Below are 211,834 nucleotides of genomic sequence, written 5' to 3'. Positions count from 1 at the left end.
AAAATGAGACGCACAAGGCTGGAGCGCGGTGGGCGTGGCCAGGGGCGTGGCCTCGGGTGCCTAGTCAGACGCTAAGACTGAATTTAAAGCCAACCGCAAACCTTAGCTCAGACCATCACGCCTTAAATGTTTTTTAAGGTATGCCGTGTTTATTTTATTTTTGGTTCGTCTAAAAATACTATTTTCGTTCTTCTAAAAATAACATAAACTTAGTCTTGTTAATCACTTAGTTCAGGCATTTATATTCTAGCCCAGTTATTCATAGTTTCATTTTTTAGCTATTTTTTCTTGCCCTTTTTTCCCCCAAGCTGCTTCAAAAACAGACCTGTGTAGTTTTGTTTCTTTGTTTAATCTTTGATTCACGCAGCTATTTCTCTAGCTCTGATTTTATTTCTGAGCTCTAAATTCTTGTACCCATCTTCCTGCTGGTCATCTTCATCTGAATGTCCTGGGGTAGACACGTCAAATTCAGCAAACTCTCACCTGAATTATCTTTCCCTTCTAATCCCCTCCATCACCTGTGAGTGCTTCCAGATTGCCAAATAACAAGATCTGAAACCTATGCCTCATTCTTAACTCCTTCTTTTCCTCTGCAAACCCCCTCCCTCCTAATAGGAACCAAGTTCTGTTTGTTATACTTCCTATTCATTTCTATCCATGTCTCCTAGTCCATCTTTTTCCGTGTTGATTTCAATGCCTCCTAGGCCTGTAATCACCTCCCCGGGTACCAACTGCTTAGTATTGCTATAGTAAGCCTTTAAGGAAGTTGTAGTTACTACAGTTGACTCCAAAAGAATCTCACTACTTCCAGTTTACCTTCCCAAAAATCTACCTTTAAAACATTAGGTAGTAAGTGATCTACAGGAGTTAGGCACTAATTGCCTTAATGTGTTTTAGTGTATGGTGTTCTAATTGGCATGCTGTGTGAAGCATTACCCAGATTGTACAAAGAGGAGGCCTTATACAGACAACATTTAGCAACTGTGTCGGTTGGCTGGTCAATTAATTTGACATCTGGCAACCTCTGCTGCTGCTGCTGCTAAGTCACTTCAGTCGCGTCCGACTCTGTGCGACCCCATAGAAGGCAGCCCCCCAGGCTCCCCCGTCCCTGGGATTCTCCAGGCAAGAGTACTGAAGTGGGTTGCCATTTCCTTTTCCAATGCATGAAAGTGAAAAGTGAAAGTGAAGTTGCTCAGTCCTGTCCAACCCTCAGCGACCGCATGGACTGTAGCCTTCCAGGCTCCTCCCTCCAGGGGTTTTCTAGGCAAGAGTACTGGAATGGGGTGCCGTTGCTTTCTCTGCTGGCAACCTCTAGTGAGAACCAAAAGCTGTTAGCCAACATAAATTTCCTTGACCAATCGCAGTCCCATAGAAACTACAGAAAAAGAAAAGGACCTCAGCAAGAATAGAATATTTTTTCTCTTTTTCAGATTACAGCATAAATTCAAGCTTGAGAGGATGAAAATATTAAATATATATCTTTAGAAAAATGACCTCAAATTTTTTAGAAGTTTCATTGCAGTCAATTACTACTCTAAAGAAAATTAAAATGTATACAAATAAAAGGAAAAGTGTGAAAAGCTTAATGACAACATAAAGTTAACTATCAAAGAAAAAAAGAAAAGAAAATGATTTTTCTATATATTACAAATAAAACTGGACAGTTATTTGACATTTGTTTTCAATAATTATTTTTAAAAAATATATGCTCAAAGTTTAGAATTATACAATTTTACTATATTTTTCAGTTCAGTTGCTCAGTCATGTCCAACTCATTGCGACCCCATGAGGTGCAGCACGCCAGGCCTCCCTGTCCATTACCAACTCCCGGAATTCACTCAAACTCTTGTCCATCGAATCAGTGATGCCATCCAGTCATCTCATCCTCTGTAGTCCCTCTTTCCTCCTGCCCCCAATCCCTCCCAGCATCAGAGTCTTTTCCAATGAGTCAACTCTTCGCATGAGGTGGCCAAAGTACTGGAGTTTCAGCTTCAGCATCACTCCTTCCAAGGAACACCCAGGACTGATCGCCTTTAGAATGGACTGGTTGGATCTCCTTGCAGTCCAAGGGACTCTCAAGAGTCTTCTCCAACACCACAGTTTAAAAGCATCAATTCTTTGGTGCTCAGCTTGCTTCACAGTCCAACTTTCACATCCATACATGACCACTGGGAAAACCATAGCCTTGACTAGACGGACCTTTGTTGGCAAAGTAATGTCTCTGCTTTTGAATATGCTGTCTAGGTTGGTCATAACTTTCCTTCCAAGGAGCAAGCATCTTTTAATTTCATGGCTGCAATCACCATCTGCAGTGATTTCGGAGCCCCCCAAAATAAAGTCTGTCACTGTTTCCATTGTTTCCCCATCTATCTGCCATGAAGTGATAGGACCAGATGCCATGATCTTCGTTTTCTAAATGTTGAGCTCTAAGCCAACTATTTCACTCTCCTTTTTCACTTTCATCAAGAGGCTTTTTAGTCCCTCTTCACTTTCTGCCATAAGGGTGGTGTCATCTGCATATCTGAGGTTATTGATATTTCTCCCAGCAATCTTGATTCCAGCTTGTGCTTCTTCCAGTCCAGCGTTTCTCGTGATGTACTCTGCATACAGGTTAAATAAGCAGGGTGACAATACACAGCCTTGATGTACTCCTTTTCCTATTTGGAACCAGTCTGTTGTTCCATATCCAGTTCTAACTGTTGCTTCCTGGCCTGCATACAGATTTCTCAAGAGGCAGATCAGGTGGTCTGGTATTCCCATCTCTTTCAGAATTTTCCAGTTTATTGTGATCCACACAGTCAAAGGCATTGGCATAGTCAATAGAGCAGAAATAGATGTTTTTTCTGGAACTCTCTTGCTTTTTCCATGATCCAGCAGATGTTGGCAATTTGATCTCTGGTTCCTCTGCCTTTTCTAAAACCAGCTTGAACATCTGGAAGTTCATGGTTCATATATTGCTGAAGCCTGGCTTGGAGAATTTTGAGCATTGCTTTACTAGCGTGTGAGATGAGTGCAATTGTTTGGTAGTTTGAGCATTCTTTGGCATTGCCTTTCTTTGGGATTGGAATGAAAACTGACCTTTTCCAGTCCTGTGGCCACTGCTGAGTTTTCCAAATTTGCTGGCATATTGAGTGCAGCACTTTCATAGCATCATCTTTCAGGATTTGAAATAGCTCAACTGGAATGCCATCACCTCCACTAGCTTTGTTCATAGTGATGCTTTCCAAGGCCCACTTGACTTCACATTTTAGGATGTCTGGCTCTAGATGAGTGATCATACCATTGTGATTATCTTGGTCATGAAGATCTTTTTTGTATAGTTCTTCTGTGTATTCTTGCCACCTCTTCTTAATATCTTCTGCTTCTGTTAGGTCCTTAGCATTTCTGTCCTTTTTATCAAGCCCATCTTTGCATGAAATGTTCCCTTGGTATCTCTAATTTTCTTGAAGAGATCTCTAGTCTTTCCCATTCTGTTGTTTTCCTCTATTTCTTTGCATTGATCGCTGAAGAAGGCTTTCTTATCTCTTCTTGCTATTCTTTGGAACTCTGCATTCAGATGCTTATATCTTTCCTTTTCTCCTTTGCTTTTCGCCTCTCTTCTTTTCACAGCTATTTGTAAGGCCTCCCCCGTCAGCCATTTTGCTTTTCTGCATTTCTTTTCCATGGGGATGGTCTTGATCCCTGTCTCCTGTACAATGTCACAAACCTCTGTCCATATTTTTAATTAACCCTATAAAGCATAGTATTAGTCCCTGAAATTAAGATATTAAATAATTAAGTATATTTCAAAACCAAATTTAAATGTATAAATAAATACATACAGTATGAATGAGAATATCATGGCCTTAACTCTTGAAGCATGTAGCACAGAACTTGATATTCTGATAAATTTAGTTGTAACATCTATAACTTTTATAATGAGGCCTAGTTGATTAAGATCAATATATATTAACAAGACAACATAGGCATAGAAGGATGAATGACATATGGTCACACTCTGAATGAGTGGACGTCCATCTAGTAGAGTGGATGTCAGAAATAATGATCAAATGTGATAAATACCTTGTATGATGAACAAATGAAAGCTTATAGATGTTCCATTAAAAGTCATCACTTTGCTTTTGCACAGTAAAGGAAACTATAAATAAGGTGAAAGACAAGCTTCAGAATGGGAGAAAATAATAGCAAGTGAAATAATTGAGAAAGGATTAATTTCCAAAACATACAAGCAGGTCATACAACTCAATACCAGAAAAATGAACAATCCAATCTAAAAGTGGGCTAAAGAACTGAATAGGCATTTCTCCAAAGAAGACATACAGATGGCTAACAAACACATGAAGAAATGCTCAACATCACTTATTATTACAGAAATGCAAATCAAAACTACAATGAGATATCACCTCACACCAGTCAGAATGATCAGCATCTAAAAATCCACAGATAAGAATTGCTGGAGAGGATGTGGAGAAAAGGCAAGCCTCTTGCACTGCTGGTGGGGATGTAAATTGATACAGTCACTATGGAAGACAGTATGGAGATTCCTTACAAAGTTAGGAATAAAACCACCATAAGACCCAGCAATACCACTTCTAGGCATTTAGCCCAAGGAAACCAAAACTGAAAAAGACACATGTACCCCGATGTTCATTGCAGCACTGTTTATAGTATCTTGGATGTGGAAGCAACCTAGATATCCATCAACAGATGAATGGATAAAGAAGCTGTGGTACATATATGCAATAGAATACTACTCAACCATAAAAAAGGACACATTTGAGTCAGTCCTAATGAGGTGGATGACCTAAAGCCTAATATAAAAAGTGAAGTAAGTCAGAAAGAGAAAAACAAATATCATGTACTAAAGCATAAATATGGGATCTAGAAAGATGATACTGATGAACCTACTCACAGAGCAGCAATGAAGATGCAGACATAGAGAACAGACTTATGGACAAGGGCAGGGAAAAGGAAGGAGAGGATGAGAAGAACGGAGAGAGTGGCATGGAAGCATATACATGAACATATGTAAAATAGATAGCCAATGGAAATTTTCTGTATGATTCAGTGACCACAAACTGGGGCTCTGTAATAACCTAGAGGAATGAGAAAGGGTGGGAGGTGGAAGGGAGTTTCAAGAGGGAGTGGACATATGTACACCTATGATTAATTCTTGTTGATGTATAATAGAAATCAAACCGATATTGTAAATCAATCATCAATCAATTAAAGATAAAAAATATAATTATTAAAGGAAAAGTAAATAAAATACAAACCTGAACATGGTTAAAATTCATTCCTAAGCTCTTTAAATTGGATCCTACCTTTCTCTCCAGCTTCATCTTCCCCCTTACTCTCCTTCATTCCCACTCATATTGAAACCCCAGCAAAAGCAAATCCCTTGTACTGCTCCCCTAGATCACTATGTATGTTTATTCATGATGTCCCTACTTCCAGGCTGACCCACTTCCCATCCTCAACTTTCACCTGGCTAACACCTCTTGTTAGTGTAAGACTCAGTTTAAGAAGTCTTCTTTGATCATCACCACCTATTCCTCACCAGCAAACTTGGTTAAATACTTGCTCCTCTTGTCCTGTATGTCCCTTGAAATGGTTGCACCCACTGAGATTAGGTAGCAAGCAGGGGATTAAGCAATCTTTTGTGATATGAAGATTGTCTGGAACTTCATTCTGATTTCTTCTTTAGACATCTTTTCCTCTTTTCTTATCAACAGAGAATGAGGCATAAGTCCCATTAGGGCAAATACAGACCTGATCCTGTCACCCTTGGTTTTAAAGCAGAGGCAAGTAAAACAAAATGAAAGCATGCAAAACAGAATGTAGAAAAGGCCACCAAAGAGCTTATCAAATAAGTCTAATTATCACATTCTTATTTCTAAGAACCTTAGTATTCAGTTAATCTCTGTGGGAGGCTTTAACTTTTAACTTCCCTGTTAAAAATCAGGAATGAAAGTTGACTTCAGGACATGATGTGTTTTACATAAGAAACCACAGATTCCCACTGATACCTAGGAAGGGTTTTTTCCCCAGCTTTATTGTCCCAACAGAACTAACTCAATTTTGTAAATTCATTATAAATCTAATTAAATTGTTCTTTTGTAATTATTTGTATTATTTTAAGTTTGATGGACCCTTTCCAATCCAGATAAAAGTATGATGAATGCAAAAAGATTGTGTTGGAAGAGTTAGTACATTTTAAGACTCCTTCATAACTACAAACTGAAAGTTTGCTAGTCATTTCTTCAAAACTCTCTTTTTCTTCTGCAGAACATAAGCTTTTAGTCCAAAAGTTTCCATAAGGAGCAAGCTGACCTGTGATTTTTTCTTTTTCCCTAGTGATCATTGTTACACTACCATCTGAGGGGAAAATCTACTAAAAACAACATAAGAGAATTTGTAGTTTGCTATAGACTGTAAAGCCTAATTCAAATACTTTAAAAATGTATATTTTCTTCTTCTCTCTCTCTCTCTCTCTCTCACACACACACATACACATACTCACAAAGTCGTTTGCTATTTAAACACCCAGACTGATGCATGGTCACCTAGGTTGTGTGTACAGAAATTTCACAGCAAAATATAAGAGGCTTATATGTTATACAACATATTCTTTTATATAAGAATATATAATATTAGTATATTTTATATATATATACTTATAAGAAGTATTATAAAAGTGTAACAAATTCCCAACTTTGCCTGCTTTTGAAAGTCTAGGCAATAGCTATCTCAACTTTTTTTTTTCTAATTACTATAAGAGCAATTTTATTGCTCACTACTTGGACTGAAGGATGAGTCAGGAGTTACAAGTCAGGAGTTGTTTTAAATAAAGGTTATCTAAATCTTAAAAATGATAAAATTGACACAAAGAAAGGGATAAACTTGAGACCTATGGATACATGTCACCTCACCAGCTGATGCTAGCCTCTGATTTCTCTTTCTTGGCAGCATCCTGAGGCTTGATATACATTCTAGCCATATGTGCAGCAGTATATCAAGCCCAAAGTTTGGGCATTATCACTACTAAATAAATACGATATTCATGTTTTAAGAAATATCCTTATTTTAAAAAAGGAGTCTCCTTTTAAATGAAAGATCACTGAAATTAATGCTTTGCTTTTAATATACCATGATAAAGAAATATTGAACTGCAAGTCTGAAAGAGATACTAAATATTAATATTTGGGCTTACTCTCAGCAATTTGGCAAGAAAGGAAAAGAGGCCCAGCCAGGATTTTGAACAGAGTAGCCTCAAGCAGCCTCAAGTAGATACAGGTTTTTACAAGTGTTGATTGACCATTGATTCTGTGGCCAGGAACCAGTTATTGGCTAAGATGTGCCTAGTTGTTGGTTCTTCTATAAAACCTTCAGTTTAGTACCAATAAGAGAGTATGAGGTATAAAGCCTCCTGAAAAACCAGGTTGTTGTTATTCAGTTGCTTATTCATGTCTGACTCTTTCTGACCCCACGGACTACAGCACACCAGGCTTCCCTGTCCTCCACCATCTCCCGGTGTTTGTTCAAATTCATGTCCATTGAGTTGGTGATGCCATTCAACTATCTCATCCTCTGTCACCCTCTTCTCTTCTTGCCCTCAATATTTCCCAGCATTGGGGTTTTTTTCCAATGAGTTGGCTCTTTGCATCAGGTGGCCAAAGTATTGAAGGTTCAGCTTCAGCATCAGTCCTTCCAATGAATATACAGGTCTGATTTTCTTTGGGATTGACTCTTGTTTTTCTTTTTTAATTAATTTATTTTCATTGGAGGCTAACTATTTTACAATATTGTGGTGGGTTTTGCCATACATTGGCACAAATCAGCCACGGGTATATGTGTGCCCCCCATCCCAAAACCCCCTCCCACCTCACTCCCCATCCCATCGCTCTGGGTTGTCCCAGTGTGCTGGCTTTAAGTGCCCTGTTTCATGCTTCGAACTTGGACTCATCTATTTCACATATGGTAATATACATGTTTCAGTGCTATTTTCTCATATCATCCCACCCTCTCCTTCTCCCAGAGTCCAAAACTCTGTTCTTTGTATCTGTGTCTTTTTTGCTGTCTTGCATATAGGGTCGTTGTTACCATCTTTCTATATTCTATATATACGCATTAATATACTGTATTGGTGTTTTTCTTTCTGACTTACTTCACTCTGTATAATAGGCTCCAGTTTGATCCACTTCATTAGAACTGACTCAAATGTGTTCTTTTTAATAGCTGGATAATATTGCATTGTGTATACATAAACCACATCTTTCTTATCCATTCATCTGCCAATGGACAACTAGCTTGCTTCCACATCCTAGTACACAGAGCTGCAATGAACACTGAAATACACATGTCTCTTTCAGTTCTGATTTCCTCAGTGTTCATGCCCAGAAGTGGGATTGCTGGGTCGTATGGCAGTTCTATTTCCAGTTTTTAAAGGAATCTCCACACTGTTCTCCATAGTGGCTGTACTAGTTTGCATTCCCACCAACAGTGTAAGAGGGTTCCCTTTTCTCCACACCCTCTCCAGCATTTACTGCTTGTAGACTTTTGGATAGCAGCCATTTTGACTAGCATGAGATAGTACCTCATTGTGGTTTTGATTTGCATTTTTCTGATAATGAGTGATGTTGAGCATCTTTTCATGAGTGATGTTGAGCCATCTATATGTCTTCTTTGGAGAAATGTTTAGTTCTTTGGCCCATTTTTTGATTGGGTCATTTTTTTTTCTGGTATTGAGCTGCATGAGCTGCTTGTACATTTTTAGATTCTTTGAAAGTTGCTTCATTTGCTATTATTTTCTCCCATTCTGAAGGCTGTTTTTTCACCTTGCTTATAGTTTCCTTCATTATGCAAAAGCTTTTAATTAAGTCCCATTTGTTTATTTTAGCTTTTATTTCTGTTACACTGGGAGGTGGGTCATAGAGGATCTTGCTGTGATTTATGTCAGAGAGTGTTCTGCCTATGTTTTCCTCTAGGAGTTTTATAGTTTCTGGTCCAACAGACTGGTTCCAAATAGGAAAAGGAATACATCAAGGCTGTATATTGTCACCCTGCTTATTTAACTTATATGCAGAGTACATCATGAGAAATACTGGACTGGAAGAAATACAAGCTGGAATCAAGATTGCCGGGAGAAATATCAATAACCTCAGATACGCAGATGACACCACCCTTATGGCAGAAGGTGAAGAGGAGCTAAAAAGCCTCTTGATGAAAGTAAAAGAGGAGAGCGAAAAAGTTGGCTTAAAGCTCAACATTCAGAAAACAAAGATCATGGCATCCGGTCCCATCATTTCACGGGAAATAGATGGAGAAACAGTAGAAACAGTGTAGAACTTTATTTTGGGGGGCTCCAAAATCACTGCAGATGGTGACTGCAGCCATGAAATTAAAAGATGCTTACTCGTTGGAAGAAAAGTGATGACCAACCTAGATAGCATATTCAAAAGCAGAGACATTACTTTGCTGACTAAGGTCCGTCTAGTCAAGGCAATGGTTTTTCCTGTGGTCATGTATGGATATGAGAGTTGGACTGTGAAGAAGGCTGAGCCCCGAAGAATTGATGCTTTTGAACTGTGGTGTTGGAGAAGACTCTTGAGAGTCCCTTGGACTGCAGGGAGATCCAACCAGTCCATTCTGAAGGAGATCAACCCTGGGATTTCTTTGGAAGGAATGATGCTAAAGCTAAAGCTCCAGTACTTTGGCCACCTCATGAGAAGAGTTGACTCATTGAAAAAGACTCTGATACTGGGAGGGATTGGGGGCAGGAGGAGAAGGGGATGACCCAGGATGAGATGGCTGGATGGCATCACGGACTCGATGGATGTGAGTCTGAGTGAACTCCGGGAGATGGTGATGGACAGGGAGGCCTGGCGTGCTGCGATTCATGGGGTTGCAAAGAGTCGGACACGACTGAGCGACTGAACTGGAACTGGAACTGGTCTTACATTTAGATCTTTAATCCATTTTGAGTTTATTTTTGTGTATGGTATTAGAAAGTGTTCTAGTTTCATTTTTACAGGTGGTTGACCAGTTTTCCCAGCACCACTTGTTAAAGAGATTGTCTTTTCTCCATTGTATATTCTTGCCTCCTTTGTCAAAGATAAGGTGCCCATAGGTGCATGGATTTATCTCTGGGCTTTCTATTTTGCTCCATTGATCTGTATTTCTGTCCTTGTGCCAGTACCATACTGTCTTGATGACTGTAGCTTTGTAGAGAAGTCTGAAGTCAGGCAGTTTGATTCCTCCAGTTCCATTCTTCTTTCTCAAGATTGCTTTGGCTATTCAAGGTTTTTTCTGTTTCCATACAAATTGTGAAATTATTTGTTCTAGTTCTGTGGAAAATACCATTGCTAGCTTGATAGGGATTGCTTTGAATCTATACATTGCTTTGGGTAGTATACTCATTTTCACTATATTGAGTCTTCTGATCCATGAACATGGTATATTTCTCCATCTATTTGTGTCATCTTTGATTTCTTTCACCAGTGCTTTATAGTTTTCTATATATAGATCTTTTGCTTCTTTAGGTAAATTTATTCCTAAATATTTTATTCTTTTTGTTGCAATCATGAATGGGATTGTTTCCTTAATTTCTCTTTCTGTTTTCTCATTCATAGTGTATACGAATGGAAGGGATTACTGTGTATTAATTTTATATCCTGCAACTTTACTATATTCATTGATTAGCTCTAGTAATTTTCCAGTGGTATCATTAGGGTTTTCTATGTAAAGGATAATGTCATCTGCAAACAGTGAGTTTTACTTCTTCTTTTCCAATCTGGATTCCTTTTAGTTCTTTTTCTTCTCATTGCTTTCGCTAAAACTTCCAATATTATGTTGAATAGTAGTGGTGAGAGTGGGAACTCTTGTCTTGTTCCTCAATTTAGAGGAAATGCTTTCCATTTTTCACCATTGAGGATAATGTTTGCTGTGGGTTTATCATTTATGGCTTTTATTATGTTGAGGCATGTGCCTCCTATGCCTGATTTTTGGAGAGTTTTTATAATAAATGAGTGTTGAATTTTGTCAAAGGCTTTCTCTGAATTTACTAAGATAATCATATGGTTTTTATCTTTCAATTTGTTAATGTGGTATATCACATTGGGAGAAGGAAATGGCAACCCACTCCAGTATTCTTGCCTAGAGAATCCCAGGGATGGAGGAGCCTGTCGGGCTGCAATCTGTGGGGTCACACAGAGTCAGACACAACTGAAGCAACTTAGCAGCAGCAGTAGCACATTGATTGATTTGCAAATATTGAAGAATCCTTACATCCCTGGGATAAAACCCACTTGGTCATGATGTACGATCTTTTTAATATGTTGTTGGATTCTGTTTGCTAAAATTTTGTTGAGAATTTTTGCATCTATGTTCATCAGTGACATTGGCCCTATAGTTTTCTTTTTTGTGACATCTTTCTCTGCTTTTGGTATTAGGGTAATTTTGGCCTCACAGAATCAGTTTGGCAGTTTACCTTCATCTGCAATTTTCTGGAACAGTTTGAGTAGGATAGGTGTTAGCCTTTCTCTAAATCTTTGATAGAATTCACTTGTGAAGCCATCTGGTCCTGGGCTTTTGTTTGTTGGAAGATTTTTTATTACAGTTTCCATTTCTGTGCTTGTGATGGGTCTGTTACGATTTTCTATTTCTTCCTGGTTCCGTTTTGAAAAGGTATACTTTTATAATTCATCCATTTCTTCCAAGTTGTCCATTTTACTGGCATATAGTTGCTGATAGTAGTCTCTTATGATCCTTTATATTCCTGTGTTGTCTGTTGTGATTTCTCCATTTTCATTTCTAATTTTGTTTGATTCTTCTCCCTTTTTTTTCTGAGTCTGGCTAATGGTTTGTCTATTTTTTTATCTTCTCAAAGAACCAGCTTTTCGTTTTGTTGATTTTTCTACAGTCTTCTTTTTTCTTTTTCATTTATTTCTGTTCTAATTGTTATGATTTCTTTCCTTTTACTAACCCTGGGTTTCTTCATTTCTTCTTTTTCTAGTTGTTTTAGGTGTAAACTTAGGTTATTTATTTGATTTATCTCTTGTTTCTTGAGGTAAGCTTGTATTGCTATGATCCTTCCTCTGAGCACTTCTTTTACTGAATCCCATAGGTTTTGGGTTGTCGTGTTTTCATTTTCATTTGTTTCTATGCATATCTTCATTGTCTTTTTTATTTCTTCAGTGATCTGTTGTTTATTCAGAAGCATGTTGTTCAGCCTCCATATGTTTGTATTTTTAATAGTTTTTTTTCTTACAGTTGACATCTGATCTTACTGCATTGTGATCAGAAAAGATGCTTGAAATTATTTCAATTTTTTTGAATTTTACCAGGGCTAGATGTATATGGTGGAGAAGGCGATGGCACCCCACTCCAGTACCCTTGCCTGGAAAATCCCATGGACAGAGGAGCCTGGTAGGCAGCAGTCCATGGGGTCGCAAAGAGTTGGACGCGACTGAGCGACTTCCCTTTCACTTTTTACTTTCACACATTGGAGAAGGAAATGGCAACCCACTCCAGTGTTCTTGCCTGGAGAATCCCAGGGATGAGGGAGCCTGGTGGGCTGCCATCTATGGGGTCACACAGAGTCAGACACGACTGAAGTGACTTAGCAGCAGCAGCAGCAGATGTATATGGACCAGAATGTGATCTATCCTGAAGAATGTTCCATGCGCACTTGAGAAAAAGGTGAAATTCATTGTTTGGGGTGAAATGTCCTATAGATATGTCAATTAGGTCTAACTAGTCCATTGTATCATTTAAAGTTTGTGTTTCCTTGCTAATTTTCTGTTTATTGATCTATCCATCTGTGTGAGTGGGGTATTAAAGTCTCCCACTATTATTGTGTTACTGTTAATTTCCCCTTTCATACTTGTTAGCATTTGCCTTACATATTGAGGTGCGCCTATGTGGGTGCATATACATTTATAACTGTTATATCTTCTTCATAGATTGATCCATTGATCATTATGTAGTACTCTTCCTTGTCTCTTTTCATGGTCTTTATTTCAAAGTCTATTTTATCTGATATGAGTATTGCTACTCCTACTTTCTTTTGGTCTATATTTGCATGAAATATCTTTTCCCAACCCTTCACTTTTAGTCTGTATGTGTCCCTTGGTTTGAGGTGGGTCTCTTGTAGACAGCATATGTATGGGTCTTGTTTTTGTATCCATTCAGCCAGTCTTTGTCTTTTGGTTGGAACATTCAACCCACTTACATTTAAGGTAACTATTGATAAGTATGATCCCATTGACATTTACTTCGTTATTTTGGGTTCAAATTTATAAATTTTTTCTGTGTTACCTGTCTAGAGAAGATCCTTCAACATCTATTGAAGAACTGGTTTGGTAGTGCTTAATTCTCTCAGCTTTTGCTTGTCTGTAAAGCTTTTGATTTCTTCTTCATATCCAAATGAGATCCTTACTGGGTATAGTAATCTTGGTTGGCTTTTCTCTTCCATCACTTTAGGCAAGGCAATGGCACCCCACTCCAGTACTCTTGCCTGGAAAATCCCATGGACGGAGGAGCCTGGTGGGCTGCAGTCCATGGGGTCGCTGAGAGTCGAACACAACTGAGCGACTTCACTTTCACTTTTCACTCTCATGCATTGGAGAAGGAAATGGCAACCCACTCCAGTGTTCTTGCCTGGAGAATCCCAGGGACGGGGGAGCCTGGTGGGCTGCCTTCTATGGGGTCGCACAGAGTTGGACATGACCGAAGTGACTTAGCAGCAGCAGCAGCCAACCCTTTCTGGCCTGAACAGTTTCTATTGAAAGATCAGCTATTATCCTTATGGGGATTCCCTTGTGTGTTATATGTTGCCTTTCCCTTGCTGCTTTTAATATTTGCTCTTTGTGTTTGATCTTCATTAGTTTTATTAACCTGTGTCTTGGGATGTTTCTTTGTATTGATCACTGAGGAAGGCTTTCTAATCCCTCCTTGCTATTCTTTGGAACCCTGCATTCAAATGGGTGTATCTTTCCTCTTCTCCTTTGCCTTTCACTTCTTTTCTTTTCACAGCTATTTGTAAGGCCTCCTCAGACAATCATTTTGCCTTTTTACATTACTTTTGCTTGGGGATGGTCTTGATCACTGCCTCCTGTACAATATCACAAACCTCCTTCCATAGTTCTTCAGGCACTCTGTCTATCAGATTTAATCCTTTAAGTCTATTTGAAACTTCCACTGAATAATCGTAAGGGATTTTATTTAGGTCATACCTGAATGACCTAATGGCTTTCCCTATTTTCTTCAATATAAGTCTGAATTTGACAATAAGGAATTCATGTTTTAGCCACAGTCAGCTCCTGGTCTTGTTTTTGCTGACTGTATAGAGCTTCTCCATCTTTGGCTGCAAAGAATATAATCAATCTGATTTCGGTACTGGCTATCTGGTGATGTCCATGTGTAGACTCATCCCTTGTGTTGTTGGAAGAGGGTGTTTGCTACGACCAGTGCGTTCTCTTGGCAAAACTCTATTAGCCTTTGCCCTGCTTCATTCCATATTCCAAGGCCAAATTTGCCTGTTACTTGAGGTATCTCTTGACTTCCTACTTTGCATTCCAATCCCCTATGATGAAAAGGACATTTTGGGGGGTGTTAATTCTAAAAGGTCTTATAGGTCTTCATAAAACCATTCAACTTCAGCTTTTCAGCATAACTGGTCAGGGTATAGTCTTGGATTACTGTGATACTGAATGGTTTACCTTGGAATGAACAGAGATCATTCTGTCATTTTTGAGATTGCATCCAAGTACTGCGTTTTGGACTCTTCTGTTGACTATGATGGCTAATCTGATTCTTCTTAGGGATTCTTGCCCACAGTAGAGGATATAATGTCATCTGAGTTATATTCACCCATTCCTGTCCATTTTAATTCGCTGATTGCTAAAATGTTGATTTTCACTCTTGCCATCTCTTGTTTGACCACTTCCAACTTGCCTTGATCCACGGACCTAACATTCCAGGTTCCTATGCAATATTGCTCTTTACAGCATCACACTTTATTTCCATCACCAATCACATCCACAACTGGGCATTGTTTTGCCTTCACTCCACCTCTTCATTCTTTCTGGAGTTATTTCTCCTGTCTTCTCCAGTAGCATATTGGGCACCTACTGACCTGGGGAGTTCATCTTTCAATGTCATTTCTTTTTGCCTTTTCAGACTGTTCTTGGGGTTCTAAAGGCAAGAATACTGAAGTGGTTTGCTATTCCTTTCTACAGTGGACCACGTTTGGTCAGAACTCGCCACCATGTCCAGTCCATCTTGGGTGGCCCTACACGGCATGGCTCATAGTTTCACTGAGTTAGACAAGATGTGGTCTGTGTGATCAGATTGGTTAGTATTCTGTGATTGTGGTTTTCAGTCTGTCTGCTGTCTGATGGAGAAGGATAAGAGGCTTATGGAAGCTTCCTCATGGGAGAGACTGACAGGGGGAAACTGGGTCTTGTTCTGATGGGCGGGGCCATGTTCAGTAAATCTTTAATCCAATTTTCTGTTGATGGGCAAGGCTGTGTTAGCTCCCTGTTATTTGACCTGAGGTCAAATTACAGCGGAAGTAATGAAGATAATGGCCACTTCCTTCAAAAGGTCCCATGCACACTGCTACACTCAGTGCCCCCAACCCTGCAGCAGGCCACTGCTAACCCATGCCTCTGCCAGAGACTCCTGGACATTCACATACAAGTCTCAGTAATCAATGCAAAGAAACAGAGGAAAACAATAGAATGGGAAAGACTAGAGATCTCTTCAAGAAAATTAGAGATATCAAGGGAACATTTCATGAAAAGATGGGCACAATTAAGGACAGAAATGGTACGGACCTAACAGAAGCAGAAGATATTAAGAAGAGGTTGCAACCATATACAGAAGAACTATACAAAAAAGATCTTCACAACCCAGGCAATCACGATGGTGGGATTACTTACCTAGAGCCAGACATCCTGGAATGTGAAGTCAAGTGGGCCTTAGGAAGCATCACTATGAACAAAGCTAGTGGAGGTGATGGAATTCCACTTGAGCTATTTCAAATCCTAAAAGATTGGGCCTTAGGAAGCATCACTATAAACAAAGCTACTGGAAGTAATGGAATTCCAATTGAGCCATTTTAAATCCTGAAAGATGATGCTGTGAAAGTACTGTATTCAATATGCCAGCAAATTTGGAAAACTCAGCAGTGGCCACAGGACTGGAAAAGGTCACTTTTCATTCCAATCCCAAAGAAAAGCAATGCTAAAGAATGCTCAAACTACCGCACAACTGCACTCATCTCACACACTAGCAAAGTAATGCTCAAAATTCTCCAAGCCAGGTGTCAACAGTATGTGAACCATGAATTTCCAGATGTTGAAGCTGGATTTAGAAAAGGCAGAGGAACCAGACAAATTACCAACATCCACCGGATCATCGAAAAAGTGAGGGAGTTCCAGAAAAACATCTACTTCTGCTTTATTGACTATGCCAAAATTGTTGTGTATCACAACAAACTGTGGAACATTCTTCAAGAGATGGGAATACCAGACCACCTTACCTGCCTCCTGGGAAATGTGTATGCAGGTCAGGAAGCAACAGTTAGAACTGGACATGGAACAACAGACTGATTCCATATCGGGAAAGGAGTACGTCAAGGATATATATTGTCATCCTGCTTATGTAACTTATATGCAGAGTTCATCATGAGAAATGCTGGGCTGGAAGAAGCACAAGCTGGAATCAAGATTGCCAGGAGAAATATCAATAACCTCAGATATGCAGATGACACCACCCTTATGGCAGAAAGCAAAGAACTAAAGAGCCTCTTGATGAAAGTAAAAGAGGAGCATGAAAAAGTTGACTTAAAACTCAGCATTCAGAAAGCTAAGATCATAGCATCTTGTCCCATCACTTCATGGCAAATAGATGGGGAAACAGTGGAAACAGTGACAGACTTTACTTTGGGGGGCTCCAAAATCACTGCAGATAGTGACTGCAGCTATGCAATTAAAAGATGCTTGCTCCTAGGAAGAAAAGCTATGACAAACCTAGACAGCATATTAAAAAGCAAAGATATTACTTTGCCAACAAAGGTCCATCTAGTCAAAGCTATGGTTTTTCCAACAGTCATATATGGATATGAGAGCTGGACTATAAAGAAAACTGAGCATTGAAGAATTGATGCTTTTGAACTTTGGTGTTGGAGAAGACTCTTGAGAGTCCCTTGGACTGCAAGGAGATCCAACCAGTCTGTCCTATAGGAAATGAGTCCTGAATACTCATTGGAAGAACTGATGCTGAGGCTGAAACTCCAATATTTTGGCCACCTGATGTGAAGAACTGACTCATTTGAAAAGACGCTGAGGCTGGGAAAGATTGAAGGCATGAGGAGAAGGGGACAACAGAGGATGAGATGGTTTGAGGGCATCACTGACTCGATGGACATGAGTTTAAGTAAGTTCCAGGAGTTGGTGATGGGAAGGGCAGCCTGGTGTGCTGCAGTCCATGGGGTCGCAAAGAGTCGGACATGACTTAGCAACTGAACTGAACTGAACTGTGTTTTGCTTTGGGTTTATCCTACTTAGGACTCTCTGGGTTTCTTGGGCTTGGGTGGCTATTTCCTTCCCCATTTTATGGAAGTTTTCAACTATTATCTCCTCAAGTATTTTCTCATGCCCTTTCTTTTTGTCTTTTTCTTCTGGGACACCTATGATTTGAATGTTGGGATGTTTAACATTGTCCTAGAGGTCTCTGAGGTTGTCATTTCCTTTTTTTCTTTTTTCCTCTCTGGTTCATTTATTTCCACCATTCTATTTTCCACCTCACTTATCCTCTCTTCTGCCTCAGTTCTTCTACTGTTGGTTCCCTCCAGAGTGCTTTTGACCTCAGTTATTGCATTTTTCACTATTGATTGACTCTTTATTTCTTATAGGTCCTTGTTAAACATTTCTTGCATCTTCTCAATCCATGTCTCTAGTCTATTTATCTGTAACTCCATTTTGTTTTCAAGATTATGGATCATCTTTACTACAATTATTCTGAATTCTTTTTCAGGTAGACTCACTATCTCCTCCTCTTTTGTTCAGTTTGGTGGGTATTTATCATGTTCCTTTACCTGCTGAATGTTTCTCTGCCTTTTCATTTTCTTTAGATTCCTGTGTTTGGAGTGCCCTTTTTGTAGGCTGGAAGTTCATGGTTCCTCTTTATTGTGGAGTCTGCTCCCTGTGAGTGGGGTTGGACTAGTGGCTTATCAAGGTTTCCTGGTTAGGGCAGCTTGCATCTGTGTTCTGGTGGTGGAGCTGGATCTTTTCTCTCTGGATTGCAATGAAGTGTCCAGTAGTGAGTTGTGGGGTGTCTATGGGTCTGGCGTGGCTTTGGGCAGCCTGTCTTTTAATGCTCAGGTTTGTGTTCCTGCTTTGCTGGAGAATTAGCATGGTTTGTTTTGCACTAGAATTTGTTGGCTCTTGGGTGGAGATTGGTTTCAGTGTAGGTATGGAGACTTTTGGGCGATGTCTTGTCCATTAATGTTCCCTGGAATCAGGAGTTCTCTGATGTTCTCAAGTTTTGGAGTTAAGCCTCCTGCTTCTGGTTTTCAGTCCTTCTCTTACAGTAACCTCAAAACTTCTCCATCCATATAGCACTGACAATAAAACATCTAGATTAATGGTGAAACAATTCTCCACAGTGAGGGACACCCAGAGAGAGTCACAGTTACACAGAGAAGAGAAGAGGGAAGAGGGAGATAGAGGTGACCAGGAAGAAAAGAGGTGGAGTCAAAAGGGGAGAGAGCAGTCTAGCCAGTAATCAGCTCCCTAGGTGTTCTCCACAGCCTGGAATACCCAGAGAGATTCACAGAGTTAATCAGAGAAGAGAAGAGGGAGGGAGGAAATAGAGGTGACCCAGAGCAGAAAAGGGGCAGTCAAAAGGGGAGACAGCAATCAAGCCAGCAATCACATCCTTAAGTGAAAATGGATACTGAAGATTAGATTCTTAAAGGTACAAAATTGATAACAAATACCAAAAAGCAAAGATTAAAAATCTAGAACGGAGGTTAGGCTCTCAAAAATACAATATAAAAAATACAAAAATTAAATATATATATGAAATTTGCTTTAAAAATAGGGTCTTTTTTTCAAGGGAATAGTAGGTTATAAAGATGAAAATTAAAGGAGTAGTAAAGAATTTAATTTAAAAGTGATACTAGTAAAAATATATCTAGGAATTTCTCTGGAGCTGTTGTGGGCAGTGTGGGGTCAATTCAATCTCAGACAGTTCCTTGTTCCAGCTTGCACTTGTCCTCAAGGTCCACAGGCCCCTCCAATGTGTCACCTCCAGAACGGTTCCCCCTTCCTTGTTTATTTTGGCTTCCTCTGTTTGCCAAGTCTCTTCAGTGTCTCACTTCCTTCCTGACACAAGGGGGCGAAGGTGGTCACTTTTATTTAGGCTCACTTGTTCAGTTGTGTTGTGGGGAAGGAGGGACACTGCCAACAAGTATCACTGGCATGTGTGGAGAGCGCTCACGGTGTATGGACCACACTGGGTTTGCCACAGCCCAAGGCAGCATGTGCTCCCAGGTTTACACTGCTCAAGCTCCAGGGTACCCTGCAAGGGCACTGACCCAAGTGGGCCCTGTGTTTCATGCATTTTCCAGGTCTAAGCCTCTCAGGTTCTCGGGTACTCCGCAAGGACACAGACCCGGTTAGGCGTGCATTTTGTGCCCTTCCCAGGTCCAAGCAGCTCAGGCAACCAGGTGTCCGGCAAGTGCACTGTCCCAGGTGGGCTGTGCGTCTTAATCACCTCCCCATTTCCAGCCGCTCGCTCAGTTTCCCAGGAGCACCGCAAGAGCACCATCTCAGGTGTGCCACCGTGTGTCTCCTCTGGGGAGCTGATCTCAGGCTGCGACCCTCCTGGCTGATGTCAACCATCCAGGATTCCAGGAAGATGTGGTTAGCAACTGGGAGCTTGCTCACAGTTTGGTGGAAGATGCTGTCTCTGGGCCCAAGATTGAGGCAGCCCCTTGCCTTCTGGCTCTGGCTGTGGCACGCCTGCCTCTCTGCCTCTGGCGGGGGAGGGGCCTGTAAGTAGCCAGCTAGCTCTCCTTCAATATTTGCTCAATTCTTTGTTCAGTAGCAGGCTGGGCTGCGCGTTAGACCCTTGTACAGAAAAGTTCTTTTCTTTCTCTCTGGCAATCCCACAGTTTGGATTTCTATCTCACATTGGCTCCCTCAGATTGTCCTCAGGGCATTCAGGCCCCGTCTTTACCCTAAGGACCTATGACGCAGCCCATGCCTCCCTGCCCAGCCAGCCCCTGCTTGCTAGTGGCCTTCGCAAGCATCTGGGTTATTTCTCCACTGGCAGTTGCAGTTAGGCGCTTATTCTGTGGTATTTTGTTTTTTTTTTCTCTCCTGGTTATGTTGCCCTCTGAGATTCCAAAACTCCCCACAGACCTGCCTGTGAGAGGGTTTCCTACTGTGTGGAAACTTCTCTTGCTTCACAACTCCCTCCCCAGGACAGGTCTCCATCCCTAGATCTTTTGCTTCTCTGTCTTTTATATTTTGTCCTACCTCATTTTGAAGAGAATGAGCTGCCTTTCTAGATGGCTGGTGTCCTCTGCCAGTGTTCAGAAGTTGTTTTGTGGTATTTGCTCAAAATTCAAATGATCTTTTGATGAATTTGTGGGGGAGAAAGTGGTCTCCCCATCCTATTCCTCCACCATCTTGGGACCGCCCTCTAGGATTGACTGGTTTAATCTCCTTGCAGTCCAAGGGACTCTCAAGAGTCTTCTCCAGCACCACAGTTTGAAAGTATCAATTCTTCGGCACTCAGCCTTCTTTATAGTCCAACTCACATATCTGTATGTGACTACTGGAAAAACCACAGCTTTGACTATACAGACCTTTGTTGGTAAAGTGATGTCTCCGCTTTTTAATACTTTGTCTAGGTTTGTCATAGCTTTTCTTCCAAGCCTCCTGACAACCCACATAATTCCAAGCATTATAAAATAGGACTGCATTTGCTATGTGTCAGGGATTGTGTTAAAAGCTTTGCATACATCATTTTATTTCCTTGGAGAATTAATACCATTGTACTCATTTCATAGACCTGATTTTTGTATGATGTCCCTTGTATAAGGTGAAGAATAGGATTTATGAGCCAACTATATGCTGTCTTCAAGATACTCACTTCATAATAACAATACAGGCTGGATTAAAGTAAATGAATGGAAAAAGTTTTATCATGTAACTTTTATCATGTATCAAAGGAAATCAGAAGAAGCTACATTCATATCAGATAAATTATATTTCAGAACAAAGATTATTACTAGAAATAGAAGGACATTATATAGTGATAAAAGGGTCAATAATCCACAAAGAAGATATAGCAATTCTAAATGTGTATTTGCAGCAGACAACAGAATTGAAAAACATGTTAATGAAAAATTGGTAGAACTGAAAGGAGAAATGGACAGATCCACAATAACAGTTCAAGTCTTTAATACCCAAATCATAATGGATAGGACAATTAGACTGAGAATCAGCAAATATTTAGAATTCAACAACAACGTAAACAAACAAGATCTAATTGATGTTTATAGAATATTCCACTCAACAGTATCAGCATATGCATTCTTTTCAAGTGTGTATAGCACATATAAAACATTGGCCATATTCTGTGCTTTAAAACAAACCTCAACAAATTTAAAAGGTCTTAAGTCATACACAGCATATTGTCTCATACACTGGAATCAAACTGGAAATCATAACAGAAAGATAACATAAAAATCTACAAATATTTGGAAACTAAACCACACACTTCTAAATAATCGATGGGTCATAGAGTAAGCCTCAAGATAAATTTTTAAAACACACTGAACTGAGTGAAAGTGAAGGTACAACACAAAAAAATTGTGGGACATACCTAAGGCTGTGCTGAGAGGAATATTTATTGCACTAAATGCATAAATTAGAAAACAGGAAGTTGCGGATCAATAACCTAAGCTCTCATCACAAGAAATCAGAAAAAGAAGAGCAAAATAAATCCAAAGCTAGCAGAAAGAAGGAAATTATAATAAAGATGTATGAGATAGGAGTGAAGTAGGCGTGGCTATAAATAATATGTGGTAGTAGAAATGTTTGCATTTTTATTATATCAATGTCAAGATTCTGATTGTTACACTGTCCGATAGTTCTGCAAGGTATTACCAGGGAGGACACTGGATAAAAAGTATGTGGAATACCTCTGCATTGTTTCTTACATTTCATGTGACTCTATAATTATCTCAAAATGAAGTTAAATTTTAAAGACAAGAAACAAAGTATTTTATAACACAAATATAAAAACAATAATTACCCAGAATATGCAAAGAATTTCAACACATAAAATATTTTTAAATGACAAAGTGGAGAAAAATGAGGAAAGGATTTGAAAAGGCACGCCACAAAAGAGTAAAAGCATTATGAAATACTACAACAGACGCACCAGATTGGTTACAATGAAATGGTCTGACAGTATCAGATGTGAGTACAAGGTTGAGCAATTTGTATGGAGTCCCACACTGGTGGGAGACTAAATTGGTACAACTTCCTTGGAAAACTCTTAGGCATTATCTTAAAATGTTGAAGAGGTATGTGCCCTGTGATCTAATAATTCCACACCTAGGGTATCTTCTAGATAAATGTGTGCTTATGGGCAGGATAAACATACAAGAATGTTCACAGCAACATTCACAGTAAAGTTCACAGCAACATTACGTGTCATAGCCCCAATTACCAAATAACTCAAATGCTCAACAGAAGAATGAATAAATAATGTCCACAAATTCATACAACTGAATAACATAGAGCAAACAAACCCAGATGATCAGATAGTATATACACCAGGCCTCTAGAATAGGATTTATAGAAAGAAACCAACAACAGGTTTAGAAGCCCCTGTTGCTCACTGCATTTGGAGTCAGTACACAGGAATAAAAGTGACCCTGGTACTGGCATGAATGTGGCTATACAGTGTCTCTTAATCAACTCCTTTCTTACATACTGCCAGTAAGGAAGGTTGTTTCTTCACAAAGAAAGAGATTTAAAAACCACGGAGTGGCTGCCTGACAAGGCTGTGATTCAATAGATGGTGTGACATGGCAGAACCATGGCTCCTAGCCCTGTTCACCACTTTATCATACATTAGGCAGGAGCTCACAGGCTCTTTCCTGACAAAGTAAGGAGTAAAGGCCATGTCTTGATATGGTAGACAGCATTCTAGTACAATTGATTTCCTTAAGCATTCAAATGTAGCTAGTTTCCATGGCTCAAAAGCTAACTCCTAAAAAAAAAAAAAAAAGCTAATTCCTTTTCTGGGAGGCCAGCCTGCAAAGTGAAAGTCACTCAGTCGTGTCTGACTCTTTGCAACCACAGTCCATGGAATTCTCCAGGCCAGAATACTGGAGTGGGTAGCCTTTCCCTTCTCCAGGGGATCTTCCCAACCCAGTGATCAAACCCAGATCTCCCACATTGCAGGCAGATTCTTTACCAGCTGAGCCACCAGGGAAGGCTGCAAAGAATCTTAGGCAGGTTAGCCCTTACTTCTCAACCACTGTTGTTCTCCACCTCCAATCTTGGTGTGGCCTGTATGCATCATACCCCATTCCATTAGTAATATATACCATTTCAAGCTATAGGCAACACTGGAGAATGGTTAGTATAGGTTCTAGGGCAGCGTTATCAAAGTTGAACTGTTGGAGCCACCTTGAGGGCTCATCTGCAGACTGCAGATCCACAGAAGTCAATGAGAATTTGCATTTCAGAAGAGTTCTCTGGTGATGTTAATATTGCTGGTACAGGAACCACATTTTGAAAACCTTTGGAATAAGGAAAGCCATGAATAGTCCTTTCCTGAACCAGGGCCTTAGGGAGCTTAGACTCAGACAAGAAATGAGGTCCCAGAGTTCTGAATGGGGTACAACAGATAACTATACTGCCTTCCCCCACATGCACAATATGGATTATCCTACTTGCCACTAATCATGATTCATAAAAATACGTTGTGTTGATTAGGACACAGACGGTCCTTTGGCTATAAGATTGTGAAGATCAGTTCTGTGACTTAACTGTACTCTGGTTAAAATAACAATAACAATAATAAATAAAAATAAAATCATCCTGGCTAAGGAATCAGGCTAATCCACTCAGTAGCTAGAGCAGTCTCATAAGCTATTGGTGTGTTCAGTCTCTCAGTCATGTCCAACTCTTTGTGACCGCATGGACTTCAGCCTGTCAGGCTCCTCTGTCCATGGAATTTTCCAGGCAAGAATACTGGAATTGGTTGCCATTTCCTTCTCAAGGGTATCTTCCTGACCCAGGGACCGAACCCATGTCTCTTATGCCTCCTGCATTGGCAGGCAGGTTCTTTACCAATAGCACTACCTGGGAAGCTAGTCATAAGCTATTTAGCCATGAAAAACTGGCAGATTTCCTATCGTCTTCAGCCTCAATTACCCCCACCCAGAGGTAAGCCTATGTAGTGTCCTCCCCCACCCCAAAGCCAACTGGGAAATTTTCCCTTTACATCTGAGTCAGGTGGTAGCTATGGGCCAAAAATCACAGAAAACATGAAACAGCTCAGTTATCACCTCAAGTTCCAGGTTATGTTCCATGAAGGGAAACAGGCGACAGCCATTTGATCACACTGGAAAACAGTCTGGGGTAGGGTGTGGTGGGGTGTGGGTGTGTGATTCATACTTACAGGACCTGAATAAAGACTAACCAAGACTTGTAGAATTACTCCCAAGTCTCCAGTCACCAACAATCCTGTTATCCCAGGAGGTGGTTCACTTCAGTTCAGTTCAGTCTCTCAGTCATGTCCAGCTCTCTGCCACCCCATGGACTGCAGCACACCAGGTGTCCCTGTCCATCACCAACTCCCGGAGCTTGCTCAAACTCATGTCTATCGAGTCAGTGATGCCATCCAACCATCTCATCCTCTGTCGTCTCTCATCTCTGTCCTCCTGCCTTCAGTCTTTCCCAGCAGCAGGGTCTTTTCCAATGAGTCGGCTCTTCCCATCAGGTGGACAAAGTATTGGAGTTTCAGCTTCAGTATCAGTCCTTCCAATGAATACTCAGGACTGATTTCCTTTAGGAATAACTGGTTTGATCTCCTTTCAGTCTAAGGGATTCTCAAGAGTCTTCTCCAACACCACAGTTCAAAAGCATCAATTCTTTGGCGCTCAGCCTTCTTTATGGTTCAACTCTCACATCGATACATGACTACTAGAAAAACCATAGCCCTGACTAGATGGACCATTATCAGCAATGTAATGTCTCTGCTTTTTAATATGCTGTCTAAGCTGGTCATAGCTTTTCTTCCAAGGAGCAAGCGTCTTTTAATTTCATGGCTGCAGTCACCATCTACAGTGATTTTGGAGCCCAAAGAAAGAAAGTCTGTCACTATTTCCATTGTTCCCCCCTCTATTTGCCATAGAGTGATGGGACCAGATGCCACGATGTTAGTTTTTTGAATGTTGAGTTTTAAGCCAGCTTTTTCACTCTCCACTTTCGCTTTCATCAAGAGGCTCTTTAGCTCCTCTTAGACACTCCATAAGGCTAGTATCTGTCATCTGCATATCTGAGGTTATTGATATTTCTCCTGGCAATACTGATTGATTCCAGCTTGTTCTTCATCAAGTCCTGCACTTCACATCATGTACTCTGCATCAGTTAAATAAGCAGGGTGACAATACACAGCCTTGACGTACTCCTTTCTCAATTTGGAACCATTCCATAGTTCCATATCCAGTTCTAACTGTTGCTTCTTGAACCACATACAGATTTCTCAGGAGGATGGTAAGATGATCTGATAGTCCCATCTCTTTAAGAATTTTCTGCAGTTGTTGTGATCCACACAGTCAAAGACCTTGGCATAGTCAATAAAGCAGAAGTAAATCTGGAACTCTTGCTTGTTCGATGATCCAGTGGATGATGGCAATTTGATCTCTGGTTCCTCTGCCTTTTCTAAATCTGGCTGGAACATCTGGAAGTTCTCAGTTCACATACTGTTGAAGCCTCGCTTGGAGCATGTTGAACATTACTTTGCTAGCATGTGAGATGAGTGCAATTGTGCAGTAGTTTGAGCATTCTTTGGCATTGCCTTTCTTTGGGATTGGAATGAAAACTGGCCTTTTCCAGTCCTGTGGCCACTGCTGAGTTTTCCAAATTTGCTGGCATATTGAGTGCAGCATTTTCACAGCATCATCTTTTAGGATTGGAAATAGCTCAACTGGAATTCCATCACCTCCACTAGCTTTATTCATAGTGATGCTTCCTAAGGCCCACTTGACTTCACATGCCAGGATGTCTGGCTCTAGGTGAGTGATCACACCACTGTGGTTATCTGGGTCATGAAGATCTTTTTTGTATAGTTCTTCTGTGTATTCTTGTCACCTCTTCTTAACATATTCTGCTTCTGTTAGGTCTATACCATTTCTGTCCTTTATTGTGCCCATCTTTGCATGAAATATTCCCTTAGTATCTCCAATTTTCTTGAAGAGATCTCTAGTCTTACCCATTGTATTATTTTTCCCATTCCATTGTTCTAGTCTTTCCCTCTCTATTGTTCAAGAATCTTGTCAGCCCAGGAAGTGGGGAAACAAGTAAACATGGGACATAGCAGTCCATTGTTCACAGTGAATTTCCTAGGCAGGTAGTGGGTAGTAATCCAATGGAATAGGATAGGAAACTGGGTGTACATAAGTGTTAGGAAACACTGGAATGCTTCAGGCTCTCCTTACTGCATCTAGTAACTGATCCAGCATTGTGACAGATTAACAAAGAGGCCACTATAAATAAGAGATGCATGGAAGGAAACAATGGAAAGATTATGCAAGCATCTTTTAATTTCATGGCTTCGGTCACCGTCCACAGTGATTTTGGAGCCCAAGAAAATAAAGGACCTGATCATACTGACACCATGATCTTTGAGGTCCCACCTCCAGGACAGTGAGAAATAAATTTCTGTTGTTTATAAGCTGCCCAATCCATGGTATTTTGTTAAGCAGCCTGAACAAACTGACAGCCTCCCAAGATTCCCTGCCTTTGGCATACATGTACCTTTTCTCAGTTGTTCAGTCATGCAGAAATCTAAGTACTGTGTTGTTGTTGTTCTGTTACTAAGTTGAGTCCAACACTTTCCAACCCCATGGACTGCAGCAGGCCAGGCTTCCCTGTCCTTCTCTTATATCCTGGAGTTCAGTGAAATTCATGTCCAATGAGTCAGTGATACTATCTAACCATCTCATCCTCTACCACCCTCTTCTCTTTTGCCTGCAACCTTTCCCAGAATCAGTGTCTTGTTCAATGAGTTGGCTCTTCGCATCAGGTGGCCAATATTTGGAGCTTCAGCTTCAGAATCAGTCCTTCCAGTGAATATTCAGGATTGATTTCCTTTAGGATTGAATGGTTTGATCTCCTTTCTGTCCAAGGGATTCTCAAGAGTCTTCTCCAACGCCACAAGTCAAAAGCATCAATTCTTCATCACTCAGCCTTCTTCATGGTCCAGATCTCACATCCATACATGACTACTGGAAAAACCATAGCTTTGACTATACACACCTATGTCAGCAAAGTGATGCCTCTGCTTTTTAATATGCTGTCTAGGTTTGTCATAGCATCTCTTCCAAGGAGCAAGCAGTTTTTAATTTCATTGCTTTCATTAATTTCAATCCACAGTGATTTTGGAGCCCAAGAAAATAAACTCTGTCATTGCTTCCACTTTTTCCCCTTCTATTTGCCATGAAGAGATGGGACCAGATGCCATGATCTCACTTTTTTGAATGCTGAGTTTTAAGCCAGTTTTTCACTCTCCTCTTTCACCTTCATCAAGAGGCTCTTTAATTCCTCTTTACTTTCTGCCATTAGGGTGGTATCCCCTGCATATCTGAGGTGGTATCATCTGCATATCTGAGGATAGTTCTCTCAGCAATCTTGATAATCAGATTGTAATTCATCCACCCCAACATTTCGCATGTTGATAGCTTATGGTGAATGATGCTGGATTGGTGATCTCCAAAGATTTAGCTTTGGGATCAGAGACCAGGCTTGATCACTAAGGGCTTTTGTGTGGCAGAAGTTTTATTGTGGTGAAAAAGGACAGAAAAAGCTTCTGACATAGACATCAGAAGGGGAAAGGAGAGTGGCCCCCTTGCTAGTCTTACCAAGGCCTTACATACTTTTACCAGACTCAGTCATATGTCTTAAGATAACAAGATTAGTCAGAAGGTTCCTGTTAAGAAGAAACATGTCCTTGAGCAAGATACATTGTTGTCATATAATCATTAGTACAGAGCTTAAGGAAAAACATACCCTTGAGCAAGATGAGTTGTTTTGTTGTGTAATCATTAGCTCTGGGTTTGAAAAAAGTTAGTGTTAAAGATTGTTGTCATAACAACTCAGAGCTTAAGACAAATCTTATGTGACTAAGACAAAGCAATATAGAAAAAAAGTTTGTCCCTTTCTCCTCCTCAAGAGGCCCATACTCCTTTCTCCTCTTCAGGGACCCCAGACTTCTTATCAACCTATCCAAGAATTAGAAATAGTGACAGACTTAATTTTCTTGGGCTCCAAAATCACTGTAGCTACCATGAAATTAAAAGATGCTTGCTCCTTGGAAGAAAAGCTATGACAAACCTAGACAGTATATTAAAAAGCAGAGGCATTACTTTGCCAACAAAGGTCCATCTAGTCAAAGCTATTGCTTTTCCAGTAGTCATGTATAGATGTGAGAGTTGGACTATAAAGAAAGTTGAGTGCCTAAGAATTGATGCTTTTGAACTGCGGTACTGGAGAAGACTCTTGAGAGTCCTTTGGACGGCAAGGAGATCCAACCAGTCAATCCTAAAGAAAATCAGTCCTGCATATTCATTGGAAGGACTGATGCTGAAGCTGAAACTCCAATACTTTGGCCACCTCATGCAAAGAACTGACTCATCTGAAAAGACCCTGATGCTGGGAAAGATTGAAGGCAGGAGGAGAAGGGGACAACAGAGGGTAAGATGGTTGGATGGCATCACCGTCTCGATGGACATGAGTTTGAGCTCCAGGAGTTGGTGATGGACAGAGAAGCCTGGCGTGCTGCACTCCATTGGGCCACAAAGAGTCAGACATGACTGAGCAACTGAACTGAACTGAAGAATTACTTCTCTCAATGTACTCTGCAAGGGAGTTAAATAAATAGGGTAACGATATACAGCCTTGTCGTATTCCTTTCCCAATTTTGAACCAGTCATTGTTTCATGTTCAGCTTTAACTACTGCTTGACTCGCATCAGGTTTCTCAGGAAATAGGTAAGGTGGTCTGGTATTCCCATCTCTCTAAGAATTGTCCACAATTTGTTGTGATCCACACAGTCAAAGGCTTTGGCATAGTCAATAAAGCATAAGTAGATTTTTTTTTGGAATTCCCTTGCTTTCTCTGTGATCCAACAAATGTTGACAATTTGAGCTCTGATTTCTATGCCTTTTCTAAATCCAGCTTGTACATCTGGAAGTTTTTGGTTCACATACTGCTGTAGCCTAGCTTGAAGGAATTTGAGCATGACCTTACTAGCATGTGAAATGAGCACAACTGTCTGGTAGTTTGAACATCTTTCTTTGGCACTGCCCTTCTTTGGGATTGGAATGAAAATTGACCTTTCTTGTGGCCATTGCTGAGTTTTCCAAATTTGCTGACATATTGAGTGCAGCACTTTAACAGCATCATCTTTTAGGATTTTAAATAGCTCAGCTGGTATCCCATCACCTCCACTAGCTTTGTTCATAGTGATGCTTCCTGAGGCCCTCTTGACTTCACACTCCATGATGTCTGGCTCTACGTGAGTGGTTATTCCAATCCTTAAGACCTTTTTTGTATAGGTCTTCAGTGTATTCTTGCCACCTCTTAGTCTCTTCTGCCTGTTAGGTCCTTACCATTTCTGCCCTTTATCATGTCCATCCTAGGATGAAATATTATATTGGTATCTCCAGTTTTCTTGATAAAATACCTGGTCTCTTCAGTTCTATTGTTTTCCTCTACTTCTTTGTTCTGTTCTTTAAAAAAGGCCTTCTTAGTTGGATATATCTAAGGTCCTATAGTGAAGGGGTCTTACAGATGTAATTAAGTTCCCAAATCACTTGACTTTAAGACAGTGTGATTGTCTAAGTGAGATTGGCCTATTCATATAAGCCCTTTAAAAGCCATCTTCTCTAGCATTGCAAGAGAAAAGTGGAAATCAAAGAGCTATGTTCTGGCTGGTCTAGCAGAAACCAAACATTCCTTTTGTGAATTGCCTGTGGGATCCATGTGGCAAGAAGCTTCAGGCAGTCTTTAGGAGCTCGGTCCTCTGCTGACAGCTAATAAGAGAAAGAGGACCCCAGTCCTACAAGTAAATTAATTCAACCAACAACCAGAGAGACTAGAAGATGACTCCAATCCCCACATGAACTACAACCCTGACTAACACCTGGATTTTCAGCCTGATGGGAGCTTCAGCAAAAATCCAGCCGGAACCAAGCAGAACCCTGTGCCACCTGCCTCACCCCAGTACAAAGGCCCCTTCCAAATCTCCTGCCTTTTCTTTATAGAAAAGCTGAAGTCTTCCAGGCCTTCCTGAGTCACAAATGAGAAGGCTCAAGCAGCTAATGATTAGGACAACAGAATCACAGATTCATGTCTGATGCTTGTTCTTGAGTTGTTCTATAGATACTGTAATTGACATCAGAGGGGAAAACAACTGTAGGATGACTGGATCGCAACCATGCTATGAACTGCTCCATACTGAGTAATACTGAATCTATGGCTAGCACAATTCCAAGAACTGGCCTTAAGAGAATGGGATTAACACTATAGTTCATAATAATCTATATATTTGTGGACATCAAAATAATTATAGTTTGTTCTGCCTTTATATGTAAATGGGCAACTATAATCATCAGCAGAGATGGTACAGACCCATGTCAATATTTTCCACTCAAGAACATGGTGCCCTATGTCAACATGATAGAGTTATAGAAGACCAACCTTTGCCCATAATCCCATAGAAATGGAATGATGTTCTAACAAGTGGGGATTTATAAGTGGCTTTCGGCAGGAAAGAGCTCACTGCAGGGTGCACCCTTTTGTCACTAACCTTAACCAGGCACCCTCATGCTCTATTTATCTCTGGCCCTGGCATACCTTTCAAATCTTTTGATCACACAATATCTTGCCTAATCTGCTGGCTCTTTCTGTAGATCAAAGAAGTAGAAATGAATTAACCAATGATCAGATCTCTTCCCCTTCGGTAATTTTGTGAATAAACTGTGTGAACAAAATAGCATCTAAAAAAAAAAAAAATCACAAGAAGTTGGCAAGCCTGCACATGAGCCTGTATAGTGGGGGATGGTGACAACTCTAACTCCCATCATTTCAATGATTAACTGAGATTACTTCCCTTTTTCCCTTTAAAAACTTCCAGGGAGGAGCAGAATCACTGGAGATGGTCTTCAGGAGACAACAAATCCACCATCTTCCCAGATTGTTGACATTCTGTTTAAAAGCAACTCCTTTCTAACATTTGTCTCTCTCTCTCTCAATTATTGATTTTTGAGCAGAGAGCAGTCTGACTTGATTTGGTAACATAACCACATCATGCTCCACCATGCTCCTTTATCATGACCTATAGAAACTGTGAGACAGTTTCTGTTGTTTTAAGCCATGATGTTTGTGATAATTTGTCACGCAGCAATAGAAAACTAACATATAGGGGACAGATGTGTTCAGTACCCATAAAGAATTAGACAAGTAGTGATTATCTGAGTAGACAGTTTCAGAGTTCTGGTTCTACACTCTGAAGGCAATGAAATGTAAGGAAACTTGCTGTTAAGTTGCATGGACATGAAGAATATTCACTATGTGGGTGGATGTCTAGATATCCCTATAGTAAATGATACTGAACAAAAGTTTGTGTGGCTTAGGGGTAAAGAATCCACCTGCCAATGCAGGAGATGCGAATTGGACCCCTGGGTGAGGGGATCTCCTGGAGGAGGAAATAGCAACCCACTCCAGTACTCTTGGCAGGAAAATCCCATGGACAGAGGAGCCGACCAGGCTACAGTCCACAGGATCTCAAAGAGTCAGGCATGACTGAGCGACTGACCACGCAGGCACAGATGCACAGTAAGTCCAAACAAACCCAAACATCAGAGTTTGGAGCAGAGAAAGGCTTACTGCAGGGCAAAGCAAGAAGAATAGGTGGCTCATGTTCAGAAACCCCAACTCTCCAATGCTTCTTAGGGAAAAGTTTTTACAGGCCAAAATTTGGGATGACGGTTGCAGGGTGTATGACACCTTCTGATTGGTCGGTGGTGACGTAACAGGTCAGTATTCCAGGAATCTTGTGTTCAGTCTAAAGTTGCCATCCTCCACCTGTGTGGGGGCTTTAGTTCCTACAGAAGTAGTCAAAGACACTTAATGTATATCCTTTGAGAAGGAAGCAGGATCCTGTTTTTAACGGCTGCACTACAGCTTCTTGATTGTTCTTCCTTTGTTTCTGCATTTCCTTACTTTGCTGGCTAGAAACTGCTTGAATCTACTCTTTGGAACTCAGGAATGTCTAGAAGGCTGAAGCCTAGATCCTGCAAATAAGAAACTAGGAATACAGAATCACTCTTGTGTCCAGCAGGGCCCAATGGGGTCCTGCTTGATTACATAGACAGTCATCACTCTAATGCTTAAATTGTTGGAAAGTTCACAGCAGAGCTAATGCTTGTGAAACACTGCCCCTGAGATGGTAGTTGAACTGACATGATGGGACTCAAACCCAGCCAAAAGCCACATTGGGACTTGAACCCATGGTCTTTTAACTGAGATCACACAACTCATCTCAGGACTCAATGAAGCTCAGGTTCTTTATGACTCATCACAGAAAGAAATTAGTGAGAGACAAAGCCATAGATATGAAATGGATTTACTTAGAGAGATACACATTCCATAGACAGAATGTGGTTCATCTCAAAAATCAAGAACAGCCTTGGGGTAAATACACTCCACAGACAAGAGTGTGGGCCATCTCAGAATATGAGAGGCCCTGAAATATGCTGTAGTTAGTTACGGGCTGGGTAATTTCATAGGTTAATGAGTGGGAAGATTATTCCAACTATTTCAGGGAGAGGGTGGAGAGTTGCAGGATTGGGCCATCACCCACTTGTGGCCTTTTATAGTTGGTCTCAGAACCATCATGGCACTGGTGGATGTGTCACTTAGAATATGCTAATGCATTATAATGAACATATAATGAGGCTCAAGGTCTACTGGAAGTCGAATCTTCTGCCATCTTGGTTCTAACCAGTTTTTGTCATATTCTATGAATCTGAGTGAACTCTGGGAGTTGGTGATGGACAGGGAGGCCTGGAGTGCTGCGATTCATGGGGTCGCAAACAGTCGAACACGACTGAGCAACTGAACTGAACTGAACTGAACTGATGGCTATGTCAAATTCCCTGAGGTTCTCAATTCCTTTGCCAGATCCCCAGGTTGGGAAATCTACTGTGGGCCCTAGAACTTTTGCAACAGTGCAGGAACTTCTTTAGTATAAGGGTTCTCCAGTTTGGGGTTGTCTGCTCAGAGGCTCTATGGTGGGGCTAATGGCAACCTCCTCCAAGAGGACTTCTGCCACACACTGTGGAAAATTCTTAAATAGATGCGAATACCAGACCACCTTACCTGCCTCCTGATTATGCAGGTTAAGAAGCAAGAGTTAGAACCAGATATGGAACAATGGACTGATTCCAAATTGGGAAAGGAGTACATCAAGGCTATATATTGTCACCCTGCTTATTTAACTTAAATACAGAATATATCATGAAAAATAGCAGGCTGGATGAAGCATAAGCTGGAATCAAGATTGCTGGAAGAAATATCGATAACCACAGATATGCAGATGATACCACCCTTATGGCAAAAAGCAAAGAGAAACTTAAGAGTTTCTTGATGAAGGTGAAAGAGGAGAGTGAAAAGCTGGCTTAAAATTCAATATTCAAAAAAGTAGGATCATGGCATCTGGTCCCATCACTTCATGACAAACAGAGGAGGAAACAACAGAAACAGTGACAGACTTGATTTTCTTGGGCTCCAAAAACACTGCAGATGGACACTTCAGCCACGCAATTAAAAGACACTTGCCCTTTGGAAGAAAAGCTATGACAAACCTAGACAGCATATTAAAAAGCAGAGACATTACTTTGCCAACAAAGGTCTGTCTGGTCAAAGCTATGGTTTTTCCAACAGTCATGTACAGATGTGAAAGCTGGACCATAAGGAAGGCTGAGCGCCAAAGAATTGATGTTTTTGAACTGTGGTGTTGGAGAAGACTCTTGAGAGTCCCTTGGACTCCAAGGAGATCAAACCAGTCCATCCTAAAGGAAATCAATCCTGAATATTCACTGGAAGGACTGATGCTGAAGCTGAAGCTCCAATACTTTGGCTACCTGACACGAAGACTGAGGGCAGGAGAAGGGGACGACAGAGGGTGAGATGGTTGGATGGCATCACTGACTCAATGGACATGAGTTTGAGCAAGCTCCAGGTGATGGTGAAGGACTGGGAAGTCTGGCATGCTGCAGTCGATTGTGTTGCAAAGAGTCAGACATGACCCAACTAATCAACTCTAAAATTCCAGAGAGGCAATTAACAATTTTCAGCCCTCATTAGACTAACCAGTTTACCACTGCAGTCTAAGAGTGAGGAAGTACAATCTTTGGATCTTCATCATTTCTTGTGGAACATTATCTAATATTCCTTCTGTCTTACACAGAAGCAATCCAATCATACTTGTCCTTTCAGTAACTACAGGAGGATCTCCTGTTGCTCTGCATTTTTCTTCATAAGACAGTATCAGGTCTCACTAATCATCACTTTTGACCCCCTGATCTAAAAGCCATAATCACATAGCGTTATAAGAGTTGTCAGCTGACCAGTCCTCCCTGGAGTTATCACCTTCATCTGGAGGTGGGAATGGAGAGTGTGATGGTTAATTCTGTCAACCTGACTGGGTCATCAGGAGCCCCATATCTCATTAAATGTTATTTCTGGGTGTGCCTTTGAGGGTGTATCCAGAAGAGTTTAGCATTTGAATTGATGGACTGAACAAAGGAGATGTGCCTCCTCAAGGCGGGTGGACATCATTCAATTAGCTGACAGTCTGAACGAACAAAAATGTGGAGAAAGGCTATTCTCTGACTGTGCCAGTAGGACATCGATCTTCTCCAGCAAAGGGACTCAGTCAAAAATATAAACATATATCCGTTCTCTTCCAAACTCCCCTCCCATTCAAACTGCCACATAACACTGAGCAGAGTTCCCTGTGGTGTACAATAGGGCCTTATTGCTTATCCATTTTAAATATAGCAGTGCACACCTGCTTTTTTGGCCATGCCACCCACTCCAAATCCCAGGGACGGGGGAGCTTGGTGGGCTGCAGTCTATGAGAGTCACACAGAGTCGGACACAACTGAAGCGACTTAGCAGCAACAGCAGCAGCACAGCATGCAGGATCTTAGTTCCCTGACCAGGGATCAAACCCATGCCCCCTGCAGTGGAAGGGCATAATCCTAACCATTAAATCACCAGGGAATCCCCTAGACTTCCACTAGAATCTATACCACTGCTCTTTGACTGTCTGGTCTTCAAACTACACCACTGGCTTTCATGGGTCTTCACCTCTGCAAAAGTGTTAAGAATAAAGAATACACAATAAAGTAAATATATAGTGGTAAAGCAGCATCTTATCTGCAACTTAATCTCAAATGATTCTAGAAGAAAGAATATTTTTATAATATATATATTTTTTCTTAACTTAGAAAAAATCAAATAAAAAATTAGAAAAGAAGGGAAGGGAAAAGCGAAAAAAAGGCATACACCAAATAGAATATTTTCATCTCCTTTTATTGAAGGAAATAAAACTGCAGAGGCAGTGGTACCTCAGAGCATGACAAGGTAGCCATTGGGGCTAACATGACAAGCCACAATGCTGGCCAGGGGTCCTACCATAATGGGAGGACCAAAACCACAAAGATAGCAGGAGGTAGCAAACATCCCCAACACCCAGTGCAAGCATTTCCATTTGCAGAGAGCTTGGCCATGCAATGTAAAAACAGGGTTCCCTCATAGCTGGCAGACTATCATCTCAGGCCAACAAATCCATCCAAAACTAACATGTAGTCTCAGATTTGGAGTTCTTTCTCTTTGACCCAGAGATCAGGGCAATCAGAAGATGAGTTACTCTTTTAGCTCCTTGTTGCAGATGGAAAAACATGCTGAGTTCTTCAAACATCACATAGGTATAGCTGGACAGGTGCTGATGCCCAGCTTTATTCTAAAAGCAGCTTTTTTTTTTTTTCCTTGACTTCTCACACTACTCTCACCCAGCATGTGCTCTAAGAAACTTCTCAATGTTCTAAACAAGGGCAGAATGGGGGCAGCAGCCTAGGGGAATTTAGGGAGTCAAAAGCTACTACATAGCCAAGATCATTTCACAAGAAATAGCATGGGAACACGACTGGATCTAGATCCTCCCAAAAAGATGCTTGAAGCATATACAAAGAAAAACATGGTAGCTCTCCCACCCATATCAGGATCAGCTGTGCCAAAGTCATGGTCCAGAAAGAAGAGCCATTCATGTCCTGGCTGAATATTACCCCCATGGCATTCCTTGGGCTGTTCTAATTTTCAAGTACAATAATGTGTTTGGGCAGTCTGATAACAGAAAAGCAAGCACTGAAAAATATCTCAACTGATCACAAGTTGATTATGTTATAAAGTCAAAATTCTATATAGTCAAGAACTGATTGGCTGGTGCGGGGTGGGGCAGAAATAGGAGTCCAAGGATTTATTCATGTAAGTCCTTGATCATAAATCACCCTCACATCCACAGGTTGGGAGCAAATTCCTTATTTTAAAATGGCCGTCATCCAATTAGTCAATTGCAGTTCTCTTCAATGCTGGACACATGGTTTTCAAGGATCAGTCTTGAGAGCACTAGACCAGGAAATGGGAGGAGAAGGCAAGGAAGAGCAACAGGGGTTGGAATTTCCGAAATGAGCATTTATTTCACAGAAGGCTTGGCACAATGAGGCTGGGGTGCTGTGGTTTTAGTGATTGTTCTTGGTTGCCTCCTTTGCAGCAGCAATCAGTGGAGTGAGGCTGGAGAGAGGCTTGGCAATCTTCAGAAATTGATGCTAGAAAGCAGAAAAATAACAAAAGACTCATGACAATTTACCATTCTTCTTTAGCAACCGTTACAAAATTTTCAGGGCATCCATGTTTGTATACTGTGTATATCATCAACTTCAAATTGAAGGACATCTTTCAAAGATAACATATCATTTTGAAGAACTGTTTGGCAATATCTACCTACAGCTAAACACATGTCTATCTTATATCCCACCAATTCCACTTCTAGATATATTTCAAGAGAAGTTAAGTTTTTTAATTCACCAGAAGACACACACATAAATGCTCACTGCAGTTTTACTTATGACAGTCATAAATGAAAGAACATAAATGTCCAAGAGACTGAAAGAGTGAGTACCATTATACTCATAGAATACTATACAAAAATTACAGAGCAATGAAAAGGAATAAGTAATTGATACACTGATAATAGGATGAATCCCACAGAAGACATGCTGCAAGAAAGAACACATACATAAGAAGAGTTTGTACTGTATGATTTCCTTAACTGATCATGACCCAATGGTACACTCCAATTCTGCATTTCAGAAGAACTGATTTGGGAATTTGTTGTTCTATCCTTGAGTTTAGTAAGGTTAATTAACCCAGGAAGGACTTGGTCCTTTTCCAAAAAACTTTCACTGGGCTATACTGTGGGCCATACCCACAACCATTAAAGACCATTGTGGAAAAAACACCATTTGCAAATTACTTTATGTTTTCAGTGAAAAAACATTATGGAAAACGATCATCACAGAACTCTGAACTCACAACTAAAAATGACTTTTCTTCATTTACTAGTGAAAAGGCTTTGTGTCTTGAGGGTATAGGCTGTTTCTCCCCTTGGATAAGAAACATAGGAACTAACTAACGTATTTTATTTCTGTTTTCACTACCAGGACACTAAGAACCAAATTTGATGTTTAAACAAAACTATTTAACACAAATGATTAGTATGTTTGGTTCTTCTGGCCATCCTAAGTCTCTTTTATTAATCATATTGTATATGTGTATACATACATTAAATTTTAAAATTTCTATATTTCTAAATATAGAAATATCTACAAATATTCTTTGCTAGAAGTGCTTCAAATTTTTTTTGAACAGAGATGGGATTCAAAGAGGTACTGAGAATAAGAAACTATTACTACAAAAGGAATAAAAGATCTTGGCTAAATTACAAAGATATGAATTCCAACTAAAGCCCCTATGTATTTCTATCCATATATATCATTCTCACAGGAGAAACAGATGGGAAGCTTTCATGATCTGAGATTCTGAAAGTCATTGTTTAGAATATTTACAATGTACAGTAACAAGTTAAAGAGTCAGTGTTCTCAGACTGCATGTTTATACAACTCCCCTGAGTTGAGAATGCAGCATGATCCAACACCCAATTAGGAGGCCTCAGTTTTCTTCTCTGTGAAATGAACAAATCAGACAAGATAAGCCCTAAGGTCTTTCCAGCTTAACACTCGGAACCAGGCAGTGGCCAAGAATAGACACACTTGAGAGCCAAATACACACAGATTTAAATCCTGGGTCCACTACTTCTCAGTTACTTTTTAATCATGCAAAGTTATTGAACACTTGAAATCTCAGTTTCCTCACCTGTAAAAATGGGAATACAAAAATCTATAAATCACAGGTTTATTAAAAAAGAATAGGTTAAAAAATATGTAAAATCCTTAGTGCCTAGAATGTGGTAAAGATTCAACACAATGCATTTATTATTTGTCATGTATTATTATATCAGGAAAAAAACTCGAGAGGACATTAATCTTTCAGTAACTATGTTTTAATACCTAGTTAACAATATCATCTTGAGGCTTAGACTATTTGCACATTTCCCAAAGCTTGGTATTTCCAGAAAAAACTTCATATGAAAGGAAAAGGCTCCTAACCTGCCTGTTATAAGGAGGTTTTGTCCCAAAGGATGCTAGAAACTAATGGGTTTGGTAGAACCCAGATCTCATATCTAATATATCAATGCTCTGTAGTCAGTAACTCTGATTACAAAGAGATGCTAAATATCTACAGAAGGTAACATTTCAATGAAGGTTTAAGCAATTCCATTCAATTCAACAAACATCTTCTGAATACCTATTTTTTAATTGAAGTATAGTTGATATACAATGTTAGTTTAAAGATTAAACAACAAATTGTTGTTGCTTAATCACTAAGCCATGTCCGATTCTTTTGCAACTCTGTAGACTGTAGCCCGCCAGGCTCCTTTGTCCATGGGATCTCCCAGGCAAGAATACTGGAGTGGCTTCCTATTTCCTTCTCCAGGAAATCTTCCCAACCCAGGGATCGAACCTGCGTCTACTGCATTGGCAGGCAGATTCTTTACCATTGAGCCACTAGGGAAGCCCATTGCATAAATCACAGGTATAAAATATAGTGATTCACAATTTTTATAGGTTATATTCCATTTATAATTATTATAAAATATTGGCTATATCTCCTGGGTTATACAATATATCCTTGCAGCTTGTTTTACATGTAATAATTTGTGTCTCTTAATACCCTACCCATATAATGTCCCTCCCCCACTTTCCCTCTCTCCATTGGTAACCACTAATTTATTCTCTATATCTATGAATCTGTTTCTTTTTTGTTATATTCACTAGTTTATTTTACTTTTTAGATTCCACATATAAGTGATGTCATACAACATTTATTTTTCTGTCTGACTTATTTCACTTAGCATAATATCCTCCAAGTCCATCCATGTTGTTCCAAATGGCAAGATTTCATTCTTTTTTATGGTTGAGTAGTATTCATCCACCCCTGGAGAAGGAAATGGCAACCCACTCCAGTATTCTTGCCTGGAAAATCCCATGGACTGAGGATCCTGGTGGGCTACAGTCCAAGGGGTCGCAAAGAGTCGGACATGACTGAGCGACTTCACTTTCAGTATTCATCCACATCTTCTTTATCCATTCATCTCCTGATGGACACTGAGGTCACTTACATATCTTGGCAATTATAAATAATGTTGCTATGAACACTGAGTTGCATGTATCTTTTCATATTAGTTTTTGTTTCTTTCATATATATACCCAGGACTGAACCACAGGGTCATATCATAGTTCTATTTTTAGTTTCTTGAGAAACCTCCATATTGTTTTCCATATTGGCTGTACCAATTTATATCCCCATCAAGTGTGTAGGAGGGTTCCCTTTTCTCCACATCCTTGTCAACATTTGTTATTTGGATTCTTTTTGATGACAGCTATTCTGACAGCTATGAGGTGATTTCTCGCTGTGGTTTTGATTTGCATTTCCCTGATACTTAGTGATACTGAGCATCTTTTCATGTGCCTGCTGACCATCTGCATTTTCTCTTTGGAAAAATGTCTATTCAGGTCTTCTGCCCACTTTTTAACTGGGTTTTTTGTAGGGTTTTTTTTTCCTGAATTGTATGAGCTGGTTATATATTTTGGATATTAATGCTTTATCAGTGATATCATTTGCAAATGTTTTCTCCCACTGAATACCTATTTTGATTCAGGTCCCAGGTAAGAGGAAACCAAGGATTAATAACATAGAAGTTATGATCTACTAACAGTAAGGAAGACAGAATTGTTCATAGTTAGCTTTAATTTGATGCAGTATGGTACATCCTGCCCTGCCCTGCCCTGTGTTAGTCCTCAAAATACAAAAGTTTTATGACTTTTGTATACTGACTGACTGTGCAAATCTACACATTTCTCATCGTCAGTAAGTTGCATGTCACACTTATTAAATCACCAGTTGGCAATGTAGTAAAATAACACTAGTAATGAGAAACTGTAACTGAAACATAAATGCTAAATATAGATAACGTGGTCAACTAAAAGCAAATTTTGAAACCATATGAAATAATCATGCTATAACTTCAGGATTAAGCTGGTGGAATATACAAGGCTTGGTAAACCCCCAACTTCAGGTTCCCCACAGCCTGTCAGGATCTCACTCCAAACAAGCAGACTATAGGGACCTTCCTGGTGATCCAATGGTTAAGACTCCAAGCTTCCACTGCAGGAGGGCACAGGTTTGATCCCTGGTCAGGGAACTAAGGTCCCTCATGCCATGTGGCATGGCCAAAAAACTGAAATAAATGAACAAACAAGCAGACTGTCATTCCCACCATCTGCAAGGGTTTCCATGAAGAAACTGGGAAGACTTGAAATGTTGCACTAACTATCCTCTAAATGAATGTCTTCTGATATCCTTTCCTAAAAATCTATCTTTTGAGTTTATCCCAGTAAAATATACCTTGTATAAGATTTGCATGTCAAAAAATTTCTTCTCATCTAGACTCAAACTCTGCTAGACTAATTCAGGCAGAACATAACAAGCACCAAAGGAAGATATAGGCAAAGTTCAATAAGAGCTCAGAAAATAACTCTGTAAGATACAGCCTAGAAAAGTACAGAGTTTTAATAGGCTGAGGAAGAGCCCAAGGGAGTAACATCAGCAAAGGTCCAGGGATGAACAAGATGAGGGAAATAGGAGTGTGGGACGTGCTAGGAGAAAAGCCTAGTTCTATAACAGCCATACAAAAATGCAGCAAAAAAGCCTTGATTATGTGATTCTCTGAATTAGGTGCCTCCCTACATAGGGATAGTTACCTGCAGCAGTTCTTTAGCCGAACCTCTCTTCTCCACATCCATCTCAAGACAGCGGTTCAGAAAGTCTCGGAAGATAGCTGACAGCTTCTCTGGGTTCTGAAGCTCTGGGGTCCCATTGGTGGCAATGAGGTACAAGGCCTGGAAATACAAACAGAATTGCCCTGGGCTCTACCTGGGATTCTTTCCTGGTTCCCAGACAGGCCCCGAAGAAATATGGTCGGCTACTTTCTGCCTTCAGAAGACAAAGAGGCAGCTTTGGTATAATGGAGAGAATATGACTTAAGAGCCAAATTTCCAGTGAATTTCTAACTTCCTCGTCTGTAAAACAGGGATGATAACAGTGCCTATCTCACATGTCTGTAAAATAAAACAAGATAACATATTGAAAGCATTTCATAAGCTTATGAAGTGTGTTACAGATCCAAGGATTTATTATTATTGATTTAAATCTAAATGGTTTACTATACATTTAGCCTAATGAGTTAAACACCTGCCCATTTACTGAAGGAAACTTATTATTCCTGGTGCCATCATCTCAGTCATCTAAACACTGATCTCTTCTAGCAGGAAAAGAATATATAAAGGAACTATTCTGTAAAGGAGCAATCTGTTTCACTGTTGCCATCTTGGTTCTCTAATATGAAGCCATATCCTGGGAAAGATAAAGAAAAACATCATACTAAACCTTTTAAAGCAATCTGAACTTTATTTCATAAGTGTTTACACAAACACTATCTCATTTAATGACCACAATAACTCTGGGTAATAGGCAGAGCAAGAATTATCATCCCCATTTCACAGATAAAGTCCTAAAACATAAAGAGATATGCTTGGGATCATGCTGTTTACACAAGCTTATGTCCTCTGACTTTGATCCCAGTCTTATTTCTGTTACTACTATTCATCATCATTTTCAAGGCCACTCTAAGGTGGAGGAAGATGAGTGGCATGTGGATCCACAGGGCAATACTGGGAGGCAAGGAAAGAAACTATGGAAGGTAGTTTCAGTTTGGTACACTAAAACACTTTTCAATAATCAGGGCTATCCAAGAGGTAACTGGCTAAAACTACATGACTGTTGAGTAGCGACAAAACTCTGGGAATTCTGGCATTGAGTGAGAGGTTGGAATAAATAACAAAAACAATCAGAATAACTCTCACATTTGCCCATGATCAAAATTATCAACCTACTTGTATCTGTATTCACTTACACTGCTTTCCCTCTCCTATTATAATAACAAACTGTCCAAGTTCTAATTTGATGATCTTTACTTCAGTACTTGATCCAACCCCCCGATCTACTTAACGATATAACTATCTCTCCTACAGACGTCACATCCCTCTTGTACATGACCATTTTCCTCTCTACTAGATAATTCTCATCAGCACAAAAACATGCTATGATAATATCATCTTCAAAACAAAAAACAAAAAAAGAAAACCCCCCTAGTCTCTACTTCAAGATATGGCTCCACTCACTTCTCTGTTAGCATAACTGCAAAATTCCTCTGAAAGAAAACGATGAAAAGTAACTGCTTATATATGTCATTTCTTCACTCTGGTGGATTTACTCTAATCAGGCTTTCGTTCCCATCACTCCAGTGAAACTGACTGTCAAAGTCATCAACAACCTTCACACGGGCAAATCTAATGATCATTACTTCGCTTTGGCTTAAATGCAACTTAGTCACATTTGACACACTGGTCCATCCTCCTTCTCGAAACACTTGTCCTCTTGGCCTCCAGGACACGTCTCTCAGTTCTCCTTCTACCAGGAAGGCTGCCCATTGATCAACTTTGCTGGTTCCTCTAATTTGTAAATATGAGAGTATCCCAGGTCTCAGTACTACCTCTCTCCCTAGGTGAGTGATCTCATTATCATCTACCTCTGATTTTTAAATAAACCAACCATATAATACCTACTAATAAATTTGTATTTCGAGTCCTAAATGCTCACTCTTGAACTCTGAACTCTTATGCCCAATTCTACTGAATACCTCCATTTAAGATGTCTAATAAACATTTTAACTTAACATGGTCAGAACCTTGTCCACTCTGCTCACTCACTTCAGGGACATTAGTCTCCTTGGTTTTCCCAAGGATCTATCAAGTATGTTCTCTAAACAAGTTCTTTATACACTTGATAACTTGAAAATTCTTACTTCAGATTAATCTCAAAGCTCATTCCTTTTTTCATTTTTCTTTTTACTTTTTCATTCCTTTTTTTCTTCAGATTTCTCCTCAGATAACTTATAAGAGAGGAATTCATTCTCCACCTAGAATAAAACAGTATACTTCTCTGTCCTTCCCCCTCTTACTCTCTTAAGCCCCTTACTATTTCTTTCATAGCTCTTATCTTCTGTTACTATATATTAATTTGTTTTATTATTATCAGAACAGTTTCTTGCCCATAAGAACTCAAATAATCACTGAATATATGAATGAATGACTGCTAATTTACATTTTCTTTAAGCATGTATACTTTATCACTGCCTAGTTTGATCCAGAAAAGAGAAATCCAACAGCCCAAACATCTTGATATGGGACTAGTAACACTCACTCTCAGAGGGTTTTCGTTGAGGTATGGGGGCTCTCCTTCAATCATTTCAATGGCCATGATGCCCAAGGACCAAATGTCAACCTTAGGCCCATAGGCTTTCCGGGTCACAACCTCTGGTGCCATCCAGTACGGTGTTCCCACCATGGTGCTGCGTTTGCTCTGCTCTGGGGTGATCTGAGCACAAAATCCAAAATCAGCTGAAAAAGAAAAGACAGAAACGGTTCATATGCAGAGTGTTTCTTCCGTAAATACTATGTGCCAACCCCAAGGTATCAAGCTCTGCCAGTGTCCTAACCACTACATCCCTTGTCTCTCCGAAGCTGGAGTCACATAACTGCCACCTTCACATCCAGCTCCTAGGCTGTGCCCTGGTCAGACTTTAAGGAGGAACATGAAACATCATTTCTGCCTTCCTACTCCTCCTCAAACCATAAACACTAGCATTAAAGGCTAAGCTGCCCATTTTGACATTTATTACCTACCCAAATTCTGCTTTCTTCCTGAAAACCATCCCCATATACCAGTATCTGGTTACTAGGTCCTTATTTAATTTCTCAGGCATGAAACCCTAATCATCTACAACTAGGCATGAAAAAATGTGGTCCACTAGAGAAGGGAATGGCAAACCACTTGAGTATTCTTGCTTTGAGAACCCCATGAACAGTATGAAAGCCAAAAAGATAGGATACTGAAAGACGAACTCCCCAGGTCGGTAGGTGTCCCATATGCTACTGAAGATCAGTGGAGAAACAATTCCAGAAAGAATGAAAAGACGGAGCCAAAGCAAAAACAACACCCACTGTGGATGTGACTAGTGATAGAAGCAAAGTCCGATGCAGTAAACAGCAATATTACATAGGAACCTGGAATGTTATGTCCATGAATTAAGGCAAATTGGAAGTGGGCAAACAGGAGATGGCAAGAGTGAACATAGGCATTTTAGTAGTCATCAAACTAAAATGGACAGGAATGGATGAATTTTAACTCAGATGACCATTTTATCTATTGTCGTGGGCAAGAATCCCATAGGAAAAATGGGGTCACCATCACAGTCAACAAGACTCCGAAATACAGTATTTAGGTGCAATCGCAAAAACGACAGATTGATCTCTGTTTGTTTCCAAGGCAAACCATTCAATATCACGGTAATCCAAGCCTATGCCCCAAACAGTAAGGCTGAAGAAGCTGAAGTTGAATGGTTCTATGAAGACCTACAAGACCTTCTAGAACTAACACCCAAAAAAGATGTCCTTTTCATTATAGGGGACTGGAATGCAAAAGTAGGAAGTCAAGAAACACCTGGAGTAACAGGCAAATTTGGCCTTGGAGTACAGAATGAAGCAGGGCAAAGGCTAATAGAATTTTGCCAAGAGAATTCACTGGTCATAGCAACACCCTCTTCCAACAGCACAAGAGAAGACTCTACACACGGACATTACCAGATGGTCAATACCAAAATCAGATTGATTATATTCTTTGCAGCCAAAGAGGGAGAAGCTCTATACAGTCAGCAAAAACAAGACCAGGAGCTGACTGTGCTCAGATCATGAACTCCTTATTGCCAAACTCAGACTTAAATTGAAGAAAGTAGGGAAAACCACAAGACCATTCAGGTATGACCTAAATCAAATCCCTTATGATTATACAGTGGAAGTGACAAATAGACCCAAGGGATTAGATCTGATAGAGTGCCTGAAGAACTATGGAAGGATGTTTGTGACATTGTACAGAAGACAGGAATCAAGACCATCCCCAAGAAAAAGAAATGCAAAAAAGCAAAATGGCTGTCTGAGAAGGCCTTACAAATAGTTGTGAAAAGAAGAGAAGTAAAAAGCAAAGGAGAAAATGAAAGATATACCCATTTGAATGAAGAGTTCCAAAGAATAACAAGGAGAAGAAAGCCTTCCTCAGATATCAGTGCAAAGAAATAGAGGAAAACAACAGAATGGGAAAGACTAGCGATCTCTTCAAGAAAATTAGATATACTAAGGTAACGTTTCATGCAAAGATGGGCACAGTAAATGAGAGAAGCAGAAGATATTAAGAAGAGGTAGCAAGAATACACACAAGAACTATACAAAAAAGATCTCCATGACCCAGATAATCATGATGGTATGACCACTGACCTAGAGCCAGACATCCTGGAATGTGAAGTCAAGTGGGCCTTACGAAGCATCATTACGAACAAAGCTAGTGGAGATGATGGAATTCCAGTTGAGCTGTTTCAAATCCTGAAAGATGATGCTGTGAAAGTGCTGCACTCAATATGCCCACATACTAGGAAAACTCAGCAGTGGCCACGGGACTGGAAAAGGTCAGTTTTCATTCCAATCCCAAAGAAAGGCAATGCCAAAGAATGTTCAAACTAATGCACAATTGCACTCATCTCATATGCTAGTAAAGTAATGCTCAAAATTCTCCAAGCCAGGCTTCAACATGCATGAACTGTGAACCTCCAGATGTTCAAGCTGGTTTTAGAAAAGGCAGAGGAATCAGAGATCAAACTGGCAACATCCATTAGATCATCGAAAAAGCAAGAGAGTTCCAGAAAAACATCTAATTCTGCTTTACTGACTACACCAAAGACTCTGAGTGTGTGGATCACAACAAACTGTGGAAAATTCTGAAAGAGATGGGAATACTAGACCACCGAACCTACCTCTTGGACATCTGTATGCAGGTCAGGAAGCAACAGTTAGAACTGCACATGGAAGAACAGACTGGTTCCAAATAGGAAAAGGAATATGTCAAGGCTATATATTGTCACTCTATTTATTTAATTTATATGCAGAGTACATCATGCAAAATGCCGGGCTAGATGAAGCACAAGCTGGAATCAAGATTGCCGGGACAAATATCAATCACCTCTGATATGCAGATGACACTACCCTTATAGCAGAAAGCGAAGAAAACCTAAAGAGCCTCCTGATGAAAGTGAAAGAGGAGAGTGAAAAAGTTGGCTTAAAACTCAACATTCAGAAAACTAACATCATGGCATCTGGTTCCATCACTTCATGGCAAATAGATGGGGAAACAGTAACACACTTTATTTTGGGGGGCTCCAAAATCACTGCAGATGGTAACTTCAGCCATGAAATTAAAAGACACTTGCTCCTTGAAAGAAAAGTTATTACCAACCTAGACAGCATATTATAATAAAAGCTGAGACATTACTTTGCCGACAAAAGTTCCATCTAGTCAAAGCTATGGTTTTTCCACTAGTCAAGTACGGATGTGAGAGTTGGACTATAAAGAAAGCTGAGTGCTGAAGAATTGATGTTTCTGAACTATGGTGTTGGAGAAGACTCTTGAAAGTCCCTTGGACTACAAGGAGATCCAACAAGTCCATCCTAAAGGAAATCAGTCCTGAATATTCATTGAAAGGACTGATGCTGAAGCTGAAACTCCCAATACTTTGTCCACCTGATGTGAAGAACTGACTCCTTGGAAAAGACCCTGATGCTGGGAAAGATTGAAGGCAGGAGAAGGAAACGACAGAGGATGAGATGGTTGGATGGCATCACCGACTTGATGGACATGAGTTTGAGCAAGTTCCAGAGTTGGTGATAGACAGGGAGGCCTGGTGTGCTGCAGTCCATGGGGTCGCAATAAGTTGGACACGACTGAGCGACTGAACTGAACTGAGGCATGACCCTGCTTTAATAAGTTCCTCCTCTTGTGCCCCAGGGTAGAGACTGCTAACAGTCCTCCCATAAGCTGCCCATCCACCTGTGACACAATCTCTTTCTCTGGATTCTTGGTCCTTACACTTCTGAACAGAATGTTCTGCCTGCAGTTATATTATATTGCTATTATATGTTCACTTAATTACGAGGCCTTCAATAAGAACTGTGTGTTCTTACTCACATTTTTCATTCTCAGATGGCCAACCACATAAACAGACATTTTATAAAAGTTTGCTAAATGAATGACTGAATGAAAGTTATTACACTAAACTCTCTTTTCTAATTATGTATTTTATGTTTCCCATAGTAGGTTGAGAACTACTTAAATATAGGCAAAAGTATCCTTGTTGCCCATCACAGTAAATGTTTTTCATTTAATGTGTAAATGAGTGGGGGGAAAATGTCATCCTATATAGTGCTGAGTAACATAAAGTGCTGGCATATCCAAGGAAATAGATTCTTTGGTGAGTCTTGTAGCTACTCTCATAGGATTACCATCCCAGAGGAGACAGGGTCTCAGAGAGAAGAGAAGTGATTATCACTCCTACTCACTTAGCTTGACAGAGCCATCCATTCCCAACAGGATGTTGTCACTCTTGATGTCTCTATGAATAACTTGGTTTGAATGCAGAAACTCCAAAGCTTGCAGGCACTGTTGAAGTGATGTGGGCAAAAGGAGAGAGAAAGGACAAATAATTATGAAGACTTACAGAAAAATCACTAATCCAACCTCCTCATTTTATGATAACAAAAGTGAGACCCCAGTGAGTAAAAGAACTTACTCCAAATAAATGGAAGAGGCAGGTCTAAAACCCAGTCTCTTGTCTCATTACTAAACATACTTTTTTTTTTTTAATACTTGGTGTTGCCTCATACTTTTCTTATAAGATACTTGACCACAGTGTATTATAACATAGCTTATAACAGTTTTAGGTACAGGAATCCCTCCAAAGTATTTTAGAATTGTTTATAGAACGTTAGCACCTTGACAAAGAACCCAAGGCAAAAAAAAAAAAAATACTGAGGAAGAATGGAAAGGAATTTGTAAAGAAAAAACTACAGGAAAATGACAAATAAGAGTCACATTTGGGAAACTAAACAAATGGAAAGATGCTAGAAGCCGTGAATTTAGGAAGATAATCTTATTTTGGTGAGGTAGTTTGTACTGTTTGCTGTATTCTGCTTTTTACATCCCCATAAACATCTGCAGACAAATGTCCAGCAGGCAACTGCAGGTGGGAATCTTGAGTGCTGTAGAGAAGCTGGACTTAAAATAATCGTTTACAAGTCTTTCAAGTTATGGTAACAGTTGAAATTGGCAAATGCTATAGTAAAGAAAGAAGAAAGAAAAGAACCTTGGAAAACACACAGACTCTCCATAGGCAGAATGAATAATATAGAGACTGAAAAGAATAATAAAAATGCCTGGTTCTGACCAATAAAATTATTTTAGACAAATCTCTTATTCCCTCTGGGCTACTGTCTTCCCATCTGTAAAAGGTGAGCGTCAGAAAAGATGCTATAAAGGTTACTACTAAATCTATTAGGAAGTTCATAACCCAAAGCTAAAATTTAGAGGCTTCCACCAATTAAAAAACATGAAAAAGATGCAAACCAATTAGAGGACAGTACTGAAATATTCTCAACTCAATACTTTACTTTCTAAGAATACATCAATGGCTAAATTAAAAACAAACCAATATCCAGAAGCGGCTTTTCCCTGGAAAAGTAAGACCTGTTTCCCTAAGGAGGCTGGAGACTTTGGCCTCTGGATGTCAAAAATTATAAACAGAAAGGATAATTTCTAGAAATTGGAACCATCATGCATTGCTGGTAGGAATATAAAATGGTACAGCCACTGTGGTAAACATTTTGGCCAGTCCTCAAAATATTAAACATAAAGTCTCTACATGACCAGAAGATCCACTCCTAGGCACATACCCAAGAGAAGTAAAAACATATTCAACCAACAACTTATCCATGAATGTTCACAGCACTATCCATAATAGTCAAAAAGTAGAAATTACCCAAATGTCCATCAGCTGATGGACAGGCAAATAAACAGAATCTTACTTGTTAATAAAAGGACATATGCTATAGAACAGATGAGCCTTCAAAATATTACACTAAGCAAAATGAGCCAATCAGAACACATATCACCTTTATATGAAATACCCGGAATAAGCAAATCAACAGAGACACAAAATAGACTTGTGGCTGCATAGGGCTGGAAGGGATGGGAAACAGGCTGGGCGGGGTCAGCAGGGTGGGGTGACTGCTAATAGGTATGGAGTTTCTTTTTCAGTTCAGTTCAATTGCTCACTTGTGTCTGGGTCTTTGCGACCCCATGGACTGCAGCACGCCAGGCTTCCCTGTCCATCACCAACTCTTGGAGCTTACTCAAACTCATGTCCATCAAGTCGGTGATGCCATCCAACCATCTCATCCTCTGTCGTTTCCTTCTCCTGCCTTCAATCTTTCCCAGCATCAGGGTCTTTTCCAAGGAGTCAGTTCTTCACATCAGGAGGACAAAGTATTGGAGTTTCAGCTTCAGCATCAGTCCTTTCAATGAGTATTCAGGACTGATTTCCTTTAGGATGGACTTGTTGGATCTCCTTGTAGTCCAAGGGACTTTCAAGAGTCTTTTCCAATGCCACAGTTCAAAAGCATCAATTCTTCAGCACTCAGCTTTCTTTATAGTCCAACTCTCACATCCGTACTTGACTAGTGGAAAAACCATAGCTTTGATTAGACGGAACTTTTGTCGGCAAAGTGATGTCTCAGCTTTTATTTTAATATGCTGTCTACGTTGGTAATAACCTTTCTTTCAAGGAGCAAGTGTCTTTTAATTTCATGACTGAAGTCACCATTTGCAGTGATTTCGGAGACCAAAAAAATAGTCTGTTATTTCCCCATCTATTTGCCATGAAGTGATGGAACCAGATGCCATGATGTTAGTTTTCTAAATGTAGAGTTTTAAACCAACTTTTTCACCCTCCTCTTTCACTTTCATCAAGAGGCTCTTTAGTTCTTCACTTTCTGCCATAAGGGTGGTATCATCTCCATTTCTGAGGTGATTGATATTTCTCCCAGCAATCTTGATTCCAGCTTGTGCTTCATCTAGCCCGGCATTTTGCATGATGTACTCCGCATATAAGTTAAATAAGAGGGTGACAATATACAGCCTTGACGTACTCCTTTCCCAATTTGGAACCAGTCTGTTGTTCCATGTCCGGTTATAACTGTTGCTTCTTGACCTGTACACAGATTCTCAGGAGGCAGGTCAGGTGGTCTGGTATTCCCATCTCTTAAAGAATTTTCCACAGTTTGCTGTGATCCACACAGTCAAAGGCTTTGGCATAGTTATTAAAGCAGAAGTAGATGTTTTTCTAGAACTCTCTTGCTTTTTCAATGATCCAACAAATGTTAGCAATTTGATCTCTGGTTCCTCTGCCTTTTCTTTTCTTTTTTTTTTTTTTGTTAATTTTTATTTTTACTTTATTTTACTTTACAATACTGTGTTGGTTTCGCCATACATTGACATGAATCCACCACGGGTGTACATGCGATCCCACACATGAACCCCCCTCCCACCTCCCTCTGCCTTTTCTAAATCCAGCTTGAATACTGTTGAAGCCTCACTTAGAGAATGTTGAGCATTACTTTGCTAGCATGTGAGATGAGTACAATTGTGTGGTAGTTTAAACATTCTTTGCTTCTTTTTAGGGTGATGCAAATGTTCTAAAACTGATTATGGTGATAGCTGTATAAACTAAATATACTAATATCTTTTAAATTATGTACTTTAAATGGGTGAATAATATGGTATGTGAATTATATCTCAATAATGGTATTTTTAGAAAGGTGAATTATCTCTATGAGAACTTATGGATAATAGTAATGCCATGTATTTGCATAACATTTTAATGTTTTTCCAAATGCTTTTTGATCCACATGGTACCCCTAAGGTATACACAGTATGAATGCTGCAATTCCTAAGATAAATCACTTGAGACATACTGATTTCCCCAAACACACATTTGCATGTATCTCAATCAGTAAAAGTCAGTTCTTCGGATGACTGAAATGAATAACATCTTAGTTATTACAGTAACTCTGCATTTCCAAAGGTCCCGAGAATACAGATACATAGTTTATCTATGATATTAAATTTCATGGGGGAAGTGTGATTAGGAAAAACCGTCTTGAAAGTTTCCTGGTGGGGGAGGGAGAATAATGAAACAAATTTGAACACCACCTCAGTGGTACTGTAAAGAAAATAACTCAGATCTCCTCAGATCCCAGGCCTGTGTTAATTCCATTAACCTACCTGTGTATGTGTTCTAGATCCCAGGGTTTTTAATGAAAAGATGATAATATTTTCTAGGACAGTAGTGATTTCACATGACTTTATTTTTCCTAATATTATTACAAAACTATGTAATTTCATCTGCATGATTCTAATTCCTCTATCATCAAACCCTAGGCATACTCATCCCCATAAAACTCTGAGTCTAATCTTCTAACCACTTAATCATGCTCTCTTTCCCTAATTCCCAAACTTTTATATTATAAGGCTATGAGAAAGTTTCAGGCTTTTATCAGCAAAGCATCCAATACACTCAACTTCTCCAAATACTCCCTTCATCCTCTTGCTCTAATGAAGATGTGGCCATCCCCTAAGGACACTGCTTCTCATGTAGGCCTTGCCAAGGTTTTTATTCTCCCTCCTTATACAAGCATTTTACAGACTTTAGATGTTTGACAGCAACGAGGAGAGAGAAGAATACTGATTTAAACTTTGTTTCCTATTCCTTTTGCCTGGAAGTATTTTACCCTAGATTTCTGCTTGGCTTACTCTCTCATATCATTCAGATCTTTACTCAAATATATGGCAAAACCTTCCCTGACTATCTGAAATAGTATCTCTTCCGTCACTATCTCTTTACTCTGCTTTATTTCCTTTATAACACATGAATAAAGCAGGAAAGCAGAATAAAAAAATATGACTAAAATTATACCCATATTAAAGAGATAAAAGAAAATAAATGCTCACAGAAGCTATTTCTAAGAGGCTGAAATAATACATGATTATATATATGTGTGTGTGTGTGTGTGTGTGTGTGTGTGTGTGTATGAACTTTCTTTTAGAATATAGTTACCTTTAAAGAAAAAAGAATGATGATAAAAATCTCAAAACAGGTATTATAAAAGGATGATGGGAGAATACAACTAATTTCTCCCACTTCTACAGTGCCCAGGCTGAGATCCCATCAGATGCAGAACCCTGAGATACATAGATATTGAAGCCATTTCCTGCTCAAGTCTAATTGGCTGTTGACCTTACCTCACGGCACACAGCTGCAATCTGACCTTCGTCCATGCAAGTTTCCGTTACCACATCTGTCAAAGAACCTCCAGCCAAATATTCCATGACAACCCACAGCTCATCTCCCACAAGGTAACTGCAGGGGTAAAGGTAAAAGGTGAGTAGGAATAGGGTACACTGAGCCATAGCAGTGGCTTTCAAAGGACAAGCATATACACAGAGTGACTCTGCATTTCCCTCAATTCTGAAAGGGTCTAGGGTCCTTTTTTCTGAAGAAAAGCAGAATCTATGGGACCGTTTCACTAGCTTGATATCTCTTAAGGATTCGACTGGAGAAAACAAGGCAGACTGTCCTGTGAAGCCCCAAAAGGTAGAACTAAAATCACTAGGTTGAAGATGCAATAAAATTTCATTTCATCACAACACAAAGCAGTATTTCTTAAAATCAGGCATGGTTCCCACACCTCTAGAAGCCTGAAGCAGAGAGTACCCAAACACCTGATGAAGATGGGATTTGGAGTCCATGTTATCAATATTAGGGAAGTCACTAAACATCCTTGAGAGTTCTACTAGATTTGAGATCCATGAGATCAGTACCAGGTCATGTTCAAGATTTCATCCCCAGAGAGAGTGTCACAGTAGATATCATTATTTACTGAATAAATCAATGAGTAAAATAAAAGATAACTGCAAATGTTAAATAAAGTAATAGTTATAAAAACCATTAAAAAGCTGTAGAGTTTTATACACACAGCCATTCTTCTGACAATGATCTCCGTTTTGAACATCTCTGATTATAAGAAAGGAATAAATTCAGTAAGGATTACAGAACCAAAGCCTCTTCTGGAAGCCAAGGGTTTCCAATTTAGTACTGTATCACTAGACAGACTGTGGGGCTGAGAAGGGCTAAAACAGAAAGTTTCACTCAGGGACTGGATCACTCAGCTCTGTTATGTGATAAGTAAAAAAATCACTTAGCCTGTCAGTTTTCTCTGCTACAAAATAAGACAAATAAACAACAAAGATAGTCTAGAGCTCTATAAACTCTTGCGCTAGCTTTAGACAAAGGAGGCAGACTGAATTGGCTTGAGCTGTGTGGTATGTCATATCATCTTCATCCCCATATTGGGACTACTGCTGGGCAGATGGGAGGCTATTGGAAAAAATAAACAGTCTCAAGTAAAGGATAAGATTTAAATCATATTCTCTTGCCTATTAATCAATTCAGTCCTTTTTCTATAATATTATGCATTCTCTGTACATCAAAGTCTTGAAGTTTCTTAATGTCCATGAAGAATAAATGTAACAGATTAATTTCTCCTTCAACAATCTCTTAGGAGAAGACTGTGGGGACTTGGACCAAAAGAGAATTCAGGCCTGGGTTAAAAAGCCCTCCACTGCCATAAGCCTATTTCATCCCTGACAAAGAATGTGCATTTATAGACCATCCCCCAGCACATCAAAAAAAATCTGTCAACTTGGACTGACTGGGGGGAAAACACAAGTGTACAAAAGATTATGTGGACACTGACAAAGCAGAGTCCCTTTAGCTGGGCCTCACATAATGTTCTCAAGACCAGATTCATGTTGTCTCAATTACTATGCAGCTATACACTGTGCCAAGGTACCATTAAAAAAGCTTCAGAGCATCCCATATTTAGAGAAGAAAAAATATGAATGGAGTTCTCCTCTGGGAACTCACAAAAACCACAGATTCTCAAATGTAGCACCTTCACTGAATGTTCAGCTTAAGAGTACCCACTCTTCTCCTCCAGCAAGAATTCCTAGGTATGTTTTCGTATACCAGACTACAACTGATGAGAGGGACTGAGCCTAACTTATTTCTGATTACAGAATATAACAAGCCTCTGGAAACACTGGCAAAGGCATGATAAACAAACAATTTATAAACCTTCTAATCCCATTCCCAGAATACAGATTCATTCAAGCACATGCATTTTGTTGTTTACTTACCTCCACTAATGAGGAACTCACTATTTTATGAGATAGGCCATACCCTTAAGACAGCTTTCATTTTTCCTTATCCTGAGCCAAAATGTAGTATTCTTATAACCTTCAGAAGCTTATCCATGCTTTATTCTCCATATAATAAGTTCTTAAAAGAGATGGGAGGATGAATAACTTCAGAGGATTCTTCAGAGCCAGTCATGACCTACATCATGGAGAGACTATCATCTCCAAAACAGAGAAGGCCAAAGTCCACCTCCTTGCCTCTTTAAAGAAATGAACGCTTACCACTTTTAGATTCAGAACAAGAAATCTGGCATAATTTGGCAGCAATGAAAACAAGTTGGCAATGCATGATAAATAGTAAGAAAAATTACTCAGAGTCTAAGACTTGGTCCAATGTCACCTTCACCTCTGATACGTCTGAAACCCAGGCAAGAAGCAATTTCTTTTGTTCAGATATGGTAGAAAAGAACATAATATGATGGAAAGGGCATGGACGTTGATGCTAGGAATATTCAAATCCAAAACCCTCATTTGCTACTTACTGGCTTACTGGTCTTGGACAAGTTATTAACTTCTATGAATCTCAGTTTCTTCATCTGTAAAATACAGACAATAAACCCTACCTCATAATGAGATACTGCTATTCACAAAAGTGCTTAGTACAATGAAAAGCATAACACAAATATTAACTACAACTCTTATTATTACCTTAAAGAGCAGAATTCTTACAGGCTGGAAAGATAGGTTAAAAGAATCAAAATGGAATTTAATGAAGATAACCAAAAATCTATGTTACCAGTTTAAGGCAAGCTCTACAGGCTGGAAAGATAGGTTAAAAGAATCAAAATGGAATTTAATGAAGATAACCAAAAATCTATGTTACCAGTTTAAGGCAAGCTCTACAGGCTGGAAAGATAGGTTAAAAGAATCAAAATGGAATTTAATGAAGTTAACCAAAAATCTATGTTACCAGTTTAAGGCAAGCTCTTGTTAAGAAAAAAAAAAAAAAAGGATCAGAGATTTGAACTGACTACATACTTACTAGGGGTCAACAATGAAAACAGAACACTTAAAAAAAAAATTTTTTTTTAATGAACAACAACAACAAAAAGAATAAAATCAAGTTCCATAGAGTTTAGAACAAAGGAGGGGTTGCACTGTCTCCATACAGCTCAAATCTCAAGGCTCAAATCTCAAACAAAACTACTGAATGTCACATTTTAAGATAATGCAAACTACAAGTTATTCAGCAGGGTAAGCAGGATCAGGAAAAGATTTGAGATGCAGAATGATTTAAAGACCTTTGCATCTGACTCAAGCAGACGGGCTGAAGGCATTCCCAGGGGCAGGACCAGCTGGGAGAAGCCATAGGGTGGTAGGGTTCAGCCTAACCCAGAAGACTGTGCGCCAGTTAGAGATGTCCAGCAACATGCAGGCTCAGAGGCACAGAGCTGAGCACCTTAAAAGATTCTTGAATGGAAACGGTTCTGAGTATTGGTGTTGCCTTCTCTAATAGCACTACCATCCATCAGTCCCAAAGGCCTTATTTCTCTGACAGGACTACCACTCCATACCTGTCCAAGTAATTCACAATATTTGGGTTCTTGTTTTCCCTCATGACCAGGATCTCATTAATAATCAGCTCTTTCTTCGGCTGCTGCTGAAGGTTCATCTGCTTAATGGCCACCTGAAATCAAAGTACACCAGTGTATAACCAGAGTCACTCCAAATTTACTGAGCACCTACTAAGTACCAGACATAAACACTTAGGAGACAGAGATGAATAAAATATGGTCTGAGCCCTTGAGGAACTCACAGTTTATCACTGGAGACCAATGGTACGCAATGCAAAGTCTAGCAACATCATCTGGGAATGTGCTGGAAATGAAAATTTTCAGGCCCCAACCAAACCTACTGAATCTGTAACTCTGTGGTTTTTTTTTTGGGGGGGGGGTTGCATAGTTTGCACAAATTTTCTATTTAATGGAAAAGTTCACTTGCTAAGTATAAAGATCATTTATTACTTGGCATTGGTATTGGTGTCACTGGAGGTGAGGATAAGACATGGTTATGAGGAATTTAAATGAGGAAGTAAAAGAATTTAAAAATTGATCTTTCCATTCATCTCTCTACCTTCTTAGATCTCTACTTAATCCAAGCTCAAGTACTGATAAATAGGGACTTCCTTTTCCTCAAAAACCCTGTATTTTAACAAGCCCTCCAAGTAATTTGGGGGTTCCCTGGTAACTCAGACAGTAAAGCGTCTGCCTGCAATGCAGGAGACCCAGGTTCGATTCCTGGGTCGGGAAGATCCCCTGGAGAAGGAAATGGCAATCCACTCCAGCACTCTTGCCTGGAAAATCCCATGGATAGAGGAGCCTCGTAGGCTACAGTCCATGGGGTAGCAAAGAGTTGGACACGACTAAACGACTTCACTTTCACTTTCCAAGTAATTCTAATGTGAACCAAAGTCTGAAGATCAAACTTGCTACAAAATACTTATATTAGAAAAAACACTTTTAAAACTCACAATATAAAAGAGGTGTGCTTTAACAAAGCCCACACAAAATGTTACAGAAACATAAAACTGGCAAGGACTCTTTCACACGATCAATGTAGAGGCTTCATAAAGGGGAGATGCCTTTTCAAACTGTGGAAAAGTAAATCAGAGTTGACCAGGTTAAGAGAGAATAGAAAAGGGGGATCCTTAACGTTTATGTATGAAAAAGATCTTGATAGGCTTTTTGTCTATAGAAATAAACAAATTTTCACATAATACCAACTTAAGGAATATGTTAGTTTCCAAGACACTTTTGCATCCATTTTTGCAGTGTGTCAGCTACTACATAGAATATTCTCAAATGTATTTCATTTAATTCTCTGAGACATGTTATAACTTAAATATTACTACCGACCATGTTTGACAGATGAGGAAATTGTAATTCAGAGAGGATATGTGACTTGCAAGCACAACAATTCAGTAGCAGAGTCAGGATTAGAATCTCAAAAGCAATTCCCATTTATTCTGCACACAGAGCCAGATTAATCTTCCCCACTGTACACATTTGATAACACTCTACCAGATTCAAAATTAAAAAGGTTCCTGTTCCTAGAGATGTTCCTTGGCCCAACATTCAAAGTCCTTCTGATCTGACCTCTATCTTACTTCTCACTATATTCTTTCATATGCTACAATGAAAGATGTATGCTCATATCTGAGTCTCTCTCCATTTGGAACATCTTACACTGTTTTCACATGTTCAAAACCTTCTTATACTTTGTATCAGACCAAAAGAAATTTCCTTCTCCAAACCAGAGAGGTTTTTTGCCTTCTTTAAAGCCCTATAAGACCATATTTACACACGTCTTGTGGAACTCACCACATACTGAATTGTATGATGATTAGTTAAGGTGTGTATCTCGAGACATTTGAGAGCTTGTTTGAAAGCTCAGAATCCCTGGTGCCAAGCATAGGGGCTAATACAGTGTGTGTTCAGCAAATCTTTTTGGCAATGAAGAGGAAAAGACAGAATTCAGTGGGTTGATAAATACTTTGTTTTTAAACCACAAAGAGCATCAGCAATAGGCTACTTCATCCCACAGGACTAGACTTTAAATTATTTAAGTGTTTATTTCCTAGAAACATCATCGAAGAACATGAACATTTAACAGAACAACTACAACTAGTCGTTCTAGAATCATCCAGAAAAGTAGAGGATGAATAATTCAACTTTTATGGGAAAACTCCACACTCTATTATTTCTTCAAATCAAGTAGGGACAGTCTTCTGCCAAGAGTCATTTATCAGTAAGAAAAGAAACTATTTTTTTTGAAACATTTTGACCACCTCCACTCCCTACTCTAAGTGAGAAAAAATTGCTGGAAAATCCCATGGACGGAGGAGCCTGGAAGGCTGCAGTCCATGGGGTCACTGAGGGTCGGACACAACTGAGCGACTTCACTTTCACTTTTCATTTTCATGCACTGGAGAAGGAAATGGCAACCCACTCCAGCGTTCTTGCCTGGAGAATCCCAGGGACAGGGGAGCCTGGTGGGCTGCCGTCTACGGCATCACAGAGTCGGACACGACTGAAGTGACTTAGCAGCAGCAGCAGCAGCAGCAGGGTCTCCTATCAGGGAAGGCGTCTGGTCTGGCTACAGTTTTCCGTAACACCTGATGATTAGCTTTCTAACATCTGAAGAGGAAAACATTGATCTAAAGGCCCATCACATTAAGACTGTAAGCCCTTATAACACATATTAAGATCTGGACCCTGTGCCACCCTGGAGGATGAGACAGAGCTTGTGAACTTCACAGAGGTCATTGCTGGCAGCAGCAAAGGAGATGAGAAGCAGGCCATGGATGACAGAGGAGGGGACAGTCCTTTCCAACAGCTACTGACTAAACATAAGCTAGGCTAAACACCCTTCACCTGATCAGATCCCTCTTAACTCAAGCCAGCAGACAGCACTCCCATAACAGAAAAAGAGCTGGACTTGAACTCTGAGGGCCTAAGCTCTGGGGCTGATTCTGTCACTTCCCAGCCTTGACCAATCACAAGCTCCCTGAACCTCCATCTCTTTATCAATACTAAGGATAATAATCCCCACCCTGATTTCCCTCCTCATAGGATGCTTTTGGGGACTAAAAGAAACAGTGGCCAATGTGTTACTCATACATAAGAAATTTAAATAATACAGTAATACAACAGTGAAAATGCTAATCACTGTCATAACTGCATTTGATGAGTACTTGGCACAGAGCAGCAAGAACGACAACATAATCAGCAGGAATGACAGCAAAAACCAACCACTCTCCCACCACAGTGTTAGGTGCTCAACTGACAACGTCTCTATAAAACAACCCTGTCAAGTGAAAATCATCCTCTGCATTTTCAGATAAGAAAATAAAGACTAAGACTTACAAGGAAGTTGCCCAAGGTCATAATCAATGCCTTCAGGCTTATATAACATCAAAGCATCTTCCAGTCTATTTTCTCTATTACACACATTCCCTCTAAAAATAGGCTTGAAAATTAATTGTCGGATGTGTAACTAGAAGACTTCCACCACTAACACGCTAATCTTCCTCTACGTGACAGGCAATAGCTCTCTTTTCCCATCGGATAACTCTCAATATGCAGTCACTCACAAAGACAGAGCATCCCGCCAGCTCCACTAAAGATTTATACTCCCTGGGGGAGAAAATGAGGCCTTCCTGGCTACACTGCACTAGCTGCCCTAATGGACTTGCTTCCATTCATAGTTTTGTAACCACAAAGCAAGCACATGACATCAAGTTTGTTTCCCGTGACCAGCTTCTCACACATGCAACTCCAGACCTTCAATGAACCAGCCAGCACCAGGCTGTCTCCCATCAAGGGTTGTGAGGCTCCAGAGGTCAAAATATGACAAAAGGCCATGGTGCCAAACCTTGCTGCAGCCTAGCAGTCAAGAAAACACAAGTTAAGATTTTTGAATCAAAGGATTCTAACCCAGTCCTTGCTAACTGCTGGCAGTACAACCCCGCAAAAATTACTTTAACTCCAAGCCTCAAATTCCTCATCAGTAAAAAGGAAATAATACTGCCTACTGTGTAGGGTTCTTTTTAGTATTCGTATAACCTCCTCTTTTCTATCTCTGCCTCCAATGTAGCATATTTTAAATCAGCAAAATGATACCATCCTTCCTTCCCTCCTTACCATTATTTCAACACAGGTTTCTGTCAGCACTGTAAGAGTTTTATATGTACACAACAGAAAGTATGGTTTCTTACACTTACATATATATATATATATATATGCGTGTGTTTTTAACGTCTGAATCTTTCATAGTTCTTAGCGTAAGTGTAGTATAAAGTAAACGATCAGTAAACACTCTGTGAAATAAATATGTGCAGATAAAAGTTAATATATATGAATTCTTAGTTTATGATGTATTTTTCACACGCATTGCTTCACTCAACTGTCTTGTGAGGTGTACGTTATCATGCATATTTTATAAAGAAATAAAATTCAAGCTCCAGAGGTCAAATGACTTTTCCAAGCTTTTGTAAGTAAGTAAAGGTAAACATCTGGGCTTCCCTTGTGGCTCAGCTGGTAAAGAAGCTGCCTGCACTGCAGGAGACCTGGGTTCTTTCCCTGGGTTGGGAAGATCCCCTGGAGACAGGAAAGGCTACCCACTCCAGTATCCTGGCCTGGAGAATTCCATGGACTGTATAGTCCATGGAGTAGCAAAGTGTCAGACACAACTGAGAGACTGTCACTATCCACTAAAGGTAAACATCTAGTTATCTGGTTCTCACATCAAAGAACAATTAATAAATCTTCAACATAATTTTTTTTGAAGTTGACTTACCCTCAGTGGAGCCTCAATATTTGCCTCAGACACTTGTAAAAGCCTGACAAGAGCATAGTGAGTTATGTGACTTCTCCAGTACATCTTGGGGTTTCAACCAAGAAACATACACAAGCAGGTCCTAGTAGCCTCCCTCAGAGGAGGCCAACTTTATTTTCATTGGAACAAGAGGTGCCTCTCAAGTTCTGAGCCCCATTAGTCTTTGAACTAAGACCTTTCCCAGGTAACTCCCATCCACAACCCACCTGCCAACATTCCTGCTCTGAAACCAAAGAGTAAAATGCAAAGAAAACTTTAAGCATTCTAGATTCCCTTCCTGGCTTCCTTCTGCTGAAGATAAGATCTTGGGTCATCAGGCCTTAGCAATAAGATTAGAGATTTCCCAGCTTATGAAACATGAGACAAAGAGGTGCCTCCAAATGAGAACTTCAATGTCTACCGGAATCATAGGCACAGAGTAATGGAAGACCCACTAGATTAGAGACAAGAGACAAAGTTTTAAATCTCTTCTGTATCAGATTTCTCTCCTAAACACCAAATTTGTAAAAATAACTGCCCACCAGGCAGTTTCACAAGGTCTCTTAGGCAGTATCTAACTTCTTCAAATCTGTATTTCCTCTGATCACTCACTTGGGCTTCCCAGGTGGTGCTAGTGGTAAAGAATCCACCTGCCAACACAAGAAACACAAGAGATGCAGGTTTGGTCCTCGGGTGGGGAAGACACCATGGAGAAAGGAATGCCACCCACTCCAGTATTCTTGCCTGAAAAATTCTATGGACAGAGTAACCTGGTGGGCTATATTCCATAGGGCCACAAAGAGCAGACACAACTAAGAATCCACACACACACATACACACATCACTCACTTGTGAGTCATCCTCACCTTCACCAAATTCCGTCAAATCTACTTAAAGTGAAACTTTAGTCACTCAGTCCTGTCCGACTCTTTGAGACATGGATTGTAGACTACCAGGCTCCTCCATCCACGGGATTTTCCAGGCAAGAGTATTGTAGTGGGCTGCCATTTCCTTCCCCAGAGTATCTTCCCAACCCAGGGATCGAACCCAGGTCTCTCACATTGTAGGCAGACATTTCACTGTCAGAGCCACCAGGGAAGTCCCTGAAATCTATTTAAGTGAAGTCACTCAGTTGTGTCCGACTCCTTACGACCCCATGGACTGTAGCCTATCAGGCTCCTCCGCCCATGGGATTTTCCAGGCAGGAGTGCTGGAGTGGATTGCCATTTCCTTCTCCAGGGGATCTTCCCGACCCAGGAATCAAACCCGGGTCTCCCACATTGCAGGCAGACGCTTTACCATCTGAGCCACCAGGGAAGCCCTCAAATCTACTTAAGTACCTCTCAAATACATCACTTTTCCCCATTTATAATGTGCTGCCACCTTAGTCCAGACATCATCTCTCACATGGAATTACCCAATAACCTGCTGAGTCACCTGCTCCACTCTTATGTCTTCCAATCTCTTCACATTGCAGTAACTTTCCAAAACCTGTAAGTTTCACCATGTTGAAAGAATTCTAGTCTACAATGGTAAGAAACTAGAAGAGTCCTTGTTGAGCTAAGAAGGGCTAAAACTTAACAAAAAAGAGTAAGAAACAGTAAAACTGAAGGAGTAGTAGTTGATGGTGGATACTTACCTCCTGTCCTGTGGCTACATCCATTGCAGTGTACACAGTGCCCGAAGCACTGAACAGGTGTGGGAAAGAAAAAAAAAACCAGGTGTTAGATGAGGTGACATTTGTCAAATGAAGCTCTCCACACACAATCTAGCAATGCAAGTGTTAATAAAAATAGTAGCAAAAAATGACCCTCCCCGTTGTCTCTTCCACTCTCATGAAAGGCAGTATGTAGCAGCAAAGAGAATATAGGCGCAAGTGGCCATCAGGAAGTGAAGAAATAAAGTAGGGACAGAGGAAGAAAGCAGAGAAATACTGGAATAATGCTACGAAAGTGAACATGTCCATTCTAAAGGACTAAAAATCTCACTTTATGCTTATAACCATGAACTCGGTATATCTGTGAGTGGTATGCAACAATATTTGTAACCTTACATGACAATGTGTCAGATTTACACGATGCGATTGGAAGAAAATTAAAATCCTACACAGTGCAAAAATGTATTCTTGGCAAGCCCTGTGATTATGCTTCCCAGAGAAGTCATGTCAATTCAGGGAGAAAAGTCACTTTTAAGTTTGCCTGGAAGCCAGAAATTATGGTCATCATCTTCCAAACTACAACTCTTTGGTTAGGATTTTATTGTAGCTACATGTCAAGAAGTTGAGATCAAAGATATGGACAATCAAATAAGGACTGGATTCTCTACATTAGCAGTTACTTCCTCATTACTAATCATCCTACCTCTAGCCATCTTCTGTCGTAAAATTGATGTCTATATTCCTGTCCCCATTCCCCCTTATCCCACCAGATGTGCCATTCTTAAAGGGCAAAATGCCCAGGCCTCACAGGACTGGACATTTTCAGACTTCTTCTCCATAAGTATAGAGGAACGCTACTCAGGCCCACTGGGTAGTACTTAATTGTTTCTACCTCCAACAGACATATAATGAGACACATGAATTCCAAGTAAAACAAACAAAATTCTTCACTCTTAAAGGGAAGAAAAAAAAACATGAAAAAATTATAATAGTGCCAATTTATCATATATATGTAATATGTATAGTTTTTTTAAGATTTTTTTTTATTGAAGGTTAATTGCTTTACAGAATTTTGTTTTCTGTCAAACCTCAACATGAATCAGCCATAGGTATACATTTATTCCCTCCCTTTTGAACCTCCCTCCCACCTCCCTCCCCATCCCACCCCTCTAGCTTGATAGAGCCCCAGTTTGAGTTTCCCGAGCCATATAGCAAATTCCCACTGGCTATCTATTTTACATATGGTAACGTTAAGTTTCCATGTTACTTTTTCCATACATCTCACCCTCTCCTCCCCTCTCCCCATGTCCATAAGTCTATTCCCTATGTCTGTTTCTCCACTGCTGCCCTTTAAATAAGTGATTCAGTACCATTCTCCTATGTGTGTTAGAATACGATATTTGTCTGTCTTTCTGACTCACTTCACTCTGTATAATAGTTTCTAGGTTCATCCACCTCATCAGAACTGATTCAAATGTGTTCCTTTTTATGGCTCAGTAATATTCCATTGTATATATGTACCACAGCTTCTTTATCCATACATCTATCGATGGACATCTAGGTTGCTATCATGTTCTAGCTATTGTAAATAGTGCTGTAATGAACAATGGGATACATGTGTCTTTTTCAACTTTACTTTCCTCAGGGTACATGCCTAAGAGTGGGATTGCTGGATCATATGGTGGTTTTATTCCTAGTTTTTTAAGGAATATCCATACCATCTTCCATAGTAGCTGTATCAATTTACAATCCCACCAACAGAGTGAGAGCATTACCTTTTCTCCATGCTCTCTCCAGCATTTATTGTTTGTAGACTTTTTGATGATGGCCATTCTGACCAGTATGAGGTGATATCTCATTGTGGTTTTGATTTCCATTTCTCTAATAATGAGCAATGTTGAACACCTTTTTATGTGTTGTTAGCCATCTGTGTGTCTTCTTTGGAGAAATGTCTGTTTAGGTCTTTTTCCCACTTTTTGATTGGGTTGTTTGCTTTTCTGGCATTGAGTTGTATGAGCTGCTTGTATATTTTGGAAATTAATCCTTTGTCACTTGTTTCATTTGCTATTATTTTCTCCCATTCTGAAGGTTGTCTTTTCACTTTGCTTATAGTTTCCTTTTCTATGCAGAAGCTTTTAAGTTTAATCAAGTCCCACTTGTTAACTTTTGTTTTTATTTCCATTACTCTAGGAGGTAGGTCATAGAGGATCTTGCTTAGATTTATGTACTGAGTGTTCTGCCCATGTTTTCCTCTAAGAGTTTTATAGTTTCTGGTCTTACATTTAGGTCTTTAATCCATTTTGAGTTTATCTTTTTATACAGTGTTAAGAAGTGCTCTAATTTCATTCTTTTAAATGTAGCTGTCCAGTTTTCCCAGCACCATTTACTGAAGAGGCTGTCTTTGCCCCATTGCATATTCTTACCTTCTTTGTCAAAAATAAGGTACCCATTGGTGCATGGGTTTATTTCTAGGCTTTCTACCTTGTTCCATTGGTCTATATTTCTGTTTTTGTGCCAGTACCATACTGTCTTCATGACTGTAGCTTTGTAGTATAATCTGAAGCTTTTAATATTCTTTCTTTGTGTTTAGTCTTTGTTAGTTTGATTAGTATGTGTCTTGGGGTGTTTCTCCTTGGGTTTATCCTGTATGGGACTCTGTTCTTCTTGGACTGATTGACTATGATTGACTACGACTTCCTCTTCCATGTTGGGGAAATTTTCAACTATAATCAGTTCAAAAATTTTCTCATACCCTTTCTTTTTCTCTTCTTCTTTTGGGACCCCTGTAATTTGAATGTTGGTGCATCTGATATGGTCCCAGACGTCCCTGAGACTATCATCAGTTCTTTTCATTCTTCTTACTTTATTCTGCTCTTCTGAAGTCAGGAAGGTCAATTCCTCCAGCTCCAGTTTTCTTTCTCCAGACTGCTTTGGCTATTTAGGGTCTTTCATGTTTCCATATGAATTGTGAAATTTTTTGTTCTAGTTCTGTGAAAAATGCCATTGGTAATTTGATAGGGATCGCATTGAATTTGTAGATTGTGTTTGGTAGTATAGTCATTTTCACAATATTGACTCTTCCTACCCAGGAATGGAATATCTCTCCATCTGTTTATGTCATCTTTGATTTCTTTCATTAGTGTCTTATAATTTTCTGTGTACAGTTCTATCCTGGAGAATGTTCCGTGTGCACTTGAGACGAAGGTGTATTCTTCTGCATTTGGATAGACTGTCCTAAAAACATCAATGAGATTCATCTCATCTAATGTATCACTTAAGATTTGTGTTTCCTTATTAATTTTCTGTTTTGATGATATGTCCATTGGTGTGAGTGGGATGTTAAAGTCTCCTACTATTATTGTGTTACTCTCAATTTTTCCTTTTATGTCTTTTAGTGTTTGTCTTATGTATTGAGGTGCTGCTATGTTGGGTGCATAGATATTTACAATTGTTGTGTTGGACTGATCCCTTGATCATTATGTAGTGTCCTTCCCTATCTCTTGTAATATTCTTTTAAGGTCTATTTTGTCTGAGATGAGGATTGCTACTCTAGCTTTCTTTTGTTTCCCATTTGCATGGAATATATTTTCTCATCCTTTCACTCTCAGTATATATGTGTCTTTAGTTCTGATGTGGGTTTCTTGTAGATAGCACAAATATGGGTCTTGTTTTTGTATCCATTCAGCCAGTCTGTGTCTTTTGGTTGGAGCATTTAATACATTTACATTTAAAGTAATTATTGATATATATGTTCCTATTGCCATTTTCTTAATAGTTTGGGGTTAATTTTATAGCTCTTTTTTCTTCACTTGTATTTCTTGACTATATAAGTCCCTTTAACATTTGTTGTAAAGCTAGTTTGGTGTACTGAATTCTCTTAACTTCTGCTTGTCTGGAAAGCTTTTTATTTCTCCATCAATTTTGAATGAGATCCTTGCCGGGTATAGCAATCTTGGTTATAGATTTTTCCATTTCAATACTTTAAATATATCCTGCCATTCCCTTCTGGAAAGGAAATGGAAAGCCACTCCAACACTCTTGCCTGGAGAATCCCATGGACAGAAGAGCCTGGTAGGCTACCGTCCATGTGGTCGCTAAGAGTCCAACACAACTGAGCGACTTCACTTTTACTTTTCACTTTCATCCACTGGAGAAGGAAATGGCAACCCATTCCAGTATTCTTGCCTGGAGAATCCCAGGGACAGAGGAGCCTGGTGGACTGCCATCTATGGGATCACACAGAGTTGGACACAACTGAAGTGACTTAGCAGCAGCAGCAGCAGCATTCCCTTCTGGTCTGCAGAGTTTCTGCTGAAAGATCAGCTGTTAAGCATATGGGGTTTCCCTTGTATGTTACTTGTTGCTTCTCCCTTGCTGCTTTTAATATTCTTTTTTTGTGTTTAGTCTTTGTTAGTTTGATTAGTATGTGTCTCGGGGTGTTTCTCCTTGGGTTTATCCTGTATGGGACTCTGTTCTTCTTGGACTGATGGACTATGATTGACTACGACTTCCTCTTCCATGTTGGGGAAATTTTCAACTATAATCGATTCAAAAATTTTCTCATACCCTTTCTTTTTCTCTTCTTCTTTTGGGACCCCTGTAATTTGAACGTTGGTGCATCTGATATGGTCCCAGACATCCCTGAGACTATCGTCAGTTCTTTTCATTCTTTTTACTTTATTCTGCTCTTCAGAAGTTATTTCCACCATTTTATCTTCCAGTTTACTGATTCGTTCTGCTTCAGATATTCTGCTAGTGATTCATTCTAGAGTATTTTTAATTTCAGTAATTGTTATGTTTGTCTCTGTATGTTTATTCTTTAATTCTTCTAGATCTTTGTCAATTGATTCTTGCATTTTCCCCATTTTGTTTTCAAGGTTTCTGATCATCTTTACTACCATTATTCTGAATTCTTTTTCAGGTAGTTTGCCTATTTCCTCTTCATTTACTTGGACTTCTGTGTTTCTAGTTTGTTCCTTCATTTGTGTAGTATTTATCTGCCTTTTCATTATTTTTTTTTTAACTTATTGTGTTTGAGGTCTCCTTTTCCCAGGCTTCAAGGCTGAATTCTTTCTTCCTTTTGGTTTCTGCCCTCCTAAGGTTAGTCCAGTGATTTGTGTAAGCTTTGTATAGGTGAGATTTGTGCTGAGTTTTTTGTTTGTTTTTCCTCTGATCAGCAAGGCTGAGTGAGGTGGTAAATCCTGTCTACTAATGACTGGGTTTGTATTTTTGTTTTGTTTGTGTTTAGATGAGGCGTCCTGCACAGGGTGCCACTGGTGGTTGGGTGATGCCAGGTCTTGTATTCAAGTGGTTTCCTTTGTGTGAGCTCTCACTATTTGATGCTCCCTACGGTTAGTTCTCTGGTAGTCTAGGGTCTTGGAGTCAGTGCTCCCACTCCAAAGGCTCAGGGCTTGATCTCTGGTCAGGAACAAAGATTCTACAAGTGGTCTGTTATGGCATTAAGTAAGATGAAAACGAATATCCAAAAATGAGAAATCAAAGATGAACCCCAGACAAATGGCAGTTACAAAATCAGGCAAATAATAATTAAAATAAATGGTATATACACATATACATATATACCCAGGGGCAAAGTCAAAACAGTCCAACAAAAATAAAAGTCCAGTAGATTGACCCAGAAAACAAAGGAAATCAAAAATTATATTTACCAGTTAAGAACAAAATTAACTAAAGTGCAAACTGGAAAACAAAACTAAAGCAAAGTGCCAAGTGGGGAATAAAGCAATGAAAACAAAAATAACAAATATGTTGTGAGGAAAGGAAAGAAAAAAAGAAATAATAGATATGCAAAGTTACATAGAGATAGATGAAGAAGATTTATATACATTAAAGATTAACTGCAAGGGGAAAAGAACAGTAGGAAAGGCAAACAAAGGAATAAATATAGAAAAAATATAATAGATTTTTTAAAAATTATAAAAAAGAGAAAAGAAGAAAAAAAATCAGAAGAAGAAGAGAAAAAAAGGAAACTTCCACAGAACTGCAAAAGTCCAGTGTAGAAGCAGAGGTTTATAACAGTAATAAAAAATGTGACTGTCAGAATGACCATCATCAAAAAGTCTACAAAAAATAAATGCTGGAGAGGGTATGGAGAAAAGGGAACACTCTTGCATTGCTGGTGGGAATGTAAACTGATATAGCTACTATGGAAGATGGTATGGAGACTCCTTAAAAAGCCAGGAATAAAACCACCATATGATCCAGCAATCCCACTCCTAGGCATATACCCTGAGGAAATCAAAACTGAAAAAGACACATGTACCCCACTGTTCACTGCAGCTCTATTTACAATAGCTAGAACATGGAAGCAACTTAGATGTCCATTGACAGGTGAATGGACAAAGAAGTTGTGGTATATACATATATATATTATATATATATATATATATAATATATATATATATATATATATATATATACAATGGAATATTACTCAGCCATAAAAAGGGACATATTTGAATCTGTTCTGAGGTGGATGAAACTAGAGCCCAGTACATAGTGAAGTAAGTCAGAAAGATAAATATAAATATCGTATGCTGCTGCTGCTGCTAAGTTGCTTCAGTCGTGTCCGACTCTGTGCGACCCCATAGACGGCAGCATACTGACATATATATATAGAATCTGAAGCGACAACACTGATGAATGATTTTCAGGGTGGCAATGGAGAAACAGATGGAGAACAGACCTATGGACAAGGTGGGAGGAGAGGAGGGAGAAGGGGAGATGTATGGAGAGAGTAACATAGAAATTTACAATACCATGTGTAAAACAGATAGCCAATGGGAATTTGCTGTATGACTTAGAGAACTCAAACAGGAGTTCTGCAACAGGCTGAAGGGTGGGGTGGGGAGGGACATGGGGACATCTGGGAAGGAAGGGACATGGATATACCTATGGCTGATTCTTGGTGATGTATGACAGAAAACCACAAAATTCTATAAAGCAATTATCCTTCAATTTAAAAAAAGAAACATAAAAATAAAGTGAATATATGTATAACTGATTCACTGTGCTGTACAGCAGAACACTGTAATTACAACATTGTAAACCACCTATATTCCAATAAAAATTTAAGAATTAAAAAAAAGTGACAGAATATACATATACATATACACCCATAAGCAAAATCAAAACAGTCCAACAAAAATAAAGTACAATAAATTAACCCGGCAAACAAAGGAAACCCAAAATTACATTTACCAGAACAAAACTAACTAAAGCACAAACTGGAAAACAAAACCAAAGCAAGGTGCCAATTGGGGAATAAAGCAATGAAAATAAAATTAACAAATATATTGAGAGGAAAGGAAAGAAAGGAAAGAATTGATATGTAAAGTTAAATAGAGGTTAATAAAGAAGATTTATATACATTAAAGATTAACTGCAAGGGGAAAATAACAGTAGGAAAAGCAAACAAAGGAATAAATGTAGAAAAAATAATATTTTTAAAAAATTAAAATTAAAGAAAGAGAAAAGAAAAAAGAAAAAAAGGGAAAACTCCACAGAACTGCAAAAGCCCAATGTAGAGACAGAGGTTTATAACAACAATAAAAAATGTCACTGAGGAAAAAAAAAGAAGCTCAAAAGCTTAATTAGATTTCATAGTGCCAATAAAATCAACAACAACAGAGGGGGGAAAAAAAGAAAAAAAAAATCCAAAAGAATCTACAGAACAAGTCAAAAGATAATAATAATAAATGTTTTTCTTGAATCATTGCTGTCAGAGTCCTTTCTCTCACTGGGAGTCACAGTCCACCTCACCTCCCTAGGATTCCCTCCAACACTGTACTCGTCTCTGTACCTGCTGTGGGGGCAGCTCAGATTCTAATCTGGTCCTACTCCTGTGTGTCCTTGCCTCCAATGTCCACAGCTATCAGAACTAGTGCATTTTCTTTTGTGGGAGCTCTCAATGTCCTTTTATACATTCCATAGACACAGAGTCTGCCTAGTTGACCATGTGGATTTAATCTGCAGCTTGAACAGCTGGTGGGAAGGTTTGGGGTCTTCTTCCTTAGCCACATTGCCCCTGGGTTTCAATTGTGGTTTTATTTCCACCTCTACATGTGGGTCATCCACTGGGGTTTGCTCCTGAGGCTGCTCTGGAGGACTTGGGTTTGCCCCTGTGAGGGCCAGGTGTGGAGGTGGTGCAGCTGCTTGGATCACAGGGGTTCTGGCAGCACCAAGTACTTAGGGGAGTTGGAGGCCAGGGCAGCAGGAAATATAGTGCTCTCGAAGGGTATGACAACCAGTATTGGCCAATATGCTCCAATATTCTTGCCTGTAAGAACCCCCCTCCCTAACAGAGAAGCCTGGCAGGCCACAGATTACAGAGTCACAAAGAGTCAAACACTACCGAAGTGATCCTGCCAGCATAGATGCAAGACATTTTTTGCCTGTGGCAGCTCTGCCCCATTGAGAGTTGAGCATGAAGGTGACGCAGTCGCTTGGCTTACGGGGACCCTGGCGGTGCCAAGTGTGTGGGGACACGGACTGCCTTTGCAGCAGGAGTTATGACCCTATCAGAGTCTTTTTTAGAGCCTCTTATAGCTGGCTATCAGAAGACCTCTTTGGCCAGTTTTTCTCCGTAACTCCACCCGTTCAGGCACTTAGAAGGCTCCCTTGCCTGGGATCCTACCCTGTTGTTCAGTGCATCAGGCACATAGAGGGGCCCCCTGTAGACCAGCACATCAGGCACTTAAAAGGGCACCCTGGGTGGGGTCCTACTCTGTAGTTCAGTGTGTCAGGCATTTGATGGGCCAGCCTTTCTACTGTTCAGCAGCTGATGTTGGCATGTGTAGAGAGAGAAGCTATGGTGATGGCTCCACCACTCTATGCGTGACTCAGCAGTATCATCTTGCTTCCATGGCTCCCTGGCTTTCCTCCACCAGCATTTCCCACCACAATCTCTTCCCTCACATCCCCTCCATTTGTCTCTCTGCAGTCAACAGCAGCCCTCGCCCTGGGATTGCTCCACAATCTCTAAACTCCAACTCCCAGCCACTACGCCTTCCAGGGGACCTGCATTCCTGTCCAGGGTATGTATGGCTGTAGCAAGGACTGTCTGATTCTCATTTCATTTAGGCTGCCACAGATCAGCTGTTTCACTCTCAGCCTTAAATGTTTCTCCTCTGGCTCAGATAACTGCCCCGATGTGGGGATTGGACCCTTGCTTCAGTTCCCCCACTGGCTGAGGGTCCAGTCCTACTAATACTCCTGTTTCTCCCCCTAGTTGCTTCATCCTTCTGAGTTTTGCATGGTTCTATATATTCCTTCCACTGGTCAGGCACTCCTGTCCACTCTCAGCTGGAATTCTGCATGCACATCTGTGTCTGAAGGTGTATTCCCGACATATCCATGGAGAGAGATGTAATCTACATTCACCTACTCTGCCATCTTGTTTCTTCTAAGATTTTTTTAGGTGGACCATCTTTAAAGTCTTTATTGAATTTGTTACAATATTGTTTCTGTTTTGTTTTTTGGCCCTGAGGAATGTGAGATCTTAGCTCCCCGACTGCAACCAGGGGTGCAATATCAAACCTGCACCCCTCCATTGGAAGGCAAAGTGTTAACAACTGGACCACAGGGAAGTACTCCATGTATAGTTTTAAAATAATGGAATGTGGAAACATCAGCATAGATGCTTAATAAGTATTGCACTCCTCTCTTATCACTAACATATCTGGCAAATAAGCAAGGACAAAATTTTTGCAGATAGTGCCTATTTATGGGCCACATACATCTGCATATGCATATATATAAAATATATAATCAACAGTTTGGGAGGTGAAAGACCCTGAATCCACAATCCCTCTCCCTTAAATGAAGAAACTGATGTCCAGAGATAGGACCTGACTTATCCACACTTGTCTGTGTACCTTTCTTCTACATTCTTAGTATCTCAATGTAATTAGCTAAAGAAAATACCATCCCAGATTACTCAGAGGCAAGGAAAATAATGTCTTCTCATTGTGTTAACTATCTTACACTAGGTCAGACTCAGAAAAGCATCTCTAATAGCAGAAGCACTGGACCAGGGAAAAAGGAGATCCACTCAAGTCCAGGGCTACTTTGAGGATTAAATTGAACAACAGATGCAAATAACAGTTGCAAGCTATAGAATACTATACAGATACAACATCAGTATACTATGCATTACTTTATCTTATTTCAGAAATTCTTAGATATATAAGAAAGAAACCTGAGGAATTCGCTCGCATTCCAGTGGTTAAGAATCCACCCTCCAATGCAGGGGATTCAGGTTCGAGCCCTGGCTGGGGAATTGAGATCCCACATGTCTCAGGGTAACTAAGCCCACATGCCTCAACTAGAGAGTCCATGTACTGAAAACTACGAAGCCCATGCACCACAACTATAGAGCTCACACACTCTGGAGACTGCACAACACAACACAAGAGAAGCCACCATTCCGCACCTAAAAATCCCACATGCTGCAAGGAAGATCCCATGTGCCACAACTACGGTGCCACAATTTTTGATGCCCTGATGCATCAAAAATTTAAAAAGAAAGAAAAAACAGAAAACTTCAATGACTTCATTAACAACAATGCTTTCATTCATGTAACACTGAGAGCTTTCTACAAGCCAGATAGTTTTTTCAGTTTCTTTTTAATTTTAGCTAATTGGGTATCTCTATAGAAATCTCATTCATTTTCTTTTTTATATAAAGGCATAACTTACCTAAACTAATCTGCACAAATCTTAAGTATAGAACTTGATGATTTTTCAGTATGTACACACCTACATGTTCACCATCAACCCCTCAAGGTTCCCTTATGCTACTTCCTAATCCTTCCAAACACAACCATTATTCTGACTTACATTAGCATGTATTATTTCCGCCTGTTCTTTAATTCCATATAAAAAAAATCACACAGTATTTGCTCTTTTATATCTGGCTTCTCTTGCTCAAAAACACTTTTAAGACTTATCACAGTATAATTTTTTGTTTGTCTGTCTATCTCCTTCTGTAGATATGAGGGTCTCTCTGAAAGCAGATACAGTCCGATTCATAGCTGTACTCATGGCACCTAGTATCTAACAGAGATTCAGCTAAGATTTGCTGAATCAGTACACTGAGGTCAGAATACAAGATCCATAAAAGGAACCAGTGTAAGAGATATGATTTCTGTCATCCACTAGAAAAACAGGTCCCATATACTAGCAGAAGAGTCTGAAAGTTCTGTCTTTCATTTCGTATTTAGTGCTGATAAGTCTCAGCACCAGGTAAACAAGGTTAATATGGAAAAGCAGAGCTATAATTTGGGAAGAAGGTTTTTGTGCTAAGAAAATAAATGGTTTTCGCACTCTCAATGCAGGGATATTTTTAGCAACAATGTCAGCTAATGGCACATCTCACATATTAAAACATAATCTGGAAGCCTGAGATCAGCCTAACAAAACACCTTCAGATGGGCGAGGGGTGAGGTGGAGAATGAAGAAAAAGGTTTATAAGAGGCAAAACAAAAGCAAAAGCATATATATCAGCACATTTTAAGTCATTTTTCTAGGAAATATAAGGCGCCTACTAACCCTTGTCCAATCTTCTCAAACCGTGTGTATTTCTTCTTAGGATCGCCCACACTCACTATGCTCCCTTTGAAAGAAACAGAGAACATAAATCAGTTTTTCCCAGATTGACAATACAAAACAAGCTCCATGTTCCCCCAACTCTGAGCCAGCAAAGTTTAAAGAACTATCTCCAATACCTAAGGCGCTTAGCTTTCCCTCTTAAGTTTCAACCAAAAGTTTCACCTCCTTACCACTTTTATTAATAGTACCCTAATCTACTTCTAATCTCCTAAAAGTTATTTCATTCATTTTTAAATTCATCAATTCAATAAACATTTACTAATTTAATATGCTCATTTATTATGCACTAAGCCCTAGGTTGAGTACAACAAATGAAGACCCAGTCAATGGACCCAACAGATGAGACCCAGTTAAGACAGTCTCTGCTCTCAAGAAGCTGTAATCTCATACAGGAAACAGATACCATGTATAAAGTTCCATGAATATATAATAATTGCTGTGATACAGAAAAAAGCAAAAATATGGACCAGAAAGGCCTCAGAAGGGAAATGAACCTGTACTAATTTTTACCGGGTTAGAAGGATTTTGCCAGGGAGAAAAAGTCAAGAAGGGGTTACAAAAAAAAGTATTTCAAGTGCAAAAACACAGAGGTATGAGAAAGTTCACAGTTTCAAAAAAAGGTCTTCTGAAGATGGTAAAACTGAGCCCCACCAAAGGGAAGATGCTTCCCCTCAAGGTCACACAACACAGCAAACTGGTGTCAGAGTTAAGATTAGGAGTTCAGGTTTGGTCTCCCAGTCCAAAGCGCTTTCCAATAATGTCAATTACTAGGATTTGATACTTTCCAAATACATTATCCCATTTGATCTACAAATGAGACAGGGATTAACATTCCTATTTAAAAGATGAGAAAAAGGATGGCCAGGAAACAGTAGAAAATTGCCCAAGACCCAAGTTAATGATCTCATCTGTGCTAGGGCTTCAACCCAAGGATCCTTAACTCTCAGGCCAATCTGTTTTTGCATAATCCTATGTTCTAAGTATTACTGTTTCTGAAAAAAAATCTGATTCAGAGAAAAAGAATATATTCAAGAGCAAACAGATGCCAAGGTAAGTGGCTTTTCTTATTTCATCATTTCATAAGGGCTCTGGGTAAGGGCGAGGCTTCCCTGGTGGCTCAGACAGTAAAGAAATCTACCTGCAATGCAGAAGACTCGGGTTGCATCCTGGGGACAGGAAGATCCCATGGAGAAGGGAATTGCTATTCACTCCATACTCTTCCCTGGAGAACTTCATGGACAGAAGAGCCTGCTGGGCTACAGTCCATGGGATTGCAAAAAGTTGGACATGACTGAACAGCTAACACTGGGCAAGGGCAACTTTGGAGAGAATGAAATTATTTAAAAAAGTCAAATAAGAATTATCAGGATGACATTAAAAGCCACTAAGCTGAGGAACCAGAAACCTCAGCTTTAGAAAGCAATGCCAGGGGGCAGACTTCACCAGATCAGTCACATCAAATCCTCTTTAGAAGTAGATAAGTTCAAAGAATAAATCAAAAGCCTTGTCAGATGTTTTTTTCAAGCCTACAGGCCAACCCATTCCTTTCTTCTCATATGAATTCTCCTGCAGATTACTGAAAAAGAGAAACAACCTGCCCTAATATTTCTCATCACTAAAGAAAGCAAAACGGGAGTTCCCACCTGACTGCAAGAAATAGCATGCTCTGATTACAGGAGCACAAGCTGCATGCTAATCCCAGATCTGTCACTTTTTGGCTTTTTGCAGAGTATTTAGCATTCCTAGCCTCAAATAACTTAACTGCAAAAAATAAGGATTATAATGTCTGTCTTCACAGGGCTAAAATGAGGAATAAATGTTCATTTGGTACATATTACAGGCTCACAAAATGTTAGTTTCCCTTCCTTCTTTTTCTACAACCAAATGGCAGATCCGTCTTCTGCCAACAGAAACATCAATAATCAACACAGCACTCTTCCTCACCAGGTTTACACAAGGCCTCAGTCTTTCTCAACACAACCTTTCAGATTATATTGTAAGTAAAAGCTATTTTATATCTCCATAAGCCATGCCTGTGGAAAGTGATTCCCAGCCTTTGAAGTGGGCTATTCACATACTCTCATCATATTCCCATCCTAACATAGCATCTAATCAGGGCTGGTGAGACAGAGGAGGTGGGTATAGGGACGGGTGAGAAGAAGCACAGTCTGGCAAGATATAAAGCACAGCCGTCACTGACATGTACCTAGCATAGAACCTAGATCTTTATAGCAACAGAATTCTCTTTGTGCTCAACCAGTCACATACCAGAGGGAAATTAAAAAACCTACAAAGTGCTTACGTAATTTCTCCAAGATCTCCTCATCAGACATCTTAGGCTTCTTCTTCTGCTTCTCAGTATTCCGGGTCAGAGCATCAGGTGGAGTGGTATTATTCTCAGTAGGTGAAATGGGAGATGTAGCCACATCCCGAGTTGGAGTAATAGGAAGTGGTTCAATCACAGACCGTGTGTATACCTGCATTATTGGTGCAAACATTTGGTGAGGCCAGCCTCTCTTAGATTTATGTGTTAGAACATCCAAAGAACAAATCTCAGTAAACTCATCTCTTCTCCTACTCCTTTGGGGTGCCATTGCCTTCTCCACAGAGTTGCTAATGAAGAGTATCCTAGATACTCTTCCTCTATGCCCAGGCTGTGAGACTGGAATGATCTTCCTTGCTCTCACTTTTTACAACAAGGGTTAGTGAGAGTCTGAGCACTTAAGATAATCAATATAAGCTACACAACTCTCACTATAAAGAGTTCAAAGGACATTCTATCATTAGATGGGAATCCCCTTCATCTGCAAAATTCTGTTCTTTCCCAAGCTGAAATGAATATCCTGTATTCCTACAGTACTTTTCACTGCTAATACAACACTGAGCATTACCTTCATTTGAGTTACTCCCTCTTTAAATCCTGAACACTCACAGAGAAAAAACTGCAGTTGTTCTTCTTTAAGAGGCCATAAGATAGAGTTATTTAGATTATAGACTCTGGAACCTGCCTGCCCGGACTTAAATTCCAAATCTTATTCTTACCATTTATTTGTATGACTTTGGGCAGACTACTTAACTTTTCTATGCTTTAGTTTCCTTGTCTGTAAAATAGTGATGCTAGTGATACTTATCTTATAGAGTAGTTGCTGCTGCTGCTGCTACTGCTAAGTCACTTCAGTCGTGTCCGACTCTGTGCGACCCCATTGATGGCAGCCCACCAGGCTCCCCCATCCCTGGGATTTTCCAGGACCGGAGTGGGTTGCCATTTCCTTCTCCAATGCATGAAAGTGAAAAGTGAAAGTGAAGTCGCTCAGTCGTGTCCGACTCTTAGCAACCCCATGGACTGCAGCCCACCAGGCTCCTCTGTCCGTGGGATTTTCCAGGCAAGAGTACTAGAGTGGGGTGCCATTGCCTTCTCCATAGAGTTGCTAATAAACCATAAATTAATTAACATGTGAAATAAGCAGCATCACATTCAGGAGATATTAAGCTTTCAAATTTCAGCTAATATTATCATACTACCTATTCATTCATTTCCTTAATAAGCATTTACTGAGAATCTGTTCTTTGCCTTGCTGTAAAAAATGCTGCCCCATCCACTACTTCTGTGAAGGAAGTCTTGGAGAAAGTCCTAACTACAAGGCAGAAAAAGACAAATATCAGAAAAAAAGAACAATCTATACACTACTAAGGTTCAGAAGAAGTGATCACATGTTCTACCGTCCGCCCCAAGAGATGCTTCAAGGCATTTATCACTTTTTTCATAAAAACATCACAACAATTTTTGGGTTAGTCTAAAAGCTCTATGAAGACAGAGAATCCGAGTCGTTCATCACTGCACTTCTATATCTAACCAGTCATCTAACAAAAAGTAAGCATTCAGGTAAAAGTTTCATGAATCACTAAACAAATAAATGGCGTTCTTCAGCCGGATTTTGAAGGATGGACATGGTTATAATAGGCAGAAATGGAAGAGAACTTTCCACTAACTTATTGCTAGTAGAAATAGCAATAAGTTGAAACATTGAGAGCAGACACTATTGTTTCTTTACTGACTACTCCTGCATAGTGATTTCTTAATTTTCTATTCTTGCACATGTAGACAAACTATATCCCTGGCACCTAAACATGAATTTCATGCCTTGTCCTTCACCTTTAGTTCTGACATGGCTCCTTGAGGGTAAGAACCTTGCCTTTTCCTTCTCTAACATTCTCTTTTTCTGGCTCCCAACACAGGTCTGCTCATATAAAAAAGGCCACTGTACTATGCTGGAATATAACCTGGACCTGGGGTAAATTACCTGCTTTCAGTTCTGGCTATTTTGCTTAGAGACTTTGGATAGATCAATTTACCTCTCCAAATCTTCTTCTTCTTCTATAAATTAGGAATTAATAGTATCTTTTTGGGGGGAATGCTATGAAGATCAAATTTATCAGTTCATTCAATACTGCCTTTCTAAAACCTTTTAAGAACTATGTTAAGCACTGCAAACACACACACACATATATATAGATATATTTCCTCTACTTGTAAGGAATTCATGGTTTAATGGAAAAATTTTTTTAAATGAACAAGCTTGCAAATCGAAAAAACCTTTCCAGTGTGACATCTCTGGACAACTCTGATTCTGAAGCTCATTTTCCTTAAAGTGAGTTTATAACCTATAGAAGTGGTGATTCCACAGATTCTGCTTATAAATTATAATTCTAAAAGGTCATCTAATCCCCTTGAATTGTCTCCACAGCATCTCCCATACTCAGTCAACCAACATCTGCTTGAATACTTCCATGAATTCTCTAGTTCAGAGAATCTTTTTTGTATTACCACAGAGTTTAAGCCCTAAATCATTTTTTCATTCTGAAGTTTTTGTCATAATAAAAAATCCAAACAAAGAAACACTAGTAGTATCATCTAATGATAGATCAGTGCTCAGTGATGCTAAAACATGTAAAACGCAGATTATGCAAAGTAAGGGCAAAGGGACCATGGCTATTATGAAATGCAAGAACCTCAAAGGAAGTTAAATAAAAATTACTGCCAATATCCAGCATCAAAATGCACTCCTGATGTCCAAGATATTAATAGCACTAATGTTTTTACAAATTCTCTTGAGTCTTTCAGTATCATCAATAATGTCTTAAGAGCCTGAACACTGGACTTTAGCAGAGAAGAAAGATCTATAGCAGGCTAATTTGCTGCTACCAAGGAGACGGGAACAATTTATGTTACTTCTACACTAAGTAACACTAATTCTGTATATCTTCCTGTCTGTAAAGAAAGTATTTGGGCTAAGTTGGTACAAAGACCAACTATTCAGGACACCTTGGGACTATCTGCAAACCAATGATAAATATAAATACACCACTTCCTGTCTTTAATCATACAGAAAGTACCTTTCAATCAAGGTAATTTGGTTATTTCACCACCTCCAAAATCTCAGGACCCCTACCAGAGTATTAAACTTCTAGACCTTGGCACCCATCCCTTACTCTCCACCTCCAAACTCTAATCAATCACAAAGACTCACAGATTTTGTGTGCTCTGGGCGTGGAGCAATCACTGGAGGTGGGGTAGCATCATCATCATCATCTTCATCTTCTGAAACTGGTGGCACTGCAGGGGTCTCAGACACCGCCTTCACATTCTGCACAGTGACAAAAGCCAGGTTCGTTAGGTTAAGCCAACACGGAACTTAAACTACCAGGGCCACCTATCTCCCAGAAGAAACCTTCTCCTGACACTCTTTCTGAAACACACATCAGCCTCCAACCTCTCCACCTTTGTAGCTGGCCTCAGGAACTCAGCCATCTCCCCTTCTTTTAGCTACCACTCCCCCTTCAGTCCCTGGAGGGCTTCCTTCTCCTACCCAAAGCCTAATTGTGGATGGGGAAACCAACTGACAGCTTCTCTACCTGCCTACCCCAAACCAAACCCTGAAGACAAGCTCATATTTCTTTCTTCTCTATGAATTTTACTCTGTGCTGAATAGAGGATAAAGTACAATATATAGGAAAGGGATCAAGAGTTCAGAATTTTACAAAGTTTATCATTATAATTCTGTAGTCCTTTCTGATATGGTAAATAGAAGTTCTGAAAGGTCTTTGCCTCTCCTTTTCCTTCTTTACCAAAATATACTGCATCCCTTATGCTATCAGGTATCCTCACCTCAACCTGCAGATACCGAACATCACAAGAAGCAATGAGATTTTCCCCAGATCAGATGCTACCTATTTCCTTAAGCTTCTGCCCTGTCTTGGAATGACCCTTACCAGCACCACTAATTGAATCTGCTATAATCTGACAAACTTGATTTTCCCACGCAAACTATAACAAAGCTGGGCCAAGACTGGCAGGTTTCAGGGCAAGACCAGGCAAAAAGATCATACCATTACTGTTTATAACACATGTTCAAGAGATAAAATAGCTCCAAAATATGAGATTTTTGATAGAGATTAAATGATTATAGTATAGGACCAGAGAAGCAATAGAGATCTTTTAGTAGATATTGATATAATTCAACAGTTTCAGATATTTTCAGACCATCTACTTTGTGCTCAGTAAGATACTGTGATGGATGTTTTTGATATAAATGTACAAAGATGAAAAAGATGGTCCAAGTCCTAAAAGTAGCTCACCATCTGATGCAGGAGACAGACGGACAGACAATTCCCCTTCTGCTGCCATTTGAGGCCGCTGGAGAGAGGAATGTCAGAACAACGTGGGATAAGTGAAGGAACTTATTTAGCTGAATATTATACTAGAGTTATGTGTGGGAGAGTGGCCTTTACCACATTTGACATACTAAGTAAGGAAAGCTGGCATCCTCATAGATTCTAACAGGAGCTCCAGTGCAGGACGTAACTTAAAAACTGACAGTGACAGGCGTTTGTAAGCAACTAGTTTTAGTGACTATAGGCAGTGAATCCATCCTCTCAGCTTCAAGTTTCATCACTTGAGGAATGTGGAGGTGAGGACTGGTATAATTTGAGGGGTGCCCTTAAGTCACTTTCAGTTCTAAAATCCAATAGTAGCTCCTTCCCTGTGAAAGCACATATTTTGATACTTTTCCACTCTAATTTGTTTTCCCCCTAATATTCCACTCAACAAAATTTAACTAGGAACCCAAAATGAGAATGAAGTTAACTCAGCAGCCTCTCCATCTTCTTGGGGCCCTAGGGCTACCCACTGTAAACTATAAACACCAAGTGTGTTGCTTCCTAAAACTGTGGAGGAGGGGATTTCATCACCTTCCATAGCAACACATTCTGGTTTCCACATGTGATGGCTTTGGGTGGTTGTATTAACAACTATCAGAATCAAGAGATAAAGGTTTCTTTCCCAGAATTTTATTTCTTATCCCTGTGTCCTTTGCCAAGGGTATCCCACTTTAAGCCAAAGTTCTCATCCATAAAATGGAAATGATGACAAGAAGCTCTCTGCCTACCTTAAGGGACCACATGGAGAAAGAAATGAAGTGATGTGCGTATAAAAACACTCAGTTAAAAAGATGTAAGGAATCAATTAAATTATCATTATGGCTAATAACCACAAACCTCTTTTTAAAAAGTGACTCCAACTCATCCACTGATTCACTGTAGATAAAGTGCCTGGTCCTATGTCTTACATTTTAGAAGAAGATATATTTAAAATTCATCACTAAATTGCCAGGTAGTAGTAAGAAACATGTGAGAGTAGAGATTGACTGAAAGTAAGGAATTATTACCTTAGATATAAGCAGTCATGGAAAGGCCTCTTTAATGGCCAGAACAAAATGAGAAAACAAGCCATCAGACCCTCTGGGAGAAGAATATTCCTGGCAGATGGAAGAGATACAAAGACTCTGAGAAGGGAACATGCTTGGAATGTTCCCGAAACCTCCAGGTGCCTACATATACTACCGAGAAGTGCTTATCATTTTAAAACTGCTGAACTTTGTGTAAAAACATAGGGATCTCTGATGTTCTGGCCCAGGATTTCTCCCATCCATCCCACCCTAGCTTCATTAGAGCAGGGTTTCTTCCAGGGAAGGCAGGCTGCAACTATGTGGTCCAAGAGGTCTCACTTTCATTTGGAGGAGTGAGCAGTGCCCAGGCCCAGTGGGGCCATCGGTGGAAGTAACCTCCCAGAGATGGCAGCAGGAGAGGGTCAACCGCTGCTAGCCTGAGACTGCAATCCTGGATAGGGCAAATGAATTCTAGCCAAGACTGCTCAAAGATACAGCAGACATTAGAGAGAGGTCCCACACTAGTTATACATGCCTGACTCTGTGCACATACATAAGAGCTTCAAAAGGGACAAGCAGCAAGTTAAAGTTTCTGGACAGCTCTCAAAGAGATCTCAATAATGAGCAATGATATAGATTTTAACAACACTGTCAATCAATGCACCCTAACTGACATATACAAAACATTCCACCCAAGTTCTGAAGAACACACATTACTTTTAACCACTTATGGATAATTCTTCAGGATAGAATATATGCTGGGCCATAAAACATATCTCAATAAATTTTCAATGACTGAAAACACACAAAATGTCTTATTTAACCACAGTAGAATTAAATTAGAGATAAACAATGACAAAAAATTTCTCCAAAGAAGATAAACAAATGGCCAATAAGCACATGGCCAATACTCAACATCATTAGTAGGAAATACAAATCAAAACCACAGTGAGAGACCACTTCATATCCACTAAGATGGCTATAATCAAAGGACAGACAATAACAAATGTGGGAGAAGATATGTAGAAATTAGAAGCATCCTAATGTTGGTGGGAATGCAAAAAGGTGCAGCCACTGTAGAAAACAGTCTAGCAGTTCCTCAAATGGTTAAACATAGAGTCACCATGTGGCTTAGAAATTCTACTCCTAGGTATATACCAAAGAGAAATGAAAACACAGATCCACACCAAAGTTTGTACACGAATGTTAGTATGAGCATTATTTATAATAATCAAAAAGAAGAAAAGAGCCAAATGCCCATCAACTGATGAACAATCAATACAATAAAACATTATTCAGACTTTTATAAAAAGGAATGATGTCCTGATACATGCTAGAACATGGATGAAACTCACAGGTATTATACTAAGTGAAAGAAGCTAGACACAAAAGACTACATGGTCTATGAGTCCATTTATATAAAATGTCTGGAAAATGTAAGTTTATATAGACAGAAAGAATATCAGTGGTTTACTAGGTAGGGTTGGGCATGGGAGTTTGAATGAACTGTAAAAGAATACTAGGGGACTCTTTGTGGTGATGGGAATATTCCAAAAATAGATTGTAGAGACAGCTGCACAAATCTATAAATTTAATACAATCATTGAATTGTACAATTCAACTAGTATGGATGAATTTTACAATATATAAATAACAGTCAATAATGCTACCTTTTAAAAGTAAAAATTTTAAGTTATATGTAAAACCAGTAGGTTCTTATCTTACATTTTATATAATACAGATATTTAAGGAGTTAAAATAAAAATTCCTCAGGAATGCCTGATGATTGAACATAGGCATCTATTTCTTAAAATTTCATTCAGTTCAGTCGCTCAGTCGTGTCTAACTCTTTGCGACCCCATAAATCGCACCACGCCAGGCCTCCCTGTCCGTCACCATCTCCCGGAGTTCACTCAGACTCACGTCCATCCAGTCAGTGATGCCATCCAGCCATCTCATCCTCTGTCGTCCCCTTCTCCTCCTGCCCCCAATCCCTCCCAGCATCAAAGTCTTTTCCAATGAGTCAACTCTTTGCATGAGGTGGCCAAAGTACTGGAGTTTCAGCTTTAGCATCATTCCTTCCAAAGAAATCCCATGGCTGATCTCCTTCAGAATGGACTGGTTGGATCTCCTTGCAGTCCAAGGGACTTTCAAGAGTCTTCTCCAACACCACAGTTCAAACGCATCAGTTTTTCAGTGCTCAGCTTTCTTCACAGTCCAACTCTCACATCCATACACAACCACAGGAAAAACCATAGCCTTGACTAGACGGACCTTAGTTGGCAAAGTAATATCTCTGCTTTTGAATATGCTCTCTAGGTTGGTCATAACTTTTCTTCCAAGGAGTAAACGTCTTTTAGTTTCATGGCTGCAGTCACCATCTGCAGTGATTTTGGAGCCCCAAAAAATAAAGTCTGACACTGTGTCCACTGTTTCCCCATCTATTTCCCATGAAGTGATGGGACTGGATACCATGATCTTCGTTTTCTGAATGTTGAGCTTTAAGCCAACTTTTTCACTCTCCTTTTTCACTTTCATCAAGAGGCTCTTTAGTTCTTCGCTTTCTGCCATAAGGGTGGTGTCATCTGCATATATGAAGTTATTGATATTTCTCCCGGCAATCTTGATTCCAGCTTGTGCATCATCCAGCCCGGCATTTTGCAGGATGCACTCTGCATGTAAGTTAAATAAGCAGGGTGACAATATATAGCCTTGATGTACTCCTTTCCCAATTTGGAACCAGTCTGTAGTTCCATGTCCAGTTATAACTGTTGCTTCTTGACCTGCATATAGATTTCTCAGGAGGCAGGTAAGGTGGTTTGGTATTCCCATCTCTTGAAGAATTTTCCACAGTTTGCTGTGATCTACACATTCAAAAGTTCTGGTCTAGTCCATAAAGCAGAAGTAGATGTTTTTTCTGGAATTCTCTTGCTTTTTCAATGATCCAATGGATGTTGGCAATTTGATCTCTGGTTCCTCTGCCTTTTCTAAATCCAGCTTGAACATCTGGAAGTTCACAGTTCACATACTGTTGAAGCCTGGCTTGGAGAATTTTGAGTATTACTTCACTAATGGCACCCCACTCCAGTACTCTTGCCTGGAAAATCCCACGGATGGAGGAGCCTGGTAGGCTGCAGCCCATGGGGTCACAAAGAGTCGGACACGACCAAGTGACTTCACTTTCACGCATTGGAGAAGGAAATGGCAACCCGCTCCAGTGTTCTTGCCTGGAGAATCCCAGGGACGGGGGAGCCTGGCAGGCTGCCGTCTATGGGGTCGCACAGAGTCGGACACGACTGAAGCGACTTAGCAGCAGCAGTAGCAGCAGTAGCAGCGTGTGAGATGAGTGCAATTGTGCGGTAGTTTGAGCATTCTTTGGCATTGCCTTTCTTGGGACTGGAATAAAAACTGACCTTTCCCAGTCCTATGGCCACTGCTGAGTTTTCCAAATTTGCTGGCATATTGAGTGCAGCACTTTCACAACATCATCTTTTAGGATTTGAAATAGCTCAACTGGAATTGTATCACCTCCACTAACTTTGATCGTAGTGATGCTTCCCAAGGCCCATTTGACTTCGCATTCCAGCATGTCTGGCTCTAAGTGAGTGTGAGTGATCATACCATCGTGATTATCTGGGTCATGAAGATCTTTTTTGTATAGTTCTGTGTATTCTTGCCACCTCTTCTTAATATCTTCTGCTTCTGTTAGGTCCATATCATTTCTGTCCTTTATTGTGCCCATCTTTGCGTGATATGTTCCCTTGGTATCTCCAATTTTCTTGAAGAGATCTCTAGTCTTTTACATTCTATTGTTTTCCTCTATTTCTTTGCATTGATCACTGAAGAAGGCTTTCTTATCTCTCCTTGCTATTCTTTGGAATTCTGCATTCAAATGGGTATAGCTTTCCCTTTCTCCTTTGCCTTTAGCTTCTCTTCTTTTCTCAGCTATTTGTAAGGCCTCTTCAGACAACCATTTTGCCTTTTTGCATTTCTTTTTCTTAGAGATGGTCTTGATCACTGCCTCCTGTACAATGTCATGAACCTCCATCCATAGTTCCTCAGGCACTCTATTAGACCTAATCCCTTGAATATATTTGTCACTTTCACTATATAATCATAAAGGATTTAATTTACCCAACAGGTAAATACTGTTAATATTTAGTGATTAGCCTTTCCAAGGGTGGTAAACTAGATCATCACATGTTCAAACATACCTTTATGTTGACCTCATGCTTGAAAGCTAGTTTGATTAGGTACAGGATTCTTGGTTCTAAATAATTTTCCTCTTACCTCTGAAAATACTGCTCCTTTGAACACTACTGCTAATGAGCCACATTAGCTGTGTTTTTATTTTGAAAGCTTTGAAAATATTTCTCTTTATTCTTGGGTCTCTTTACAGTTATCTGATGTGGTAACTGGTAGGCTCTTCCATCTGAAGACTCATACCTTTCTTTAGCTGAGAGATTTTTCTTCCATTATTCCTTTATTTTTTCTATTCTAATGTCTTAATCCTCTAGTTCTTCCTGAATTTCACTGAATAATGTCCTATATCACTTATGCTTTAATTTTCCATATGTCTTTATGTTTTATATCATTAATCTACCTTTATGTGCATTTTTTAATCCTTAGAAATTTATTTCTTTAATCATATTTTTAATTTCTAAGAATTATTTTTTTATCCTCTGATTGCTCTAATCCATGGGTCCCCAACACCAGAGCCACAGCCCAGTACCAGTCAATGGTTTGTTAGGAACCAGGCCACACCACAAGAAGTGAGCAGCAGACAAGCAAGCAAGCCAGCCAGTGAGCAAAGCTTCATCTGTATTCACAGCCACTCTCCATGTTTGCATTACTGCCTGAGCTCCACCTCTTGTCAGATCAGCAGCGGCACTAGATTCTCACAGAAGCACAAACACTCTTGTGAACTGCACACATGAGGGATCTAGGATGTGTGCTCCTTATGAGAATCTAATAGCTGATCGGAGGTAGAGTCAAGGCAGTGATGCCAGTGCTGGGGAGTAACTGCTAATATAGATTATCATTTGCACAGTAAATGTAATACACTTGAATCATCCCCAAACCATCCTCACTCCCTTGCCCCTAATCCATGGAAAATAGTCTTCCACAAAACTGGTCCCTGGAGCCAAAAGGTTGGGAACCACCGCTCGGATTGTAGCGTGTTTTGGGAGATGCAATATCTATAAAACCTTTGAATATACTGGGTTGGCCAAGATGTTCATTCCAGTTTTTAAAACGTCTTATAGAAAAGACCAAATGAACTTTTTGGCCAACACAATATTAGAATTCTTTTTAATTTTCTTTCCTGAGTTATCAATTTCCTCTGGCATCAGTTTTATTTCTTTATCATGGTCCTTCTCTTTAATGCTCTGTTCCTCTCAAGCGTCTAGAGATCAAGTGTCTAGGCTCTCCGCTCATATTTATCAGTGAAAAATCAGACTAATCAGTGTATACACCTAGCATGTGCTTCCTCTGTAGTCATGTGAGTGTGCTTCTCTGCTGTCTCTTCCTCTGAATGGGCAATCTGATGCAGTCTATATATGAGTTATACAGATGAGGTAACTGACAAGTATCATTTCAGAGTGTATCAGCAAGAAAGAGTATGTATGGTAGAGATTCCTCTGCTCCCAGTTATCAAAAGCATAAGAAATTTATCCTTGGGATGCAGAAATTTAATGTATTTTTTTCCACTGCAGAACTACTTTTCCTTTTCCTCTACTTTATACCTGCTGTAGAGATTTGTAGTTAACTCCAGTTCTGCTGTTTCTCTCTCAGGCCCCTGTACCCATATCAGGCATTCTCCTGATATGGGTAATTTACAAAGAGGCAGTGTACTTTCTTTAGAAAAGTGTCTTTTAAGCTTAGGATCAACCTTCTGATACCTTTTGCTCACTTAACACGGAGGCTGATCCAGCTTTTTCAATTACAGAATTTAAATTAATTTACTCTTGAAGATGACCCAAGACTCTTTCCTGTTTTTTATATATATTCTCTCACACCATTTTCTCTGGAGCTACTTTTACTTTCCTAGGATTTTTCTCTTCCACATACACAGAGCAGCTGTACTTTCTGCTGCTTCAGTCAATCTGATCTTATCTGCTTTCTATCTTCCATAAATTTCCAATGGTGGTTTATTAATAAGCATTGTATTGAATTTAGTTTTTATGTATCTTTTCTGAATTTAAGAAATTAAGCATAGCAAGAGAGACAGAGATATGAATTTATCCCACTACACAGATCTAAATTCCAGAGGTATCTTTCTAAAATGGTTGTTGTTATTCAGTAGTTCAATCATATCCAACTCTTTCTGACCCCATGGAGTGTAGCCTGCCAGGCTCCTCTATCCATGGGATTTTCCCAGCAAGAATACTGGAGTGGGTTGCCATTTCCTTCTCCAGTGGCTCTTGCTGACCCAAGGACTGAACCCACATCTCCTGCACTGGCAAGCAGATTCTTTACCACTGGGCCACCAGGGAAGCCCTTTCTAAGATGGTAGTTTAGACTAAAATAAATAACTAACTACATTATTTAAAATACTTCCTATTTAAAATACTTCCTTAGCTCAAGTGGAGAGTCCCAGTTCTTTCACCTGACATGACACATCCTTAACAATGTGGCTTTTGTTCATGCTACTTCACACAAGAAAGCATTGATTGCCCTTTTCTCTGGCTGGTATCATTGCCTACATTTACCTGACACTGTGTTACTTACCTGACACTGTGTTATCAATCCTTGTTTATGTGTTCTGATTCCTCACTAAGCTGGGAGATCAAGAGCAAAGACCTTACCCATCCTTGACTCTTGGGCACTCACGGAGCCTATAACATAGTAGGTGATCATTTTATAAATGAGAGCTCAGGCACTAAAATGCTAAATAATCTGAGAGATGGATCTCAGACCAATGAGCCACAAATAAAAAGAATTTTAGAACGAGAAGAAACATTAAAGGTTATGTTTATTACATGAATAAACTGTGAGGGCCCAAGAACCTTGTGCCAACTATCCTGTACTACCAAGCAGAATAAATCACTCCATCAAATATGACCCTCATTGTATGTTATTCATGTACATCTCTTGCAGCCCTCATACTTATGTTTTTTCTCAAGGACTAAGATAATGCAAAAATTTTATCTCTGTATCACCAATACCTGGGCACAAAGAAAGTGCTAAATAAATATCAATGGTTAAATGTATAAATGAATGTTGCGGAGAACTTAATATTGTACTGGTTTCTACTACTAATTCATTCAAGGATAGGAAGCATGTCATGTAACCTCTGAGTCCCAATTTCTTGTGTCATGGAGATTACAGTATCATTCAAATATTTCCAACATCAAATGGAATGATCTGTGTGAAACCAATATGGAAAACGATGCCATGCTATCACAGGACAAACCATATCCCCACATATAACTAGTAAGGAAATAAAAAGGACTGAGCCACAGGGATAATGTTCTGAACTGGGGAGAAAATGTCCTTGACAATCTGGTGGTTTTAATTGTAGATACTAAAATCAGTACAGGTTTTTACAAATCAGGTGTTATCCTCTCTGCCATATGGCATGAGCCCCAGGGCTCCTCCTCCTCACTAAGGAACAACAGACTGAAGGCTTTACTGCAATCTCCTTTATAAGACCTCTCTGACATCTTCTTTCTCAGTTCCCTGCCACAGTGGGGAAAAAAACCCAGGACAGAGACTGAGAAGACCCTAGTTCTAATCTGGTTGTATCACAATAGCAATTATGAGTCTCTAGGAAAGTCTGTTTCCTACCTGTTAAGTGGGGATGATAATTTCTTCACAAGGTTAATTTGTGAGGACTAATTATGTTAACATAGATAAGTTACTGGGCTTCCCTCATAGCCCAGTCGATAAAGAATTTGCCTGCAATGCAGGAGACCCAGGTTTGATTCCTGGGTTGGGAAGATCCCCTGGAGAAGGAAATGGCAACCCATTCCAGTGTTCTTGCCTGGAGAATCTCATGGACAGAGGAGCCTGGCAGGCTACAGTCCATGGGGTCATGAGAGTCGTAAATGACTTAGTCACTAAACCACCACCATATAAGTTACTAACACAGTGCCTGGCACATCTTAGCTACTCAATAAATAATAGCTGCTATTTCGCCTTGAAAAACATACAGACATTTGAGCCACAAAGTACAGTTCAGCTTTGGTTAACATCCCTTCTTCAACAATTTACAACTCAATAATGGGGAGAAATTTTCAAGGATCTTAACATCAGCAAGTTCTTCACCACCTTTTAACTGTATCTCTTCCATTTGATGAAAAATGAATCAGTGGAAAGCAAAACAAACTGGGAATCAGTTACATATTGCCAATAACCCTTCTCAATTTCAGTTTTATCATCTATTATACAAGGATAATAACCTGTCTCATTAAACTCCTGTAAAGATTAAAAGAGAACCATGAATATGAAAGGAGCCAGAATGCTACTGGCAATGGACATGTGAACTTTTTTTTTTAATCACTGCTTACAGTATAAAATAACGAATAAACGAATCTCCAATGCTGGAAGCATGATTCAACGTTTTTGGATTGTGACTCAGTATTGTGTTAGAATGTATGACTCCTCCACTTAAGATCCTTCAATAGCTTGTTATTACCTTTAAAAGTTAAAATTCCTTACATGATCTGACCTGCCTACACTTCACATTCCAATCATAACAAACCACTCGCAGTTCTCTGTACAAGCCAACCTCACGAACCTCCTTGCCTTACCACATGCTATTTATCCTCTGCCTGGAATACATCTGTCTCTTTATTATTCTTCCCCAAGAAAACTAACTCATTCAGTTCAGACTTCACCATCAGGAAGCTTTCCTTAAACATCCAATCTTTTATTCGGTATGTGCCATAGTATAATTTTATTCAGTATTATATCGTTATGTGCCACATGCCAAGGAACCTGCAACTGACAGGTGAGACATAGTTCCTGGCCTCATGAAGTTTTAGCATCCTGTACTGTAACTGTGCCTTCGTGACACTCACAAGACTGGGAGATCAGGGGTTTGATAATGTCTGATTCATCCCTATACTGTCACTTCTCCACAGAAGACCTGGCATAGAATAGCAGCTTTGCAAATGTTTAGTAAATCAACATAAAATAACCAACTCTGCACAGAGATAGCACTAGATAAAAAGAATAGCAGTAATCTAGTATAATAAGCCACAGCTTACTCATTATAAGACCCTTTCAAATACATCAATACTTCATCACATAATCTGCTTTAGAAAAAGGAATTGGTAAATTGTGAAGGTCAGAGGGACCCATGAGGTCATCAATGACTTCTACATATTCCTTCAAGTAATAGGACATTCACTACAACTTCAGAGGACAGAATGAATGACCTTAAATTAATAGAATCTGCTCCCTTCAGCAATTAATCCTAATCCTGGTTTTGTAAACTCAATTAACCCAAAAGAAGGAATTCTCTTTTAAATGCAGCTATTTGAGGACATTTCCAGGTAAGGCAAAGTGTATAGTCCTCAGTCTACTGAGGAAAAACCTGAAGCTCAGAAAGGCAAATTGGCTTTTCTAAGGTTAAAAGCTAAAACTGAAAACTGGGTCTAGCAGCCAGTTCTGGTTCCAGGGTTAGGATTTCTAGAGCATTAATAAATGAAAGCTGGAAGGGATATCTACTGGTTATTAAGTTCAAGTCCTTTACTCTGAGGCCCAGAGTGGGAGAGTGACCAAGATGAGTGCCCACCAGCCCAGACTCTGCATCTACCATACTGATCTGATCCCTAAAAATCATACCTGCCCATATTAGAATAGAGGAAATAAAGGCTTACCAAAGTGTTAGAAGAATTATAATCCTCAGCTGATTTATCTGCAAAAGAAAAAAGACAAGTGATTCAGTCAGTAAACAATTACAGTGAATCCTTTCTTGAGACTTAGGAAGCCTATTCAGTAAAATACTTGCCAAGCTTAGAATAACAGTGTTACTGATACTATAGTCCCAATACCATGCTAAATACTTTATACACATTACCACCTCTAATCCTTGCTACAGCTGGGTACTATTATTATGTCTACTTTTACAAATTTGGAAACTGACATTCAGTGAAGTGATTTGTCTACAAATCATTTAACACACAGGTTATTTGGAGTCAAGATTTGAATTCTGGTCTAATTCTAAATACTATGCTAGAACTATATCTACATTATCAAGCCTCAGTGATTAAGGAAATTACCTCCATTCTAAGAGAAAAGGAAAGAGTTCATAACTGGTATCACCCCGAGATGTCTATAACAAATCATGACCAGCATGCAGCTTCAGCTTTTAGAAAGGATCCTTCTATATCCATGTCTATTCCCCACAAGGAAAGAAACACTAAGCCTTAGGAAAAGAGCTTTCTGGGTATCTCAGCTGGTAAAGAATCTGTCTGCAATGCAGGAGACCCTGGTTTGATTCCTGGGTAGAGAAGTTCCCCTGGAGAAGAGATAGGCTACCCACTCCAATATTCTCACCTGGAGAATCCCCATAGATAGAGGATCCTGGTGGGCTACAGTCCATGGGGTCGTAAAGAGCCAGACATGACTAAGCATCTTAGCACAACATAGTCATGTCAAGTATAATTAAAAGTATGGTCTTATTTCTGACACTAGATCTAAACTCCCTCAATATCACCAAATTTTATTAATTCTGAGATATATATTTTTTCACATTAACATCTCCGAAACAAAGATGTGTCCTACAGTCAAAGGTATTTCATGATTTAATTGGCAGCTTCTTTTTTCTTCATGTATGTAAAATAACAATGCATCTCACAATCAATGATATCTTAAACTTGATAAAGTATGAAACACAAACCCAATGGAGATCCAGCAAGAAAATAAGTTTAAACACCAAGTATTATGTTTGGATTTATTCTTTAATTCCTAGAAGTCCAAGAAGAAACTGATTTCATCAGTTCACCACCAATGGAATTAAGGAGAAGAAATATTATATCAAATCCTACATCCACCTCACCAAGAAACAAGCCCAGAGAATGTCCAAGATCTCACATACATGAAAGCGTCAGGTATAGCTCCTGTGATCCTATGACAAATTATGAACCCACAAACTGTGATAATATGTTCTTAAAGCAACCCCTGAATGGCAAGCTGTACCCCAGAGAAATTAAATCAGGATATAGCTTAAACCTAATTCACTTGTTTTTCTTCTCCAAAAGCATATTCCATACCAAGTAGAATACTATGCCCTCACTGCACTACCTCCAACATTCCGTACTACTACTGTTTGTGAGGACTGGGTATTCTGGTAATAAACATATCTCAATCATACAGAAGAAGAGTAAGTTTGCACCTTCTAAATGAGATGTACAATTTCTATATATAAAAATTAAATTGTATAGCACAGGATGACACAGCAGAAAGCACTTCTAATCCCTTCACTGTACAAATAAATAAACTAAGGTTCAGAGGAAAAGAAACCGGTTTAAGATTACATAAATCAAATGCTACAAATCCATGGCAAAGAGGGCTAAAACCCAGAACCTGAGATTGTCAGTTCAGTTCAGTTCAGTCACTCAGTTGTGTTCGACTTTTTGCGACCCCATGGACTGCAGCACGCCAGGCCTCCCTGTCCATCAGTCCTTCCAATGAATATTCAGTCCTTCCAACTTCAACATCAGTCCTTCCAATGAATATTCAGGACTTATTTCCTTTAGGATGGACAGGGTGGATCCCGTTCCAGTCCAAGGGACTCTCAAGAGTCCTCTCCAACACCACAGTTCAAAAGCACCAATTCTTCGGTGCTCAGCTTTCTTTTTAGTCCAACTCCCACATACATACATGACCACTGAAAAAACCATAGCCTTGACTAGACAGACCTTTGTTGGCAAAGTAATGTCTCTGTTTTTTAATATGCTGTCTATGTTGCTCATAACTTTTCTTCCAAGGAGTAAGTGTCTTTTAATTCCATGGCAGCAATCACCATCTGCAGTGATTTTGGAGCTAAAAAAAATAAAAGTCTGCCACTGTTTCCACTTTTTCTCCATCTATTTGCCATGAAGTGATGAGATCAGATGCCATGATCTTTGTTTTCTGAATGTTGAGCTTTCAGCCAACTTTTTCACTCTCCTCTTTCACTTTCATCAAGAGGTTTTTTAGTTCTTCACTTTCTGCCATAAGGGCGGTATCATCTGTATACCTGAGGTTATTGATATTTCTCCCTGCAATCTTGATTCCAGCTTGTGCTTCATCCAGCCCAGCGTTTCTCACTGTGTACTCTTCAATTTAAATAAGCACGGTAACAATATACAGACTTCACGTACTCCTTTTCCTACTTGGAACCGGTCTGTTGTTCCATATCCAGTTCTAACTGTTGCTTCTTGACCCGCATACAGATTTCTCAAGAGGCAGGTCAGGTGGTCTGGTATTCCCATCTCTTTCAGAATTTTCCACAGTTTATTGTGATCCACACAGTCAGAGGCTTTGGCATAGTCAACAAAGCAGAAATAGATGTTTTTCTGGAACTCTCTTGCTTTTTCCATGATCCAGTGGATGTTGGCAATTTGATCTCTGGTTCCTCTGCCTTTTCTAAAACCAGACTGAGGTTGTCGATCTAGTCTAAATTTTGCTTATCACATTACCTATGAGTTGGTACAGAAAATAAAGTGCTAAAAAAACAGGAAACAAAAAAAATTGGCATGAAAAATTGTGCTTTGGTTTTAGACAGCAAAGGATTTAAAGACCCAAGTTGAAAACACACTTACATCACTGGTGTATCACTCAATTGATATGTTAAGGCTTTATGAATAAATCGCTTACTTCCCCTGAGCCTAAATAATTTCTCTGAGTATGCAAAATGTGGGCAACAGTACTTGTGCTGCCAGTCTCTCAATGTCATCGTGAGAATCAAATGAGATAATTTATGTGCAAGCATCTATAAATTGAAGTAGTGTTGTCATAATTAATATAAGAATAGTATGAGAAGAAAGGAAATAGGAAAATGAGAGATAGGACATTTAAAATAACTGAGCCATAAAAAATGAGATCTACTGTATAATACAGAGAACTATATTCAATATTCTATGATATACTGTAAAGCAATTATCCTCCAATTTAAATTTTTAATAAATGTTTTTTAAAGGAAAAAATATCATATGATAAACCATACTGGAAAAGAATATTTTAAAATAGAGTGTCTATATAACTGAATCACTTTGCTGTATAGCAGTAACTAACATAACACTGTAAATCAATTATACTTCAATAAAAAAATAACTGTGGTAGATTCATGTCAATGTACGGCAAAACCAATACAGTATTGTAAAGTAAAATAAAAATAAAAATTTAAAAATAATAATAACTGTGACAAATATACAGTTTTGCCTGGAGCTGCTTTGGTCTTCAACTTACAGAAAACAAAAAATCCTTCAATGTTATTCATTTATGCATACACGCAGGAACATACACACAATTACCTGAATGTGTATATCATATACTCATATTTACTCATATATACTTAAAGTGGACTTTTTATATTCCAAACATACAGAAACCCACAGAGCTGCTTCCATAAACATACACAGTATTTGTACATATCTACACACATACACATAAAAAGAGATTATTTCAAAGACTCTGCCACTGAGGCTTTCAAAACCAGCTCCTAATCTGACATCTCCATGACAAACTCTTAAAAACACAAACTCTAACCTAGAAAACTTTCCAACCCATGATCCCTCAAACCCAATACTGCCTTGGAATAACTCACTCCCTCAATGGAAGAAGTGAGATAGATCCAGAGGGGACAGATATCAGGAAGGGAATATGCTAGGGACATGTATAATGCTCTGCTGGGCACCACTATGCAGAATGAGCAAAGCTGCAGTTTGTCATCCTCACCATCTGTGCCCTTTGCTACAAGCCAGATACTTGCTGGGAAAAGCATCCTTCAAAATCAGTTAGTTCATCCTGGTTCACACTATCCCCAACAACACTGACCTTTAAAAGAGACAACAGTAACACCAGCTTTAAGCACTGAACTCAGAATTAAGAATAGTGGTTAGGAGACTACTAATTTAGGCACAATAGAAAGGCATTTAGGGCACTAATGTTTGCAAAACAAGAGGAAACTGGAAGTGGTATATACTAAAGATACTACTTGCCCTAAAATTCTAAGATGCTATATAAAGGGCAAGTTTCCAGAAATGTAGGCCTTCTTAGGGCTTGCTTAAGAAAAGAAAAATCTCTCTGCCATGGAAGGAGGTGTTTCGAGTAAGAGTTACTAGAAGCAAGTGGTAATTCCTAGTCCAGGAATTAGGAGACCTAGATTCTAATCCCAATTCTGGTATGAAAAACATTCTGAAAAACACAGCCCTTTATACAGAGACAATGAATACATCTAAAGAACATTTATTACTATTTGGCCTTTTTTCATTTGACTGATAAAAATTAGTTTCTTGAGGAAGAAATTGGGCTTGCCTACTTAAATGTGTTATCACATAACTTACTGATATTGAAAACAATGATAACAATGGCTACATTTCCATGGTGCTGTTTTATAACCTACAAAGAATTTTCACATCAATGAGCTCATTTATTCTCATTACAACCTCTTGAGATAGGAAATAATATCCCCATTTTGAAGCTCAAAGAAATGAAGTAATTACTAAAACCTAGTCAGTATCAGAATCCAGATTTTCAAGCACAAACTCTATGTTTTTATACATAATATGACAGTATTTTTTAGAAACATGGAGTTTTAGAGTAAAGACTCAAGTTCAATGCAAAAACCCAATATCGTAGCTCTCAAATTTCAAAATTCCATCTTAGTAAAAGTGCCATCTCGACTCTTCCCATAATGTTCTTCCTTCACATCAATGGGCATCCAATATAAAAACATTTTTTTTTCCCCCTAGACTGTCCTAGACACAATCTCCATACCTGTAAAGCTCATATACTTCTGGCTGTTGGAGGTCTTCTTTGAGTTATAAAATTCCAACACATCCAGAACAGCCTGCGGGTTTTTCTTCTGCTCCGACTTAGTGATATTTGATGTCTGAAGCAAGCGGGCCCATTGCTCTGGCATCCCCTATAAGAGAGATATGCAAGGCTGTCAGCAAGGCACAGTCACAGGGACCCTGAAGCAAATTCAGAACTCACTGTGGAGTGGAAGATTGGTTCAAGATGGGGAAGCAGAGGACATGTGCTCACCTCCTCCTCCAAAACTCACAACTAACTGCTGAACAGTTAGCTAGTTTGCTGGAACCCACCAAAAAAAAAAAAAAAATCCAAAGACAAAGGTGTAGCCGCAATGAGACCGTAGGACAGGCACAATCACTGTAAAACCAAATCCAATATCTGCCAGGTGGGAGACCTACACAGAAGTTCTGCCACTGTTGTGAAGGTTCTGAGCCCTATGTCAGGCTTCCCAGACTAGGAGTCTGGCAATGGCACTAGGAATCCCCAGATAATCTAACTTTGAAAGCCAGTGAGATTTGACTACAGAATTTCCACAGGACTAGGGGAAACACACTCCACTTTTGGAGAGCACACACAAAATGTTGAGCCCAACAGGACCCAGGGAAAAGGAGCAGAGACCCCATAGGATAATGAACCAAACCTATCTGCTAGTGCTGCAGAGTCTCCTGAAGAGGCAAGGGGCGGCTGCAGCTCATGGCTGCAGCTCTGGGTGGCAAGGGCACTGCCAGCAGCACTACCCATTGGCATGAGCGCTCCTGGAGGGTGCCATCAGCCCTATCATAGAGCCTTTAGCCTCCAGGGTTGGGTCACCTCAGGCCAAACAACAAACAGGGAGGGAACACAGTTCCACTCATCAGCAGACAAGTGGATTAAAGTCCCTGCCCACCAGAGCAAAATCAAGAATACTATACCCAGTGAGGCTCTCATTTAATTTGACATGGAAATCAAAAGATTTAAAGACAAGCAAAAACTAAGAGAATTCAGCATCAGCAGACCTGCTTTGCAACAAATGCTAAAGGAACTCCTCTGGGTGGGAAAGAGACTGTGTGTGTGTGTTAGTCACTCAGTCGTGCCCAACACTTTGCGACCCCATGGACTACAGTCCACCAGGTTCCTCTGTCCATGAGATTTTCCAGGCAAGGATACTGGAGTGGGTTGCCATTTCCTTCTCCAGGGGATCTTTTAGCAACTTTAAAGAAGAAAACTTGTGTGTGTGCGTGTGTGTGTGTGTGTGTGTGTGTGTATGTATTGTTATATCAAAACCTCATGGGTGCAGCAAACCCAAAAACTACATTGTGTGTTAGTCACTCAGTCATATCTGACTCTTTGCAATGACAAGGACTTTAACCTGCCAGGCTCCTATATCCATGGGATTCTCCAAACAAGAATACTGGAGTGGATTGCCATTTCCTTCTCCAGGAGATCTTCCTGAGCCAGGGCTTCAACCAGGGTCTCCTGCATTGCAGGTAGATTCCACAGATACACATAAGAAAGAGCAACCCAAACACAATACTAAAGATGGTAATCAAACCGCAAGAGAACAAAGGAGGAAGGGAAGAAAAAAGACCTATGAAAACAAACTCAGAATAATTAACAAAATGGCAACAAGAATATACATATTGATAATTACTTTAAATGGAAATAGATTATATGTGCCAACCAAAACACAAAGACCAGCTGGGTGGATACAAAAACAAGACTCATATATACGCTGTCTACAAGAGACTCACTTTAGACCTAGGGATACATACAGACTGCAAGTGAGGGGTTGGAAGAAGGTATTCCATGGAAATCAAAATTAAAAGAAAACTAGAGTAGCAATACTCACACCAGACAGAACAGACTTTAAAACAAAGACTGTTATAAGAAACAAAGAAGGACACTACATAATGATCAAGGGATCAATCCAAGAAGATATAAAAACTGTAAATATATATGCACCCAACATAGGAGCACCTCAATATATAAGGTAAATTTTAACAATTGTAAAAGGGGAAATCAATAGTAATGCAGTAGTAGTGGAAATTCGGCATTACTAATATTAGAGAAATGCAAATCAAAACCACAGTGCATATTACCTCACACCAGTCAGAATGGCCATCATCAAAAAATCCCCAAACAATAAATGCTGGAGATGGTGTGGAGAGAGAAGGGAACCCTCCTACACTGTTGGTGAGAATGTAAATTGGTACAGCCACTAAGGAGAACAGTATTGAGGTTTAGTTTAAAAAACTAAAAATAGAGCTACCATATGACCCTGCAACCCCACTCCTGGGCATATATCCAAAGAAAAATATGATCTGAAAGGATACGTGTATCCCAATGTTCACTGTTGCACTGTTTACAATAGTCAAGAAATAGCCAACAGAAGCAACCTAAATGTCTGACAGAGGAATGGATAAAGAAAATGTGGTATAGACAGACAATGGAATATTACTCGGCCATAAGAAAGAATGAAAGAATGTCATTTGCAGCAACATGGATGGACCTACAGATTGTTATACTGAGTGAAGTAACTCAGACAGAGAAGTATCATATGATACCCCTTATATGCAGAACCTGAAAAGAAACAATACAATTAAACCTACTTACTAAACAGAAACAGCCCCACAACCTTAGAGAACAAACTTATGGTTACCGAGGGAAAGGATAGGGGGGTTAGGGATAGTTAGGGAGTTTGGGATCACCACCTACACACTGCTATATTTAAAACAGATAACCAACAAGGTCCTACTGTATAGCACAGGGAGGTCTGCTCAACGTTACGTGGCAGTCTGGATGGAAAAGGAGTTTGGGGGAGAATGGATACCTGTATATGTATGACTCAGTACCCCTGCTGTCCACCAGAAATTCACAACATTGTTAACTGGCTATCAGTTATTTCAGTCGCTCAGTCATGTCTGACTCTTTGCAACCCCATGGACTGTATCACACCAGGCTTCCCTGTCTATCATCAATTCCCGGAGCGTGCTCAAACTCATGTCCATCCAGTTGGTGATGCCATCCAACCATCTCATCATCTGTCATCCCCTTCTCCTCCTGCCTTCAATCTTTCCTAGCATCAGCATGAGTCAGTCCTTCGCATCAGGTGGCCAAAGTATTGGTGCTTCAGCATCAGTCCTTCCAATGAATATTCAGGATTGATTTCCTTTGGGATTGACTGGTTTGATCTCCCTGCAGTCCAAGGGACTCTCAAGAATCTTCTCCGAAACCACAATTCAAAAGCATCAATTCTTCGGTGTTCAGCATTGTTTACAGTCCAGCTCTCACATCTATACATGACTACCGGAAAAAGCATAGCTTTGACTATACAGACCTTTGTTGGCAAAGTAATGTCTCTGCTTTTTAATATGCTATCTAGGTTTGTCACAGCTTTCCTTCTAAGGAGCAAAACTCCAATATAAAATAAAAACAATTTTTTAAATTTTTTTTTAAAAGAACTAACTTTGAAAACTGATAGCAGCTAAAGATGAGTTTAGTCATTCCCTTCTCTGCCCTCAGAGCTTCTCACAGGCCTCTCTTACAAGACATCTTACTGTATCAGTTAACTTCTTGAGATGTTTGCTCCTCACCAGGCTATTACTCCTTTAAAGCATGAACCTTGTCTGATTTGTTTCTGGATCACCAATGCCCAGCACAGAGTCCCTGCCAAAAGGCCACTTAACCAAGGTCTATTTAAGGAACGGAGATTCAAAGGCTTCTCTGGTACAATTCTGGAGGTGCACAAACAGTCCCTCTCAAGAACATGAGAAGATAGTAATAAGGGTCTCAGGCAAAGACAGAGGCATCAGGAAGTCTGGAAAAGATTAAATCTAACAGTGCATAGCCAGAACTCTGAAAATATATCTCTGTATCTTATGTATTAATTCAAGTTCTTCATATGTATTAATATTCACTGTGGCCTCACAGCAAACTTATCAGTTAGGTACTATCATCCTTACTTTACAGATAAAGATGCTGAAGCATAGCGACTGTTATTCGCCCAAGATCAAATGGTTAGTAACAGCAGCAGTCAGACTCAAATCCAGGCAATCTGGCCCAGGCCCTAAGTTCTAAACCACTATTCTATGCTGCCTCCCTAGGCTAGGGCCTCAAAGAATCATTAAGTCCAAATATTTGTAATCATCAAGGGTGCTGCATCAAGCAGGTGCAAAGACCAAACATCTTTCTGTGACCCAAAACTTACTGTAAACTCGCCTGTGACAGCATCAAAACCAACGTGAATCGTGTGCTCAAAATCTGAAGGAAGAGAAATCTCTGGCCGTTCCTTCTCCTTCTTTTTATTTGCTGCAAGAGAAACAGGAAAAAGGAGATAAAAACAAGGATATGACTTTATTTATTTATTTAGCTCTTTATTTATTTATAAATATCTTTATTTATTTAGCTCTTTTGTTGAGCTCTAAGCTCTTTTAAAGGCCAAGGACTATGATACAAATTCACCTGTTTATTTACAGAGCCCAAAACCAGACTTAGATTGAAGCAGATGCTCAATTCATGATTAAAGGTTTAATTTTTCATTGAACTAAAGTAAGGCAGGAGCAGAAAAAACATTTATCAGAATGTCCTGGTTTTACCACTAATGAGTCTGTTGATCCAGGGCAAGTAACTTCCTTTTTCTGAACCCTGGTTTCCCCATCTGCAAAATGAGAAGACTCAAGTAAATGGTCTCTAAAGAGCCTTCCAACCCAGACATCTTACATTCTATGAGCTTCTAGAACCTGCTTCTACCTTTTGATTCTTGATTACGGATCACTTTAGGGTTCTCCACATTATGGAATTTTAGATTTAGAAATTGCTTCTTAAAATGAGTATCTAATAATTAATTAAGTGCAATGATTCAAGTTACTTTTCTCTACTATAATTGATTTACAATATTAGTTTCAGGTGACCAACACTGTAATTCAATATTGCTATAAACTATCCTCCATTTAAAGTTGTTATAAAATATTGGCTATATGCCCTACACTGTAAAATATATCTCTGTATCTTATATATTAATTCAAGTTCTTCATATGTATTAATATTCACTGTGGCCTCACAGCAAACTTATCAGTTAGGTACTATCATCCTTACTTTACAGATAAAGATGCTGAAGCATAGAGACTAAGTTATTCGCCCAAGATCAAATGGTTAGTAACAGCAGCAGTCAGACTCAGATCCAGGCAGTCTGGCCCAGACCCTAAGTTCTAAACCACTATTCTATGCTGCCTCCCTAGGCCAGGGCCTCAAAGAATCATTAAGTCCAAATATTTGTAATCATCAAGGGCGCTGCATCAAGCAGGTGTTCTGCTGATCTGGCACAAAAAGCTTCAATATTTACAGAGTTATTGTGCCCTTGTCATACTCTTGTGTTCCCCCCAAATTCATATATTCTAACTCCCAGTACCTCATAGTATGATCTTATTTGCAAACAGAGCCATTGCAGATATAATTATTTAAAATATGATTAGTTCATACTGAAGTAGGTTCAATCCCTAATCCTGACAATGTCCTTATAAAAAGGGGATATTTGGAGACAAATGCACATAGGAGAAGATAAATGCAGAGATCAGAGCAGTACTTCTTCAAGCCCAACAAATTTTTCCTCACAGCTCTCAGAAGGAACCAACCCTACAAACACCTTCATCTTGGACTTCCAGCCTCCAAAACTGAAACAATAAATTTCTTGTTTAAGCTCCTTGTTTGGGGTAATTTGTTGCAGCAGCACTAGCAAATTAATATAGCCCTCTCCCAACTAAAAAGAATTTTGGGTCTTGGTATTAGCTAGGCCTAGTCCATTGGAGCCTCAATCCAATTATGTAACAAGTAGGACAGTGATACTAGTGCCCATCTGACAGAAGAAACCAGAAGTTTCAAGAAGTTAAGCAGCCTTTCCAAGGTACAGAGCAAGTCAGCAGCAGATCTGGGGCCTTCAGATCTGAGGTCTTCAGGCTTCCAGCCCCAAAGCCTCTGTCACTCTTACTATATATAAAATAGATAATGAGGACCTACAGTATAGCACAGGGAACCCTACTCAATAATCAATAATGGCCCACATGGGAAAAGAATTCAAAAAAGAGTGGGTATATGTATGTCAGATTCACTTTGCTATATACCTAAAACTAACACAGCATTGTCAACTAACCTCAAAAAAAAACTTTTTAATAAAATATTGAGTTGGAAAAAATTTTCATTCAGGCTTTCCTCACCATCTTACAGAAAAATGCAAATGAATTTTTGGCCAACCCAATAAAAACTATAATTTCACACACACACACAATTCAATAATAAGAAAACAAACCGATTAAGGACATAGGCAAAAGACATTAAGAGACACCTCACCAAAGAAGATATACAGACAGAAAAGATACTCAGCATCATATTTCATTAGGGAACTGAAATTAAAACAACAAAAACCCCTACACACCTACTAGAATGCCAAAATCCAAAACTGACAACAACAAATGTTAATAAGAATATGGAATAACAAGAATTTTCATTCATTAGAACCGGGAATGCAAAATGGTTCAGTCACTTTGGAAGAAAGGTTGGCAGTTTTTCAAAAAATTAAACATACTCTTAATCCAGCATTCGTGCTCCTCCATTATTTACCCAAAGGAAATGATAACTTATTCACACAAAAACTTGCACATGGATGTCTGCAGCAGCTTTATTTATAATTGCCAAAACTTGGAAGCAACCAAGATGTCCTTCAGTAGGTAAATGGATAAACTGTGACACATTCAGAAAATGGAATATTTTTCAGCACTAAGAAGAAACGAGCTATGAAGCCATGAAAAGATAATGAGGAACCTTAAATACACACTACTAGGTGAAAGAAACCAATCTGAAAAGACTACATACTACATGATTCCAACTATCTGACATCTGAAAAGGCAAAACTATGGAGACAGTATAAAGATCAGTGGTCGCCAGAGATGAGAGTGGAAAGAAGGATGAATAACCAGAGCACAGAGAAATTTTAGGGTGATGAAAATATTTTGCATGATCTATAATAGTGGATACGGAGAAGGAAACAGCACCCCACTCCAGTACTCTTGCTTGGAAAATCCCATGGATGGAGGAGCCTGGTAGGCTGCAGTCCAAGGGATTGCTAAGATTCACACACGACTGAGCGACTTCACTTTCACGCATTGGAGAAGGAAATGGCAACCCACTCCAGTGTTCTTGCCTGGAGAATCCCAGGGATAGGGGAGCCTAGTAGGAAGCCGTCTGTGGGGTCGCACAGAGTCGGACACAACCAAAGCGACTTAGCAGCAGCAGCAGCAGCATAATAGTGGATATTTGTGCGTGTGTAGGCCACCTCATGCGAAGAGCTGACTCGTTGGAAAAGACTTTGATGCTGGGAGGGATTGGGGGCAGGAGGAGAAGGGGACGACAGAGGATGAGATGGCTGGATGGCATCATGGACTCGATGGACGTGAATCTGAGTGAACTCCAGGAGTTGGTGATGGACAGGGAGGCCTGGTGTGCTGCGATTCATGGGGTTGCAAAGAGTCGGACATGACTGAGCGACTGAACTGAACTGAACGGAACTGAACTGATATATATGCATATATATATTTATTCAACTCACAGATTCACAACACCAACAGTGAAGTCTAATGTAAAATATGGATGTAAAGTGAATATGATGCGCTGATGTAGGTTCATCTATTGTAACAAATGTACCACCCAAGGAGGAGATGTTAGTAGTGAGGTTAGATGTGCATATGTGGGGGCAGAGTGTTTACAGGAAATCTGTGTACTTTCCACTCAATATTGCTGTGAAACTAAAACTTCTATAAAAAATAAACTTTTAAATAAAGATTTTGAGAACTCTGCTCTATAGACTTATATCCTCTATTTTATCTCCCACTACAGGAAAACCTTCTTTTACTATGCTTGGAGTTACTATACTTCACAAACTGACAATTTGTGGCAACCTTGCATTACCAGATGATGGTTAACATATTTTAGTGATTAAAGTATTTTTCAATTAAGGTATGTACACTGTTTATTTGGAGAAGGCAATGGCACCCCACTCCAGTACTCTTGCCTGGCAAACCCCATGGATGGAAGAGCCTGGTAGGCTGCAGTCCATGGGGTCGCGAAGAGTCGACACGACTGAGCGACTTCACTTTCACTTTTCACTTTCATGCATTGGAGAAGGAAATGGCAACCCACTCCAGTGTTCTTGCCTGGAAAATCCCAGGGACGAGGGACCCTGGTGGGCTGCCGTCTCTGGGGTCACACAGAGTTGGACATGACTGAAGTGACTTAGCAGCAGCAGCAGCAACACTGTTTATTTTAAAATAGATATCTACTTAATACACCACAGTATAGTGTAAACATAACTTTTATATTCACTTGGAAATCAGAAAAATTCACGTGATGCTCACTCTACTGGGGTAGTCAGAACTAAACCCACAGCATCTCCAAGGCATGCTTGTACTTAGATTTCATACAGTCTACACCAAATACCAGTAGTAATGGTCCACCATTAGCACATAATGTGCTCTTCCACACCTCTTGACTTTTTCTCTAGTCACTCTCTTTGCCTGTAAATCCTGTCTTTCCTTTTCCCTTCCCTTGCCACACCACCACACAAACCCTTTCCTTTATCCTTGTCAGGTCTCAGCTTAAAGGTCATCTCTTCTGTGAAGTCTTTTCTCATCTCTGCACTGGGGTGTTCACCTTCCCCTCTGTTCCCACATCCATGATAGTTATTGCCTACTTTCAGAGTTTATTTTTCTAAGCAGACTCAGTTCTAAGTGCAGGGATCATGTCCAACTTATCATGAATCCTCATCAGCTAAAAGCCAGGCATAAAACAGGTGCTCAGACACTAAGTGAAGAAAGGAACAAATGATCAGACACCTAACTCAACCTGGCAAGGAATCTAAGGAATCTGCCTAAGACATGCAAATTCTCTCCAGGGCAGGATTATATGTTTCATTTTGACCAGCTCTGACCTGAAGTACACAATCCTGTTTTAAAATGCTGTTCTGTGGTAGCTCAACACACTGGCCAAAAGATATTATGAAGTCCTAATGCCTCCAATAGACCCAATACAACCCTAAAGAAAGGCAGCTTTTGGCCAAGGTGGGAGCTAGGGAAGGAGAGGACAAAAAGGTCTAAAAAATCCAGGCCAGTTTTGCCTCTACTACACCACGTAGTCCAGGTTGTCAGCTTTCTCATCTGAAAAATGTAGACAATAAACTAGATGATCTTAAGTGCCCTTCCAGCTCCTACATTCCAAATGTCTATGAAAACAGAAAGATCAGCACGCTCAAAGCCCTGTAACTACATCTCTTCCTGACACAGTATCCCACAGTTTTAATAGGTACTTTATATATATCATCTCATATAATCACCACAATCCTGAGAATCAATTTTTACTTGGAGACTATGAAATTGAAATATGGACTTGTCTACAGTTATGGAAGTAATTTAAATTTTAAAAAATGTGGCTTCAGAGCCAAGGCCCTTTTCTACTACTTTACCCCCTCTAAACAATTTCAAGCTGCATCAAGAAAACTTCCTCTGTTATGAAGAGGAGAAATAACATTAAAGAGTTAACCACATATAAGATACTAGAAGATTTTCCTTAATTGTCATAATCCTATGGGATATATTATTACTACTGTCATTTTACAGATGAGGAAACTTAAAAGCAGTTAAATAATTTGCTCAAGCTTATACAGCTAGTAAGAGATGAATTTGAACCCAGGTCTGATTCCACAGGTTCTTCCCTTAGTATCTTAAGAGAACCATTTGTCTACATTCCAACTGCTAGGGTTTAAGCTATTTTTACATTTGGCAATTTTCCTTCCAGAAGCAGATGCTTTGTGAAAGGGAAGGGCTTGCTATGGCCCAAATTAAGCATTCATTTATGACATAAGTCCATCTGTCTTACTCATAGCTAGAATGCACTGGACAGGTTGCAAGGCTTTAGAATTGCTTTCTGTTCCTAAATTTCTCCTGATCTAGTCAGTTAAAAGATTGTAGGGAAGAACACTTTTACATTATTTTTATGTTTTACTTAGGTTTTCCAGATCTAATATTTTTATATATTATTTCTATGATATGTTATTAATATGCCATATAATATATCCATCACAGGCATAGAATGTCAAAAGGAACCTTGGTAATGGAAACAAAGAGAGTGGTTCACACGATGAATAGTCTATAGAAAACAACCCCTGGGAAATGAAATCACTTAACACTTGAACATATAACGAATATCTGAGATTAGTTTCAAGAGGCTTATCATTTTGGCCTCAGCTTCAAATATTGAGTACTTGTTCCAGAGATCTAGGCCCATGTCCAGAGCTTAGAGTTCTGCTTCTGACATTACAGAGAACTCTTGAGAACTTCTTGGGAAACCTTTCCTTGGGTCTGCTTAGTCCTAGTACACAAAATTTTTTAATGTGGCCCCCTCCAACAGCCCTGTCTAAACCAACTGGAAATACAGCCTACATACAAAAAGAGAAAGGTATTTTCCAGGACCACTCTTCAATTCATTCTTGGAGGAACCTCATTAAGAGTTGTTATTTTGTACATCTCAAACAACTTTTAGGTGTTAATCACAGATTTCAAAAGAAAACCATGACAGCAAGCAATAATAGCCACAAAATTATTACCAACTGTTAATAAAGCTTCAGTTTGAATCTTTAGTATTAATAACCCAATCAGGGACTTCCCTGGTGGTCCAGTGTCTAAGACTCTCTGCTCCCAATGCAGAGGCCCCAGGTCCCATCCCTGGTCAGGGAACTAGATCCTACATGCCACAACTAAGATCCAATGCAGACAAATAAATAAATAAATATTTTAAAAATAATAATAATCCATTCAACAACTCTAAGGGATAAATATTATTATGTACCCATACTACAGGTTGATTTCCCACGTGGCTCAGATGACAAAGTGCCTACCTGCAATGCGGGAGACCCAGGTTTGATCCCTGGGTCAGGAAGATCTGCTGGAGAAGGAAATGACAACCCACTCCAGCACATTTGCCTGGAAAATTCCATGGATGGAGGAGCCTGGTAGGCCACAGTCCATTGGATCACAAAAAGTCAGACACGACTGAGCGATTTCACATTCACAGGTTAGATAATCAAGAGGACAAAAGGTAGAGCCAAAGGTCACAAAGTCAGGGATGGTCAATGGTAATAACCTCAAGGGCCCAAACTCCAACATAGCTTCTTCTACATGCACTGTGCCTTCCCTATATTGCAGACTAAGTGAATATGAATGGATGTCATTAAATGCAAATTTGTTTTAAAATGAGTTAAAAGAACTAACCAAATCAGTTCTACCAAAGGCATTAGTCTGAACATCTATAGGATGGGAGCCTTCAAACAGTACATTGGTGTCTGAGGACTTAGAACAACTAAAGAGCCAGCCCAGAAGTCGAGACAATATGTCAAATGCCAAACTCCATGCAACTATGTGTCATATGAACTTGGGCAAGTCCTTGACTCTCTGAGCACAAAAGTTATCACAGCTGTAGAGTGGAAAGGTCCCTGGAATCATAGAGAAGAGCTACAATCTCACATCAGCCACTCCTAACTAGACCTTGGTTAAGTTATTTAAATTGAGCTACCTCAGTTTGCTGTCTACGAAGTGTAACATTTATCTCCATGAAAAACTGGTATCTTTCCAACCATCAAAGCTCCTAATATAATAAGTGAGCCAAAGAACTGATGGTCTAAAATTGCGGTGCTGGAAAAGACTCTTGAGAGTCCCCTGGACAGCAAGGAGATCAAACCAATCAATCCTAAAGGAAATCAACCCCAAATATTCATTGAATCGACTGATACTGAAGCTCCAATACTTTGGTCACCTGATGCAAAGAGCTGACTCAATGGAAAAGACCCCAATGATGGAAAAGATTGAAGGCAAAAGAAGAGGGCAGCAGAAGATGAGATGTTAGATAGCATCACCAACTCAATGGACATGAATCTGAGCACACTCTGGAAGACAGTAGAGGACAGAGGAGCCTGGTGTGCTGTAATCCGTGGGGTCGCAAAGAGTCAGACACAACTGACCGACTGAATAACAACAAATGTTATGCTTATTACTATTGTATTAGTACTCTTTGTTATTTCTACATTTATTACTATTATTATTTTAAGGATCAACTAAGATAAAGAGAATGCATGTGCTTTATAAAAGCTAAAGAGCTTTACAAACATGAATTATTATTAATAAAGGAAAGTGTCAGAGTAGGATTTACCCACCCACTCATTAAGACAGAGAAATTGTGACTGAGGAAAAAAAAAGAATCACCTGATTTCATGAAACCAGAGATTACAGACTTAAAGAAATAAAGTGGAAAAAGAAGTCTGCAACCCCATCCATCCTAACATTAATATTAAGCCTATCTTTGGCTAATTCCATTTGACTTCCCGGTAGCATGGGAAATAAGGCTGACACTGCAAAATCCCAAGTTGCAGTACAGCTATCCAAGTTCCAGCACAAAGCATTGACTTTTTTTTTTTAAGATTTATTTTTAAGAAGCCCCTCTCTTGGGTTCAGCTGAGCCAATCTGAGCTCAAGGCAGTAAAACACTCCAAACTTGGAGAGATAAACACTGATGTAGTCCAGTTTTAAAATTAACTTAGCTAAACTCTTCCCAAGCTTGGAGAATTCCACTTTGGTTGTGAAAATGCAGCCAGAAAAAAATTCCAAACTAAATGCTGAAGAACTTCTTAGAATAAACCAAAGGCTCCAGATCCTAACCACTGGAACCAGACTTTCCCACATGGAATTCTACAACTCAGCGCCACCTATCACAGGCCCTCAATTACAGCTTCTCACAATCATTTATGCATCCCTCCAGGCACACACTAAAGCTATGTTGGAGGTCAGCATTAGGTAATGACTACAGACATTTTACCCATTGCCAGCTCAAGTCTCAACCACTAAGGCAGCCCACCGAGAACTCTTCTTTCTCTTTTCCAAATCCCCTTAGACCCCAAGACTGTGTGCCTGCTCAGCCGCTTCAGTTGTGTCCAACTTTTTGCAACCCTATGGACTATAGCCTGCCAGGCTCCTCTATGGAAATTTTGGCTCCAAAAGTATGGGTAGGACCCAAGCATCAGTACTTCAAAAAAGAACCATGAATGAGTCAGATGTGTAATCTGGGTTGGGAACAGTTAACAGATAGTATTCTGTGACGTGGTAGATACTTTACAAAGATTTAGTTTCACACTCATTCCTTCCACCTTCCAGCTGTAAGACCTTGATCAATTTACTTTTCTCTAAGCTTTAGCCTCTCCAACTGAAAATGAGTTGTTATAGATACCAGATCAAACAGGAAATGAGGTTTCCCTTTTTAAAAAATCATATTTCTTTAGTGTTTTACAGTTTAAAAAATGCTTTTACATCCACTACATGAAATGACAATAGCCTACTCATAATAGGGGATGACTGGGAATTATAATTATTCCCACATTACAGTTAAGGATACAGGGATTAAAATAAACAGGTAAAAGGACTTAAAAAAAATCACAGATTTAATAAATGTTAGAGGTAGGACTCAATTCAGGTTCTCTAAATTCAATTCTAGCTCATTACTCTGTGTAACAGGTATAAAGTTTCAAATAATTTATGAAGAGCATACTACTGCAAAGACTGCCAACACTGCTATGGATCCTTCTAGGATTAAGTTAAGCACAAAGAGCAGGTCAACAAATGCCTATTGGCTGAATGAAATCAAGCTGAATAAAATTTCCAAACAAAGGGAAAAAAATTCATTTATTTCATTTTGATGTATGCATTAATTACAGCCATCTAATAGGGCTTCCCGGTGGCTCAGATGGTAAAGAATCTGCCTGTAATGCAAGGGACCTGGGTTCAATCCCTGGGTTGGGAAGATCCCTTGGAGGAGGGCATGACAGCCCACTCCAGTATTCTGGCCTGGAGAATCCCGATGGACAGAGGAGCCTCATGGGCTACAGTCCAAAGGGTCACAAAGAGTTGAACATGACTGAGTGACTAAGCACAGCACAGCAAAGTATTAACGCAAAGGAGTAAAATCTATGTGTTCAGGGTATGTATAGAAAATCCAAAACTAGGAAGTGAAAAAGAGGCCACTATATCATTTCACAAGAACTTCTCATAACTATATGCTTTCTACCTCTATGCTTTGAACTTCTGGAAAACTTACATGCTTTGATCTTGAGCTATGAGTTTTATTTTCAGACCAGATTTGGCCTAGGGTTACTCAACAAGGATTTCTAGAAGAACCTCTGCATCTACAGCTTTATTGCTGATCAAAATACCTCACAATGGCCTAGTTTTGTTTCCCATAATATACATCCTGATCTAACTTCATATTTATATCTCATTTATATAATTATAGGATTTCAAAACTGTAAGAGACTGTATTTCAACTTGACTGATTTTTTATTTTTTGATTACTTTTTATTGAATGAAAGATTATTTAAATTCTATAGTACTTTATGATTTTCAAATGTTTCACACACATGATTTCATACAATCCCATAACAACCCTCTTCCCTCTTCCTTCTCCCTGCTACGGTATCACTAGTGTGGTCCCCATATCTGTGTGGCTGTAATATTTTAGATGAAGGTACTTAAGTTCACAGACAATACCTGACCCAAACCAGGCAGCCAATTTATGACAGAACCAAGACTATAACAATATCTAGATCTCTACCTCCCCATTCAATACATAAGGTCATCCCCTCAGTTTCCAATGATGTCTAAATGGCTCCATCAGCTGTTTTTTTTTTAAAACAGAGTTTTACTAAGATAAAATTCACATACTATAAAATTCACTCAGAGTGTAAAATTCAATCGGTCAATATGTTTGCAGAGCTGGAGAACCATCCCCACAATCAATTTTAGAACATTCTCATTACCCAAAAGGAAATCCCTGAGAAACTACTGTATGGCACAGAGAACTCTACTCACTGCTCTGTGGTGGCCATATGAGAAGGAAATCAAGAAAGAGGGCATATATGTGTATCTTTAGCTGATTCACTTTGTGTACAACAGAAACTAACACAACATTGTAAAGCAACTATACGCCAATAAAAAGTAAAAAAGAAACTCCACACCTCTTAGCCATCACTCCCTAATCCCATTCACTGACTCCTACAACCCTAGGCAACACTCTTTTACTTTTTATCTATGAGTTTGCCTGAATAATTCATATAAACAGAATTATATAATATGTGGTCCTTTGGGACTGGTTTCTTTCACCAGTTTTCAAGGTTCACCCATCTTGTAGTATGAATCAGGGCTTCATTTCTTTGTTACCAAATATTATTTCTTTGTATAGATATATAACATTTTATTTACCCATTCATCCTCAATGAATATTTGAGCTACTCCCGCTTTTTGGCTATTATTAATAATGCCGCTATAAACATTCATGTACAAGTTTTTGTGTTGACATAATTTTTCATTTCTAGCTCATACGGGTAACTCTTTATGTATTTTTTATATAAGTTCCTTATCAGATATATGATTTGGGAATTTTTCTCCCACTCTGTGGGTTATCTTTTTACTTTCTTGAAGAAGCACAAAAATGTTAAATCCCAACCTTTCCCAGACACAGGAAACTAAAAGTCAAAGGAGTTAACTAACATACTTACGGTTAGAGAGCTATTAAGTGATAAATCCAGGATTTGAACCAGGGCTACCTAAGTGAGAAGTTCATGATAACTATTTGCAGACAAAAGGGCAATTTTTTCAGCATGCCATAAAAACAAAGCCCTACAAACATGGCTGAGAACTTTACTTCATTTCAACAGCCACTTAAATATTTGGGTAGTCAAACCAAAGTCATTTATTCACGTGGACATCCAACCCTCTATTTCACTATCTTATTCATAGGATATCAGTGACTTCATGAGATACACTGTTAAAGTCCTGATTATTCTAAAAGATTTATTCATGAAGAGGAAATGAGCCCTGGCTGCACTACCTGGTTTGAGGGAACTTAGTTCCCCTACCTGGGATTGAACCCAGGCCTCCAATGAAAGTGTCAAGCCTTAACTGAAAGTGTCAAGCCTTAACCACTGGACTGCCAGGGAATCAGGGAATTCCCTAGCATTACTTCTTCTTAGTGAAGTCATGCTAAGTCCTACATTTTTTATCTCAGCTATTACTTTTCTTTCTTACTGATGTTTAATCCTTAAATCTGGGTTTAAGTGTAGGACATATGACTAAAGAAGAGGCAATCAAAAAATCTGGGAAGAAGACCTTCCAAATGAAACTAGTCTGGGGAGAAAAAATTTCCAAATGAAGACATTTCAATATTTCTTATATTTTGTGAGGTCATAAACAGTTATGAACTTTAAAAGTAAGCAAATTCAGATTGACTAAGATCTAATATATCAACAGCATAATTATTTTCCTCAAATTTTGCTCAGATATAATTAATAGAGTATAAGAATGGGTCTATTTTCTATTCGACTTCAGTCATTTCAGGAAAAAAGACAAAGAAACTATTTAATGAGAAAAAAAGGGGATTAAAAGAACATTCAGTGAAAGAAGCAACAAATATTTTATTCAGGTTACAAAAAAAATTTAAGTATACAAATGATGAGAAAGAAATGAAATACTGTACTTTTATCTCCAGGTAAGATGGCTCGGTAAAATCGGTCCTTTTTTTTCTTCTCCTCTGGGTTTGGTGGCAGAGGTTTGGAACCGTGGTTTAGGGTTCCAGCGTCTTTGCTGCCAGCTCCAATCATAGTGCTGGTATTTCTCATCGGAGGGGCTGGAGGTTTGTCTTGAATGTCTAGGCCGTTATTTGACATCGTCACCACCAGCAGCAGCTACTGGAATCAGAAAGAACATACCTCTTAATTATTTTTGAGCAAATGGAAATACATTTTAGAAATTTTAGAAAAATGCAAATTTTACAACCCTTCCTCCAGGACTCACCTCAAGCCCTTCTACTACATTCCATGACTACTGCTGTCTTATTTAGTTCACCATATTCAAAGATGGAATACGTACTCAGTCCTAAGCACTGCTGAAAATTCACAAGGTTCTTGCTTTTATCTTCATTCTCCTATCTAAGGCATTCAAAAGTACAAAAAAACCACAATAATGTGGTTTAAAAGGCAGAAATGTGGCCTAGCTAAACTGAGTATGAATCCATGCGCTATGTACAGGCTTTAGAGAAATTCCTTAATCACTTGGTTTCCATTTATACATTCACATGAAGATTAAATAAAAGTGCCAACAGCATTCCACATAGTGAGTTCTCTGCCAAGTCTTAATTTCATTGCCTTAGAAAAATCATTCCTTCTCTGGTAGGAACTGTATCACTATATCAAAGGTCAGTAATACTGCTGGCTTTGTAAATGGTTTTACTGAAACACTGTCCCATACATTCATTTACGTATTTTCTATGGCTTCTTTCATGTTCCAATGGCAAAGGTGAGCAGCTGTAACAGACCTAAAATATTTAGGTTGTTCACAAATCTAAAATATGTGCTATTTGGTCCTTTACAGGAAAAGTTTGCTGACCTGTGACCTTTATCATCATCTCTCCAGGATCTCCTTCCACTAAAATTTGACCTTGTTCTAAATATATGATGATCAACGCATAACCATCTTATCCTATACAGCACTGAATTTACAGGCAATTTCTAATGCTTCTGAGAAATAGAAGGAATAAAATCTAAAAGAAAGTGGGAAAAATCCCCATCACATAGAATCAATAGTTTTAATGAAGATAGATGTTATTACCTTAAACAAATAGGCTTGACAATAGATATAAATATATCCAGAGTTAATAAAGTTTTTCATTATTCTTCCATACTACAATGGAAATTATATCTTTAACCATGACTATTTAGAATGTATGCTCCTTAGAGTCAAATACAACAGTGCTTTAGAAACTACAGTTTCTAATTAAAAAAAAAAAAAGCATAATAATCACCAAGAAGTTTTCAGAAATACAAATGTATTTTTTTGACCCCCATAAATTCTGATTTAGTATGGCTGGCCATAATTAAGGCCAAAATTTTATAATTTTAAAACTTAGTGATCCCAGTGACTGCCAGAATTGAATACCACTGCTTTAGAAGTCAATTACTTTAATACTATGGACAAAATTGATGAATTGTGGTACTGGAGAAGACTCTTGAGAGTACTTTGGACTGCAAAGAGATCAAACCAGTCAATCCTGAAGGAAATCAACCCTGAATATTTATCAGAAGGACTGATGCAGAAGCTGAATCTCCAATACTCTGGCCACCTGATGAGAAGAGCCAACTCACTGGAAAAGACCCTGATGCTGGGAAAGATTAAGGGCAGGAGGAGAAGGGGGCGATAAAGGATGAAATGGTTAGATAACCAACTCGATGGACACAAACCTGAGCAAACTTCAGGAGACAGTGAAGGACAGGGAATCCTGGTGTGCTGCACTCCATGGGGTCACAAAGATCGGACACAACTTAGCGACTGAACAACAACAAATGGACAAATCTATAGTAGTCTTTTTAACATTTTCTAATAAATGCAGAGCTAAATGATCCCTCACATCCATTTTTTCCCCAATCCTTTCTCCACATGTCATCAATGACCTTAAAACACTCACACTCTACTCAAAACCCTTCAGTAACATTCCGAAATAAAAGCTAAAGTTCCTTAGCTTGCTTTTGAAGGCCCTTCCATTATTTACCAGTTCTACCCATCAGCTTCATTCCCCACCACCACCACTCCCTCTAATTCCCCTTACATTCTAGCCATATCCTACTTCCCTAACTTCTTTAAATATACTGCAGCTTTCACACTTTCATTCCTTTGCACATGCTGTTCCCTCTGCTTAGAATGCCAACTTTCCTATCCTCAAATTCACTCATCCTTCAACTGCTATTTCTTCTAAGAGGCCCTTTTGAAACATTCTCATCTTCAAGAAGTTAAGGTCCCCTCCTCTGGACTCCCAAGGCAATAGGTATATTTCCAGGTTATCATATTTATTTTTACTATTATGTTATAATTATCTTCACCAGGAGCCAAAATGATACCCAGAGGTCAGGCACAATTTTGTCACCTTTGTAATCCAGAAGAGTTTAGTATAATATCTGACTTACAGTGCATTCAATAAATATTTTTATTAATCAAAAGTTTGACAGTGATATATACCTTGCCTTAAGGAGTTCAGTACAGATGAAATTTTAAGGTCCTTCACAGTCTGATAATGAACTGCCTCACAAACTAAGCCACCATACCTGAACACAGCTTACAGTCAAATTACACTTCAGAAATCTCTGTTCTCTTGAATTTGTCAAGTAGTCTCTTACCCTCCTCTTGCCCCATCCCACTTCCCACCACCTAATGCTTCTTATCGATGATTTCTCTCTCTTCTGACTGATGGAAAACTTTACTCATCTTTTAAGGCCAAATTCAAACTTCGTCTATTTATATAATTCATCCTGACCTACCTCTGACAAACTAACTGCTCCTTACTTCTCTTTTTGAACAAAAGAAATCAAGTAGAAAGGACAATCTTGTTAATCTAGAGCAACTCTCTGGGTGGTGCACTTTTTACCCATTTCTTCCAGTTTTATTTTGCAGATCTGCCTTCATTTGCCCTCCCAAACTCCAATGCAAGTCTCTCAGCTCCTCCAAAGAGAATTTCTACCGGCTCAGTTCTCAAGTGTACCTTCCCACTCCAGACTGCCAGTTCCAAAATTACACTCCCTGCAGCCACCTGATACCCTCAGCAGGCCCTTCTTTGCCTCTTAAGTCCTTCAGCCAAAAGCTTCATTGAATATAACTCCTTTTCAGGATCACAGCCCAGGAAAATGCCAAGAAAGGCTTCAGTCTTTCTGATAATGCTTTTCTTCATTTTTCAGTTCTTCCAGTGTGTTTGCTGAAGCCGAAACTCCAATACTTTAGCCACCTGATGCGAAGAGCTGACTCATTTGAAAAGACCCTGATGCTGGGAAAGATTGACGGCAGGAGGAGAAGAGCATGACAGAGGATGAGATGGTTGGATGGCATCATCAACTCAATGGACATGGGTTTGGGTGGACTCCAGGAATTGGTGATGGACAGGGAGGCCTGGCATGCTGCAGCTCATGGGGTCGCAAAGAGTCAAACACGACTGAGCGACTGAAGTGAAGTAAAGTGACTGTGTTTGGAAAACTCCTGGTGGTAGATCTCTACTTTCCAAAGTATTCTCAATTATTAAAACCTAAAATCTATTGTTGGAATACAACCTTTGAATCCTTTGTACAGTATTTTAGCCCATGTCTTCTAGCCCATACTTGAAAACCTCCAGTGATAAGAAATCTATAGTCTCACAAGTCAGCCTATTCTATCATCAGTGATCTCATTTAGAGAGTTTTCATTTATATTAAGTTTTTATCTTCTCACACTGAATTGCAATTATTTGTTTATACATTCACCTCTCCCTACAATTCTCATCCCTGACAGACTTAAGATTATAAACTCAAGAACAAACTTCAGTCACTTCACAATCCCCAATACCAGTCCTGGCACAGAACAGGTAATCAGTAAAGACTTGGTGAACAAATGAACAAACAAGTGACCAAATAAAATAGTAACAAATGAACAAATAAACACTACTTGCACCTATTATTCCTAAATCCTATCTCAGGGCAAGTCAGAAAGGCCTACTGCCTCTTACTCAGACAGAAATTTAGGTACCTGAAATAATCTCTCAAGACTCCCCCAAAATCTATTTTCTCAATGCTAAACATTGCCAGTACTTTCAACAACACTCACAGAACACAAGTTTGTGCTTTTTTGAACCTTCCCTTTGCACTTACTTGGACTAAGTATTTCTGACTACTTTTCAGTTTCTCTGAAGCCCTCCAAACAGTCCTTTCCTGTGGCTTCTCCACAAGCCTTTACTCTCTTTACACTTCATAGATCCATTCACAGGTCATTTTGTTCATCTATACCTAGCACAATAATCAGAACATTTTAATAATCAGAACATCAGAACCTAGCATAGTAATCATAACCTACACTATCGTAAACTTTGTTTATAGGAAAACAAGTCCAAATTTTCAATCCTGAGAGGAAAAAGAATTACACTTGACTCTTGAATATCATGACCAAATATATCATAAATCTTCTAGCAATCTCTGCAGGTCAAAGATTTGGGAAGATGACAAACCAATGCCTTCTGACAAGCTGCAAGATAAAGCTAAGCCCAACATTAAGAATGAGAGTTCAGATAGCATCACTTATCTATCATAGATGACAGACAGAGAGAAAGACAGAACGACCATGTTTTACCAATGCTCCAGAGCCTGAGAGTCTAATAATTTATAAGCAACTAATTATACTGAAGTATTAATTATTAATCAACTGAATGACTCTATAATAAATGCAGGTTCACTGTAAGGTTTCAAAAGGGCCAGTGGCAGGGTGATAGAGTAAAAAGATGACTGGAGTTAAAATCAGATGAAATTTAAGTCCTGGCTCTGCTTTTCACTAGCTATAGTTCTAACAGAAGCCTCTATACCTATGAGCTGCAAACTGTTGTTTCCCTTGAGCAGTCTCACAACAGATATGGGTCAAGAGGCAACCAAGGAGAAGGAATGATTTATGTCTGTTTTTCTGTAAAAAGCATATAAAAACATATTCATGCATGCTCAGTTGTGTCTGACTTTATGACCCCAGGGACTGTAGCCCGCCAGGCTCTGCTGCCCATGGAATTTCCCAGGCAAGAATACTGAAGTGGGTTGTCATCTTCTACTCCAAGGGATCTTCCCATCCCAGGGATCGAACCTGCATCTCCTTCATCTCTTGCACTGGCAGGCAGATTCTTTACCACTGCACCACCTGGGAAGCTCAATCAAGCATGCTATAAAAAGCATGGAGATATAGTGCTGAAGTAGACAAAAGGGAAAGAAAACACTTTTCAAGTAGCCACTATGTGCAAGCATACTTTCAGTCAGTTCAGTCGCTCAGTCGTGTCCGACTCTGCGACCCCATGAATCGCAGCACGCCAGGCCTCCCTGTCCATCACCAACTCCCAGAGTTCACTCAGACTCAAGTTCATCGAGTCGGTGATGCCATCCAGCCATCTCATCTTCTGTCGTCCCCTTCTCCTCCTGCCCTCAATCCCTCCCAGCATCACAGTCTTTTCCAATGAGTCAACTCTTCGCATGAGGTAGCCAAAGTACTGGAGTTTCAGCTTTAGCATCAGTCCTTCCAAAGAACACCCAGGACTGATCTCCTTTAGAATGGACTGGATGGATCTCCTTGCAGTTCAAGGGACTCTCAAGAGTCTTCTCCAACACCACAGTTCAAAAGTGTCAATTCTTCAGTGCTCAGCTTTCTTTACAGTCCAACTCTCACATCCATACATGACCACTGGAAAAACTATAGCCTTGACTAGACAGACCTTTACATACTAAATAAAACCCGACAGGGATTCAGACGAATGTGCTCACCAACAACCACTTCTTTCTACTTTATCACATCTGGATTCCACAGCCACTAGTATCATACACAGTCAAGATAATCAAAGATTTTAAGATACCCATAACATCAAAGCCAGAAAAAATGTTAAAGGTCATCTAATCTGATCCCCTTACACAACAGGTAAGAATACAGAAGTCCAAAAAGCACAGAGAAATTGCCTAAGACTATACAGAAATTTAAAGGTGAGGACTGGAACCCAAGTCTTCAGACACGCTGCCAAAGAATTTTCCAACTATACTTGAGGTAATTCTAGCCCCTCTGTACCTTCACTGACCTGAACTATGCTACTTCTGATTTACATTTAGATCAGTCAAATCTAGCCAGTGGCAAATATAGAAATACATAAACACATTTAGGCTGGACTTGGGATTGATATTTACTAAATGTCTGCCATGAGGTAAGCAACAAAAAAGATAAAATAATTTCCTGTTCCTCAAATAAGTCAAGTGAAAGTTAAGTACACCTTTTACTGCAGCTGTAGGTTCTTCATTCAAGTATAATTCAAACAAATAATTTTTAATGTGTACTTACTTATAAGGTTCTATGCCAGAAACCAGGGATATAGAGATTATATAAATGAGTAGGCGCTTAGGGAAATTCCCTGGTGGTCCAGTGGTTAGGACCCTGTGCTTCCACTGCAGGGAGCCCAGGTTAGAACCCTGGTCAGGGAACTAAGATCATGCATGCTATGCAGCGCAACCAAAAAAAAAAAGAGTAGGGGCTTAAAGAATAAATGGGTCAGATAGTAGTCTTTGACTCTAGACTATAAGAATTCACTTGGGGCTTTTTAAAATACCAGATGAAGTACTTAAGAGAGGAAGTATGCTAATGCCCGCAATTTACTTTGAAATGCATTTTTTAAAAATAAGATACATTAATGGCTGACCATAGGGATGTGATATAATATACATGTTAATATATAATGGAAGTGATAAAGCAAGTTAACATGAAAATATTAATGACATAAGAATCTATATGGTGATTATATAGGCATTCACTATAAAATTCTTTCAACTTTGCTGCATGTTTCAGATTTTCCTTAAAAAGGGAGGGAGGGGTGGATACCACTGCTTGAACTCTGATTTCAATTGGTCTGGGATAGGCCCAGACACTGAAATATTACCTTGACCAAGGAAAACAGACAATAAATAAATAGAATGATTTTGATAGAGAACAATGATACCAAGTACACTCCAGACCATAGGAATAACATAAGTGTGAGAGTATGGCATTGTAGAATGTAACATGAAAGTGAAAAAAATAGGACACAGCAGAGAGGGCCTTTTATTTTCTGTAACGCATACAGCTATAGTCAGAAAAACGGTCCCTTCTAAGCAGTTCTAGATCTGTATAATGAAGCTCCATGTTAAAAATAAAAGATGACATGGTTGATTAAGAAAAGACTGAGAGATGACAATGAGAAAGGAGATATGGTCTGGAGGAGGGGACCAGCTGCTATTTGTCTGTACTGAGGACTCTGTGGTGCCTTGAGCTCACACAATGGGACTTGGAGCTTAGGAGAGGCCTCTAAATGCCTAAACAAAGTTGCCAAAATTCTTTAAAAGTATCCCCATAGAAGCTCCTGGACTAACTGTCTTTACAAACAGGGTTTCAGACATCACTTAGGTCTGATATTTTAATTACTAACATTAGTGGAATTTACAAGAAAACTTGGAAATCTGGTTGGTATTCTTTTCCTCATTCAGTCATGCAAACATTTATTCATCAAGCTATGTTAGGTGCTGGGGGATAAAATAGTGAATAACTCAGAAGAAAAATCTCAGAGATGCTATCAGTCACCCAGGGTCACACAGCTAGTGGGCAACAGAGCCAGGGACCTGAAATGAAATCTGTGTGACTTATAGAATCACCTCTCTTTCCACGGTACCATACCTTACTGTTCACTCAAGAGGCAAAGGAATGGACTACATAACCTCTAATAATATCTCAGGCCATTATTTAAATGAAGGTGGGAAAGGAAAAAAGAAATAAAACCTATCTCATATATTAATCACATTTTTCAGTTCCAATAACTTAGAGCTGCTGAGACTTGCGTGACCAGCACTCCACCCAAGACTGGGGAGTGCATGCCCTTGACACCTGGTTATGAGAATCTGATCTTTAATTAAATCGTGCCAGGAGGTTTTCTTTGGCAGGAGCCTGGAATGTTGCAGTCTTGAATTTGCTGAGGGATGTCCTTCTGACAAGTCAAAGACATTCCCGCTATGCAGCCTCCAGTCACTTGCACTGGTTTAGCAATAAGAAAGCAAGTGCTGAGATAGCAGGGAGGGAGGAAAACTGGAAGCTGGTTCTGGGCATAGAAAAACTACTTTAATTTCTGACCCCCAGTTTCCTCTTTGGTAAAATACAAGTAAGATTGTCTTTTTCACAGACTCATTATGAGAATTTAAAAGCATATATAAAGTCCCCAGCATGCTGTATGACACAAAATAGATATTCAATAAATACCTTTTATCTCCAATTACCGAACCAGTTTCATCTCTTTTATGGCTAAACTTCTCATTCCAGCCCAATGTGATTTCATGCTCTTGCCTTTGCCCACACTGTTCTCTCTGCCTAAAATGTCCCAACTTGTCTGCCAAGAAAATTCCTACTCATTCTTCAACACCCAGCTTGACTCACTTCCTCTACGAAACCTTCACACAGCCCTCCTATTTCTACCTTGCCCCAAATTTAATAGCATTTTATACATAATTCTGTGCAGCAGGTTCCGTATTTCATGATATTAATCTCACCAGTCCATGAACAAGCCCTGGAACAAAACTAAGTATGATTAATGTCTATGTCCCCAACACAGCACAGACCTGGCACAATTAGGTAACTAGTAATGGTTCACTGACTAAGGTAGCTTGGTTTAGAGACGAAAAACACAGGGGCTGGAAGTATTTTATAAAGTCAGCTAATTCAAAATTTTTATTTTATAGTTCTAATATGAAACCCATGGGGTATGCAACTTACCTACAGTGCAAAGGACTAGCCTGATTATTCAGATTCTCTTAAAAATACTTTTTCCACTAATTATAACTTGAGACAGAATGAACAAAGAGCTGTACCTGGAAAACGTAGAAAAAATTGTACCTGTAAAGCAAAATGGAAAAAGCAGAGAGATACGGAGTCAAAGATTTAACTTACGTTGACCTATACCTTCACCCGCCCCTCACCCTACCAATAATACCACACATCTTCCTCACTCCTATCACCCCTGCAGATGACTTGCAGAAATCAACACCAAAGGTCTTATAATCCTCTTCTATCATCTTGGGCAATTCCTGACCTGCATCTCCAATGCAGGAGACAGAAGAGACGTGGGTTCAATCCCTGGGTCAGGAAGATCCCCTGCAGCAGAGGATGGCAACCCACTCTAGTATCCTTGCTTGGAGAATCCCATGGAGAGGGAGCCTGGAGGCCTACAGTCCACAGGGTCACAAAGAGTCAGACACAACTGAAGCGACTTACCATGCACACAGCCCAAGTTAACCATTATTCTCATGATCACACCCTAGACTTTACCCCAAAATGTTCACTGACTGATATCTAGAGTGAATCATCCAAACAAAACCTCCTATGCATGTAGCTCACCTGTTCAAGAACTTCCAAAAGCATTCCTAGACTTTATTTTGAGCTTCAATCCACTATCAGTTAGTCCCTACTGCCATCACTTCCTTTTTTCCCTAAACATAAATCACTTAAACATCAAAAAACATCAACTCTCTAAAACTCAAAAACAAAAACATGAACAACCCAATTCAAATATGGGCTAAGGATTTGGACAGACATTTCTCCAAAGAAGATAAATGCACATAAGCCAATAAGCACATAAAAAGGTGCTTAATATCACTAACATTTAGGGAAATGCAAGCCAAAACCACAATGAGATACCACCTTACATCCATTAGGATGGCTACTATCAAAAAAACAAAACAAAACAGAAAATAATAAGTGTTGATGAGGATGTGGAGAAACTGGAACCTTTATGCATTGCTGGTAGAAATATAAGATGGTATAGCCACTATGGAAAATAGTAAACAGTTCCTAAAAAAAATAACATATTATAGAATTACCATATGATTCAGCAATTTTAATTCTTGGGTATATATCCAAAAATACTGAAAGCTGAGTCTGGAAAAGCTATGTGTACACTCATGTTCATAACAGAATTATTTACAATAGTTAAAATGTGGAAGCAACTCAAGTGTTCATTGACAGATAATGGATAAGCAAAATGTGGTATGGAATGGAATATTATTCAGAAAATGAAGGAAATTATACAACATGCTACAACATTGATGAACCTCAAGGATTTTATGCTCAATAAAATTAGTCAATCACAAAAAGACAAATATTGTATAATTCCATTTACATGAGGTACTTAGAGTACTCAAAATTATAAAGACAGAAAGTATAATGGTGTTGACTAGGGACTGGGGAAAGGAAAGAATGAGAAGTTGTTGTTTAACAGGATAGAGTTTCAGTCTTACAAGATAAAAAGAGCTACGGGGATGGATGGTAGTGACGCTGTGCTGTGCTGTGCTTGGTCACTCAATCGTGTCTGACTCTTTTCAACCTCATGGACTGTAGCCCACCAGGATTCCTCAGTCCATGGGGATTCTCCAGGCAAGGATACTGGAGTGGGTTGCCATGCCCTCCTCCAGGGAACCTTTCCAACCCAGGGATCAAACCCAGGTCTCCCACATTGCAGCCGGATTCTTTACAGTCTGAGCTACCAGGGAAACCCAAGAATACTGGAATGGGTAGTCTATCCCTTGTCCAGGGCATCTTCCTGACCGAGGAATCAAACCTGGGTCTCCTGAATTGCAGGCAGATTCTTTACTGGCTGAGCTACCAGAAAAGTTCCATGGTGGCGATGGTTGTACAATAATGTATTTTTAACACCACTGAATGGTACAGTTTAAAGTTATTAAGATGGTAAACTTTATATTATGTGCATTTACCACAAGAAAAAATAAAAAAGTAAGGAGAATTAGAATTTTCATCTCATAAATACACTACAATGTGCCGAAAGTGCACAGTGGTATCAACAGTCATATTACCCCATTAATCCAGGGTAAAGATCAGTAAAATGAGACTTAAGATATTAACTGTGGACACTGGATAACTGACTCTCAGTAAAATTTGTAGGATAATAAGATGGCTTATAATAGAATTTCTCTGCACATGTATATACTAAACCACCCTGATCAAAAAACAAGAACAATCTACCCCCTTGCCTCCTCTTCCTTTTCAAAATTCAAGTGGCAAAATCCCAACTTCAGGATGGTTGAGCTTAACTCTCTCCAAACTGCCTCTATACTAAAACAGCTGAGTATCCTAGAGAACACTACCTGGTTGACTGCTTTAGCTTGAAAATTATGATGCTCTTCCTACTTAAGATTGCTGCTGCTGCTGCTGCTGCTGCTGCTGCTAAATCATCAATTGGGATGCTCATCCACCCCTTCCCTCAGGCAATGATCCAACTTTCAATGAGAAAACCGAAATCTGCTCAGGAGAACTCTATCTTCTTACTCCTAAATCTGTATGTTTCCCTGTACCGGTACCACCCACTGTACCATACAATGAAGGAGGTGTCTCTTCTCTTATCAGAAGTTATCCTCCCCTTCTCTCTTCTCCCTCTACTCCTTCACTTGTACTCCCTCTCACCTGGAATGTTCTTCTCCTTCAGCAGCTACATTAACCTCCCTCTCTCTCACACACACACAAACATATTCAGTCATTCAGCAAATATTAATACTCATTTAGCATCTATAATGTACCAATTCTAATCTAGCTGAATAGAACAAAGTCACTGTGTCCGTGGACTTTATGGATTGATTAGTAAGAGAAGCGAAGAAATAAATAAATAAATATACAATGTCAAGTCCATAGTGAAAATTAAACAGTAGTTCACGTGAATATAAACGGACAGCGATGGGGGTGGTACATACGATAATGATCAGGACAGGATTCTCTGAGGAAAAGACACAAGACATGGATGAAATGCAACAGCAAATCACAGTAATATATGGAAGCATTTTAAGCAAAGAGAGCAGTAAGCATAAATGTCCTAGATAAGAATATTTGGGGCATACAGAATAGCAAAAAGGCCAGCAACACAGAAGTTGAGTGAACAAGGAGAAATGTGGTTAACAGTTTAAGAGTAGAGATGTAGCCAGAGGTCAGAATATGCTGGACCTTACAGGCCACAATAAATTTGGATTTTGTAGCAAGTGTGAGAAGACACTCAAGAATTGATTTATGTTTTGAATAAACCACTATGGCTGCAGAGTACTGACTGCAGAGGAGCAAAGGAAAAGCAGAGAAACAATTAAGTTATCACAATAATTCATATGAGAACTGATGGTGGCTTAAATGGATCGCAGTAGGCAAAGAGTACTTTGAAGGTAGAGCCAAATGACTTATTTAGAGACTAAATATACAGTGTAAGAAAAAAAGGAAAAACCAAGATCTCTAAACTTTTGGCCTGAGCTAGAATACTGGATGAATATAAACATGCTATGCATCTTCTATTCAAAGACACACAGACACACACATCCCTTAACATTCACATACTCCTCCAAACACTATTTATTTCTTTGTTCCCCTTCATAACAGACCTTCTCAAAAGAACTGTCTACTTATACTATCTCCACTTCCTCCCCTTCTGTTTGTCAACTAACACCCTACTATTTGGCCAAAAGTAGTCTTGTCAAGCCTCCTTGTCAATCATCTCCATGTTGCCAATCAAACGGTCGGTACTCTGTCCTCATCTTGCTCAACCTCCCAGCAGTATTCAGTGTAACTGACCTCCCTTCTCTTTCAAATGCTCTACTTTTTTGGCTTCTGGGAAAGCACGTTCACCTAACTTTCCCTCTATATTTCTGTCCATTCCTATTCACTAGCTATCCTACACATGTCCTAGGCTAGGAAGCTCCTTTCCTCACACTACACTCTGTCCTAGATGTTCATCCATTCCTATGACTTAACATATCATCTATATGTTGATGAAACCCAAGTTTTTATCTTTAGTCCCAAAGCTTTTTCAGACCAATAACTATCTGTTAGATCAGCAGTCTCCAACCTTTTTGGTGCCAGAGACGGGTTTCACAGAAGACTATTTTTCCACAGACAGGGTGGGGGTGCAGAGCGGGGATGGGGAGGTTCAGTTCAGGTGCTAACGCAAGTGATGATTCAGGCAATGTAAGTGATGGAGAGGGGCAGACGAAGTCTCACTTGCTTGCCTCCCGCTGTGTGGCACAGTTACTAACTTGGGCCCAAGAGTTGGGTGCCACTCTTTTAAATATTTTGCCTGCATGTCTCAGTTCAGTTCAGTTCAGTCGCTCAGTCATGTCCGACTCTTTGCGACCCCATGAATCACAGCAAGCCAGGCCTCCTTGTCCATCATCATCTCCCAGAGTTCAATCAAACTCACCTTCATTGAGTCGGTGATGCCATCCAGCCATCTCATCTTCTGTCGTCCCCTTCTCCTCCTGCCCCCAATCCCTCCCAGCATCACAGTCTTTTCCAATGAGTCAACTCTTCACATCAGGTGGCCAAAGTACTGGAGTTTCAGCTTTAGCATCAGTCCTTCCAATGAACACCCAGGACTGATTTCCTTTAGGATGGACTGGTTGGATCTCCTTGCAGTCCAAGGGACTCTCAAGAGTCTTCTCCAACACCACAGTTCAAAAGCATCAATTCTTCAGCACTCAGCTTTCTTCATAAGTACCCTAAAGCTAATTTCAACAAATGGAATTCTGGGTTTTTACAACATCTATCATGAATCTTAATTATATTTGCTTTCTTATTATACATCTCTCTCACTAAACAGTAAGCTTCACAAAGGAGCAACTCTGTTGTATTTATCAATGTATACATAGAAATTAAACAGGGCTTAATAACAGTAAACACCAAGATTTACTAGACCTTCTCTGTCTAGTAATAATTCACATGCTAACAGGAGAGACAGATACATAAACCCCAATGACAGTACAACATGGTAAGTGCCACTATGAGTGACAAGAGGATGCACATGAATCCAAAAAAGGGGCTGTTAGAACTATACTCAATATTTTGTAATACTGATAAGGAAAAAGAAGCTGAAATATATATATATATATATATATATATATATATATATAATTACATCACTTCACTGTATACCTGAAACTAACACAACATTGTAAATCAACCACACTTCAATGAAAAAAAATAAAAATAGAAGCCCTTAACAGCCTAGGAGTCAGGGAAGACTTTCTTAAGAAGGTAACTTCAAAGGTATTTCTGCAGGATAAAAGTAAGTATAGCTATAAAGTACCTACTATATACTTTCCTTTTTTATATATAATTATTTTAAACTTTATAACTCTAAGATATTTAAAAATATCTTCTATTTTATATATGAATACTAGAAAGATTAAAAACCAACTACTTAGTAGGTGAACTGAGGTCAGTTTAGTTTCAATCCCTTTCCCCCTTCCTTCTTTTGTTTTGTTTTTTGCTATAGCACAAGGTATCACTAAAAATACTTCTCATGCTTGCCACCTACCATTTGTTTGACCTTAAAGAAAACACTGTGTTTCTCAGGTGGTGCTAGCGGTAAAGGACCTGCCTGCCAACGCAGGAGACATAAGAGACATGGCTTCAATCCTTGAATCAAGAGGATCCCCTGGTGGAAGACCTGGCACCCCACTCCAGTATTTCTGCCTGGAGAATCCCATGGACAGAGGAGCCTGGCCAGCTACCATCTCCAGGGTTACAAAGAGTCAGACACGACTGAAGCAACTTAGCACACACGCACACAAAGAAAACACTAAACCTCTCAACCTCAGTTTTCAGTACAGGGCTCAATTACCAGTCTCTAAAGCAAAGCATCCTCTTCCTAGCCCCTTTCTCTCATTATTAAGGATTGAGGCTCAGTTTTAAACTAGTCAGTGAACAACCCTTGGCATTTTCTCCAGGCTGCAACATCTGAGCATTTTTCATGGCTGAAAATACACTTAGGAACAATCACAGTAACATCTATGTAGCACTTCACAGTTTACAAAGTCTTTTCACACATTTATTATTTCATTTGATCCTTACCAACCCTATGAGTTATTAAATACCTATTTTACAGAGGCCAATGGAAATAAAATGCTTCACCTAGCTCCATTTGGTCTCTCCACTCTACAGTCTGCCAGAAATTGAATTAAGAAATTGGAGGGGTGAAGAAGGGGAGGGGAGTACAAATGACTCATACAGGGAGCTCAGCATCAAGTCCCCCAAGTAGCCCAGAGCCAGGAGAAGTTAACAAGGAAAAAGTGTATTTCTCTTCCAAAATAATGAGCGTTTGGCCATGGCACAGTGACCTATCACAGGAGTCTGTTCTTTTTTCATATCAGCAGCACCTAGAGTCTAGCCTCACAGATAGGCAGAAAGGAAAACATAAGAAAACCCTCTGTACACTGTATGTACACACAGAGTCAGAAGATAATGTGGTATAAAAGCACAGGTATCACCTTTAGAGAAGACCTGAGTTTAGGGTCTAGCTCTGCCACTTACTGAATCAAAAGTCCCCTCCTCTGCATTATTATAGTTCCTTGTGTTTCTCTTACATCACATATCATTATCACATGAGGTTTCAGATACCCACTCTTAGACTTGCACTGGAAGTCAGCAACTTAGTTCAATTTCCATTTTTGCATCCCCAACACCTGGTACCAAAACTAACATAGATGGTTCAGAGAAGGTTTAAGGATGAACAGATATCATATTCAAAGCTTTTTGTACATAAGCACACTGTCTAGACAGTAAGTATATGTATAATAGCAATCTTGCCTTGTTATCTCTGCTTTCCCTCTCACTGTCCCAGACTGAGGACACTCCTGGAAAAAAGTTTACTGAGGAGAAAACAAATAAGCCCAAAAAGCTAGTTTTCAGAGAGAAAGAAAATTAATGTATATGGTCCTCTTTCCCAGACTACAGTGTTTCCCAATACAGCAATCTCTAGCCCTAAACAACCCCTACCTTATCCAGGCCACTCTCTTCTTCAAAAGACCACTGTTCTTCTCCCTCAGGATTCCTCCTTCTCTCCCTCCAACCCACTCCTGCTATGCTCCTCTTCTTCCCTAGGTTCACAGGTCTGCCTCCCTTCCTTCAGGTCAGCAAAGCTTCTAAGCTGCCAAAGTCTTTGTGTGTCTCCTAGTTGCTCACCATTTCCCTGGTGGCTCAGATGGTAAAGCATCTGCCTACAATGAGGGAGACTGGAGTTCGATCCCTGGGTCGGGAAGATCCCCTAGAGAAGGAAATAGCAACCCACTCCAGTACTCTTGCCTGGAAAATCCCATGGACGGAGGAGCCTGGTAGGCTACAGTCCATGGAGTCACAAAGAGTGGGACATGACTGAGCAACTTCACTTTAGTTGCTCATCTCACTAAACGAAGTTAGAGCCTCCAGAAAACTCTTGCCCTTCTCCCACCCCAGTTCCTAAGTCCTCCCCGTCCCATCTGGCTTACTCATTCTGCCTCTGGGAAATGAGGTGGGGGACAAATCCAAGAAGAAAGACTACTTACTGTTGGGCCCAAAGCAAGGCAAAGAGGCAGTAAGGAGAGACTGGAGCTTGGGGAAGATAGATTCGTGGTGAAAGGCAAAAGTAAGGGAGGGAATAGTGTTTGGATTTCACTAACACCATAGCAAAAGTCCCTGCAAACCAGTAACCTGCCAAGAATGAGAAAGCTGGACCGAAAGGAAAAGAGAAGAAAGCCTAACCAAGAAGAGAAGGACGCAAGAGAAAAACTGGCTATGGAGGGGAAAGAACTAAAAAGGGAAAGTACGAGAGGAAAGGCGAGCAGGAAAAAGAAAATGGGAATGGGAATGGGAGAAAAAATGGGTAGGGCACAGGACAGGAAAAATGATCAGGAGTAGGAAGTAGAAAGGCAAGTGGTGAGAAGATAAGGTGGTAGAGTCATAGAAAAACTGGGGGAAGAAGGCAGTCCAAAATCATCAAGGCAGGTTAGTATCGGCCTGACATGTCTTTCTTGGTGCCAGATGATCATGATTAAGACATTACACAATCTCAAGGTCTGTCATTAGCTCGACATTCTAAGGAGGAAGTTCCAGAGAAGACAGCTACGTTTAAAGCAGCTTTATGCCCAAGTATCAAAGAATTGGCCGATTTGGAAAAAAACTATTAATATACCTTGACCTGCTTCTTCCCAGCTCTGTCTCCCTACGACCAATATACCTACACTCAATACCTTAAAAATCACCATTCTTAACCTCTGCCTTGTCCATGAAGTCACAGAGTCCTGAGCAGCCCAGTAAGATGCCATTCAAAAGACTGGATGGAAGAAAAGGTACCAAGATCTGTTTCCCAAGTTTGCCTATCTCCTACAGTGTTGAGGGGGACATTTCTGCAGTCTACTCTAGGGCTTTTACCAACCTGCCTGTCCAAAAGGCAGTTTGGCAGTCTGAAAATGCCAGTCACAAACAAAATGTCAAGCCCTTCGCTGCACAGATAAGGAAACTGAGGCCCACAAACTCGGGTCTCCTGGATTGTAGGCAGATGCTTTACCATCTGAGCCACCAGAGAAGTCCTTAAAGGCTGCCTAAACAGGACTAATTCCCCTTCACCCCAGGTCTCTCATCTCTCAGTTCACTCCACCTCTTAACAAGTCATTTATAATACAGTGCCCCTCCTCAGCACCAAAGAGAAAAGCCCCCTCGGTCCGGCAGGGCAGCAGCTAATCCAAAGCAGGCGGAAGCATCACCCCAGCCGCCAAGCAGAAGGGTGCTTGCAAAGGAGCAAGGATCCTCAGGCAGAGCAAGTTCCCCAAAACCAGCTTCCCCTTCAGAGCCTTCCCTACCCAGGGCTCTGGTTCCAGCCCTGGCCTAGCCCTGGGTGGGCTCATCTGAGCATTCCACCATAAACCCGTTCTATTACTTAGGGTCTCCGGACCCGCGTCACCACTCCCCGGAAACCAGCAGAGCCGTCCCCCCTCCCCAGCACCGCCCAGCTAAGCATGCCCTAGGGTGGGCCAGCATTACCTGGTAGGGGGAGCCGGCCCCGGCATCTCTGCCTGCGGTTTCTGTCGCAGAGCCGCACCTCTCCCACGCCTAGTCGGTTGCGCGAAACCCAGGCTCCACCCGGGCAGCTATACTTGGCTAGGGCCCGGCTCGCAGCAGCTCAGCCGCCGGAGCTCTGGCTCCGGGGTGCAGCACACTCCCGCCCTCACAGGGCGCAGCAGAGGCTCCGCTCCGGGGTTGGCGAAGCAGAAGGGGCGGGGAAACAAGGGAGGGAAGGAGGCGGGAGAAAACCCGCTTCTCCTTTCAGTAAAGAAGCTCTGAGGGAAAGCGGAGAGACTACTACCTTCCCATCCCCTCCGCTATTCTCCTCCACCTAGTCTTCAGCAGGGGATACTTCTCAGTGAATCCAGGCTTTCCCGGGACTGTGTGAGCTTCCTGGGTGGGCCCGAGTCAAGAAAGAACCAGAGCTCTTCTGTGCCTTTGCTTCTCCAGCTGGGTCTGGACCCAGGACAAGTCAAATCAAACCTATCATTCTCTATTAGGCTTCAAGCAAAGAAACTAACCCACCCACGCCCCAAACAAAGGTGTCAGGTTCTAATTCGAATGCCTCAGGGAAAACACTGGGCGGGTGCTTATAGCTGCTTCTAAGCAAAGAAATCTCTGTAGCAGCTACCATTTATTAAGTGCTATTCTGTACCAGGTACCTCACAAAATGTTATGGCTATCTCACCACAACCTTAGGAAGTAGTTGTTTGTTGTTTAGTTGCTAAGTCGGGTCCAACTCTTTTGCAACCCTATGGACTATAGCCCTGCAGGCTCCTCGGTCCATGGGATTTCCCAGGCAAGAATACTGCACTGGGTTGCCATTTCCTTCTCTAGCAGAATCTTCCCAACCCAGGGATCCAACCCACCTCTCCTGCACTGGCAGGCAGATTCTTCCCCACTGAGCCATCAGGGAAGCGCCACCAATTCACATGTGTCAAAACTGAGTTCTGGGCTTCCCTGGTGGCTCAGTGGGGAAGTCTGCTTGCCAGTGCAAGAGACATGGGTTCAGTCTCCGGTCTGGGAGGATCTCACATGCCACAGAGCAACTAAGCCAGGGTGTCACAACCATTAAGCTTGTGTTCTAGAGCCTATAAGCTGCAACTCCTGAGCCCACGCACAGCAACTACTAAAGTCCATGCGCCCTAGAGCCTGGGCTCCACGACAAGAGAAGCCATCACTGCAACTAGAGAGTAGCCCCTCCTCACCAAAACCAAAACACCATAAGTTCCAAGAAAATATGGTTTTGTACAATAAGTATTTCTTAAACACATACTGTGAATCAGGCATTGTAAAGGGCCCCGAGCAGAACAACACATTACAGAATATTTACCAACACTGGCCCAGACCCTCTAAATTGACTCCCCAAAATTGAAACATTAAAAAAAAAAAAACTTTCACACATTTCCAAGTGCTTCCTAAGGGTAATTTACCTTGTCAATTACCTCTATAAACTGCTCTTGAGAGATATCAGGAGTCAAGAGAATGTAGGACCTCTTGGGGGTCATAACTAGGAGTTTGGGTTTTGTTCTAGGTTTTAGCAATGGGAAAGATTTGGAAAGTTTCAAGCATAATGACAAGGTCTAATCTATATTTTTTAAAAATCACCAACTGCTGAATGGAGAACAGAGGAGACAGTTATGAAAATGAGAAGTCAGTAAATTCTTTCAGAACTTTAGCCAAAAGAAGAAGGTAATGATTTAGACTAATATATTGGAGAAGAGATAAGGAGAAATAAACATATTCTAGAGATATATGGCTTGGAAGCAGCAGCACAAGTTGGTAAAAGACAGGATGTGATGAGTGAAAGACGGCAGTGACTTCCCCAAGACCACACACCCAAAGGACTGACTCATTCCAACTTTGGTTTGACTCCCAAGCCTATGTTTTATTTCTCTCTGCCATGTCCATTATCTTTATAGCAACTGCCATATCCCTCTTCCTACAGCCTGGCAAAGAGCAGATAACCAGTATTATGTCTGATCAGAATTTAAGTGTACTAGAGGGAAATTTTATGGAATTTACCCATTTTCCCTGAGAGATGTCCACACGTCCATTCAATATGCCAACAATCTGCTTACAAGAGGATACAGGGGAAGAACTCCAGGAGCACAGAAAAGAGCTCTTCTGTTAGGTATCTTTCACCCTTCCCAGACCCTCAGTACCTGTGCTATTACAACTACCAAAATCTCAATTTTAGTGGAGGAGATGGAATTTCTTGAAAATTTCTTCCAGCATGGAGATAATCAATCAATAATACAGACTAGAGGGGTCTGCTGCACTATGAGAACTCAGATTCAAAGTAGTTTTAGAATATTCTTTTAACTCCCATACACATGTCCTTCAGTTTATGAATGAGAGGAGAACCGAAAAGAGCTCTCAGTCTTGAACATAGTTTTTCAAAGTAATCATCAGTAAGCATAACATCTGACCTTACCTAATTTCCCAAGCATCTTCTCTTATATATGGGCTCTGCTGAAATGTGAAAGAACAGAAAGCTCAGGAGCAATGAGCACTATGAGACAGTGCTTCCTAACTAATATTCAGCCAGGTGTCTCTCTGTAAACTTCTAATTCTACCTCCAAGAGCACTCAGAAAGCATCCTTCAGTGCCAAGTCATATTAAATGCTTTCAGATATGTGTATATGATGATGTATCAAGGCCATGCACTTTTTCTCTTCTCCAAAATAAACACATTCAGTTCTTTTAATCATCTGCTCATTCAACAACTATTTAAGCAAATTGTACAAGCCACCAGAGACACACATATCATCAAAGACGACCACACCTTCAAGGAGTTTATCATTTTGGTATGCTGGTTTTTAACTCTCCCTATGTGTCAAAATTATCTGGGAAGGTTTAAGTATATATACTTAAGTCCTAGCACAGAGGTTTACTAAAGTGGTCTTGGATATAGCCTAGGCAACATATCTTCTGAATGTAACTCTAGCTATATATAGGTATCTATCAGAGGACTAATACTACAGCTACAGAGATAAAGGCAGCATGTTACTGGTGAAAGAATAGACAAATATATCAATGGAACAGAATAGAGACCCTAAATATACACACACAAATACAGTCAACTGATACTTGACAAATGAGCAGAGGAAATTCAATGGAGAAAACAGTCTTTTCAATAAATGGTGTGAGAACAACTTGACCTCCACCTGCAAAAGAATTTAGACACAGACTGTACGCTTTTCACAGAAATTAACTCAAAATGTATCACAGACCTAAATGTAAAATGCAAAACTATTAAAAAAAAGTCTAGAAGATAACAGAGAGAAAATCTAGATGACTTCAGACAGGGTGATGGCTTTTTATACAACAAAATCACAATCCATAAAAGAAAAAGTTGAAAACTTGGGCTTATTTAAAAATTAAAACTTTTGTTCTGCAAAGACCCTTTAAGAAAATGAAATGACAAGCCATAGACTTGGGAAAACATTGCAAAATACACATATGATAAACGATTTATATTCCAAATATACAAAGAACTCTTAAAATTCAACAATAAGAAAACACACAACCCAACCAAAAAATGGACAAAAAATCTAAACAGACACCTCATCAAAGAAGATATAGAGATGGCAAATAAACACATGAAAGATCATCCCCCATGTGTCATTAGGGACTTGCAAATTAAAACACCACTAGATATCTATTAAAATGGCTAAAACCCAAAACAGTGACACCACCAAATATTGCTGAGGATGTGGAGCGACAAGAATTCTCATTCACTGCTAAGGGAATGTAAAATAGTACAGCCACTTTGAGAAACGGTTTGGCAGTTATAAAGCTAAATACAGGCTTACCAAACAATCTAACAATTGCACTCCTAGATATTTATCTAAATGAGTTGAAAAATCTATCCACAAATATTTATTGCAGCCTTATTCATAATTGTCAAAATTCAGAAGTAACCAAGATATGCTTCAAATAGATGAATGGATAGACAAACATCCATAGAATGTGTATTAAATTCAGCAATAAACAGAAATGAACTATTAAAACATTAAAAGATCTTTACCAGTTCAGCCACCAGGAAAGCCCATTAAAAGACTTAGAAAACCCCAAATATATACTGCTAAACGAAAAACATTAGTCTGAAAAGGCTGACTCCAATTATAGAATATTCAGGAAAAGGAAAAACTAGAGATGCAGCAAAAAGATCAGTGGTTGCCACACACGAAGAAGGTCGTGGTAAGGATGAGTAAGTGAAACACAGGACATTTTTTATACGGGAAAACTATCCTGTGTGATACTATAATAGTAGATACCTGATACTATGTATTTGTCAAAATCCACAAAACTGTACAACACAAAGAGTGAACCCTAATATAAACTATAGGCTTTAGTTAATAATAATGTACCAATACTAATTCATCAGTTGTACCTACTAATGCAAGATGTTAAGCACTTCCAGAGGAAGTGCTGGGAGCAGTGGGACAGATGTGGAGTATGGTCTTTGCACTTTTTCATCAATTTTTCTACAAGCCTAAAACAGCTCTAAAAATAAAATCTATTAAAATAAAAAATAAAGGGAAAGTATCAAACAAAAAAAGACATATAAGATAAACTTCATTATCTTTTTATTAGATTCATTAGGCATAAAATTACTCTGTCAAACTGTTGTACAAGTTTCTGCTGCTGCTGCTGCTGCTGAGTCACTTCAGTCGCGTCCGACTCTGTGCGACCCGTCCCTGGGATTCTCCAGGCAAGAACACTGGAGTGGGTTGCCATTTCCTATACACTCTCAATTTCTATGCTTACCTCATTCCAGACTGTGAAGAGTTCAAACTCCACTTTGAGTAGTGATGCTTTAGGGCACTTTCCACTAAATACAGTTCTGTCTGCAATGAACCTCTTATTGCTTGGTTCCCCATGGGGAATATGACAGTCTAAGTACAGTCCATCCTCTATAGACTGTAGCTGGACTATCACCTCCATTAACTATACTTAATACTTCCAATAATTCAGTCTGAAGCTGCATTAGCTTTAAAGTCACAGTAGTACCTTTGGCTGACATTGGGCTTAGGCAGCCAAAACCACAATTTTCTTAAGTATAGCATCATGCTAGGTCTCCTCTAGGGTCCCCATATGTCGCCATTTCTTTGAAACTTAAAATGTAGAACTTCACTGTCATCTTCCTTAAATTTCATCTTTTTGGTTTCAGTCCACCTTGTCAAGCTCCCTTGCTCTCTCATTCACTCTCCTCTCTCTCGTGCCATCTAGCACAGTAGCTTTTCTTTCCATTCTTTATCACCTGCAAATTTAATAAGTACTCTATCTCTTCAAACATTTAACAAACACATACCATATGGTCTTGCCTGGACTTGGTCATCAGGATTAAATATGACCTAGAAATGGCCTATGACTCCAAGAATCATAACTAAGAAGGGAGGCTAGCATACAGAAAAATGTAAAAGGTATTGCACTAGAAAGCCAAATAAACAAAATAAATAGGATATGGTGGAAGAAACTACAAAACATGAATCATACAGTATAAGGGAGGATCACTGATGTCTTCAGCAAGAAAGAGCAGATTCAGGCACCTTCTGTTTTTAGACCTCAGTTCTCAAAAACCAGATGCTGTTTTGGTGACAGAAGGCAGACCAGCCAATTCACATGCTGTCTCTTTCAGAGGTGAGCTACAGGAAGCTTAGCTAAGCTTGGTACCTCTGATGAAATGAAAGACACGTGAAATTTAGGTATATTAATCAGAAGCCAGCATTTTATTTATTACTAAGGGCTAATAGATTATAACCAAGAAAGAAACTATTGGCTAAATACATGAAAAAGCAGAATCAGATGAAGTAGAAGGGACTTTAAAAGACTAAACTATATAGTCAAAGAAAGAAATTAAATCTAAGATATATAATAACATGCCCAAGTTTACAGAAGTTGGCAGTTGACTTCTTTTAAGTCCAATTACTCCTTGCATTTATACAGTCTCTTGTTTTTACAAAGTAAAAAAAAAAATCACAAATTATTCTTTCAATCCAAAGACCTTGACCAGTGATGTTTTGTTTATGAAGTCATCTTAGCCTAATCAGGACCTTTCAGGTCATTTAGATGCAAGCACTGTTTGGTTCAGTTCAGGTGCTCAGTCATGTCTGACTTTTTGCCACCCCACGGACTGCAGCATGCCAGGCTTCCCTGTCCATCATCAATTCCCAGAGTTTATTCAAACGCAAGTCCATTGACTTGGTGATGTCATCCAACCAACTCATCCTCTGTCATCCCCTTCTTCTGCCTTCAATCTTTCCTAGCATCGGGGTCTTTCCCAATGACTCAGTTCTTCACATCAGGTGGCCACAGTATACAGTATTGGAGTTTCAGCTTCAGCATCAGTCCTTCCGATGAATATTCACGACTGATTTCCTTTAGGATGGACTGGTTGGATCTCCTTGCAGTCCAAGGGACTCTCAAGAGTCTTCTCCAACACCACAGTTCAAAAGCATCAATTCTTCGGCACTCAGCTTTCTTTATAGTCCAACTCTCACATCCATACATGACTACTGGAAAAACCACAGCTTTGACTAGATGGACTTTTATTGGCAAAGTAATGTCTCTGCTTTTTAATATGCTGTCTAGGTTGGTAATAACGTTCCTTCCAAGGAACAAGCATCTTTTAATTTCATGGCTGCAGTCACCATCTACAGTAATTTTGGAGCCCCCAAAAATAAAGTCTCTCACTGTTTCCATTGTTTCCCATCTATTTGACATGAAGTGATGAGACTGAATACCATGATCTTCGTTTTCTGAATGTTGAGTTTTAAGTCAAGTTTTTCATTCTCCTCTTTCAGTTTCATCAAGAGGCTCTTTAGTTCTTCTTTGCTTTCTTCCATAAGGGTGGTGTCATCTGTGTATCTGAGGTTACTGGTATTTCTCCTGGCAATCTTGATACCAGCTTGTGCTTCATCCAGCCTGGCATTTCACATGATATACTCTGCATCTCAGTTAAATAAGCAGGGTGACAATATACAGCCTCAATGTACTCCTTTTCCAATTTGGAACCAGTCTGCTGTTCCATGTCCAGTTCTAACTGTGGCTTCTTGACCTGCATACAGATTTCTCAGGAGGCAGGAAAGGTCATCTGGTATTCCCATCTCTTGAAAAATTTTCCACAGTCTGTTGTCATCTACACAGTCAAAGGCTTTGGCGTAGTCACTAAAGCAGAAGTAGATGTTTTTCTGGAATTCTCTTGCTTTTTCGATGATCCAATAGATGTTAGTAATTTGATCTCTGGTTCCTCTGGCTTTTCTAAATCCAGCTTGAACATCTGGACGTTCATAGTTGATGTACTGTTGAAGCCTGGCTTGGAGAATTTTGAGCATTACTTTACTAGCGTGTGAGATGAGTGCAACTGTGCAGTCGTTTGAACACTCTTTGGCATTGCCTTTCTTTGGGACTGGAATGAAAACTGACCTTTTCCAGTCCTGTGGCCACTGCTGAGTTTTCTAAATTTGCTGGCATATTGAGTGCAACACTTTCACAGCATCATTTTTCAGGATTTAAAAGAGCTCAACTGGAATTCCATCACCTCCACTAGCTTTGTTCATAGGGATGCTTCCTAAGGCCCACTTGACTTCACATTCCAGGATGTCTGGCTCTAGGTGAGTGGTCACACCATCATGGTTATCTGGGTCATTAAGATCTTTTTTGTATAGTTCTTCTGTATATTCTTGCCACATTTTCTTAATATCTTCTGCTTCAGTTAGGTCCATACCATTTCTGTCATTTCTTGTGCCCATCTTTGCATGAAATGTTCCCTTGGTATATCTACTTTTCTTGGAGAGATCTCTAGTCTTTCCCATTCTATTGTTTTCCTCTATTTCTTTGCATTAATCACTAAGGAAGGCTTTCTTATCTCTCCTTGTTATTCTTTGGAACTCTGCATTCAGATGGGTATATGTTTCCTTTTCTCTGTTGCCTTTTCCTTCTCTTCTTTTCTCAACTATTTGTCAGGCTTCCTCAGACAGCCATTTTCCCTTTTGGCATTTCTTTTTCTTGGGAACGCTCTTGATCACTGCCTCCTGTACAATGTCACAAACCTCCGTCCATAGTTCATCAGGCACTCTATCTATCAGATCTAGGCCCTTAAATCTACTTCTCACTTTCACTGTATTATCAGAAGGGATTTGATTTAGGTCACATCTGAATGGTCTAGTGGTTTTCCCTACTTTCTTCAATTTAACTCTGAACTTGGCAATAAGGAGTTCACGATCTCAGCCACAGTCAGCTCCTCGTCTTGTTTTTGTTGACTGTATACAGTTTCTCCATCTTTGGCTGCAAAGAATATAATCAACCTGATTTCGGTGTTGACCATCTGGTGATGTCCATGTGTAGAGTCTTCTCTTGTGTTGTTGAAAGCAGGTGTTTAATATGACCAGCGCGTTCTCGGCAAAACTCTGTTAGCCTTTGACCTGCTTTGTTTTGTATTCCACAGCCAAATTTGCCTGTTGCTTCAGGTATCTCTTGACTTCTTACCTTTGCATTCCAGTCCCCTATATTGAAAAGGACATCTTTTGGGGGTGTTAGTTCTAGAAGGTCATGTAGGTCTTCATAGAATCGTTCAGCTTCTTCAGTATTACTGGTCGGGGCATAGACTTAGATTGCTGTGACACTGAATGGTTTGCTTTGGAAACAGAGGTCATTCTGTCATTTATTAGACTGCATCCAAGTACTGCATTTTGGACTCTTTTGTTGACTACAAGGGCTACTCCATGTATTCTAAGGGATTCTTGCCCACACTAGTAGATATAATGGTCATCTGAGTTAAATTCACCCATTCCAGTCCATTTTAGTTCACTGATTCCTAAAATGTCAATGTTCACTCTTGCCATCTGTTTGGCCACTTCCAATTTGCCTTGATTCATGGGCCTAACATTCCAGGTTCCTATGCAATATTGCTCTTTACAGCATCAGACTTTACTTCCATCACCAGTCACATCCACAACTGGGTGTTATTTTTGCTTTGGCTCCATCTCCTCATTCTTTCTGGAGTTATTTCTCCTGTCTTCTCCAGTAGCATATTGGGCACCTACCGACCTGGGGAGTTCATCTTTCAGTGTCCTATCTTGTTGCCTTTTCATATGGTTCATGGGGTTCTCAAGGCAAGAATACTGAAGTGGTTTGCCATTCCCTTCTCCCATGGACCACATTTTGTCAGAACTCTCCATCATGACCTGTCCATCTTGGGGGGCCCTACACGGCATGGCTCATAGTTTCATTGAGTTAGACAAGGCTGTGATCCATGTGATCAGTTTGGTTAGTTTTCTGTGATTGTGGTTTTCATTCTGTCTGCCCTCTGAGGGATAAGGATAAGAGGCTAATGGAAGCTTCCTGACAGGAGAGACAGACTGAGGGGGAAACTGGGTCTTGTTCTGATGGGTGGGCCCATGCTCAGTAAAACTTTAATTTTCCATTGATGGGCAGGGCTGTGTTACCTCCCTATTATTTGATCTGAGGCCAAACTATGATGGAGGTAATGAAGATAATGGCCACCTCCTTAAAAAGGTCCCATGCGTGCCCTGCTGCACTCAATGCCTCTAACCCTGCAGCAGGCCACCGCCAACCCACACCTTGTTGGAGACTCCTGGACACTGGGGGACAAGTCTGGGTCAGTCTTTTGTGGGATTACTGCTCCTTTCTCCTAGGTCCTGGTGCATACCAGGTTTTGTTTGCGCCCTCCAAGAGTCTATTTCCCCAGTCCTGTGTAAGTTCTGGCAGCTCTATGGTGGAGTTAACGGCGACCTCCTCCCAGATCTCCTCCAACCTCTGATATTACCAGCTAAACATAAGAGGATGCCAGTCAATGATGATGATTTTGGTTCTCTTAAAAGAGTCAACTAATACACCATGCTTTCTTGTATTTAGATGACAGAGTCAACCATCTATTAAGGACTATGAAGTGAGGCAGAGTATAAAATAAATAAGCAAACAATAATAGCTTACCAAAATATTTCAAGAAAAGAAATAAGCAATGGAGGGATGGAAAGAGCAGGGAAAGGCAAAAATCTATTCAGTGGCAGTCAGTTCCAAAGCAACTAACTAAATCAAAATGTACTTGAAGTTCAAACAAGGCAAAAAAGTACAGAGAAGGAAGACATCAATTACATCTGTAGAGCTCGAAGTTTTGTAAAGGAGAGAGTATCTGGGCTGGGTTTTAGGAGTAGAATCTTCACAGATAAAGGTACTGAGAATAGGGGTGAGGATAGAGAGTCATCTTGAGGGAACCACAAAAGCAAAGGCCCAAAGAATGAAAAAACATGAGCTCTATTTAGGAACAGTAAATAATCTAGACATTCAAGGAAATAGTAAATAATCTCATTATTCATTCATCATTTTCTGAATCTATTCTATATGCTAGATTCAGTGCAGTCACAAAGGATGAAAACATGAGGAGACCTATTTCCAACCTTCAAAGACAGAGCATTTATAAAGACAACAGAAGACAAATGTGTCACTGACAGACTTAAAAGATCCAAAAATCTGTTGTTTCTTCACTTGTCCCCCTTTCAATAAATGGTAATTCTACTCTTCCAGTGACTCAAGCCAAAAAATCTGATTCATCTTTGACTCCACTTTTCCTATCACCTTCACATCAAGGCCACCAGCAAATTCCAACAACTCTACCTTCAATATAGATCTATAATCCAATCACTTCTCATCACCTTTACTTCACTGTTACCACCTTGGTCCACACCATCAGCAACTTTTACCTAGAATAGTGTATAAGCATGTATGTGTGTGTGCTCAGATGCTCAGTCACGACCAACTCTTTGCAGTCCCATGGACTGTAGCTGGCTCCTCTGCCAATAGAATTTTCCAGGCTAGAATACTGGAATGGGGTTCCATTTCCTATTCTAGAGGATCTTCCTGACTCAGAGATAGTGGTACTCAGTATTTCAAGGCTAGGAGGAGAAATTTTTCTCCAAAGGAGAAATTTGGCCATGTCTAGAGAAATTTGTGTTGAAACAACTGGGGAGGTACTACTGGCATGTAATGGGTAGAGGTTAAGAATGCTACTAATTACACTATAATGCATAGGAAAGCCCCTCATAACAAAAAATTATCTGACCCAAAATGTTAATAGTGCCACTGTGGAGAAACTCTGGCTTAGAGTATTGCAGTAGACTCTTAACAGATCCACTCTTGCCTTCCAAATGATCCTTTTACAATGTAAGTCTCAGACCACATCACTCTCTTCTGCTCAAAATCTTCCAGTGGCTTCCCGAATCACTCAGTGTAAAAGCTAAAGTCCTTATGAAGACCTACAAGGCCATACATGATCTTACTTCTATCCTCCTCCTCCACCCCTCATCTTACTCTGCTGTATCTCTGACCTGGTCTCCTTCCTCCTCCTTCACTCACTCTGCTCCAGGTATAATGGCTTCTACCAACAGGATAATACACTCCCACCTTTGGATCTTGGTACCTTTGGTCACCTGCCTAAAAATATTTCTCCCCAGATATCCATATGACTTGTTTTCTCAGCCCCTTCAAGTCTCTACTCAAACATCACTTCATCAGAGGTCTTCCCTGACTACTCTTTATAAAACAACAAAAACCTCTCTTCACTCCATCTCTGCACTCTTTATTCCCTCTTACCCTTCTTTATTTGTATGCACAGCACTTAACATCAACTGACATATTTATTTGCTTATTGGTTGACTCCCACCAATAGAATAAATGCCCCACAAGCAAAAACTTTTATCTTCAGACCTAATAACTATTCCTTGCACACAGTAGGATGCAAGGAATAGTAATGACTGAACAAGTAATGACGGAATGAATAAATGAAACTGGAGAGACCAGTCAGAAAGAAACTAGAAAGAACAATGAAGGCCAGACAAGAAATGTGGATGTAATCTTAGGATTGGCCTAAAGAAGTGATTGCCCAAGAGTGATTATCTTGTCATTTGTCATAAAAATTACCTTGTCTTCTCTACCAAGCAGACAGTCTATTTTGTATCAGTATAAGAACATTATAATAATCAGAGGTACCCAAGAATGAAATGGATAACACTTAAGGTATTAATACCTCCAATCAACCTCTCAGGAGGGAGGATGCAGTAACAAAGTACTCTCCCATAATTTCGCCCTCTGGCTTATCCTTTTGAACTCTGTTCAAATGTCACCACCTCTAGAAAGGTTTTCCAGAATCCCTCAAACAGTTAGTCACTCTACTTATGGTCCTCAGAGCAATCTGCCCACTTATCCCAATTTACTAAAAGTGTTTGTTAATATATTATTATGACTGAATTGTGCTCCCTCCGCCACCTCCAAAACTGATAGGCTGAAGCCCTAACCCTGTGATGAGCCCCTGCCAAGCCACGCCTCCACAGGAGACCATCCAACACTAGCAGGTAGTTTTGGTTCAGTCTCCTGTGGGATCACTGCTCCTTTCCTCTGGTTCTTGGCATGCACAAGATTTGTTTGTGCCCTCCAAGAATGGAGTCTCTGCTTCCCCCAGTCCTGTGGAAGTCCTGTAATCAAATCCTGCTGACCTTCTAGGTAGGATACCCTAGGGATTCCCAGGCCCTTTGTCAGATCCCCAGGCTGAGAAGTCTGACATGGGGTTCAGAATATTCACAAGAGTGGGAGAACTTCTTTGGTATTATTGTTCTTCAGTTTGTGGGTTACCCACCCGGCAGTATGCGATTTGATTTTATCATGATTGCACCCCTCCTACCGTCTTGCTGCAGCTTCTTCTCTGACTTTGGATGTGAGGTATCTTTTTTTGGTGGGTTCTAGTGTTCAACAGCTAGTTGTGATTCTCTTCTGCTCTCGCAGTAAGAGATATGCACATGTCCTTCTACTCCACCATCTTGAATCCACAGTCTCGGATTTATGTGTATTTACTGAATGCTTTAAGTACCAGATAGTACCCTAAGCCTTTATGCCTTTGTTCATGTTATTTCTGACTGGAATGGCCTTATCTCCCTTTGTTTCCTGGAAAACTCTTAATCTTCAGGTGTCCTCTAACTGGCCCTCTCTGAGGCAGTCCTGCCCAAAAGTTTCAGTAGGTCCTCCTCCCTTAGGACATTAGAGCACTTTATGGAAACTCCTCTCACTTATTTACCACAGGCATTGTGTATATCCAGCCAGAATATAAGTCTCATTGGTAAGGAAATGCTTCATTCACTCATTTCTGTTCCCTCAGTACTTAAAGCCTCATACATAAAAGGTTCTCAACAATTATATCAACTAAATCCAAGCAAAACTGAAAAATAAAAATATAATGTATCTTCTGGCACAGCCATCCAATTTCTCTTTGTCTTGCTCTGACTCCTCTTATATCCCAAGATACATTCTTGTTTCCAAGGCTGCCTTAAATATCTCTCCTAAATATTTAAAATGCTGCAGGAGCACAAGTGCTTCTTTAAAAAGATGATTATAAATAAGTTTTTTATAAACCCAAAGCAGTTTGAAGGTCCACCACATCAAAGCAAAAGATAATGGTATGTTCCAACTGAAGGACTCCTAGACTCCAAACACTATAAAACATGGATTTTTCTTTAGTGACCTCCCAATCCTTCTTGCCACTGAAAATTTTCTTCTTAATTAAGCTTAGACTCCAACCATAGTGTTCCACCAGGTCAGTCAAGGCTTTAGAAAAGAAGTACCCTCTGTAACAGCCGTCTTTCACCTTTTTGGCACTGTGTGCTGTGCTTAGCTGTTCAGTCATATCCGACTCTTTGCGACCCCATGGACTGTAGCCCACCAGACTCCTCTGTCCATGGGGATTCTCCAGTCAAGAATACTGGAGTAGGTTGCCATGTCCTCCTCCAGGGGATCTCCCTAACACAGGGAATCCTTCAGGGGATCTTCCTCCCACATTGCAGGCAGATTCTTTACCATCTGAGCCACCAGGAAAGTCCTTTTGGCACTAGTGACCACTTTTGTGGAAGAGAATTTTTCCACAGATGGGGGGTGGGGAAAGGGAGGATATGGTTTCAGGATGCTTCAAGTATAGTACGGTGCCGGAGGCCACCACGGGAGATCCTACCCATGACAAAGGTCATGTGGAAGAGAACTGTTAAGCAAGGTTTCAGAACTCAAGGGGCTCCCTAGGCTTTCTCGAGCATCTACCCCAAAACCAGAATCTGTCTGTTTTACTGTTTCATGACTTTCACCAACTCCTCTGACATTAACAGGGGGCTAACCCTGACCACTTTTCTCTGGAGAAAATCAACTTAGGGCTATAGCTAATAAGTCTCTTGGACATGAGAGGAATATTTCAAATCAAACCCCCTCTGTTAGCAGTCTAGCTTGCTCAGCAGGTATATCCAGATTCTTACAGCTATGCATACAATTATTTACAGCCTCCCAGCTGTGAGAGGCACGGAAAGCCTAAAACATAGAGCCTTTGATAGAGTTAAAAGTTATTAGAGTAGTGCTAGTGCTGATTAGGATTTCATTATTGGGCCAATGCTTGTTGCTAAGTTCCCATATCTCTTATCCACTGCGCACCTGGGAATGCATTAGTTAACATAGTGAGAATGCTAGAAAAACAAGTGTAGCCTTGAATTTAACCATATCAGACTTTTGAGCTAATTGGTTCTTTCTTGTAACTCACTGCACCTTTGCTCTGTGAAAAACGTAACTCTGTTTGGCATTTTCTGAGGCTGACATAGATTAGAAATATAAAGAAAAAACACTTTGAGGGAAAATAAGTTTTCTGGTTGAGTAGCCTTTATCAAAAGAGGGTCATAAAATGTTCACAGGCCTCCAAGGCCAGAAGATACTGTACACAACATCTTTTGTGGAAAGGGTATGCAAAAAATCCTGGTTTCGATAAAGGCAAAACTGCTGGAATGTTTGGGCTGACTCTGTATGACCTTGCATCTTTCATTTCCCTCTATGTATAAGGCAAGGTATAAAAGTACCTTTTGAAAAATAAAGCTTTTGGGCCTCGCAGAAGCTTGGTCACCCCGTGTTTTTTCTTCTATCTTTCTCTCTCTCTCTCTCGCCCTCTCCCTCTCCCTCTCTTTTTCAGGCTGATCCCTTGGAGCATGGGGGCTCCCTGCGCTCACTTATCTGCCCAGGTTTCTAAGACCTGAACGGGAAGACGTTCTGTGTCTTCACTCCCTCAGGAGACTGGGAGGGCACCTGTGGCCTCCATGAACAGGGAAAACTTCTTGTCTTGAAGTTTTATTGGTTCTCTATGTAAACCAAGGAATATCAGCCGCTTTCTCTCCTCTATTTTCTTATCTACAACATTCAATCGCAATCGCCGACGCCGTTTCTCCTTTGGGTTTCCCTGGATTCTGCAGGGGCTGGACCCCGGCGGTATGGTCTGGGCTCCTATGAGAATCTAATGCCCGATCTGACAGAAGGGGAAGCTTAGCAGTTAATGTGAGCAATGGGGAGCGACTGTAAATACAGATGAAGCTTTGCTCATTCACATGCCACTCACTTCCTGCTATGTGTCCTGGTTCCTAATAGCCCACAGACTGGCACCAATCTGTGGCCCAGGGGTTGGGGAGTCCCTCTCTGTTCTATAAGATATGACAATTTCTAATATTTATGCAGTTCTTTACAATCAACAAAGCACAATCATATCGATCATCCAATTTAATTCTTGCACACAACCCTGAGAGATTTCTCCTCACAAGCAAAGCCCAGTCCCAAAGCCATCTCTCCTGCACTGCTAACTGCACTGCTAACCACCACCAGGGCCACCCCTCAATGCCACCAAACACACACACACACACACACACACACACACACACACACGCGCGCGCGCGCGCACTTGTTATAGCTCTTCTCATTCATACAGACAATGTACTATCCATAGTGAAGTGTAAGGAGCCTAAGGGAAGGAACCAGGCATACCACAGTGTAAAGCATGGTAAATGTTTGATAATTGTCTGTTGAATAAACAAATCAAAGTGAATTAAGCACAACGGTCAGCATTTTTGTCTCCATAAGGCAGAAATTGAGATGACTTCCCCAAATCCTCCTAGCTAAGACTATAATCAGGATGTTCTTGACTTTCAATTCAGGCCTCTTTCACCACACTGCCCTTTCTAAGGACCAGTCAATGCACAAAAGAAGATGTCCTAAACTGGGACTTGGAAATCGTGGTCCCCAGACAATCTACTTAATTTCTCTGAGCATCAGTTTCCTCATTTTTTTCAAATGGAAACAACTGCACAGTCTTTTCTCTCAGAACACACTGTGAAGATTATATAAGATAATATGAGTAAAAGTGACTTGGGAAGTGTGAAATGATACACTTGGCCAGAGACAATTCTCAGACTGATGACTAGGATCCCACTTGTCACTGACAAAGTCAAAATCAGTCTACCCGAGAAGAGACATATTTATTGTAACAGCTCTAAAAAACTGGCTTTACAATCCTCATCTTACAGATCAGAAAAATAAGGCACAGAGAGCTTAACACTTGACAAAGACTACAAACCTACTAAATATTAGTAAATATCAGTCCATCACATCCTAAAGATCTTCCCATTCCACTTCCCCAACACTATAGAATAAAAGCTTTTATGTTTCTTTAATCTCCGTTACCTCTAGACAGACAGAACAGTGATAATCTTGAGTTGAGAACATTTCACCATCTCTCAGGCCAAATCGAACTAAGTTAGCCTTGTAAGTAAGTACAGCTTGATAGCAATTTCTGTGGTGCCACACCTCAGTAGGATGAGCTAAATATTGAATATGTGTAGTATTAGAAAATGTTCTGACATCAATTTTGAGATTATTTTAGACTGAAAATCTCAAAAGTGAACTATCTATTTTTTGGAAGGTAAAGCACATTTTATTTACTGACAGATTAAAAACTGTAATTCCAGGTAGCACAAAATACACCACTGAACCCAATTACAAAGAACTGCTGCTGATACCCAATGTTTATGCAGCTACACTTATTTTTGGCAAAGTGCTGCACTGTTTAGTCTGCATATAAAATTGATCATCTATGAACCAATTAGTTGGTTCATAAAATAAATAAATAAAAATATTTATTTTTACCATTCATTGCTATGATTATGAAGCATGGAAAGAGCCTAGGCTTTGAAATGAGACAATTAAAACTTAGAGCAGAAAAGAAAAGCCAAGTCATTGAGAAAGTCTAAAACTCTCCTTTGCTGATACTTCCTCCTAAATGCCTCTCTGCAGACAGACTGAATGGCAAACAGGCTGTCAGTAGACACAGAGTGTCACTATATTGTCCTTCATACAGTTTAGGGTAGAGATTTTTTGGTTGTGAAGTAGCTGCTATTACTTGCAGTTTTAAATACCCATATATGTATAGCCAGCAAATTCTTTTATTTGGAATGACAGCATTAAAAAAAATCATTTTAAAGAATATATTTTGAATTAACAAAAGAGGAAAATAGTATAAATACATAATTTTTATCAGAAAGACCCCTGGTATACGGCAGGTATCTGACCCAGCTGTGCCACTGTCCAAACTCCTTCCTTTAGCCAGCCTTCTGGACCTCACAATGTCTATAACCAGATTTTAAATAAAAACAACAGATTCACTGCTGCCATATGATCCAGCAATCCCACTCCTGGAAATATAACCAGACAAAACTATAATTTAAAAAGATACATGCACCCCTATATGTACAGCACCATTATTTATAATAGTCAAACATGGAGACAATCTAAATGTACCCTGACAGATGAATGGATAAAGAAAATGTGACGGGTGTGTATGTGCAGGTGTGTACAATGAAATATTACTCAGCCATTAGAAAGAAATCATGCCATTTTCAGCAACGTGGACGGACCTAGAGATTATCATGCTAAGTGAAGTCAGAAAGAGAAAGACAATCACCACAGGATATCACTTATATGTGGAATCTAAAATACAATACAAACATATGTACAAAAGAAAAACAGACTCACAAGTATAGCGAACAGACTTGCGGATGCTGGGGGGAGGCAGAGGGAAGCAGTGGGAGCCTGGGATCAGCAGATGAAAGCTACTATTACAGCATGGCTAAACAACAAGATCCCACTGTACAGAACAAGGAGCTATAGTCAACACCCTATGATAAACCATACTGGAAAAGAATATGAAAAAGAATATATATATATATATGTATAACTGAGTGACTTGCTTTCAAACAGAAAATTTGATTTACAATGTTGTAAATCAACTATACTTCAATAAAAATTTTTTTTTAAAGGCTCACAACTCAGAATTTATTACCTCAACAAGTTCCATCAGGTGCTTTCAAGGACCAGCCAATGAACCAGATAACAGATAAAAGTTAATCATGAAAATAGAAAGAACAAGCGAAGCACTACATCAGAAGGACAAAAGGGATTAATTTTTACTATGAAGGTCAGAGAGGCTTCACCAGGTAATCCCTCCCCTTGGAAATCCCTTCCACACTGTAGTCAGACTCTGACATGCCACACCAGATCTCTGAAATAGGACCCCAAGGGATTTTGTCAAATAGTGAAAAAAGGAGTTGGCTAGACCAGATAGCGGAGAAGGCAATGGCAACCCACTTCAGTACGCTTGCCTGGGAAATCCCATGGACGGAGGAGCCTGGTAGGCTGCAGTCCATGGGGTCACTAAGAGTTGGACATGACTGAGCAACTTCACTTTCACTTTTCACTTTCATGCACTGGAGAAGGAAATGGCAACCCACTCCAGTGTTCTTGCCTGGAGAATCCCTGGGACGGGGGAGCCTGGCGGGCTGCTGTGTATGGGGTCACACAGAGTTGGACACGACTGAAGCGACTTAGTAGCAGCAGCAGCAGCAGACCAGATAGAGAAGGCAAAGGCAAAATGAAACAGTAACTGTACTGAGGTTTATCTAAGGAATGGCCAGGGACCATGACTGGAGTGCAGTGTACACAGAAGAATTAATAAGAAATGAGGCAGGAAAGGTACATTTGGGTGAGATCTTAGGAAGTCTTTACTATCAGCTTAAGGAACTTGAAATTTATTCTACAAGCAAAGGGAACTATTATTAAGCAGAGCTGTGGCATTTGACATTTTTTAGAAATATCACTCTAGCAGAAGTATGTAAGGGAAGGGAAGATAGCAGCAGTAAGACTGTTAGGAATCTACTGTGTTACGACAGCCTAGTTAAGAAATGATGAGGGCAACCCCACACTGTGACCAGAGTCTTAGCAGAGTGAAAAGGGCCTACAATGGGCAGTGGAGAAGGGAGAGGAAGACTAGTAAGGAGAATCGGAGCTCAAGGAGGAGAGAAGGGCATCTGCACATGGCACAGGGTGGTAGACTGAGTGCAGCAAGGAGGGCATGCATACTGGGCGTGGGGATGGGCGCCTGATACAGTGTGTCAGAGTCCAGAGGAAAGAAGTGAACGAGTCCAGCGGTGAAGCAGCCTGGGTTAGCGTGTTGGAACTTATACAGAATGAGCAGGGCACCCACACAGTGTGAAGAGTCTGTCATAGGGAACTGGAATCTCATTTCCTCATTGTGTCCACAGACAGGGACAGGGAGCAGCACCAACCCAATAACAATAAGCATACCAGCAGCCAGACCCTGGCTTCTAAACACTACTTAACAATAAAACAAACTATGGCTCCTTGATGAAACGGACTACTACAGGGCTGGTGCATAGAGAGCACAAATGAGTCTAGAATATCTTGTTGGATCAGAAACACAGGGAGTGGTCAAAACAGGACATGTCAGAAGTAGATAGAAGTAAACCTAAATGATGTTCCTACTGGCCAAATCAGGCAGAATTTGAGCATCAGAATAATGATACAGCAATACATTGTTACCCACTGAATAAAGTAGGAAGTTATGAGTCCAAACAGATTAAAATAATTAAATACATTGTTTGGCAAAGAAAAATATACTCATATAGTTTCATAGTACCTTCATATAAAATATTTATTAATTATAACTTCACAGTGGAGAAGCCTGGCAGACACCATCTTGACCAAATTAGCAAACTCAACATCAACAGTAATGAGATAGCCATGAAATGTAGAGTTAGGTCTAGTTTCAATTCCATACTTTTCCACTTTGGGCTGATTATTTAATCCTTCTCAACTGGAATTTCCACACCTATCAAATGAGATAAAGTTTTTGTGAAGTGTTGGAGAAATAATGTTTTTGTGAAGTGTTAAGAGAGATAATGCTTAAAGCACATATCAAAAGGGCCATGAACAGTAGGGGTTTAAAATGTGTCTATTATTTAGGCATATTTTGCTACATTTTTATAATGTTTTGCTATTATTTGCATTATCATTTGCAACATTGAGAATCATCTGCATTCTTGTTTATATTCACATTATTTCATACATTATTTACATTATTTGCAACTGAACTTCTGCAAATAACTCACATTTATACACAATTCTATATGCATCTAGGATAGCATTTACAACTAGTATGATGTCTGTGAGATTACACAATAAGTGATATTCTCTTTTCAATTTGACAGATGAGAAACTGAAACCTAAATAGAATGCATTGATGTGCCCAATGTTTAACTTACACATACAGCTGAGCCCTGAAACATACTCCCAGTAGCCTTTCCCTCTCATAAAACTTACATGTTACCTAGGAACATAGCCTTTCACAAGGGTCATCCCTTTTCACCAGAATTTGAAATATGAAAGGAAATAATCTCTCTGAGATGCGAGTGTGATTAAGGCCAACTAACAAGGAGTAAAGAATCTTTTTACCATTCAGAACTAGAATAGTCACCTAACTACTTAGCCACTTGAAACATGAAAAAAACAAACTCTTCAGACAGACTTAAGTGAAGGAAGCCCTATAAAAAGCAAGTAATTTCACACTATGCTAAAACTAAAAGGGATCTTAAATACCACCAAGTCCAACTTACCCATGTACAGGTGATAAAGCTCAGACCTGAAGAAGGAAAAGGATGTATCTCAAAAAAAGTTACAATATGCCAACCCTCAGGAATTCCCTGGTGATCCAGTAGTTAGGATTCTGTGCTTCCAATGCCAAGGACCCAGTTTCAATCCCTAGTTGGGGAACAAAGATTCCACAAGCCATGCAGTGAGGCCAAAAAGAAAAAACCAACCCTATAATCACTGGCCTGAAAATAAGGTCACCGTGGAGTTCATTTGGTAAGTACTTATCACATATCATGGAGAAGGAAATGGGAGCCCACTCCAGTACTCTTGCCTGGAAAATCCCATAAACAGAGGAGCCTGGTAGGCTACAGTCCATGGGGACACAAAAAGTCAGACACAATTGAGTGACTTCACTTTCACTTTCAAGCTACTTTATTTTATATTCTTTTGGGATCTTCCCTGGTGGCTCAGATGGTAAAGCGTCTGTCTACAATGCGGGAGACCTGGGCTCAATCCCTGGGATGGGAAGATTCCCCTGGAGAAGAAAATGGCAAAACACTCCAGAACTCTTGCCTGGAAAACCCCATGGACAGAGAGAAGCCTGGTAGGCTACAGTCCATGAGGCTGCAAAGAGTAGGACACGACTGAGCAACTTCACTTTCACTTTATCACATATCAACACAAGGTACTGTCTTTATCTCACTCTTGCATTCTCAACTTTAAGCCTGTGTGTTTTTCTGTCTCCTCAAATATGGTGGATGGCTCCAACATCTTAGTAATCCATGTACTTCTATAGGCTTGGGAAGTAGTTGGTGCCCAATAAGTCCTTGTCATAAAACACAGTATGATCCTAGGTAGCAAGGTTTGTTTAATGTCCAAATTTCAATCAATCAATATACCATATTAATACAATAAATGACAAAACTATTAAAATCATCTTATTGATAAAGAAAAAGCATCTGACAAAACTCAACACCCTTTCATGATAAAAACACTCAAGAAATCAAGAAGAGATGGAAATTTCCTTATATCTGATAAAAGGTATGCATGAAAAACCCACAGCTAATATCATACATAACTGGTAAAAAACTGAATGCTTTCTCCCTAAGATCAGAAACAAAACAAGGACATCTGCTGTTGCCACTTTTATTTAACACTGCATTGAGTGCAGCACTTAACAGCATCATCCTTTAGGATTTGAAATAGCTCAACTAGGATTCCATCACCTCCACTAGCTTTGTTCATAAAAATTTGCCTTTAAAATTCAGACTTAAATTGAAGAAAGTAGGGAAAACCACTGGACCATTCAAGAATGACCTAAATCAAATCCCTTATGATTATACAGTGGAAGTGACAAATAGATTCAAGGGATTAGATCTGATAGACAGAGTGCCTGAAAAACTATAGGTGGAAGTTAGTGACATTGTACAGGAGTAGTGATCGAGACCATTCCTCAGAAAAAGAAATGCAAAAGGACAAAATGGTTGTCTGAGGAGGCCTTACAAATAGCTCAGAAAAAAAGAGAAGCAAAAGGCAAAGGAGAAAAGGAAAGATAGATCCATTTGAATGCAGAGTTCCAAAGAATAGCAAGGAGAGATAAGAAACCCTTCCAAGTAATCACTGCAAAGAAATACAGGGAAACAATCGACTGAGAAAGACTAGAGATCTCTTCAAGAAAATTAAAGATACCAAGGGAACATTTCATGCAAAGATGGGCACAAGAAAGGACAGAAATGGTATGGACCTAACAACAGCAGAAGTAATTAAGAAGAGGTGACAAGAATACACAGAAGAACTATACAAAAAAGATCTTCATGACCCAGATAACCATGATGGTGTGATCACTCACCTAGAGCCAGACATTCTGGAAGATGAAGTTAAGTAAGCCTTAGGAAGCATCCCTACGAACAAAGCTAGTGGAGGTGTTGGAATCCCAGTTGAGCTATTATTTCCAATCCTAAAAGATGATGCTGTGAAAGTGCTGCACTCAATATGCCAGCAAATTTGGAAAACTCTAAGTAGAGACCATAGGACTGGAAAAGGTCAGTTTTCATTCCAATCCCAAAGAAATGCAATGCCAAAGAATGTTCAAACTACCACACAACTGCACTCATCTCACACACTAGCAAAATAATGCTCAAAATTCTCCAACCCAGGCTTCAACAGTACATGAACCATGAACATCTAGATGTTCAAGCTGGATTTAGAAAAGCCAGAGGGACCAGAGGTCAAACTGCCAACATCCTTTGGATCACAGAAAAAGCAGAAAAACATCTACTTCTGCTTTATTGACTACACCAAAGCCCTTCACTATGTAGATCACAACAAACTGCGGAAAATTCTTAAAGAGATGGGAATACTAGACCACCTGCCCTGCCTCCTGAGAAATCTGTATGCAGGTCAAGAAGCCATAGTTAGAACTGGACATGGAACAATGGACTGGTTCCAAATCGGTAAAGGAGTACAAGTCTGTTTATTGTCACCCTGTTTATTTAACTTACATGCAGAATACATCATGTGAAATGCCAGGCTGGATGAAGTACAAGCTGGAATCAAGACTGCTGGGAGAAATATCAATAACCTCAGATACGCAGATGACACCACCCTTATGGAAGAAAGCAAAGAACTAAAGAGCCTCTTGATGAAAGTAAGAGAGGAGATATAAAAAGTTGGCTTAAAACTCAATATTCAAAAAATGAAGATCAGGGCATCCAGTCTCATCACTTCATGGCAAATAGATGGGGAAACAATGGAAACAGTGAGAGACTTTATTTTCTTGGGCTCCAAAATCACTGCAGATGGTGACTGCAGTCATGAAATTAGAGGATGCTTGCTCCTTGGAAGAAAAGCTATGACCAACCTAGACAGCATATTAAAAAGAAGAGACATTACTTTGCCGACAAAGGTCCATCTGGTCAAAGCTATGGTTTTTCCAGTAGTCATGTATAGATGTGAGAGTTGGAATACAAAGAAAGCTCAGCACCAAAGAACTGATGTTTTTGAACTGTGGTGTTGGAGAAGATTCTTGAGAGTCCCTTGGACTGCAAGGAGATCAAACCAGTCAATTCTAAAGAAAATCAATCCTGAATATTCATTGGAAAGACTGATGCTGAAGCTGAAGCTTCAGTACCTTGGCCACCTGACGCTAAGAACTGACTCACTGGAAAACACCCTGATGCTGGGAAAGACTGAAGGCAGAAGGAGAAGGGGATGTACATCAGAAGAGACAGTAGGATGGTATCACCAACTCAATGGACATGAGTTTGAGCAAGCTCCAGGAATTGGTGATGGACAGGGAAGCCTGACGTGCTGCAGTCCATGGGGTCACAAAGAGTCGGACACAACTAAGTGACTAAACTGAACTGACTGAACTGATGGTTCCAGCCAGAGCAATGAGGCAAGACAAAGAAGTAAAAGCATCCATATTGGAAAGGAAGAAGTAAAATGTTTTCTATTTGGGATGATATGATCTTCAGCACAGAAAATTCTGAGGAACCCACACAGGCACACACATATACACATACACACAAACACACACACACACAAAAGTGTGAGAACAAGTTTGACTAGGTTTCAGGATATAATATCAATATAAAAATCAATTACATAGCTATATAATATACATCTATTATATATAATTATATAGAAATACAATGTATTTCTATAGTTATATAGAGAATTGTATGATAAAGATAATTTCAATAAGCCAAACATTAAAATTTTTAAAAATTTCATTTATAACAGCATCAAAAAGAATAAAGTAAAAAATCTGTACACCTTGAAAAATAAGAAAAGAAGTGGAGGAGTCACACTCCCCAATTTCAAAACCTACTACCAAGCTGCAATGTGGTAATGGCATAAAGATAAACATACACAGATCAACAAAACAGAATTGAGAGTTCCAGAATTAATGCTTATGTAAAGAGTAAAATGATTGTGACAAAAATGCCAAGACAAATTCAATGGGTAAAGAATACTCTTCAACAAGTGGTACCAGGACAACAGGACATGAAGTTGAACCTCTACATCATATCCAAGTAATTCAAAATGGATTCTAGCTCTAAATATTAAAGCTAAAACTACAAAATCTTTAGCAGCAAACATAGCTGTAAATATTCATGACCCTGGACTAGATAATAGTTTTTTTGGATATGGTACCAAAAGCAAAAAAAAAAAAAAAAAAGAAACTAAATAAATTGAGCTAAATAAAAATTTAAAATTTTGTGCTATAAGAAATAGCATCAAGAAAGTGAAGAGACAATCCATGGGATAGGAAAAAACATTTGTAAACCATGTATCTGATGAGGGACTTGTAACCAGAATAAATAAAGAATTTAACAAAAACAGTAAGAGTCCAACCCAATTTTAAAATGGACAAATGATCTAAATAGACACCTGTCCTATCTAAAGATATACAAGTGGTCAATAAGCACATGAGAAGTTGCTCAACATCATTAGTCATTAAGGAAATTCAAATCAAAATCACAAAACAGATACCATTTCATACCCAACAGATAATTTTAAAAAAAGAGAGAGAGAGAGAATAGTAAGTGTCTATAAGCATGTGGAGAAATTAGAACCCTCATACAATGCTATGGGGATATAAAATGCTGTAGTTCCTTTGGGAGAAAGTCTGGCTGTTCCTCAATGAGTTAAACATAGGGTTAGTGTATGATCTAACAATTCCACTGCTAGATATATACCTAAGATCAATAAAAATATACATCCACACACAAAAAAGTTCAGAGCAGCATTATTCATAACAGCTGAAAAGTGGAAACAATCCAAATGCCCATCAACTGATAAAAAGATTAATAAAACATGATATATCCATACAATGAAACATTATTCAGCAAAAAAAATGTCACCAAATATTATTCAGCAATAAAAAGAAATGATACAAGTTACAACATGGATGAAGCTTGAAAACACACTAAGCGAAAGAAACAGGGTACAAAAGGCCACATATTGTATGATTCCATTCATATGAAATGTCCAAAATAGGCAAATCAAATCTAAAGAAACAAAAAGTAGATTAATAAGTGCCCAGGGCCAGAGTGATGAGGATGGGGGAGAATGGTGAATGTCTACTAATGGATACAGGGTTTCTTTTAGGAGGACAAAATGTTCTAAAACTGAAGTATGTGATGATGACTATACAACTCTGTGAATATACTAAAAAAAAAAAAATTCGACTGTACACTTTAAGTAAGTGAATGTTTTGGTATGTGAATCATGTCTCAGTAAAGCTGATAAACACAAACACATTATGATGGAGTGACATGAGCACTCATCGCCACCCAATCTTAACAGTCAGACCTAGGTTCAAATCCCAGTTCTACTACTCTCTACTTGCATCAACCATGACTTCTCCCTGAACCTTACTTTCTTTATTTGTAAAACTAAGGTAATAATAGTAATCACTACCTTTGCAAAATGACTGGAAAATGAAGCAAGAAAACAGACATGAAAAGTGCCCTGCATACAGCTAATTTCCTAAGACAGTTATTTTCTCTTGATAGACATTTCTTGTCACTGGTTTTACTGACCAAAACAGTTGAAATAGAGAGAAGAACATTTTTCTCAACTAATTTAGGTAGCTTTGTGTCTTTTTCCTACAAGCTAAAGAGAAAATGAGCAGACCACAAAATGTACAATGAAAAGTAAGAAAACTCTAAAGTTATGAACATAGAAACTTAGTTGTGATACTGAAAAAAGAAGAGATGTAAGTAGATACCTAATTGCCTTCTTCCCCTAGAACTGAAACCTACTTTGTTTCAACCCTTATACCCTCACCACCACATCATCACTGAACGATGAAGTCACTGTTCAGGAGAGGTAACATGATTTCTATCTGGTTGGCAAGGAGAATGGAGTGTCCCTGGTTCTCAGTAGACACTTATCCTGTGGTTGCTGGCCACACCAGGACACTACTGGTGGGCAACGAAAGATGGAAAGGAGAAATGAGCAGCTGTTTAATACTTTTGTTTATAGAAGGGAAAACCAATGGATTTGCCTAAGGCCACAAAGTAAGTCCATATAATCTCAACTGTACGACAGGTACATGGCAAGCAGTACAATGTTTTACAAAGAATTCCGGTTCTAAAGATAGGAAAAATAAGATCTAGTCCCCAAACTGCTACCAAATTGCTGTCTGACCTTGAATAAATCATTCTCTCTGACTCTATTCCCTTCCCATGTGCCTACTGATTCAGAAAGTTCACAAAGTAACTACTACACACAAGGCACTGCGCTGAGATAGTGTGGTGAACAGTCTGTTTACAAGTAAGTCTGTATTTAGGAGTTTACAGGATAGAATGCTACAGAACTCAGATATTAAAAAAGAAATAAGCAAGTCAATTTTAACATAATTACAACTTGTGATACACAGCCAGTGTCAATCAGGAAGTGCCTAGGAGAGCAGACGAAAACCTCACCAACAAACTTTAGATTACAAATCAGGAGTGGCTCTCAGCTCTCCATCATAAATAGGGGCTCAGTATTCCTTGGCTGCATGTTTTCACTTAACTGCCTGCTGATTTGTGTGGCTAGAAGCATCATGGTCAACCACAAAAATATATATATATATATACAAAATAAATGCCAGCTCCATTCACCAGTTTCTTCCCCTTTCTCTGAACCTCAGTGTCTACAACTATAACATGGAGATAATTCTATCTACTTCACAATACTATTCTGAAGATAAAATAGAAAAAAGTACTCTAGAACCAATCTATTCCCGTGTGTTGCAGTGCTCAGTACCAGATTAGACAGTGCAGCTTTCCCATTTGTAAAATTGCAATAACACCTGTACTCAGCTCACAGAGTGACTGTGAGGATTAAATGAGATAACATAGATAAGATGCTTAGTGGAGTCCTTGACACAGCATTTCATAAAAAATATTAGCAGTTATTAATTCACTTAACCTTATTCCCTCAGTTTATTCATTTGTAAAACAGGGACAATAACAGTACCTAACTCATAGGATTATTATGGAGATTAAGTGGGTTAATATATTTAAAGCCTTAGAACAGTGTCTGGCACATAGTACTTGCCATGAGATTTTTTTTATCATCATCATCATCATCATCAAATGCATCTTAAAGGCCCATATAGTCAAAGCTATGGTTTTCCCAGTAGTCACATATGGATGTAAGAGGTGGGCCATAAAGAAGGCTGAGCACTGAAGAACTGATGCTTTCGAATTGTGGTGCTAGAGAAGACTCTTGAGACTCCCTCGATTTCAAGATCAAACCAGTCAATCCTAAAGGAAATCAACCCTGAATATTCATTGGAAGGACAGATGCTAAAGCTAATGCTCCAATACTCTGGCCACCTGATGCAAAGAACTGACTCACTGGAAAAGATCCTGATGCTGGGAAAGACCGAGGGCAAAAGAAGACAGCGGCAGAAGATGAGATGGTTAGACAGCATCACTGACTCAATGGACGTGAATTTCAGCAAACTCCAAGAAGTAGTGAAGGACAAGGGAGCCTGGCAAGGTGCAGTCCATGGGGTCACAAAGAGTTGGATACAACTTAGTGACAAAGAACAACAACATCATCATCATTAATTTTAACTTTTAGCTGTCCCCACAATTTGTATGTATACAGACCACTGGTTTTCAATCAGGGGCGATCTTATTCCCTAGGCGATATCTGGCAATGTCTAGAGACATTCCTTGGAGAAGGCGATGGCACCCTACTCCAGTACTCTGGCCTGGAAAATCCTATGGACAGAGGAGCCTGGTAGGCTGAAGTCCATGGGGTCATGAAGAGTCGGACATGATGGAGCGACTTCACTTTCACTTGTAACTGTCATACATTGGAGAAGGAAATGGCAGCCCACTCCAGTGTTCTTGCCTGGAGAATCCCAGGGACGGGGGAGCCTGGTGGGCTGCCGTCTATGGGGTCGCACATAGTCGGACACGACTAAAGCGACTTAGCAGCAGCAGCAGCAGCGACATTCCTAATTGTCACAACTGGAGTGGGGGTAGATACTATGGGGTAGAGGACAAGGATGCAGCTAAACATCCTATAATATATAGGCCTGAGCCCCCAACATAAAACTGTATGATCTAAAATATCATTAGTCTCAACACTGAGAAATTCCAATACAGACCAAACAAATCAAACAGAAGTTCTCTCTCTCCTCCAGACTCCTAGAGTATTTTATCTGAATTTTTCTTCTAGATGCTATTAAATAGATAGAAAAGTTTTAGACCTGAAACAGACTTTAGAGAGCTCCTTACAGAGCTAAAACAGGCAAGTAGTTTACAAAAGAACAGAAACTCAGTAGGAAAGCCAGCACTGGAGTGCATAGTGGTGCTCCTTCCACAGCTAATTCAGATACCTAACAAGCACTTCCTTTTTCTCTTTCCCACTCTCTCTAGCCCTCTCCCCTCTTCAACTCTCCCTCCCTCATCCTCAGGTTTGAAAACAAAATCTGTTTCTTTCCTAGCATCATCAGAAGTCAGAGAAGGGCAGACCTTTCTCCCCACCCTTCCATTGCCTACCTTCGCAAGGACCTGCCTCTGGAACTTCAGGCTAGGCTTTGGACAAGAAACCAAGATTTATTCCCATTTACCTGCCCTGGGTCCCTTCTTGCAGAGGCCAAGCTGAAACTCCTTGGGTTATTACTGTCTCCCAAGGTTAGGCAGATGTTCTGCCTAAAAGTATAACTTGGGTCAGACAACTTGGGTTAATCTCCTTTTCCCTGTCTATGGGAATGAACCGGTCTCAGGGAGGGGCCAAAGGCAAGTTGTTACAGCTTACGTTGGACTTTCTTCCCAGGAAGTGGTTTTGAAGAGAAAAAAAGATTGTGGGTATCTTGGTGAAGAAAACATGGGAAAAGGATACGTAAGAGAAAAATACTGAGGCCTTTAACAGAGTAAAACATGTAATACATACCTTTAACAGAGTCTACATGCAGGACTTTTCAAACATTTCCCATGTCTAATTCTTATCAGTACTTCAAGGACAAGTGCCTGCCGCCTCAAAAAAGTCTCCCGTGACCACTTTCATTCATGAAAATATTAAGCAAGTGTTCATTATGTGTCAGCCACTGTAGCAACTTTATCTTATTTAATCCTCACAACCTGAGGTCATTATTTATCTCCATTTTAGAGATGAAGAAAATGAGGCCAGCAAAGGTTAACTTGCCTACTGCCTTGGCCAATAAGTAGCAGAGCTGCAATTTACACCTAGATCTTTCAGACACAAAAAAACTAGGCTTACAACTATTTTACTAAGTTGTTTCTCAAGACAATTTCCCCTTTCTTTGATCCTATATCTCATTTACTGTCTGTATTGCATATTAAGCAATTAATTTCAGACTGCCTTTTCTTAATTTCATGCACATCAGATGTATTCCACACCCTGTGCTAGGCCTTATGAATAAAAGATATAAATAGCAGTCTCTTCAATAAAGCAGAATTTATCAAACTGTTTTGACTACAACCTATAATAATACAATTCAGATGGAGACCAGTACACACACACATACACACACCTATAAATATAAAACTGAGACAAAAGTTTCAAAAGACAATCCATGTTCTTTGAATATATAATATATCCTGACATTTTCTCTGGTATATTATACTTGACATTTTGTTTTTTCACTTTTTAAAAATGCTGGTCCAGAGTACTATGTTAAATTCACAACTCATGGGTTATGACGTACAGCTTAAAAAAAAAAAATTCCCTTCAGAGCCCCCAGGTTAAAGGGAGAAATAAGACATGGGTAACGATAAAAAATAATTACAATAACAGTAGCCAGCATTTCAGGAACTCTTATTATGTGTCTAGCATGCTGATAAGCACTTTACATGAATTACTAGAGCCAAGATCCAACCCAGGTCTGTTGGTTTGAATCCAACAATCATATTCTTTTCACCACACCACACTGCCCACGCAGCATGAAAAGTTCTATTGTAAAAAACATTTCCACGAAGCACAGAGGTCAGGGGAGGAAGGGAAGAGTTTGGAAGCTTCACAAAATGAAGATTCTGAATTGTGACCTGACATAGACATTTTCAAGAATGTAGCAAATGAGCTTCTATAGGTGCTCTATAAATATTTGTGGATGGAATTCATCTACCTTGTCTTGTGATGTAGAAAAGCAGCATGGTATTTTTAGATGAAAATCTATGTAATTTTTAACTGATTCTATGTCTCTCCTAATAGAAATCTCAAGGGACACAGCCATATGGCACTAAAAAAAAAAAAGAAAAGTTCCAGCATTTGGTACAACTTCTCTATAAGAGTGTCTATGAAAAGACATCCAGGACTAGGTGCTCCTGATAAGGAGACCAAGGTCCTAATCTCAGTTCTGTCATAAGAATTTCTGTATATTACTTTAAGCAGATGTGTTTTCCTCTCTGGAATTCAGTTATTAATCTATAAAATGATAATCAAAACAGACCATATGATCACCAAGTTTCTTTCTAGTACTAATATATTTGGGGGCTTCCCAGGTGGCACTAGTGGTGAAGAACCTGCCTGCCAATGCAGGAGACATAACAGATGTGGGTTCAATCCCCAGGTAGGAAAGATCTGGAGGAGGGCATGGCAACCCACTCCACTATTCCTGCCTGGAGAATCCCATGAACAAAGGAGCCTGGTGGTCGACAGTCCACAGGGTCGCAAAGAGTCAGACACGACTGAAGCAACTTAGCACCCACACACACATATGCACACACACACTAGTAAATTTGAAGAATAATACATTCTAATTATTCTAGTCCTAATAAACTAAGCAAATTCATGAAAAAGAAAAAATAGTTTTAATAAAAACCACTCACCTACAAAGACACAAGGATGAATCTGGGCTCCAATAACACACTAATAGGTCTCTTTCTTGTCTGATCCCCTTGTCTGGAGGCGGAAGGGAAGATGCACACACAATGGCCTGACATACCATTTCATCTGCCTGAGCCTAAACTTCCTCATGTGAGAGGCCAGTGATTAGAAGCCCACAGAGCAGCAGATTTTAGTTTTAAGAGTCAACGTGTCAAACCATGAAAAGATCTGCCTCCAGCAATAGAGAGCTCTCCATCATGGAAGTATGCAAGCAGATACTGGAGAGACGCTTGACAGGAACTTTGCAGAAGAAAGTTAAACATGGAGTAAAGGTTGTGTTAGATGTCCTAAAAGGGAATGTTCAGTCTTAAAATTCTACAGTTCTCTCCTCACACAACAACAGAAAGATTAGCAGATTCTGGAGGGGAAAAATTACCCAAGGAGTTTTCTTTTCCATTCCCCTTCCCTCCTTCTCCAGGTCCACTGTTTCATCGCAGAAATGTAGAAAGGAGGGTACTCCAGCACCCCGAGACAACTGCTTATCCAATGGCATCAGAAAAACCATCCCCTTTCTTTACCCAAAGAAGTCTTTTAAGATCACTCAATCCACTCAGGTCCCAACTTTTTCTGAAGGCTTTCAACCTTTCTTCCAATCAAATCTTACAGAAACACCAATACTTAAACAGATAAAAAAGTAGTACTGCACTGCCTGAAAAGGAGATGGGGAAGTTCCACTTCCTCAACCTCTTTTCCACTTCCCATTCTCACCCCCATATTCTGTGAGGCTGCACTTCAAAACCCTGAGACTCTAGTGTAACACCTCCATGCTTAAGAAAACTAGGGTTCAGAGAGAACATGTCTTTATCAAGATCACACAGTCAGTGCCAACAGTGGAACTCAAAAATCAGAGGTGCTGACTTACAGGGCAGCCGATTTCCCTTATCATCACACTACTCCCTTGGAATAATCACATGCAAATCAATATGAAAGCATTTTTAAAAGCACTAAGTGAACTGACCTGTATAGTTCCCTCTGCAAAATTTCTCTAAGGGTAAAATAATCATAATGCTTAGACTTCCAAGGAAAATTTCACCACACAGAACCCAACGACAAAGAAAGCCTCTCATGTTCTCAACCCCTCAGTAAAGTGTCTATCTGTAAAAATAGGCATAATTATGTTACCAACTTAGACTGAGAGCAGATAATTAAGACTCTGGAGGCTTCTGAAGGATTCTCTGCTCCCTGCATCTTGAGAAACCATCCCTTAAAGACATATGGGAATTCTCCTGGCATCCACCATGCATGAAACATGGAACAGAATCTGCACCTGTATATTATGGTTAACCAGGCTTCAAAGATTCTCTACAACTGTGATAACCAGCCTCCAAGACAAATACCCTGCCTTCTGGTATTTGCACCCTGTGTTTCATTTCCCATTAGGTAGAAGAGTCAGTATGTATAATCAAAAGAATATAGCAGAAGTTAAGGTGTGTCATTTCTGAAATCAAACTATAAAAGACATTGTACCTTCTGTTCTGGTGGCTCTCTCCTCCCTCCGATCACTCACTGTGGGGAGGCCAACTCAAGGGCTGTAAGCTGCCTATGGAGAGGCCATGTGGCAAGGAATTGAAGATGTCAGCCTGTTAACAGCCAGCAAGAAACTGAGGCTGGCCAACAACCAGATGAGTGAGCACGTTAAAGGATTCTCTAGGTTCAGTTGAGCCTCCAGATAATTGCAGCCCTGGGCAACAGCTTGACTGTAACCTCATTAGAGACACTGAGCCAGAACCACTCAGCCTAGTCACTCTAAGATTCCTCACCCTTAGAGACTGTGTGAGATAATAAATGTTTATTTTTTAAGGCTGTTGATTTTCAGAGGTAATTTATTTAGAGAGCAATAGATAACTAATGCAACCACAAAACTAAGGTTTCCTGGGTTTACATCAGAAAGCCCCTGTTATGAAACCAAAAGTCCAGCTAAAACAAAACCCAAGACCTCAAGGGTTGGAGCTTCCCCTTAAACAATAACTGTCTCCATGGCTTATTCATAGGGTGACCAAGTCACTTAATCTCTCTCAGCTGAGATTTCTGTGAATATATAGGGACATTTTCCTTGCAGAGTACTGTGAGGATTAAATGAGAATAATTTGTAAAAGTATCTTTAAAATAGTTGGAACTATACAAATTAAAGTTGTTACAAAGACTAGAAGATAACCCAACAAAGCCCACTTCCAACAGTAACCAAAAGGAGATGACGCTGCTCAGTGTAGTCAAATGGAAAGGCCACTTCTCTGCCACTTATCCAATTGCATTAAAAGTATCCTCCTCTATCACTGCTGCTCATAATAACAAGAAAAAATTACCAGTCAAGCATAGTGCTAAGTGTTATCACATCATTTTCTCATTTAATGCTGTATTTAACCTATAGAGAAACTGAAACCTAAAAGAGGTTAAACTGCTTTGGTTAGTAAGATAGGCAGAATTGAACTTCATATCCACACAACTCCAAAGACCATGTTCTTTCCACTAAACCAATATGCTGTTCACTACAACAAGGAAACTGAAAATATCCAATACAGAAGGCATACAGGCCCCACTTAAAAAAAGAGCTAAATAAATTAAAGAGACAGGAAGAAAAAAATCACCTTCCAAGTTAATGAGAAAATTGAAAGGTTCAGGAAATGTGGAATCTAGTCCTGTCTAGGGCACCAAGCAATTTTAACACCTTGGGCAAGTTATCAGCCATTGAAAATTTTCTAAACCCTCACATTTACAGAGTACTTTGGATTCTACAAACCATTCTGAGTACCCAGAAATATTTGACTGCCACAGCAACCCTGGAAGGTAGTTTAATAATCTTCATTCTAAGGCTTCTTTGTTGGCTCATTGGTAAAGAATCCACCTGCCAATCCCAGAGACAAGGGTTCGATCCCTGATCCAGGATGATCCCATACGCCTTGGAGCAACCAAGCCCTTGCAGGGCAACTATTAAGGCTGTACTCTAGAGCCCTGGTGGCTCAAGGGTTAAAGCATCTGCCTGCAATGCAGGAGACCCAGGTTCGATCCCTGGGTCAGGAAGATCCCCTAGAGAAGGCAACCCACTCCAGTATTCTTGCCTGGAGAATCCCATGGACAGAGGAGCCTGGTAGGCTACAGTCCACGGAGTCACAAAGAGTTGGACACAACTGAGCAACTTCACTTCACTTCACTTCACTTCTAGAGCCCAAGCGCTGCAACTACTGACACCCAGGCACCCTAGAGCCTGTGCTCCACAACAAGGGAAGCCACCACAATGGGAAGCCTGCACAGCAACTAGAGAGTAGTCCCTGCTACCCACAAGTAGAGAAAAGCCCACGCAGCAATGAAGACCCAGCAAAATAAATAATTTTCTTTAAAATCTCTATTCTATAAATGAGAAAACTGAGACTCAAAAAGAATTCCAGTAATTCGCCTGTGGCTACTAGACAGCCGGTACATGCCAGAGATACATATCTAGATTTCTTATTCTCAGAAGTACCTGAGATGCAAAGGTTTTAGGGAATGCACAGAGGTCACAGCAAAGACAAGAACCCAATTTACTTCTTATTCCCCCAATCCAGTGAGCTACAACCAGATATGCAAACCTGGAATGCTTTTTAAAAACACTAATTCCTGAACCCCATAACTACTTCTGCACCCCCTACACCTGCAAAAATATATATATTGGGAGAGGAAGAGGGATCTGAGCATCAATATGCTTTTAAGCCTTCCAGAAGTACCCACACTTGAGAACTACTGCCCTAACCCCTAGAGCCACAGGTTAAGAAATGTCATGATCCACCCTCAGTTTCTAATGTGAAATTCTTTGAGTGAAGTTATCTACTTTTTTGTAAATTCATTACGTTTACAAAGCAAAATATTTTCTATTATTATAAATGACATCTAAGTTAAAATAACTTAATTTCTGTTACCTAGAAAAATTTTTATGGGCCATTCAATCAGCATCCTAACGGTCAAGACTGGTTATGTGGTATGCAGCAATAAAATTGCTTATAGAAAAAGAAAAGCTGCCCACAATAGTATGCTGTGAATAAGACAACTGAAAAAAAATTGAAGTAATCTTTTGTCTCCAAATGTCCCTGCTTGGGGATCTCAGAACTACTTGGTTCCACTAAGATGAATTTCCTGGAGTGTTCTCTAATTAGGGTTGTTTGGATAGTGCAAAGACTTGTCTCATAACATTTCTACTTCTCTCTGCTAATTTAATCTTACCTGACCAAGTTCTTTCCTTAACCATAAACCCCATTGTTATGGGTTTAAATGGTATCTGCCAAAAAAAAAAAAAAAAAGATGTGTTAAAGTCCTAACCTGTGGTACATCAGAATGTGACTTTGTTTGGAAATAGGGTCTTTACAGAGGCAATCAAACTAAAATGAGATCATGAAGGTCAGCTCTAACCTAATACAACTTGTGTCCTTATAAGAAGGGGAAGTTTTGACACAACAGACAGATACACTTTGAGAAAAGACTGAAGAGACACGGGGAGAAGATGTTCAGCTACAAGCCAAGGAATGCCTGAGACTTCCGGAAGCTAGGGAGCAGCCTAGAACAGATCCTGCTCTTCTTGCACATTCAAGGGGAGCGTAGCCCTGCCATCACCTCTGATTTCAGATTTCTGGTTTCCAAAACTGTAAGGTTGTAATTTTCTGTTGTTCTAAGCCAGCGAGTTTGTGGTACTTTATTATAGCAGCCCTAGGAAACTAATCATCTACCTTTCACTAAATTCTCAAAGTTTGTACCCAGTTTATTAGCTGGGACTATTTAATTTTTTTTAGCATATGCATCCTATATTCCTAATGAAATCAAAGCCTCTCAAGGAGAGGAACAACATTTCATATATCTTTTGTATTATCTACCACTTTCAGGGAAAGACTGACCTTCGAAAAGGTATTCAGGAAACATTTTCTCACTTGATTACTTTCTGGAAAATGCTCACCAACCACTGCTGGTTGTCAGAATTTGATAACCAGGAAATCACTTTTCCTACTTCTATCATTTTGTCACATTGGAATTAGCTATTTTAAAATCAAAAAAATTTTATGAGATTTTTATGTATCTATTATACAGATAATACCACATTCTCTCTAGCACTCATAAATAAAAATTTCACAAAATCAAAGAACCATGTACTATTTGGGACTGGGAGAGAGCTTATAGACCATCTAGTGCAATCGTGAAGTAATATCTTCTTCAAAGTACACAATATCATTTCTCTCTTTTACAGTAAATGCCACATTCTCTCTTGTCCCTTGTATTTGTTACTGATTTACAGGGCTCCTTCCCACCCCCACCCACCACTAGGCTGTAAATACACCAAAGGTTGAGGAAAAAAAGGTAGCAAAGTCAAAACAGAATCAATTTTTAGTCCAAAAGCAAAAATATACTGGTGAGATACATTAAGAGAATTAATCACTGAGGTACCCTAACAGATTAGGTCCTAAAGACCCCACAACTGCCTGTGATGACAGGAAGTGGAGACTCCAAACAGCTCTCAGAAATTCACTTTGGTAGCTCTCAAAGGGGCAAACACAGCTTTCTGCTTAACTGACATAAATGAATTAGCAGACCCAAACCTCAAACAGACCAAGAACAACAGTGTGGCCAAGTATCCTGCTGTCCCATGTCACCACTAGTTAAAGAAAAGTCTAAGCCAGCACCAGAAAAACACTAACTCAGATTTCCAAAGAACTTCTCTGTTCCCAATAGGCTCCAGTGAATTCCCAAAGGAGGAGTCTTCTAGGTTGTGCAAAATCCAGAGACAAGGCAAAGAAACACTAAAAGACATCAATATGTTTTAAAATTGATAAACTCTTGTTCATTCTCACTCAAGTGTCTCCTCCTCTATGGAGTCTTTATTGTCTCTTCTCCCTTCTTCCTTCTCCCTTAAATAATGCTTTGTACATCTCTATTATACATTCATCATTGAATGTTACAGCAATTCTAGTGCCTCTCTCTCCTCTAAAAGCAGACACACAATAATCCATGGCTGCAAAAACCTCACTGTAAAGCAACTGTCCTCCAATTAAAACTAAAAAACAAAATAAAGTTTTTTAAAAAGCTTCAACCTGCTCTTTCTCATGCTAAGACCTCATTACCCTGGCTTGTCCTAATACCAGAAAGAAAAGGGGGAAAAGCTGAAATATTTTCAACTAGCTGCCTGTTTACTGTGTGTTATCTAAGAGCCATGGATCTGTACACTGTGATCCTTCCTTTTCTTTTTCAAGTATCAAGCTCTGGTCAGTATGGTAGGCAGGTACAGACAGACTTTAGAACAACCAATCCTGTTTTCCCAAGACCTAGGCCTTAATGAGGCTACAAAGGGACTGGAAGTTAGCATTAAAGGATCAGTGCTCTTCAAGAATCAGGAGAATCCCAGACTCCTTAAAACAGTAAGGAAAAAAAGAACTCAGAGGACATGCAGTCAATCTCCTCATTCTACAGAGAGAGAATCTAAGGCCCAAAAAGGGGTAAGGATTTGGTCACGGTCTCATGGTCTGCTACAAGAAAAATCATATTTTGATTCCTAGCTCAGTATAACTTCTGATAGATCTTTTCTCTTTAAAAAAAAAAAAAAGATAATAATCTCGAAAATGAGACATAGGGAGGTAATTTGTCCAAGGCCATATACCCAGTAGATGGCAAAGCAAAGATTTGAACCTAGGACAGAAGATTTATCCTCTCATTAATTTTCATGGTGAAGTTTTCACAACTCCATTATATAAATGCAACTTTACTTTCTGTTTCTTTAACCTCTTTTGAAGTTTGCTTCTAGTTAAATTTGGCAGATTAAAAATACATTTACCTGTGTTCTTCCCCAGAATCACACTAAAATGACAGTAAAGGTATTTTTTTTTAAAGGGCGGGGGGAATAAACCTAAACAAAGAGAATGGGTGAGGGGGACATCAGAAGAGGAGATATTTCAACAAAATTTTAGACTATCCATAGTGAATGGGGTATTTGTAATCAAAAAAGAAGGGCAAAAAAGCTGTAATCCAAAACCTTGCATGGTCCCTAGGCCACAGAGATATGTGGTACTTGGACAGCAGGATCACATTCCCCAGAAAGAATCACTGGGTTAGAACACATAAAGGAATAGGCCTAGGAAGTAGAAATTACTTGCTCAAACTCACAGTGAGCTAACAAGAGCTTGAAACCCAGTCTTAATTTTTTTACCTTTCTGTAACTCATTTGCTATTAGTCAGACTTCAATAGCCCATGTCACAAAAGAAGAAGACAGAGGTGTTTCCCAAGGTCTACCTTTTGTCTTCCTTTACCAACTACAAAAAATACTTTGTGTTTAGGCTCTCCCTGGTTAGAGCTTAGGCTTTTCAAACAGCTAGGGTAAGAATCCCATATCCCAATTCATGCTCCAACTGTCTGATTCTACAGTGCAGAAGATGTAGGTTACCAGCACCTGACAAAAATATGACAAAGCTTGAAAATGAAAGATTTCAAAAGCACTAACACTGTTTCAGGTCAAAGCTGAGCTCATCCCCCTTGCCTATGAAAGTGTGAGAGAGGCAGCTTTTCATCCCTTTTTAGAACAGAACATGCCCAAAGGTAGGTGTTGTTACATCTGCCAACCAGCTAAAACAGATTTATTTTTAAATGCCTAGTTATAGTATTGCCTACAGAGCCAATTAAGGCATTAATGAGTCTAAGGCCATTTCTTAATACACAGCAATAACATTGAGTGCCACAGCTATTCGAACCCTACTCCCATTTGAACTCTCATCCATCAATGCATTAAACGTCTACATACTCAATTTGTGTTTTTTTGATGTGCACAGAAAGAATGCTGAATTAGCAGTCAGAATAGTTCTAAATACAGCTCAAGCTTTGGAGTCAGCACACAGGTTTGAATCCTAGTCTTCGGAATCCAATCTCTCTGGGTCTCAATTTCTTCATATGTAAAATGGACATAATACCTACATGAGAGACCTAGTATAAGGATAGAGATTATGTATATAAGACAGCTTGCACAACAATAAGTCACTCGATAAATGTTGGTTTCTTTTTTTATTGACCACCTGGTAAATACCAGGTACTTTCCACATTCAAAGGGCTGATTGCTTTGAAGAAGTGTTTAGGGTGAAACAGGACAGGTGAACAAATAATTCCAATACAATATAATGCAAATAGGTACAATACAAAACAGTAAATGCTTTTTACAGTCATTGGAACAAAGTTATCACATAAACACTAAGAAGGGGGGGATATTAATTCTCTCTGGAACAGGAGGAGAGTATCAGGGAAGGTACCAGAGACAGAGATATCTGAAATGGGCCTTGAAGATTGTTGAGTGAAAGAACAGTAAGCAAAGGAAAACATCTTAAACAAAAGAAACCATGAAAAACAAGCTAGGGAGACATGACAGAGAACATACGGCTTATTTAAGCAACAGTGAGAAAACTCAGAGGAGAGCAGAAATGAATGGGTTACACAGGACCAGAAGATTAGCATAAAGAAGGGCCGACCCACAGGAATGTTTTGTCAAGAGAAAAGTGGTATGAGAGGCAAAGAGAGGTAGTCATTTGAGAAACTCTTGAGGAAAGTATTCACCAGAGAACGGAAATGAAAATGGCCTAGGAATATTAATAATATAAAAAGTGAGGCATTTGGAATTTAAAAAGAAATGGCCTTTCTTTAAGGGGTGAAAATAACATAGAGAGCTCAAGGTAGAAACTGATATCTACTGGCTAAGGAACCCAGGCTGCTTCTTCCTCTTTGAGGACAAGACTAGACTTGATGGGTGTTTGGTGCAACCAGGTTTGAGGAAGGTGCTTCTGCCACTTCCTGAAGCTTTACACAACTCAGTTCAACCTCAAAAGGGAACACAAGCCTGCACAGTAACAGTCTAAAAAAGAAAACTAAAGCAGGCAATAGACTTTAAGGGAAACTAGGCAGAGGACTTAAAGAGGGACAGTGAGACTATAGAACATGAGAGGCTTATCCAGTGCATCCAATGATCTGTTATCACATTAATGGAGGAAGCAGCAATAGAACAGCTGCTAAGACCACTATCTAAATGTCTGAGCTGTGGGAGCCACAGAGGTCATCCAGTCCCGTACCTCATTGTACAGAGTAACAGGCAAAGAGAGCTTGGCCTAAAAACAATTTAGCATACACCTTACACTTCAGGCAGGCTCTTTTACTTATCTCAAGACAGAACAGTAAAGGATGTGTTATTTTCCCAATGAGACACTAAGTTCTTTAGAGCATTATAAAGTTTGCATTACTCTTATGGATTTCTAGAGTATATAATGCATTCCTTTTTGATCCTACAGGTTACAAAAAATTCACCTTGAGGACTGGGTTATCTCCAGGCAAATAACATAGACTAGAAGATAGTTTCTTTAATACCTCATCCCAATTGCTCTAATGTCTGAATCTATGACTTTCCAGATCATGGCATCTGGTCACATCACTTCATGGCATATAGATGGGGAAACAGTGGAAAGAGTGGCTGACTTTATTTTTTGGGGCTCCAAAATCACTGCAGATGGTGATTGCAGACATGAAATTAAAAGATGCTTGCTCCCTGGAAGGAAAGTTATTACCAACCTATTATTACCAGCATATTAAGTTATTAATAATATTAAGTTATTACCAGCATATTAAAAAGCAGAGACATTACTTTGCCAACAAAGGTCTGTCTAGTCAAGGCTATGGTTTTTCCAGTGGTCATGTATGGATGTGAAAGTTGGACTATAAAGAAAGCTGAGTGCAGAAGAATTGATGCTTTTGAACTGTGGTGTTGGAGAAGACTCTTTAGAGTCCCTTGGACTGAAAGGAGATCCAACCAGTCCATCCTAAAGGAATCAGTCCTGGGTGTTCACTGGAAGGACTGATGTTGAAGCTGAAACTCCAATACTTTGGCCACCTGATGGGAAGAGCTGACTCATTTGAAAAGACCCTGATGTTGGATAAGACTGAAGGCAGGAGGAGAAGGAGACGACAGAGCATGAGATGGTTAGATAGCATCACCGACTCAATGGACATGATTTTGGGTAAACTCCAGGAGCTGGTGATGGACAGGGAGGCCTGGCATGCTGCGGTTCATGGGGTCGCAAAGAGTCAGACATGACTGAACGACTGAACTGATGACTTTCCAGGGTAGAAAATGTTCAGTAAAATCTATTCTGTTTCGATTCCTGTGCTGAGAATAGGAAACACAGATTTGAATCAGATTAAGACCCTGGCTTTCAAGAAAGTGAAAGTGAAAATGAAGTCGCTCAGTCGTGTCCAACTCTTTGCGACCCCACTGACTGTAGCCTATCAGGCTCCTCTGTCCATGGGATTTTCCAGGCAAGAGTGCTGGAGTGGATTGCCATTTCCTTCTCCAGGGGATCTTCCCGACCCAGGAATCGAACCCCAGTCTCCCGCATTGCAGGCAGTCGCTTTACCGTCTGAGCCACCAGGGAAGCTCCCATTTAGTAAAGAAGACAGACACAGCAATCAGTGATTATCTTTGAGTCATAAAGACATGGATACAAATCTTAGGTCTACCTTTTGCTAGCTAAGGGAAGTCATTTCCTTTATCTAAATTCCTTATTTCTTATCTGTGTAACTGAGGGCAATATTATCAGCTTACCTCAAAGAGTTACTCATTAGCATTTGGCAAGATGATGTATTTAAAGCACCCAAAAGAATGCCTGGTCTCCAGTATATACGTTTAGTATGCATTAATGAATTAATGACTTATATGAGAATATCCTTTTTGTGAGGGGAGGGGGAGAGAACTCCTCAGCGTTACACTTTCCCATAATCCTGGAATGTCTGAGGAAATACAGTTTCCCTGACCATGAAGATCTCAAGTGCCCCAGCTCCCATGCATTATAACCACAAACCCCATCCCAGCATTAAAAACCAGAAAGAGGAACCTGGTAGGTGCCACAGAAAGACTAGAGTTGAAGAAATTAGTTGTCTGGCCTAACCAAGACTGCAAAGGGAAGTCAGCAGTAGAGCAAAACTTAAAAATCCCAAGACCTGAAATCCTTCAAATTGCTAGGGTTAAAAACTAGAAACACCTGGTTAAATACAAGTATCTCTGCCAGGTAGAGCTGGTGAGAGATTAGTGGCCACCAGGGATTTATGGACCCCTATGGGTCACAGCACTTCTCCATTTCAGATATTCATTCTTTTCAATAAAAAATATATTGCATATCTACTCTTTAAGTCAGGTGTTTGGAGTAACAGAGGATTTAGATATTGTCCCAGAAGTTTGAGGTACTTACAGTGTCAGAAACTTAGATCATAATGAAAAAAAGTTTTCACTTTTAATTAAGGTGCTGACATTCTGATATTCTGTGGACTGCAGGCAGTAGTGACCAAGAAGAGCAATATTTGTCCCATTTCCATTCTTCCTCCCAAGTTTCCCAGTCACCAAGCTTCTTCCACCTCTTCTTCAAACAGTTCACCATGCCTGCCATCTCCAGAGGCTCTTCCCTGGGTTGAAAAGTCTGACTATAGACCACTGCAGTTTAGAATGGAAACCTGACTAACAGCAAAGCCCATACCCTACCCCACCTATAGTTCCTGATTCAGACTCTACAAAATAGTTTCAAAGCCACAGAATAAGTTCTGCTATATCCATATTAAGCCTTTAGAGGAACAGTTCTGAGAAGGCAGAACTAAGTCATCTGAGAAGAGCTCACTCACTCACTGAACATCTATTATGTGCCAGGCACCATTCTGAATGTTTTACATACACTAAAGCCCTCAAAACAACTCTGCAATAGAAATACTATTGTTCCAGCGTTACAAAGGAAAAACTGTGTTCACAGCAATTAAGTGACTTGCCAAAAAATCACTGTTTATAGGTGATACAGATGAAATCCATAAGCAAATTGGCCACATCTGTCTTAAGATCCCTTTTTTCCAGTGCATCTTACGTGTTATTCTAGTAATAACCCTATGAAGCAGGTAAGAAACTATCAGCATTATCCTGTTTTACAAAGGAAGAAACTGGTACTTACAGAAGTGGTATTACTTTTCTCAGAAACAAGCCAGTAAGTGGCAGAGTCGTGGATTTTACTTAGATCTTTTGCCCTCAAATCTGTGCTCTTCTCACTACTCCAAGTTTCCTCTAATACTCACTGCCTTGCAGAACAGTGTAGCAGAAATATATTTAACAGAGTCGGAAGGGCTGAGATGTGGTCCTAACTCTGGAACTTGCTTATTGTATAATACTGAGTAATTTGTCTTCTTTTGGCCTTAGTTTTCTCATTCATAAAATAAGGGTATTAGATTGGATAATCATTAGGCTCCCCTTCAGCTGGAAATCTAGACTTTAATTACTACCAACAAAACTATGAAACGCGGTTTCTCTGGTTTCCTTGCCACCCAACAGTAACTCTTCAAAAGAAAAAAAAAAAATTTAACTGTTATTTATAGTACAGATAAGGTAATTTCTACTCTATGCCACAGAGTAGAAATTATCCATTCAATTTCATTCCTTCCTTCCTCCCTCAGATACTCCAGACGTAAACATAGAAAAGGCCACAAGCCACCTAATCACACAATGCTGGCACCTCCAATAAGTGGCACATCTGATAACACATCAAATGTGTCTAGGAGGGAAGAATGTGTGTATGTCAGGGCCCTTCCTCCCACTGCTGGATTCACAACACTTCTATTCACTTGGTAATCTTCCTAGGTTGGGACATCAGTTCTGCTTCGTTTACAGTAGACTATCAGATAAAAACAATTCACAAGTGGCTTTTTTCTTATTTATTTTGGGCCGCGCTGGGTCGTCATCGCTCCGGCGGCTTTCCTCTAGTTGCAGGACTCAGGCTTCTCGTGGCAGTGGCTCCTCTGGTTGCAGAGCTCAGGCTCTAGGGTGCGTGGGCTCAGTAGTTGCAGTTCCTGGCTCTAGAGCACAGGCTCAATAGTTGCGGCGCACAGGCTTAGTTGCTCTGTATCATGTGGGAGCCTTCCAGACCAGGGACCAAACCCATGTCTCCTGCATTGGCAGACCGATTCTCTACCACTGAGCCACCAGGGATGCACCTACAAGTGACTTTTGACTAATTAATATCACAGAACAAAAAATGAAATGTAACCCCAGATGTAATTCCTCCTTGCCAAGAAAACAGAAGAGGCTAAGGAGCAGGACCCAAGATAAATTACTGGATAAATTACTTTCCTGTCTTAGTTTCTTTATATGTAAAGTAAGGAAGAGAGTCCAAGCCAATCCTAAACGCCTTTCCCACTGTAATCTAATATAATTTATAAATATTTTATATTTAGAAAACGTGAAATGTATAAAAAACAAAAGAGGAAGAGGGCATAGTTTTACAAATTAAAAAGACCTCAGAGAAGAGACTAAAAAGAAATGCCAAGGCAGAACATAAAATATGTATGGTCACATGACCTCCAATACATGGTAGTTATAAAAGAAAAAAGAAACCTCTATAGTCCTGTGACAGCTGAAGTAAATAATTCACATAATTCCCTCAGGATAAGACTGCAGAGGCAGAAAACCATTGCTCATGCAGCTAAACTAGAGCTGACCTGAATATGAATATGATCTGAATACGATTAGATCTAAAACAATCACTGAGAATAAGGGAACTGTCTCAGGAGGAAAGGCAATCCTAAGGGAGCACACATCTCCTTGACCTCAGAATAAAAATCATCCTGCTTTAGCCAAGCATCATTATTTTCAGTTAATATTTACTTATTAATATGCTAAATGATGAACTAAGCACTTCTGCATTCCTTTGTTCATTTAATTCTCCCAACACTTCAGTAGTTATATAGTCCCTATTTTACAGAAAAGGAATTTGAAGCTCAGAGAGGTAAAACTGACCAGGATGAGAGCCTAATCTCTGACTCCAAGTTCAATGTACTTTCTACTGCATCTCTATTACAATCTATCTCCTTCACTGGTCCCTCACACATCCCTTATCTAGTCTGAAATCTCACAACAGCCTTGAGAGGCAAGTGTTCAAGATTCATCGTGAACTGATTGATCCCTACTCACCTTTACAGGTCTGAAATGGATGCTACTGGCTGCTCAGCATCCATTCCCCTTTTCCTCTCTCTTATTAGAGCCCTGATTTTTATCAGGTATTCATTCCTCAGTAACCAATGTAACTAAGGCAGTTCTCAAATTTTAGTATATTGCCAGAGTCAAAATCACCTGGAGAGCTTGTTAAAACACACATTCTTAGACCCAGAGTTTTTGATACGTGCCCTGAGAATTTGCATTTTTAACAAGCTCCCAAGTGACTATGGGCTTCCCTGGTGGCTCAGATGGTAAAGCGTCTGCCCGCAATGCAGGAAACCTGGGTTCAATCCCTGGGTCAGGAAGATCTTCTGCAGAAGGAACTGGCAACCCACTCCAGTATTTTTGCCTGGAAAATCCCATGGACAGAGGACCCTAGTAGGCTACAGTCCATGGGGTCGCAAAGAGTTGGACACAACTGAGCGACTTTTCTTTCTTTTCTTTCTTTCTTTCTTTCCTTCTTCCTTGTGACCATTTTTTGAAAACCACTGTCTGAAGGGAAAGCTGGCCCCAAAACCAGATCCAGGGGTAGGTCTTCACTCTACATCCAAACCAAACACATTAATTCCATTCTTCTTGCCAATGAATAGTCCAAGAACGTAGGCTTAACCAACTGGCATCTGGCACATCCCTGGAATCTCTGTTCAGGGATGGATACATGGTCTAAGGTGGTCCAACTGGACTAAAGAGAAGAAATTTTGTCCATTTTGGGAGATGAGGTCAGTGTCTGTCTCTCTCTCTGCCTCTTTCTGCCTCTCTCCCTGTCTCCCTCCCTTTCCCCTGACCCTTCTGTCTATGTATCTCTCTCATCCACTGGTTAACAAAGAAATTTAGCTCCTCCGTTTCCATCAATTTACCACCATGATGGAAGGCAACTTGGTGATAAAAGTAACACAAGCTTTTACTTTTATGTTGTTATAATTGTAAATTGACATAAATTTCACTATGATTTATGCCAAATTTGAGTGGAATTGCTGCTTACAGAATTCCAAATGATACAGAATCTGGTACTCAGTCAGACATGACTTAGTGACTAAACAACAACTGGAAAAGGGTACAACCCACTTGAATACTCTCTACAGCAGAATATGTAAATCAGTTTGCTCAACACCTATTCTAACCCCTTTCAAGCTTTGAGTACTACAGAGATTGAAAAAAAACAAACCCTTTATTTCCCAGATTCCCTTTTTTTCACTCTTTACTTCCATTCTATTATATTCCATAACACTCAGAATCCCACTTCTTATCTCCGAAAGCACTTAATATTTATTAACTATCAATCCAGCTAACTTTTATCTGACAAATAATAAGTACTCCCAGACTCCCCTCTACAAGTCATTTTTGGTTCTGCTAATCAGATGCTCTCACACTAGATAATGATTTGGAACAATATTAGATGAATGGAGAGAGACTGGGCATAGGACATCCCTTTTGCTGAAACAAACTGCAACCAAGACAGCATAGTTCTAGATCTAGCAGGTGCAGCAACAGCCTCCTGATTCTGCATTCTAAAGCTGCAAAGACAGTGGCATCCTTAAGAGCTCTGTTCTCTGGTGCAGTTTAGAAAGTTTATTCCTGGAAGTTCAGCCTGGGTTCATTTCTTCCATTCTCCCAAAGACTCATTAATCTCTCTGGCACCCATTAATAAATCCATTTTCCTTGAACTTGTTAGAGTATATTCTGTTACTTGCCTCCATCAATAAGAACCTGACCAATAAACTGCCCTACACTAAAGATAACATATAATATTTACCGTCATATTCCCATAGCTGACCGTTTCCTTCCTTGTCTTTGCATCAAATCTTCCCTCAGTGTATAAGGTCCTCCTACACAATCATCCCATTTGCAAAAATTGCCCACTTCCTCCATGAAGAGATTTACATAACAAGGAATTAACTACAGAAGAAAGGAAGAAAACCAACCTGACAGAGGAAACAGCCCTGAAGAAAGAGCAGTATGACATCTGGCAGAGAAGGGGCAAGGTGAAGGAGAGAGTGTTTCAAGCATAGAGTAACATTCACAAAGGCAATAAAGTATCTCTTGCCACCAAGGACTGACCCTACAAATTCACAACTCGCTAGAGCTGGGAGTGATGCTCTCCCACATACTGCGGTTTGCTTGAAAATTAATATGGATATAAGTGATTTTTAGAGTCACTTGTCAGTAATTACAAAGCATAATAACTATGCACAAAAAACTATTATATTAGGAGGTGCTGCTGCTACTGCTGCTAAGTCGCTTCAGTCGTGTCCAACTCTGTGCGATCCCATAGACGGCAGCCCACCAGGCTCCCCCGTCCCTGGGAGTCTCCAGGCAAGAGTACTGGAGTGGGTTGCCATTTCCTTTTCCAATGCATGAAAGTGAAAAGTGAAAATGAAGTCACTCAGCCATGTCCGACTCTTAGCAACCCCGTGGACTGCAGCCTATCCGGCTCCTCCATCCATGGGATTTTCCAGGCAAGAGTACTGGAGTGGGATGCCATTGCCTTCTCCGATATTAGGGGCTATAGGAGCTAACTCCCAAAGCAGAGATCACAGTCTTCCACTCTTAAAGATTTATAGCGTAGGGGGAAACAAAGACATCTGAGAAGATCCAGGACACAACACAAAAACTAAAAAGACAAGTGCAAATTCACATAAACTGTAAATAAAAAAGATTCCAGTCACTGGAGTATCTAAAAGTAGGTGTACAGATATATAAAAAACATATGTAAAAATATTCAGAGAAAAATTTCCTAAAAGAATTCATTAACTCACCAAATATTTACTAAGTAACTACTATATGCTAAAAATTATTTTAGGTACTTGAGGACACAGAGAAGCAAGTAGAGGTCCTTGCTTTTATAAGGCTTAAATTCTAACTGAAGGAGAACTGGGAACAAAGGTTTCGAGGACAGGGCTGTAAATCAAAGCCCTGGTCATTCGGCTCATTTTCACTCCCCTCCTCTCCAATAATAATGGCAGTCAGCATTTACAGAACAATTATTAAGTGCCAGAATCTGTTAAGTGCATTACAATTATTATGTCTTGTAATCCTGGTAACAAACCTATGAAGCAAGTACTACTGTTAGTACCATTTTAAGGATAAGGAAACTAAAACTACAGAGGTTAAGTAACTATGCCCAGATCACAGAGTCCGGAATTGGTAGGGCCACAGGATTCATGGTTAGGTCTGTACCAAGGGTTTTTAGCTGCTACACAATATAGAGGACAAAATTATCTTTACATGAGATAAAGAATTGTTAAAATGGGGGCATGGAACTGTTACTGTGGCACAAGATTGACCATCTCTCAGGTTGTCTTTTTCCTTATCCCATAACATGAAGGAATAGATTCCCTAAGCAAGGGTCACTTTCAGCATCTGTTTCTATAGTTTCAAAAACAATGTCAAAAGGTTTCTAGGTGCCTAGTGAAAAGGTACTTTGAAAGCTGACACTATTAGCCACGGGCTGGGACCCTGTGTTTCCATGCTTTCATTAAGGGGTATATTAGCATTGTATTAATTGGCACAAACAGCTGTAGCATAAACCTCCTGCAGGATAGAAGCCTGGCGGCACACAGAACAAAGGGAAAGGCAGGAAAGCAATGATTGGCTGACCTGGATCCATCTAGGTCAGGCATGGCATTTGGTCCCTCTGCATTTCTAAGTTCTCATGAATGTGGATGCCCAGGCTGCAGCCCTCCTCATTTCCATCTCAATCTCCAGGAAAAATTACAATGATAACAAGAGCTATTGAGGCAGAGAACAGACTTTGAATATTAAAGTACACGCGAGGCAGGAGCTAGCAAGGAATAATAAGAGAGGTTCTCCATTAGGACATAACAAAGCACAGCAGTCAAACTCTACTCATTTACTTGCCATGTAAACTCTGTACCAAACAGTACCTTTTTCCCCATCTTCAGCCACACCATGAGGCTTGTGGGATCTTAGTTCTCCTCCCCAAACAGCATCTTTTCAAAGCGCTTTTCCAAATCTCTTCTATTACTGTTCACTTCTTCCTAACACTTTGCTTTATTAGGTAGCTCCTATATACCAGACTCTGAGCTAGGCCCCAAAGGAATATAATGAATAATGCACAGTCCCCAACATCAGGGAACTAAACCCAACATGGACAAAAACATACAAAGGAATTCCTGTTATCTGAGGATAGCTAATACCTAAAACTGCCAATTAAGTTAACTGATGAGAGACAAAAATTTCCTAGTAAATAAAAAGATAAAAAGTAGATGAGGCTTTTATCAAGATAAGTATAAAACAAAATTTTGTAATCTGTAATTTAATAAAATTTAACCTGTAATCACCACCAAGGTAATTCTTAAACCAAAGATCACTCACTGGGTCATTTCACATTTGGCTTTCAGAACACACTGATGAGAGGATCAATTTTGTAAAAGTATTCAAGAGCTTCACCAATTTTTCCCAAGGGTCTCTCTGAATCCTTTGTTACTCAAATCATTCTCCTCTGAGTCTGCGATTATGTCTTTATTCACACTAGTTTTTCCTTCAATTTTAAACTGGTCTAACTTAACCTAATTCTCATTTGTCAATGACATGGCTGTGTGTGGTTCAAGCCATTCTCCAGCATAACTTTATTTCAAATTCATAAAATTCTTCATGTTTTGCAGAAATTTCAGCTTTTGTTTTAGAACATACCTGCATCACACTCTTAGATGTTAATTACACTACCATTAGAAATGTAACTACTGACAAAGAGGGTGAGGAGAACAAAGCCCAGGGGTGAGCAACGAAGGGGATATTTGAGTGGGGACTGATTTTATAAGTGATTGGTTGCCATGGATAACAAATGACCATCCATACATGTAATCATAGTCCAAAGGATGGAATGAGTGCTATGAAAATTCAAAAAAGTTTAATATTTGTTGACAGTGGATAAATTATTTTATTCAAAAATTCAGTAAGTTTATTGAGAAGTTTATTGAGAGCCTACTACATCCCGGACACTGTTTAAGATACTGAGTATACAGCAAGGAACAAAACAAAGTATTACCTGTCTTAGACCTTTTGGGCTGCTATAACAGAATACCTGATACTGGGAAAGATGATTGGATGACATCACTGACTCAATGGACATGAGTTTGAGCAAACTCCAGGAGACAGTGAAGGATAGGGAAGCCTGGCATGCTGCAGTTCATGGGGCTGCAGAGTTGGACACAACTAAGTGACTGAACAACAGAATACCATGGGTGGCTTGGTGGCGAAGAATCCACCTGCAATGCAGAAGATCCGACTTTGATCCCTGGGTCAAGAAGATGCCCTGGAGAAAGAAATGGCAACCCACTCCAGTATTCTTGCCTGGGAAATCCCATGGACAGATAAGCCTGGAGGACTACAGTCCATGGGGTCATAAGAGAGTTGGACATGACTTAGCAACTAAATAACAACAGCAGAATACCATAGATTATGTGGTTTACAAACAACAGAAATTTATTTCTCACAGTTCTGGAGACTGAGAAGTTCAAAGGACCAGAAGATTCAGTGGTGAGAACTCTTTATGTGATTCATAGATAGTCATTCTCTCTCACATAGCAGAAGGAGAGAATAAGGACACTAATCCTATTGTGTCCTCATGACCTCAACTCCTCTTAAAGGTCCCACCTCCAAATATCACATTTGGTATTTGGATTTAACATGAATCTGGGGGAGACATAAACATTCAGTCTATAGCATACCATCAAGGAATTTATAGTCATGAATGGGTATATGAGGGCTAAAAGCCTACAGGGAAAAAATGACAGCTCAGTTGATTTAAGTTGAATCTTAAAGAGCAAAGAGCTTTAATAGCATACAGAAAAAAGGAATTCCAGGCTGAAGGAACAAAGTGATATATGAAAGTGAATAAAATTCAGTCTTTTAGGGATGGATTAGGGTCAAGTGAGATGAGGCTGAAGAAGTAGATGGGATCATATTGTAAAGTTCCCTGAGTAACAAACTAATTAGCATATTATTCCACCAGCAATGGGGACACACTGATCGGTTTTGAGAAGAATAGTTAACAGGATCAGGAAAATTATTTCAGACAGACTAATGGGTGAATAAGAGGACAGAAAGACTGGTCGCCAGGACACTAGTTAAGAGCTAATTACAAACCTAGAGAAAAGACTATTATGGTCTAAACCAGAGCACAGAAGATAGAAAGATAAAAACAAATTTGGAAAAAACTTCAGAGATAAAACTGACAAGGCTTGATAATCCTTGATAATGTGAGCTCATTCATTTAGCAAATATTATAACACTCACTATATTCTGGCACCACATTAAGGTGATGGGGAACAAAGGTGAACAAAAGAGATATGATCTTTGACCCCAAGGAGCTGAAAGGCTCGACATAAAACAGTCAGTAAGGACAGAATTACAGGTCATTATAAAAGCCATTACAGGGGCTGCCCTGGTGGTCCAGTGGTTAAGAATTTGCCTGCCACAGCAGGGGACACTGGTTCAATTCCTGGTGTCACAAGATTCCACATGCTACAGGGCAACTAAGCCCCTGGGCCACAACTACCGAAGCCTGCACACCCTAGAGCCTGTGCTCTGCAACAAAAGAAGCTACTGCAATGAGAAGCCCAAACACTGCAACCTGAGAGGAGCCCCCACTCAGCACAAATAGAGAAAGCCCACATGCAGCAATGAAGACCTAGTACAGCCAAAAATAACCAAATAAATTAAAGCTATTACAGAAAAAAACAAAATACAGTAAGAGGATAATGAAGGCGATCTTTAGATCAAATAGGTCCTGGTTCACAGTAGATACCCAATATTTAAAAAGAAGAAAATACTCAATTTTCTTAAAGAAGAAAAAGAGGTGGGAGAAAGAAGCTAGACTTCTGAAGGAAACCAGAAACAGCGGTTAGGGGAAGCATACCAGGGGAGAACAGGTGTGAAGGCCCTGAAGCAAGAGAGACTTTCTCAAACTTTAGGGGGATGCCAATATCTCTGAATCATAACCACTGAGGTGGAGAGTTGCACAAGATGAAGTTAGACAAACAAAAAACAAGGGCAAGTCACTCAAAACCTTAAAATCATGTTTAAGATTTGATATTTGGGAATTCCCTGGCGGTCCAGTGGTTAAGACTCGGCACTTTCACTGCTTTCACCAGGGCCCAGATTCAATCCTTGGTTGGGAAACTAAGATCCCACAAGAAATGCAATGTGGCCAAAAAGAAAAAAATTTATATTTTTTCCTAAATAAAATAAAAAGCTTTTACACGTTTCAAGCACAGAACTCAGTTAAAAGATAGTCCAAGGTAGAGGGGATAGTAGTCTGGATTAGGGAGGTGACAGCAGAAATGGAGAGAGGTAGATGAATTCAAGAAATATACAGAAGTAAAATTAACAAGGTTGGGAGTACAGTTTTCCATATGAAGGAAAGGAGAGAAGGTTGGTGTCAGAGTTGAATCTTAAATTTCAGGTTTGAGCAACCAAAAATCAAAAATCCCACTTAGTAAGACAGTGATAACTGGAAGAGGACCAGGTTTATGAAAAATGACCAAAAATGTAGTTCAGAGCATAGTAAGTAGGAGATGTTATAAGACTCCAAAGTATAAATATCAAGCAGGCAATTGACTATAAGGATCTAGAGTTAAGGAGAAAAGTTTAAGCTTGAAGTATCTGGGGAAATAGGGAAGCTGTGATCATACATACAGTATTCAAAGGTAGGATAATGAATGAAATCAAGTAGAAAAGAGCACAGTGTAAGAGAAGAGGATCTCTCCCTTGAGGAATTGCAACATTTAAAGTCAACATTGTAGAAAAAGGCAATAAAATAAATGGAATGGTCAGAGGTAGGAGACAAACAAGGAAAGTGATATCACAAAAGGGAAAAGAATATTTTTAAAGTGGGAGTAATCAATAAAATAAATATATGGAGAGGTCCAGAAAGACAAAAATAAAAAGGAAATTCCATGGCTGCTAACACCACAAAAGAGGGCTATGCAGGCCCTGTGAGCCTCTTGATGAAAGAACACATTAACATATATAAAGTGGTCATGCAAAACAAAACAAAAAACCTGAATTTTATCAAGCCTCTAGATTCTAACTTATAAGTAATATATAGGACCAAGGAACTTCTTAAACTGTAACAGGGTGATGCAAAATGCAGAGTGAGAAACTCAATAGGACAATTGGTTTCTTCAACAAATAATCTGAAAGGATGGGGGCGGAGAGACTGAGAGGGAATTTAGAAATTAAAGAAGACATAAATGAAATATCAGCCAATCTCTCTGTGTAGCCTTTGTTTCAAACTACTAAAGGAAAAAAAACTGACTTCTGCACCACAACAGAACATTTTGACGACATTAAAGGATTATGGGAAGGGAGGTGGTATATGCGTGGCTATGGTTTTGGAGTGATTTGCTTTTTTCTTTCTTAAGTAAATTTGGCACCATACGGGTCATTATGGACTTTAGCACAAGCAATTATGATAAGGTGGTGGGGACAGAAACAGAGTGGAGTAGGCTGCCAAGTAAATAGGACGTAAGGAATTAGAAGCAGAAGTTGTAAACAGCTATATAAAGAAGACTACCTTTGAAAGCGCAAAGATAGTGCTTAGCTTGAAGGCTGACATGGGATCTCAGGAGCACTACTGTGTGGTGGAGAAGAAAACTGTTTTCCTTTAAATAAAGCATTTGAATACTGCTTATGATAACTCTAAAAAGCAAAATGTAAGAAGATAGTGAAGTGAGATTTCTAAGACAGGATCCCAGGAATCTAAACGCATACAAAGGATCAGGCCTCTCCTTGAAAGAGAATCACTTCCTTCATAAAGAAAGGAATGGGTTCAAGTTCAAGTAGATTCTCAAATTCAGAAGTAGGAATATAAAGCTTCTATTTTATCTATTCTTTTTTAATTTATTCTGTTTCGTGATAAATGAGACAAAGTTGGGGGGGGAGGGGGGAGAAATGAAAGCACAAAGAGAAAGTGACAGGTAGAAACTGAAGGGAGAACTGAAGATAACCCTGAAGAAAAGTGGCTATTTCCAGATTTAGAAAACGCGAGGGGGAAAACAGGCTTTTGGAAATGGGAAATAAGTCAGTTGAACAGACCAACTCCTGAAGAAATCAATAAAAGAAAAACGGGTGGTATTTTTAGTTTCCAAATATTAAATGCTATCAAGAGCTTATTAGGTATACATATCACTGATTCAACAATTCCACTAATCAGAATTTATTCTAAAGAAATAAACTCTGAAAGTAGAAAGCTATATGTAATGTTATCGATAAAATTACAGTGTAATTTATAACAAGGAGAAAACTAAATGATTTTGATGGTTAGTTTTATGTGTCAACTTAACTAGCTTACAGTATCCAGTAATTCAATTAAACACTAATCTAGGTGCTGCTGTAAAGTATTTAATAGGTATTTTATAGATATAGTAAACGTCTACATTCAGCTGACTTTAAATAAAGGAGATTATTCTTCATAATATAGGTGGGCTTCACCCAGTTAATTGAAAGGCCTTAAGAGCAGAACTGGGGTTTCCATGCTAAGGAATTCCACCAGTTCTGTTTCTCAGGTACAACACTGACCAACACAATGGTTTTAGGCAAATTATGAAATATCATCTTAAATTTAAGGAGTAACATGGGGGGAATGTTTACTATAAGTCAAGGAAAAAAGGCAAACAACAAATGTAGGTTTATATTTTGATTATAATTATGTAAGTAAGTATGTTTACATACAAGAAAAAAGAAAACAGAAGAGTTCATTTATTTGACTGATGGAATTGTGTCTGAATTTTAAATTTATTAACAGTCTTACAAAAGTTGGTTAAATGGGGCTCTGTTATTTTTAATTGATGAAAGTAATGTATATGTTAAGCCTTATTAGAATTACTTGGCACTATAAAGAAATCGATACAAAACCACTGCCTGGGATAACACTAAAAAAGAAAAAAAAGAATATTCTGGAATGCAAATACGCCTAAAAGGGCCTTAATCCAATACCATTTTTCGGTAACATAATTCCTTAACTCAAATAAAAGGAAGAAAGACCCAGAATGGCAAAGTAGCTGGAGATCCCCTTAAGAATTTTCCACATCCTTACTGAGCATCAGGGCATACGTTCAACTTTGACTCAGGTCAAAGGTGTTTGTACTGGGCAGCTAAATATTTAACATAGTGAGGTTTCCTCTCTCCTAGCCTCTCCCAACACCGGACAATGAAAGGATTCTTGCATATTTGCTAAACTTGATTAAAGAGTCTATGCACCTCAGTTTGAATGCTGGCTCTACTCTTACTCATTCAGTCAGAAACATTTACAGAATAGCTACTATATATTAGGAACTGCATCTACAACAGACAGCAAAAAAAAAAAAAGAGATACTTTTTAAGGAAATAGGTACTATGTTAGAATTCTTTCTCTTCAGAAAAATGATTCTCTGGAGAGTAGGGTCTAGTAGACAGATATTAATCAAATAATGCCACAGAGTAACACGTAAGAGTATGAATGCTTCCCAGGTAGTTCAGTGGTAAAGAATCCTCCTGCCAATGCAGGAGACACAGGAGACGTGGCTTCGATCCCTGGGTTCGGAAGATCCCCTGGAGTAGGAAATGGCAACTAGGAAATGGCAACCCACTCAGGTATTCTTGCCTGGAAAATTCCATGGACAGAGGAGCCTAGTGGGCTACAGTCCATGGGGTTGCGAACAGTTGGACATGACTGAGCAACTAAGCACACACACACAAACCTAAATATATACTAATTGTCTCTAGGCCACTTAGGAAACTTGGACTTTCAAAGGTCTATCATAATGAAATTTTACCCTTTGCTCACCCACTTTCTTGTTTTGTTTTCAGTTATTTTGCAGATTACATATAGATAACGTCTTGAACTGATCAAGCAAAATCTACCCAGATACCAAATAAAAATCTCAGGATCTGAACTGGCCAGATAACTCCAGATGGGAAAATAATTTTAAATATAAGAAACTGTTATAAAATAATAATTCTTCAAAAAGTTATAGGGGAACTAAGAGTCCTCCCAACTATACCAAGTCCCTTTCTACCCATGCCACAGCCTGGAAATTAAAATTTTGCTCTGCTAGCCCATGGAGAATTGGTTCCACACTGAAACACTATTACTAATAGACTATGGGGGTCAGGGACTATGTTACTAAGTAGTAAAAGTGAGGGCGGGGAAAAGGAGGAGAAAAGGTAAAAGCAAACAACAAACAAATTAAAAAAAAAAAACTACTAGTCATAAAATAATTGAACTAAGAAGCTGACATCAAATTTAATACATTTATATCACAGCTAAGGAAAACCGAGGCTCAGGGTGGTTAAGTGACTTGCCATAGTTACACAGTAGTAATTATAAACATGTCTTCAAATCCCAACTTAATCTCTCTGCTTCTAAATTTCCTCATCTGTAAAATGAGTATAGAACAGTATCACTCTTGTAGGATTATTCTGAAGAATAAATGAAAAATCAAATGTAAAGTATTTAGCACTATCCCCAGTAAAAGGTCAGTTATAACAAGGCTGAGGGTGATGATTTGTTCCTGATGTCATTTATCCTCAGTATACAATGAAATTAGGGGTAGAAGGTGGCTGAGAAACAGGGAGTTCACCATCCCAAACTCACTTTTTAAAAAGATCAGAAGGGAGTAGATGAAATGCTACACTAATTATCTTTGTACAATAAAACTCTGACATTTGTTGTTGTCTTTGTTTTATCTTTTATTCTTCTGTATTCTCCATATTTTCTGCAAGAATCATGTATTACTTTCATAATAAAAGAAACTTAAATGTATTTTAAAAACAAGGGGATCTGAGTAAAGACAATCAAATTGGAAGAGTAACTATCTGATACTATTTTAGCTTGCTGGACCCTAGTTACCAACTCCTATATATATATTTTTTTTCCATGATAAAGGAAAATCCCAGAAAATGCTCACAGAATCTTAAGAGCTAAAAGCACTTGAATAGGTCACTTAGTCCAAACTCCCGACTAATAGCCAACATGAGTCAAGCACTTTACAGCTTACAAATTGCTATTCACTTATCTATGGAGCTCACTTATCTCCCATAAAAGTATAAGACAGCTAGTCTTATTGGAAAAAGTGTATTGGGAAAAATATGCGCTCGAGTCAGAAGGACCGGTCCTCAAACCACAGCTGTGCTGTACAGCCTCAGGTGTTTCAATTAACCTCTGTTTTCATTTCTATAAAATGGACATGAAATAATACCTGTTTAAGCTAACCCAAGGAGCTGTTGAAAGAATAAAGTGAGATAACATTAGTGAAAGTACTTTGTACACTATCCAAAAGGTCGTTCATCATCTGGGCCTTGCCTTCCTGCCCTTTCTTACCACTCCCCACTCTGCACCCCATCCTCTAAGTGTACTACATTACTCAGGGTTCCCCAAATTATGCTCTCAAGCCTTCTAATCTTCATACTGCTCTCTTTCAGGAAGGTTCTCCTTTCCCTTCTCTTTCTACCTCTCCCCCGCTGCCTTGGTTAACTCCTGCTTATCTCTCCAAATCCAATTTAGGTTCCACTTCCACTGAGAAGGCTTGCCAAGCCATCCCTACTTCAGGTGAAGTAGATGCCTTTCCTGTCTTCACATACCACCAGTATACATATCCATGTGTCATTTTTTTCTCAATATAATACAATTGTCTACAGTCATGTTTGGTTCTCAACTATAAATTTAAAGGTAGGCACCAGGTTACAATCTGTTTCTTCAGAGCCCGTGACAATGCCTGATGCATAATATGTGTTTAGCAAGTAAATGGACTTTAGATGACAATTGGAGAAGGAAATGGCAACCCACTCCAGTATTTTTGCCTAGAGAATCCTGCAGACAGAGGAGCCTGGTGGGCTGCCGTCTATGGGGTTTTGCACAGAGTCGGACACGACTGAAGTGACTTAGCAGCAGCAGATGACAATTAAAACAGTTTTCATATAGTAAGTACAAAAGACATTTATGCAAAATATTATAAGGCAGTACTTTCAAACTTGGCTGCATATCAGAATCATCTGTAAATTTTCAAGAATAAGGATTCCAGAAGACTGCTTAAGTAGACCTGAGATACAGTCCAGGCAACTGTATTTTTTTTTTTCACATCTTCACAAGTAGTTCAAGCACATCGCCAAAACTAAAAACCATTGCTATACATAAATAGACATAAATAGTAGTCACAAAATTACAACAATTGTACCTAACATCTATATAACTTAACATCTTACAATTCATTTTCACATATTATTCATTTAATCTTCACAACAACCCCGTAAGTTAGGTATTATTTTTATTTTCCAAATGAAGAAATAGAGGCCTAAATAAGTGTCCTAGTAGGTCTTTGTCTAACTTTTCTTTCTACATCTTCTCCTTCCCCAGAAAAACTACAATAATATTGCCATAATATACAAAGTACTATGAGACAAGAGTTTTGATGAGGAAGCCATCAATCCCTTTGTGCAAATCAGAGAGAGAGAAAATGAGAAAAGCTAAACCATGAAAATACAGGCAGACAGACAAAGGTAGAAGCTACACGTATACTGTCATTTATCATCTCCAAAGATTCAAAAGGCAGATACTATAAAGGAGAAGAATGCTCTTGTCAGCTTCAGTACTTACACAAAGTGAAAGGGAAAGGGACATTGCAGAGGACTGGAAGTGGAAAAGTGGAGGAAGAAAGCCCCATAAACAAGAATGAATTTCCCAATGCTGCAAGCAAATTACCACACACCATCTCCATGAATAAGAGCCAAAACATAATGGAGTTTTTTAATAAGACTTAGGTCAATTTTAGAGAATTAATCAATACCAAATAAAATCCTATTTATGAGGGATCAATGAAGCTCTGGTTCTTTTTTCACTTATTACTACACTACTCCTAGAGAGGGGATAATCTAGAGGATCCTGACACACAGATTTCTCCCATCTCAAAGACTAGATGAGAGAGTGGAAGAAGTTATTTATAAGAGATAAAGCTTAACACTAAAGCAGAGAAATGTATTGCACTATGTTAATAAATTTACATTGGCAAAGGAAAAACAAATATTCAGGCACAAGTGACTCAGAATACAGATAAAGTCTGCTCTCTCAACTTCAATGAGTTATCCTGTAAGTGTTATCCTGTAAGTCTGCAATATCATGACCATATGGCAGAGTTTTATCAGCAATTATTTTTTTGTAGTTCAAACCATGGACTTCAGTCAGGATTTTCTTAGTGAGAAGAGGTTAGAGAGTTTAGAGAGCAATCTAAAAGGACATTTCTAGTGCCCCAAAGTTTAGCCTCATAGAGTTTAAAAGGTTACTGCCTTTTATGATATAGTGGCAAAATAAAATAACACATTTAGATTTTTAAAACATAGTTTTAAATCAATATTTAGTCATTTCCTAATGATATGCCTTTGAGTAAGACAACATCTCTATGATACTAACTTATAAAATAAATATCTGTCTCATAGATGGCTGTTGTGAAGCTGAATAAAAAGTACCAGGGAAGGATGTTATTCTTTTACCTAATCATGATAAACATAAACACAAGTAAATCTTTCTTCACCCGTCGTTCTATGCACAAAGAAAGAAAGCTAAATGAAGAAAAAACTTAACTTTCACAGAATAAACTTACAAAACATTTCTAAACTCTGCCATACAGAAAAATTAAAGCAGCTGGAATAACGAACACAACACATAATTGCTTGTATCAGATGGATATGGACTGGAACTGAGGTCTGTCACTTTCAGCAAAACCTTGAACAAGATCCCTTCACCAGTCTAAGCCTAGCCTCTTTATCATTGAAATGGAGATACTAGCAATCATCTTACAGGTTCATTTTGAAGACTGGAAAAAATATCTCGCGTGGTATCTGGCACAGTGTGGTCTGTAACCTTTTTTGACACCAAGGACTGGTTTCATGGAAGACAATTTTTCCACAGAAGGGGGTTGTTCAGGATGATTCAAGTGCATTACATTTATTGTGGACCCTATTTCTATTATTATTATTACCTAAGCTCCACCTCAGATCATCAGACATTAGATCCCAGATGCAGACCCCTGGGTTGGGGATCCCTGCTTGTTGTTCAATAATGTAAACTGTTGTTAATAAGTTTACCACAACCTAACAACTAGGTAACAAATTATACTTTTCAAAAGTGTTTTTATATTCAATATTTTTTAGTTGCTTCATAAACCTGTAAGCCAGTCATAGCAACTGTTACTATCCTGATTTTAAAGTTACAACCAAAGGCACAGAGATAAAATAATTTCCGTAAAGTCATGCAGTAATATCAAGACTAAATTAAGGTCTCCTGACTTTCTTTGGGTTTCATTAACCACCCACCCAAAATAATAACATTAGTCCTTAGGAATTAAAATGAAACAGCACATTCTTTTTGATAAATTTTTCTCTTTTATTATTAAAAAAGTTTTATTCCCCTACTTCCTAGTCATGATTTAGAAAAACAAAAAGGGGGGAAGGAAATTTCATTAAAACCAGCAACAATAGAATTGAGAAGTATCCCAAATTAGCAATTGCTGATTCTACCTTGATTTTTGTTTTAGTTTCCCCCAATAAAACTGCCAACCTCTTAACTAAAAAATGTTTAAGGTCTACTTATCAAAATGATGCTTGTTTGATCAACTTATAATTTAGAAAGACAGCTTTCTCCCACCTTTATGAGTATACATCACTTTATCCCTCCATTTAACTCCTTCATTTCCATACTTATTATATAATGTTGTAATATCTTTAATTCCTTAAGGACTTGAACCACATCCTCCGTACATCTGTCCCACCATGGGACCCAGCACATGGTAGAGAAAGACTCAACAACTGTTTATAAATGAAGAATAAATAAATGAAGCCAATCTCCCAGAGGGAAGTTAGAAAAAGAGAAAACTGGATATGGTATCTTAGGCCTAATAAGAAAGTGAAAGAAACAAAACACTTTAAGAGCTTCACAAGGAAGAGAAACCTTTGTGTGGAGTCAAACAGGTCCTTGTATGGCTTTAAGTTATCACTAGAGAAAGACAAAAACCACAGGAGATCCGGAAGAGACAGTTTCAAGTCAAAAGGTTCAAAAGTTAGGGTGCTTACTTAAACTTGCAAAACTAAGTGCAATCCTGGCCTAGGATATTTCAGCTGCAGTTTTCAGATCCTGAAAAAAAAGAACAAAAGAAGAAAAAATCATGCAGATTCTGACGGAGAAAGAAGTAAAAGGGTGGGGGGGAGCTCAATCTATTGATAAAATAAATCCCCCAAAATGTTGGAATCCATTTGGATTTGCATACTGGAGTGAGGTTCCTCTTCCTACTGAAAACTGTTCTTCAATAAAACCCAATGTAGCAGCTGGCAGTAAATAGAGTTAAATCATTTTTATATTATTCATTCAACAAATATTTGAATGGCTGCTATATGCAGTCACTAGTTTAGCCCCTGGGATTACAGAAGTAAATAAAACAAAATTCTCTGCTTTCAGGAAGCTTTCAGTTAAGTGAGAAAAACAGATGATATGAAATGGAATGGAATAGAATAGGATGGAATGGAATGAAACTGAACAGAATGGAACAGATGGGATGGAATGGAACAGAATGGAAGGAAATGGAATGGAAGGTCAGGCACTTTGTGCTATGGAAGAAAGAGGAGGCAGGGAGAAAGGAAGCAGGGAGGGAGGCGGCAAGGTAATGGTCTTATTAAAGGCAGATCATTTAACACAGTGGTTCTCAAACTTTGGCGAGTATCACAATCACGTGGAGGATTGTTAAATATCTGGGGTTCCCAACCCCAGAGTTTTTCATCTGTATGTCTGGAATGGGACAAGTAATTTGCAAGTCCAACAAATTCTCAGATTCTATTGATGATCCTGGTACAGGGACTACACTTGGAGCTAAAATTATTCTAACCCAAAGAATTAGGTAATCTCAAACTCAAGGGCTTTGATTTGCTTTCTTCACTCATACATTCATTTCAAACTCTTATTCAGTGCCAGAAACTTTGCAAGGCACTAAGACTAAAGAGATCTTGCCCTCAAAAAATTCACAGGTTAATATTTGCAACAATGTGATAAAGTCAAAAAAAATTGCAACAAAGTGCTATAGAGATCTATAAGAGTGGTCTCTATAGAAGCCCGAGAACAGAAAAGCAACTCATTATACGGAGGTAATAGGAGGAAAAACTAAGGGACACTTTCATTTTTCTCCCAGAAGTATAAGTGCTTCTCCATAGGCAGGTGCAGGATGGCATTTTAGACAGAACAGCACATGCAAAAGCAGAGATGAAAAGAGGGTGGCAAGGAAGTTGTAGAAAGTGAGGCTGCAAAGGCAGGCAGTACTCTAATTTCTGAGAGCTTCTTATTCGTATCAAAAAGTTTAAAATTTTATCTTTAGGCAATGACTAGTCAGGAGTGGGGCTGGATATATAGTGCCTTCCTTTTAGAAATACTTGGACTACCTGATGTGAAGAGCCAACTCACTGGAAAAAACCTTGATGCTGAAAAAAACTGAAGGCAAAAAGAGAAGGGGACCACAGAGGATGAGATGGTTAGATAGCATCACTGACTCAATGGACATGAATTTGAGCCAACTCCAGGATACAGTAGAGAACAGAGGAGCCTAGCCTAGCTTGCTGCAGTCCCTGGGAGTTGCGAAGAGTCAGACACATTAGTGACTGAACAACCACCTCCTTTTAGAAAGCAGTCCTTCCTCCAAATTTAACACAGGGCTTCATACCATGTGCTTAGTAAATGTATACTGAATTGAATATACGTTCAAAAAAGCTCTTTGTCAAGTGCTATCTCACAGAAGAGAGGCAGGTCACTACCTTCCTTTCAGGACTCACTTTGACCAGGACAAGACTTGTAAAACAGGTCCAGCAGCCTCAATTATTGCACACTACTCCCTGCACAGCGGTTGTAGAGACTAGGGAAGGCCTTCATTGTTTACAAGCCTACCTCACCCACTAGACTTTGAGCTCTTTGACAGACAGGGAATGTCTTAACAGTTTCTGAATCCCCACAGCCCTAGCAGGAGACCTGAAACACAGTAGCTCTCCAGACTCCAGTAATATTGGGTAAATGAATGACTGAATAAGCAAATTTACGAGACAGACCCATAAGCTAACTGCATAAGCTTCATGGAATGTTTCATGATCTATCATTCAAAATCCTTTTTTTTTCTTTTTGCCACTTTATTTATTATAATTGAAGGATAATTGCTTTACAGAATTTTGCGGTTTTCTCTCATACATCAACAAGAATCAGCCATAGGTACACCCATGCCCCCTCCCTCCTGGACCTCCCTCCATCTCCCTCCCCATCCCACCCTTCTAGACTGTCACAGAGCCCCTGTTTCAGTTCTCTGTTCCAGTTTCCCTTGTTCAGTTACAATACACATGGTATTGTAAATTTCCATGTTACTCTCTCCATACATCTCACCCTCTTTTTTGAGAAGTAGAGTTTCTAGTTAAGATGAGGTGGATTTCATATGCACCTGATTCAGGATTTTCCAAATAGTAACAACAACAACAAAGTGTTAACAAGTGCTGTAGCATAAATCCTGCCAAACCTCTGAGGGACTCAATGAGAAAGTTTTGCCTGAAAGGATTATGGGGGTGGGTGCCAGCAAAGACTTCATGGGAGGTTTGGCCAGAGTTGGGGGGGTGGGACGGGGGTGCTTCAGTAAAGTCTTGAAAACTAAGTAGCACAAAAGCAAACAAGCAAACTCCTGGGCCTTTAAAACTGGAAGTGACCTGCTCAAGGTCACACAGGAAGTAGGAGAAGTCATAAGGTAAGACTAAGGAGGTATTTGTGTACTGTCGACTCCTCTTTTCCCCTGACAAAGTTTAGACAGGGCACAAAGACACAGTAGGCAAGATTAAAGATTTTTCTAGGAACAACTCTTAAAGGTTAGACTAGTGACTTCAAATTTTTATTGGTAACCAAACTACTAACCCTTCTCATCACCTTTCACAGTCCTGGGAGGAAAAGCGCAAAACAGTTATCCAAAGGGCTAAACAAACAAAAAGCACTTTGCTCTCAACACGCAAAACTTCTCAAGTATTCTTCCAAAACACTCCCAGCAATGTTTGCTGTGAAAATATTCAAGACAGTAAAGGTTATAATAATCACGTCTTTTGAAATGGAATAAGAAACATAAAATAACTCCAAATCTCGTCTCCCCGTGTTTTAACGCCACAGGTTTAGAGTATTGCCGGTGTGGGGGAGGGGCGGCATAAGTCAAGCACTGTCCACTCGTATTTTTCAAGGAGTTCAACTCTATAGGTGATCCCCACGGCCAGGACAAAGGTGACTTTTCTTGTGCACAATGAACCTGTCGCCGCCTTGCTAGGTCCCCCTACGCGGTCCAGAGTTAGGATCCGAGGACCACAAAGTTCAGGAGGCAGTCGCTCCCGGAGCCGGACCTGCGAGGTCTCCCCTCCGCTGACTTGCCCTGGCTCTCTGGGTCCTCAGGCGTCAGAGACCCGCGGCCACGCGGGTTACTACACAGGGGGCCTTTGTTGGTCCGACAGAAACGGCCATCCTCGAAAGAGACGCCCCCGCCTTCCCTCACCTAGCGCCCGCATCCGCCCGGCCGCGGCGGGGAATGAATGGGTCCCGGAACCGCCACCCCGCGCCTCCCCCAGCCCGGCGCCGCAGCCCGGCAGCCCGCAACGCCAGGGGTACAGGGCGGGAGGCCGGCTCTCACCGTCCGCGCTTGTTCGGCTCGACTCGGCTCCTCCTCCTTCTCCACCCCGGTGTCCGCGGCCGAGCCGCGGAGTGAGCGCTCGAGTGTGCGCAAGGGGCCGCTTCACTTTCTCCCGCCCGCCGCCGCCGCTGCCGCTCGCCCGGCGCCTCCCGACCCGCTCGTGCCGGGAAGTCCCCTCAGGACAGGGCGAGGATGCGGGGGAGGGGGTCAGCGACCGTGGCTGGAGTCGGGGAGGCGGAGGGACCTAGGCGACGCGGCTGAGGGGGGCGCTTGCTCGGAGATATGAGGAGCTCGGGTGGCCTCTGGGGGAGGAGGTGGAAAGACAGAGAGTTCTTTGAGGGGCTCTCGAGAGCGCGGGGCTCCGTGAAAGAGGGGGTAAAAAGTCTGAGGGAAAAAAGCGTCTGGGGCAGGACGGCAGAGTCGATGAGGAAGACGCTACAGACGAGCAGAGAGGGAAAGGGGTGTGGGGGCGAAACCGTGAGGGGCCGTCTACGGTGCTGCCCACACCTTGGACTCCAGCTGCAGCGGCCGCTGAGCCGCCTCCCCCACCTCAGCCGAGCTATTGTACGCCGCTGGCCGGGCGGACCGCCTCGCCCACCGGCCCCCGCCCCTCCCCTTGAGGCACAGGCGCCGGCGGAGCCCCGGCCCGCCCCACCTCCGGCAGGTGGGAGGGGGCGGGGAGGACAGGACGGACCCACGTGAGCGAGGCCAAGCCAGGCGTGGGGGCGGGGAAGGGCCACTCCTGGAATGACGTCATCGGCGCATGACGCCAGAGACTGGGGAAGGCACCCGGCTGCCCGTGACGTCATTGCGCTCGCCTCTCTCCTCTGACCGCGCAAGGTCTACTGCTTCGGGCTCCTTCGAGGCAGAAGGCTTTGGGCCGGTTTCAGGGTTGTTAGTGGTATAGTCATGGTCAAAGAATACGGCTCACACCCTATCTTATGGTCCTCTCCGCATCCGCTAGCTCGATGCCAAGCGCTGAATTTGGAAACTTCCCCATCTCCTATGACCTCAGAGCCAGACGTTTATTATACTGGATTTGGGGCGGGGGAGGGGCGCGGTGGGAAGGAGGCAAAGAAATGGTAATGGAGGTTTCAATTGTTGTTACTGACAGGAAAAGAATGGGCTTCTTTTCCTAGTTTCTCCCTATAAAGGAGGCTACATTCAACGCAAACCTTTTGCCTGAGCTCGAATTCTGTTTCCCAGTGCCTCCTCCGTTTTCCAGTGTAGTGTTTGCATACCCGCTCTGTACGTCAGATTCCATACGACCAAAACTGAAACGTTCAACATTAGCGAGGAAGGGTTTGGAATCAGATTGCTTTGTTTCAAATTTCAGCTATACAAATGTTAGTGATACGACTTTAACATTTCTAAGCCATAGTTTCTCTGTAAGTAGTACCTGTATCCTTTCTGTAATAATAGTTAAGTGCAGTTTAACACGTATTAAGTCGTTTGGAATGCTGGCTATTCCTACCACCATTTCCCCTCAAAATTGTGACTCACATTACTTCTTGATCATAGAGAATGGACCGTCATTCAGCAGTTCACTGACCCAGAAACCTGAACTTAGCCCCCATTCTTCCTCGCTGAGCACTCATCAAATTGGTCACCGTCTTTGTAGAGTATCCTACATATTTCTCAAGTTCTTGCCCTTCTGTTCACTCATCACCATCACCTAGACAACTGGAGCAGCTTTCAGAGTCTCCAGATTCAATCCATTCTTAATGACCAGATTTTTTTTTCTTTTTTCTTTTGTCTTGGGGTATAGCAAATTAACAGTGTTGTGATACTTACAGGTGAACAGCAAAGGGACTCACCTATACGTATACATGTATCCATTCTCTCCCAAACCAGAGTGTCCTTTTAAAAACACAAATCTGATGCCTTCCCCTGTTTAAATACTCTGAAAGGGTTTTGTTGCTTTCAGGATAAAATCTAAACTCCTTAATTTAGCACTGTACAACCTTGGTGCTTACACCAGCTTGTCTAGCTTCATCTCACATGGTATATACTTTGTTCCAGCCACACTGAAATGCTACTTAATGTTCTTTGAACTTACATTTCTTCATGTCTATAGCCCTTCTCTTTTATCTCACTGGCCAAAGCCTATTCATTCTACAAAGCCCAGTTCAAACGTCCTGTTCCTTTGTTCTTTCAATTAATATTTCTTAAGTTTCTCTGAGCCTTCACAATGCTGTCATCTTATAGTACTTCATGCCGTTTATGGCATGTAACAGACAGTGTAGTAACTGTATTTGTGTATGTGACTCCCTGAGCTCCTTTAGAGCGAGTTATATTCCTACCCATACTATCCATATCCCCAGTATCTAGAATATGCCTGACACATAATATGTTATGAAAATGTGCTTAATAAATGATCACATAATACTTACCATGTGCCAGATAACTGTTCTAAGCACCATCTCTTTTAAACCTGTAACAACCCTCTGAGATAGTCTACTGTTATCCTCCACCCCTCCATTTTATTGGTGAGGAAACCGAGGTGCAGAGGGGTTAAGTAACTTAACCCAAGATCATAACCCAGTAAATTAATTCTAAACTATTTTTGGATAGTCTCAATGGTGGGCAGAATAATCAGTTCAGTTCAGTTCAGTCGCTCAGTCGTGTCCGACTCTTTGCAACCCCATGAATTGCAGCACGCCAGGCCTCCCTGTCCATCACCATCTCCCAGAGTTCACTCAGACTCACGCCCATCGAGTCCGTGATGCCATCCACCCATCTCATCCTCGGTCGTCCCCTTCTCCTCCTGCCCCCAATCCCTCCCAGCATCGGAGTCTTTTCCAATGAGTCAACTCTTCGCATGAGGTGGCCAAAGTACTGGAGCTTCAGCTTTAGCATCATTCCTTCCAAAGAAATCCCAGGGCTGATCTCCTTCAGAATGGACTGGCTGGATCTCCTTGCAGTCCAAGGGACTCTCAAGAGTCTTCTCCAACACCACAAAATGGCTCCCTAAAAATGTTCACATCCTAATCCCCAGAACCTATGAATATGTTGCTTCCTTTCACAAAAGGGATTTTGCATGTGTGATTAAATAAAGGTCTTGAGATGAGGTTATTCTGGAATGTCCAGGTCGATTTAGTGTAATCACAAGGATCCATAAAAATGGGAAAAATAGGCAGAAGAGTGAGGAAGCAGTAGATTAGACTACATAAGAGGCCAGATGTGAGATGTGATTCAGTATGAGGAGTACTCCACTCACCTTTTGAAGACAGGAAGAGAGCTACCAGCTAAGGAATAAAAACAACTCCAAAAACTAGAAAGGGCAAGAAAACAGATTATTCCGTGGAGCCTCCAGAAACTAACAGAGCCCTGCCAACACCTTGATTTTAGCCCAGTGACACTTATTTTGGACTTCTGGACCACAGAACTATGAAATAATGAATGCTTGTTGTATGAAGCCACTATAATTGTGATAGTTTGTTACAGCAGCAATGGGAAACTACCAGTCTCAAATTAAGGGTGGCTGCTCTATGCTAACAAGTGAGAGGGACTCCTTGTCAGAGGTACAAGATTCTCAGCTGCATCCTCCCAAATGTCTCAGGCCTCAGGGTTCCACCCCCTACCTATGGGAACTGATTTTTAAATAAGAACAGTCAAGGGGTCTCTGACACACCAACTATTACATTCCAGGCCTGATTTTCAGCATACTGTCCTCTCTAGCTGCAGAAAAAAAGGATTTTTAAAAACTCTTTCATGGAGGTTTTCTGGATCTTATACATGCCCTGAGCTGATAGGTGGATGACCTGAATCTGAAATTGTCTTTCATGCTATCTAAAAAAATCCAGCCAATTCCACGAATTATAATATCATTCAAGTTCTAGGGCACACAATCTTAATGTTGATGATATCTTCCCCAAGGAAGGAAAAACTTGTTCTTATGTGGGCAAAAAAACACCTAAGATTTTATAATGGTTTGTATCCTCCAAAGTTCAACCCTATTTGATAAAATCTTGGTTTTTAGTATTTCATTTCCTTAGCTAGAGATAATTTATTGGGTTATGGTTGATATACAACATTATATTCATTTTAGGTATTCAGTTCAGTTCAGTCGCTCAGTCATGTCCAATTCTTTGAGACCCCATGAATCGCAGCACGCCAGGCCTCCCTGTCCATCACCAACTCCCAGAGTTCACTCAGACTCATGTCCATCCAGTCAGTGATGCCATCCAGCCATCTCATCCTCTGTCGTCCCCTTCTCCTCCTGCCCCCAATCCCTCCCAGCATCAGAGTCTTTTCCAATGAGTCAGCTCTTCGCATGAGGTGGCCAAAGTACTGGAGTTTCAGCATTTTAGGTATGCAACATAATGATTTGATACATGTATATGTTATGAAATAATTGCCACCATAAGTTCAGTTAACATCCATCACCATATATAGTTATAATTTTTGTCTCTTATGATGAGAACTTTTAAGACCTACTCTCAGCCACTTTCATATATACAAAACAGTATGCTTAACTATAGCCATCATACTATACATTACATTCCCTAGACTTATTTGTCTTGTAACTAGAAGTCTTTTTGCCTTTTCATACTAGACAGTGTATTAAAAAGCAGAGACATCACTTTGCTGACAAAGGACCATATAGTCAAAGCTATGTTTTTTTCAAGTAGTCATGTATAGATGTGAGAGCTGGACCAAAAGTTAGTCGTGTCTAATTTTTTGTAACCCCATGGACTGCAGCCCACCAGGCTCCTCTGTCCATGGAATTTTCTAGGCAAGAATACAAGAGTGTGTTGCTACTCCAAGGGATCTTCCGACGCAGGGATCAAACCTGAAACTCCTGTGTCTCCTGCATTGGCAGGTGGATTCTTTACCACTGAGCCACCTGGCAAGGGCAGAGGACAAGGGAAGCCTGGTCTGCTGCAGTCCATGGAGTCACAAAGAGTCAAACACAATTTAGCGACTGAACAACTACAAGTCTGTATCTTTTGATCACCATCACCTCTTTTGCCTACCTCCCACCAAGAATTCTTCAAATTAATTTTTCTCCTTAGGGAAGAAAAAAAATTTTTTAATAGCTGAGAATCCCTATGCTAAAGCTACTGCATATTCTGACATACTCCTTCCACTTGTACTTCTAGTCTCCAACTGGTTAAGAGCTTAGTCACTGTGACAGCACAACATATCAGGGGCTATCATTGCTCAGCTTATCATCAACGGAGTCCTTGCTGTCATCTGATCAGTGAGTGATTCAGTTCCAGAAACTATCCTGAGGGTGTTCACCCTGAGGTCACTTCTGGTATCAACTACCTAAGTTTAGATTTAAAAAAAAAAAAAAAAAAAAAAAACAGAGCCTGAGATAAATATTTAGGAGGTGATGCTAGAAAACAGAAATGAGACAAAGGGAAAGTGAAGTCACTCAGTTGTGTCTGACTCTTCAAGACCCCATGGACTATATCCTACCAGGCTCCTCTGTCCATGGAATTTTCCAGGCAAGAGTACTGGAGTGGGTTGCCATTTCCTTCTCCAGGGGATCTTCCCGACTCAGGGATTGAACCCAGGTCTCCTGCACTGCAGGCAGACGCTTTACCCTCTGAGCCACCAGGGAAGAGAAAGCCAATGGAGAGTGTGTTATGGAGAGTCTCACTTCCACCATAACCTCAGAGAAACATACAGAATGTCTCTCAGATTAGAACCACTGAAAGATAAGAGCTTTTATCCACTGGCTTCCATCCCTCATTGAATGACATTATCCCCAGAAAAGCTGACTCCCAAAGGCCTTGTGACTTTGCTTGTAGGTCTACAGGTATCAGAGAAGGTCCTGAGGCAAAATAAGGAAAGATGTGAGGTGACGCACTAGCACCATGAGGAGAGCTGGAACTGTTTTCCAGTTTTCAGCTGAAATCAGATGTGGGTTAAAGGAATGTGACAAGTGCGAGACATCTGCCACAGACTAAGTGGGTTTCTTTTAAAGGTTCACATTATAAAACCAGTTTAGAAGATAATGCCAAACCTATCTTCCAAAATAGTTGAACCAATTTACACACCCACCAGCAGTGTATGAGAGTTCCAGCTGTCTCACATCCCCACCAATACTTGGTATTATGTCTTTATTATTTTAATTATTCAGTGGGCATGTAGTGATTTCACGTTATTATGTTTATCTGCATTCCTATGATTACTAATGAGGCTGAGAACTTGTTCAGAAGTTTGTTGGTCATTTGGATATCCTGTTTTTTGAAGTGTCCAGATCTTCTGCCCAAGTTTTAAAATCAACTTTATTGAGGTATAAAAGTGAAAGTGAAAGTCGCTCAGTCATATCCAACTCTTTGTAGACTCCTTGGACTGTAGAGTCCATGGAATTCTCCGGGCCAGAGTACTGGAGTGAGTAGCCTTTCCCTTCTCCAGGGGATCTTCCCAACCCAGGGATTGAACCCAGGTCTCCCTCCTTGCAGGCGGATTCTTTACCAGCTTAGTCACCAGGGAAGCCCAAGAATACTGGAGTGGGTAGCCTATCCCTTCTCCACCAGATCTTCCCAACCCAGGAATTGAACCAGGGTCTCCTGCATTGGATTCTTTACCAAGTGAGCTATCAGGGAATATGTTACATTTAGTAAAAATACACCTGTTCTAAGTGTTTAGCTTGATGATTTATGATACGTGTATATCCCTTGTAACCACTTCTACACCCATTCTGACCCAGAAAGTTCCCTTGTGCCCCTTTACTGTCAATCCCTTACTTTTCCCCCACCATGGCAACCGATAGTCTGCTTACTATCACTGTAACTTAATTTTGCCTTTCTAACATTTCATGTAAATAAAATTTCAGTAAATAGGTACTCCTTTGTGTCTAGTTTCTTTCATTCAGCATAATATTTTGAGATCATCCATGTTGTTCATGCGTAAGTCAGTACTTCCTTTTTATTGCTGAGTAGTATTCCATTGTATGGATGTATTGGGTTGCCAAAAAGCTCATTTGGATTTTCTGTAACATCCCCCCAAAACCCTCATGAACTTTTTGGCCAACCCAATACTACCACTAGTTTATCCATTTAACTATTGATTGTCATTGTAAGATTTTGGCTGTTATGAATAAAGCTACTGTGATCGTTCATGTACAAGTCTTTATGGGGATATATATTTTCAGTTCTCTTGGATGTGAAATGGGTGGGTTGTAGGGTTAAATGCATACTTAATAAGAATCACTAAACTGTTTTCCAAAATAGTTATACCACTCATCCTTTTGACATGTCTCTATCATTCTCTGAGCACTTCCTTGCTTTTTGCCCTAAGATGTTCTAGGCTCTTGTACTTTCTTTGAACCAGTCCTCAAATAAGTCATGTCTCCAAAGAGTTCTTACTCTTTTCATTAAGAATAGAATTTAGAAGTCAAGAGCTAAGCACTAACTGAGCTCATTTCTATAGAGTCACTATCCCCAGGTGCTCTCAGGATATCTGATTCCAGGCAGACTCATTCTCACTCTCCTTCTGTCGTTTAAAAAACATGCCACCAGGAATTCTATAGCCACAAGGAAATTAATTCTGCCAACAACTTGAGGGAGCTTGGAAGCCTCTGACGATAATGCAAACTGCCAACACCATGATTATAGCTTTCTGACAGACCCTGAGGAAAGAACCTACCTAAGTCATCCACAGACTTCTGACCCACAGAAACTAAGATGATAAATATGTGTTGTTATAAGCCACAAAGTTTGTGATAATTTACTGAGCAAGAGAAAACTAATACAAGAGGGGCAGGAAAGAAATGTCCACGAGTTAAAGGCACTCATGAAAATTTGAGAAGGCAGAAGTGAGGCAGATCATCTTCCTGATGCTTTGGCTACAGCTGCTGGAAAGAACAGTTATAGAGACTGGGTTTTTCTGTAACAGTATCTCAGTGGCTAATCACTAACTTTGTGATTATCTAGAGGTAGTTATTGTCACAGTAGCAGCGATAGCATCCCGATCCCTCAGTTGCAGCTATGTTGTATATTATGGAAAATCTGTAGCTCCATTGGTGGGCTCCTGATCCCCTTGCTCCCTAATTATACAAAAAGTGGCAGCTCCACTGGCAAGTCAGTTTGGCAGTGTTATTCTGAGAATTATTCCTGAAGGTCCAGCCTACAACTTACTCCTCCTAATTTACAACAACTTTTATAAGTACCTCATTTTTCCTTACATAATTTTCTACTTACAATAGCTATGTTGATTTTTGTTTCCTGCACCTAAAGCTTACCCATATACCCATCTTTGCTTGAGCTCATTTAAAAGGCTTCCAGTTCCTTGTAGCCAAGTGATCCTAGTCTAAGATACCAACGGGGTCATTAAGAGTTGATGGTTGCAACAAGGGGTGGGATACTGAGGAGGTCAGTGAGGCAAGGCTAGGGTTAATTCATTCAACCAACACAGTTCACTCATTCCCTGCTCTGTGTCAGGGCCTGAAAACAAAACGCTAGATCATGAGCATCCCTGCCCTCAAAGAGCTCAACAAGCTACTTGAAGAGACAAACACATATATGAATAAGTCATAGTAAAACATGTTATGACCTGTAAAGGAATTAGTTAAATGTAGTGAAAGCCTGGAGAAGACAACAATAATTTTGCCTCCCCAGGGGTAGTAAGAGATGGCATTTGAGCTGGCTTTTACAACATGAGTAAGTCTAAACAGAAGGAAGAGAAAACAGACCCACTATCTACAAGTCTTGGTGAACCCAGAGTAACTTAGTCACTTACTGACTTTTAACCCTCACAACATTCTCATAGATAGGCATTATTATCTATCTCTTTTTTATATATATAAAAAAGGAGGCTGGGTCCCAAGAGTTTAATAATTTGACAGTGTCACATAACTAAATATAATAGGAAAAAATATATAGGATCTACTGTAGATAATGGATAAAAAGAAAGCATAAGAATATTTATTTCAGGGTATGAAATCATCTGAAGAATCACTGGGAATGCTAAAGACTCCAGGCTGAGCTTTCAGGAGTGACTCCCAGGTCCTACTGGTGGGAGCCACCCAGGGAGCTGTGGCCCTCCCACAATCAGAAAGCCTCTCTTAGAGCTGCTAACTCCAGAGCCATGCCATCTCTTGCACTTCATCTCAGCACAAATGGTTACCTTATGCTCTGCCTCTCTCCCTACTTAACTCAGTTCCAAACTCAGGTCTTACCAAAGCATATCTGATTTGTGGTCTTAGCTGGAAACAGTCTGGGAAATATGATTTGTGTTTTCAGTGTCTGATTCAGGAAGACATACCAGAAAGCAGTTATATGGGATGTTGAGTGAGCCAATCAATCATTTCTGCCACATTCAGTCTGATAGGATTAAGAATATTGATTCATTCTCCCATTTATAATATTGAGCAGAGCTCCCTGTGCTACACAGTAGGTCCTTGTTGGGTATCCCTTTTATAACTTACTTATCTATCTGTCTTTTGGCTGTGCTGGGTCTTCGTTGCTATGCGGGCTTTTCTCTAGTTGCAGAGAGCAGGGGCTGCTGTCTAGTTGTGGTGCACAGGCTGCTCTTCTCAGTGGCTTCTCTTGTCGCGGACCACACGCTCAGCTGTGGCTCCTGGATTTATTTATTTTTAGTTGGAGGATAATTGCTTTACAATATTCTGTTGTTTTCTGCCATATATCAACAGGAATCAGCCACAGGTATACGTATATCCCCTCCCTCTTGAACCTCCCTCCCCATCCCTCTCCTGTAGGTTTTCACAGAGCAACAGACCATTTTAAATACAGCAAAATGTACATGTTAATTCCAAACTCCCTAACTATCCCTTCCCCCATCCAACTCTTTTCCTCAAGAATAGATACATGTGAGACTTCCCTGGTGGTTCAGTGGTTGAGAGTCCACCTGCCAACGCAGGGGACACAGTCCTATTCCTGATCCAGGAAGATCCCACATACCAGGGGGTAGCCAAGCCCATGGGCCACAGTTACCAGTCCCATGCTCCAGAGCCTGCGGGCCACAACTGCTGAGCCTGTGTGCTGCAGCTACTGAAGCCCAACACCCTAGAGAGAAGCCACCACAATGAGAAGCCTGCTCACCGAAACTAGAGTAGTCCCCACTCACAGTAACAGAGAGAGAAAGCCCTCAGGCAGCAGCAAAGACCCAGCAGAGCCATAAATAAATTTAAAAATTTAAGTAAAAAAGTAAAAGAATAGATATATATATACTATAACTGAATCACTTTGCTGTACACCTGAAACTAATATAAATTGTTAACCAATTATACTCCACTATAAAAGACAAAGCTAAAAAAAAAAAAGAATATTGATTAAAAAAATACTAAGTGAGTTCCCTGGTAGCCTGGTGGTTAGGATTCTGGGTTTTCACTGCCATGGCTTGGGTTCAATCCCTGGTCAGGGAGCTGAGATCTGGTGTGGCTTGGCCAAAAAAAAAATCACTGCAATGATTGATAATGCCAATCACGTGGACACTCGTACACTATTGGTGGAAGTGTAAACTGACAAAAACTTATTGGAAAGTACTTTGACAACATCTAATAATATTAGAAACATGTATCTTTTTTTTGAAACATGTATCTTTTATCTTCAAAATAAAAAAAAAAAAACAGCACTTTTTTAGGAGTCCATCCTACCAAGAAAAAAAAAAAAATAGCATAAATACATAAAGTTCAAGAACACTTATTACAGTACTGTGGCTACATAAATCTGGAAACAACCTAATACCCATCAATAGGTGACTAATTAAATAATTGAATGATATATCCACACAGCAGAATACTATACAACATTAAAATTAGATGGCTCTCTAATCCCAATGACGGAGGAGCCTGGTGGGCTGCAGTCCATGGGGTCATGAAGAGTCAAACACAACTGAGCGACTTCCCTTTCACTTTTCACTTTTATGCATTGGAGAAGGAAACGGCAACCCACTCCAGTGTTCTTGCCTGGAGAATCCCAGGGACAGGGGAACCTGGTGGGCTGCCATCTTGGGGCCACACAGAGTCGGACATGACTGAAGTGACTTAGCAACAGCAACAACTATATACTATGCTAAAAAAGATGCCCTTTATTGATGTTGAGTGCAAAAAAACAAGTTGAGAGAACTTTGTATAATATGATCTTATTTTTTGTTTTTTAAAACGGAGGTAAATGTCAGTATAAATATAGGGAAAAATTGCTAACAGTGCTTACTCTTGGGAATTGAAAGGGGAGAGGTAAAGGAACTGGACTTTTACACATTTTACTCCATATAATTTTTTAAATGCAATTATAGGTAAGATTTGCCTTTATTGGGTGAGATTTTCAGTATTTTTCATATATATGGATGGGGTGTATGTATGTATCTTAGAAACCTTTTTGAAAAATTAAACTATTTTCATATTTTTTTATTGACGTATACTTGACATAATATCCTGTTAGTTTCAGGTATACTACATAGTAATCTGACAGTCAAATGCATTACAAAATGATCTGTAAATCTGTTTTGTTTTGCTTTTCTTTTTTGAGACTCCACATGTGAGATTAAATAGTATTTGTCTTCTTCTCTCTGACTTATTTCACTTAGTTTAAGACCCCCTAGGATGGGGTCGCGCAGAGTCGGACACGACTGAAGCGACTTAGCAGCAGCAGCAGCAGCAGGGCCACTCCTGTTGCTGCCAATGGCAAGAGTTCATTCTTTTTATGGCTGACTCACATTTCATTAGTATGTATACACAGCATCCTCTTTATCCATTCATCTATCAATGGACATTTACATTACTTCCCAGAAATAAGAAAAACCGAAACTGGGTAGTTCTCCAGTAAGTAGGTAGGTCCATGCTGGATCCAAATGTGCAGCATCAGTAAGAGCTAATCTAGCCTGACTCTGCCCTGCTAGGTGGAGGAACAAGATGGGGGAGGTACACTTTTGGTAACTGCATGAACATCTGCAAGTCCATAGAGGGGAAGATGTGCCGAGGTCCTTATGTCTGCATAAAGATAAGTCTGCCATAAGGGCCTAGGCATGGTTATAGGACCTACAGTTATGAAGATATGTAATATGATCCTTGTTCTCAAAATGTTTACCATACAAAAAAGAATAATACAAATGAAAATTCATATCAGAAGTCACAATTTTTATATAGATCTATATAACTACTTACTAATTTATAAAACACTTTTCTTCTCACTTGATTCTCCCAACAGCCCTGAGAGGGAGCCAGGGCAAGAGTCATGTCCCCATTGTACAGATGAGGAAGCTGAGGCCCAGAAGAGACAGTGACTTATTCAAAGTAAATATATCAACTGCATTTTACCAACTGCTTTTATAACCATTAGTTAATTCACTAAGGACAAAGCCAGGCCTAAGAGAAGGGCCTGGGGAGAGTGGTACTAGGTTTAGCTACTGTTTATAGTGTGTTCCTATGATGCATCCCATTCACCTGCTTGATCCAAGAACACCATCCAACTCAACAACATGTACGGGGCCGGTTACATTCTATTCCAAAGGAGAAGGCTGTTCAGTCCATCAGTGTAGGCAGAATGAAAGGATCGCGCTACTCTGCTCTGTCCTCTCTTAGTTCTACAGTCCTGTGTTACTTTACAGAATGAAAGGATCGCGCTACTCTGCTCTGTCCTCTCTTAGTTCTACAGTCCTGTGTTACTTTGCATTTTCTGGCTTTGCACCAGTGTTCATGTTATTGTATTCAGATGTTTTGTTTTACTTTTAACTAGAATATTAATCTCTGTAATGACGAGAATGCTTAATTATTTGGCATCGTTTAGCACTATGTCTCTTACTTTTTTCAACAGCCACTTTCAATAAAACTACAACCTATAGTACGTGTAATAGAAACAAGTTCCACACAACAATACTTATGCTTAATCTGAGCAACGTACCCTGATATTTTGTATTGTTTATACAATTTCACTTTTTACTCGACTCCCAAATATAATCCAGGGTTGGATGCTAAAACAGAAATAAACATCAGTGAAAGAACACATGGAAGCCAAATAAAATCTATAGTTTCATTAATAATATTGGACCAATGTTAATCTCTCAGTTTTGATAAATGTACCATGGTTATGAAAGGTGGTAACATATTAGGGAAAGCTGGGTAAAAATATGCAAAAACTTTCTGAAGTATCTTTGCAATTTATCCGTAGATCTGAAGTTATTCCAAAAGAAAAAGTTTATTTAAAAAAGAAAACAGATGTGAGGAGTAGGAGGTATTGAAATAGGTGAAAGGGGTTAAAAGCTACAAACTTCAAATTATAACATAAATCATGGGGATGTAAATACAGCATGACAAATGTGGTTAATAACACTGTATTGTATATTTGAAAGTTGCTAAGAGGGTAAATCTTAGAAGTCCTCAATACAAGGTAAAAAAGTGTGGAACTATGTATGGGGGTGGAAATTAACCTGATGCATTTCACAACATATATCAAATACTAAATAACTGTGTTACATACCTGAAACCAGGGCTTCCTAGATGGCTCAAGCGGTAAAGAATTCACCTTCCAATGCAGGAGGCCCAGGAGACACAAGTTCAATCCCTGGGTCTGGAAGGTTTCCTGGAGGAGGAAATGGCAACCCACTCTAGTATTCTTGCCAGGATAATCCCATGGACAGAGGAACCTGGACAGGCTACAGTCCATAGCTTCAGTATCAGTCCTTCCAATGAACACTGAGGACTGATCTCCTTCAGAATGGACTGGTTGGATCTCCTTGCAGTCCAAGGGACTCTCAAGAGTCTTCTCCAACACCACAGTTCAAAAGCATCAATTCTTCGGCGCTCAGCTTTCTTCACAGTCCAACTCTCCCATCCATACATGACCACTGGAGAAACCACAGCCTTGACTAGACGGACCTTTGTTGGCAAAATAATGTCTCTGCTTTTTAATATGCTATCTAGATTGGTCACAACTTTCCTTCCAAGGACAAGCGTCTTTTAATTTCATGACTGCAGTCACCATCTGCAGTGATTTTGGGGCCCAAAAAAATTAAGTCTAACACTGTTTCCACTGTTTCCCCATCTATTTCCCATGAAGTGATGGGACCAGATGCCATGATCTTCGTTTTCTGAATGTTGAGCTTTAAGCCAACTTTTTCACTCTCCTCTTTCACCTTCATCAAGAGGCTTTTTAGTTCCTCTTCACTTTCTGCCATATGGGTGATGTCATCTGCATATCTGAGGTTATTGATATTTCTTCCAGCAATCTTGATTCCAGCTTGTTCTTCCAGCCCAGCGTTTCTCATGATGTACTCTGCATATAAGTTAAATAAGCAGGGTGACCATATACAGCCTTGACATACTCCTTTTCCTATTTGGAACCAGT

General features: G+C 39.8%; 1 protein-coding gene across 4 annotated transcripts; it reads right to left on the bottom strand.

Annotated features, from left to right (window-relative positions):
• On the bottom strand, window positions 35,907–198,134 carry PAK1 (p21 (RAC1) activated kinase 1). 4 transcript variants are annotated; one of them, XM_018043395.1, is made up of 16 exons: window positions 197,574–198,134; window positions 193,969–194,029; window positions 114,330–114,540; window positions 101,926–102,026; window positions 97,701–97,848; window positions 92,597–92,634; window positions 80,574–80,690; window positions 77,348–77,522; window positions 74,986–75,049; window positions 63,397–63,445; window positions 56,957–57,069; window positions 53,427–53,544; window positions 48,632–48,731; window positions 44,394–44,590; window positions 41,834–41,971; window positions 35,907–37,219 (listed from the first exon to the last, which is right to left on the bottom strand). In XM_018043395.1, the coding sequence occupies exons 3-16, from the start codon at window positions 114,517–114,519 to the stop codon at window positions 37,133–37,135; spliced, it is 1,635 nt and encodes a 544-aa protein (XP_017898884.1). In that variant the 5' UTR covers window positions 114,520–114,540; window positions 193,969–194,029; window positions 197,574–198,134; the 3' UTR covers window positions 35,907–37,132. The 4 variants fall into 4 exon arrangements, with proteins under 4 accessions (XP_017898884.1, XP_017898885.1, XP_005699559.2 ...); XM_018043396.1 differs by lacking the exon at window positions 193,969–194,029; XM_005699502.2 differs by lacking the exons at window positions 193,969–194,029; window positions 197,574–198,134 and adding an exon at window positions 132,224–132,439.

Source organism: Capra hircus, chromosome 29, assembly GCF_001704415.2.
Source record: "Capra hircus breed San Clemente chromosome 29, ASM170441v1, whole genome shotgun sequence".
Classification (NCBI taxonomy): Eukaryota; Metazoa; Chordata; class Mammalia; order Artiodactyla; family Bovidae; genus Capra; species Capra hircus.
This window is presented reverse-complemented; position numbering and strand designations above follow the sequence as displayed.

What these genes read in the sequence shown, in the direction of transcription:
- PAK1 (XM_018043395.1), bottom strand. Translation starts at nt 114,519, where the DNA reads ATGTCAAATAACGGCCTAGACATTCAAGACAAACCTCCAGCCCCTCCG. An exon ending in CTGTCACAGGCGAGTTTACA is followed by an intron (nt 97,849 to 101,925) that starts GTAAGTTTTGGG and finishes TCTCTCTTATAG; the next exon opens with GGGATGCCAGAGCAATGGGC. An exon ending in TCAACGAAAACCCTCTGAGA is followed by an intron (nt 41,972 to 44,393) that starts GTGAGTGTTACT and finishes TTGTATTTCCAG; the next exon opens with GCCTTGTACCTCATTGCCAC.